The sequence below is a fragment of the Sorex fumeus genome, unplaced genomic scaffold (assembly GCF_029834395.1).
Source record: "Sorex fumeus unplaced genomic scaffold, SorFum_2.1 ptg000037l, whole genome shotgun sequence".
Classification (NCBI taxonomy): domain Eukaryota; kingdom Metazoa; phylum Chordata; class Mammalia; order Eulipotyphla; family Soricidae; genus Sorex; species Sorex fumeus.
This window is the reverse complement of record NW_026606094.1, coordinates 67,674,997-67,963,354: the sequence shown is the minus strand read 5'-3', so window position 1 is coordinate 67,963,354 and position 288,358 is coordinate 67,674,997. Positions and strand designations below refer to the sequence as shown.

General features: G+C 45.0%; 1 pseudogene; it reads right to left on the bottom strand.

Annotated features, from left to right (window-relative positions):
• Positions 1-32,963: 32,963 nt before the first annotated feature.
• On the bottom strand, positions 32,964-33,895 carry LOC130027718 (60S ribosomal protein L24-like; annotated as a pseudogene).
• Positions 33,896-288,358: the final 254,463 nt, after the last annotated feature.

The window sequence follows — 288,358 nt, the reverse complement described above, 5'->3', positions numbered from 1 at the left end:
CTTTGAATTTTCCTACCACCACCCAAAGGCAGATGCTAAATAATTTATTTTGCATTGCTTATTATGAATAATTAACTAAAGATATCCAAAAAATCATTAACATGTTGTTAGAGTTTGAGTCTTGTGTGCTTACACACACACACACACACACACACACACACACACACACACACACATATACTATCAAGATTGGTTGTCTTCTATGTTACATCCCATCAAATGTGGTGTGCTACTCTTGGTATATCAGTGGCATAATCGTATGAGATGTCATGTGGCCAGCACACTTCTGAAATAGGCTTTGTTGCTTGACCTGAGTTCCAAAGGAGGGTCTAATTTCTCTGGAGAAACCCCAGATTCCTCAGAATGGAAGCAACCTGAAGGGTAATGCAAGAGGTCATTCTAGGTAAGAGTGAAATTCTCCAGGGTGCCTATGAGAATTTTGGGGCCCAGTTCTGTTCCAGAATCCTGCTGGGTGGGACGCTGGCCACTCAGATCCCTAACCATCTGTGTGTTGCCCAGCTCTCCCTGATAACATTCATTTGGGAACTTGAGGCCATCTGGAGCCTGTCCCCAAACTATTCCGGTGACCCTGAAACTCTCCATCCTGCTATGTCATTTCTTCCAAGGCCGTTTCCAGGGAACCACAGCTACCTTTCAACTGCACTGTGATCCAGTCTGGTACTTCTTGGCAATAGAACCGTCAGCCTGAGGCAGGCAGGTACAGAGCATTTCCCATTCACCCAAGTTTCTGGGAGGGAATAAAGTCAAGATATGGTCTATAGAAAAGAGGTTCTCAGCACCAGCCCAGAAACAGGAAGGCAGGACCCCCTTGGAGATGCAGGGTGAGGCCTGGTCACACTCTAAATAGCAGCAACCAAGAAGGCTGGAGCTCTCTGGGCAGAAGAAACAGCCATAGGAACCAAAGGCGACACTAAGAACCCGACAGAAGATCACCAGAGCTCATACTCCTTCCTGCTTGATAACACCCTGACAACTCTTCTCTATGCACAAGGCCTAAAGCAGGGCAGCTTTTTTTTTTGTTAGTTTTTTTTTTTTTTTGAAAAATCCCATAAAACCAACTTTGCAAAAGCAAGAGACTTGGACTTCATTTTGGAATTACATGTGTTCCAGCCTGGAATGTGTCATTCTTTTTACTCTTTTTGGCTCTTGGAGCCTTACCCAGCGATGTTCAGGGGTTACTCCTACCTCTTCACTCAGAAATTCCTCTTGGCAGTTCTTGGGGGACCCTATGGGATGCTAGGGATCAAAGCCAGTCTACTGTGAGCAAGGCAGATGCCCTATCCACTCTACTATCCCTCCAGCCTCCGGGGTGATTCTTCTTTTCCTCTCATTTTTCCTTAAATAAGTTTTACTTTCCTAACCTATTTTAGTTCACTATTTGTCTCCTGAAGGTCCTTTCTGCAAGTACAGTTGAGGGACTTGGGAACCCTGGGTAAAGGTCAGGACTGACTCTCCATTTTCTAGGAAGAGCAAACACTTGTCCCCCACCCAGAGACATCAGTTCCAACCCCTAGCCTGGCGTCAGGCTCTCTCTCCAAGCTCTTCCTCCTACAGATCTACTGCAATGCTACATTCTACAGCTCTTCAGACACCGTGGCCTGGATACCTAATTCCATTAACCCAGAGGGCTTGGGTTCCTAGGGAAAATGCATGTCAGGTCCCAAAGATACAGGAGCACATGTGCCTAAATGGTCTTTGTTAGTTTGTGCTAAATTCTTTCACTTGTTCCGCAAATATATAATGAGTACCTACTAGCTGTCCCCTCCCCTCCCCCCCAAAAAACAGACTTGGGGCTGCTTGTTTAAGGACACCTTATGGGCAGGACTGTCTCTAGCCTACACTGGGTGTGGCCTGAAACAAACAAAGCCTAATCCATCTGGGGGAGACAAATGAGGAAGTGGGGAGCCAGAGGGTGATAAGGCTTAAAGAATCAGTAAGGGGCCAGAGTAATAGAACAGCTGATAGGGTAGGGCATTTGTTTTGCACATGGTCAACCCGGGTTCGATTCCTGGCATCCCATAGGGTCTCCCGAGCACTGCCAGGAGTAATTCCTGAGTGCTGAGCTAGGAGTAACCTCCAAGCATCACTAAGTGTGACCTAAAAAGCCAAAAGAAAAAAAATTAATAAGGCAGGGGTGAGGGGTGGGGAGAGAGGGGCAGAGATAGAGGGGCAGAGCGAGGGAATGTGTTGGCAGGGTATCCACCCCTGCCTTGAGTGAGAAATGCTCCGGTAAGGGTGAGTTGAGGAGGTAAGGCTGGTGCTGAGGTGCCTGCACAGGTAATCTGGAGCTCTGGCAGGCGAGCGCCGTGGGAACGGAGAGCAGGTCACGGGCCACACCAGTGTCACAGACTGCCTCGAGAGTCTGTGTTTTACTCTCAGGGGGCTGGGAACACGGGGTCCTGGAAACACTGCACACAGGGAGCAGGAGCGGAGCCACACAAGCTTTTAGTTTCACTTCTCTTGACTCTTTGGGAGATGCATTCGCATTATAGAAATTGTATTTTCTTTATTAAAATATGGCAGAAAGGATGGCAAGCAAATATAAAATTTCTGATCTTAGGTCTGAAGGTCCAGTTATAATATCTGGCATTTGTAAGAAGTTCCATTGGCAAGTTGCCTCATGTCTAGTAATAATGGGCCATTCTTTGGTTTGTTTTGCCTTGGGGACCATGCCCAGCAGTGTTGGGGAATTGGCATGGGGGGAGCAGAGGGGACATCCCAGCGGTTCTAGGGGACTGTGTGGTCCTGTGTGTTTCTGCCTCGGAACTATCTCTCTGACTCTTTCTCTTTTATCCTGATGCTCAACTCTGTTTTGCCATGTTTGTTTTTTGTTTCAGGGGGTGGGGTGGGGGGGATATGCCTGGCAGTGTTTGGCAAGATACTTCTCTGACTCAGAGGACCACATGATGCCAGAGATTATAAGACCTGGGTCCTGCATGCAAATTGTGTCTTCCAGTCCCTTGACCTAGCTACCCAGTCCCTCAACTGTGTTGTGTTTGTTTGTTTGGATTTCGCTGGAGGGGAGGCACAGTTGATGGTACTCCTGGCTATGTACTCAGGGATCACCCTGGCAGTGTTCAGGAAGTATATGTGGTACTGGGGTTGGAACTGGGGTTGCCCACATTGAAAGCAAGTGCATTAAGTATGGATTTTCCCTCTGACCTCTCAACTATAAGAAGGCATTTTTAAACCTTATTATGGATATTTCCAAATTTTCTATAGATTTGGAACAGCCAACTTCAAGCAACTAGCCTTGTTTCTCCACACAGCTATCTTCTCCTTCCTTATGCTGAGCTACTTTACAGCAACTCAGACATATCTGTCCTTTGTGTGTTCTTCAGTATACATCTCTTAAAAAGAACATCTTTTATTTTTGCGTTGCTACATCATTATCACAACTAAACAAATAGCAATATTTCTTTTTTGTTTGCTTGGTTTTGGTTTTTTGACCATACCCAGCAGTACTCAGGGCTTACTCCTGGCTCTGTACTCAGGGATTATTCCTGAAGGTTTTGGGAGACAATCAGGGGTGCCAGGATTGAACCAGAATCAGGTACATGCAAGACAAGTGCCCTACCTGTTGTATTGTCACTCTATGCCTACACCAATTTTTAAAGATATTATCAAAAAGTAAGTTTCCTTGTTGTCTCATGAATGCCTTTTTTTTTTTTTGCTTTTTTTAGGTCACATCTGGCAATGTATAGGGGTTACTCCTGGCTCTGCACTCAGGAATGACCCCTGGCAGTGGTCAGGGAACCATATGGGATGCTGGAAATCAAACCCGGGTCAGCCGCGTGCAAGGCAAATGCCCTACCCGCTGTGCTATTGCTCCAGCCCCTCATGAATGCTTTTTTAAGAATAGTTGGTTTATTTAAATCAGGATCCAAACAGGATTCCCACATTGTGTTTGGTTAGTAGATCTTTTACCCTTTATTCATTTTTTAGTTGAATTTCTGTGAGATACACAGTTATAAAGTTGTTCATGATTGGGTTTCAGCCATACAATGTTCCAAATCTGTCCTTTTGCCAGTGTACATTTCCCACCACCGATATCCCCAGTTTCCCTCATGCAATGCCCTGCCCTCCCCCATCCTGCCTCAATGGTAGACACTTTCCCTCTCTCTCTTGTTCTCCTTTTAAGCATTATGGTTCACAATACAAGTACTGAAAGGTAACCTCTCAGTGTTATGTACATCACTTTACCTCCTTTCAGCACTCAGTTCTTGTCCAGGGTGATAATTTCCAACTATCATTGTTATATTGGTCCCTTCTCTGTCCTAACTGGCCCCACTTATTACAAGCTTCCAACTGTGACCCAGTCCTCGTGGCCTTCATTTCTTCTGTCTCTGGGTATTAGTCTCATACTAAGGTGTTTTTATTATTTTTATGGGCTGGAGCGGTAGCATAGTGGTAGGGCGTTTGTTTGCCTTGTATGCAGCCAGCCTGGCCGAGCCATGTTTGATTCCTCTGCCCCTCTTGGAGATCCCAGCAAGCTACCGAGAGTATCTTGCCCACACGGCAGAACCTGGCAAGCTACCCATGATGTATTCGATATGCCGAACACAGTAACAACAAGTCTCACAATGGAGATGTTACTGGGCCCGCTCTAGCAAATTGATGAACAATGGGAGGACAGTGCTACAGTGCTACATTGCAAATGAACGCAATCATTCTATGTCCCTCTCCCTCTGACTTATTTCACTCAGCATAATACTCTCTGCATCCATCAGGTATAAGCAAATTTTCTGACTTCATTTTTCCAGGTGGCCACGTAGTATTCCACGATGTAGATGTGTGTACCATAGTTTTCTTTATCCAGTCATCTCTTCTTGAGCATTAGGGTTGTTTCCAGATTCTGGCTATTGTGAATAGTGCTGCAATGAACACAGGAGTGCAGATGGCTTTTCCGCAGTGTTTTTGGACCCTTGGGGTATATTTCCAGCAGCATTATTTCTGGGTTGTATGGAAGCTCAATTTCTAGTTTTTTGAGGAACGCCCATATTGTTTTCCAAAAAAGACTGGACCAGTCAGCATTCCCACCAGCAATGAATGAGAGTCCCTCCCCACCCCCCGCATCTGTGCTAATACTGGTTGTTCTTTTTTTTCCCTTTTTTTGTCACACCCAGCAATTCTCAGGGGTTACTACTGGCTTTGTACTCAGGAATTACTGCAGGCAGTACTCAGGGGACCATATGGGATGCCGGGGATCAAACCCAGGTCGGCTATGTGCAAGGCAAACGCCTTACTCGCTGTGCTATCGCTCCGTCCCCTCAAGTTGTTTTAATTACTACCACTTTGTAGTACAAGTTGAAGTTGGGGAAGGTGATGCCTCCCATCTTCTTTTCCCCCCAAGGATTGCTTTAGCTCTTTGTGGGGGGGTTATTATTCCATATGAATTTCAGGAGTATTTAATCTATTTCTTTGAAAAAATGTCATGGGCATGGGTATCCCTATAGAGACCTTATTAAATCTGTATATTGCTTTGCGTAGTATTACCCTCCTAATTCATGAGCAGGGGTTGTGTTTGTTTCCTCGTTTCCTCTTTCATTTCTTGAAGCAGTGTGAGTAGATCTTTTGAAGTCAGACTGTCCACCTCTCTCATTATTTATCTTCTCATTTATGTGTTGATGAGACATGGCCATTTGCTCCATAGAGACACTCAGTCTGCATTTTAATGATTGCATCACTGTAGAGACATTGACTAACTCTTTCCTCTTTTTTTTTTTCTAAATTTATCTATTGACTTTCCTATTTTTTTCCCCCATAGAAACTGGTACTTATTCTTAGTGGCATAATCAAAATTTTTTTTTTGGCTCAACTACTTCATAGGAGGTCCCATAAACATTTCTCTTGCATTTCTCTCTGTCTCCCACTGTGATAAAATACATATACCATCACACTAACCATGCAAGCCATAGGAAAGTGTACGATTCATTGGCATTTTGTGCATTAACATATTGGCTCCAGCATTGCAGTTTGTGTGGATCAAGCTACATCCAAGTGTGAACCACCAGTGGTATGAGCTGGCATCAGTGTGTTAATATTGTGCTACCGCCTCCATCAGAATTATTTCATCACTTCTCAAAGACACCCTGTACCCCTTAAACTCTCCAACTGTCTCTCTCTCTCCCCAACTCCCAGCATTCCTACTCTGTCTTTTGTCTCTGTGGATTTTTCTATTTTGGACATTTCGTGTAATCAGGATAGTATGGTATGTTACATTTTGTGCCCGACTTCCTTTACCTAGCTCATGCATACCCTAACATATATTGGTACTTTATTATTATTATTTTTGTGTGTGTGACTGAAAAGCAATATTCATTGTATGGGTATGCCATAATTCATTATCTATTCATCATGTGATGGGCATTTGGTTTATTATTTACCTTTTATTTGAACATCTGTTTTAGGGAGTACATATCTAAAAATGCCTCTTTTTCTTTGATGTTAGGGCTCATCCATGGATATTGTTGGCATCTTACCCATCTATAGGGAGGTTGCCTTCTCAGTCTGGGAAGGTGGGTGAGGTGCGGGTCTTCTTTCCCTTCCCCTCCCCTCTTTTTTTGTCTTTTCCCCTCTCCACCCCTCCCTTTCTTCCTCCCCTCCCCTACCTCCTTGCCTTTTCTTTCCTTCATTTTGTATTTGTGCTTGTGCTTCCAGCACTGCTTTCCTGGCCTTCCAGGTTGGGGTTTGGCTTCGGCTTTGGGAGGGGCAGGAACTTTGCTTTTGGAGCCATCATTCCAAAGAGGCTCATCTTTGAACTGGTCATGGAAGTTCTGAAGCACGCACGCATGTTCGTGTGTGTCTGTGTGTACGTGTGCATGCGTGGCATATGTGTGTGCATGCATGTGTGTGTATGTGTGCAAGTATGAGCATGTGCGCATGCGTGTGTATGAGTGTATGTGTGCGTGCATGCATGTGCGTACATATGTGTGTGCACGTGTGTGCGTGTGTGTGCGTTTGTCCACGTGTGTGTGCGTGCACGTACGTGTGTGAGTAAGTGTGTGTGTGTTTGTGTGTGTGTGTGTAGGGTGGGGGTGACCCTGTACCTGGCAGTGGCCGAGGAAACATGTGGCGCTGGTGGGGCTGAGTCCGGGGCTTCCCTGTGAAAGCCTGGCTCCCTGAGCCCTCCCTCTGGCTGACTATCGTTCTGTTTGCCTGAGGATTCAGTTCCTTTTCCATTTTTCTCTACTGAGAAAAGAAGGATTTTAGAGAAAGGGGAACTCTCACATCATCAAACACTTCTTTGCTTTCTCTTGGCAACAGCTGGCTGAAGGTGGTGGTGGCGCTACCCTGGACCACCTGGCATGAGGAACCTGCCTTGTCATTCTTTTGTGTGGGGGGCCCACACCAGGGGTGCCAGGAGCTACTGTCCCAGGGCCTGGCCTTCTCTGCGCCTGCCACCAGCTGCCTGTTCACATCAGGGACCACATCACCCAGTTCTACTACCGTCTGTGGAAGGGAATGATCCCTTGGAGGCAGCCCCTCTAGCCTCTAGCCCACTACCTCTCCCTCCTGCTTTGGGACTCTGCATCCTGTCCCAGATCAGATTAAGCTTCAGCTTTAATAACCCTTTCAACTTCTTGCTCCACCCTCTCCCATTTTTGTGTTGGAAGAATCTAGTCTTTCCACTTTAAGCATCAGTATAGACTTCTGGCTTTTGATTAAAGATTATAATTAAAACTGACAATGCAGGGGCAGGAGAGATTGTACAGGGATTCAGGTGCTGGGCTTGCATGTGACCAACCCCAGTTTGATACCCTGCTCTGTACAGGGTTCTCTGAGCACTGTCAGAGGTCACTCCTGAGCACAGAGTCAGGAGTAGCTCCTGGGCACCTCAGGTGTGGGCCCCAAGCACAAAAGGAACGACAATGCAGGACTTGGGCGGGAGAGGGCTTAAAGGACTGGTGGGCATGCTTTGCACGCAGGTTGCTTAAGTTCCATCCCTGGCACCACATGGTTGCCCCTCCCTCTGGGCTCCAGGAGCCCCCAGATGTGGTCCCAGAGCAAAGGCTGCAAGGAGTGTCTCTGCAGCCTCCTTCCTTTCTAAAACTGTCAGTGCCTCTTACCTCTTCCTTATTCTCTCTGGGCCCTACCCTCAGCCCTGGTCATGTCTGCCAGCACTCCTGGGGCTGGGCCTGCAGTCCTTCCTGCTGTCTCTGACCTACGCCCTCAGCCTTGGCTCGGATGTTTCTGTTGTGAGGAGGCAGAGAAGTGGAATATGTTAAAGACGAACCTCTCTGGAAACCAGTAAGGCGTGGGGTCTCCTCATTCCCTAATCAGAGCCACCCCAACACCCCCAACACGTGCGTCCCCATAAGCCCTCCCCCCACCACACAATTTCTCAGCACAGTTTTCACTCCCCTTTCCTCCTTGTTGTTGCTATAGTGACTGGGGACCACATACTTTAATTTAATTTAATTTTTTGCTTTTTGGGTCATACCCAGTGAGGCACAGGGGTTACTCCTGGCTCTGCACTTAGGAATTACTCCTAGCAATGCTGGGGGATCATATGAGATGCTGGGAATCAAACCAGGATTGGCCGTGTGCAAGGCAAATGCCTTACCCGCTGTGCTATCACTCCAGCTCCAACACACAATTTAGTCATGGTGCTCACACAGTTTGGTTGCAGGGCTCCCCCGCCCCCCGACACTGGATTGTGGTGCACTGGAAATTGTACCCAGTGGTGATGCGGGAGTTGTCAAAGCCCAGAAACACTGGAATTGTGGCCTCAGTGCAAGAGGAATGGGGTTGTAGCTCACTGCTCCATAGGTGGAAAGCAGGCACTTTTCCACTGAGACATTCTCTGGGAAACCCCCCCCCCCCCCCCAATTAATGCTGACTTTGGAAAGTCAAGTATTTCCTTGGTGCCACCCACTTAAGAAGTGTCAGATAAGTTCTTCATGATCCTGAAATTTGCCAGCTTCTCTTTTCTTTCTCAGTTCACACCCGGTTCGGGGCTTACTCCTGGGTGTGCATCCAGGGATCACTCCTGGCAGTGCTTGGGGAACCATATGCAATGCCAGGGATCAAACCGGGGTCAGCCACGTGCAAGGCAAGTGCCTTACCAGTTGTACTATCGTTCCAGCCGAGCTTCTTAATTATTCTCCTCACCTGTGGGGCCCATATGTTACTTCTCTGCACTCATCTGGGTCAGGCAAAAGATGGGGAGGTAATGCCAAATCCAGGCTTATGCCCTTTGTGACTCGCTCGGGGCCAAGTCGAAGTACCAGGCCAAAGTTTCTGTTCTGAGGGGAGCAAGGATTCCACAACAGAAAGAAGTTGCCTCATAGAATAAAAGGATCGTTTCAAACGTGCTGTCAGTCATTCATCAAATGACAGTCACTAAATAACCTGCTCGGGTCATGCCAGGTAGCCAGTGGGCCCCGGGCAGATGAAAGGAAGAAGAATGGCTGAGCCTCACGAGCTAAAATAATCAAATATGGGCCCAGGTGGTTCTGACTCAGTGCACCCTCCAGGGCTGGCAGGATGAGAAGGTTGGCAGTAGTTGAGTCTTTCACAAGGACACCACCCAAATGGTACCGGGAAGGGCCAGAGAGCCCAGGGCACCAGCTGGGAAACTTTTTTTTTCTTTTTGAGTCACACCCAGCAGTACTCAGGGGTTACTCCTGACTCTGCACTCAGGAATTACTCCTGGCGGTGCTTGGGGGACCATATGGGATATGCTGGGGATCAAACCTAGGTTGGTCTCGTGCAAGGCAAATGCTCTACCCACTGTACTATCACTCCGGTCCTGGGAAAATTCTAAAGGCTTCTGTGGTGGAGAATGCTCTGACTTCCTGGAGCAACTTGCAAAATACCTTTGCTTGGGGGCTAGAGCCATAGTATAGCGGGTGAGGAGCTTGCCTTTCATGCTGTCGACCTAGGTTCAATCCTGGGCATCCCATATGGTCCCTTGAGCACGGCCAGGAGTGACTTCTGAGTACAGAGTCAAGAGTAAGCCCTGAGCACAGCCAGGTGTGTGTGGCCCCAAAACCAAACAAAACACAAACAAACATACAAACAAACACACAAAAAAAATACACTTGCTTTGACCTGACATGGATGATTCTACGAATTATAGATTTTTTTTATTTGTTTATTTTGGGGCCATACCTGGTCATGCTCAGGGGCTAATCCTGAGCTAATCCTGTTTAGAGAATCTCTTCCAGTGGTGTTCAGGGCATCTTACCATGTTGGGAATGGTCTCACATGTGAAGCTCCCCTTTGAGCCATCTTTCCAGGCCCAGTGATGGTCTTTATTTTATTTTTTTCAGTAGTGGTAGCGATCTAGATCACACTGGCAGTGCTCATGAGCTATTTCTCACTCTGTGCTCAGGAATGACCCCTGAAGGCAGGGCTTAGGGGACCATATGCAGTTCCAGGTATTCAAAATTGGTGTCTGTTGCTTGCAAGCCAACACCTGACCCCTGTTCCATCTCTTTGATATCCCAAATATAGGTATTTAAGGCATGCCAGTAGAGTTTGGGTTTTATGATTGCTGCTAAGAAATCTTAGCCATGACTATCTACAATGTTCACTAGCTTCATTACTGCTCAGACAGGAGATTGGCAGATGCAGGTGCCCAGGAAAAGGCTTTAGTATCTTGCCTCATTTCTCCTCCACAAAAGATAGAAATGCAGGGAAGGCTCGGGGGTCCAATGAGTGGAAACCAGCAAACGGCTCTGGGGGTGGCAATGGGCGCTGATTGGCTGCCCCGCTCCTTAGGACCTGGATGCTTCTGGAGTTGTTCACCTAAGCAGAGGCTTCTCAGTGAAAGCAGCAAATGCTCTGGCAGAGCAAAGAGCAGTCATGCTACTCAATTCTCCCTAAAGCCCGTAAGTGCTTTTCCAGACCACAACCCATTTCACTCAGCCTTTCTTCCCTTACGGTTTTAAACTCTGGCCAGTGTGGAGGTCACTTGCATTGAATATATACCAGCAGACATATAAGAGAGTCTCTAATAGCATTATCACAATAGCATCAAAAACAAAACAAATAAATGAACAAAACTGGAAATATCCCAAATGTCTATTGATGGAGAGTGAATAGATAATTTTTTACTGTGATAAAAATAATTAACAGCTTTGAATAAACATTCAGGTTGTGTGTGTGTGTGTGTGTGTGTGTGTGTGTGTGTGTGTGTGTGAGATCAGGGATCAAACCTGGGGCCTCACATATGTAAGACAAATGCTGTACTGCTGAGCTTTTCCTTCAGCCCACATTTTAACCATTTTTAAATGTATTCGCTTAAAGCATTAAAAACATACATTCACACTGTTGTTGTGAAACCTTCACCATGATCTATCCCTTTTCAGAACATTTTCCTCTTCTCCCACTGAAACTCTGTTAAACACTGACAGACCCCTTCTCTCTCAGCCCAGATCCACTCATCTTCTATGCATGCAACAATTCCTGGGTACTTCGTATTACTGGAGTCAGACAATATTTATCCTTTTCTTGTTGGCTTATTTTACTGACCATAATGTCTTCCAAATTCATCAGCACTGTAGCACTGTCCTCCTGTTGTTCATCGATTGGCTTGAGTGGGCCCAGTAATGTTTCCATTGTGAGACTTGTTGTTACTGTGTTTGGCATATCGAATACATCATGGGTAGCTTGCCAGGCTTTGCCGGGCAGGCGAGATACTCTTGGTAGCTTGCTGGGCTCTCTGAGAGGGGCGGAGGAATTGAACTCAGGTTGGCCATCTCGGCCGCGTGCAAGGCAACCACCCTACCTGCTGTGCTATCACACACACACACACACACACACACACACACACATATATATATAACTTTTTTGTCATTTATTCACCCATTGGGGGATGCTTGGATGACTTCCAAGCCTTGTGAATAATGTACCAACAAATGTGGTTCTACAACCTCTGTTTTCAGTTCTTTGGGGCATAGATGCAGAAGTGAGTGGAAGTAATTGCTCATAAGGTAATTCTGACTCGGGGAATCATTACATTTTTTCCCCCAGTAGCTCTACCTGCTCTTATTTAGTTCCTGCATATACTATTCTAATATATACGATAGTTATTCCATAGTATAACTATAATGTAATTTACTATATACTGATTTTTTTTCTGAAATGATGTGTTGACATACATATCTACCAGTGGTGAGTTAAGAGTTCCTAGTGATTCACATCTTACCCAACACTGGATAGTATCAGGTTTTTCAACTTTTGTCACCTTGGCTATAAAATGATTTTTATTATAGTCTTGTTTTTTTATGTTCCAGATAATCACTGCAGTGACTCATATGTTTCAGAGTTTTTAATATGTATGTCTTTAATCCATCAGGCATGAACTTTTTGGTGTCTTATCTAGAAGAATGGGTCTAATTTCATCCTTTGTGGGTGGTGAGAATTGGGCCACACTCAACTATGCTCAAGACTTGATCCTGGGTCTGGGCTCAGGAATCACTCCTGGTCATGCTCCGGGGACCACATGTGGTTCTGGGGGTTGAATGCAGGTCAGACCTACATAAATCAAGGGCCTTGCCAACTGTTCTATCTCTCCAGCCCTAGTTTCATCCTCTTTAACTGGATAACTAGTGTGCTAGCTGCAGGCTTCCACGGTTGGCTGGCTTGACTTTGTGCTTTGGACTTGCCCACTTGGTTAATTAGTCCACCTACAATCCTGGCATGTGTTTTCTTTACCATAAGGTGACAATGATGTATTGAGAGGGATTGATGCGGGTGGAACTGGGCATTCATTGTCCAGTTGTTATTGCACCTGGCTGAGAACTGGTAGAATTCAACTGTTGGTTGAAGAAAGTAGGGCTCTACCATTCACAGTCACATATTTCAAATCTGATGGTGTAATACGAGAAGTGTGGTAATACAGGAACAGATGAAACACTGTGAGAAAAGACTACAAAGGAGACAAGGAATCTAGGTATGAGGGTGTCTAGGAAGGTAGCAGGCAGGGACAGTGCACACTTCATACAGGCGCTGTGTGGAGTGGCAGTGTAAAAGTTGGTTCTGCTGGTAGACAAGCTCATGTTCAAATCCCAGTGCCCTTAATTAGCAGCCTGAGACACTGACAATTCTTTTCTTCTTTTTTTTGGGGGGGGGGTGAGGGGTTAGGGGGTGGGCATATCTGGTGATGCTTAGGGCTGATCTCTGTCTCTGTGCCCAGGGATCACCCTGGCAGGGTCCTGGGGATCATTTGTGCCAGAGAGCAAACCCAGGTCCACACCTGGCGATGCTCAGGGGTTACTCCTGGCTCTGTACTCAGGAATTACTCCTGGAGGTGCTCAGGGGACCATATGGGATGCTGGAAATTGAACCTGGGTTTGCTGCTTGTAAGGCAAACACCCTACCTGCTGTGCTATCACTCCAGTCTTCCTTCTGCTGTTAAAGTTGATAAAAATATAATTTAGGACTGACTTCAGCTTAATGTTTTAAAGTGCCATGGTTTAAAAGAGGTGCTTAGGGAAAAGAAAGTTCCATGAATAAAGGTTTTACCAAGATGGGTGTGAGGTATTTTCACAAGCAGATGGTGAAGACTCTTTTTCCTCTAGAATAGAAATGTCAAAGAGATATTTGCAAGAAGGTTGCGGGGAGTGGGGAAGTAGATGATTTTGAGAGGGGTTTCTGGAACAAACGCGATTCAAATTAAAGAGTAGCTTTCAAATGGTAGTACTTATCATAATGCTCTAGGAGCCTTGTAGACCACTGACCTGGGTTTGATCCTGGAACCCCCTATGGTGCTCCTGAGCCTTTCTAGGGGTGATCCCCGAGCGCAGAGCTAGGAGGATGCCCTGAGCACTGCCAGGCGTGGCCAAAAAAACAAAATCCAAATCAAACAAAACCCACGAAGACCTGGACTTGTTCCTCAGGCTGCAATGAAGAAGTAACAGAAACAAATACACTAGTATCACATCCTGGAGCTGGGATGTGGGGGATGGAGATGAGACGAAATGTGCAAGAGCAGGTAATGTGGGGGTACCCGTGTAGGCACAGTCTGTGGAGGGAAAGGTAGCGAGTCTCATCCTGCAACCAACCCCTCCTTCCAGCCAGCATCTGCTCCCCAGGAAACTCCCGTCCTTCCCTTTCTTACAGACACTCAACTATATTATCTTCTTTGCTCATTGGAGCTGTCTCTTCAGCTCCCACGGACGTTTTTTCTCCAGGCTGCTGTGGTGGTGGCTATCCATGGCTACACCACCTCAGTCTGACTGACATGCTACCTGATACGGATATTTAATGATCACATGGGTGTGTTCTGTTGGTACATCTTACAAGCAAACTCTGGTGAGGGTGAATCGTTTGCTTCTAGTGACTGCTGGAAAATGCAGTATCTGTGAAAGGGAGTTGTGGGAGCTTCCTTCCTCATCTTGAAATCATTTTTCTTGCTTAATTAGGAGCCAAAGTTTGGAACTTTCCAATAATTCTCACATAGAAGGGTTCATGTAAATCTTAAATAATCGAGTGCTCTTTGTATCCAGTTAATTAACTACATATTTCTGTGTGTTTAAAAATAAACTAGAGGGGCTGGAGTGATAGCACAGCAGGGAGGGTGTTTGCCTTGCAAGCAGCAGACCAGGTTTGATTCCCGGCATCCCATATGGTCCCCTGAGCACCTCCAGGAGTAATGCCGGAGTGCATGAGCCAGGAGTAACCCCTGAGCATCGCTGGGTGTGACCCACAAGAAAAAAAAAATGAACTAGAGCCCTGATTTTCCCCTTTATCTTACACACACACACACACACACACACACACACACACACACTTATTGAGGACCATCACCAACCTTTTGGTACCTGCTTTCAGCCGTCCCCATGCATAGATGATTTCTTCTCCTCTTCTGTGCTAATGGGGGTGGCACCCTTCAGTACCAGCCCCCCTGGTTGCTGATTGATGGGGGCAGCTGTACTCACTCACACCAGTGACTCTGAGACAGATTCTTCACTCATTTTTTAAAAAAGTTTGTTTTGTTTCTCTTTTAGGGCTACACACAAAGGTCCTCAGAGCTTAGTCCTGGCTTTGTGCTCAGGATCCTTCCAGGCAGTATTCACTGAATCCAGGTTGGCTGCATGAAAGGCAAGTGCCCCTACCCACTGCTCCAGCCCAAAATCTTGTTTTTGTTTTGGGGTCACAGCTGGCAGTGTTCAAAGATTGCTTCTGGTTCTGTGCTCAGGGATTATTCCTGGACTTGGGGGCCCATATGTGGTGCCGGGGATTGAACCCGGGTACACTATGGATGAAGTAAGTGCCCTACACACTGTACTGTTTCTCCAGCCCTTATCCCTGTTCTTAAACATTTTTTTTCTTTTTGGGTCACACCTAGTGATGCTCAGGGATTACTTCTGGCTTTGCACTCAGGAATTATTCCTGGCGGTGCTCGGGGAACCATATGGGATGCTGGGAATCAAACCCGGGTCGGCCGTGTGCAAGGCGAACGCCCTACCCACTGTGCTATTGCTCCAACCCCACTTAGACATTTTTCTAGAGAACCTTCTCTCCCTACCCCAAAGTGGATGAACACCATCTTTAAGCATCAGTGCCTCTTGCTACCAAGAGGCATTGGCGGGGCATATCTTTACTGTCTTCTTTCATTTTGAAATAAAGCACACAACTTTCAGATTTTCTATACTCAAGTGCTCACAATTCTGGGACACTTTCTGAGGCTGAGGTTTTCTGGCACTTAATTTTAGGCCTTGAGGCCTTGATTCTGTATCCTTCACTCTCCTCCCCACCTCTTCTGGGAAGCAGGGCCTTTCATGCGATGCTGCCTCTAGAGGCAGGCAGTGGTATCACAGCCCCTGAACACTAAGTAAACCGCCCATTGAAAGTAAACCTCATGGGAAGGGGGGCGTTCCGGTCCGTCCTTCACGCCCTACCGAGGTCACCAGTTGCCCCCCGCGAGCAGCTCTCCAGCACAGCCACGGCCCCAGAAGCACAAGGACTTAATGCAGAACCCGGCAGCTTGGAGCAGAAAAGTGAACGGACTATGCGTTAATCCAAGCCATCATGTCTGTTCAGAGAGGAAAGGGTGTTGCCCCATTCGCCCTCTCCTCTCTGGAAAGAAAGATGGCAGCCGCATGGGAGCCTTGTGGACAGCAGGTATGAGCCGGGGGTGTGGGGGCGACTAAAACCTCATGAGAAGGGGGGCGTTTTGGTCCGCCCTTCACGCCCTACCGAGGCCAACAGTTGCCCCCCACGAGCAGCTCTCCAGCACGGCCACGACTCCAGAACACAGAAACCAATTTCTTAACTATCTGACTTTCAGTAGAAATACTTCCAGGGTCAATAGGCAAAATAGCAGAAATCCAAAACCAACATTTAATTCTTGAACCCAGCTGTAGAAAGCAAATCACTTCACAATGCTTTTTCAGCATGTCTGATTTGGGGGGGGTAAACTCTAAATAATAGTGGTGAATCTTTTATTGAAACAATGAATCTAATCAAAGCAGATAGAGTGTTAACTAGAATTCATCTGCCTCACAGGGACTGGGAGGGGTGGGGGGTGGGGTTCTATTGGGGTTCTTCATGGTAAAAAATAAGTATTGGTAAACGGAAATGTGTTTGATATTTGCATGACTGAGACCTAAACCTGAAAGCTTTGTAACCTTTCCCACAGTGATTCAATAAATAAATAAATAAATAAAAAATAAATAAAAAAAAAAGAAAGTAAACAAACTGTCCTCCTGTTGTTCATCGATTTGCTCGAGCGGGCCCAGTAACTTCTCCATTTTGAGACTTGTTGTTACTATGTTTGGCATATTGAATATGTCATGGGTAGGTAGCCAGGCTTTGCCGTGCGGGCGAGATACTCTTGGTAGCTAGGTATTAACCCCCTCTCAATTAATTGTTTATCTTTTGTTGAAATAAATAAGTCAGATAACCTTTACCATGTTGTCAAAAATGCACACAACTGAATAAAAGGGAAGGATTTTTTTTTTTTGCGTCACACCCGGTTATGCACAGGGGTTACTCCTGGTTCTGCACTCAGAAATTACTCCTGGCGGTGCTCAGCGGACCATATGAGATGCTGGGAATTGAACCCAGGTCAGCTGCATGCAAGGTAAAAGCCCTATCCTACGTACTATTGCTCCAGTCCCTCCCCCCAAAAAGGAAAGGATTTTATTGGCAGGAAAACGTGTCTAACTAGCAGAAGAATGTTTCAAAGAAAGAGGAAATGTGTGTGTGTGTGTGTGTGTGTGAGAGAGAGAGAGAGAGAGAGAGAGAGAGAGAGAGAGAGAGAGAGAAAGAGTCCTATGGGCTGAGCACATGCCATATTCAAGTTCCATGTGATTCCCAGGACTGTATGATCTCAGAGCAACTCTAGGACACAGAGCACAGAGCTGGGAGTAGCCTCTTGAGTTCTGCTGGGTGTGGTCAAAAAAAAAGAGGAGGAATTGGTGTCTGGTTTTATATTAGAGTGATGTAACAGTCTAGACGTATTCAGGAAATTTTTCAGTAAAAGTCATGCATAGTTATAAGGGAGAAAAAGTGGGCATGCCCTTTTTCACAACAGACTATCACACTGAAATGTAATCAGGTTGAAACAGGCCCCAAGGAAATTAACTGCTGAATTCCAGGTATAAACCAAAAAACTTCTGTGTAAAAGAAGTTGAAAATTTTTAGAATGCTTCCCTTTTCTTTGTGTGTGACATAGCTTTATTTGGAAAAATTTATTTAGAGGTATATGTGAGGGGTAGGAGGGAGGGAACAAGGGAGGGAGGGAGAAGACAGACTTCTCCAGATGGGAAAAAGAATGAAAATATATACATTTCAGGTTGAAATGTGGGCAAATCTCCAAGACAGAGAATATGCCATAAAATAGAGAATTTAACTCTCTAAGGTAAAAAATGTGTTAAAGGAAAAAGTTTCTTAGAATACTCCTGTGTGTGTGTGTGTGTGTGTGTGTGTGTGTGTGTGTGTGTGTGATGGGACACATCTAGTGGTACTCAAGGGCTACTCATGTCTTGAAACTCAGGGGTCACTCCCTGTTGGTGCTCAGGGGACCAAGTAATGCTGGGAATTGAACCCAGGGTGCCTGCATGCAAAATGTGTGTGCTAGACTGTTGATCTATCTCTCCAGTTCTTGGTTTCCCTTATCTTGTCCTTAAGATGACAAGTAGAATGGAACCCTTCTCTGTCAATTTCATTTTAAACTTGCAGACACCATGGAATGTATCCCCAGAAGGGAATTTGTTGACCACCTGGTGCCCAACAATCCCAGGGGTCACACCCAGCAGTGCTGGAAAGTGTGGGCACATGATGGCAGGGGTAGAAAAAGGCCCCACACATGCTTTACTATCTCACAGGCCCTCTTCTGCCATTCTTGACCATCTCTGACTGTCTTTCAGAATTGCCTGTACAATTGTTTTTCTTTTCTACTTATTCATCTTGGGAGTGGAATATGATAATGTTCCCTGTTCTCAGCACCACATCAAATTTAAGGCACGACGGAGCATGCACTCCTTTTGAATATTGTAGTCAAAGTACCCCCATCTGCCAGTTGCTTGCCTATAAAGATTGATCTTCGCTGCTCAGGAGAAATTCATTCTTGATCATGGATCTCAGCCTTTACATTTAGACTGCCTTCAAGGGGTCAACCCTGAGAGGGATGGTTTTCCGCACAAAGTGTTTTCATGAATATTTACATCTAGGCAGTGGTTCATCCGCACATGCTTCCAGCAGGTAGTTCTTTGGTCCGGGAAGTTGATGGATGAAAGGACATGAGGTATTGCAATGTTCTTAGCAGGGGGAAATTAAGAAATAGCAGTATAGACCTCTGTACCAGAGATCTATCGCCTTGGCCTTTTCCAGAGAACTTGTCACTGGGACATTCCTGCTAAAGATGGCTCCAAGAGATGTACTGAAGAGCCAGAACTTGCAGAACAAGGGACAGGAAACAGCCTGCACCAAGGAGAGAAAACAGCCAGGGATGTCCTATTTGGAGCTCGCTAGTTGTCTTCACCTTCAGGGAGAATTGCCCATCATTTTAAGTAAGTCCTGTATGTTTGCAATTCAATTGAAAAAATAAAAATTTGACATTGCCAAATAAGAAAAAGGGCCCTTACTCATTTCTCAAGTCAAATGAAGTAAAATTGATAGTCTATGAAATATTTATCAGATCTAGACTGGTGTTTGAATAATAATATCTCTTTAAGATTTTAAATGTCCTCTGTCTGCTTATTTCATTATTGATTAGGCAGACAAAATTTTTACTTAATGCAGTGACTATAATGTGTTTACTGGGATTAATTTATTCACTCTTGAGTTTTAATTTAATTCTTTTATGATAGCAATTTTTCTTGGGACTTTTCCCCCCAAAGGGTCATGTTTGAATTTATTAGCCTGTTATATGGTTCACAATGATTTGGCTGTAACTGATTAATTTATGCCTGTTTGCCAAGCAGGGCTGTCCATTAGAGTACCTGAAGAGTGCCTTAAAAATACGGATTCTCGCCATCTTGCCCCACACAGCAGTGAAGAAACCTGGCCGGTGGGCACCTCAACACCCAGAGAATTCTCCATGTCCCACACCGAGCTGATATCGCCGGGAGTTCCCAGATGGGGCAGGTGCAGTCTCCCTGCCTTCTCCAGATGGAATCCCGGTGACCATGAGCTCCTACAAGCATGGCTTCGATATGTGGGCACCAGAACTATTCTTCCGAACCACACAGCTGTGTGACCTTTCCTGAGATACAAAGTGAGCAATGGAAAGTAAATGATCTAGCATCTGTTCCTGGAAGGCAGGCTTGAATGGTGGTGGGAAAATTCAAGCAAAATATAATGCCCAACAGAAATGCATCTGAACTGCACATTAAACTATGGTGCCATGCTTCCCCAAGAGGAGAAGGGTGTTTGTCCCTCCGCCTTTCCCCCCTGGTGGTGGCGGCATGGTGGCCACCATCTTTCAGAGCCAGGACAGCCAGGTATGAGACTGCTGTGACGAGGCATGCAGGGCCTCATGGGATGGGGGGCGGAACCGGCCCTGCTTCCCACCCTAACAAGGCACCAAGTTGCTGCCTATGAATGCCTTCTCCAGTTCTTGAACAACCATGATCCCAGAGGCACACAAACCAACCTCAGAACCCAGTGGCTTTGAACAGTAATCCCTCCAGACTTATTACTAAAATATCAGAAATCCAAAATGGCATGGCCATGATAGCATCTGTACGACATCATAAGCTCTTCATAATCAGCAATAGAAAACAAATTATCTAATGATGTCATTTTGGCAAGTCTGATTGTTGGAGAAAATTCCAAACAATAATGATGGGTCTTTTGTCATAATATTGAATGTGATCAACATAGAGAGAGAGTAAAGTGGAAATCTGCCACGCAGGCAGGGGGTCTCTATTGCAAACTACAACACCTAAAAGGAGAGAGAGAGAGAGCAAAAGGGAATGCTTTGCCACAGAGGCAGGGTCGGGGGGATGGGATGGGGGTGGTGGGAGGGATACTGGGATCATTGGTGGTGGGGAACGGGCACTGGTGGAGGCGATGGATACTCTATCATTGTGTAACTGGAACACAATCACGAGAGTTTGTACATCATGGTGTTTCACTAATTAAAAAAAAAACAGATTCTGGGGTCAGAGCAATAGTACAGAAGATAGGGCATTTTTCTTGCATGCAGCTGACCTGGGTTTGATCCCTGGTACTCCAAAGGGTCACCCGAGTCTGCCAGGAGTAACCCTGAGTACAGAACCAGGAGTAAGCCTTGAGCACTGCCAGGTGTGGTCCCTAAACAAAAACAAATAAAAAAATATGGATTCCAGGGTCAGAGAAATAGCTCACTGGGCCAGTGCATATCACCCTTGGTCTAATCTATGACATCACTTTGTCCCTGCCTATGTTCATCCCCAGCACAGAGCTAGGGTAGCTTCTGAGAACCAAAGAGTATGACCCCCTCTAAAAATACAGATTCCAGAGTTGAAGAGAGAATGTAGGGGTTAAGATGCTTGCCTTATACATGGCCATGTGGGTTTGGAACCCTGGAACCTCTTGTGGTCTCCTAGGCACAGCCAGGAGTGATCCCTGAACACAGAGGCAGGAGTAAGTCCTGAGCACAGCTAGGTATGACCCCAAAACCAAACAAACAATGATAAACAACAACAACAACGACCAGATTCCTAGGTCTTACCCAGACCCTGGAGAACAGAATCATGGCTGGTGGGTCTTCCATTTAGGCCCCAGAGATTCAGGCATAGCTTACCACCCTCTCAGTGGGCTAGGGTTTGGGAGTTAATCAATAGTTTCATTTCAAGGTAAAGTGTTATTGCCATTAAACATAAAATGTTCTTTGTTTTTGTTTGGGGGCCACATCCGGCTGTGCTTAGATCTTGCTACTGGCTCTGTGCTCAGGTATTACACCTGGTTGTGCTTAGGGGATCACATGGTTCAGGTAATTGCTCGGGGGTTACTGCTGGCAGAACCAGGAGTAGCTCTTCATTACAGCCAGGTGTGGTATGGTGTCTTAAAAAAGAGTGGGCAGGGGACAACAAATCAAAACCATCACAGGTTAAGTCTCCTTACTGGCACTTCTAAGTAAACTCATCGAGCTTCTTCACGATTGGGCACAACTCCAAGTATGAAATTCCATTAAGGGGGCATTGGCTTTAGTGCTTCCTGAATGAATGACTGCCTTCTCAGTCACCGCTTCCACCCATGTGACAGGCTCTGCTGCTCATTAATCATTTGCAAGTGATCTCTCTCGCCATGTCTTAATGTCAGGGCCAACTCTTTTCTTGGTTGATACAAATTATTTATTGCAGAAAGATGATTGTCTAGCAACTTAGAGAAAGCTTCAGAAAATGCTCCCTGAATGTTTAGAATGTTTTAACTCTTAGAAGTCAGGCTAGTCACCATGTTAGAGACAATAGTTGCCTTCTCTAATTCCCCACCATATTTTCTCTCCTGCTATTATTGTAAACAGCTTTGATTATTAATTTTCAGGCAGATCAGATCAAACTCAGCCTTCCACAACTTTTTTTTTTGCTTTTTGGGTCACAACTGGCGATGCACAGGGGTTACTCCTGGCTCTGCACTCAGGAATCACCCCTGGCAGGGCTCAGGGAACCATATGGGATGCTGGGAATCGAACCCGGGTCAGCCGCGTGCAAGGCAAACGCCCTACCTGCTGTGCTATTGCTCCAGCCCCCACAACTTCTTTTTCAGGTTTCTAAAAAAAGGAAAGAATGCTTAGTATTAATATGCCACTTTCCTGGAGACAACTTTATCTTTACAGGTGGGTAACACACTAGTCTCTTTTTGCTTTTGTTTGTTTTTTGGGGGGAGGGCACACCCAGCAATGCTCAGGGGTCACTCCTGGCTCTGCACTCAGCACACTCAGCAATTATTCCTGGCGGTGCTGGGGGTCCATATGGGATGCTGGGAATCAAACCCCAGTTGACAGCATGCAAGGCAAAACCCTTACACGCTGTACTATCGTTCCAGCAGATCAGTCTCCTTTTGGTGAAGGAGAAATTACTTTGCTGCTTTGCTTACTGCTGTGGGAAGATGGCCTCCATACAATAAATGCCCTTCCTTTTTCTACTCTGTCCTTTGAAAGGATCATTGAGAGGTTGATTTCATTGCCTGACACATTAACCTTTCTACTTAACCAGCTCTGAAAGGAATTGAGAAGAAATTTCTATCACCAAAGTTTTATTAATTTGCAGCTGGGAGATTACATAGTGAAACTCTCAGTCTCTTGGGGCAGAAAGCATAGAAATAACAATGGAAAAGAATCACTGGAAAAATACCAGGGAATAGTGGGTAGTTAAGATGTTCCTACTAAATGGGGTATGGTGCTGCCAGCAGGTCAATCTGTACCTGTGAGGCGAGTGCATCAGCAGCCTGATGGTGCCTTCAGACTTCTAGATACCCCAAAATTGTTGCTGTGCCTTTGGCCAGACCCCAACATCTTGGGGCTAAGTTTACCAAGAAAGTAAACGGCCAAAAAGTTAGGTATGTGGGAGACAAAACCACAAACCACCTCTGGCTCAGCTATATAATTGGAGGCAAGGCTATATAATTGGAGGCAAGTTCCTGATCAAATTGCCTAATGGCCATGATCCCAGAGATTCAGAAACAAATCTCAGAACCCAGCGTCTTTTGACAGAAATGCGTCTGGTCTCCGCAGTAAGTTACCGGCACCAGGCCACCCGAGAGGGGAAAGGGTGCTGTCCCTCCACCTGCTCCCTCTTGGTGGCTCGGTGGCTGCCATCCTCCAGTGACCACTGGACAGTCAGGTCTGGGCCTGCACTGACAAGACACATGGGGCTTCACGGGATGGAAGTGGAGTTGGCCATTTCCTCCCTGCCCCAGTGAGACCCCGAGTTGCTGCTCACAAACAGCCTCTCTGGCTCCTGATCAAGCTGCTTAACAGCCATGATCTCAGAGACTTAGAAACAAATTTCAGAAGCCAGCAACTTTTGGCAGAAATGTAGTCAGTCTCCACAGTAGGTCACTGGCGGTCGGACCACCCCAGGTGGGAATAAGTTTCGTGCCTTGGTCTGTTCCCCCTGGTGGCTTGGTGGCCGCCATCCACCAGAGGCCACTGGAAGTCAGGTTTGGGCCTTCAGTGATGAGACATGTGGGGTCTCATGGGGGGGGGGGTGGACTGGCCCTTTCCTCCCTGCCCCAATGAGACCCCAGGTTGTGGCCCATGAATAGCCTCTCTGACTCCTGATCAAGCTGCTTAATGGCCATGATCCCAGAGACTCAGAAACAAATCTTGAAACCCAGCAGGTTTTGGTAGAAATCCCTCCATATTTAATTGTTAAAATTTCAGAATTCCAAAATTCCGTGGCCACTACTGTGGCTGCGTGACATCATATGTTATTCATAACCAGCGATAGAAAACAAATTGTCTACGGTTGCCTTTTTGGCAGATCTGAGTGTTGGGGTAAAATCCCAAATGTTAATGGTGGGTCTGGTGTTGAAATATTGAATGTAATCAAAGTAGAGAGAAAGAGAGAGAGTAACGTGGAAATCATTTGCCCCACAGGTAGGGGGAGGGTGTGGGATGGGGGATATGTGGGGTTTTTGGTGGTGGAAAATGGGTACTGGTGAAGGGACGGGTGTTTCACCATTGTATGACTGAGACTTAAACCCGAAAGCTTTGTAACTGCTCTCATGGCGATTCAATAAATAAATTTATAAAAAAGAATATGGAATTAAAAAAAAAGAAGTTCTTACTAAGAAAAATATTAGTAAAATACCAGAAATCCAAAATCGTGTGGCTGCGCGACATCATTTAATTCTTGTGACCAGCTGTAGGAAACAAATTATTTCACAATGCCTTTACAGCATGTCTGATTTGGGGGTAAAAAGTAAAGTAAAGTAAAGGCCCTCCCATTGATCATCAATTTGCTCGAGCGGGTCCAGTAACGTCTCCATTGGAGACTTTGTTGTTACTGTGTTTGGCATATCGAATACTCTCGGTAGCTTGCCGGGCTCTCCGAGAGGGGCGGAGGAATCGAACTCGGGTCGGCCATGTTGGTTGCGTGCAAGGCAAACACCCTACCCGCTGTGCTATCTCTCCAGCGATTTGGGGGGTGTAAACTCTAAATAATAATGGTGCATCTTTTGTCGAAACAATGAATCTAGTCAAAGTAGATAGAGTGTTAACTAGAATTCATCTGCCTCACAGGCATTGGGAGGGTTGGGAGGGGGGTTATTGGGGTTCTCCGTGGTGAAAAATAAGTATTGGTAAAGGGAAATGTGTTTGATATTTGCATGACCGAGACTTAAATCTGAAAGCTTTGTAACTTTTCCCACAGAGATTCAATAAATAAATAAATTAAATAAAAAAAGAAAAATATTAGTAAATAGATAGTTCCTGTCTGGGATTTAATTTAATTCTTTTATTTATTTATTTTAAATTTGGGGACCACACCTGGCAGTGCTCAGGGCTTACTCCTGGTTCTGCTTTTATGAATCACTCCTGGCAAAGTTGGGGGTACCATATATGGTACCAGGGATCTTACCCAGGTTGACCCAGCCTTAACCACTGTACTATCTTTCTTGACCCTCCGATTTTTCCCCTTCCCACTTTATTTAAACCCCATGATTTACAATGTTGTTCATGATGGTTTATTACAGTCATTCATATTCCAACACCAATCTACCACCACTGTCACCTTCCTTCCACCACTGTCTTCGTTTTCTCAATCATCCATCAAGCCTTCCCCAGTAGTTCATCAATCACGGTCACGGTCACGGTCCTCTTGTTGTTCATCTATTTGCTCGAGCGGGCCCAGTAACGTCTCCATTGTGAGACTTGTTACTGTGTTTGGCATATCGAATACATCACGGGGAGCTTGCCAGGCTTTGCTGTGTGGGCGAGATACTCTCGGTAGCTTGCTGGGCTCTCTGAGAGGGGCGGAGGAATCGAACTCGGGTTGGCCATGTTGGCTGAGTGCAAGGCAAACGCCCAGTAGGCCCACAATAATTTATTTTATATTATATGGCTAAATGGTTAATGGAATGATCAAAAAATATTTCAGTAGAAGAAAATTTGTGAAAATTGTTGCATCTCACCATGGGGGACTTAAAGTCCTTGTCTAAAGGTTTACTGAGTTTTTGTTGCAAGTTAAGTCTTCTGTGTTAATGTTTTGTTAGTCCACATTCCCATCCACTCTGGTGTTCTCCGACTGGGATGTCAGAATTGTAGAGTTTGGAGATACTGTGGGCAGCAACCGCCCCTCTGAGTTTAAAAGTCCAAGTTTCTCTTTCTCCTTCCACACACCCACACCCATGGAAGACAGTAAAGAGAGTCACTTAGAGACATGCAGACCATGATGATAAATGAAAGGGGGGCATGGAGACGAGAGAATTTTATTTTTGAAAATTTTAAAGAATTTTTTTGGAAAAATTCTTTAAATAAAACTCAGAAATATTAAACAGGGGCTGTGGAAACAATTCAGGTGTACCTTGAAGCTTATCCCTGACATCGGGTTACAGACAGGAAATGAACTACCCTCCAGAGGGACATTTTGACTTGGGCATCCGCTGGGACTTTGCAGGCTGTGGTGCACATCTAGCCTCCCCCCCCACTTTTATTTTTTTTGCTTTTTGAGTCACACCCTTCTCAAGGGTCATCCTAAATAGGATTGGCAGACCACTCGATGAAGGACAACCATGTGAGCAAGCTGAGTTCCGACCATATCCACACAATAACCAAGCTCATTGAGGTTTCTCGGGAGTTCAAGATGCCGCTCTGTCTAATGTTCATTGATTTAAAGAAGGCCTTTGATTCTGTTGAGACGGAAGCGGTCATTGAAGCCCTAGCCAATCAGGGCATTCAAGCCCAATACATCAGGATCCTCCGTGAGCTGTATTGCAGATTCACTACCAGGATCTCACCATTCTACAAAGAAGTGATCGTTGATGTCAAGAGAGGGGTGCGGCAGGGTGATACCATTTCACCGAAACTCTTCAGTGCCACCCTCGAGAACGTCATGCGACGACTGGAATGGGAAGGAATGGGAGTGAAGATAGATGGTCGGCAACTACACCACCTCCGCTTTGCTGATGACATTGTTTTAATAACACCAAACATCAGCCAAGCGGCACAAATGCTGGCCGACTTTGACCGTGAGTGTGGAAAGGTAGGACTACAGCTGAATCTTACGAAGACAATGTTTATGAGAAACAGCCTCGTTCCTGACGCCCCATTCACTCTCAACAGAACGACCATCTCTGAATGCAACAGCTATGTGTACCTAGGTCGAGAAGTCAACATGAGAAATGACCTGGCACCCGAGCTGCGCAGGAGGAAGAGAGCGGCTTGGAACGCCTTCAAGAACGTCAAAGAAATAGCTAAGAGGACGAAGAACCTCCAGCTCCAGGCACATCTCTTTGATTCCGCTGTTCTTCCTGCATTAACATATGCCTCAGAGACCTGGGCCCTACGCAAACAGGATGAGAACGCTATTCGGGTCTCCTAAAGAGGAATTGAAAGAGCTATGCTTGGAATATCACGTTTCACTCAAATGAGAGAAAGAATTCGGAGTTCTGACCTCTGTCGACGATCAAGAATCAGGGACGCTGCCTCGTTTGCCAAGGTGTCAAAAATCAGATGGGCTGGTCACATAATGAGATTTAAAGATGACTGTTGGACTAGAGCTATTACCGACTGGATTCTATGGGATGTCAAAAGACCTCGTGGCCGCCCACCTACCAGATGGTCAAACTTCTTCATCAAGATCATGAATGATCGGTTTGAGGCTCTTCGTGTTCCTAGAGCGAACAGATGCCATTGGTCTACACTAGCATGTGACACGGACAAATGGAGACGTTACTGGCACCCGTTTGGGCAAATCGACAATTAATGGGAAGTCAAGTGATCAAGTGATCAAGTGAGTCACACCCAGCGATGCACAGGGCTTACTCCTGGCTCTGCACTCAGGACTCCTGGCGGTGCTCAGGGGAGCATATGGGATGCTGGGAATCGAACCCGGTCAGCTAAGAGCAAGGCAAATGTCCTACCAGCTATGCTATCGCTCCAGCACCTAGCCTTTTCCTCTTTTCTGAGTCCTCAAACATTCTCTCCCTGTCACCTTCTTAGTTCTTCAGAGGCTCCCTCCTATCCCTACAACAAGTGTTTTTGATTTAGTTATTTATGGATTTATTGGTTTCGGGGGCCAGATCCGGAGGTGCTGGAGACGTTGCAGGTGGAGCTGGTGCTGGGGTATGTCCCCCTTTGCAAAACTGGTCCTCAGCCCTGTGAACCATCTGCCCAGTTGGGGGGCGGTGTGGGTCATTGTTCCGTGTTTCTTGAGGCAGATGGGGATGCAACAGGTTGGTGTCTCTCGCGTCTATCTTCCGTTCCTAAGATACAGTTTGGAGGCAAAGCCTGTGATGTTTCACACAAGTCCGTCAGGACTGTTAGCAACAGAACAAAGCACAAAGGGTAGGTTTCGACTCAGAAGTCTGGACACTGTTCCCATGTGCGTTTCGCCCCGACGCTGGGAAACAATGACCAGCCACATAGCCGGCCGCTCCAGTCTGTCCAGCACCGATTTCCGTACCCTGGGGATGGGAAATAGCAGCTAGAATTTTGGGAACTTCTCCTACAGGATAAAGGGGTTTGATAAAACTGTTGGTCATGGAGTGGGCAGGAGTGGGAGGATGGAAAGTGAGGGTCGAGATCTGAGTCCTGAGTCGGCCTGCACCTTGGGAATTTAAATCTAGTGGTAAGCCATCAGGTCAGAGAAGGAACATTCAGCGAGGCCTCCATTAATGCCTGCAGCTTCTGGGGGCACTTCTGTGTATGTACTGTGCAGTTGGGTGGGCTCCCACCTGGGAAGACATTCAAGTGCCACTTTGACACCTTTCATTGCTCAAGCAGCTCAAGCTAGGTTGGTAGTCAGTGTCCCAGCCAGGAATATAACCCTGAGCTTCCACAGGCCTGAGGTTCCACAAGCGCATTTGAAGTGGTGGCTGCAAGGGCTTGTCTTTCCAAACAAGTGATGGCCCTCTCCCTGAACATTCTTCTCTTTTTTTCTTTTTCTTTTTTCAGGTTTTTGAGTCAATTGGACATTGCTCAGGGGTTACTCCTGGCTCTTCACTCAGAAATTACTCCTGGTGGTGCTTGAGGGACTATACAGGATGCCAGAGATGGGACTTGGATCGGCAACATGCAAGGCAAATACCCTCCCCACTGTACTATCACTTTGACCGTTGAACACCCTTTTTTAAATGAACCCTTTAATTCTCTGATCTCCTAATTCCCAAGTCCTGTGCATAAAAGATTTGCCTCATAAGTTTATAGTTATGCTTTCTGTCACCAGTGTCTATAAACTGACAAGACTGACATTCACGGGCCTCCCTGCAGAACAGAAACATTGAGTGCTCGAATTCTCCTGACTCCTTAGCTGGAGGAATCAAGCAACTGGCAGGATGTAATTTGCATTTGCATTACTGATCAGTTGACCCGCAGTGCGGGTAACTGTGCCCAAATCCAGTGAAATGTATCTGGACAGGCTTGGGAGATAGGACAGGGCTTAAGGCACTTGTCTTGTATGCAGCTCACCCTGGTTCAATTCCCAGCACCACATATGATTTTCCAAGCACCATCAGGAGTGATCCCTTAGCACAGAAACAGGAATAGCCATGAGCACCATTGGTTGTGTCTTTCCCCTATATTCCCCTGAAGCAAACAAACAAAAGCATATTGAGTTTGATAGTTAGGGGAAGAGATGGAAAATGATGGTAATCCCCACACAGTCAGGGGTCAGCTTGGGGAGATAGGAGGAAACTCATCTGTCCAGCAGAAGGCAGATGTGATGCTGTTGTGGTGGCATGTACATTGGTTTCAGAGACCCCAAATCAGCCAGTACTCAGGCTTCCATTCATTTAGGACATGGGACCAACAACAGGTTGCTTTGTGGGGAACTTGGTCACTGGGATGTTCTGGGTCGGTGAGCCAGGGGTCTCAGTGTTTGCAGAGCAGACCCTCCCCCAGGAGAAAGAAGTGCTGGCCCTAGGATACTTCCAAATTACACACACTGATATGCAGGAGGAATACACAAAGTTGGATGGCAAATAACACAGAAGTCAACTAAGCTCAATAAACAAAAACAATAACAGGGAAGGCTCAACTAGCAACAAACAGCTTAAGTAAATCCCCAGACAAGGACTCAAAGACACCATGGTGAGATAAAGCAATTTTCCCCAAAATCTTATTTTATGAAAGCACCATGATTTACCAAGTGATTCATAGTTCTAGACATATAATGTTTTATACATATAATGCTCCAATCCTACCACCACATTCATTTTCCTACTACCAGCCTTCCCAGGTTCCCTCACCTCCTCTCCCACCTCCAGCCTGCCATCTTTTTTTATTTTTCTTTTTGGGTCACACCTGGCGATGCACAGGGGTTACTCCTGACTCTGCACTCAGGAATTACTCCTGGTGTTGCTCAGGGGGCCACATGTGATGCTGGGAATCGAACCCAGGTCAGCCACATGCAAGGCAAACGCCCTACCCACTCTGCTATCGCTCTAGCCCCTCACCGCCTGCCATCTTGACAGGCACCCTTTTAACTTTGTTTATTTAAGTTTGAGTTTTATGATTTCAGTGTTGTTGACGGCTATTCAGCTCCATTGTTCCTTAACATCACCAATGTATATCAGCCCTTGCCCCCTTTGCTTCTCATTTGTCTCTTTTCCCGTCACCATCCATTCCTTCCTTGTCTTTCCTTCTTCTCCCTAACTTTGGGACCAAAGATGATCTAGGCATCGCCCGTTAAGCCATTGTATGTCCTTACCCAGTTAATCTTAATACCACAATATAGGGCTGGAGCGATAGCACAGCGGGTAGGGCGTTCGCCTTACACGCGGCCAACATGGCCGACCCGAGTTCGATTCCTCTGCCCCTCTCGGAGAGCTCGGCAAGCTACCGAGAGTATTCGATATGCCAGACACAGTAACAACAAAGTCTCCAATGGAGACGTTACTGGGCCCGCTCGAGCAAATCGACGATCAACGGGAGGGCCTTTACCTTTACCTTTATAATACTGTTCTTATCCTTCTTTCTCTGCATTTAATAAGCTATCTTCTATTGCCATCAATGTTGCAGCAAATTGCATTATTTCATCATTCCTTACCACTGTATAGAATTCCCTTGTGTATATATTCCATATCTTCATGACCCACTGATCTGTTGTTGGACATCTAGGTTGGTTCCAAATCTTAGCTATTGTACTGAGTGCTGCAGTGGATAATGGTGTGTATGCATCCTTTTGAAAGAATGTTTTTCTGTCCTGGGAGTGAGCTATAACAATTTTTACAAATTTTCTTTCAGGGAAGTCTTTTTTTTTTTTGCTTTTTGGGTCACACCAGCGATGCTCAGGGATTACTCCTGTCTAAGCACTCAGGAATTACTCCTGAAAGTGCTTGGGGGACCGTATGAGATGCCGGGGATTGAACCTGGGTTAGCTGCGTGCAAGGAAAATGCCCTACCTGCTGTACTATCGCTCCGGCCCATGGAAGTATTTTTGATAATTTCATTAGCCATAGTAATGTAAGATAAATTGTTTTGTGCCTGCTAAGGGCTTGGGAAGTGGGAAAATGGGGATGATGGTGGAGAAAAGGTCAGTCTGAGGGTAGGATTGTTGTTGGAACATTGAATGCTTGCAACAACTGTATTATAAGTAACTTTGTTAAACATGGTGTTTAAATAAAGTAAAAGTGAAAAAAGAAAGAGGGGATTCTGGGATGTGAAGAGAAGAGAATTTAGGAACAGGAGGGCTTTTGGAGCTCAGCCAGGCCCTAGACCCCCCTCCTTGGGCAAGTAACTACTGGAATTTCACTTGGGTTCCATGGATCTGAGCAGAAACTATGAAGCCAGCTTTTCTTTCACTTGACTAATAATAAAACACACACACACACACACACACACACACACACACAAAATAATTTGACCCTTTTAAAAAAAAATCAGAAAAGAAGTCCTCATAAGCTAAACATTGGATTAAAAGGCGTGTGTGTGTGTGTGTGTGTGTGTGTGTGTGTGTGTGTGTGTGTGTGTATGTTTTGTTTTGGGGCCATACTTGGTGGTGCTCAGGAGAGGACCATGCAATATTAGGGATTGAACCTGGGTCTCCTGCAGGCTAAGCATGTTCTCCAGCCTGTTGAACTAGCTTTCCAGTCCAAATTCAAAGGTTTTTATTGTAATAACAAAGTTACATAAATGTTTGTGCACAATATTTACTTAATTACACACACATAATTATATAGCAGTACAATGTTGCAGTAAGAACTCAGGTTCTGGAGCTGAATCTGCTCGGGGTTAGATCCTAGAGTCACCATACTGGTGTGTAATCTTAGTGTCTCAGTGCCTCAGTTTACTACGGCCTGCATTTTACCAGTAAAATGCAGGCAGTAGTACCCAGTGCAGATTGTTGTGAGAACAAAGTGAGCCGATCCATGTCTGGTGCTTAGTATAATGCCTGGCATGTAGTAGCTCTCAGTCAGGATTGGCTGTTGTTTTGCCATAAAAACAAAGCCATTTGATGCACAAAGCACACTTATATCTGCAGATCAATATTGTTGAAGTTGGCAATGCAAGTTAGACATGGCAGAGGTGTTGTGTCCTGAAATGAATCAAGTCCTGCTGGGTTTCACAGTAGGAGGATGTGGATTTGGGTCCTGTTCTGTGTTTTACTATCTTTGGCCTTTGAGATCAGTGTAAATGCAGAAAAGGTGGGTTAGCCTGGCCTTGTTTTCTCGTGTAGATTAGTACGACCTCACAGTGAGTGGAAACTCTGCTTTTGACCATTCCTGAAGTGCTTATATTCTTTCCAACTTTATTTTTTATTGTTGTCAAGGCAACATGGTTACAAGAGTGTTAACGTTTATAATTTCGATGTACAAGTCACTAAACCTTCACACCAAAGTTCCCAAGACCCTCCACTATTGTCCTTGTGTTCCTTCTAATTTCCCCTTTCTTTCCCAGCCACATTCCCAACTATTTGGTAATCTGAGTTTTGGGTTTGCCATCATTTGATTCAGTCTATTCTCTTGTTTTGTGTCTTTGTACTACAGATGAATGAGATCACCCAGTAATTTGTCCTCCCTCTCACTTATGAAATGCCCATTTAAATTAACTGCCACTTGACAGCTCAGGAATCTGTTTTGTTCATTCAAAAAGAAACCTAGCCACACCCAGGAAATCTACATAGAGGGAACATCTGATGACAGTATTGCTGAACAAGAACCCCAAGAAAGCTTTTTATTATCCATTTAGTGCGACATTCACCATAAGTGAACTTTCACCAGTTGGTGGCTACAAGATAGAATCTATGGATGGAATGAGAATGTGGTTCTGATTCCTAAAAGTTTCTTTTGGGTTTGGATTCCTAAACACTTCATAGTCTACTATGGAGAGCTATTCAAATTATTTTGTGTTTTTTTTATTATAGTCAGATGTTTATTTAAAATTTGTATCTGTCAACTTAGCGTTTCCCACCAACTCAGGGAGCAGAAACCTTTACAGATTTCTCAGAAGAGTAAGAATGGAGCTCCCATTTGACCGACCCAGCTATCCTTGAAGTGGGATAGCTGCAAACACAAAAAAATTCATTCAAAAAGAACTAGACACACCTATATTCATTGCAGCTCTCAGAATGATAGCCAGGATATGAAAACAACCCAAATGTCCAACATTCACAGTCTTTTGCTTAGGGGCTGCCTTTGTGGGAGCCTTAGCAGCAGCCATTGCTGTCTTTTTAGACACCTGCTTCATTCGCTTTCTTTGCTTCCTTGGAAGCCCTGATAGCTTGTTCCCATTGAGCCTTTCGAACTTCAGGTTTCTGATTCCTCTTGGCCATTATATCAGCAAGAGATGCACCAGTGATGGCCCTTTGGAACTTGACTGCCTGACGAGTTCTTTTCTTCTGAATTTCTTCCAACTGTCCTTTTTTGTGCTTTTTTTTAATTGCAATTATTTATTTATTTATTTATTTATTTATTTATTTAATGTAGGAGTACTGCTATTTACTCAGCCACTGATTAGCTGATTGATTTGGGCATGAACTCCACCTTACTTTTTTTTTTCATAGTTTTATTTATTTATTTATTTTTCTTCTTATATTTATTTATTGAATCACTGTGTAAGCTTTCAGGTTTAATTCTCGGTCATACAATGATCAAACACCTCTCCCTTCACCAGTACTCTTATTTATTTATTTTTAAATTGTTATTAGTGAAACACCATCCTTTTTGTGCTTTCTTCTGTAGAGGACAGTCCAGTTTATTTGCCGAGGATTTCTCTTGGACAGCATTTTGCATTAAGAAACTGGAAAACCTTTCCATCGGTCCTGGCATAGCGCCTCCCATGCCCGGGGTAGATCTTGTACCCACTGAAACTGCACAGCTTTACCTTCATGACTGCAGCTCCCAGGGAGGACAAAATATGGTGAAGGGAAGGACATGTGTTGTTGTTTTGAGACCGCACCTCGTGATGGACAAGTCCTCTTCCTGGTTACTCCTGTTCGATGGTACTTAGGGGACCATGAAGTTCCAGAATTAAACCTGGGCCTCCCACATGCAAAGCCTACACTCAAGCCTGTCAAACTAGTTCTCTGACCTGTTCTATTTAAATTCTTATTTTGTTTGTTTGTTTTGGTGCTCAGGGCATACTCCTGGCTCACGCACTAGGATCCCTCTGGTAGTGCTAGGTGGATTATATGGGGTGCCAGGGATTGAAGCTAGGTTGGCCACACAAGGCAAGCCATTGTTCCAGCCATTGTTCCAGCCCCTATTTAAATTCTTTGGGAAACTTCCTGGTTCATCACAACAGACTATCCATTGACCTTTATTTGGAAAGAATGTATTTTAGGATACATGGCAGAATACTAACTCTGAGAAAAGTAGATCATCAAAATGAAAACAGAAAATTCAACAAAAAAGCAACTCCTTCAATGAACCTAAGTCCCCTGGGAATGCAAAGACTCATTTTGGTACTCCGGGTGCTCGATGATTGTGATGAACAAATGTTGGTGGGTTGTGATGAAAAAGGAAACTTCATCTTTGCCGTGGCTGGGAATGTTATCTGGTCTAGCCTCTATGGAAACAATATGGAGATTTCTCAGAAGAGTAAGAATGGAGTTCCCATTTGACCAACCCAGCTATCCCACTTCAAAGTGGGATAGCTGCAAATGAATGTTTTTATTCATTCGAAAAGAACTAGACACACCTATATTCATTGCAGCTTTTAGTAAAATAGCCAGGATATGGAAACAACCCAAATGTCCAACAGCAGAGGAATTAATAAAGCAGTGGTCTGTACACATTGTCATATGGAAAAAAATCAAGCCACGCAGAGTATGGTAATTTGGATGCAATTGGAGGATTATCAGACTGAGTGAAATAAACCAGAGAAGAAAGACAAATACAAGTGATATCACTTATCTGTGGTATATAGAGAAATAAATCAAGGGTAATATCAATTATTAATTGGTAATATACCTTGGATACTACAATATAGACCTGAGAGTGGCAGGTTAAAGAAAGTAAGGGGAAGTAACAGACTGACTAGAAGAATCACAAGAACATAGTTGGAGGGTCTGGAGCACTCGGATGGTGCTGAGGGAGATAACTGTATACACTGAAACCATACTTGTCAATCAACAAAGAAGGGGACATGGATGGGAGGGAAGGAGACAGGGATGGGAGTAGTGTCACAGTCATCTTGGTGGGGTTGTGCCAAGTAACTTTGTACATCAATGCCAGAAATGTGAATACTGTTGTAACCCTGTTACCTAAAATGTAACAAAAAACCCTAAAACCGAATTTCTGATATGTGAATGAATGTGGAAAGGCGTGCAGCAACCATTTCTGCCCTCTCAGTGGGAAAGGAGAGGGCAGGGAAGCTGCTGGATCAGAGGGGTTGTGGATTTCCAAGCCTCCAGCACAAGCATCCTCAGAGAATGACCAGAAGGTGGGTGAGTGGGCCCCGGTGGCCTTCCTGGAGGCCACGACCTGATTTTCAGCCACAGTGGGAGGAGGGTGGGGTTCAGCTGCAGGCCAGCTGGGCGGGTGGAGCCCAGTCTGGGAAAACCGGTCCAGAATGTAGGCGGGTGCAACTCCCCTCCACGCAGGGAGTGAGGGCTGCCAGGCAGCAGGACACATTACAGCAGACACAGTTTTGTGACTATGTCAGTTGTGGCGCAGTTGCAGAGATAGCTACCTAAGCCGGAAGTTCAGGGCGGACAATGCACTATGCAACAGTTTCCTATGAAGAAGATCGTCCAAGTCCACAGAGTCCAATGTCATCCAGATTCCCGCCACCCTGAGGGCTTAGGATTCCTTATGACTCTTGAGGGGCCTGGAACCTGGTATCTGCATTTTCGACAAGGCCCCTTGCTCCGCAGTGATTCTGCAAAGGGAGGGCTGCAGGTTGACTAACAGGCAAATCTGTGTTCTCCCTGAAGGTACAGCTAATAGGGTAGCAGAACACACTGTCCAGTCAATGAGTCAAACAAGGAGGGCATTCTCCCTGATTTCCCTGCACGTGCGGGACTCTGGGGCTGAGCAAGAGATGCAGTGGTTCACGGCATCTCCCTTCCGTGTGACCCCACAGTCGGTGACTGCTTGCTTTCTCCTGTAATTAAACCTCCTTCTGTGTTCCAGTTTTTCCTCCCTGGGTGCTACTCTTGTTTCCCGGTCAGAATCGGTGCTGGTGTGGGTCTCCTTGCTCCTCCAGAATATGGCCGGGACTTCCTAAAGCGGCAGGGTCACTTGGTCACTTTCCTGCCTCGGACCAATCATGGTGTTGGTCCAGTCAGAACAATAACTGCGTTGGTCACTTACCCAATCAACTGGGGCTGCACTGCCAGTGTGGGGCTATGGAGTCTTCGCAGGAGTGGCTGAAAGATCAGGAACTCAGGGGCTACTTTTATAGATTTGGAGGACCGATTCTGATTCATTTTGTTTTCATTTGGGGCTCACACTCAATGGTTCTTTAGGGCTATTCCTCACCCAGTGGCTGAGGGTAACTCCCAGCACTGCTCCTGGGACCATGAGGTGTCTAGGATGGAACTCTGGCCTCCTGCATGCAAAATCAGAGCACAGCTCTAGGAGCAATTTCCCTACACAGGGCATTTGATGGTTGTTGTTGGTTTAGGTTTGGGGGTCACTCCTAGTAGTGCTCAGGAATGAGCCGTGGCAGAGCTGGGGGACCATTTGTTGTATTGGGGCTTGGAAGCTGGGTCAGTTGCAAGCAAAGCAAGTGACTTAGCCCTATGCTATGTCACTGGCCCTGGGCTGGTTTTTGGAATGGCTTACCTTATGTGCGATAGCACAGCGGGTAGGGCGTTCGCCTTACAAGCGGCCAACATGGCCGACCCGAGTTCGATTCCTCCGCCCCTCTCGGAGAGCCCGGCAAGCTACCGAGAGTATTCGATATGCCAGACACAGTAACAACAAAGTCTCCAATGGAGACGTTACTGGGCCCGCTCGAGCAAATCGACGATCAACGGGAGGGCCTTTACCTTTACCTTTACCTTATGTCTAGTTTTAAGGATGCAATAGAAAAGTACAGATGGCAGAGAAGAAAGCACCAAGGTTCAGCTGTGGCTTCCCCCTTCCTGAGATCTGGCTGTGTGTCCTTTAGGGAAACCTGGTTTTGCCAGGATGAGTCCTAAGGAGACAGGACAGGTAGCGGCCCCCTTAACTTGTGTGCCTCCACCCAGTGTCCAGTCCATGCCCTTCAAAGCCACTTGGGTAGATAGGGCATCCTTGGGTTTCCCCATGGGCTTCTTTCCCCCGTGTTGGGTGGGCTGGATGCTCAGGGGTCTAGCCCAGCACCAACAGCTATGGTTAGGTTTTAGGGTAGCAGGTTTTATGAGAAGGTACTACTCAGCAATATTAGGATACGAGCCCAGTAGCTCAGTGGTTGGGCCTGGTGACACTGGGTTGGGGACATGCTGTGTCAGGGACTGAACTGGGGTCCTGCACACACTGGTCAATATACACCACCCCTGGAATTCTCTCCCTGACCCCAAAAATACTCATTTTAATTTTGATCTTGGATATTTTTTAAAAGAAATTCCACTTTCAATCTTTTTTTTTTAAAATTAGTGAATCACCATGAGGTACAATTACAGACTTACAAATTACCATGCTTGCATTTCAGTCATACAATGGCCGAGTATCCATCCCTCCACCAGTGCCCATTTTCCATCACCAATGGTCCCAGGATCCCTCCCACCATCCCACCCCATTCCCCCTCCCCCCACCCTGCCTCTGTGGCAGGGCATTCCCTTTTGCTCTCTCTCTCTCTCTCTCTCTCTCTCTCTCTCTCTCTCTCTCTCTCCTTTTGGGTGTTGTGATTTGCAATAGAGGTATTAAGTGGCCGTCATATTCGGTCTATAATATGCTTTCAGGGTGCATCTCCCATCCCGAGTGAATCCTCCCAGCACCATTTACTTGGTGGTCTCTTTTCTAACTGAGCTGCCTTTTCCCCCAGTATGTGAGTCCAGCTTCTAAGCTGTGGAGTAATCCTACAAGTACTCATTTTTAGTAATCTTGGATGTTAGTGTCCCATTCTGTTCTTTATATTCCACAAATGAGTGCAAGTTTTCTATGTCGGTCCTTCTCTTTCTGACTCATTTCACTTAACATTATACTTTCCATGTTGATCTATCTATATTGCAAATTTCATGACTTCATCTCTTCTAACAGCTGTGTAGTATTCCACTGTGTAGATATACCAGAGTTTCTTCAGTCAGTCATCTATTCTCGGGCACTTAGGTTTTTTTCCAGATTCTGGCTATTGTAAACAGTGCTGCAATGAACATACAAGTGCAGATATCATTTTGACTGTACTTTTTTGCCTCTCCGGGATATATTCCCAGGAGTGGTATTGCTGGGTCAAATGGGAGCTCAATTTCTAATCTTTTGAGAATAATCGTCCATATTGTTTTCTAAAATGGCTGAATCAGTCAGTATTCCCACCAGCAGTGAAGGAGAGTCCCTTTCTCCCCACACCCACGCCAACGCCAGTTGCTTTTGTTCTTTTGGATGTGGTCTAGTCTCTGTGGTGTGAGGTGATATCTCATTGTTGTTTTGATCTGCATCTCCCTGATTTCAATCTTTTTTTTTCAAAGACTAGACCCTCTCTATTTTCTCATGTTTTTAACTAATATCAAAATCCCCTCAATAATATTTATTTAAAGGAAATGACTTTTTTTCCCTTTCAGGATGCTGAAATGTTCACTTTAAAGGCTAATAATAGAGAAATTCCTACACATACTTTTTGGTGGGTGGAGGGGTAGGAAACAAAACGTTCCCTGATTCATCATGTAAAAAATTGCTAACCTTCCTGGTTTCTTTATTCTGCTATTTTAAAGTGACAATCCACAAAATGTTACTGCTTCTTTTTTCCTTAGCATGTGCAAGCAAGACGTCATGTTTCAGGTTCTTGGAAGACATTAGTGAGTTGGAGTCAGCATGGACCCCCATATACACCTTCTACCTGAATTATGTCTTTGGTTGCCTCCTGATTTCCTTTTTCTCTCTCCTGCTGTTACCTCACTATAGAACTCATCTTTTCAGCAATTGAACCAAACATTCTTGAAACAGTGTTTCCCTGGAGTGTTAAAGTTCAATTCATCTGCAGAGGCAGAACTGCCCTCCTGGAGATAGTATTTGCTGGACACTGTGAGCTCCCTGCAGCGGAAAGGGAGCACGATCCCTTCCCAGGTGCGGGGGCAAACACAGCTTTGGGACTCCTGCTTCTGTTGACCTGAGAGTCACCATTGCAGATCATTTTGGAGTATATTTTCGTGGCTGAGTGGGTATATAAGAAGCATTTGTTGAGGGTAAATGAACTGTTAGGCCCTGTGCTGGGTTCTGTAAATTGAGTAAGAATAACATTTATCCTAGAATCCCCCACATTAATCAAAGGGGGAAATAGTTCCTAAAAATAACTAGCACACAAAATGGAAGAAGCGCCATGGCCCAGTGGACGCCACAGGAAGCTATTCCCTGACGCAGAGCAGGAAAGAGATCGGGGAAATGACTCTGGAGGACAGTCAAACTCTACAGCTGGAAGGCGATTTAGAGCTGGGCTATTTTGTTGCCTGTAACTATTGAATGGCAGCCCACACCAAGCAATACATTTTACCCTGAGATCCAGTGTTTTTGGAGTTGTCTCATAAGAAATATCCTCGATTAGTTTTTGTGTGCTTTGTTCTACTTGACTACAATTACAGTTGCTGCTTATAACCAACTGCATTGATTTTGTGGTCAGGAAAAATCATATTGTTTGTTATCTGAGTTTGAAGACACAGTAGTGGTCCATCCCTGCAGTGACAAAAGTTGAACCTGAGGCTTAGGGTGCTAGTCTGACATGATGCTTATTATTCTCCTGCTTCTCTTATCCTGCCCAATTGCAAGTGTGTGTGTGTGTGTGTGTGTGTGTGTGTGTGTGTGTGCACATGCGTGGGAGGTGGGGTGGGGTGGGGTGGGGGACAGGTGAGGCTAGTTCTTAGAGGTAGTGCTGGCCCAAAGGACAACAATGGTTGGTTGAACACCATCAGGCATCAGGATATTTCAGGTCCAGGGGAATGAAAATGCATCTTGTGGTCTTAATGGGGGGGGGGGGGGAGGAGGACTTTTCCTTTATGTACTTGATCATTTGTCCTAGTTTGTCTGTTTTTCAGTGCTAAAACCAGGACAGTTTCCAGTGAACTCTAGGAGACATTGTATTTATAACCTATATGTGCAAATAGTATAGGCACAGAGAGAGCCCAAAGGCACCACTGCGCTACCATCTTCCAAAGGACACTCCTTAAATCCTCACTTGCAATATTTTACAAAATTGGTGGTGTGTGTGTGTGTGTGGTGGCGGGGAGGTGTTTGGTGACCTTGAAAGTTTTCTGAAAAGAAGCCGGAGTGATAGCACAGCGGGTAGGGCGTTTGCCTTGCAAGCAGCCAACCTGGGTTCGATCCCCGGCATCCCATATGGTCTCCCAAGCACCACCAGGAGTAATTCCTGAGTGCAGAGCCAGGAATAACCCCTGAGCACCGCTGGGTGTGACCCAAAAAGCAAAAAAAAAAAAAAAAAAAAGGAAAGTTTTCTGATTAGTTACTAGTATCTTCAATTTTTCTGATTAGTTACTAGTATCTTTGCAGGAAGGTGGTTACTATCTGATTGCAACAAGTATAAGTAAAGTAAAGTAAAGTAAAGACCCTCCCTTTGATCATCTATTTGCTCGAGCAGGCCCAGTAAAGTCTCCATTGGAGACTTTGTTGTTACTGTGTCTGGCATATGGAATACTCTCGGTAGCTTGCTGGGCTCTCCGAGAGGGGCGGAGGAATCGAACTCGGGTCGGCCATGTTGGCTGCGTGCAAGGCAGACGCCCTACCCGCTGTGCTATCGTATGTCTGAGCAAAAAGGATTAAAGGAAAGAAAGATTAAAAAGTGGGGGAGAGAGCTCTAAAGGCTAAGTGCATGCTTTGCCTATGGGAGGCCCAGGTTTGCTCCCACAAAAATAAGGTCCCCTGAGCTCCACCAGAAGTGACTCCTAAGCCCTGAGTTGGGAATAGCCGTTGAGTACCACCAGGTACTGTCCAAAAACAAAACAGAACACAAAACCCAAAAAGAAATGCTGAAAAGTGATGCATCTGAGAGTAATAACAGTGACCACTTGGAATATGAATTTTGCATTACTTATGCCCTTTAATTTCTGTTTCCCCCACTTTTGTTTTCTTGGTTTACCCATTGTAAAGGATGAGGAGCTTCCACCCAGGCCAGAAGCACCTTGTTGAGATAATGCTTTCCTGTTCTGGATACTGACTTGGTGCCTTTACCTTGAAATCACACTTTCTCTTGAGGTCCAAATAGATTTGGGGAGATTTGTTTAACTGCTAGAGAGGCCTGCCAATTTTGAGGACTACTGATATATCAATGAGCATTTAAAGAGTATTATCTTAATTGTAGAATGTTGTTTGTTAAAATGGTCTCAAAGGAACCTGGCTTGCTGCTCCACCCTTCCAGGTGAGATTAATCCCTGTCTGACATCATCCGTTCTACTCAAACAGAAGGCAGATCCCAGCAGTCTCCACACCTGACCTTTGCCATATTATCAGGAATACCCACATCTGAAGAGTGTGGCAGTGTTTGCAGCCCCTGAAGAGATCTACTTAACAAATTTCACACTGTTCTAGGTTATACCTCCTGTCCCTGGGTGAAAACCTGCCGGGAAGAAAAAGAGTAACTCCCTGCCTAATTAGAGTCTCCAGGGGATCTAACTAGAGACTCAAACTCAGCACAGTAGAAACACTGGAAAGCTAATGGCGAAGACTTGTAGAAGCTCATTAAGTTCAATGAACTCAAGCAATAACATGGAAGGCTCAACCAACACCAACCAACTAGATGCATTCACACTCAGAAAATGACTTTAGTGACACCATGGTGAGAATGTTTAATGAGCTCAAAGAAATGATGGCAAATGATTTCCAGCTAAATGCAAGGAAATATGAGAGCCAAGATGAGAAAACTACAAGCAGAAATGGTAGCAAATGAAGAGTATGGTAGGTGATATAAAAACTCATTAGAGGGGCTGGAGCAATAGCACAGCGGGTAGGGTGTTTGCCTTGCATGCGGCCAACCCGGGTTCAATTCCCAGCATCCCATATGGTCTCCTGAGAACCGCCAGGGGTAATTCCTGAGTACAGAGTCAGGAGTGACCCCTGTGTATCTCCGGGTGTTACCCAAAAAGCAAAAAAAGAAAACAAAAACAAAAACAAAAATAACAAAACCAAAAAAACCAAAAACCCTCATTAGAACCTCTGAGCAACAGAATAACAGGAGCTGAGGAAGAGATCAAGAAGGACCTCTTCAAGAGATCGAGATGGGAGAAACCTCTAGAAAATAATAGAAGATGGGGGGAGGGGGAAGTCTGAATAGAAATGAACAGTATGGCAGAGAACTATGGGATGAGCTCAAGAGGAACAGTATAAGAATCACCAGAGTCCTTGAGGACCAGGAAGGCAAATTTGATGAAGAAACAATAGTTAAGAATTTCCCAGAGTTAAAGAATACAGGTAACCAAATCCGAGAGGACCAAAGGCTCCCAGTGAAAATAGACTCGGCTAGAAGAATTCCAAGACACACTGTGCTCAGATTGACAAAATTCAAAGGCAGAGATAAAAGAGTATCAACAGCAGCAGTAAGGAAAGCTCCTAAGATTTACAGCATCTCTATCAAATGGGACTCTAGGAGACAGAAGAGAATGGAGGGGCAGAGTAGAAAGACACAATGAACTTAACACCTCACCAAGAATACTCTCTATCCAGCTAAATTATCATTCAGATTTGAAGGGATTATACAGAACTTTCAGAACAGGCAACAGTTTAGGAAATTTATAGCCCTAAAACCAGTTTTGCAAGAAGTATTAAAGGAGCTTCTTTCAAGAACAGGACAAATTTCCCAGCACATGGCACTGAGTGTGGCACTCACTCACTCATGGAATTTGTGGTTTTCTCTACTAGATTAAAAAAGGTATGCTTGTTTACTCCTAACTTGCTAGGCAATTTTATACATTTTCAATAATGAATTGACATCTCACTTATACAGATGAATTTTTAAAAAATTACTATAGTTTTTTAAATTATAATCTTTTACTTACTATAAACAAATAAGTGATTACTTAAACAGTAGGTATAATATAACATTTTGTAATGTAAAGCCAATATTTCCTTTCTTAGGATAAAATACCTTTGTGTTATTATAGGCATATTCATATGTTCCCTTTAAATTTTCTTGATTCTCTTTCTCTTACTAAAATTTGCATTTAAATATAATAAATTTTACCTATATCATGTAAACTTCAGAATGTATTTCCACTGATCTCCACAAGCTGGACAAGCCTCATCCATGAGTGAATTTGCTGAAAAACCCCATTATGCGGAACTTGTGACTGAAATCTCCAGACTTGCCTGCAGTCGAGATTGGATGACCTTCCTGAATCTCCCTTCATCTCCCTGCACTTCCAGTAAGCTGGAAGTCACGCCCATGAACTACCTCTGGCGCCATTTAAACTCATTACAAATAAACCTCAGAAGGGGAAGAGAGCAACACACCACAGAGATGCCATGGGACCCCAAAGTCACCATCCAGTCAAAAAATTTTTGCTGTATCACCCTATTTAAACTCTTAGAATTCCTAGAGTGACATCTCATACACCATACAAGGGCTTAATTGCTCCAGGGTGATAAAACGATCTTCACACACTTTCCTTTAAGGAAATTTTTTGGATCATCTTTAGTGGATCATTCATAACAGGCAATACAAAGTAAATTATTATGTTCTGCTTTGGGGCAGGCTTTGGGGATAGGGGTTGAATAATTCAAAATATGGTGATGGGAAGGTGTAATGGTGGTGGGATTGGTGTTGGAATATCGAATGAAATAAATTATTCTGAACAAATTTATATAAAAATAAAGTAAATTAAAAATGTATTTGCACAGGATTATCCATTATATTAATTTTTAAAATTTATATACCTCTAAAAATGATTCAGCTTTTGAAAACTATATAACATATCAATTTAAAAATGGTCTCAAAAAATCTGGGGGGGGGTAGGGTGTTGGAGGGTGCTCAGACCTTCCTTACTCCTGGATCTGTGCCCAGGGTTCACTTCTGGTGGTGCCCAGGAAAGCGATGCTGGGGATTGAACCTGGGATGGCCACATGTAAGGCCAGCACATTAACTCCTGTACTATATTTCTGGTCCTCAATGTAGCATCTTCTACACACATTTTGAGGCTATTTATACACATCATGCATCTGTGGCCGTGGGAAGGGTAAGTGTGAAGGGCAAGAAGAGTCTGTGCTGAAATTTGTGGTCCACAAAGAACCTCTTCCCCCAACAGCCGCTGAGAGCATGTGGTGGCATGCTTTTGTGCTGCTCTGTCCCTCTGTGGGAGGGGACAAAGTTGCCCATTCAACCCTCAACAGTTTCTGGAATTGCTTTTTTAGGATTTGCTTGGGGGGGGGGGCTACGCTTTCAGCCACAGAAGTCAATGAATTCTCATCATTTCACAGTGGCAATGCCTTTTATACCTATTATTTACATCACTCACTGTCTCATCTGGGGTCTCATAGATGTAGAAAAGAATCAAATTTGTCCTCCACGTAGGAAGATTTGTCACGAGAACAGCTATGACAAAGAATGGGCCTTCGATGCTCTATCAAGTTCTTCTTTTTTTTTTGCTTTTTTTTTGGTCACACCTGGCGATGTACAGGGGTTATTCCTGGCTCTGCACTCAGGAATTATCCCTGGCGGTGCTCAGGGGACCATATGGGATGCTGGGAATCGAACCCGGGTTTGCTGCGTGCAAGGCAGACACCCTACCCGCTGTGCTATTGCTCCAGCCCCTCTATCAAGTTCTTAAGGGGAACTATAAGTGCTTTGAAGAGGATCGTCTCCTCAGCTGTGTGTGCGTAAGGACCTGCAAGTTTTTAAACTGTGACTAAAAATTAAAATGTTTATATATGCGATAGAACAGCGGGATTGCGTTTGCCTTGTGTGCAGCCAGCCCGGCCAAGCCGGGTTCGATTTCTCCGCCCCTCTCGGAGAGCCTGGCAAGCTACTGAAAGCATCTCGCCCACATGGCAAAGCCTGGCAATCTAGCCGTGATGTATTCAATATGCTAAACACAGTAACAACAAGTCTCACGATGGAGATGTTACCGGGCCTGTTTGAGCAAATCGATGAGCAAGGGGAGGACAGTGCTACGGTGCTATATTTAAAAGTATATCACATTACTTTAGAGTTTCTTTCTAGACTCCAGGAATACAAAGATTTGAAGCTTGTTACTAGTTATTTGTTGACTGCCTTCAGCCTGAGGGAATATGTGTTTCAGAATTCTTTTTTTTCTTTGCAATTTTTACTAAGATCCTGTGACTGATAATACTGCTATTTATACTTTTCATTCATACATTGTTCCAACACTACACCCACTACCAGAGTCAGCTTCCCTGACCAGTGTTTGAAGAAGCCCTCCCATTCTCAAAAATATAAAAAAGCCAAACAGGTGAGCTCAATTCTATTGACAAGATCTCTGGTGCTGATTCCTCTGGTTGTTCATTGTTCCTTCACTATGTTTCTTTACACCCCCACACACGAGAGAGATCTATTTTGATTATTTAGGTAGTGGCACCTACATCCAGAATGAATAAAACCGAACTCCTGAAATTCCACAAAATTGTAAATCAATGACAAAATTATCTAAATGCTTTTTTTGAAAAAAGTATTTTTAAAAAAATTTTTATTACTGAAACACCATGAGGTACAGTTGTAGACTTACAAATTTTTGTGCTTGGGTTTCAATTATACAATGATCAAATACCCATCCCTCCACCAGTGCCCATTTTCCACCACCACGGATCCCAGTATCCCTCCCACCCTCCCATGCCTCCCATCCCACCCTGCCTCTGTGGCAGGGCATTCCCTTTTGTTCTCTCTCTCCTATTGGGTGTTGTGGTTTGCAAAAGAGGCATTGAGTGGAAAAAAAGTATTTCTTTTACAGGTAAAAATTAAAGAATTAATTGTATTATTATCATTTGCTAATGCTAAATTATCCTTATGGTATGTGAACACTTTATGAATCTAACAGAGACCAAGTTCTATATTTCATGGTATCCCTCATCTTTTTGTGATTTGAAATTGTCATGCCAGCATAATTTCTACATCCTGTGTCATGGACATGAGGACAAAAATCAGGCAAATAAAACAATTTATTGGCCCATGTATTGGATTCTGTTATTTATTTATTTATTTATTTATTTTTGTGTTTTGGATCACACCTGGTGGTGCTCAGGGGTTACTCCTGGCTTCAAGCTCCGAAATTACCCCTGGCAGTGCTCTGAGGACCATATGGGGTGCCAGGGATCGAACCCGGATTGACCTGTGCGAGTCAACTACCCTCCCTGCTCTACTCCCTGCTATGCTTAGGCCTAGGCCCATATTATTTACTGTGGTCTCTGAGGAAGGAATAGTCTGACCACCTCGTGATTCCAAGAGTTGAATTTCCCTTTGCTGTGAGAACTTTCTTTAACCCCAGATCTGGACAAAATTTGAGGATTGTAAACAGGATTCAGATGACAACAAAAACAACAACAAAAATTCCTTGAAAAAAAAAAGAAAGTCTTCCATAGTGAAACCTTGCTTCTCCCAGCTGGTCAAGTGATTCTCAGATGACAAGGGGTGCAGGGTGGAGGGGTGGAGAGGGGTGAGGCGCACCCCGACTCCTTTGCGCTCCCCTCATCAAAGCTTTAACTAGCCTTGGACAAGCTTTCCCCAGCTCTAGCATCTTTCATCTAAGATGCTGAGGTGCTCTATAAACAGCAATTATGCCCCGGAACACTCTGGGGAGCCCCACTGGGTGGAGGGGAAAAGTGGAGTAGGGCGAGATTCCATTGCCCACAAAGGGGCCCTGGGCCCCCCCCCCCCCCCCCCCCCCCCCCCCCCGCGTCCTCACCACAGAGTCTGGCTCCTCTCCAGGGAATGAAAAGCACCAGGAACTGGCTCCCCTCTGTGCGACAGTTCCCAAATCAAGTCTCTTCTTTCCTGGTTTGAATTTCTGATCTCTTGGGTTCCCAAAGTGGATTTTCTAACACCCACTCCCAGCCCAAGAAAAGCTCCAGGTCTGTGGGAAAGCTCTGGATATCTATCCCCCAAAGCCTCTGTCTCTTCACAGGCTGGACAGAAAAAAAGTGCTCTGGCCTCCTGGGTAGTGGGATAGAAGGGAAAGAGAATAAACACAGACCAGGTTTTCAGAACCTAAAGTGGGGCTTCAGAGTGTGAAAAATTGAGTCAGTTTATAGGGATGATGAGAGAGGCATTTAAAATTGAGGCAGTATAGAAAATCCTGAGCATATGATACTCCCCTGGCAAAGGAAGGATAAGTATCTTTTTTAGAGCAAGAAACTATAAATTAGGATTTGGATTTACTGTAGCACTGTTCTCCTGTTGTTCATCGATTTGCTTGAGCAGGCACCAGTAACATCTCCATTGTGAGACTTGTTGTTACTGGTTTTGGCGTATCAAATATGCCACGGGGAGCTTGCCAGGCTCTGCTGTATGGGCAGGATACTCTCCGTAACTCGCCGGGCTCTCCAAGAGGGAGAGAGGAATCGAACCAGGGTCAGCCGCTGCAAGGGAAACGCCCTACCTACTGTGCTATTGTTCCTGCCCTGGATTTACTGATATGACTAATATTAGATTCCAGATTGTGGTGTGATCAGATGGGGGATAAGAATTTGGTGACCTAGATATTCAGGCAAAATAGAAGGAATCTGATTAGAATGCTCGGTGCTGAAGGTTATATATACTATGTTTTGTTTAAGCAAATCTGTACATGAAGTTCCATTTAGCTGTGGATGATGAAAAGTGTGCTGGGTTTTGGCTTTCATCCATGCTCAAAAAGGAATTTAGCCATCATATTTTTCTTCACTTCTAGATCTTTTGGAAGCTTTGGTACGTACGTACGTACGTACGTACACACACACACACACACACACACACACACACACACTTTTGAAAAGAACCTGGAGGCCCTCAGCTTCCTTTCCTTAAAAAAATATTTTTTTTTCATACTCCAGATGTAGCTCCCCGTGACGTATTCGATATACCAAACACAGTAACAACAAGTCTCACGATGGAGACGTTACTGGGCCTGCTTGAGCAAATCGATGAACAACAGGAGGACAGGACAGTGACTTCAGATGTATTTCTCTCCCCTTTCATTTTTGTGAGGATGGGAGCTTGGACATGCATGGTTGCGTTGTACCAAGATGTCACTTTGGTGTGCAATAGGGGATCCAAAACAGCAGAACTTGTAGGACAGCACATGGGGTGACCTCAGGGACTGCATTCACCGCCTCAGGCTCACAAGATAGGAAACTTACCCACACTTACCTGGACTCTTTCTTTAACTGAGGAAAGTGACCAATTGTTGTCTACCAATTTTTCAAAAGAGATTAACCAGAATTCTCTGGGCTGAGGAATTAGGAGTGAAGAAAGGCAGAGGGTGAGGGGTGACAGGAGAATTGGGTACAAAGGGGAGACTTGAGGGTGAGTACAACTGTTATTAATTGCTCTGTGAAAGGGATCCTGCATGAACTCTCAGAAAACATGCTGGGAGGTGCCTTTCTAATGTGCTCAGGAATTGCTTTGGGTTAAGTGGGTTATCGTGGTAAGAGTGAGAATGGTGAAACATAGTCCTAGTATATGAGTAATGTTATTATCATTGAATACTTAGTGTCAGGTTTGTTTTGTTTTGTTTGGGGGCCACACCTGGTGATGCTCAGGGGTTACTCCTGGCTCTGCACTCAGGAATTACTACTGGTGGTGCTGGGGGGGCTATGTGGGATGCCAAGAATTGAACCCAACTTGACCATGTGCATGATAAGTGCCTTAACCACTGTGATATCTCTCTGGCCCTGTGTCAGGCATTTTAAACACCTCAATTCCTCTGATATCTTTCTGAGCCCCTGGGAGATGTAGTTCAATGGTAGAGTACTTGCCTTTCACGTGTGAGAGCCTGGGTTTAATTCCCAGCATGGAAAACAGAAACAAACAAAGAAAAAAATCTAAGACTTTTTATTGTTTTGGAATTTGGAACTACATCCAGTGGTACCCAAGAGATATTCTTGGCTTTGTGCTCAGGGTTTTTTCCTGGTGCTTGGGGGACCTCAGGACGTGCTGGGGATTAAACCAGGATTGGTCAGGTGCAAAGCAAACACATCAACCCCTGTACTATCACTCTGGCTCCTGTTCCTAAACACTTAATGTTAGAGTCACAAATCTATGTACACTATAATAGTACATTCATATATGTAAGAAAATGTAGATCTATATTCTTTTATTTCTGATCAGACCTTCTTTATCCTCATTCCACCAGGCAGACAAAAATTTCTATATTGAAGTTCAACCATCAACAATCAGTAAGTGAAATGATATTTTTTTAAAAAAATATCAACATTTGATGGGTAAAGTGATCAGATTTGTTAAGTCCACCTCACCTCAACAGCTCTTGAAAGTATAGTGGTGTGTGTGTGTGTGTGTGTGTGTGTGTGTGTGTGTGTTATTAAACCTCCTGACCTGACCCGGGAAGAGGCCTCACGGCCCGGGGCTGACCCTGGGATGTGTGAGGGTGGCCAGTCCAGCTCCATTCCTATGGCTCAGGTTCCTACTTCCAAACCCTCCCCTCATCCAAAGTAGGGCATTCTCTCTCATCTCTTTTGGGAAATCTGATGAATTCTAATGAAAATTCGGCTGTGGCTCTCACTGGAAGCTGCACTGGAGTTGTTCTCTGACCCTAGCTACAGAGTCTTTCTACCCTTCTTGTGGAGACCACTTATGCCAAGTCCCTGAGCCAGACCTTCAGGTCCCTTCTTCATGCCGCTTTTGGGATCACTGAGAATGTCTGAGTACTGAGTGAGCCTCAGAGTGAGTAGGTGACTGGGGAACAAACACCACCCTGGCTCACCCTGAATGTCTGGTAAGGTGCTCACAGGCCTTGGGAAGAAGATGGGTGGGGGGAGATCTTCCACCAGCAGGCTCCCCCTTTCTCTTCTGGAACTTGATCCCAGAGAGGGTATAGTGGGTACATGACACAGAACTGACACCCCCTCCCTCCTCTCTCACCCCCTCTCCCCCCATCAGCCAGTTTGTTATTCCTCAAATGAGACCTAAAGGCATTCAGAAAAAATGTGCACCCCTGGCTTTCAGGAACACAAAAACTTAAATTTGAGGTTGTTTGTCTCCTCCGTGTACAAGGCTTCTCCTGTAGTGCTGTCTCTGGTATAAAGCCATGGTGAAGTGGACAAAAAAGGCACATTTATAGACATGGAAAGTAGATGAGTGGTTATTGAGGGCAGGGGTGGGTACTGAGTTTGACCACTAGGTGGTATAGATTTCTCTGTGAGAAGATGAAAATCTTTTACAGCTCTGGGGATTGTTCTATATCAGTGAATATACTCAACTTGACTAATTTGTGCTCTAAATGGATGAACTGTATGGTGTGTAAATTATGCCTTCATATAGCTGTTATTAAAAAGCTATACTGGAGTTGGAGCGATAGCACAGTGGGTAGGGCGTTTGCTTTGCATGTGGGAACCGGGGTTCGATTCCCAGCATCCCATATGGTCCCCCAGTACCACTGGGAGTAATTCTTGAGTGTATCACTGGATGTGATCCAAAAAGCAAAATAAATAAATAAATACGTAAATAATAAAATAAAAGCTATACTATTTGACCGGAGAGAAAATAGACTGCAAGGCAATAGGAGATAAATGGATAAGAATAGACAATGACAACAAACCTGCCTCCCACTACTCCCCCAACCTTGTTGTGTATTAGGGCAATGGTTCAAAGGGTTGGAGTGCATGCTTTATCTGCAGAATACCTGGGTTTGAACCCTGGCCCTGCATGGTCCACTGAGCAACACCAGGTGTGGTTCAAATGCCCTCCCAACAAAATAAAACAAAACAAGAATAAAAAACAACTCGGATAGCACAGCGGGTAAGGCGTTTGCCTTGCATGTGGCCGACTGGGTTTGATTCCCAGCATCCCATATGGTCCTCCAGGCACCGCCAGGAGTAATTTCTGAGCATCGCTGAGTGTGACCCAAAAAGCAAAAACAAAAACAAAACAACTCTGTGGCTTATTCATACAATGGAATATTATGCAACAATGATGAGGAACAATCCAATGCTTGTCACAGCAGCATGGCTATTTCTCAGAGAAATATTACAATGAACAAAGCCAGATACAAGACGGCAGGATCTAGTTTATGTAAAGTTCAAAATTAGGCAAAGCCCAGATGGCAGGTTTAAATGTCAAGATGTTAGCTATTCCTGGGAGGGGGCACTGGTCCTGGTGCTCAGGAAACCATGAGGAACAGAGGTCGAACCTGAGGTTCCCACATACAAAGTATGTACTCGAGTCCTTTGCACTGTCTCGCTGGCCCAAACCTTCTGTTCTTTCATTTTTTGTTTTGTTTTGGGGTCACACTTGGCAGGCATCAGAACTTACTCCAGACTGTGCTCAGGAATCACTCTTGGTGGTGTTCAGGGGTCTCTGTGTCACACTAGAGACCAAAGTGGGGTTGGCTGCATGCAGAGCAATCACCCTAAACCCTAAATCCCGTGTTATCCCTCAAGATCTCTTTATTGTTTCTTAATCTAGGCGTGTCCGCTTTGGGTCAATTCCCTGAGATCGTATTGGTGCAACTTTCTCTCTGTATCTACAGCTGTGTATACTTCAGTAAGAATTTGCTTAAAATATCCTTCCATTTGTCGTTTGCATAAAAATCTGCAAGATATTAATACCTGCCATGTAGATTTTGTTATTTCCATTTTAGCAACAAAGAAACTAGGTTTAAGGGTTTAAAGTGAATTGTTGGAGGCGCACCTCTGTTAGGGCACAGAGCAAGCTTTAGGTGGGCCTGCCGAGCCTCTGAGTTACCATCCTTTCCTTGGTCACCCCTGCCACGTCACCAACCTCTTTTCCTTGGACCATGAGCAGAGTTTGCAGAGAAACTTGTTCCCTTATACAGCAGCTACTAAACCACTCTGGCTTCCAGCCCCCCAATCCCTGAGCACTACCAAGCAGCCAGAGGTGCTGTGGTCTCCTTCGGCCTGGCCTCACCTTGTGCCCAGCCTTCCCACACGAGCAGGTGCCCTCTCCCCTGCTATGTCATTACCAACTCTCAGTTCCCCTCCAAGCTCCAAGGGGGGAGCAGCAGAGATGGATGATATTCACCTGTCATGAAACAGCTAAAAATAAAAAAGGGGAGGTAAGAGTGAGATGCTTTTTGGTGGTACAATACCAGCTGATTGACACATTCTCCTGTTATTTCCAGTGAAAGGAAATAGCTAACACACAGCTGGCCCCAGCATCCAACGTGGCAGTAGAGTCTGGACAGTCGTTTGTGGCCTTGGAGCCAGAGCAGGGGTTATGGAGCATTTCCAGGGAATACAGAGGATGATGACACACAGTGTAAGACTGAAATCTTAAAAGGCTTAGCAAGGGGTGATTGGATCCGTGCCACATCCAACCAGGACTCTCTCTTCCAGACGTGGGAGAGGTAAGTAATGAATCTCAGGTCAACATTCTGCCCGGAAAAAGCCAGTACTGTGGGCTGAGTCTCCTGATGATGTGCCTTTCATTTAAAAATGTTTTTCAATCTAAGTTGACTTACAGAACTTAGAACTTGAAATGGAATTTGGGGATCTATGTAATTATTGGAAGCTCAGAAGCTTTTATTTTCTTCAGGGTTAATTGTTTCCTAGTATTCTCATTCTCTCTCTCTCTCTCTCTCTCTCTCTCTCTCTCTCTCTCTCGTGTGTGTATCTGTGTGTCTGTGTTTTGAAGTGATGAAATAGGAATGAATGAGTTTAGTTTAAATGATAAGGATGTTGAAAGGTGTAACCCTAGAAACTTGATTCTTGACATTAAATAGTTTGCGTGGGGTAGGTCTTGAGTTCTGGGTGTTTGCCTCTGAGGTTCTGGTCCTCCATCTCCACGAAAGTGGTGCATACTGAATAGAGTTCCATGAGGACTGGCCAGTTTTGCTATGGGGAATCATTTCTCAAGCGCTGCATTAAAACCAGGATTCTAATTTGCTCAAAGGAAAAAACAGATTCAGCAGATCTATCTTTTTTTTTTTCTCATTTTTTTTTTCTTTTTGGGTCATACCTGGTGATGCACAGGAGTTACTTCTGGCTCTACATTCAGGAATTACCCCTGGTGGTGCTCAGACGCTCCAGCCCCAGCAGATATATCTTTAATTAAATTTTTATTACTTTGTTTTTGTTTTTTGGGTCTCACCCGGCTGTGCTCAGAACTTATTCTTGAATTTGTCCTCAGGATCACTCCTGGTGGGACTTAGGGAACCATATGTAATGCTGGGGATGAAATCTGAGTCCAGCTCATGCAAGGCAAGTGTCCTGTCCACTGTACTACCTCTCCAGTCCCTCTTTAATTTGATTTTAAACCCACATTTCCCAAGTGAAGAAGATGCAGGAGAAATAGAACCTTTGAGGGTCTGGAGTGATAGCACAGCAGGTAGGGAGTTTGCCTTGCACCCAGCCGACCCTGGTTCGGTTTCCAGCATTCCATATGGTCCCCTGAGTACCGCCAGGAGTAATTCCTGAGTGTAGAGCCAGGAGTAACCCCTGTGCATCGCTGGTTGTGACCCAAAAAGCAAAAGAAAAAAAAATAGAACCTTTGAATTGTATCTTGCAAACTATTTGTCCTTTATTTTGGGATCACAGCCTGCGGTGCCCAGGGGTTATTTCTGGTGATGGGGTAGTGTGAGGGGGAGGGGTCCACATGCAGCCAGAGGTTATTCCTGGTGATGGGGTGGGACCACATGCAGCCCTGGATTTGGGACCAGCTACATGCAAGACAAGCACTCTAACCTCTCCGGTGGCCTCTTGTAAATATTTAAACTAAAAGGTACTCCTCTCCTAAAGTTACATTCTTCATCAGCAACTTTTCTAGCTCAGGGCCTTGTAGACCGAGGCGCTCCAGCTTACTTCCCAGTGGCCCTGTTTAGTTCTTAACAAAAGGAAAACTTTATTTTCAGAGTCCAGAATTTAAACTTTTCTCATTTCTTTAGACCAGGTTTGCCAATTGGGGTAAAGCATGCCAAAGAGTAGGATTCATATAAGGGCTACAGTGGAAGCTAGTATATTCTTTTGTATATGCTTAATTTTATTCTACTTGGATGTATAATCCTTGGATGCTGGTTTTTCTGGAGCTGTCCGAACAATCCCATTATATTTCTCCACTTAAACATTAAGAAGTAGGAAAATTCTTTGCCTTGAGGCACAGCCATGCTGGGATTTCTGGGACAGGCTTCTGGAGATGGCTCTGCCGGCGTTCTGGGCGGGGAGTGAGGGAGCTTAGTTTAGGAAGAGCAGAGACATCTGCTGGCCACCAGCAGATTTACTAGGAAGCGTTGGTGTTTGTAAGACAGGGACAATTCGGTCACCTTTTATGCTTTTTTTTTAAAAGCTTTTATCTGCTCATGCAATAAGAATATTTCAGAAAAGACTAGCTGGGCATCTGGTGTTTGGAGCTATAATCACTCCTCTGGGAAAACCTTCTTGACAACAGACACGAGGATCAGAAAGTTAGCATGGGGCTGAAGTGATAGCACAGCGGGTAGGGCATTTGCTTTGCACGCAGCTTGATTCCCAACATCCTATATGGTCCCCCGAACACCGCCAAGAGTAATTCCTGAGTGCAGAACCAGGAGTAACCCCTGAGCATCGCCAGGTGTGACCCAAAAAGCAAAAAAAAAAAAAATCAGCATGTTTTTCCATAAAGGAAGCTTCTGGATGCTTTGTTTTCTGACTGGGCAGTCCCAGGGGAAGAAGCCCCAAGTACCACCAAGCAACAAACCCACTTTGATGCTCGGCCGGATATCCAACTCCCCGCGCAAACGCAGTCAGCAGGGCCTTGACACCCCACCAGACCCAATGCCTCCTCTCTACCTCCCCCGCCTCCACCTTCATGCCCTCACGAGGCTCTGAAGCAACAGAAAAGGCCAGACTGCGCCTGGGTCTGTTCGTACCGCGGGAAGCACAGGCTCCGCGGCAGGGCTTGGTGTGGCTTTAGATTGGGGGTGGGCAGGGGCTGGAGCCATAGTCCCGCGGGGAGAGTGTTTGCAGTGCACGCGGCCCACCCAGGTTTGATCCTAGGCATCCCATAGGGTCCCCCAACGGGAGCAATTCCGGGCGTCACCAAGCCCTGAGTACCACCAGGTGTAACCCAAACAAAACAAAACAAAAATTGGGGCTATCCCTATGCCTTCCTAGAGATTCATGCTGACGCCAACGCATGTGGAACGCTTGTGTGTGTGTGTGTGTGGTGAGGGGGGGGAAGGGATTCTATCTAAGTCAAGATCAGGCCTAGCTGAGGACACTGTGTGCTATCCGCTGCTGTCCAGTAAGACCATCCCCATTTCTCCAGCCACTTCTCAGTTATTGCCTTTACATGTTGTTCTTGTGCTAAACACCACGCCAGAAATCAGATAGGTGTGTTAACAAGCCCACCTAAGTGCCCTGCCTGATTTGACCCAGCTTCCTGCTAGTGTCCAGACTTCTCACTGCCCCAGGCCACCTTTTTAGAGCCTCTTTTTTTTTTTTTAATCCTGCCACTCTCCTCTTCATTTCTGCTCCCTTATTTATCCCTTGTGTTCCCCTCTTCCACCTCTATCTTGCCTGCGCTTGAGTTTGTTTTTAGTTTGCGGACCCCTTCGTCCCGTTCTCTCCCTCTCTTGCTGCTGCTGTTGTGTTGGTCCGGAATCACACCTGTGCTCCGTTGTGCTGCTCGAACATTTTGTGTTGTGAATCTGCCCAGGTGGGGTGCCCTTTAGTTGGGGTGTGGTTGTGTGCCTGACCACAGTGAGTGCACATTCTTTTCCAGTTTTGGGGTTCCCCGGAGCACGGCCTTTTAGTTAGACTGGAGGTCTCTCCCAGTCCTGGCTAAAGTGTGGCTGGCATCACTGGCTGTGCCAGGGCTCTCAGACTCCAGCTGGCAGACACAAAGAATGGAGCTGCCAGAATCTCACTCAGCTCATGTGGTGACACTGGGAGTTGAACCTGCGACCATAGGATTGCAAGGTTGGCATTTCAGTTGCTGAGCCATCTCCTGCCTGCCCCCTCCACCTGTATATTTTTTGAAATTTTTTAAAATTTTATTTAAATACCGTGATTCACAAAGTTGTTCACAGTACAGTTGCTTCAGGCTGGAGCAATAGCATAGCAGGTAGGGCATTTGCCTTGCATGCAGTGGATCTGGGTTCAATTCCTCTGTCCCTCTGAGAACGTACGGCAAGATACCGAGAGTATCCCACTCGCACGGCAGAGCCTAGCAAGTTCCCCATGGCGTATTTGATATGCCCAAAACAGTAACAACAAGTCTCACAATTGAGACGTTACTGGTGCCTGTTTGAGCAAATCAATGAACAATGGGAGGACAGTGACAGTACAGTTGTTTCAGGTATTCAATATTTCAACATCAGTCCTACCACCGATGTGTCCTCCCTTCACCAATGCCCCTAGTTTCCCTCCCCATTCCCCCCAACCCCACCAGCCCTCTCCCTTAGCAGGCACTAACTAATTTATATTCCTTATTCCAACATACATCTCATAATGGTGTTGCTAAAGCCATGGCCTGAGGATTACTGAGCTGTTAGGTGCGAGTGGGGCCTTCTGTGTTATTGTTTCACTCACTGAGCTTCTGGGCTTCTACTCATTGTTCCTACCTAATGCTCTTGTTTCTCCAGGGCTGTTAGCTCTGTTGAAGTTTTTTTTTTTTTTCTCTTTTTGGGTCACACCTGGTGTTGCACAGGGTTTACTCCTGGCTCATGCACTCAGGAATTACTCCTGGCGGTGTTTGGGGCACCATATGGGATGCTGGGAATCGAACCCGGGTTGGCTGCATGCAAGGCAAACACCCTACCCGCTGTGCTATTGCTCCAGCCCCCTTGTTTTTAAATTTTATTCATTTATTGCTTTTTGGGTCACACCCGGCGATGCTCAGGGGTTCCTCCTGACTTTGCACTCAGAAATTACTCTTGGCAGTGCTTGGGGGACCACATGGAATGCCAGGGACTGAACCTGGGTCGGCCGTGTGCAAGGCAAGTGCCCTACCTGCTGGACTATCTCTCCAGCACCCAGCTCGATGAAGTTTGGAGGTGTTGCTCGGCCACACTGAGCAACATGCGGCTGCTGGTTTCAGGGGCTTTGGCACTGGGATGATGAACTGCAGGGGTCTCTCTGATCTCTGTGAGATCAGTCCTGATGCTGGCGGATTCTCTGGCAGTGGTGGGAGCCAGGTGTGGGTGGGTGGAGCATTGGGCCTGTGGCAGAGGGGGCGTGGAGGAGGGGACTCATCTGCTCCCATCCTGCCTGGAGTCCAGAGATCTTGACCTTATGGCAACTGACCCACACCTATATTTAAAACACAGCTCAAATGATACCTCCACTCTGAGTTCCCCCACAAGTTTTATAGCATAATATGACCCCCCCACACACACTTTGGACTGATTACTACTGTTTTAATAATTCCAAGTTCTTATCCCACTGAAATCCTATCCACCTAGTTCAACTTTGTTTTGAAATGTTTTTTTTGCAAGTCCTGTAAAATAAAGGGCTGTGTAGATTCACTTCTATGTGCCTCGGTTCCTGCTCTGTCAACAGGAGGTAGAGAGAGAGAGAGAGAGAGAGAGAGAGAGAGAGAGAGAGAGAGAGAGAGAGTCTGCTTCAGAGATTTGTAAAGGTGAAGTCAGTTGTGGACTTGAAACAAGTGCCTCACTCCTGGAAAGTGTTCTGTGAGTGTCAGCTACGTCTATCCTGGCACAGGAAGGCGACATGGCTGTGGCATTTGATGATGGGGCATATTTTATAGAGAAATCCCAGGCATGGGGCTTCTCAGCCTTCTTACCCAACACTGCAGCTTAAAACAGGACATTAATTCATCTGACAAATATTTATCAAGTACTTACTATGTTCCAGGTACACACTGTACTCAGAGGTGCTGCTCTGAGCTTTGTTTATTTTTACATTTGCAGCCAACCAGCCACCCATCCTCAGAATAAACAGTGTAGTCAAACAGATTAATCAAAGAGGCTTTGAGTTCAAGTCTTGGCTCTGTCACATGGGCCTTCAGCAATGCATTGGCCCTACCTGACCTTTAGCTTACCTACTGGAAAAAAAAAACACGGCAAATCTGTGTCTCTTTTTTTGTTTCCTGCGAAGAGGCGTTACTAGGGTTTCAGTTCCATGTGGCCCAGCAGATAGTGGCTCTTTCTGCACTCCTGGTCACGTCTGACCTGGTGATGTGACTGTCCTGGCCTGGCCTGACACTCCTCTCTAGCTTGCTCCATGACAGTGACTCCACACACTTCTGTTTCCGAAAGGGCCTTGCCCTCATTAGCATCCTTGCGTCCAATTGTCAGGATGGAGGAGAACGGATCCAGGTTTAGGAGAGGAAGGAGCATGTGCACCTTTATCCATTTGGATCTTCCTCTTCCTAGTCCGCTATTTTCTTGCCCTTTCTTCAGTGACACACACATACACACACCTCATGTATTATGTTCCTTAATACAACTGTTTATGAAAAACACTTAGTGCACCCTCCGCCCCCCCCCCCCCGCTCCCCCCCCCCCCCCGCAACTCCCGCAACACCCAATCCTGTCCATATCTTCTTTCTGAGAGATGGAAAAGAACCTAACTGCCTTCATGGAAATAGTATGCTTTGCTTTTCCAGTGATTTCTAAGTGTGGGTGTGCTGTGCGTGCTATATCCCTGTCACTCCTTACCCTATTGGAGTTTTGAACCTCTGGCGTTAGGGCCCAGAAATCTGCATGTTTGATAAGCACCTACGGAGGGAGGCAGAGCCCTCTCTTCCCCGTGTTACATTCAGTTCCTCAGCAACTGCCCATAGGAGAGGGAGTCCCTTTCACCGCTGGCTCATGACCACAGTCTCTGAAAGGGGCAAAGGTGCCATTTAGCTCTGGCTTGTTGGATGGCCTGATTTCCAAGGTTGAATGGTTAGATGCCAACTCACTGTCACCCATTCTCAAGCACAGTCTGCCCACGCACTCCCTCAGGGATTTCAGTCACCAGCGTGACTCAAATCCCCCTACTCCCCATTTCTCTCTGAATTTGTGTACACAGAGTGTGGCTTTTTTGCAGGAGGCAGAACTGCCTTTGGATGAGCTCTGTGCCTGGGCACGGCTCAGTTGCTTTGGTTTCTCAGGACCAGGTGCTTGTTTTCTGAGAATTGCATCTGCTAAAACAGCACAATTTAAGCTTTTCTCCTTTCAGTTCTGAGCACATCTGGCGGTACTTGGGGTCTACTCCTGGTTCTGTGCTGAGGGGTTGCTTCTGTTGGTTGCTCAGGAAACCGTTTGATGTTGGGGACTGAACCAGGGCCTCCTCTATGCAAAGCCTGATTTATGTGCTCAGCCCACTGAGCTGTCGTTCTGGCTACATATTTCAAACTATCTGACCCTGATGCAAAGCAGAGGATTTATTTTATGCTGAGACTCAGGGCCTCTGCATTAAAAGCTGCCCAGAAAACTAATCGAGCTATCAGACCATTGTCCTTGGGTACTTTCTTTTCTATTTCATCATAAAGATTTTAGGTACAAAATCCAGATGCAGAGTCTTCAGCAAGAAACAGATGGAAATTGTGATTCCAGTCTTCATCCTTTCTAAGTGGTTTCTGTGATTCCAATTTCAGATAGGTGGAGAGATCCTTCAGGTGGTTTAACGTCTAGCAAGAGGAAGGGCCCGAGTTCAATCCTGGGCTTTGCAGGACTCCCCTGGACTTCTGAAGGTGGCTCCCATTTCTTTTTTAAGTAGACAGTTTACAATCTCCCTAACTCCTCTGTAGAAACTAGTATATTTTGGGGAGGCCATACAAAGTGGCACTCAGGTAGGATGGGGGGGAGAGGGGCACTCAGCAATACCCCGGCAACTAGTCTGTTCAGATGAATATTCGGGCCTGAGGAAGTGCTGATGCCTGGACTCTGCCGTGCTGAGGATCACCAGGGAACTCTGGCCAGGCTCAGAAGTCTGGGAGGGGGCATACTGGGGAAAGAAGAAATCTGCTCTGGGTGCTCTGACTTCTATCTTATCTCTGGCCCAGAGCCCAATTTCTTTTTCTAATTTTCTTTTAAATTAAATCACCATGAAAATAGACCATTACAAAGCTGTTCATGACTGAGTTTCAGTCATACAGTGTTCCAACACCCCTCCCCCCACCAGTATACATTTCACAGCACCAATATCCCCAGTTTCCCTCCCACCCCATCCCAACTACCACCCCCAACCTGCCTCTATTCTTCTCTCTCTCTCTCTCTCTCTCTCTCTCTCTCTCTCTCTCTCTCTCTTCTTTTGTGGTTTGCAATACAGATAATGAAAAGTTATCATGCATATCTCTTTCCCTACCAGAGCCCAGGTTCTTACCTGTCCACTCAAGAAAGGAAGCACATCACATTACTGGTTGCAACAACAACAGCGACATTTCCAGCAGGAGGGGGAATTATTTTTCTACAGCTTCTGCTTCCCCAGTGCAATAGAAATAATAGCTGTAACAGGGGGAGATTCTCAGCCTTGGGAAGAGCCATTGAAAAGTTATTTCTATCCTCCCACATATCTAGACTGGGTGGGGCATAAAGCCTTAAAAAAATCATTGTAATGTACAGAGAGCCTTTAAAGGGCATGGTCATGAGACTCTATCCACCATGAATGGCAATAAGCTGGCAATCCGTGCAACAACCATCGCTGAAAAGCTGGTCCTGCTTGACCTGGTACTTTCCCCGTGGGCCTTTCAAAGGTACCTTGAGTCACTGACCTGCCGGTTCTTCATGCCCTTCCCTTTTTTCACCTGGGCTTCTTCCTGTTCCTTTATCTGGCCATGGTGGTGGTGGAACCCAGGGCCTCACCCATGCATGGACTCTACCCCTTGAATCATTCCCAGCATCTTTGCTTTCTTTTTTTTTGGTCACATCCGGCGATGCACAGGGGTTATTCCTGGCTCATGCACTCAGGAATTACTCCTGGAAGTGCTTGGGGGACCATTCAGGGTGCTGGGAATCGAACTTAGGTCGGCCGTGTATAAGGCAAATGCTCTACCTATGGTGCTATTGCTCCAGCCCTATGTACATGTCTTTTGTTACTCTTTTTGTTTTGGGACCATACCCAGTGGTCCTTGAAATTATGAATGTACAATAAGGTTGTTCCATTTAGATGCCCAGCCCCTGAGGTTGGCACCCAGGCCTTGTACCACCTCCTGGAACCCAGAATACAAGTGGCATAAAGATCCTTGAGATCGATTTTGGAGCTGGGAGGTCTGGTTCAAGTCTGTTTTATATGAAAACACAGAACATTTTCTGAAAAACAGAATCATTCTATGAACACAGAACATTCTCTATAAAAATACCAGGATGGTTAAGAGAGAGAAACAAGCTGGAGGGGCTCTCTGCTTGCTCTGCGTGGGCCGCTTGAATGAACATGTGCACACATACATATTTATTGATGCGTTTCTTTCAGTGAGCCTGAGAGAAACCAGAAGTAGCAACTTCCTCTAAGATGGAGGGTAGAAAGAAGACTGAGTCCTTTAATTTTTACTTATTTACACTTGCTTGTATTGCTAAGTCAGAAAGTTTATAGTAGCCTGAGAGATTGGTCATAGGGTAAGGCACTGGCTTTGCCTACAGCTCCCAGCTAACTGGGTTGATCCCTGGCTTTGTATATAGTCCCCTGAGCACTGTCTTGGGTCACTCCTGAGCACAGAGTCAGGAGCAGTTCCTGAGCCCTCCTAGGTGTGGGACCCCCCAAAACAACAAAAGTTTATATTAAATAAATTCCAGTCTGCTCCTTATTAGTAGTGTCACATTTAGAAGGTATTTGATTTTCCTTATCCTCAGTGTCATCATCTATAAAATGCAGCCAAGAAAACCCGTGTGACTAGATATGGGTGTTAAATTCCATAATGCTGGCCACTGGTCACATTTATGACAAGAATCCATGACATGGTAGCTAATATGCATCTGGCCCAGCCATCCTTACTACTTTGTTCCTTGCTTTCTTATTTTAACCCAAAATCTAGAAGCATGGAAAATAATGTTGGCCAGTCTGCATTTTCCACCTGTGTCCCAGCATTCACTGGCTCCTGGAAGGTCATTTATGATCGGGGACAGTCTTCCTGTGACCAAGCTTAGGGGCTGATTGTTCTTCCTTTCACCCCCTCCATACTTCTTCCAGTGTTCTTTTTTTTTCATTTTTTTTTTTTTATTTATTGAATCACCTTGGGAAAGGTTACAAAGCTTTCAGGTTTAGGTCTCAGACATGCAAATATCAAACACATTTCCCTTTACCAATACTTTTTTTTTTTACCATGAAGAACCCCAATAAAACCCCACCCCCCACCCCTCCCAGTCCCTGTGGGGCAGATGAATTCTAGTTAACACTCTATCTGCTTTGATTAGATTCATTGTTTCAATAAAAGATTCACCGCTATTATTTAGAGTTTACCCCCCCCCCCCAAATCAGACATGCTGAAAAAGCATTGTGACGTGATTTGCTTTCTACAGCTGGGTTCAAGAATTAAATGTTGGTTTTGGATTTCTGCTATTTTACTTATTGACCCTGGAAGTATTTATACTGAAAGTCAGATAGTTAAGAAATTGGTTTCTGTGCTCTGGAGTCGTGGCCGTGCTGGAGAGCCGCTAGTGGGGGGCAACTGGTGGCCTCGGTAGGGCGTGAAGGGCGGACCGAAACGCCCCCTTCCCATGAGGTTTTAGTCGCCCCCCCACTCCCCCGGCTCATACCTGCTGTCCACAAGGCTCCCATGCGGCCGCCATCTTTCTTTCCAGAGAGGAGAAGGCGACTGGGGCAACACCCTTTCCCCTCCGGACAGACATGATGGCCTGGATTAACGCATAGTCCTTTCACTTTTCTGCTCCAAGCTGCCGGGTTCTGCATTAAGTCCCTGTGCTTCTGGGGCTGTGGCCGTGCTGGAGAGCCGCTAGTGGGGGGCAACTGGTGGCCTCGGTAGGGCGTGAAGGGCGGACCGGAACGCCCCCCTTCCCATGAGGTTTTAGTCGCCCCCACACCCCTGGCTCATACCTGCTGTCCACAAGGCTCCCATGTGGCCGCCACCTTTCTTTCCAGAGGGAGGAGGGCGGAAGGGACCAACGCCCTTTCCCCTCCGGGCAGACATGATGGCCTGGATTAACGCATAGTCCTTTCACTTTTCTGCTCCAAGCTGCTGGGTTCTGCATTAAGTCCTTGTGCTTCTGGGGCTGTGGCCGTGCTGGAGAGCCGCTCGTGGGGGGCAACTGGTGGCCTCGGTCGGGCGTGAAGGACGGACCGGAACGCCCCCCTTCCCATGAGGTTTTAGTCGCCCCCACTTCCCCGGCTCATGCCTGCTGTCCACAAGGCTCCCATGTGGCCGCCATCTTTCTTTCCAGAGAGGAGAGGGCGAATGGGGCAACACCCTTTCCCCTCCAGCAGATTTGATGGCCTGGATTAACGCATAGTCCGTTCACTTTTCTGCTCCAAGCTGCTGGGTTCTGCATTAAATCCTTGTGTTTCTGGGGCTGTGGCCGTGCTGGAGAGCCACTCGTGGGGGGCAACTGGTGGCCTCGGTAGGGCGTGAAGGACGGACCGGAACGCCCCCCTTCCCATGAGGTTTTAGTCGCCCCCACTTCCCCGGCTCATGCCTGCTGTCCACAAGGCTCCCATGTGGTCGCCATCTTTCTTTCCAGAGAGGAGAGGGCGAATGGGGCAACACCCTTTCCCCTCCAGCAGATTTGATGGCCTGGATTAACGCATAGTCCGTTCACTTTTCTGCTCCAAGCTGTTGGGTTCTGCATTAAATCCTTGTGTTTCTGGGGCTGTGGCCGTGCTGGAGAGCCACTCGTGGGGGGCAACTGGTGGCCTCGGTAGGGCGTGAAGGACGGACCGGAACGCCCCCCTTCCCATGAGGTTTTAGTCGCCCCCACACCCCTGGCTCATACCTGCTGTCCACAAGGCTCCCATGTGGCCGCCACCTTTCTTTCCAGAGGGAGGAGGGCGGAAGGGACCAACACCCTTTCCCCTCCGGGCAGACATGATGGCCTGGATTAACGCATAGTCCTTTCACTTTTCTGCTCCAAGCTGCTGGGTTCTGCATTAAGTCCTTGTGCTTCTGGGGCTGTGGCCGTGCTGGAGAGCCGCTCGTGGGGGGCAACTGGTGGCCTCGGTCGGGCGTGAAGGACGGACCGGAACGCCCCCCTTCCCATGAGGTTTTAGTCGCCCCCGCTCCCCCGGCTCATGCCTGCTGTCCACAAGGCTCCCATGTGGCCGCCATCTTTCTTTCCAGAGAGGAGAGGGCGAATGGGGCAACACCCTTTCCCCTCCAGCAGATTTGATGGCCTGGATTAACGCATAGTCCGTTCACTTTTCTGCTCCAAGCTGTTGGGTTCTGCATTAAGTCCTTGTGCTTCTGGGGCTGTGGCCGTGCTGGAGAGCCGCTCGCGGGGGGCAACTGGTGGCCTCGGTAGGGCGTGAAGGACGGACCGGAACGCCCCCCTTCCCATGAGGTTTTAGTCGCCCCCACACCTCCGGCTCATACCTGCTGTCCACAAGGCTCCCATGTGGCCGCCACCTTTCTTTCCAGAGGGGGGAGGGCGGAAGGGACCAACACCCTTTTCCCTCTGGCAGACTTGATGGCCTGGGTTAACACATAACCCGTTCACTTTTCTGCTCCAAGCTGCTGGGTTATGCATTAAGTACTTGTGTTTCTGGGGCTGTGGCCGTGCTCAAAGCTTAACTATGATTTTCAGAGAGAAACGTTAGGTGGTTTACTTCCCATGGATCACTTTGTATATAGACAGTACGCGGCTGCGCGGTTTTGAGGAAAAGTCCTAGTTCCGGCATACTCGAGCTGTGCTTGTAGAGGTTTCTGGTCACCGGGGTTCCATCTGGGGGAGGCGGGATGCGGTACCTACCCCATCTGGGACTTCCCGATGATCTCGGCTCTTTTTGGAACCTTTTTTTTTTTTTTTTCCTTCGGGATCTGTGGATCCCGCCCTCCATGTTGTCCTTCTCTTCGGCTCTTCCAGTGTTCTTTTTACCCTCAGGCTAATCTGAGCATTTTTCCTCTTAATTTTTCTTTTTCTAATGCAATCCCTCATACACACTGCAGATGACACTAATGAGCATCTTTTAAAAACTGGAAATTCTTGAATTAAAGCACATGTGTTCGTAACCCCCAGGAAGCTCACTTTCAGCTGGCTGCCTTTGCCTGGCCCACAGAGCTCTCACAGGGATTTGTCCAACTCCTGTTGTCACAGTCAGCATGACTGACTTTGTCAGAAGAATTCCTGAATGGTCTCACCTCTCTGCCTTACATATAGGGACCAGAGACGGCTTTTACTTAGAACACGGGAGACTAGAAGATTGGAGTTCTAGGGATTAGAGATAGCTGCAAAAATGATGGTCGACTCTTGTTATTCAATTGTGTTTTTCCTGAAATTGTGGAGATGACCATGAAGTGGGGTTACTTTCCCGAGTCTCAGTGAAGTCCAAGATGCATTCTAACCTGGAGGAAAGAACAGGGAGGTGTGGAAGGAAGTCTTTGAGGGATGATTGTTTAACACCAGACCCTCTTCTAGTCACAGGGTGCAATTCTCACTCAAACTTTGTAGACTTGGCCCCATTTTATAGAAAAGGAAAATTAAGAGACTGTCAGCTAAGTGTCACCCACCCCTCTAGATTATCTAGGTGGGGAATCTACAAATTTATGTATTTTTTCAGTTATTTGGTTTTGGGGCCATACCCAGAGGTGCTCAGGGCTTATTTCTAGCTATGTGCTTAGGTATCATATGGGGTGCCAGGGATTGAATGTGGGTCAGCTGCATGTAAGACAAGCTCCCTACCCACTATACCGTATCTCCAACTCTGCAAGCCATTTTTGTAAAAGCCTAGTCAGTGAATAGTCGAGACTTTCAGAAGAGAAAGTGGTTAGATAGAATAAGGAAACAAAGGAGCATGGATGTGCCCCAGTAACCCTTCAAAACTGAGAAATAAGAATTTCACCTAATCTGCTAACAACTTTTGATTTGTTTTTTGACTTTATTCCTTACTATTAAAAAATATAAAAGCCATTCTCTACAGATATAGATACAAGATGGGAGGCAGAGTAGATTTAGCTGGTAGGCCATGCATTTCCAATTTTTGTTTCGGATTGTGGAATATAGAACAAGCTAGGCCTGGGGAGATGGCATAGAGATTGAGCCCATGCTTAGCACAGGCAAGGACCTGAATTTGATCCCTGGCTTCACAAGATGTCCTGAGCACAGCCAAGCTGGATGTAGGCCATGAGCTTAGTTAACCCCTGAGCACGGCTGCTCTGAGCCAGGCTGGAGTCTCCAGAATAGCCCCTATCTCCTGCCCATCCCTGCTGGATGTTACCCTGATAAAAATGATATGTACATATAATTATATATTTTATTATAAGTTTACATACTAATTAATACATTATTAGCATTGAGCCTTGAATGTGGCACTTTTTAGAATCTCAGGGCTAGGACGAAGGAGACGTTACTGGTGCCTGCTCGAGGCAATCGACAAACAACAGAATGATCGTGATCGTGATTATTAGCATTTATTATTAATATATACTTTATATATTAATTTTATATATATCAAGAACCACTTATAAGACAGTGAAATAATCCCTAAGTCTTGTCCAATCTATTCTAGATATTTCTGGTCTTTAACCAGGGTCTAAAATGATGATTTTGGGATTATTTGTGCCCTGGTTACTCTGTTCCTCACACTTGCCCTTCCTCTTGGCCACTTTTCACCCAAAGTCACTCTTTGGACAGCAGGGACCTCCCTGCGCTCTTGGGTGCTCAGGGGTCTTTCTCAGGTCCTGTCCTTGCATCACCTCTCTCTAGGCAATTTCCCTTATGCCCCCAGCCTCTCTTTTCCTAAGGGAACTGACATAAATTAAAAAAAAAGAAATGCTTCCACAGTTTTTATCTTAACGGATTTGCATTTTAAAGGAAGCCTCTGGAGAGGGCTAGTCAAGCCAGGAATGTGAGAAGCTTTTAGTCTGGGAGGAAGGGTGAGTAGCATTGGAGAGACGGGAGTCGACTTCCTCCCCCACCCCAATATATCTCCATATCTTTTTTTTCTTTTTTGGGTCACACCTGGTGTTGCACAGAAGTTGCTCCTGGCTCTGCACTCAGGAATTACTCCTGGCGATACTCAGGGGACCATATGGGATGCTGGGAATTGAACTCAGGTCAGCCACGTGCAACTCCCTGCCCGCTGTGTTATTGCTCCAGCCCCTTTATATCTTTTAAAATCTTTTTGTTTATATGTGAGGGAAGGGTTTTTCTGGCGGGAGGGGGTGGGGGGCACACCTGGTGATGCTCAAGGAGCTGTGTGTGATGCTGGGGTCAGCCATGCAAGGTGTCTCAACCCTTGTACTATCTCTCCCATCCAGGGGAGGGAAACTTCTAAGAGAGTATTTCTTACCACTGCTAAAATCACCCCTGCACACAGCCCTTCTGATGCTGACCAGAGCCTCTTCCTTAAGTGCCTGGGGTGAGGTCTGAGCTGCAGCAGAAGGTATGGGGAGATGGCATGATAATTCAGCACATGCTTAGCGTGGGCAAGGCCCTGAATTTTATCCCTGGCATCTCATGCCCTGAGCACTACCAGACTGGTTGCAGGGGATGGAACTAGGTGACCCCTGAGTACGGGCTGCAGGGGAAACCTTGGGTGTCATCTGTGGGATACACACAAATGCCTGGCTAGATTTGAACCCGCAGTAATGGTGAGCTGAGGGCTGGATGCAGGGAGTGGTCACTCAGTGTCTTGGCCCACTTCATCGAAGTTTTTTGGCATAAGAACCACTCCAGGTATTCATCTCTGTGGCCTTATAATTACAGAAGATGCACAGGCTCGGGTTGGCATAGGGGGAGGGATGTTAGGGAGTCAGGGTTAGGGTGGCGGTGGGGGCGGCTTTTAAATATAAATTTTTGGTGTGAGGGCCACATCACGAGGTGGGAAGGGGCTTCTATCCACTCTTAGCTCAGGGATTGCTCCCACTGGTGGTTGTAAAACTGTTTGAAATGCCAGAGATTGAACCTGCACCTTCTACAGGCAAAGCCTGGGTTCAACCCATGGCCCCCTCTCTTGGCCCTACACCCAGAGGGTCTTCGGTATTAGAGCCTGTCTTGATCCCAAGGGCAGAGGAGCTGATGCCAATCTTCTTTCTTTTTTTTTTGATGTCCTTTTTTTTCACTGTCCTCCCATTGTTCATCGATTTGCTTGAGCGGGCACAGTAACGTCTCCATTGGAGACTTTGTTGTTACTGTGTTTGGCATGTCCAATACGTCACGGGTAGCTTGCCAGGCTCTGAAACACCATGAGGTACAGTTGTAGATTTACAAATTTTTGTGCTTGGGTTTCGATTATACAATTATCAAATATCCATCCCTCCACCAGTGCCCATTTTCCAGCACCATGGATCCCAGTATCCCTCCCACACCCATCCCCCCATCCCACCCTGCCTCTGTGGCAGGGCATTCCCTTTTGTTCTCTCTCTCCTTTTGGGTGTTGTGGTCTGAAAAAGAGACATTGAGTGGCAATCATGTTCAGTTCATAGTCTGCTTTCAACATGCATCTCCCCTCCTGGGAGGATCCTCCAAACACCCTTTATTTGGTGCTCCCTTATCTATCTGAGCTGCCCTTTCCCCTAGAATGCCCGGCTGGCCTTTAAGCCATAGAGTAATCATCCTGATACTAATCTCGGCTATTCTTGGGTATTAATCTCCTATTTTGTTAATTTATATTCCCCAGATGAATGTAATCTTTCTATGTCTATCCCTCTCTTTCTGACTCATTTCGCTTAGCATGATACTTTCCATGTAGTACCACTTGTATGTAAATTTCATGACTTCATCTTTTCTAACAGCTACATAGTACTCCATTGTGTAGATGTACCAAAGTTTCTTTAACCAGTCATCTGTTCTTGGGCACTCAGGTTTTTTCCAGATTCTGGCTATTGTAAAGAGTGCTGCAATGAACAAACAAGTGCAGATGTCACTTCGACTACACATTTTTGCCTCTCTGGGATATATTCCCAGGAGTGGTATTGCTGGGTCAAATGGGAGCTCAATTTCTAATTTTTTGAGAATCGTCCAAACTGTTTTCCAAAAGGGCTGAACCAGTCGGCATTCCCACCAACAGTGAAGGAGTGTTCCTTTTTCGCCACATCCGTGCCAGCATCAGTTGCTTTTGTTCTTTCGGATGTGGGCCAGTTTCTGAGGTGTGAGATGGTATTTCATTGTGGTTTTGATCTGCATCTCCCTGATGATTAATGATGTAGAGCATTTTCTCATGTGCTTTTTTGCCATTTGGATTTCTTCTTTGAGAAAGTTTCTGTTCATTTCATTGCCCCATTTTTTGATGGGGTTGGATGTTTTCTTCTTGTGGAGTTCAACCAGTACTTTATATATCCTTGATATCAACCTCTTGTCAGATGTGTATTCAGCGAATACCCTTTCCCATTCTGTAGACTGTCTTTGTATTTTGGTCACTGTTTCTTTTGAGGTGCAGAAGCTTCTTAGTTTAAGATAGTCCCATTTATCTAACTCTGTTTTCACTTGCTCAGTCAGTGGCGTGACATCTTTGAAGATACCATTAGCTTCAATGTCATGGAGGGTTTTGCCAACTTTGTCTTCAATGTACCTTATGGTTTCTGGTCTGATGTTGAGGTCTTTAATCCATTTTGATCTTACTTTTGTACATGGTGTTAGGCAGAGTTCTGAGCCCATTTTTTTGCATGTAGCCGTTCAGTTTTGCCAGCACAATTTGTTAAAGAGGCTTTCCTTGCTCCACTTCACATTTCTCGCACCTTTATCAAAGATTAGATGATCATATGATTGAGGGGATATGTCAGTGTATCCAACCCTGTTCCATTGGTCTGCAGCTCTGCCTTTGTTCCAGTACCATGCTGTTTTAATTATTACTGCTTTGTAGTAGAGCTTGAAGTTAGGCAGGTTGATTCCTCCCATTTTCTTTTTCCCAAGAATTTCTTTAGTTATTTGTGGGGGCTTATTGTTCCATATAAATTTCAGGAGTGTTTGCTCCATTTCTTTGAAGAATGTCATGGGTATCCTTATAGGGATCGCATTGAATTTGTACAGTGCTTTGGGAAGTATTGCCATTTTGACAATGTTGATTCTCCCCATCAACAAAGCAGGGGATATCTTTTCATTTCCTCGTGTCCTCTTTTATTTCCTGAAGTAGCGTTTTGTAGTTTTCTTTGTACAGGTCCTTTACTTCCTTAGTTAAGCTGATTTCTAGGTACTTGATTTTCTGGGGCACAATTGTGAACGGGATTGTTTTTTTCATGTTGCTTTTTTCTCTTTCACTGTTTGCGCATAGGAAAGCCATGTACTTTTGGGTATTGATTTTATAGCCTGCAACTTTACTATACAAGTCTATTGTTTCTAGGAGTTTCTTGGTGGAGGTTATAGGGTTCTCTAAGTATAATATCATATCATCTGCGAATACTGAGAGCTTGATTTCTTCCTTTCCTACCTGAATGCCTTTAATATCTTTTTCTTGCCTAATCGCTATTGCAAGTACTTCCAGTACTATATTGAACAGCAGAGGAGAGAGTGGGCATCCTTGTCTTGTCCCTGATCTTAGAGGGAAGATGCTAATCTTAAAGGGGCATGTGCTTTCTGGGTGGCTGAGGTTTTTTGTTTTATGTTTTCTTTTTGGGTCACACCTGGAGACACACAGGGGCTACTTCTGGCTCATGCACTCAGGAATTACTCAGGGGTGCTCAGGGGACCATATGGGATGCTGGGAATTGAACCCGAGTTGGCCGCGTGCAAGGCAAACGCCCTACCTCCTGTGCACTCCAGTCTCAAGGGTTTTTTTTTTGTTTTCTTACCACCACTCACCTCCTTTCCAAATACCAGCTGGGGGTGGGGGTGGGGAGCTGGAATGATAGCACAGTGGGTAGGGCATTTGCCTTGCACGTGGTCGACCTAAGTTCGATTCCCAGCATCCCATATAGTCCCCTGAGTACTGCCAGGAGTAATTCCTGAGTGCAGAGCCAGGAGCAACCCCTGTGCATCGCCGGGTGTTACCCAAAAAGCAAAAAAACAAACAAACAGACAAAAAACAAATACCAGTTAGGAAGACTCACTCTTGTGTCAGTTACACATATGTTTCTGAGCCTAACCCATACATTTGCACATGTCAACCTCACCAACATCCTCCTCGTCACTATTTTCATGGGGAGGTAGGGGACATCCTCACTCCTTCAATTCAATTATGGAACTGGCCAGGATTCCAGGGCCGCCCAGAGCTTTCCTCAACTGCAGTGGGGAATACGGAAAGTATTTGGCAGCTCGTGTTTAAGAAATAACAAAACAGGAAGAAATGCCTGAACTTTGTTCATTAAAAAGGCAGAATTTTTCCTTGGGAAAAACCTTTCTTGTATGAGACAAATCATATTTTTTTCTTTTCAAGCCTCCCAAACAGTTTTCATAAGACCTGAGGGCCCCTCTCAGAGATTTTTGGCCAACTGGCAGAGCACAATGTCTCCAGGGCTGCCTGGGGGATGCTCTGACACTCTGGGAACCAAATTGGGGTCGATCATATACAAGGCAAGTGCTTTAACCATTTGACTATCTCTCTGGCCCCCTCCTTTTATCCCCATAGTTAAGTGGTGTGTGTGTGTGTGTGTGTGTGTCTGTGTCTGTGTCTGTGTGTGTGTGTGTCTGTGTCTGTGTGTGCCTAGAGAAGCTATGGAATGCACTGTTATTTTTTATTTTAGCTCATTTCTTTTCTTTTCATTCTCAGATTTAGGTCAGTTTAAAGACAGACTTTCATAATCCTAGAAATTTCCTTTGGGGTTAAAAAAATTAGTTAACCAGTGATATTATCTGACATTCTTATATAGCTTCAGGAAGGAAATGTTATAATAAATATCTGTCTTTGGCCCCTTTTTTACCCTCCTGGGTCATGTTTGCTTTCAGATGTGGCCTCTAATATCTTTGTATTGACACACGGAGCTTGAAACTCATCAATATTTGAACACTACTTTAAGGTGGATGGTGTGTGCAAAGCATTATATTCAGCTTCTCTGCTTCAGAAATGTGGATTTAAGATGGGTTAGTTAATTCAAAGTGTGAGGCTAATAACAGTTTGGACAATTTTGGGTTTAGAGCTCTCTCTGGACATTTTGCTGCTAAAGGGTCCCTCCATTCTTTGCTGTGTTTTAGGACCCAAGACCCCTTACTACACCCAGAGAGCTGGATGGGTGTAAGATTTCTGTTTTTTTTTTTTATGTAGGAGTACTGCTATTTATTCAGCCATTGATTAGCTGATTGAATTGGGCATGAACTTTGCGCGAAGTGACATTACTTTTTTTTCATAATTTTATTTATTTATTTTTATTCTTGTATTTATTTATTGAATCACTGTGGGAAAAGTTATTAAGCTTTCAGGTTTAAGTCTCGGTCATACAATGATCAAACACCTCTCCCTTCACCAGTACTCAATTTTCAACACCAAGAACCCCAATATAGCCCCCTCCCACCCCTCCCAATGCCTGTGAGGCAGACGATTTCCACTTCACTCTTCTCTCTTCTCTACATTGATTACATTCATTATTTCGACAAAAGATGCACCATTATTGTTTAGAATCTCGCCCCCAACAATCAGAATTGCTGAAAAGGCTTTGTGAAATACTTTGTTTTCTATAGCTGGTTATGAGAATCATATAATATCATCATATAATGATTTTGGATTTCTGCAATTCTGTTCTTGTCTGAACAAGAAAGCCAGGGAATACAGCTGGAGACAGCGCAGAGAGCTCTCCTCACTCCATCGCACTTTCAGACACCCCAAGTTCTAAACGGTGGCTTTGAATTAAAATCTGACTTTGAGTTTGCTTTCCACATAACCGGTCCAAGAACAGTGATGCTATTGCATAAAAGGGGTGCTGATGAGAGCTATGGTGGGATGAGATGACGGCCAATATCATCCACCCATCATACCTCCCAGAAGGTGTACATGCTTTATCTCTAGTCCTAGGGGTACTAACGAGATGGTGTCGTTTGCATTTTGCAGACGAGGAAACTGAGGCTAAGCAAGATCATGCCCCATTGCCCAGGGCACACAGCGAGGGAGGAGCATAGGGCAATTGTTTTGCTTGCACCAGGGTCGGGCTGGCCAGTCTCCCGCCCGCCCAGTCCTTGCTCTTTCCACTCGGTTACCCGGCGCCACCTGCGCCCCTACCAGCACGGCGCACGCGCAGAGCCCGCCCGGGTGTTGCAAGCCGGTCCTTTGTCCGCAGGCTGCGCGCTGCGCGCTGCGCGCTGGGTCTGCACCGCCCGGCTTTGTTGTCTTGTCTCTGGTATTGTTTGTGCGACCTCTACTCCCTAAATGGTTTCTTCAGCGCACTGTTGAGAAACACATAGCTTTGTTACAATTTATGGTCACGATATTGTGACTTCGAAAGGTTCGTGGGGCCAAGGCAGGGAAGCTGGAGGCCAGCGGCAGGACTGCTGGCGCGAAGTGACATTTAATAAATTGTTCCAGAAACACCTGGTCACGTAATGAAATGGGTGCCCTGGAAGAGGGAAACCCGCGGATCCTCGCGGTGGCAAGACTCTTGGCTGGAGTCGTGGCAAGCGGAGAGCCACAAGCCCCCGAATTCCGTTCAGACACGGAATTTGATTTACGATGCGTTCTGAGCGCGCAGACCTATTTTTAATGGCTTTCTCGATCAAAAAATCTATCCTAAAAAAAGAATCCGTTTCCTAGCAAACGAGATTTGAAATGGTTTTAAAAATAACCGGGAAGGAACACAAGTTTAGAAGAATCTCTGCCGAGACAGGTTTGGGTTTGGTTTGCGTTGGGGTCCTGTCCCCGTTTTTTGTTGTTCACGCTCCATAGGGTGTAGAGATAATCCAGTGTTTGAGAGGAGAATCAAATGCCTAATGCTTGAAAGTGAGCTTAGAGAGATGAAGATATAGGAAGGAGTTTTAAATTTGCTCCATCGTTTTATTTAAAAAAAATTAACATTTAAATGATAAAGCCCTTTCTATCTGACTTCTTAGTTTTGATACTTATTTACAAGTCCTTTAATAAAAGGAAACCTCCTCAATGCAGCCACCTGGGGCCAGTTCTTGCTGCTGCTCGCTTTCTCCTCCCCCCCCCCCCCAAGCTCCCACCCCCACACGTGGTGGGAGTTAGACAAGCATCACTAAAAATTAATCTTATAATTTGTTTAGGAGTATGATTTCAAAGCTCCCATACTTTTCTTCCTTTATACAGAAAAAAAAAGTTTATCTTAAAGCAAGTCTTGTTAAAGTCTCAAAGACAGGGATGTATTGTAGTTGTAAGGCATTTTAATGGAGACTGTGATAGCAAATGAATTGAGAGAAATGCTAGTTGATGCTCCGTGGAAATGTAATGTTATTGTCTTGCTGTCAGTGTAACCTGGAGTGATATATAGCCACCTCTCTCTGGCATGGGAGATTAATGAAATGACTCTAATTCCGGCAACCCTGCATGCTGAGAGTGGGTGACAGAACTCTGACTTGATTTGTGCAAAGGGCGGGGCTGCCTTTAAAACGGCCCATCATAGTTGCTCGTCACTCTGGTGACATTTGTGGTACAATTTCAGCCCAATTCAGTGCAAGCCCTCCTGACACTTCTCCGCCTGGGTCTGTGCCTCTACCATGAAGACCCAGGGACTCCCCTCCAGCTCACACTGCCTGCAGGTGATGGGCTTTTTCTGGGATTATATTTGCTTCTTCATTGCTATTGGGTGCTTTGATCTACCTTTAAAAGAATGAATTGTCTTTAAATGGATTATCTTGAAAAGGTTTGATAATCTTATAAAAAAGCAAAAGCACTTTTTTAAAAGTCACCTTTTTTTTTCTAAATTTCCCTCCCTCCAACTTCCCCCCATTATTTATCCTACCCCCCACCACCTCATTGGGGTATTGGGATGAAATGAGGCACTCTATGCTATAAAAATAGAGTGAGTGCCTGGTACAGAACTAAAATTAATTTCAGCCTTTAAAGACCCCACCAAAGCCTGCTGAATGCTCTGGTTCACTGCTTTTCTATAAACCGCTTAGATTCCCAGAGAGCATCGATCATCAGTGGTCACTCACATCACGGACAGAGACGACCAGATACCATGACGCTTCTGATGGAAGAACACGACACCTCTAATAAAGCGAGCTTGTCAAGAAATCAAACCTGAATCTAATCAGGCTCCATCTAACCACCGCTTCTCAGAAAATAATAGGGCACAGAGGGCAGAACCCAGAATGTGGGACGCTCTAGGACAAATGACTCCCAGTCTCCCATCAGTGAATAGTCGGGAAAATTAAAGTGTGTGTGTGGGGGAGGGGACCCATAGACTGAAAAACACTCATGAGCCATGCCAACCAATTGCAACTTGTGTACCTTTTGGGGACAATTTGAACAAACTGTCAAAAGCCATGTAGAAGACAATTGGGAAGATGTGCACTCCAAGAACGCCCTTGATAAATGGAAGATTTATTGTGAATCTTTGAGTGCGGATAAAGGGCTGCATCTCCCCTTCCCTTTCACTGCTACCGTGGGGGTGCTGAATGGGAGCCGTGCTTGGGCCTCAGAGCTCCCCGGGTGTTTCCTGCTTCACTCTGGTGCTGGCACATGTGTTCAGCAGGGGTGGCTCTCATTTAGTTGTAATGCTCTCGAAACTTCTGGTTGAAGTGCGCTCCAGGGATTGCTGTGCTGCTCATACAGTGTTTACCCCAGGGGTCTGGCCATACTGCTTACCAGGGTTTGCATGATTGCTGTGCCCTGGACATGGCAATCTTTGGTGCAGTCCAGGGATGCTAGCCAGCAGAGTTGTCAGCACTGGGCTTTGTGACTGTGGGTGGCACTGAGGATCAAACTCCTGGCCTCAGACCTTCAAGGCAGGAACTTTCAGTCACTGCCCCACATTCCACATTTTAAGGTTTTTTTTTTTCTTTTTCAAAGAAACATGTACCGAGCTGTTTAACATTCATGGAAAAACTGACATGATGTCATAGAAGCGATGATAAGAGCATCCCTGAGTTTGGGCCAGAGTGATAGTATAATGGGTAGCGTGCTTGCTGTACACGCTGCCAAACTGGGTTTGTTTCCCAGGATCCAAATATGTTTGTTTCCCATATGGTTCTCGCAGTTTGCCAGGAGTGATCCCTGAGTTCAGAACCAGGATCAAACCCTGAACCCTGAGCACCTCTGAATGTGTCCCCCCAAAAAACAAAGAAAAAACAAAACAAAAGAGTAGCCCTGAGTCCATGATTATTGAAACCCTTTGATGGGGAAGGGATAGGTTACTCTGTTTCTTCTTATGTTTGTCAGAATTTTCCATGAAAAGCACCAAGAATACATCAAAAGAAAACGAAAGAACACCACCATAAAACCCACCAACTGCCAAAATCTAATTGCCCTCCATGTAAAGCAACAAACTCCCAGAGTCCCTTAGTCCTGACACTTTTCACTGAAATCCTGATGCCTGTTTCTAGGTCATTGGTTAAAAGACCCTTCCTCACTTAGGTTGGTGATTTCCACGAGCATGGTTTATTATCCTTAACAGAATTTGAGAAAATGGCTGTTTCTGTTTGGCTTCTGTCACCTGCCTCTAAGGTCAAATACTGCTCCCAGGAGTTGACAATTGCTATTTGGCTCCAACTACTTGAGGTCATGGTGATTCCATTATCTTTCCAAGACTGCAATTTTTGAACCTGTCTTTACTGGATATCATGTGCTCAGTCGGTCGTCTTTTTATAGATGATATCAATATCAAGTGGCCTATGAAAGCTTTCTCAAACCATGATTGCCTTATTAATCAAATCCTAAAACTGATCAGGAAAGTGTTAGAAGGTCTGTTAATGTAGTAATTAGAAAATAAATTGAAAACCTACTCTTGTTGGATAAGTAGGTTCTTAAATAAGAGTTGGGATCAAATCTCAACAAATAAGTGCATCTTATTATTTAATTTGTTCTTCTCTCTCAACCTATACTTGTTGCTCTCTGGTGCTGTCTCCAGTTAGAAAATAAAAAATATTTTATTCTCTTTCTGTCTCTGATTTCCCTTCTTTCCAGTTGTTGTGGCAATGACCTGGAGTACCATACAGTGATCTAAAGATCATGTACATGTGAGGTAATACCAACACATAAACTTACGTCTCTGTGCCTGTAAGACAGATGGTACACCAAGAAACCACTCCAGGAGTCAATATTTCTCTCTTCTGAATGCAGAGAGTCATGATTTGACAGCTTGGATTCCTTTTGTTTTTATTTTCTTAATCTTAGTGAAAGGGCATTTGATGCTGAGGTTATTAGAAGACATGCAGAGCTAAAAGATTAGATATGCTTTAGAATTTTAAAAATAAGTTCATTTGGCCTAAATAAGAATCTGTCTTTCTTTATGCCATACCATTTAATCAAGATGGGCAGCACGAGTCTTTTAGAGATAATAATGTTTATCAGGTATCTGGACCAAAACATTTACTATTTGAATAAAAAACCATTTATTAAAATCACTATGTTGGGAGATTGTAATTCTGATAAAAAATTCAAGGCCACATAAAAAGTTGAAAGAAATTAAATTTTGTCAGTAAATGATGCAAGCATTATATCAGAGGAAGAATGGCATAGTTGATATAATTCATTATTGGGGGCTGGAGAGATAGTACAGTGAGTAGAGTACTTGCCTTGCATATCACTCACCCTGGTTCCATCACTTTATGGTCCCCTGAGTCCTATCAGGAGTGATTCCGAAGAGGCAGGAGTAAGTCCTATGCACCGCAGGGTATGCGTCTTTCCCCCAATCCCAAGATTTGGGCCAGAGAGGTAGTACTTGCCTTACATATATCCAATCACATCTTGTTCCCTGAACAGAACCAGGAATGGTCTCTGAGCACTGAGCCAGGAGTAAGTCATGAGCACTTTGATATGTGGTCTCAAAACAAACAGAAAACCCATATACTTTATGAAGGACATTAAATATCAATTTAAAGTTAGAATTTAAGAGTTTCTGGTTCTTACTAACCTCAAAAGATTCTAGATTGGGGTATGGTGCCGCCAGCAGGTCAATCTGTACCTGTGAGGCGAGTGCATCAGCAGCCTGATGGTGCCTTCAGATTTCTAGATACCCCAAAATTGCTGCTGTGCCTTTGGTCAGACCCTAACAACTTGGGGCCAAGTTTACCAAGAAAGTAAACAGCCAAAAGTTAGGTAGCACTGCACTGTCTTCCGTTGTTCATCAATTTTGCTCGAGTGAGCCCAGTAATGTGTCCATTTTGAGACTTGTTACTGTGTTTGGCATATTGAATACATCACAGGTAGCTTGCCAGGCTTTGCCATGCGGGCGAGATACTCTTGGTAGCATGCTGGGCTCTCCGAGAGGTATGTGGGAGACAAAACCACAAACCACCTCTGTCTCAGCTATATAATTGGAGGCAAGGCCTCTCTGGTTCCTGATCAAATTGCTTAACGGCCATGATCCCAGAGATTCAGAAACAAATATTGGAACCCAGCGGCTTATGGCAGAAATGCATCTGCTCCCTGCAGTAGGTTACTGGCAGCAGGCCACCCCAGGGGGCAAAGGGTTTCTCTGTCTGCTCCCTCTTGGCAGTTCAGTGGCCACCATCCTTCAGAGGCCATTGGACAGTCAGATTTGGGCCCGCAGTGACAAGACAAGTGGGGCCTCATGGGATGGGGGTGGAACCGGCCCTTTCCTCCCTGCCCCAACAAGACCCAAAGTCGCTGCCCACGAATGGCCTCTCTGGCTCCTGATCAAGCTGTTTAATGGCCATGATCCCAGAGACTCAGAAACAAATCTCAGAACCCAAAAGGTTTTGGTAGAAATCACTCCAGATTTAATTGTTAAAATTTTGGAATTCCAAAACATCATCATATGTTATTATAACCAACAATAGAAAACAAATTGTCTATGGTTGCCTTTTTGGCAGATCTGAGTGTTGGGGTAAAATCCCAAATAATGATGGTGGCTCTGGTGTCGAAATATTGAATGTAATCAAAGTAGAGAGAGAGTAATGTGGAAATCACCTGCCCCACAGGTAGGGGGAGGGTGTGGAATGAGGGATATACTGAGGTTTTTGGTGGTGGAAAATGGGCACTGGTGAAAGGACGGGTGTTTCATCATTGTATGACCGAGACTTAAACCTGAAAGCTTTGTAACTGCTCTCACAGTGATTCAATAAATAAATTTATAAAAAAGAAAAAGATTCTAGATTTGCAGAGCACTGTTGCTCTGCGCCCCCACAGAGTTTGACTTTGTGAGTGTTCCTGGTAACTATTAAATGAACTCCTTATACTGGTTATACATCTGAATGCTGTATGATCTTATCTTTGGGCCTAATTCCCCTTTACATTGCAAGAGGTAATATATATGTGATTTCTACTGCGACATTTTCTGCTTTGCTACCACACACCTTTTACTCCCTTAGCTGAACTATACTCATCATCAGGATTTACATTGTTGTATTAATATCACAGAGCGTAGATGCTTCCCCAGCTCAGCCCCAAGCTTTCTCGAGGGCTCCAGGTTGTTCTTTTTGGTAACCCTAAGGCTCTGCTGGGGCCCAGGGCATCCATGCATGTTGATTCAAGATGTTTCCTGATTTGGCTTTGGCCTCCATTTGTCTTCTGAGCTGCTCTCCCTATTTGCATTTGTATGTCTCTTTGGGCTTTGTGAAGGAAGTTCCCTTTCAATTATCCTCTAGCTCCTTATACTGACCTTGGTAAGAAGTTGACAGGAGTGGACAATTTGCCCAAAGTCTTACACTTGATTTGTGGAAGAAAATCTGGTCTCTCTCTTTCTTGTCTTCCTAGGTGAGTTGTTAGATTTAGTTTTTGTGTGTATGAAGCAGCTGTCAAAATAAGTTTCATATTCATAGTATTTCTTTCCCTTTCCTTTGTTTTTTAGGTCACACCTGGCAGTACTCCGGGCTTATTTCTGGCTCTGTGCTCAGGGGTCACTTCTGGCAGGGCTTAGAAGACCATATGGGGTAATGGGGATTGAACCCAGGTTGACCACATGAAAGGCAAGTGCTCTACGTGCTGTACTATCTCTCCTGCTCTGCACAGTAATAGTATTTCTGACAGATTCTTCATTCAGAATGGATCCATTTCTCTTTCCTCCACAGTATGCATGGCATCACCTTTCTCCTGGGACTCTGGAGGCTTCTGAGAGATGACCTGAGGCTCTGGAGAAAAGTTTCAACCTGGAGTTTTTGGGCTCTGGGTGCTATTTTGATGACTGAAGAATTTGTCATAGGGAAAGGAAACTCTAGTAGCTTCTTGCATTCCTCTCACTGGTGACAGTATTTTGGATTCATGAGCATTTCCCCTAAGTGTGTCTCTATAATAAAACAGATGGATAATCTCTGTTTCAGACAGAGCAGAGAGAACTGGTCAGACCCTGCAGCTATGAGGCAGGTGTGAAATTACCGGCTTGCCCTGGCTTTTGAAGTCCCCAGGTGGGTCACTGATGTCTCAAGGCTGAAGCTAGATATATCTCCTGTGAAGACGCTCCCAGACAGCCATGAAGAATTAGAGCAAGGGCTCCCTGTGTAATTCGCACATGACTCTGTGTACCAGTTTACAATAATCGTGTAATAAAAATTGCTTAGCCAAGGGTTGCTATGCAGTGCTGTTTAGCTGCTTGCTTCCAATATTGCATTTACAAAAATTACATATTTCATATAATCAAGCCTGTCTCTTACTTAATCATCCCACACATCATATAAATCTTTAAAATGGACAGGTCTATAAATCACTAGCATTTTTCATTTACCACTTATTCTAAGCCCGGCAGTTTCTTATTTAAATTGCCATATGAATAAATCTAATAATCCTTATTCACTTACATCATCTCAAACTTTAAATCTTATTCTGGCTGAGGTCATAAGTGAAATCAGTATTGAGGGCAAGACTAGCAGCTGTAACAACTATAATAGCTTGCCAAATTATATTAAAGGGCCCAAATAACATTAAAAGAATGAGGAAGAATTGAATTACATTATTAAAGTGTGATCTGCTGAATCAGGCAAATGCAAGGCCAGGGCCGAGCTCCCCATGGGGTGAAGCTTCTTTGCAGGGATTGTGCCAGTTGGCGGAGAGAGAGCCTAAACCTCCTTATTTACACACCTCAGTTAGCATCTAGAGGGCCTCCCAGCATTAGTATCATTGACATTTGGGTCACTCAAATCTGTTGTGAGTGCTGTCCTGTGTACCCTAGGATATTTGATAGCAGCCCTCATCTCTGTCCTCTTGAAGTCTGTAACACCTCTTTCTTTGCTGTGATCTCTAAAAATGTCTCCAGAGAGTGCCAAAGGCCCCATTGTCAGATGGGAGAATTATCATCCTTAGAAATGACTACTGGGCTGTGTGTGTGGGTTTCTGGTTGCTGGTATCATTCTGGTCAATGACTCTTCATCTCTATAATCAGTTAAGAATGAGCTTGGGCTTGTCCCAGAGGTGACCCACGGATGGATATGCTCTGACTCTGGGTCTGTCTGGGAAACATATTTTGCATTGTGTCCTCTTCCTGAATATTGGGATCCCAACATTACTGGATCTGCAAAGTTTAATGACATTCTGAGCAAATTGAAGGGTCAGAGGGGGACAGGACAAGAACCTGAGAAATAACATAGAGTCTTGGGAGAATGATTAAAGAATAAGGGAGCCCTCTAAACTCCAGCAAAAAGCCTGTCCTGGAGGGGATGACCCCTTTCTTTGCCTTCTCCTGCTAAGGAGTTAGCAGCATCTCCTTCCTTTCTGAGAATGCAAGGGCCTTGTGGACCTGACACAGTCATGTGATTCTGTAGCCCTCTCAGGAAAATGGTGAATGTTTGTAAAGGGAACCTTCGAATCTCTAATAATTGGCTCACAAACATTTTAGCATTATCAGGTATGTACAAATGTTGAGAATGAGGAATCTGGCTTCCTATCTTCTTGGGGTAGGCAGATTGTTATCTTATGATAACTGCAGAGATGCCAATAGCCAATAGTTCATTTCTGAGCAATGCAAGGAACCAGCTGCAATTAGTTTTCCCAGAGAGATTCTGCCAGGTTTTTGACAGTCTAAGGAGTTATTCCCTATATAAATCATTCTTGCTCTGCCATCTTAAATGCACAGGCTTTTCTAGAAGGGCATCCATCCTGTATCACCCAAGTAAATAGTGCCATTACAATTTGGAGATGACACTCATTGACAGTTCAATGGAACAGAATGCCATTGGGGGAGGGTGGGTGGAGGCATTTATAATTATGGGTGGGCAAGATCACATGCCTATCTAAGAGGAACCATGCTATCATTTATATCAGGCACCAAAAGGACAGAACCAGAAAGCATTATCAGAATGTGATTTGTTTTGCCCACGAACTCTCCTTCTTGATCAGCAGTGAGAACAGCAAAGTCATTCCATTGTCTCAAACCTACGGCAATTTTTAGAGTCATTGAGTTGTCAAACTGATTCACTTTGTACTGGAAAGAGACCATTCATCCAGCCCAATTTTACCAGCAATTTTTGGAAACTCGCTCCATCTTTCCCTTTTATTTCTCTGTCTAAAATATTATTCTCATTCATATTCCTTAAAGATGAGTTTAAGGCTCTCAGTGGTTTCATTTCATCCTTCTATGGAAGATACAGATTATACCTCCTGGTGCCTTTTCATCTGATTAAAATGTACCAGAATACCTGAGACTTGAGATGGCATCATTACTTCAAAAGCAAAGAATATAAATTTTCCTCATAGCCAGTTTACCCCTTGTCTCCAAGGAGATGAGGACAGGCAGGGAATAACTTGCACCAAAGCCACAGTCAGATCTCTCTCAATTGCCATCTTTCTACCAATGGCGAATGTCAGTAGGGCTTGCCAGCAGTGTGTTTGTAGTGGTCTCTATAGGTTGGTGAAGCATGCTGCCATATATCTCAAGTAACACCACTAATGTTCTGTGATTTCAAGATCTACAATAAAGAGAAAGAGCTGGGGAAACATGTTTTTTGGCTCCTAATTGGAAGCATCTATTAGATTTTCTACATAGTCATGAACCCCCACCCCGCCATCCTGATATCATCAATGTGGGGAGTTGGCTGTGTTTGAGAAAAGTCCTTCTTAAAATCAACTTCCTATTGCATGCTGACCAGACATGAGGTCAGAGGTAGAAATGATTTTAGTAGGTATTATCCCACCATATTGGTTCAAGTCTTGCACAGTCAATCTCTTATCAGGGAAGAGTACTGAACCAATCTCCATTTTACTGACAGACCCTTTTGGATCTTGTGTAAAAATATTTTATTTTTGCATTTTTAATGACCTATTTACTTTAAGAGAGTAAAACATTTAGAGGTCAATTCAGTTGGATTTTCTTTTTGTTGAGGCTAGGAGTGGAGGAGTGGTCCCAAGCAGTATTTAGGAGGTCTGGAGCACCCTTCCAGGGATTTTTGGCCAACTGTCCCATGTTTCAATGTGAGGACTCCAGGACACGGTGCTGTTCAGGTCCTGCAGTTATAAGGATTACCTGGGTCATACCTGTGGTGCTTAGGTGCTTCAGGGCAAATTGAACTGGGCGGACTGCGCAAGTCTTGAACCTTAAATTCTATGTTATCTCTCAAGCCCCAGTGACTTATTTTTTATCTATAATTCTTGATGCCTGATGGATTTATGTTTATGCACTGAAGTTGACCACCTGAACCAATATGGTGGGATAATACCTACTAAATTCAGTCCAGAGATGCACAGAGTACATTATAGCAAAAAAAACAAAAAAGGTGGAGGGGAGGGTGCTCCAGTGACAAGTGTTTACTCTTGTCTATATCTGTGTCTATGTAGAATCTATGTCTGTTTTATTACCTGTGCCCATCCTAGAACCCAGTCTACATCATAGCCGTTATGACTTCCACAAAGCACTGTCATATTTCAGACAGGCTCACACACAGATCTCATTCAAATCTCATAGCAGTGGCAGAGGTATAGTCCAGGGGTTATGGTGCTTGTGATTGACCCTTGTTTGATTCCCTGAGCACTGCCAGGAGTGGCCCAATCTTCTTCCCCCCTTCACACCAGAAAACCATAACAGAAGTTCTGTGAGCTCATGAGAGCTCATGAGCTGATGATTTCTGGCCTGTCTTCTCTCAGGTGGATATTTTCACCATCTCCCTATCTGCTATGTGTCACCGGGGTCTTCAGTTTCAGGATCCCTGGCTTCTGGTTAGGTTCAGCCAGTAAGAGGCAATGACTGAGGCTGATGGAGAAGGATAGGCACATCTCCTTCTCTTGCTCTGACACAGGCGGTATTTCCATTGGCAGCTAGGTCTTTTAGTAGAATCATCACTTGACCATTTGGAGACTCTGTGTGTGTGTGTGTATGTGTGTGTGTGTGTGTGTGTGTGTTGTTGGAGGTGGGTGGGAGTAGCTTTATGATGTATCTCATCTCTCCCCAGCATCACCATCATGCTTGTTCTCAGCAGTACCAACACCTCAAAGCCACTACTGCACATCAAATACCCTCATTGAAATTCCTGGAGAGGCCCTTCCCCGCTGTCTGGAATTTGACTGAGAAGTTAAGTACTAGGAATCCACTCTCTGCCTCAGAGAAAAGTAAGCAGAAGCATCAAGAAACAGACTTAAGTCTGGCCTTTCTCTCCTCACCAGGAGATGACTCAGCCTCCATAGACACGTGAAAGTGATTCATGAACAAAGTAACTCTTGAACTTGGATCTGTAGAGGGGGCTGAAAAAATTATCCACTACAGCTACTACATGACAAAGTCAACTGAGACTCACTCAGTTCTAGTCGTACTAATTTCTTCCTCAAGCAAGTTGTGTGACTTTGGACACATCCCTCAAACATCATAAGATTGCCTTGATCATCTCACAGACTGATTATAATGTAAATATGAGAAAAATCAAAAGGGATACCTAGACATTTGGGGTTTATCAAGAAACCAAGCCCTACAAGCTGCATTTTAATTATATCATCAAGTTGACTTGGTTTGGGCTCAACTACCAGTTCAATAAATAGATTTGAATGCTAGTCACGATGACAGACACTATTCTAGGATCTTTGGGGTTTTGTTATGAATAAAAGGGACAAAAAATACAGTCCTCAGACATAGTCCACATTCTATTTTAATTTTATTTTCAAAAATGTCTTAAAAAATTTTTTGAGGGGTCACACTTGGCTGTATTCAAGGCTTACTCTTGGCCCTGTTTTCAAGGATCACTTCTGGAGGGACTCAGGGTGTATGTACCTGAGTATGTATGTATATGCTGTACCAGAGATTTGGACCAGTTTTGGCCATATGTAAGGCAAGTGTTATTACTCCTATACTATCTTTCTGTATCTCTCATTTTATATGGGGGATGGTTTTTGGGTTACACCTGATTGTTGACTGTACTCAGAGCTTACTCCTGGTTCTACACTCAGGTATCAGTCCTGATGGGTTTGGGGAACCATATGGGAAGCTGGGGATTGAACCTTTTACTTTGTTTTCTTTTTCTTTTCTTTAAATTTTATTTTATTTTATTTTTATAAAGTTGTTCACAATTATTTATTACATTCAATATTCCAATACCAATTCCACCACCATTAAACCTTCCCACCATCATGATTTCCAGTTTTCTCAACTACCACTCAAGCCTGCTCAGATAGAGGACCTAAGTGATTTATCTTGCATTTCTTGTTATGATTATTTTTGCTAAAAATGATCAAATTATTTCCTTAGAAAAAAGTGAGTCAAGATTTTTGTATCTCACCCTGGAGCCATTAAGTTCTTGCATAAGAGTTTACTAACATGTTGTTATAGGTGAAGCCTTGTGTGTTAATGTTTTCTTAATCAAGATTGGTCGCCTTCTACTTTACATCCCATTCAATGTGGTGTGCTACTCCTGGCATATCAGTGGTGTAGAATTTGTGATGTCATGGCTACTTGCTTCAGGAATCCTAAAATTTTGAGTGAGATGATATAGCTAGAGTCAAATTTTTAAATAGAAGGTGACTTTGGGGTCCAAAAGCATCTCTGCAGCTTGTTGATCTCTTTTGAGATTTATTTGAGTCTTTGGATCATGGCCAGTTAATGAGTTTATATGGCATCAGATACAGTTTATGGGCATGACTGCCAGGCTCCCTAAAGAACAAGGGGATGAGAGGATGGGATCCACCATGACTCTATAAGAGTCTGGCGATTTCAGTCTCAAAACCTGCATACCCGAGTTTTTTGATAGGTTTATTCCTGGGTGAGGCTTGTCCCGAGCCTGTGGAGTCTGGCCGTGAACATTGGAGTGTCAACTTTAGAAAGCTGGCACTCTGTTTAGGCAGGTGGTAGCCTTAGCCGCCCCCACTTCAGGGTGCCCTGTATATGAGATTTAGCCTGGCATGGGATCTGGAGGCATCTCTGCAACTTTTTGATCTTTTTTGAGATCTATTTATGAATCTCTGGATCATGGCAAGTTAATGATATTGTTGTTTTATTTTTTAGGCTTCCAAGTGATGCTTAGGAGGTCTGGGGACCTCTCCTGCTGACTCTTGTCAACCAAATGGGTGGTATAATGCAGGAGTCCAAGATGTCATGGCGCTCAGTATCTACTGAGCAGTGGGATATTTGTTCCTTCCTGGCTTTGCTTGGAGCCCTCCAGGGGGCTTCCAGGGGCCTCCAAAGCTGTGTCTGGTGGTGCAGGGATTCTGTAGTGTCCAGGATTAAACTGGGGTCAGTCACATGCAAGGCATGCACCTTAACTTGTGCACTATTTCTCCAGCTTCGTTTTGTTTTATTTTAAACACAGTGTTCGAAATGCTCTTCTTCAGGAACCTTAGTGTTCAAGTATCTTAGATATAAAAGCTTCAGGGTGTGTGATTACCCCATCTTTCTTTCCTTCTATTGTTGTGGTGATCATTATGGTGATGTCTGAGGTTATACACTAGGTTTGAGTGCTTGGCTGTCATGAGCTAGAGGTCACAGACTTATGATGCCAGTAATTACAATGACAGTGATGGGACGACAGTAGGGATAAAATGTGCTGCCTCTTGGCTAACTCACAAGCCACTTCCCTGGGCATCCCAAGAATATTCTCTTTAAAGAGTGTAAAAGCCAGACAGTACCGCATGGACTCAAAATGAGAAAAGCAGGTGAAATGTTTGTCTTTCCAGTGTAGAGATTAAGAGCACAGGCCAAGAGTTACAGTGTGGAGTTCAACTATTTGTGGCACCTAGTCTTCAGTCTTCTCATTTATGAAATGGAGATGGCTGGCAAGGACAACATGTGAGGTGCCTGAGACAGTGACATGAGGACACATGACATCGGTGTCCTTAAAATGGGGAGAGCTGGCAGGGGTTGGAGTATAGCTCAGAGTGAATGCAGATGTTCAGCATGTATGAGACCTAGGGTTCCCTCCAAAACTAATTAAAACAAAAAAGAAGGGGTAGAGCTGCCAGAGTATTATTTTCACTTCATCAGGTCACACAATCACAAATCACAAATCATCCTGTTATTTGTCGATTGCCTCGAGCAGGCCCCAGTAACGTCTCCTTCATCCTAGCCCTGAGATTTTATTCAAGGCTCTTTAGGAGAATGAGACCCACCATTGTTACTGGTATTTGGCATATTGGGTACGCCAAGGGGAGTTTGCCAGACTCTGCCCTGTGGGCAGGCTACATTCGGTAACCTGCCAGTTTGTCCAAAGTAGGAATGAGATAATAAGATGTCATAATAAGATGTCGCAGCCGCGCGGTTCCGGGAGCTGGTTTTTATAGTCTCTGAGTCTTGGCCGCTGATGGGATTACACGGCGCCAGGGGGCCAGTTGGTGGGTGTGACCCCCGCCTACTGGAATTTGGAGGACCTGGGTGGAGGATGCTCGGCCCAAATCCGAGTAGGCTTGAAGATCTCGGCCCCGGAACCCGCGTGACTTTGTCCCTCTGCCAGTACCTTCGTGTGTGCGGAGAGTGGTCTCAGCATGGTGGTGGCTGGTCCTGGAGGTCTTTGGCTGCCGGAGCCCTGGTTGGGGCGGGGAGGAAAGCTCAACCCGCTCCCCTCCAAGGGGTCCCGGCGAGCAAGGACAGTCAGACGAGGGGGCAGAAGACTGCACTCTTCTCTTCCGGGAGCTGGTTTTTTATAGTTTTTTGTAGTTTCTATCGTCAGGTCAGAGACAGCAAATTTTATAGGATGCCCTCAGGTCAACTCTTGAAGGTTTAAATAGAATCACTTCATTCTTGTAAACCTTTGTTTTTCTTAAAATATTAATCTTGGGGGAACAGAGATGTAGTTCAGCAGTTTGTGAGGTCTTGATTTGATCCCCAGCACTGCAACATCAATCCATTAAAGAATCTTGATCTTTAGATTACTTTCTTCGCACTATTAGAAGACATCCCTGTCTTACTTTTTTTCCCTCTCTTTTGGTTTTTGGGTCACACCTGGCGATGCTCAGGGGTTACTCCTAATTCTGGGCTCATGAATAACTCCTGGTGGTGCTTGGGGGATCAGGGGTCAAACCTGGGTTGGCTGTATGCAAGGCAAATGCCCTTCCTGCTGTACTATCTCTCTGGCTCCCTATCTTTCTTCATTATAAATCCCTTATCCATCATGATGAATGATTCTCCTTTTCTTGAGATAGTGACAGCGGCAGTTAAACTTTTTTTTTATGAGTTTAGACTTTTGGGGTACCACTAATGAGGTTTCATTGTAATTGGACTCAGCCCAAGTTTGTTAAATATCGTCAAGGATTGCTGAAGGAGCCATGGGAGCAAATAAGTATCAAGAGGATAGGTAGGAGGGTCCAATTTACTAAGAATTACACAGAGCCAAATGTCTTTAGCTGCTTTATAATCTCTATTTGTTTACTTCATTAGTAATCACCATCCGCCATCTTTTAAAGCATTCATTAAGCAATCAATATCTCTAATGTGTTTAGGATTTACACTGGGTTTAGAGGTAGAGGATGGGTAGTGGTGAACACGTGTCATGATCCCGACTCATCCCAAGATCTGAGAGGTTGATAATGTAATCAAGCATGTGAAAGAACACTCTGGTACCTCAGAAAATATCGATTCTGCTGCCCACCTCATGTTCTTCCCAACTCCCCATTGGTTTATGGGAAGACGTAGGAGGTTATGGAGAGATCTTGCAACTCATGCAAACTTAGACAATGACAGCCCTTCATGAAAGGGAAGTTGGCAAAACATTTCACTGAGAGTATTCTCAGGATCCTCAGAGGTTCTTTCTAGAGCGCCCTGGGAGAAGATTTTATACTCTGTCCATGTCCCTCAACTGTGAAGAGAACTAGGTTATTTTCAGAGCCCACTGGTAGATGGTGGTTCTCAGTGGTGGATGAAGGGAAGTCTGGAAGTAATGTCTGAGGCCTGGTTCGTGCTGAGTGGGGAGAGAGCAGAGCCCTCTGTGTGCCAGAACCCAACGGGGAACATCAATCTCCTTGGGAGACAAATGAAATGAATCTTTTCCAGATGGCAGCAAGTGACAGGAATGTGGAGATTAAAAGAGATTGTGGGGTTGTATGGTGACAGTTGATCCATTGGGGTAGGAAACCCAGCAGTGAATTCTCACTAAAGACTCGTGGCACCATCTCAGTGTTTGCAAGTATGAAGGTTTTGGATTTTGGAAAACAGTCCACTCCTGGCTTCCTTCAGATTTAGCTTTTTCACATTTCAGAATTTCTGTTCACAAGGAAATGATATTTATCCATCTGTTCCATACACTGTATGTATTGATCTCTTTGTGTATTTTAATTTCTCTGGGCTTTCCAAATACACTGTGGTTGATAGCTTCCCTGGAAGGCTGACTTTGAGGTGGAGAACATCCGGGAAGTTTGCACACAAGGAAGGGAAGGATGGCTGGGTGGCTGGGCTGTGAGGTGTCAACACACGTTGATTTTATGGCAGCTGGGATGCTAGGATGGTTCATCTCAGTGGCCTCTCTTCATGGGCAGAAACTGGACTGCAGATCCCCAGGTCTAATGGTCATTGAGGCAGACGGTCCCAAGGAATGAGTCTGCCAGTTGTCTTTCCTCAGCTGAGGTAACCAGGAGCTGTCAGTGGCCTCCCAACTGATGGGAAGTCTGGGGGGTTTCACATCACATCTATGATAGAAACTTAGCTCAGGCTGCTGGGACAACCACACTTTGGAAACGCTTCTGAGACTCCGCCACGATGCCGTGAATGCTTCCTCCAGAGGCTTCCTTAACCTCTCTTCATCTCTTCGTAACATGTGACAGCAACTTCTCCACACCTTTCTGAGAACTTTGCTTCTTTTTCTTACATTCAGATTCTTCCCTTGCTTTCCCTATTTTGTGACCTAGAAAGGCCTCCCCAGCTTTATCCTTAGTGTGCTTCTTTTGTCTAATGTTGAACTCACGATCCTAATCACCTCCATGCCTCCAAGGTGAGTGCCCAGAGGCAGAGGTCCAATGTCCCTTGGACGTCCCTGCTCTCTCTCTCTCTCTCTCTGAGATGGAGTCTTTTTTTCGAACCTCACTGCCGGTCCACATCCAACTGGAGTTCCATACCAGATGTGCTGTGTCTTGAACTGCTTCCTATACCTCATTTATCATCCTATGGTCCCCAAACCTTCTAAGTTCATCAGCCAGAAATTGCTGCCCTAATTCTATTTCCCACCACCAGACTTTTTTTCAAGTGATTATCATTTCACTTCTGGACCCCTGCAGTCATAAAGATAATAACATTCCTTTCACCATGTGGTATTTATAAAGTGCCTGGCGCTGAGCCAATCACTTTATATGTAACATTAACTCATTTATTGCTCATTTGTAGCAGCCCCTCGAGGTGTGGGCTTTTATAATTAGACCCATTCTATCGTTGAAAAAACTAGGGAACAGAGAGGTTAGTAATGTGCCCGAGTTCTCACAGCTTGTGGGTGGCTACACCAAAATCAGGAGCCCCAGTGGCCTGGCTAATGTCTATTAAGCCAAAGGACCTCAAGATCATTTTGATGGCTGAGGATATTCTTTTCATCATTTTTGCCACTGTCTTTCTTTTTGTGTGTGTGTTTTTAATTTTTATAAGTTACTTCACAATGGGCTGGAGTGATAGCACAGTGGGTAGGGTGTTTGCCTTGCACGCGGCCCACGTGGCTGACACAAGTTTGATTCCTCCACCCCTCTCAGAGAGCCCAGCAAGCTACCGAGAGTGTTTGGCCCACACGGCAGAGACTGGCAAGCTACCCGTGACGTATTCAATATGCCAAACACAGTAACAACAAGTCTCACTATGGAGACGTTACTGGGCCCACTAGAGCAAATCGATGAACAACAGAAGGACAGTGCTACAGTGATACTTCACAATATTTGATTACATTTAATATTCAAACACCAATCCCACCACCATTACACCTTCCCACCACCAAATTCGGGATGTTTCCATCCCAAGCCCCAAGTCCTGTCCCAAAACACAAACGAAAGAATATATTTTGCATTGGCTGTTATGAAGAACTGCTGAACATGCTTACAAAAAAGTGTTCATGTAGAAAACAGTGTGAATATTGTTCTATTTTGTCAGGAGCCATTAAGACATTCTAGACATTCTATAAGATATCACTAACATGTTGTTAAAGTTTGGGTGATGTGAGCTTTGGTATATATGTTTGAAAATATGTATATATGCATATATACATATATTTCCTTCTATGATTTGTTGCCTACAGTCTGAAACCCATTAAGTATGGTGTGGTAATTATGGAGAATGGGTAGGGAGTGTCTTATGATGTGATGCATGGTCCAGGAATATGTTCACTCATATGTGAGGCTCGGCTGAAGGTGTGGAAGCATCCTGGAGTGTGGCAGCGGTTGGGTTGTGGAGGTTGGTTGCTGGGGCTGGGTCCCTGGGGACAGGAAGGGCTTTCACCACCACCCTCTGGGGCGCCCCAAATGAAAACAGCCTGGCACCTAGTCCGGTGGCATGGTTATAGGGGCCTCATTTTATGCTCCCTCCTGGGAGAAACAGCCATGAGTTCTGGCCTGTGGCCGATGAGGAGATTATCTGGTGCCAGCAAGAGGTGGCTTATGGGTGTGACCCTAGGTCTCCAGAGACTGGGGGAAATGGACAGAGGATCTGCCACCACCTTTCTTGTCCACAGTGCTTAGCCCCACTAACTCTTGTAGTTTAATGTGAGATTCGATCACGATCACGACCATCCTGTTATTCGTCGATTGCCTCGAGCAGGCCCCAATAACGTCTCCTTAGTTCTAGCCCTGAGATTTTTAAAAAAGTGCCATATTCAAGGCTCTTTCAGAGTTAGGAGAATGAGACCCATCATTGTTACTGGTATTTGGCATATTGGTACGCCACGGGGAGTTTGCCAGACTCTGCAGTGTGGGCAGGTTACTTTCAGTAGCCTGCCAGTTTGTCCAAAGTAGGAATGAGATAATAAGATGTTGCACAGCCGTGAATGCGGCCGCGTGCTTCCGGGAGCTGGGTTTTATAGTCTCTGGGTCTTGGCCGTTGATGGGATTACACGGTGCCAGGGGGCCAGTTGGTGGGTGTGACCCCCGCCTACTGGAATTTGGAGGATCTGGGTGGAGGATGCTCAGCCTCGATCCGAGTAGGCTTGGAGATCTCAGTCCCGGGACTCGCATGCCTTTGTTCCTCTGCCGGTACCTTCATGTGTGCGGAGAGTGGTCTCAGCATGGTGCTGGCTGGTTCTGGAGGTCTTCAGCTGCCGGAGCCCTGGTCGGCTTTTAATGTGAGATTAAAAAAAAATCTCTTGGAGGGCAGAGAGCACATCTTATTCTTTGCAACTTATTGTAAACAGCAGGGAAGGGAATTTGGTGAAACCCATGGAAATTGTTTGAAGCACCATGTCAGTAACCTCTCAATGAGCCTCTCTGGTTTCAAAGGTGCAGTTAGTTCTCCTGGTGCCTGCAGAAGGGGCTGTTGTAGACGGAAAGTAGATTTACTTTATTTTCCCTTCACACTTCTCCTGTGAAAACCCAGGTTTGCATCACCGGAGATGGTGTTCCTGGCTTCCTTTATTGCTCTCAGATTCACCCTCTCACCCTCCTTGGCTCTTTGTGATCCTACCTGCCTCCACCCCCCCCCCCCCCCCCCCGAAGTTCTGGCTAGGCCGTGGACCAACATACAACCCTGCTGAGCCGGGAGACTCGCTCTGGGCACAGATCTTCCCCCGTTCTTGCTCTCACACTGCTCATGTCAAAAGTTTGGTCTGTGCAGAACGGTGTCATCCTCCTGTCCTTCGTTCCTTCCCCCTGCCGCTCTGTCGTGACTCATGGCTCTTGGGCGTTATTGATCCCTTACCTGACTTCCCATGGCGTATTTCCTTATTTACCGTCTCCGCTTTGCAGAGCGAGGGTGTCATCATCCGTCTTGTTTGACGCATTCTACCCAGAGCCTAGAGAAGTGCCTGGCACATAGCAAACCTCCTCATATAACTGGTGGCGAGAATAAGAGAAGGGGTAGTGGGGCTCTCAAGAGGATGGCCAGACTCCAGCCTGGCCTCTCCCGCCTCGAGCCAGCAGGGGGCTCTTCTTACTCTAGCTAGAAGTCAGGAGCCTCTGCACGGACCTTTCGGATTTTCCTGGAACTTCACTGTGTCCTGAAAGCAGACATGCCTAGGTTCTCTTTCATGCCGTCCCCTGCAGGTCACCCCCACTCCTCCCAAGAGGGTTTTCACCATCCCAGGAAAATACGGAACTTCATGTTAGCAACCAGGTTTTTTTTTAATAGGTGATTCTTCAAGGACTTTTATGGTTTCAGTTTGGAGAGATATAAGGTTTCCCACTCACAAAGGCACAATGTCATAAACAGAATGTATAAAACCAGTGGGACAAGTGCACAGTATTAATAAAGGTCTAATATGTCTAAGCTTAAGTTCCACCAATTAAAGAGCTGACAGAATGAAGCCAATGAATTAAAATGCATTTCCATCCTTAAACAAGGGAGATGCCCCCCCCTTTCTGAATCTCTCTCTTTCTCTGTCTGTCTCTCTTTCTCTCCCCTCCCCCTCTCTGTTCCTGGCCACCTTCTGCTCAACAACTTGGCAATATAATATATTTTGATGGTAACAAATGTCAGAAGTATATTGGTAAATATAATATCTTATTTTGGAAAATAAATCGTTTCTCTATTTAATATAGGGTGGTTTTAAACTTTGTATCAATTTGGAAATTGAAAAATCCCCACTGGAAGACACAGCTAATGCACTTGAATGGCCTTATTGTCTCTCGCCTATTTCCCTTACAGTTGATTCTGGCAGGAGCACCAACCTCATTGCCAGGACAAAAAGAACTATATATTACCTCGTGTTCCCTGCCAAGACAAAGTAAAGCCAGTTTGGCAGCACTTAACCACTCTTGGGAAGGCCCAGGTAGAGTTCTAAAGATATTAGCATGGCTAATATTCTATTACTCATGTCTGTTTCTGTGCAAATGGGCCTTAAATTTTGTACACAAGAAAATGTTGCTCACCAGGCAGCAGTTTCCTGGAAAAACCACAGTAACCTCCTGTAAATGAACCAGAGTGAGTGGATTCTTACAGAGGAAGGAGCAAGGGGGAGCAAAGAAGAACTCATGGGAACGGGTAGCTTATTTTGATGGAGAAGGCGGTCGACTTTTTTTTTTAAGCTTTTTGGGTCACACCCAGTGATGCTCAGGGGTTACTCCTGGCTTTGCACTCAGGAATTACTCCTTAGCGGTGCTCAGGAGACCATATGGGATCCTGGGAATCGAACCTGGGCCGGCCGCGTGCAAGGCAAACGCCCTACCCGCTGTGCCATCACTCCAGTCCCATAGGCAATCAACCTTTTAGCAAATAGATTTTTTCCTTGCAAGTTTCAGTTTCTAAACTGTAGACTGACTTTGGTCCAAATCTGTTTTCTTTCTTCCTGGGAGGAAAAAAAAATCATCGACACTGAGTCTGGGTGGAGGGAAATGAGCCCTATGATTTACAGAAGACGGAGGAAGCAAGAGAAGGTGTGTGTTTAGTCTCATGTTCTAACTTACCAGCCACTGTTGAAAGGAGAGCTCGGGCAAGGGGCACTTCATTGCGGACTATGTCAAGATAGAATAACATGCTTTGTCAATCAATAATGCTTGCCCAGGATGGGCAGAGATCCCCACCAGGCAGTTTGGATGTGTGGGCTATCAACAAAATAAACACAACTCCACGAGCTGGGAGAAATAGGACAGGGGTTAAGGCATTTGCCTAGCATGCCGTCTACAGGTTCAATCATCTGCATTTGATCTCCTGACCACTGCCAGGAGTGATTCCTGAGCACAGTTTGGTGTGGTTCAAACCCTCTCTACCTCCTCTTCTCCCCAGAACCCAACAACATAGACAGAATTCTGAGAACCCAGGCTGCTATGTAAATGGAACTGGCAGCTTAATTAAGATGACAACAAAGTATGATATTAATGATAGTGATCCAGACTCAACTATTTTGGGGATGGAGGATCTGGATTCCATTAAGAAACAACAACACCATTGGACTAAAGTTTGGGCATTTTGGTTTCAAGAAAGAACATAGCAATCCATTCAAACATATTCAGTAATGAGGCAGCCTTTTGAAGTACAAGGGCACCACTTCACACATTAGATATGGAGGGGGAGGGATCGGGAGGGGTGGGAGGGGAGGCAAGTGAGAGTATTTTAATAAGCGTCAAATGGCAGTTCATTTGTTTCAAGGTGTTTACTGAGCATGCACTACACATGAGGCACAGTGCGAAGGTAGTTTATGATGGGAAATGGGATATGATATGTACAAAAGTTTCTAAAGTAAACTAGAATAGACATGGGGGTGATGTCTCCAGGGCAACATACATGGAATGTTAGAACATTGCAGACCCCTGAGACATTGAGCTGGGTGAAGGAACCAGTGGGTGATCTTTCATCTGGTCAGTTGGTTTCTATCCATACCCTGGTGGTGCTGGGGAACTATTCCCTGTGAGATGCTTGGGGGTCTGCTCTTGACAATGCTCAAGGGGCCCCTGGGGATTCCCCCTTCTGAAACCTACACTCCAACCCTATGGACATCTCTCCCACTCAGTGGCCTGTGATCTTGCAGAAAAATAGAGGATATGAGCATTTGGAGACAGGCCCAAGGGGTTCTGAAGCTTTGGATCCCTGTGTGCGTGTGTTAGAAGCTCAGCCCAAACCCCAAGAATCAGGTGAGGATCTTACCTGGAGCTTCCTGTGACCTCTCTTCCCCAGTCCTAACCTTCTTTGTCTTCAACCTTTGCTAGTATCTCTGCAGGTCGTGTTAGCTTATGCATGCAGGCAGCAGTCCTTTCCTCTAGGAGGAAGAGGTGACCAATGACATCTAGACCTCCGATTTTTTCATCTCTTCCTTAGAGATGAGGACAGTTTTTCTAGTTCACAAGAGCGTGGGCTTTGGGCAGATGTGGTATCGCTCTGTTCTGGACTGAGTGAAGGTCAAGGAGCTTATGGTGTTGTACTATTTGCTCACCTGATGCTCACAACCGAAGCCAGCCTGACTTGTTCTGAACGTGGGAATCAAATGATGGACAGAGAGCCAGTAAGGTGAGGAAACATGGAACTGGGATGTGGTTCAGTGGAAGAGCACATGTCTCGCATGTGCAAAACCCTGGGCTTGATTTCTAGCACTGCCAGGTGTGGCACTGGTGGCCCTCGAACATCACTGAGAGTATCCCCCATGAGAGTGACCAAGAAAGACTGGCGTTTTCACTGAAAGCGTTAGGGTTAGGATGTGGTTGAAGTGTGGGAGGCCCTAGGTTTGATACCTAGAACTGCACCATCCACATCCCTCCATACAACTGGGTAGACTCCCACAACAATCACACAGTGGCAAATTTCTGAACAGATCAGGCACAGAGCACATACTAGATGCTTTACCAGCATCACTCCTGTCACTTTCTGATGTCAAGGTGACTCTCAGAGTGCTTGCTGCTCAGTTGGCTCCTGCTGATGCATGCCCTTCCACAACTGGTACTTCCCAATAGAGACCAATGTACCGTTCCGACACTCCTGCATCATGCCACTTCAGCTGCTCCCCAAACACCGTGGCTTGCACCAATTTCATGCATCTGGAATCCCTGCAGAATCATCCTCAACCTCTGGCTGGAAAGGAAAAAGCACTCCATGACTGATTGCTGGCAGAGCTGACATAGGGCCTGAGAACCCAGCCCTGCCAATCTTTTTTTTTTTTTTTTAGATCATTTTTATTAAGATAAATTTACAGGATTTATCAGGATTTACAATGCTGTTATTTTTATTAGTACAATGCAGATGTACTTTCCATGCAGACATCATTCCAATTGTACATTTCATGTGTATATCATCCCCTCATTCCACACCTATCATAGACTCACTCTCTGCTTCCCTCAGCCAATGTTCCAAGGATTCCTTCCAACCACCCCCCTCCCAGCTGAGCTCAGTTCTATAGACAAAATCTCCAGTTTTGATGACTTTAGCCATTTTTTGGTACCCTTACTATGCTTATTTATATCACACATATGAGAGATCTTTTTTAAAAAATTATTGTGGAGGTGGTGACACCTGAACACATATAGATGAATAAAGTGAAACTCCTGAAATTTCACAAAATGGCAAATCATGGAAAGTTGATGAAATTTGTTTTCAAAAACTGTATATCTTTCTTTTTTATTCATAGCTGTATAAATTTTTAAAGGTAATAGTGTGAATAATTTTATGCTGATATACTTTAAAATGTCTATGAGTTAGATAAAGCCTACAAGTAATCAATTTAGTATAAGTGAGAATAGGAGAATTAAGAAAATTTTAAGGTAAAGTTTGACTAGACTTATAAAAGTGTGTTTTATCCTTAGAAGGCAATATTGGCTTTATGTCAGAAAAAATATAGATAGTGCTTAGTTATCTACATTAATAAGTAAAAGGTCATATAAAAACTGTAGATATAAGAAAACACCTGAATATACATAGCACATTCAATATAAATGAAAAATTAATTAATTATTAAAAATGCATAAACCCTTATCAAGTTCAGAATAAACAAACCTATCTTCGTGTATACAGGGTAACTGTAGGCATCATGAGTGAATGCAATACTCAAAGGCAAAGTGCTGAGAAGGTTTTTTGTCTTTTAAAAAAGTTTCTTTAACTCTTCTTGCAAACTGATTTCAAGGCTGACAATTCCCTATACGGTTGCTTGTCCATGAAGCTATGTATCATTTATTCAAATTTGAATGATAACCTAACTGATAGAGTATTCTTGATGAAGGACTCATTTTATTGAGGTTTCTTTTTCTTTTTTTTCTTTAATAATTTATTTATTTATTGAATCACTGTGGGAAAAGTTACAAAGCTTTCAGGTTTAGGTCTCAGTCATGCAAATATCAAACAGCTTTCCCTTTACCAATACTTATTTTTTACCACGAAGAACCCCAATAAAACCCCACCCCCACCCCTCCCAATGCCTGCGAGGCAGATGAATTCTAGTTGACACTCTATCTGCTTTGATTAGATTCATTGTTTCAATAAAAGATGCACCACTATTATTTAGAGTTTACCCCCTCCCCCCACATCAGACATGCTGAGAAAGCATTGTGAAGTGATTCGCTTTCTACAGCTGGGTTCAAGAATTAAATGCTGGTTTTGGATTTCCGCTATTTTGCTAATTAACCCTGGAAGTATTTCTACTGAGAGTCAGATAATTAAGAGATTGGTTTCTGTGCTCTGGAGTTGTGGCCGTGCTGGAGAGCCGCTCGTGGGGGGCAACTGGCGGCCTCAGTAGGGCGTGAAGGATGGACTGGAACGCCCCCCTTCCCATGAGGTTTTAGTCGCCCCCACACCCCCGGCTCACACCTGCTCTCCACAAGGCACCCATGTGGCCGCCATCTTCTTTCCAGAGAGGAGAGGGCGAATGGGGCAACACCCTTTCCCCTCCGGGCAGACATGATGGCCTGGATTAACGCATAGTCTGTTCACTTTTCTGCTCCAAGCTGCTGGGTTCTGCATTAAGTCCTTGTGCTTCTAGGGCCGAGGCCGTGCTGGAGAGCCGCTCGTGGGGGGCAACTGGTGACCTCGGTAGGGCGTGAAGGACAGACCAGAACGCCCCCCTTCCCATGAGGTTTTAGTCGCCCCTGCACCCCCGGCTCATACCTGCTCTCCACAAGGCTCCCATGTGGCCGCCATCTTCTTTCCAGAGAGGAGAGGGCGAATGGGGCAACACCCTTTCCCCTCCGGGCAGACATGATGGCCTGGATTAACGCATAGTCCGTTCACTTTTCTGCTCTAAGCTGCTGGGTTCTGCATTAAGTCCTTGTGCTTCTGGGGCTGTGGCCATGCTCCAAACTTAACTCTGATTTTCAGGGAGAAACGTTGGGTGATTTACTTCCCATTGATCACTTTGTATATACAGAGGTTTGGAGGAAAAGTCTAGTTTCCACATACTCGAGTTATGCTTGTGGAGGCTTCTGGTCACCGGGGTTCCATCTGGGGGAGGCGGGATGCAGCACCTACCCCATCTGGGACTTCCCGGTGATCTCGGCTCTCTTTGGGACCTGGTTTCTTCTCCGGGAGCTGTGGAGCCAGCCCTCCATGTAGTCCTTCTTCTCTCTGTACGGCAGTGTGCTGTAAAGATGGCGCTGGGGGGCGGGCCGTGGGCGTGACTTCCGGGATCAGAGGTTATTTGGTGGCCGGGATGGTCCCGGTGGTTTGGAGGAAAAGTCCTAGTTCCCGCATACTCGAGCTATGCTTGTGGAGGCTTCTGGTCACCGGGATTCCATCTGGGGGAGGTGGGATGCGGCACCTACCCCATCTGGGACTTCCCGGTGATCTCGGCTCTCTTCGGGACCTGGTTTCTTCTCCGGGAGCTGTGGAGCCAGCCCTCCATGTGGTCCTTCTTCTCTCTGTACCTCTTTTTCTTTTTTTAAACTATATCTCACTATTCTCTTCTGGGTCATAAGGTCTCATGAGATAAAATCTTATGGGTTTTCCTGTATAATTCTACTAGTGTCTTTTATATCCTGGATATTAATCCCTTATCAGATGAGTATTGGATAAATATTCTTTCCCATTCTGTGTGCTCTTTCTGTATTTTGGTCACTGTTTCTTTTGAAGCTTCTTAGTTTGATGTAGTCCCATTTGTTTAAGTTTCTTCCACTTCCATGGTCAGTGCTGTTTCATCCTTAAAGATGCTTTTAGCTTCAATGTTGTGGAGAGTTCTGCCTACATTTTCTTCTATATACCTTAATTTCTGATATTAAGGTCTTTAATCCACTTTGATCTGATTTTTGTGCCTGACATTAGACAGAGGCCAGAGTTCATTTTTTTGCAGGTAGCTATCCAGTTTTCCCAGAACCACTTGTTGAAGAGGCTTTCCTTGTTCCACTTCACATTTCTTGCTCTTTGTCAAAGATTAAGTGGGCATATATTTGAGGGTCTGTGACAGAATATTCAACTCTGTTCCATTGGTCTGCAGGTCCATTTCTAGCCTAGTACCATGCTGTTTTAATTACTACTGCTTTGTAGTACAGTTTGAAGTTGGGGAGGGTGATGCCACCCATCTTCTTTTCCCCAAGGATTGCTTCAGCTATTCATGGGGGTTTACTGTCCCATATGAATTTCAGGACTGTTTTGTCTATTTCATGAGCAAAGGGAAGAAGGCAGCTGGAATAGAGAAGGGATCACTAAGAAAATGATGGCTTGAGGAACCGGTCGGGATGGGAGATGTGTGCTGAAAGTAGATAATGAACCAAACATGATAACTTCTCAGTACCTGCAATGCAAACCATAATGCCTAAAAGTTGAGAGAGAGAGAGTATGGAGAATATTGTCTGCCATGGACGCAGGAGGAGGGTGGGAAAGGGGGGGGTATACCGGGGATATTGGTGGTGGGGTATATGCACTGGTGGAGGGATGGGTGTTTGATCATTGTGTGATTGTAACCCAAACATGAAAGCTTGTAACTATCTCATGGTGATTCAATAAAATTAAAAAAAAAGAAATCTCATGGGCTTTCCTTAGTATAGGAACTCCTTTTTGATCTTGTTGCTTTCAGTATTCCGTCTCTGATTTTGGCTTTTGTCATTCTGGGCTGAGCAAATGTGTCTTGAAGTTTTTCTACTTGTGTGTATTTTTGCTGGAATCATTTGGACTTCTTGGGCTGCCTAGACTCCTCAACTCTGGAAGATTTTTAACTTTGATCCCTTTAACTGTTTCTACATGGGATTTGCTTCCTGTTCTTTAGGGATTCCAGTGATTCTTACATTGTTTCTCTTGAACCCATCCCTTTGTTCTCTTATGTGCTGTGTTTCTTTTCAGACTTTCCCACATATTTTATTGTTTTCCAGAGGTTTCCTCCATCTCATTTTGGAGCTTACTGATTTTTTTCTCAACTGCTGTAATTCAGCTGCTCAGACCTTCTAGTGATTTTATTGGAGGGGAGGAAGGAATACTCAGCAATGCTCAGGGTTTACCCCTGGCTCTCCACTCAGGAATTACTTAGGGACCATGTGGAATGCCAGCAGTTGAGCCTGGGTCAGTTGTATGCAAGGCAAGCACCCTGCCCACTGTACTAACTCTCTGGCCCCCTCTTTTGAGTGTGTTTGTTTTTTGTTTGTTTGTTTTTTAAACCACCTACTATACTCTTCTTTCTATCACTTCTGATTGTAGTTTTCTCATTTCCAGTCTCATACATTCTTGTTCTTTGCCATCATTTCTTTGAGATCATTTAAATATGCTGTCACTGAAGGCATTCTCTGAGAGTTTATAGAGCTGGTTGATTCTGGGAGAGGCTTCCACATTGTTATTTTCACTTATTGGGCCTGGAGGGCTTCTCTGCATTCTGTTTTCTGTGCTCCTGCTGGAGTGGGTGGACAAGCAAGCCTGGGTCTGGGATGTGGAGGTGGGCTCGGTGAGACCTACCCGCCAATCTTGAGCCTGGCTTCTTTGCTCCTGAGCACAGATTCTCCCTTTCCTGGCCCAACAGTCCTGTTGCAGCAATTTCCTGCCGCACCTGAATTTATGTAAAATCTGCCTCCTGACTTGGATTCCCCCTCCTGACAGCCTACGTCTCAGATCTTTGCTGCGGTCTCTTCTTCTCAACCTCAGGCCTCCGCTTAGCCAGTAGGCTGCTTCTTGCCCCAAGGGAAGTTCCCCCCTCCTGATTGTTTGCACCCAACTTTCCCCCTAACACCCTTCCTGGGGAGTGTACTGGAAAGAAGTGTGGCCCCACCCTGCATTTCCTTATACTCAGTTAATTGTGAGTCTAGGAGCTTGGAAATAATCGCAAAGCATTCTTCAAAAGAAATGAAGCATCCTGGTGGCACTTAGCTCTCTGTGAGGGCATTTTGTGCTATTTCAATTGAAGGACATAAAATTCATTATTTTTGTTTTTTAAAGAAGGGGGTCTACTTGGATGCAGCACCCAAATTTAATTACCCTTGAATCTCTTCAGGATCTGCAGTGTAAAGTTCTAATATTATTTATTTCCCTAGTCATCCACATTAGCTGGTTTCTCCTTTCTTGAAACCTATTTATCATTTGGATAAATATAGTATTGGGGAGCTTCCTGCATTAGATCATCTCCCGTCCTTTTAGTGCCCTTGACATTCATTGCACTCTGCCAGGGAGGCGCATACAGGCACTAATGCAGTGGCCTCTCCGCTCTGAATATCATTGCAAAGTCTTTAATGTTACTTATTGCTATTGAGATGAGAGTTGGCAATTATTTCGCTTGTTTTTCCCTGTGTAGAGAAGACAAGCCTCTTTCTTAATAGGATGACCAGACTTCTCTCTTGAGGTCATTGTTCATCCACAGACATCTATTGGTGCTGCTTCTGGTGTTAAGCATTGTGCTGGCTTCTGCCCCCATTGCCCCCACCCCCAACACCGCCACGATGAGCCACTTCCCAATCCAGCTTCCAAAGCCAGCTCAGATTGTGTCTCCTCTGAGACAGGTTCTCTCACACCCAAGCTCTCGATGTGGATGTCAGACTAAGGTGACTGCTATGATCCTGTCTGCTGGCATCTGTGCCCTTCCTCAATCCCTCCCCTAGTTTGCTAGAAGAATCTGGCAACCAAATGCGGCAAACATGATAGGAGTTTTCTCTCATGATCACATAAGACTTTGATGTCTACACTGCTCCCTTGATGGTGCTGAAGAAAAAGCAGACTTTTGGGGAGGTGCATGTGACTAAGGGGGCCCTTTGCTAACAGCAGACTGGATATGGAGACCCACAGCCATCAAAGGATTGAATGCTTCCCCAATGCCATAAGGATACAAGTGGATCTGCCCTAAGTCGTCAGAGGTGGTTCCATCCCTGGCTCATAGCTCGATGGAAGTGCTATGGAAAACCCAAGAAAGCCATGCACAAACTTCTGACTCATTGAAATCGAGATGATAATATAGGCCGGTTGTTTAAAGCAGCTGAGTTTGTGGTGACATTGTTGCAGAGCAATAAAAAACTAATACACATAGCCAATTTCTTTCTTTTCTGTGGTCTCTGTATATTGAACTTAGCTCTATTATTGTATCTAGATTGCATTGCAACTGTGTGTGTGTGAGTTTGTATGTATGTTAGAGAGAGAGAGAATTGGTTGTTGGTTTTCTCATATACCATAAGGGTCAGAATAATACTAGTAATCACTGAAGCAGAGTATAATTGTATACTCTCAAATGTGAAAAATGAAAAGAAAACAAAGAAAGAAGAAAGAAAAATAGGAGCTTTCTTCCATTTAATTTAATTTACTTTCTTTTTTTTAATTGAACCACACTGAGATACAGTTGCAAAGTTGTTTGTGATTGGGTTTTAGTCATACAATGTTCTAACACCCGTTTCTTCACCCAGTGTACATTTCCCACCACCAAAGTTCCCAGTTTCCCTTATATCCCTTCCCTCTACACCCTCCCCACCAACATACCTCCCCTGCTTCTATGCCAGGCATTTTCTCTCTCTCTCTCTCTCTGGAAGGGGCTTTATTTCCCCAAACTGTTCTCATTTATTTCTGTTGGTGTGTGCATAGGGGAGGAGCCCTTCGAATTGTATTGTGGACTTGGTCTTTAGTTGGCCAAAGTAAAAAGTCAATTTCTTAATCAGAGCTGTTTCTCTTTACTTATATATTTAATTTCTTGGTTTGTTTTGAGGTCATACCCAGTGATGCTCAGGGCTTAATCCTGGATCTGTGTTCAGGGAAAACTCTTAGTAAGGCTCAGGGGATCATATGCTGTGTGGGGATCAAACTTGGGTTGGCTGTATGCAAGGCACGCATCTTTTTAAAAAAATATTATTTTTTAATTATTTTTTATGAAGTTTTTGTGATTGGGTTTCAGTTATACAGTGTTCCAACACTCATCCTTCCACCAGTGTACATTTCTGAAATATCACCATTACCCCAGCCTCCTTCTATAGCAGGCACTTCTTTCTCTCTTTCTCTCTCTCTCTTTATTTTTTCCTCTCGCTCTCTCTCTCTCTCTCTCTCTCTCTCTCTCTCTCTCTCTCTCTCTCTATCACCCACATGGCAAAGCCTAGCAAGCTACCCATGATGTATTCAATATGCCAAACACAGTAACAACAAGTCTCAAAATGAAGACGTTACTGGGCCTGCTTGAGCAAATCAATGAACAAGGGAGGACAATGCTACAGTGCTCCCTTTATCTCTCTCTCTCTCTCTCTCTCTCTCTCTCACACACACACACACACACACACCTCTTTTGGGCATTATGGCTTGCAATACAGATACTGAGAGGGTAAAACAAGCATCTTACTCCTGACTATTGTTCTGGTCCCCTTCTCTCCTTCTGTCTTCCTTCCCTCTCCAAAGTGCCAGCTACAGGGATGATATGTATGTCCCTATAGCAATGCAGGAGATGAGCCAGCTCAGGTGAAAACTCAGTTTTGTCATCTGCATAGGTGCACTGGACCTTCAGATGGCATGTGGTACCATCCTGTCACCTGGCAACCTGCTGAAATCCACAGGATGCTGACATCTGCTGCTAACATGGTTATCTTAACTTGTCTTGGAGCTCATAGGATTCCTTTCCTTGCTTGGGCACCATACTGGCCCTTTTAGTCCTTCAGATATTCTGATTCTTTTCCCTCGTTCTTCATCCAGCACTAGACTGAGATGTCTAGTCCGCAGTCTCTGCTTGGAGCCACCTTGACACCAAACTGGCCAGTGATGTTGCAGTCCTGTTGGTCCTTTAGCTTTTGCATTGCTCACTGGGGAGCCGCAGGATCCCGTGACCCCTTTCCCAGGGAGCTAGGAGAGTCTTTGAACTGTTATATCCCTCCTAATACTGTCTCATCTACCTGAGCTTCTCAACACTCTGGGTGATGTTAGGGGGTATTAGGTCCAGGGTGGAGACAGTATCTTCTCTGTTGCTCCTTCTCAGCAAATCTCCCTCCCGAAAGGAGGAATCTTTCAGATTCAGATTCCTCATTCAGTCTGGTAGAAATTCTCTCTTACATCATTTTCTTCTGCTTCCTTTCCCTCCCCCAGGGGAGCGTACTCTTTCCTTCCTGAGATGCCAAGCCTCCTGGGAAAAGCTCTGATGATATATTGGCTGAAGGAAAAGAAAGGACTTGCTAATTAAGAAAGACAAAGTCAGAGTTGTTTAAAAAATATAATATACACTAAGAATTTATGCTATGAGGCCAGGGAGATAAATGGAGGGCTTAGAGCACTAGATGCCTAGCATGTGTGAGGTCCTGAGTTTGATGCTATTTATCACACTTCCCCATGTACTCAGCACTGCTGTATAACCCCGATGGCCCCAGAGAACCACTTGAATGAGAGTTGCAACCAAGTGTTGCAAGGGATGGCTTCAGGTCTCCAAAGCTCTGCTGGATACAGCTATAAAGTCATGCCATAGATTAAAAACACTGGAAACAACCTGTCTAACCAGGGATGGATGGACAAGCATCCCTCTTCCACTGCTGATGGGAATGTTATCTGTTTCAGCCACTATGAAGAACTGCAGAGATTCTTCAAAGAAGCAGAATAGAGCTTCCATATGACCCAACAATTCTAACCCCTCCCCCAGGCACAGAAACATTAAAGACAGATGCATACCTGTGTTCATTGCAGCACTTAGTAAAATAGCCAGGATATGGAAATAACCTGACAGTTAAGTGGCAGATGAATGGATGAAGAAATTGTGATATCTGTACCCGTTGAAATACTATGCAACTGTAAGAAAAGAAGAAATCATGCCATTTGCAGCAATTTGGAACTCAAGGGCATCATTTTAGGAAAATAAGTCAGAGGGAAAATAGTATTGAATGGTATCACTCTTCTATGAAATATATAGAAACAAAGCAAGCGGATAATCAGTATCAGGCAATGAGAAAACCCTTGGCCTCAGATTACAAAACTTACTTAAAACAGTGGGAAGTGAGGTTGGAGCAATAGTACAGCAAGCAGGGCATTTGCTTTGCATGTGGCCAATCCAGGTTGGATCCCCAGCACTCCACATGGTCACCCAAGTCCTCTCAGGAGTGATCCCTGAGCACAGAGCTAGAAGCTCTGAGTATCACTAGATGTGGCCCAAAATCAAAACCAAAACAAACAGACAATACATGGGGAGAGTCGGAAGGGACCAAGCTCAGACCAGATGTGACCATAAGATAGTGGTGGGGGGCGTGATGGGCAATTAGGCAGTGATGATGGAGTGCAGTAACTCTGTATATCAATATTATAAACTTTAACACTATTACTACCACATTTCCTAAACCATCATAAAAATTTTTTTAGAGCTAGTAAAAAAAAGAAAGACAATAGTCAGGTCACACCTATGTCAAAAGTGATGTTTTGATATGGGTGGGGAAGTTGAGCAGGAAAACAAGATAACAGGATAAGAGGACTCAGGGTGAAGATGTCCTCTCTGTAGAGAAGGGAAGAAAGAGGGAAAAGGCAAATGAGATGAGACCCCAATGCTCGCAGGTGATGGGAATTTCCCCCTTCCCTTCTTTTCCCTCCCCTCCCCTTCTCTTCCCTTTCTCCCGCTTTTTTGTTGTTTTGTTTTGCTTTTTGAGGCCAGACCTGACTGTGCTCAGGGTTTACTCCTGGCTCTGTGCTCAGGGGATTACTTCTGGCTGTGTTGGGGGACCATGTGTGGTGCTGGGGATTGAACCCAGGTCAATTGCAGGCAAAGCCAGTGTCTTATCCACTATGTATCCTCTTTGGCATCTTGGTTTTTTAAAAATTAGAGGCTGGCAACCAGCTCCAGCTTTCTACAGACCCAGAGCAACTGTTTTGGGCTTTGAGGTGGGTAGCCGGCCCCCCTCACAGCTCCTGCAGGCCCCCAGGCGACAAGGAGAGGAGGAGCAGGCCCTGTTCCAATAAAGCTCTATTTATGCACACCCATTTGAATTATATATAATTTCTCACACATCATGAAATGTTTTCCTTTCTTTTTTTCCCCCCCAAATGTTTAAAATGCAAAACCATTAGCTGTGAGTCATACAAAATCAGGCAGAAGGCATCAGAGTTTAATATAGATCCTGTGTGTGGGTGTGTGAAATCTCTCTCTCTCTCTACACACACACACACACACACACACACACACACACACACACACACGCACACACACACACACACACGTGTTTGCTATTCTCTATGAGAAGATCTTAAGAATGAATTGTTGAGGGTGGGTATCGGTGGAGAGAAGTGGACACTGGCGAAGTGGTCGGTGTTGAAACATCCTATGCCTGAAACACAGTCATGAATAATTTTGTAATTATTATTAATATTACCCCGCAAAAAAATCCACAACACAACACACCTCCCCCTTCCCAAGAAAAAAAGGACAACTCACAGTCCTGCTTTTTGGTTTACTTATTATTAACTTGTTAATTTTTGGTTTTGGGGGTCACGCCCAGTGGTTCTCAGGGCTTACTCCTAACTCTGGGCGGAGTACTCACTCTTGGAACATACACGGTGCTGGGAATCGACTTGGGTCAGCTGTGAGCAAAGCAAGTGCCCTATCTTCTATACTTGCTCTCCAGTCCCTTACACATAGTTTTTACACTCGCAATAATTTGATTTTTTAGAACAATTTTAGATTCAAGGAAAACTTGAGGGACAAGTACCAAGAGAGCCCATACATGCTCTTTGTCTGCCAATTTCTTATTATTAACATCTTCCATGAGGGTGGTACATTTGTTACAATTAACAACCCTCCCAAACAATGACAGATCATTAACTAAAATACATGTCTGATACCGACACACACTTTGTATAGTACGGGTCTGTGGGTTTGGACAAAAGCATAGCATATGTCTTGCATCCTATGATTCCAGTATCCCACAGAAGTTTCACATCCTAAAAGCCCCCTGTGATTCTCCTCTCCATCATTTCCCCCTTATAGTTTTGCATATGAGGCAGAGGCAGCTGCAGTCATAAACTATGTAACCTTTTATAAATTGTTATTAATAGATTTTGAGTGCAGATTTCAACTCATAGCAAAATGAAGAGGAGGGTAACGAGTTCCCTGTACCACCCAGTGGTGATGCGTTTATTATACTTGATGGACCAGCAGGGGTGCATCCCTGTGACCCAGGATCTACAGTCTGGGGCCGAAGAAATAGTACAGTGGATAAGGTGCTTAATTCATGTGAGGTTTACCCTGATTCCATCCTCCACACTCCACCAGGAGTGATCTCTGAGCACAGAGCCAGGAGTAAGCCCTGAGCACAGCTGGGTATGCCCCCCAAACCAAACCTCCCCAATCCACAGTCTATGTTGGAGTTCACTCTTACTGCACCTTTTATGGGGTCGTCATAATATGTAGTGACATATATCCACCATTTCCATTTCCTGTGGAATAGATTCATCACCCTAAGGTTCCTGTGCTCAGCTGATTCACCCTCTCTCCCCTCCAAACTCTGGAAACCACGAGGACTTCTACAGTTTTCATAGTTTTGCCTTTTTCAGTGTGTCCTATCTTTGAAGTCCAACAAATATCACCTTTGGAGACTGTTGTTTTTTGTTTTTCACTTTGTAATATGCATTGAAATTTCCTCCATGCCTTATTTAGTGACTTGATAGCTGATTTCTTTCATCACTAAAAATATTCTGTTGTCTACACACACATTTACTTACCCACTCACCATTGTTAGGACATCTCAGTTGCTTCCAACTCTTGACATTTACAAATAGAGCTGCAATAAACATGGCTGTCAGGTTTTTGTGTGAGCATAAGTTTTTATCTCCTTTGGGTAAGTACCAAAGCAAAGAGTTGATAGATTGGGTATATGGGAAGAGTACTTTCAGTTTTGGGAGAAACTGCCAACCTGTCTTCTGAAGTGATTGTGCCGGGTTGCACGCTCACCCCTAATAAATAGGAGTTCTTAGTGCTCTTTGTTCCTGCTGGCATTCAGTGCAAACAGCATTTTGGATGCTTGCCATTCTGCTAGGAATATATTGGTATTACATTGTTAGACTTACAGTTCTTTGGTGATACATAATTTCCAGCATCTTTATGGGGTGTGGGGGTTGGGTCATAGCCGCCTATGCTCAGGGTTTACTACTAGCTCTGAACTCAAGGAGCACTCTTGGCAGGTCTTGGGGAACAATCTGTGGCACTGGGGATTCGAACTTGGTCAGCTACATGCAAGGCAAGTGCCCCACCCGCTCTGCTATCTCTCTGGCTCCGCTAGAAGTTTTAAATTTACTTATCATCTGCATTTATTTTCTGGTGAGGTGTCTGTTTAGATTTTTTTGGCCTATTTTAAATTTGGTTGCATATTTTCTTCTTATTGAATTTTGAGGGCGGCTTATAAATTTTGGACAATAGATCTTTATTGGAAATACTTTTTGCAAATATTTTTTCCCAGTCTGTGATCTGTCTCCCCATTCTTCTTTTATTTTTTGGGGGGGGCATTAAAGTCATGTTCTGGGGCTACTACTGGCTGAGTGCTTCGGGGCTACTCCCTGAGATGCTCAGGGGACCCTGAGGTACTAGGGATTAAGCCTGGAATCCTGCATGCAAAGCAGCTGCTGAGCTCACTGAACTATCTTCAGTCTTCCCATTTTTTTCCGATGGTGTCTTTCACAAAGCAGATGTTTTAATTTTTGTTTGCATTTTGGGATCACACCCAGTGTTGCACAGGAACTCTCCAGACACTGTGATTAGGGTGGGATGGTTCTGGAAGTGCTCAGGGTACCGTGTAGTACTCGAGGTAGAACCCTGGACCCCCACATGTGTAACATGTGCTCCAGTCTTGCGAGCTACATCTTCTGGGCCCTTATTTATGTTTATATTTTATTAAACATTAAAAACATTTCCCCTTCCTTTTCTTTTCCTTTATACCTCTCCCCTCCGCCTCCCCTCATCCCCTTGCCCCGCCGGCCACACCTAACTCTCCAGGGACTGTTCCTGGCTGTGTGCTCAGGGGTGATCCCTCAGTGCTCAGGGACCGAGCCTGGGTCGGCTGCATGCAGGGTGAGCCCCCACCTCCATACTCTTTCTCCAGCCCTGCTGTCCCCTCCTTTTGCAGGGGTGGTGGTGGTGCTGATGGGAGGCCCACACTTGGTTGCTGTGTGCTTGCCATTGTCTATTGTCATGCTCTGTGTCAGACCAGGTGATGTTTTCTTTGAGGATCCATATGGCTAAGGGGGGGAAAATGTAGATTCTAAACCTACAGTGGAAATAATGCTTTTGTATAATTTTAGTGCACTGAAGGAATTTTTAGATTTGTACGTTTAATTTTTTGGTTTGGTTTGGTTTTTGAGCCACACCCTGTGTGCTCAGGACTTACTCCTGGCCCTACACTCAGGAATCACTCCTGGTGGGCTCAGGGACCATGTTGGATGCTGAGAATAGATTCTGGATTTGCTGTGTGCCAGTCGCCCTAGATTTTTAATTGTGGCAAAACACACATACTCTTATGATGACTTTGTAAAAATAGTTTTATTATTTAAAATTATACTTTATTTTTTGGCATGATGGTTTATAATACTGTTAGTGGTAAGGTTGCTAGCACAAATCATTCCAGTACCACACCCTTCACCAGCTTCCACTTCTCTCCACCAATGTCACAGTTGTCCCTCACAACCCCCATATCTTTATATCCCACACATGAGAGAGATCATTCTGTGTCTGTCCCTTTTCTTCTGACTAATTTTACTCACACATTACTTTCCAGATCCATCTATGTAGCAGCAAATTGCATAAGTTTATCTTTTCTCATAGCCAAGTAGTATTTCACTGTGTTTGTGTGCCATACGTAGGTTCTTTATGAAGTCATCTGAGTAAAGTTTCTTAGATTATTTCCAGATTTTGGCTATTATGAACAGTGCTGCAATGAACAAAGGAGTGCAAAGGTCCTTTCTGAGTAGAGTTTTGGGGCAGATGCCAAAAACTGGAATTGCTGGGTCATATGAAAAATCAATTCCTAGGTTGTTGTTGTTGTTGTTTTTTTAAAGAAGTATTGTTTTCCAAAAAGGCTGGACCAGTCAGCATTCCCACCAGCAGTAAACGAGGGTCCCTTCTCCCTCACATACACACCAATACTGGTTGTTTTTGTTTTCGTTTTTGTGATGTGTGCCAGTCTCAGTTGATGTGAAGTGATATTTCATTGTTGTTTTGCTTTTTTCATTTTCTGATGATAGCTGATGCAGAGCATGCTTTAATATTCCTTTTTGTTCTCTGTATATCTTCTCTAAGGTAATTTTTTGTTCACATATCCCCCCATTTTTCGATGGGAATGTTTTGTTTGTAAAGTTACCAATGTTTTATATATCGTTGATATCAACCCTTTAGCAAGTGAGTGGTGGAAAAATATTATCTCCCAGTCTCCAGGGTGTCTTTGTATTCTGCTCCTCATTTCCTTGGTAGTGCAGAAGCTTCCTGATTTGATGTAATTCTTTTTGTTTATCATTGCTTCTGTCTGTTTGGCCAATGGAATTGAAACATCGAAGATACCTCCAGTCTTCTACCTATGTTTTTTTATGTATAATCTACGAATTCAGGTCTGATATTGAGATCTGTGTGTGTGTGTGTGTGTGTGTGTGTGAGAGAGAGAGAGAGAGAGAGAGAGAGAGAGAGAGAGAGAGAGAGAGCTACTTTTTGATCACACCTGAGAGTTGCTAAGGGTTTACTCCTGACTCTGCACTCAAGAATTACTCCTGGTGGTGCTTGGGGAACCAAATGGGATGCCAAAGATTGAACCCTGGTCAGACACATGCCAAGAAAACACCCTACTAGTGCTGAACTATTGCTCCAGTCCCTGGTATTAAGATCTCTAATCTATTTTTATTTGACTTTTGGGCATGGCGTTCTTTAGAAAGGGGGCTGAATTCCTTTTTCCCTTTTCGCATGTGAGTGGCAGTGTTCCTTACACCACTTGAAGAGGCTTTCCTTGTTCCTCTTCATAACCACTTTACAGGTGGTTCAGTACGGGTAAGTATATTCACTTTGGTGTGCAACTAAACTATGGAACTCTTCAACTTCCAAAATGAAACTTTAGAGTCATTAACAACTCTCCACTGCCCAGCACCCAGCCTCTGGAAGCCCCAACTCTGTCGCTGTGGATTTGACTCCCTGAATACCTCATCTAAGTGGGATCGATCAGTAGTTGTCTCTTTGTGACTGGTTTACATTGCATCATGCATCCTTGACGTTAATCCATGTTGTACGGGCATCAGAAGTTCCTTTTTTATTTTGGAAGGATGAAGCTATTCAACCGTATGTCAATACCACATTTTGTTTATCCATTCACCTACTGAAGGAGCCAACTTGAGGACCTTTAAAACTGGGGTTTCTGAGTGACTAGTTCCCTAAACTTTACCTAGGGCGGAGGACCCAGAGTCCTGGGCACACGGAAGGAAACTACACACCAACCCCAGTGCTCAGGCTGCCTTCCCTGTGATGTCACCACGGCAACAAACAGAAATTTTAGTTTAAGACGTTGGCCTTGGCTTGAAAAATTGAGATGCAGGGAAGGGGTGAGCAAAAGGAAGAGGTAGACTACGAGTAACATAAGAACAGGGCAGGCTAGAGAGACGGAACAGTGGGTAGGGCATTTTCCTTATAAACACCTGACCTGGGTTCAATCCCTGGAACCACATATGGTCCTGGTATCACTGTATGTGCCTCTCACAGGGTAATTAAAGGTCAAATTGGACCAAGTATAGGCAAACATATAGAGACATAGATTTAAGGTTTTCGATTTAAAAGTCAACATATGAATCGCTGTAAATAAATAAAGGACTATGAAATGCAAAGTCAAATTTCTAGAAATAATGGAGCCAGCTTGGTTATAATCTAGATTTTCTCCCTCTCCGCTAATAACATGTAATAATATGATTGTAACAGTGAGCTTTTTGTGGTCCACATTTTCTTTCATTTCATTTATTTCATACTCAAAGACATAATTTCCAGCTCAGAAAAATGCACTGAGAGCTACCTACCACATAGTTTTCCAAGCCTCTTTAAGATTCTAATTGCTGGGATTCTCATATATTATTTAACCCATTTGATAGCGGAGGGCATTTGAGTTATTTCCACTTTTTAACTTTTGGGGGCTGGAGCGATAGTATAGGAAGTAAAGTGCTTACCTTGCATGTAGCGGGTCCTGGTATGATCCTTGGCACCACCTGTGGTTCCTGGACCACCACCTGCACCACCACCTGGGGTCATTTTGAGAGCCAGGAATAGCCTGTGACCATTAAAAGAAACAATATAAAAGCATATGTAATTTTTTACCTTTGGAAACTGGTGTGAGTTCTGTTACCTAAATTTTGCATGCTGCATCTTAATTTCTGTATCTTCCTAAGAAATTTCTGGGTCAAAGGTCTTTACATTTTGGTGGATATTGGGTGAGTGTGTTTTGTTTGTTTGATTTTGTCTTTTGGGCCACACCCAGCGTTTCTCAGGGCTCTGTGCTCAGGGATCACTCCTGGTGCAGCTCAGTGGATCATACTGGATCAAACTCGGGTCACTCCAGGTCCTGTAGGCCAGTATTTTAAAGCCCTGCAGCTCCCTGGAAATAGTCATTGTTATGCCAGACTCTAGAAAACAAATGGCAAATGGAGATCAGAGAATGAGACTGGCAGCAGGAGAGGTTTACACAGATCACTTCTCTGTGCCTTCGTTTCATCTGAAAATTAGAAGTTAGAATAGTTCCCATCTCCTACAGTCATTTTGAGAGCCAATGAGGTGATGTTCAAATATGGGGACTCCTACAGGCATAGGGAGCACTAGAGAGTGAGAGATGCTGCTTTTATGACTGTTTTAGGTTAGAGCCCAGCACAGGCTGTCCATAGAGCAGGGAAGGTACCCTGGGATCGCTCCACTTCCTGCTGCCTCCCAGCCCCAACCCCCCTCAGATTCCTACCAGTCACACCTGCCTTTAGCTAGGATCTAATGCTTTCTTTTATTTTTTTTTTAGACTCTTAGGAAAGGTTTAACTATCTAACTGTAGGGGACCCCAAAGCTGAGCTTTCCTTTCTTTCCTTAGTTTCTTCTTTCCTGACTGCTTCTTTCTTTCTTTCTTTCTTTCTTTCTTTCTTTCTTTCTTTCTTTCTTTCTCTCTCTCTCTCTCTCTTTCTTTCTTTCTTTCTTTCCTTCTTCTTTCCTTCCCTCCCTCCCTCCTTTCTTTCTTTCTTTCTTTCTTTCTTTCTTTCTTTCTTTCTTTCTTTCTTTCTTTCTTTCCTTCTCCTTCCTTCCTTCCTTCCTTCCTTCCTTCCTTCCTTCCTTCCTTTCTTTCTCTCTTTCTTTCTCTCTTTCGCTCAATTGAATCGCTGAGATCCTCAGTTACAAACTTGTTCATGATTGAATCTTGGTCATACAATGTTCCAACACACCTCCCTTCACAAGTGCACATTTCCCACCACCAATGTCCCCAGTTTTCATCCTGACTGCCTACCCTTTCCCGGCCCTGCAGCCTCCTCTATGAGACTCTCTCTCTCTCTCTCTCTCTCTCTCTCTCTCTCTCTCTCTCTCTCTCTCTCTTCTCTCTCCCATTTTCCTTTTAGGCACCGTGGTTTGCAATACTGTTACTGAAAGGGTATCGTGGATGCAACTTTACCTCCATTCAGCATTCATTGTGACCAGAGTGATCATTTCCAACTATCTGGTGCTCCCTTCTCTATCCTAACTGCATCCACCTCCCCCTTGGTGACATGCTTCTTACCATGGCTGCTTTCAGGCCATGGAAAAGTGAGTGCTTGGGGTCAGAGAGACAGGAAAATAGATAAGCCTCTTGCTTTGCTTGTGGCTGACCCAGGTTTGATCCCTAGCAACCTGTGTGTTCCCCTGAACACTGTTATGAGTGATCCGGGCACAGAGCCAGGAGCACTGCCAGGTGTGGCCCCCAAATCCTCCCCATGGGGGGAAAACTGTGAGTCCAATTCAGAACCCTGGGGAGGTTGAGAAAGGAAGTAGACTGTATGGAGCTCCGCTGTGTGCAGTGCTAGGTTTTGTCACACTAAAGCAACGTTCTTCTCAGCCACTGGGATGCCAATGTTACCATTACCGGCCTAGAGTCCAGGATGCCAGCGAGGTGAGGACTGGTCAGTGTCAGGAACTTGGAACTTGTCTGGATCCACATGGCCCGACTGGGAGTTAACCAGGATGACTCAGTCCCTCCTTATCCCATGGTGTCCCAACTCCCAGGTCAGGGATGCGCTTAGCTGTCTCCCTAGCCTGTGTTCTGCTTCACTTGTCTGTGTACAGTTTTAGATACAAGGATCTCGTCTAATAGCTTTTCCAGTTGAAATAATGGCCATGGGCAGTTGGAAGTTGGCAGTTGAGCAGTTGGGAATGAACAAACCCATTTATTCCCTTGACTCCCAGTGGGCCTAGTGAGCTCCCCTGTCATGCCCGGGTCTCACCCTGTCTGTGCCAACTCCTCGTGGACAGGAATTCCATGTGGTTTTCCGTAGCATCTTTATCAGACCAATGATCTTTGTCCTTACTCGTGGTAGTCATGGTTGATGTAATTACTTCCACCAGACTCTTTGAAAATCAGACTGTTGCACTCATCTCCTTAGATCAGAGAAGAGAATTCTGAGTTTCTTTGCTTTCTTTTCTGTCATGCTGAGCAACATTTGACATGAAGATCAAATGGCCATGACTCTAGTATAAGCAGTGAAGTGGATTTTGTGCACTGCAAGGGTCCCTTTGCATCCCTTTCTTCGGATTTTATTTGCCTTCGAGAAGCACACTTGCCCTTGCTTTCTTTGGACGATCTTCAGTGTTTCAGCTGTGGCCCCTCCTCTTCCATCAGAAACCCACAACCACCTACTCTGATGGTCACTGCAGGGGGTGGTGGATGGACCTGTCCATCAGCATTGCTCCCTTTTCTGGTACTTCTCATAAGTAGTATTTGAACAAGCTCCAACCTGCCGGGGTGTGGCTTTGTGGGGAAGCCCATGCTTTGCCCGTTCTATCCCCAGCACCATAAAATAACAACAGTGACGACAACAATAAAAACCAAATTCTAAACTGCCTGTGAGTTATTTCCCAAAACCTACCTTTCCGAGTACCCAAAGAAGTGCCTGGTTGTTCTTGGTGTTTTTCTTGGGTGGGGTGAGATCCTGGTGATTTCTTCTCTTTCTTCTCTACCAAAAATGACTGCACTCATCCTTTCATATGACACTTCCTGCTCTCCTTCCTGTTTGTTACTTGGAACTCTGTGCAGTGCATTTTCTTTCCTTGGAGTTTCTAATACTACATATACTTGGAAACTCTTGTTTTGTTTAAATCTCTCTTTCACCCGGGATTGGCTGGACTTGCCCTTTGAAGGTGTACTCATTTTAAAAGGTGCAGGAATTTCTCCTTCAAACCTTCTATCTTGTATTTTCAATTATTCAGTAACTATTCATTAAACTTGTTATATGGGGGCTGGAGAAGTGTCTCAAGAGGTTGGAGTTTATGTTTTTCATGATGGAGATCCAGGTACCATTCCCAGCACCACATGGTTCCCTAAGGACCCCTGGCTGTGGCTCCATCAAGAGAGGAACCCCAAACCTCACTACATTCTGTGTACTGAGAATCTGAACAGAAGGAATCAAGAAAGGCAAGAGTATCCCTTGCACAGTACTCTCATGTATGTTGATTGGAAGGTGGGACACAAGGAGACAAAGATCAGTAATTAAAGAGGTCTAGATAGTGCCAGTTGTGAGGAAGCTACAAAACAGGGTGCTGGGGCAGCAGCTGATTGGGAGGTGTGCATCACACAGAGAGATGCCTCTCTGAGGAGCAGATGCTCAGGTTGACACTGATATGATACAAAGGGGCAGCCAAGTGGCAAGGCCAGGTAAGGTCTTTCCAGGCAAAGGACAGAGCAAGTCAAAAGGCCCTGAGGCAGGAGAAATGGAGTGTATTCAGAGAACTCAAAACGAAAAATGACTGGAACAGAGTTAGCAAAAGATGAAAGATGCAGGGGACAAATCGCAGCAACGGTGGAGCTGGATCATGGAAGACCTTGAGATTAAGACAAATTTACTTCGGTGCCTGCTCTGCATATAGGAGACTGAGTTGGATCCCCAGCACCAGGGGGATCAGCATCTCTGATTACAGAGCGGGGAGTAGCTTCTGACCACTGCCAGGCATGATCCCCCAAACCAAAAGCCAACAAAAAAGATAAATTCAGATTTTATGACAAGTGCAATGGGAAGCCATTAGAGGAGAGTGCCAGGACTAATTATATTTTTTTAAAGAGGTTTCTCAGGCTGTTTTGTAGAAAATGCAGTGGAAAATACAGCAAGATGGTGATGGCTTGATGGAGGAGAGCGAGACAGCTGTGGAATGTGGGCTGTATTTTGCAGGCAGAGCAGACACACTGGATTAGATTAGATTAGATTATCATCATTAGGTTTAATTAGCAGCACCAATGGATTCAGTGGGAGGGCAAATCAAGGAAAGACTCAGGAGCACTGTTTAGGTTTTTTTTAAAATTTTTTGTTTGTTTTTGCTGTGGGTTGTTATTTACTCTGATAGAGAGGTGCTTCTGGCTAAGGAGAAAGGATGAGAGTTTTGCATATGGCAGAAGGCTCAATTAAACTGTCTGGAGACAGTCTAATTTTATGTGCCTTGTTCCAGGAGCAGTGGTCTATCATGCAGACACTTCCTAAGTGCTCAATGGATTGAGCTATCCTCGTTGAAAATATGCCCCAAAGTGACAGCCTCTTGGGTGTTGCTGGTCATTCTCACTTTATCTATGTGCTTCTCCAGTTATCATTATTTAAGACTTTCTGTTTAAAAACATATATTAGAAGGACTTTAGGAGCATTAAGCTCTTAGGAATATAGAATGCTCTTTCAGGAGGGTGAGGAGAAAAGAAAAAGCAAGAGAGCACAACTTTTATCTAGGGTGGTTGCAATTTTGTCATTTTTTCATTTCCAGATAAGGTACAGTAATCTCTCCCCTCAAGTGTATATTGACTCTCTGCTTTGTCATAAACAACAATGCCCCACCAATTTCAGCGGGGGTAGGGGAATGGGGGGAGGAAGGTCTGGCCAAGCTACTGCCGAGTGCATGATTTGAATGAATAAGATGCTGGTGCTACACACACACACACGCACACACACACACACACACACACACACACCTCTTTACACAACATTTCCAGCTTGGTATATTTATTATAGCTAGGTGTTCTATTGCATAGTTGTATTATTATTTTTTTTCAATGTATAGAATTTCTACCGAGAAATTTATAAACTACTGCACTTGCTTGAGAACATTGTTGTGTAATAATACAATTAAAACCTGATGAACTAGTCTGCTATGTACTTGTGGTGTGTACTCCATACCACTTTTTGAGGAAATTATATTTGATAAGCACAGAATATTCTCTTTATAGCTGATATTGTGGTTAGCTCAGAGTTCCTGGAGATCAGCTACTGGACTTGATCTCAAAAACTCTTCCAGGCTCAGGCCGGAGCGATAGTACAGTGGGTAGGACATTTGCCTTGCATGCAGTCGACTCGGGTATGATCCCCGGCATCCCATATGGTCCCCCCAGCACCGCCAGGAGTAATTCCTGAGTGCAGAGCCAGGAGTAACCCCTGAGCATTGCTAGTGTGACCCAAAAAGAAAAAAGAAAAAAAAAAACAAAAAACAAAACAAAACAAAAAAATCTTTCGGGTTGTCCCAGTGAAGATTTAAGAAAGTTAGAAAGAAAGATTTAGAAACAGGGGTGTGGCTTAGTTGCAGAGCACATGCCTCGTATTTGTAAGGCTTGGGTTTATCCCTAGCTCTGGTGGCAGGGGGGAAGGTGGACATATAGATTTAAAATAAGGCCAGTAAGACCAACTGGAGCTATTCTTTGGGTCAAAACTATATACATAAACCAAAGGCATTCCAATTAGACTTTGGGGAAACTCTATACTGATACCCCCTTTTCTCCAAGTGTAGAGATGAATCCAGTTACTCCTCTGCACTGGGTGTGATCATTGCTATATTGCTTCAATTTTGTAAGTAGGATTAAATTTGACTTGATGTCCCTGTGATGATGGTAATAAGTTTAATCTTAAAAAAAAAAAAAAGCAACTGTACATATGGGTCCAGGTAGAAGGCTCAGCAAGTTGGAACATCTGCTTTGCATATGGGAGCTCAGGTACAAGACCCAATACTGCATAGTCCCTGGGTACTAAGCCAGGAAGAGCTTCTAAGCACTGCTGGGTATGACCAACCCTTCCCCCTGGCAAAGAAAACATGTATATATTATTTTTCCCTTTTCTTCCCTTTGCTGCTGCTATAGTGGGGAAAATGGGTTCATACATGTGCCAGGTTCTCAGTCTCACAGCCGCAGAGTGGTGGGGTCACACTCACGTTTTGGTGATATTCAGCACATTCTGGGGTGGTTCTTATTAGGGGGCACTGTAGTGCTCACATATGTGCTTGCCTGGGCCGCACATCTGGACCACAGTGCTCGGAAAGCTTAGTTGTGGTGCTCTTCCCCCCTCCACCCATTGTGTATGAGATCACATATTCTGGGTGGTGTTGAGGTCGGTACATGTGGGTAGTGTTGGGGATTGAACTCAGGGTCTCATGCTTTCAGCCACTGAACCCTTCATGCCCCAGACCCCAAGAGGTTTAATCTTGGGGTTGTTTTGCAAAGCACCATTTCTTATAAAATAAAGATATAAAATCATATCACTCAGATAAGATTTTGTTAAATTACTATTGGTGGGATAGCACAGCAGGTAGGGCGTTTGACTTGCACACAGACAACATGGCTGACCCGAGTTCGATTCCTCCATCCCTCTCGGAGAGCCCGGCAAGCTACCGAGAGTATCTCGCCCGCACGCAAAGCCTGGCAAGCTACCCGTGACGTATTCGATATGCCAAACACAGTAACAAGTCTCACAGTATTACTGGCCTGCTCGAGCAAATCGATGAACAACGGGAGGACAGTGATACAGTGATACTATTGGTGGGAATGTCATCAAGTTTAATCTGTATGAAAAGCAGTCAGGAGACTTCTCAAGCAAGTAAGAATGGAACTGCCGTATGACCCAAGGATTCTACTTCTTGGCACTCACCCATAAACACAAAAAACATTAACTTGAAAGGATATATACATACCTATGTTCATTGCAGCACTTATTCTAATAGCCAGGGTATGGAAACAATCATTTGGATTATTGTTATTATTATCCATCATTCATCTAATGATGGATGAATGGATTAAGAAGTTATCGCATATATGCACAATAGAATAGTATGTAGCTGTAAGAAAAGATGAAGGAAAGAAAAGATGAAACCAGGTAATCTGCTGGTACCTGGGTGGAACTGTAGAGTATGATGCTGAGAGGCAGATCCAGAATGATCACTCATAATGAGGGATATGAAGAAACATCGTTAAGGGAGTGACCAATGGTCAGAGGCCACAGAACAGGAGAGTTGGGCTATGAAACTGGGTTTACTTGAGGCAGTGGGTGAATGGGAAGGGTACAAGGGCACTGATGGGGGAAAGTGGGCACTCTGGCGGTGGCTGTGATATTGGCACCATTTATGAATGGAGCTATCATTAACAGTACTGTAAATCATGGCACCTCAATTAAAATGGGAACAAATAAAAAATGATTTTAATGCTCATGAATTCCTGAGGAAACAAGATGCCACTACTGGTTCAAGGAGAATTCACAATCACTCACCTCACTAAGCCAGTACACAAATCCATGCAGAGGTAGCCAACAGCCTTTGTGTTCCACTGAATCCAATTTGTTTGTGTTTCACAGGCAAGACTCATTGATATGTCTTCCTGAGCCAGATTCCTAGAGCTGCTGTAGGAAACTTGTATATGGCAGGGGGCCTAAAGCACCCACACTTAGTAGCTCGCAGTTTTGGAGAATAGACCCCCCCCAACCTGGGGATGGCCATGAAACCCATCAGACAGCAGTGTCACCTGGCACTGTGGCGTGTTGGCAGATTCTGCTTCCTTCCTCGCCTGCCCCTGTGTCTATCTCCCCTCTTTGGAGAGGTACCCCTGAACTCAAGGCTCCCTACACCCCTCTGGGGCCACCTATCCACTAATTAGGTCTTCAGTTACCCTATTTCCCAGCAAAGCTACATTGGGGGGTCTTGGGGGTTAGAACTTCAAAATTGTTTTTGAAGGGACACAGTTGAACCCATTCATCTACCCACTTTTGCCTCATGCAAGTCGTAGAGTAGCTCAAAGGCAATGATTAGTGATTTTCTTAAAAAAATTTTTTTTTCAGTGCCTGAGTTTAGACCTAGGGCCGCACACACGCAAGGTATGGGTTCTGACATTCAGCTACATAAAGTCACTTCTTTATCTAATTTTTGATTGTTTTTATTGAAGGGCCACACCCAGGGGGTGCTCAGGGCTCACTCTTTGCTCTGAGCTCAGGTCACTTCTGGCAAGGCTCAGGGGACCAATGGGGTGCTGAGGACCAAATCCAGGTCAGCAGTGTACAAGGCAAGTGCCTTTTCTGCTATACTATTGTTCTGACCCCAAAGGCAATGAAAGCTGTGACACTCAGGTCTGTTTTTAGCGCTGCTTGCATTTTCTCAGTATTTCCTATGACCCTCCATAGGTTTCAGTCCAATCTGGGGAGAACTTTACTCCACACTGTCATCCCTGATGAGTTTGCTTAAAGATCCAAGCTTGTGCGAGCGTGCGCGCGCGCGTGTGTGTGTGTGTGTATGTGTGTGTGTGTGTGTCGGGGGGGGGGGCACCTTGCAACTCCCAGCAGTGCTGGGGGACCAGAGGATGGAGCCTGAACTTCCACGGGCTCAGCCCACTCATCTCTCTTTCTCCAGCCTCATGAAGTCCAACTCTTACTGGGCTCTTTGTGTCCTGAGGCTGGGCTGAGGCTTGGCACTATGGTACTGAATTTCTGATGCAGGGGACCATGTGTACTCTTGGGATGGGGTATGTCAGTCTCAGGACCGTGGGCAAGACTCATGTCTGTTCTTCTTGAGAAGGCCCAGTGCCATGATTTCCCAGCCTCTGGGGTACCCTCTCTGGGCTTAAACAGTTCAAGTGTTTCTTCAGTTCCTCTCCTGGGAATTTTTTCAAACTGCCTGTAGAAACTAACCTTGCAGTCCTCCCCCCACTCGCTCCCCAACCAGGTAACAATTTCTCATTCTAATTCATCCCTGCTGCACTTTTTTATTTTTGCATTTTTATATATTTTTCCTTTTTTCTTTTTATATTATTATTATTATTTATTTCGAATACCCATCCCTCCACCAGTGCCTATTTCCCACCACCACGGATCCCAGTATCCCTCCCACCCCCCATCACCCACCCATCCCACCCTGCCTCTGTGGCAGGGCATTCCCCTCTGTTCTCTCTCTCCTTTTGGGTATTGTGGTTTGCAAGAGTTAAGCCTGATTTTCAGGGAAAAACGTTGGATCATTTACTTTCCATTGATCACTTTGTATATAAGGATATGTCACGTGGCTGCGTGGAATAAATGTCCTGGTGCCCGCATGCCCGACCTATGATTGTAGAGGCTCATGGTCACCGGGGTTCCCTCTGGGGAAGGCGGGACGGCAGCACCTACCCCATCTGGGACCTCCCAGTGATATTGGCTCTGTTTGGGACCTGGAGCATTCTCTGGGAGCTGTGGGGCCCTCCAGTGGTTTTCCTCTTTGTTGCTGTGTGCTGTAAAGATGGCGCTGGGGGCTGCATTTTTATATTTTATTAAAGCACCATTTAAAAATTTTATTAAAGCACCATGATTTACAAAGTTATTATAGTTGAGTTTTAGACATGCAAGATTGCATCACTGATCCACCACCAGTGTCAACTTCCCTCCACCAATGTTCCCAGGCTCCCTCCATGGAGCTCCCCTCTGCTAGCCCTCCCCTCTTGACAGCCACCTTTCCAAGTTCTGTTGTTAAAGTTTCGGTCTCTAAACTTCAGTGTTGTTGACTCTGTGGTTTGGATATTTGGCTCTATCATTCCTTAACACTACCCTTGTGCCTTAATCCCCTGGACTGGCTCTGTTGCTTCTCATCTGTCTCTTCTCTCCCTCCCCTCCACTCCTTTCCTTCTCCTCCCTATACTCTGGGGCTAAGGTTGAGCTGAGCATCTCACCTTTTAAACCTTGCATTCTCTCATCTAGTTATTCTAAATACCACATATACATGATAACATCCTGTGTTTATCCTTCTTATTCTGGATCAACTTCTGACTTCATTTAACATGATGTCTTCAAGTTCCATCCAGCTTGCTGTGAATTGCATAATTTCATCATTCCTTACAGCTGTGTAGTATTCCATTGTGTAGATATACCACATCTTTATGACCTGCTGCACTTTGTAAAACAATAGAGATCATCCCAGGCAGGACTCAGAGGCCCCAGGGCTCTCAGAGCAGAAATGTACCACTGCTCAGCTTGCAGAGAGCTCAGAGATCAAACCTGGCTGTCTGGGGACCAAACTCAGGGTGTTGTGCGTACTAGACATCTGATCTGCTGCTCCACACACAACCTGCCTTCCCCCCAGGGTTCCCATGCAGTGAAGACTGTGAGAGCAATTGCCACCAGAGGATTTAGAGTCTGTGTAGACTGGATGGAGACTGGACACAAATTACAGGTCAGAGAAAGGCTGAAAAGGGCTCTGGGTTCACCCTGGGGGAAGAGCAGAATTCTTCATTCCCTGTGCATGCTGGCAAGAAGAATTTCAAGATGATGCTGCTTCAATTGCTCCCATCACATAACAACACCGGTACCTCAGGTCATGAAAGGGTGCTTGCCTTGCATACTGTTCTATCACTCTGGCCTTGATCTGTTGAGTTTTGATTGATTGATTGATTGATTGATTAGTTCAGGGAGGTGGGCCACTTCCTGCAGTGCTCAGGGGCTTTTCCTATCTTGGTTTCGAGAGTGACCCCCTAGTGTTGCTCAAGGGACCATTTGTGGTACCCAGGATTTGAACCAGAGTTGTCAGCCACTGTCATCATATACAAGGCACGTCCCTTCCCTCCTGTACGCCCTCTCTCTGGCCCTGTATTGTTTATTTCTAGTTCGGGGGCCATGTTCAATGGTGCTCGGAGCTGTATCTGGCTCACAACTGGCAGTGCTTGAGGGTATGCGTGGCACAGAATGGAACCCAGAGCTCCTTTCTGCAAAGCATGTGCTCCAGTCTCACTTCTGTCTCCCTGAGCCAAAGCTGTGGGCCTTAAGCAGGTGATTTGCCGCCCTCCTCCACTTGGGACATTTGGACATTTGGCAATATATGAAGACTTTTTTGTTGTTGTCACAGTTGTGTGGGTGCTGCTGGACATCTAGGGAGCTGAGACAGAGATGTAATTAAGCTAGATAGAATAACCCGGAAAGGAGCCCTTTCCTGCTGTGTCCTCCCAACCCCCAAAGAATCATCAAGTACAAATTTTTTTTTTTTTGCTTTTTGGATCACAACCGGTAAGGCACAGGGGTCACTCCTGACTCTGCACTCAGGAATTACTCCTGGCAGTGCTCAGGGGACCATATGAGATGCTGGGAATCAAAACCAGGTCGGCCGCGTGCAAGGCAAACAACTTACCCGCTGTGCTATCACTCCAGCTCCCAAGTCCAAGATGATTTTTGCCCAAGCATTGAGTAATGTTAAGGCTGAGAAACCTTGACTTAAAAGAAAGAAAACAGACAGCTACACCTAAACATTTGCAAAATAAAGCACGATTCTCATGGAGAAAGAGAAAAGAATATGAATGAGCTAAAAATTATTATTTTTTAAAAATTTTTTATTAGTGGAACACCATGAGGTACAGTTGTAGACTTACAAATTTTTGTGCTTGGGTTTCAATTATACAATGATCAAATACCCATCCCTCCACCAGTGCCTATTTCCCACCACCACGGGTCCCAGTATTCCTCCCCCCCGCCTCCCCCCCATCCCACCCTGCCTCTGTGGCAGGGCATTCCCTTTTGTTCTCTCTCTCCTTTTGGGTGTTGTGGTTTGCAAAAGAGGCATTGAGTGGCAATCATTTTCGGTCTATAGTCTACTTTCAGCATGCATCTCCCATCCTGGGAGGATCCTCCAAACACCCTTTATTTGGTACGAGCTAAAAATTATAATGTAAGCCTTCTTAAAATTCCAGAGAAGCACATTTTTCTACCAAGGTTAACATCCCCCCCAATAAATATTCAGAATAATTAGGATCCTTTCTCATTGCCAATAAAATTAATGAGAGAAAAGCCTATTCCTGTTCATTTGTAAGTTTCAATGGATTGAAATAGGTTGGTTCACATTTTTATAGGCTAGTAGGAGGGAGAGTCAAAGTTACAAATAAGGAATTTCTTTAAGGCCCTGGACTGGATCCAGCTGTCCATCTAGATAGGAAAGGCTGCAGGCCAGGCAGAGCCTGGAGCTGGAGCGCCAGTACCCACAGCAGAAGGCTGGCGCTTGGGACCAGGACGCTGGAGATGGCTATTTTTACAGCAAAAAAGCCTCTAAAATAGTAAGATGTTAAAATAATGACCTGTGAAAAGAGAAAAGTCCTTTTGTGGAGTGCGAAGTTGGAGACAATGTGGCACCAATAGGGGAGTGTCAATGAGTGACATTTTGGCCACATCGGGATACAGGAAAGTGGGCGGCTGAGTCTGTGGGGCCCACAGGCTCGGGGCTGTCTGGCCGCTGCAGCAGAGGCCGGGTGAGTGAGAGCTGATGAGCTGGCCCCTCTGGGTTCCCTCTGCTCTCAAGAACCCATGTGGCTCCCAGTCTGGGCCGACTTTGTGCAGGAATGGCTGGGTGTCAGACACAGAAATGAATCAAGTCTTCCTTCCTTCCTTCCTTCCTTCCTTCCTTCCTTCCTTCCTTCCTTCCTTCCTTCCTTCCTCCCTCCCTCCCTCCCTCCCTTTCTCCCTCCCTCCTTCCTTCCCTCCCTCCCTCCCTCCCTTCCTCCTTTCTCCCTTTCCTCCTCCCTCCCTTCTTCCCTTTCTTCCACTCTCTCTTCCTCCCTCCCTCCCTCCCTCCTTCTCTCTCTTTCTCCCTCCCTCCCTCTCTTTCTCCCTCCTCCCTCTCTCCCTCTCTCCTTTCTCCCTCCCTTCCTCCCTCCCTTCCTCCCTCTTGTCCTCTCTCTTTCTCTCTCCTTCCTTCCTTCCTTCCTTCCTTCCTTCCTTCCTTCCTTCCTTCCTTCCTCCTTCCCTCCTTCCCCCCTCCCTCCTTCCTCTCTCCCTTCCTCCCTCCCTTCCTCCCTTCCTTCTCTCTCTTCCTCTCTCTCTCCTTCCTTCCTTCCTTCCTTCCTTCCTTCCTTTCTTCCTTCTTTCTTTTTTTCTTTCTTTCCTTCTCTCCTTCTCTTGGTATACTCCCAGCTCTGTGCTTGGGGCCACTCCCAGCAGTGCTGGGGATGGAAACCAGCTCTCATGCCACAAGGCAAGCACTTCATGCAGCCCTTTGAGACATTTCCCCTTCCTGAATCAAGATTTTTCTGTAAGTGGAAGGAGAGTCTGAGTTCATTGAGTCTGGGGGCACGTCTTAACTTTCCTACACAGGATGTGGCCTGTTCTTGGAATTTAGGGCTGCACAGAAATTTTAGAGCTGCATTTGTTCCAGTAGGTCTTAGCAACATAATTCATTGAAAGGAAATCTGGAAGCTGCCAGAAGGTAATCAAGAGGGCTAAGGGCCCACAAAGGAAGCGTGAGGGGCAGGGTGGGGGCTCCCGAGTAGGTGAACTTCCCACTGTTGAGACAGTCTCAAGCCACAGCCAGAGAAATGGCTGCTGAAAGCAGCGCTCCTTGAATCAAAGTAAGTCGGCAAGCAAGAGGTACGACATGCAAGACTGGAAGCAAGGGTGGCAGGGAAGCTAGTGAAAAGCTTGTTCAATAAAAAATTTAGGTGTCATCAGTGTGGTTTGTAACACAACCCTTTATACTTGTCATCTATCGTAATTGCTATGCAGTTAAATAAATTATTATGGAAAAATTGAAACATAAATAAAAGGAGAAAGAATGGCTTACCAAAAAAAACAAACAAACCCAGGTTTCACCAATTTTTAATAAGTGGCCTATTTTATTTCAGTTTTCTGCCCTCAGCTCAGCCCCCCACCCTATGACTCATACTTTTCAGGCAAATTACAGATGTATTTTCACTTGTAAATATTGAAATATGTATCTCTAAAAAATAGAACACAATACCTGACCCTTTGGGGATGATAGCAGTAAAAGCAGACCAACTCAGAGAGCGTTTTCAGGTGTTCTCATAGTCAAGAGCTATCTGTAAATGATGGGCACTACCTAGTTGAATGTATTGGAGAGAAGGAAAAATATCTTCTCAGAATAGCATTCACCTGCCTTTACACAGGTTGCAATGAAGGCCTTTTTAAAAAAATTTATAATGTAGGATCACTGCTATTTATTCAGCCGTTGATTAAGCTGATTGAATTGGGCATGAAGTCCACATTACTTTTTTTTTATTTTTAAATTTTATAAGACTTTGTTGTTACTGTGTCTGGCATATCAAATACTCTCGGTAGCTTGCCGGGCAGTTAGTTCATAATGTTTGATTACATTCAATATTCAAGCACCAATCCCACCACCATTACACCTTCCCACCACCAAATTTGGATGTTTCCATCCCAAACCCCAATTCCTGTCCCAAAACACAACCGAAACAATCCATTTCATATTGTCTGTTATGGAGAACTACTGAACATGCTTACAAAAAAGTGTTCATATAGGAATCAGTGTGAAGATTGTTCTATCTTGGCAGGAGCCATTAAGACATTCTATAGGATATCACTAACATGTTGTTAAAGTTTGGGTAATGTGAGCTTCGGTATATATATATCTGAAAATATGTATATATGCATTATATATATTTTTTCCTCTATAATTTGTTGCTTACCATCTGAACCCCATCAAATGTGATGTGGTAATCATGGAGAATGGGTAGGGAGTTTTTTATGATGTGTCCAGGAATATGTTTACTTATATGTGAGGCTCGGCCGGAGCACAAGGGGAATGGCCTTGACCGTGGCGGTGGTTGAGTTATGGAGGTTTTTGGCTGCCAGAGCTGGGTCCCTTGGGGTGGGGAGGGCTCCCCCCCCGGGGTGCGCCATGTGAAACAGCCTGGCATGGAGTCTGGTGGAGTCTGGTGGCATGGTATGGGGGGCCTCATGTTATGCTCCCTTTAAGGAGAAACAGCCATGTGATCTGGACGGTGGCTGATTATCTGGTGCCGGCAGGGGCAGGAGGTGGCTTATGGGTGTGACCCTGGGTTGCCAGAGACTGGGGAAAGCGGGGAGAGAATCTCCACTCCTGGTCCCGTTGAGTCCAGAGTCCAAGGTCACAAAATTCTGCATTACCTGAGTTCTGTAGGACAGGAAGTCCTTTTTGTGCATACCTCATCACCACCCTCAACACTGCAAAAAAGAATGTTTTCATCCTTGGTTCCTCTTGTGCTTGGCACAGGTGTGGCTCAAGAAATGCTTGGAAAGAAAAAAGGGGGAAAATGAATGAATAAGAAAGACTGGAGAGAATAAAAAGGAGAAGGTAAAGAGGCTTGCTCTGAAGCCACAAACTTAGCAGATGGGTTCACAATCACTGACCCTTTGGGAATGATAGTAGTAAAAACAGACAAACTCAGAAAGCATTTTCAGGTGTTAAACACATCTGATGACCTTCTTAGAGCAATTCCTCACTTACCACGGTCTATGGGTTCTTGGGAATGTTAGTTTTAGTGAAATGATGGATGGATGTCTTTATGATTTTCCATCAGTAAATATTTTATGTGCATGACCATATTATATACCTGGGGTTGTATATACGACGCTGAGGTGAAAAAGAGACCATGAATGGAAAAGTGAAAGAAGTACTTTTACAAGCAGTGACAATTAATTCTTTGCTTCCTATAGTATTTCCTCTTTCTTTAGTAGAAGCCACACCTAGAGCGCAGTGCAGATGCTACAGAGTGATGCCCAGTGGTTCTGGGGACCATGTGCTACCAGGGAGCCAACTTGGGGCATCTCACAGAGTAGGTAGGTGCACTGACACTTGAGCCATCTCCTGAGCCTTGTACTATGCTTTTGTTTATTGGACCAGTTTAGACTGTTAGAAAAGGGAGCATTCTCTTTGGATTTCTTCTAGCTACAACAAATAGGTCAGCAAATATTCATGTAGGTCTTTCATAAGCAAACAGGTGCAAATTGAACTTTCAAAACCCAAAATATACCAGTAACCCCCAACCAGGTGCTTTGGAGTAAAAGATGAATTTCCTCACACTTCTGGAAGACAGAGGTCTGGAAGCAAGGTATGGTCAGGACCTAGAGCCTCACCCACGCAAGGCAAGTGCTCTGCTGCTGGACCACATTCCTGGGCCTGGGAGGGTGCCTTCCTGTCCTCTTATAGCTTTTGGTATCCCAGGTGGCTTGGTGATGGCTCTATCTGTGAGTCTGTCTTGTCTCATAGACGTCTTTATCTGTGGCTGTCTAAGATGTCACATGCTCTTCCGCCAACTGTCTGTATCCAAATTCACGTCTTCTTACAATGCCATCACTCACCAAGTTAGAACCCATTTTAGTGACTGAATCTTCACTTGATGACATCAGTCAAGATCTCTTTCCAAAGATATGACAGCCACAGGTGCTGAGAATGAAACTGAATTTGGGGGGCGGAAGTGTAGAGGGTACAAGTCAACCCATAACCAAGGCCTTTGCAGTTTCCTGCCTGCCTCCCCCCACTCCCACCACCCCTCCCCCCCCCCCGTCCCATATCTGCTTGGCCCATTGTCATTGTCTTCAGAGCTTTCCTTAAATAGTATCCTCTCATAAAGTACTCATCTCAAAGAATCCTCCTCCAATAACCTTAATTATTTATGTACGGATTTTTAAGCACCTTAATCCCTGTACTATCCCTCAAGCCCCTAATTACGCTGTTTAATATATCAAGTGTATTAAACAGGTACACCAAGTGTATTAAACAAGTGTATTAAACCAAGTATACCGATAAGTGACAAGAGACAATACACCAGTCTGACCCGCTGCACTAATTTCCAATGCCACTTAAACTGCTTTTTCTCTCCCTTCTACAACACATATAATATTTCGCACTGGAAAGTCTACCTATGACTCCTGCCTCAGTTACCTCTCTGTTCCAACACACCCTGACACCCAAGGGGAGTGGAATTGACCTTTTTGCTCATGATCCAGACTATCTCCTCTCACAGCGCCTGGTGTGTAGATACTCAATATGTTTTTGCAGAAGTAACTGATCACTTTATTCATTTATTGTTCTTTTGTTGTTGTGCCATAAACTGAAACCAGGACTTCACATGTAAAGGTGTGTACTCTGAAGAACTACACTCTGGGTCCTGCTTTTTTTTATTCTTAAGGGAAAAAATAATTTCCCTTAAAATTTCACTATGTCTTACAGAATTGTCTCTCTTTACACAAAAGTAGAAAGAATTTCAGGCTGATGTCCTATTGAAGCCCAGTATGAGATTAAAATTTAATATAAGCCTTTTCTTAAGTCCCTGTTCTATATATCTACTATTTGTTGTGGATGTTTTAAGAAATAGCAACCCACACAGTTACATTTCTCCATCCCATACTCAGGACAAAGTATATAATAATCTTGGGTTGTGGTTTCAATTAGCATAGCAAACCCAGTACATACTTTCTTCCTGGCATCCAGATTAAAGAAGCTGTTTTCACTTTCTAGCCCAGTTTTTATTTTTGCCTTTTCTTTCACTCACTAAAAAACATCTGTGGTATCCACAACATATTGGTGGGTTTAAAAAGCAAGTCATTGGACAGATTCTACATGATTATTCCATTTTTATAGATTTGAATCCACATAGATACAGATCTTCCACGAGTTTTACATCCAGAGAAGAATCTAGACTCTCACTCATTAGGCCTGGAAAGGGGAGAGACATTCCACAGTTTTAGGCTGTTCATATTATTTTTCAAGTGAACAGGTATGATTTGGTACTAAAGAGATCAAGAGGCAACAAAACCCAAACAAACACAAAAAGCTTCTTTAGGACCACAAGCGTTCCATGGAAGAAGGAACAAAATCTGTGGAGAACAGAACCTGGTGTGTGAAGAAGAAACTGCTTTTCCCTTGACTGCCTGGCAAGCTTAGCACAGACCCGCACACAGTCCTGGCCAGGCCCTTCAAACATGAACTGAATTCTGACAGGAAATATCAGGAAACTGATCCCTGTGGTCATTTCTTATGGTGGGGTTGCAGATGATTTATGCTGTGTATTTATTTTTCTATTTATTGATTATGTTTATATTTTGGACCACACCTGGAAGTGCTTAGGACTTACTCCTGACTGCACTCAGGGGTGACTTCTGGCAGTACTCGAAGGATTACATGTGGTGCTGGGGATTGAACTGGGATTGGCAGTATGCAAGGCAAACACCTTAGCTCCTGTACTATCACATAGATGCATTTTTTTTTCTCTTAAGGGAAATGACTGCTCACAATATGTGCATGAGTATGTAAATATATGTGTACATATATATGCATATATATGCATGTGTATATATATTATTAAAAATATGTGCCTGGTTAGATGATGTTGACTAAAACAGGAGAGTCTGTGTCTCTGCTTTCTAGACCCAGAGGCTCTTGAATTTGAGGGAAACTCTTTCCTGGCACATGGAGTTGGGCATCCGTGCTCCTGGCTTCTCACAGAGGGCATTCTGGGTGGGGATTCTCCTCAGGATGGTCAGCCATTTTTGAGAGCCTGTTTGGCAGTTCCAGAGGGGAGGCCTGACTACTTATCTCGCTCACCTGGAGACTGGTCCATCTGCAGGACAGTCATCTGGAAGGCTTCAGACACAAGTGTACTTTTCAGAGACATGGGAGACCTGCAGCCTCAGGGTGGGGCATCTTCCCAATCCAGAGGGGTCTCAGCAGGGGTGAGGTTGAGTGCTCCATTTCTCCCTGTTGGTTTCACAGAGTCCCCCAGCCTCAGGGAGGCATGTAGAAATGAGTTGGAGCAGCCAAGGTGGTTCTGGAAGTGGCAGGGCCCATACTCTACAAGAGTGTGTGGTTCGGCTGCTCTGATTTTCAGCAGGCAAACTGGGTAACTCTCGGGGTCTGCTGCCTCGTGTCTTTGAAGACACGCTCTGAGTCTGATATGGAGGCTGCCAGAGCTGAAGCTGTGATAGTGTGGTCTCCAAACTGGTACACTTCAATGTTATCTCAGAAGTTTCCCAGCCCCATTCACGGTCTGACTCAGCAGGCTACACAAGTGAAGCAGATTTTCCATAGAGACCCCCTGTGCTGTGCTGTTTCATGACACAGTTCTCTGATGCCCATCCTCCATTTCTGCCTGTAATTGGCATCAGCTTCCAAAGATTTAGGGTTAAGTCCCTCAAGATACCCCCACTTGCTCTACCAGCTGCATACCTTGGGTTCCTCGGTTATCCACATTTTGAGTACAACTTTGCTATGAATTCAAAAGTTCCCAGGCCTCTCCCTTGCCCCTGGTTTTGGCCATTCACTGAAATGACTCAGAATAGCCCTGGGTTTATGAATACTGGGGAAGGACAGAACTCCGGGGCCATCAAAGGCTAGGTCAGGCGAACGGCTGAGGGGGAACTCGAGGTCCCACAAAACTACTGTGCTAGTTACACTCAATGGAAAGAGACAAAGAACACAAGACATGCCTGTCACTTAGAAAGCTGTGAAGGTCTGGGCCAGGAACCAACTGTCACTGTCACTGTCCTCCCATTGTTCATCGATTTGCTCGAGCGGGCCCAGTAATGTCTCCATTGGAGACTTTGTTGTTACTGTGTTTGGCATATCGAATACATCACGGGTAGCTTGCCAGGCTCTGCCGTGTGGGCGAGCTACTCTCAGTAGCTTGCCGGGCTCTCCGAGAGGGGCGGAGAAATCGAACTCCGGTCGGCCATGTTGGCTGTGTGCAAGGCAAATGCCCTACTGCTGTGCTATCGCTCCAGCCCCCAGGAACCAACAACAAAGAGAAAGTGTATTCATTCATTAGATTATAAACCCTCCAGGTGATTCAGATGCAGGCAGCAGGGCCTCATAAGAATATAGGAAAAGGCAGGTGGAATGGAGAAGAGACCACTAAGTAAATGATGGTTGGAGGGATCACTTGGGTTGGCAGATATGTGCTGAAAGTAGACTATGGGCAAAACATGATGGCTGCTTAGTGCCTATATTGCAAACCGTAACACCCAAAAGGAGAGACAGTAAGAGGGAATATGTCTGCCATGGAGGCAGGGGGTAGGAAGGGGTGGGGGTGGCAGGAGGGACACTGGGAACATTGGTGGTGGAGAATGGGCACTGGTGGAGGGATGGGTACTTAAACATTGTTTGATTGAAACGTAATCGCGAAAATTTGTAATCTGTAACTGTATCTCATGGTGATTCATTAAAATAATAAATAAATAAATAAAAATTTAAAAAATAGAGAAAAAAAGGAAAAAATATAGGAACGTAGCTTGCAAACTTAGTGTCAGTATCATCTGGGTGAGCACTGAAGTCTCGTTTCTACACTCCCTTCCCATCTCCTTCCCATTCTTATTTAATTTATTTATTTATTTATTTATTTATTTATTTTCTTTCTGGGTCATACCCGGTGATGCTCAGGGGTTACTCTTGGCCTTGCACTCAGGAATTACTCCTGGCGGTGCTTGGGGGACCATATGGGATGATGGAAATCAAACCCGGGTGGGTCGGCCGCGTGCAAGGCAAATGCCCTACCTGCTGAGCTATCACTCCAGCCCTTCCTTCCCATTCTTGTTGTTGCTACACTGGCTGGGAGTGAAGCACACACCTGACTCTGTGCTCACCAGGGGTCACAATCAGGTTGCAGTGCTCTAGCACTTGGCCATGGTGCTCACAAAGGTTTGTGCTTCTTTAGTTCTTGCATGCATGTGTGTGTGTGTGGAGAGGGGAGGTGTATGGGGAAGGAGGTTCACATCCTTTCACGGAGGCCTATGAGTTATGGTGATGCTTCTTCCCAGAGGCTCTGCAGTGCTCACACACACACACACACACACACACACACACACACACACACACACTCGCTAGGAGTCACACCCCCAGGCCATGGTGCTCATCTGTCACTGAAGTCACTGTGCTCACGGTGCTCACAAAGGTTACATTACATAGTTGTGCTGACACATAACTGACTGCAGTGTGGCCAGAAATGTCCCACAGTACTTGCGAGTGTAGATAGACCTTGAGGAGAGCTGTTGGGAGTGCAGCACTTCACACATGTGGGGCCCTGGGGATTTGAACTGTGGCCACATGCTTACAAAGAAGGCACTCTATCTTTTTTTTATTTTTATTTAATTAATTAATTAATTAATTTTGCTTTGGGGGTTACACCCAGCAATGCTCAGGTGTTCCTCCTGGCTCTGCACTCAGGAGTTACTCCTGGCGGTGTTTGGGGGACCATATGGGATGCTGGGGATCAAACTTGCGTCAACCACGTGCAAGGCAAATGCCCTATCTGCTGTACTATTGCTCCAGCCCCTTTTTAAAAATTTTTTAATTTGTAAAAAATGTTGATAAAGTTGTTCACAATAATTTATTACATTAAATATTTCAGCACCAATCCTACCACCATTACATCTTCCCAAGGTAGGCACCCTAAACTCCTGCACTATTCCTCCACACCAAGAATTCTAATTTGGGTGTAGGTTTTCTGCCTGCCTTCTAAAGACCTTGTCTTTCTTCCCAAGGCTCTGGGCACCCTCACTTTGGCTTCAGTCATTGCTGTAGCTTTGAGAGGGCAGCATTGCGTGGGCAGTACTGACAGATCCAAGATGTTTGCAGAGGCTGTCAGTGTTGGGGACTTGGGGTAGAATGAAGAGTGGCCCTGCCTGGCGTCTTTGCCTACATCCCACAAGCTCAGTGACCTCCTAACTTATGTTTCCATTCCACCAATAGATAATCTGCATGAACATGTCAAACCTTCGTGTGCTGAGGACAGGTAGGTCTAGAAAGGTCACATTTGTGAGAAAGAGCCCTTCAGCCCCCTGACCTGAATGTACTTTACAAGGATTTCATCAGAGACAAAGGTTTTCTTTTTGGCTTTTGGTTAGATATCCAGCTGGGAAAAAGGCAGTTTGTCTCCTGCCTGACTAAAGAATAAAGACACCATATGTAGCACTCGCTCTGAGTGTATGCGCGCTTGCTGTCATGTTAACAAAACACAAGGCCTGTGGGAAGTGGCAGTCCCCGGCCCTCCTCTGCAGAGACGACTCTGCTTCCCTCACCCCAGCTCAAACCCAGCCAACAACAACACACATCCTGCAGCTGGAATGTGTTCTGGCTTTCTCATCTGAATATTATAGAGTACCCCACCCCCACTCCCTACCCCACCATGCTCCCCTGCCCATAGCACATATTTAAAATCAAGACCCCTGAATCCCTTCAATAAAATCGATTTCATGAGTCATACTCTCTATCAACTGCAGTTTAGTGACTTGAGAGAGAAACAATCACCAGCTATGAGCCAACTTCACTGAGAAGCCCTCATGCTGGTGACCAGCAGTCCTCCACCATGGCCTGGTGCCTGGGGTGGGGGACTGCCCACAGGAGAGATCTGCGCATGCACAGATCTTGTGGAGCCAGCAAGTGATCTTTGTGTTGTGTGGTCAGCGGCAGATTTTCCCTCCATATGAGGGCTGACTCCAGCTGACGTTAGCAATGCTTTACTACCCCTGGGTCACTCGGACCACAGACAGGACAATGGGAGGAAACAGAGATGAGTGCAAGGCTGAAGCTGTCAGTCACAGGCGGGCCCCAGAGGCTGGGAAAAGTTCGTTTCTTGTCCTGGGCTGAGGTGCGCCTCAGGTCTGTCTCCCTTTGCAAGAAATGAGAGACTCTATCTGCACCAGAGGCTGGAGAGAGGCGGAATGTTGGCTTGACAAGGGCTCTTCCTCAGCTCTCTAGGCCCTGACAGACACAAAACCGCCTCTCCAGGCTCCCTGCCCATCTGGAGTGGGGAAGCATCCTGTTCCATTGGCAACATATCAGCTGGCTGCAATTCCAGGATAATGGACACAATGAATGACCTCCTGTCCCTATCTGGAGAAAAATCACTCCCAGGACCCAAAGCCCACCACACTCCGCGGAGAAAGCACCCTCCTGGTGGGTAAGAGGCTCAGTTTTCCCGGTTCCTGAGTGTCCTGAGGACACTTGTCCTGAGTGTGCCTTGCCTCCACCACACATGTATCATCCACATGTTAGCTGCCAATCTGACTCTTCATTAAGCCATGAGGAGGGGAGACAAAATGGGTCACACCTGTGGCCAAAAGGATAGGGAGAAAGAGGGCGACTAGGAGGGACACAGGGACAGTGATCTGGGGCACTTTGATAATGGTGAAGGTGCGGTAACTTTGTACAACCAAACCATACATGTTAACACTCTTGTACACATGTGATGAGACATAATAAAAAGGGGGAGGACTTTGAAAGAACCCTGATGGTTACAATCTGACTTTTAGAGGTGTTCCTTCCCCTCACACTGGAAAGACAATCTGGATTTTCATGCAAGGGAAAGGCTTCCAGATTCCCAAAGTCTTCCGAGTCTTTAGGGTTGAGGCAATAGCAGGTGTGGGGCTTGGATGTTTCAGTGGCTCTTGCCTAAGGACACTCAGACACATCCAATATAGTAGCAGCAGCAGCAGCAGTGGTATGGAGCTCGAGCTGTTCCACACACCTGCCCTCCCCCTGAAATCTCAACCAATTCAGATGTTCGTACCTATGAATGTCACTGTTACCATTGGGAGGAGCAGAGCAAATCTGGTTGCAGGAGGAAGTTGTCTAGTTTATGTCTTGAACATCACTAATTGACAGCACCCATCATCTGGCAGCTACAGATGCTACTCAGCACCATTCTGGAAAACAAATTATAAGGCATATGGCCTGAATATCAATGGAATGTGTCTAGCCCTGAAATCACTGTCACTGTCCTCCCATTGTTCATTGATTTGCTTGAGCGGGCCCAGTAACGTCTCTATTGTGACAATTGTTACTGTGTTTGGCATATCGAATACATCACAGGGAGCTTGCCAGGCTTTTCCATGCGGGCGAGATACTCTCGGTAGCTTGCCAGGCTCTCCGAGAGAGGCGGAGGAATCAAACTCAGGTTGGCCATGTTGACTGTGTGCAAGGCAAACACCCTACCCGCTGTGCTATCACTTCAGCCCAGCCCTGAAATAAGGGTGAGGATTCATTGACTCCTTCCAACTTGAAGGATTCCTTCCTTCCTTCCTTCCTTCCTTCCTTCCTTCCTTCCTTCCCTCCCTCCTTCCCTCCCTCCTTCCTTGCCTCCTTCCCTTTTCTTTTTTGGATCAAACCTGGAGATGCTCAGGGATTACTTCTGGCTCTGCACTCAGGAATCACTACTGATAGTGCTCAGGGGACCATATGGGATGCTGAGGATCGAACCAGGGTTGGCCACATGCAAGGCAAATGCCCTACTCGCTGAACTATCACTCCAACCCTCTTTCTTTTCTCACTCTTTCTTTCTCTCTCTTTCTCTTTCTTTCTTTCTTTCTTTCTTTCTTTCTTTCTTTCTTTCTTTCTTTCTTTTTCCCTCCCTCCCTTCTTCCTTCCCTCCCTTCCTCCCTCCCTTCCTTCCTTTCTTCCTTCCTCCCTTCATCCTTCCTTTCCCACACCTGGCTGTGCTCAGGGCTTACTCCTGGTTCTGCTCTAGGGAACCACTTCTGGCATGAGCATAGATAACACGAGTCCTGAAAAGCCTAAATGATCTCCTTTTCCCTAAATTTCAGAGGAAGAGGGGTAGCCAAAGCAAATGACTTGTGACTCAAGTAAAAGTAAGAACTGATTTGGTACAAAACAAGGCAGAAAAAGAGAAGCATGTTTTCCTACTCCATAATACATCTCAGCTTTATCGGTTATGGGTGATCTATGTAGGATCAAGTAGATCTTACTTTTAAAATAAAAGTACATCACATCATTACTATTATCAGATTGTGCCCCAATATTTATCAATATTTTAACACAAGGACATTCCTATATCACAAAGAACCCAGTCTTGAACTTAGTAAAACATTCTGTGACTAAAATACTAGTAGAGGAAATGACTTTTTGAAAACAAGAAAATGCAAAGACTTTTGTAATGACTTAGATGGCAAAAATATATCACGAATGCAAAGCATTTCCCATGTGGTTTAGTGAGGTCGTATACCCAAGGTATTTAGACAAAGCATCTGTTAGAATGAAAGGTCTAAGGCGAAGGCACCTCTCTGAGGGCCCAGACATTTCACAGGAGGGTAAGAATCATCTGGGGAGGAAGTGGACCTTGCTCCAACTCCTGGGACAAGATGTGAGCTTCCACAGGCTCCAGGGGCCAATTTCAGTCATGCAGGTGGTGATGCTCACCTAGGTGATGGGAACACTATTTCATAGCTGGGTGGGTTTGAGCTCTCATTGTCACTCTCTGAACAGTACATGACAGTGTGTCACATCTTCCTCTTCAATGCTTGGGGAAACATATGTGGTGTCAGGGACTGAATCAGAGTCAGCTGCATGCAAGGCAAGTGAGTGCTTAAGCCACTGTACTATCTTCTGCCTTCCCTACTTGTTTCCGATTTTTTGTTTTCTACAGATGAGTGGAGTCACTGTGTTTGTCTTTCTGCATCACACGTATTTCACTCAGCACCTTCTAGGTCCATGCGACTGTTGTAAATGGCAGAATTTCTCTTAATTTTTTTTAAATTTTTACTAGTGAAACACCATGAGGTACAGTTGTAGACTTACAAGCTTTTGTGCTTGGGTTTCAGTTATACAATGATTGAGTACCCATTCCTCCTCTGGTGCCCATTTTCTACCTCCAGTGCTCCCCAAATCCCTCCCACCTCCCCACTCCCTCCCCCTCCCACCCCACCCCTGTGGCAGGGAATTCCCTTTTGTTCTCTCTCTCCTTTTGGGTGCTGTGGTTTGCAAAAGAGGCATTGAGTGGCTATTATGTTCAGTCTATAGTCTATTTTCAGCATGCATCTCTCATCTTAAATTTTTTTAAGCTAAACTGTATTCCCTGGTATGGTATTCCATATCATGTCTATTTTGTTCTTTTCATTGTGGGTAGTGTGAAAAATCAACTTAGGACCTCATACACGTGAGGCCAGTGTGGTCTCACTAAGCCACAGCCTGGTTCTGACCATATCACATCTTTATCCAGTTGTCTGCAGATTGGCACTTGGCTTTTTCACGGCTCATAGGACTAATTGAGGAGATGCAGATATCTGCTGGACAGGTTCTAATCTAGGATGTCAATGACAGCTCTGAGTTTTGCCACTACCATTTCTCTCCTGTGTTGTTCCAGTCACTTGCGAGCTCTGGGCTAGTATCATGTTTAAGGAAGATTATGTCTCTCCTGGGCTCCATTAAGCAGGGGCTCCCCCTTTCACATAGAATAAAATCCTGGGATGCCCTTCCCAATGTGCCCTTTTACAACTTTCTGTGCTCTGCCCTGGCTCCTGCTACACCCTGGGCTCCACGTTCAGCCAGTCCAGCCATATGTCCCTTGCCAGCAGTGAGCTCTCCAGACCCTTTCCTTCTTCTCCCAAACCTTCATGGCTCATACTCCTAAGTCCTTGTTCAAATGTTCTCTGGTGATTCTATTCAATCCTACAGAATGTTCCCCACTCAACTGCTCCCTCTCTCATCTCTTATTTTCCTTTGATTTCTATGTTTTCCAAGACAATGGTGACTCTCTAACACACAAAACCGTTTACTCATTATTATTTTGCTTGGGGGCTACACTGAGCAGTGCTCTTAATGCAGTCTTGAAGGATACCCCCAGGGGTTCTTGGGGGACCATGTTGTGCTGAGGACCAAGCTCTGAGCTCCAACATGCAACACTTGCACATGAGCCCATTGGCCTCTCTCCTTAGTCTTGCTCCTTCTAGGGGCCAGAAATGTTTGGCTCTGTGGTGCAGACCTGACTTTGGTGCATGGGCCCAGTGCTTTATGGGCCTGGGGTGCTCAAGGACCACCAGGGTCACCCAGGTGGTGCTCTAGGAATGGTGTTGAGGATCAAACTCAGTTTGGGACATGTTAGGCAGGTGCTCTATCAGTTCTGTACCCCCTGAGCTATCTCCCCAATCTTATTTCATTTACTGCCTGTCTTTCCTCAGTCAGTTCTCTGATGCCAGTTCACAGGTCAGGCATCTTTTGTTTTATTGATAGTGTGTTCCAATCCCCTGGATCAGTGCCTGACACATGGCAGGTGTTCAAGAAGTATTTCTTCCGCTAGTGAATGAAACACACACACAGATGACTCCCCTCTTACCACGGCACACACAGGCCATTTGTTCTCAGCAGCTGCAGTGATGGTTACCTTTCTGAGAACTGGAATCACTGCTAGCTTTGCATTTTGCAATCAGTGGTTGCACAGTTCTGTCATCAAGACGTTTGCTGAGGTGGGTGCTAGGCTGAGGTTGTAGAAAGGAAGGCAGTAATGCAAACATGTTCCCCAGATGGTGTTAAATCTCAGATAAACATGCAAAGGATGCAGATAACCAAGCAACAAATTTAGTTTTTTATATATTTTTATATATTTAAGTATAAAAATGTAAATTATATGTGTGTATATAATTTATATACGTATATATAAATTCACTTTATATGTATATATGGCTTTAAAATGACTTTATATGTATATATAAATTGGCTGTGGTACACTTTATCTTCTGTACACCATTTCTAACAAATAGCATTTATGCCCTAGTTTTTGTTTTGCTATACCCTGAATCTTTTTTCTCACCATTGCCTAAGTTCCAATACAATGAAATGAATGACTCTTGTGGAGATTTTAAAAAGCACAAGATAAGGGCCTCTGGCACATCTTTCACCTTTTTAGCACTGCACTTACATTGCCTTCATCACATCTCCTACAAGGAAGTGGTGGAATCTGGCGGCTAAAGTGGGCATAGAGCCTAGATTCACAGACTGTCTGATCACTTGTAAATTAACTGACAACTACCTCTCTTAAGGGCTCACTTGCTGAGTGCCCACAGGTCATCACGGCTGGGAAATCAGCCACCCCTGGAACAGATTGCCTGCATGTGGAAATCCCCCATCAAACCCAGACTCCAGCCCTGGCCACCATTTTTGCCTGACCTAATTTCCCTTCATGACGCTCTTTTCTAATTTCTTCATCAGACCAGACCCTTAGCTGGAGCTCTCTCAGCCTTACTCAGGCTTGCATTTTGCTCCCATTCTGATTCAACACTACAGTTCTCTTCCCAGTTAATTTTCAGAGTCCTTCTAGGTCAAACCCAAATTCTGCTTGGCTCTGCCACCTCTAGCCTAGTTTCTCCCTCTCTCTACATCTCTCTTTCACCATAGTCTCTGGAGCTTATCTTATGCCACATGCCTGCATGGTGTTGATTGGAGGCCAGCACACACTCTCCTGCCTCTCCTAACCTTCTGAGAAAGGACGTCAAGTCCCACAATGGTCAACTGTGCTGGGCTTTTATCTCCTTTTGTGTTTCCCCAGGTGCAGCCTGATCTTGGAAAACAGTACCACTTAGCCCATTCAACAAATATTTATGGGAAAAAGCTAAGTGCTTGGTATAGATGCAGGCATATAGCTTCCCTTTCCCACAAGAGCCCAGGTCTTCTGAAGATGCTGCTAACGTACCCCCTACATTGTCAGGTTGTCTCTGTACAAAATCCATTACAACTAATCCACAGGGGCAATGCAGAGTTGAAGGCGCCTCTCTGGATGTCTCCTCCATTGATTCTTTGAGTAGTTCCTTGAACATCCTCAGCATTTCATCTCGGAATTCTTTATCGAAAAGATCGTATTTGTGGGTAACCCCTGTTGAGGGTTCGGGACTCTTTTCTTTGTCCTCTCCTTGTATTGGAGATTTGCGCTGTTTCTTCATGCTGTTGAAGAGGTAAAACCTTGAAGTTCACTAGCACTGTTCCCTCTTACTGCGGGAAAGGATTCTGAATAAGGTCGGTTGATGGTGGTCACCCTTCTTCCCTTCTAGAATCTGTCCTTCCTCTCAGACATTAATCTGTGGCTTATGATGGGCATCTAGTAAAGCACTGGATAAGGGCTTTACTCTTTTATATTGGGCTTGTACAGCTTCTTGCGTCCTGGGCCTTTTGTTGGAATTGGAGTAGGCCGGTGGATTATTGTCGTATTATGTTTGAGGCGACCAGGACTTTTTCCACAGAATTAGATGATAAAGGTTGGGATGTGACTCGACAAGGTTGGAAGTGGGAACTATAACTGCGGCCTCAGAGAAGGCCTCGCCCACTTTTGAGGAGGCCATGCCCCCAGCCGGTCCTGATGCTAGTCCACAGACCTGGGCCCAAGGGCCTATGCAGAGGAAAGGCAGGGACTGGTGGGCGCACATGGCAGAGTTCGGGAGAGTGCTCTCAGGGCTCTCAGGGAGCTGTCCGGGTGGCAGGCCGATGGGGAGTGTGGGCTGGGCTGGATGGGACCGAAGGCGCCTCTCTGGGGCTTGGATTCTGATACCTCCTGAGCTCTGGTCTTGGAATGGTTCCTTAACCTCTTGGAGATTCTGCTTCTTCATCTGTAAGAAGGAGGATAGATTGCACTTTGCAGTTACTATTTTTCTTAATTTTTCTGTTGTGTTTGGGCCTCGGCTCTGCTGGGTGTGTGTGGGGTAGAGGAGTGTTAGGTAGTGATGGCATTTCCGGTTCTGTAGGCTTTGGGGTTTCAGAGCGAAACAGCTGGCTCATGAGTGGATGTTGAGGGTTCTCTTCCCCACCTCCCTTCCTCAGGAAGTGTTAGATCTAATGCATTGGCCCTTGTTTTCAATAGTGGACACTCCTGGTCATGCTGAGAGGCCACCAGGGCTGCACCTGGAGGTGCTGGTGGTGGGGGTGGGGTGGGGGTGTATCCTGTGGGGTTGGGAATTGAAACCAGAGTCACACATAAGGAGAGCGTGAGTTCTATCCCTTCCTGGCCCTGGAACGTGGCACTTGGTCTGTGGTGATTTTGTCTGAGGTGACACTTGCAGACATTTTTGACCATCACCACTGAGCTGAGGGAGTTACTGCCCTCTACTGGGTGGGGGTCAGCGCTGCAGTTGAATATTCCACCCCTTTAGCACAATTTCCGCAAACGGAATGGTCGGCCCAAAAGTTGGCAGTGCTGAGGCTTAGAACCTCTGTGGAGTCCTGGACTGTGTATAAGGGTCACGATTTGGGGCCCTTTTGCTGCATTCTCCGACGTGCACAGCTTCCTCGGAGCTCCGTGGGCCAGACCTGCTGTCTTTCCGAGCTCTCTAGCTTAGTTATCAGGACCTGGCTGACCGCTCTGAATTTCAGTGGTGACCCTGAAGTGAGTTCTCCGGTGGGGCCATTCCACCCCTTTAGCAGCTCCGTTCATTGACCCCTCTCACCGCACAGCAACAGAGGGATTCACTGGAAGTCTGGCTCCTGCAGCTCTGCACTCAGCCATTTCCTGTCAGCAGTGTCCACGCACTAGGGCACCAAGAGCCCTAGTGATGGGGAGGCCACCCGGCGCCCCCCAGAAGGAGCAGAGTTCTAGAACTCTTGGCCTTACAATGCCCACAGTGTATCAAAAGCCCAGCTCGCAGCCCCAGCAAGGATTTCTGCGCAGGGTAGGGGGGAAACCCTTGGGTTCTGCTGCCCCTGCTTCTCCATCCCCCGTCCTGGGAACTGGAAGGCTTTCTTAGACGCCCCCAGACGTAACTCTGGACATAGTCACCAGCCCCCACCCCAGCTGGCGCTGCCTCCTCCTCTTTCCTGGAGCTGAGGAATGTGTGCAGGGAAGGAGCCTGTGGGAAAAACACACAGCTCATATTGTCCAAATACCATTTTCATGACCATATGTGGCCTGAGCTCTTTGAGACATGCTTAGCACGGCCTAGCGTCCCCGGCAGGTCACAACCGCTGCAGGAGACGTGGGTTCGCAGCCTGTTTATGCGGAAGGGGCTGTTGGGAGTCACTAGTCTAGACCAGCAGGCGCCCCCCTTCCCCCAACCCCGTGATGCTGCCCCTGCGGGAAGAGGGCGGGGGAAGGACAGCCCCATCCTGGGATGCGGCAGCCGCACACCTGTGCTCTGTTTGCCCGGTTTATCTCATTTTCTATGGGAAAAACAGCAGCTTCTCACTCTTCATACAGATTATTGGCAGCAGTCACCTCATGGCGGGGCCTGGGGCCTGAGACTTTGGCCATATGGTTTATTTCACAACAATGTTGTACTTTGCTTGGGACTCTCTATCCGTGGGACCCTTGTTCCAAGAAATCAATTGTCCTCGTCTTCCTGTGGACTCCTGAAATGTTAAAACAAGGAACTATCTATCTCCATTGAAAGGGTGATTATACAGATACATATGCATATTTCTTAAGGAAGCGCTGTTTCGTTGCATTATAATTTCTGATTTGGAAAATTTATTTTTCGTCATGCAAATGGCAAAATGAAGTTAAATGGTTCTGAGTGTAAAGGAAAAGCAACGGAGTTTTTCTTCCATAAATCATTTTTTAAAAAGGAGAAAAAAGGCCTCGGGACTCTGCATTCTTCTAATGATTTTTGTAATTTAAAACTTCTGCTTCTGTCACTTCATCTTTATGAAGATGGTTTAAAAATGGATAGCGGCATTCATTTGATGATAAATTTTCATTTCATGAATATCAGAAATACAAACTTGCAAACTTGTGTTCATGTTTACATGTCAACAAACTTAAGTGTCTGCAGATGTTCTGTGATCAATAAGACATAATTTATATACATTATCCTGAAGTGTCCTTGGCTGAAAATGTTTGCTGACAATATACAAATTATGGCTGAATAAGAATGATGATAATCAACAAGAAGGGGATCATCAATATGGCAAGAGTGCTAAATTTAATTTCAGCAGGAAAAGTAAGCAATGGATTTGAATTAAGTTGGTAACCCTCCCCAAGTATGATTTTAAGTAGAAGGGTGGGTCCAGTGGAAGTTTAATGTTGCTAACGTTCACCTTTGTGATGCTAGGAACATACTAATAATATTGTCATGCTAATAATACTGTCTTATTTTACATGAAAATTGTTTCGGTGTAAATTTAGATCCAATGGAATGTCTGAGATATCTCATTTGCAATTGCAGTTAGCAAATAAAATATATGGATTTTTCTTCTGATGCCTGATAATCCCCAGCAAGAACAGGGGCAAATGCAATGTATTAAACATCTTGATTTGGGATTGCCTTACACTTTGGGTCAGTGTGGCTTGGCTTGGATTGGCATTAGAATTACCTGAAGAACTTTATTTATTTTTAAAAGCTTAGTCTGTGTTTTTGCTATGAAAATATTATTTTTATCTTTCTCTTTGATTACATGGTGTTTTACTTTAATTATTATTACTATTATTACTATTCTTATTTTACTGAATCACCATGAGATACAGTTACAAAATTGTTCATGACTGACTGGGTTTCCGTTATACAATGTTCTAACACCCATCCCTTCACTACCTGAAAGAACTTCACTGTATCACTGCCATCTGATTTCCTCGAGCAGGCACCAGTAACGTCTTCATTCGTCCTAGCCCTGAGGTTTTAACAAGTGCCACATTGGAAGCTCTTTCAGGGTAAGGGGAATGAGATCCATTATTGTTACTGGGTTTTGGCATATCAAGTATGCCATGGGGAGCTTGCCAGACTCAGCCATGCACCACCAAACCCAAAAGACCAAAATTCTGTCAGACCTGTTGAATCAATCCCAATCTCTTTGATTGTGGCCCTGGGCATTAATATTAAAAACAACAACAACAACAAAATGTTAGCTATTTTAAAGGGGCTTCTAATTTTATGCCTAAAACAGCTAAAGGAAATCTTAAGATTCCCTTTAGCTGTTTTAGGCATAAAATTAGTCAGGAGTGCAGCTCTTTGCTGGTGTATAAGTTGTAAATTCAGAGGGTTGAATCAATTTGAAAAAATATTTGCTTTAGTTTCCTTAGCCCTGAAATGGAGGAAACAATCTTGCCTCATAAATTTGTTTTAAGGATTGAATGCTTGAATACGCATAAAGAAGTCGAGATGAATATAAGAAGCGTCTTGACACCCAAGTACAGTAGATACAAGAGCCAGGAAGATTGCTCCATAGTTGGAAGCCTGCCTCATGAGCGGAGGGGCGAAGGTAGCTGGAATAGTGAAGGGATCACTAAGAAAATGATGGTTGGAGGAATCGGTTGGGATGGGAGATGTGTGCTTAAAGTAGATAATGGACCAAACATGATAACTTCTCAGTATCTGTATTGCAAACCATGATGCCCAAAAGTAGAGAGAGAGTCACTCACTGTCACTGTCCTCCCGTTGTTCATTGATTTGTTTGAGTGGACCCAGTAAAGTCTCCATTGTGAGACTTGTTGTTACTGTGTTTGGCATATCGAATATGTCACAGGTAGCTTGACAGGCTTTGCCGTAAGGGCGAGATACTCTCGGTAGCTTGCTGGGCTCTTGAAGAGGGGCGGAGGAATCGAACTCGGGTCGGCCATGTTGGCCACTTGCAAGGCAAACACCCTACCTGCTGTGCTATCGCTCCAGCCCTGAGAGAGAGTATGGGGAATATTGTCTTCCATGGAGGCAGTGGGAGGGTGGGAAAGGGTGGGGGGTACACGAGGAATGTTGGAGGTGGGAAGTGCACTGGTGGAGGGATGGGTGTTTGATCATTGTGTGATTGTAACTCAAACATGGAAGCTTGTAACTATCTCACTGTGCACTGTAGCACTGTCCTCCTGTTGTTCATCAAGTTGCTCATTAACGTCTCATTTGTGAGACTTGTTATTACTGTGTTTGGCATATCAAATATGTCATGGGGAGCTTTCCAGGCTTTGCTGTGTGAGCAAGATACTCTCTGTAGCTTGCCGGGCTCTCCGAGAGGGGCGGAGGAATCGAACCCAGCTAGGCCGGGCCAGCTTCATGCAAGGCAAATGCCCTAGCACTGTGCTATCGCTCCGGCCCATCTCACCATGATTCAATAAAAAATTAATTGATTAATTAATTAACGAAAAGAAGAAGAATCTTGGATATTTGCTCATATTTTAGTGGCTACAGTGGGGTTCATCACACCTTGGCTGGGAGGAGAAGCAGCTGGAATTGGGGAGAGCAGAATGAGGAGGGGGAGGGTGCCAGAAGCAGTGAGACTCACACCCAGCACATGCATGGGTGAATTTAGTCACAAGGGTGGAGAGAGGCAAGAGGTAAGTCTGGGAGGGTGGTTGGGACCAGGTGGAAGAGGTGTGAAGGTGAATTCACCAAAAGTGTAGGCTTTTGTAGGCAGCAGGGAACCACCGAAGTTCTGTGTTGGAGCTATCAAAGCTGGCCGGTGTTTATTGTTCTACAGAGGCAGGTGTGACCCTCAAATCATAATAGCAGCACCCCCCTAGACCAGAAGCTTTGATCTGACCGTTACTGCTGTTTGCTTTTTGGGGAGTACTTTGGATATTTACAAAGTGCCCCATAATCAATTTCATTAGGTTAGAGATAAGAGTAATTAGATTTGCAGGGGAAAGAGAGAATGGAACTTGGCTTTGAAACACGCCAACACTAGAGGAAGCAGGCTTGTTATGACTGGTGGTTCTCTCTGCACATCTATGTGGCATGAGGTCCTCTGTATTATTTTTTTGTGTGTGTGAAATGCTGTACTAAGAGTTTCCCCCAAGGGACAGACCTGCCTCTGCCTTTGTGAAGATATCAACCTTATCCAGGATGGGTGGTAATGTTGCTTTAATACAATCTGGAGCTTTTGAAATATAAATATTTTCTATTTTACTTATGGAAGTACTGGAACTAGAAAGTAGTGAGGTGATTGAAGGAGGTCATCTTCTCCCCTCTTTTGGGCAGAATTGACAAAAGATGAAGTATGTTTGAATTCCTTTGGTATTTAATGAAAACCACACAAAAATTAGTAATGTGGAGAGATAGCTCAGGGGTTAAAACATTTTTCTTGCATGTGACTGACCCAGATTCAATTCCTGGCACTAAATATAGTGTCCCAAGCATCACAAGGAGTGATTCCTGAGCACAGAGCCAGGAGTGACCCCTGAGCACATCATGGGAGTTTAGCCCCCAATACAGTAAGGTATGGTCCATTCTTCCCTCCACAGCCCCCCCCCCCCAAAGCAATAAAAAAATATGCTTCAGAGACTGGGAAGACAACTTGTGAACTGGAAGTCATGCTTCCGGTTGGAGCTCCAGGTACAATTCCTGGCATTGCATGGTTCCTTGCCTACCACTGGGCATGACCCCCAAGCATTGAGTTAAGACTAACCTTCAAATACCACTAGTTGTACTTCCCCCAAACCAAATCCAAATAATAATATTAAGTTCAAAAATCAAAATTTCTAATGAATTTATATTATCTTAACATATAGTACAACAAATCAAGCTACCTGTAAAATAATACCTAACGTGTAAACTATTTCTGGTTCCAATATAGGTAGGGTGAGGTGCTTCGCATTGCATTGCATCCTCATACCCCAGCACTAAACTGCCACCCTGATTGATCAAGAATTATCCAGAGTGAGGCTGAGTGATAGTACAGCGGGTAGGGCATTTGCCTTGCACACAGCCAACCTGGGTTTGATTCCCAGCATCCCATACGGTCCCCTGACACCGCCAGGAGTAATTTCTGAGTGCCAAGCCATGAGTAACCCCTGTGCATCGCCAGATGTGACCCCCCAAAAAGAGAATTACCTAGAGTGACCCTGGACCTCCTGAAGACCATTTAAGAGCCCTCACCCCGCCCCCTGTATTAAACAAAATTAAATTAAAATTAAAAAAAAAAACAAAGTTGAGAAGGCAGAAACTGCGAGAGTCAAGGTGGTACCCGTTGGCTTTCAGGTCTTCCTACAAGAATGTGGCTCTTACACAGATGCAGAAAAGTACAGGAAGCTACTGCCCACGCTCACGGTCATGGTCATGGTCATAGTTGCAGCTGGTCGGAGTTGTCTGTAACACTCCTCGCTGATAACTAGCAAAAGGAAACTCAAAAGTTTGCTGGGAAACTTTACATCTGCTAAAGCTTGAGCTCTAGAATCTGGCACAGACTGTACCCATCACTGTCAGAATTATTTATCAAGACTAAGTGAGAAATGGAGTCTGGGACATGGAAAGAGAAGGCTTCCGGTCCTGGGAAAGCTCCTGGAAAGGGCAGGGTTAATGCTGGTTGCCAAAATGACTTAAAAAAAAAACCTAAAAGAAGTCTGGTATATTATTCCCATTTATGGATGGAAAAACTGAGACCCTGAGAGTCAATTACTTGCCCAGTGCCAGATGGTTTGAGATTCAAAAGTAGATCTCTCCAATTTTAGATATAGTGCTTTGAAGGAATAATTTTGGGAAGAACCTATTCCATTGGTGAGATAGGAACTCATGCTTTTTCTTCCCAGATAAAGAAATTGAGGTCACAACTTAATTTGTTTCCTAGGCTTTAATTCTTATCAGCTCACACACCCTCCTTCTATGTAAGGACCAACAAACTTTCATAGGGGTTATTTGTGGCCATTTACTTGATGGTATGTCTGAATTTGTTATCTTTGACAACTCCTTCCAGAAAATGTCATCTGGAAAGCTCTTGCAATCATGGTTACACTTCCCAGACACAAAGTCTTGGTTGGTTGATATTTCAGGGCATGGGGTGTAAATTTGTGCTACAGCTCCATAGTCCAGGCTTAAAACCAAAGTATAGCATGGACATTGTCTATGAAAATTTTAAAATGCGTTTAATTTTCCTTATTCTGCGAGTTCGTCTCTTTATTGGCTTAAGATGAAATTATAAAGAAAGGGAAAAATTAACATTTACTAATTTTGATCCCCTACAATAAAAGTCTAAGCAGAAAGAATATGTATTCCATATAAGCCATTTATTTATTCATTCAAACATTAATAACTGGGCTCCCTTTTGGAGACCAGTGGGAATGCATTCATTTAGCTTTGTATTGGTAATTCTCTATTTGTTCTCTATTTCCTCCTTCACACCTCTCAGATCCATCCTTCTCCCTGCTCTGCCCTGACTCCTGCATTACTGAACCCTTTGCTGGAGGGTTTTTTTTTATTTTTGGTCAATGGAAAGAAATAGCAGGTAACTAAGAGCAAAGTAAGACTTCTGCCCTCATTTCTGTAAGGAGGCCTGTCCTTAAGTTCTTAAATTGTCATAGTTACACTATCTAGGATGTAGATAAGCTCCTGAAAGTTTGCCAGCATCCCCCCCTTGATCAAACAAAGCTGAGTTTATGGTTCACTACTTGAGGGAAAGAGGCCGCTGGGTGACATCTCAGCAACATCTCAGAGGAAGATTCTTTATGAGGACAAGAGCTTGGGGCTGAGTTCAGGTGGCTCAAGGGAGGTCTCTGAATCCAGATGAATTGGGCACACTCAGGGTTTATATGGTCTCTGAGTCTAGAACTGGGCAGTCTGTAGTGACACAGTTTAGATTTGGTGGATACCCCAAGAGATGAGTTCTGAATAAGTCTTGATGATTAAATAGCCACTTGGTAGTCAAGTTGGCCTGCCCAGTTGACTGACCTGTACCGGGAAGTAGACTTGTTCCACATGAAGAAGTTCCAGACCTGTTGTCCCGAGATGGTTGACCAAGCAATCTATTGTTCTGATAAATGCGTATTGGAAGATCTTACTGGTTGGTGGCTTTTGGGGGCCAGAATTTTCCTAAACAAACAGTAAATTCTTGGTTCAAAGGCCGTAGTCTTAGTGCTAATCATTAAGCGTGGAGTTCCGGTGTCTGACAAACAATGCAATGCCCACTATGGCCACTCTTTGGCCCAAGCAGAACAGCCCCCAACCTACTAGGTCCAGCTGTCTGGAGGTGGTCTTTTATGGGTGGAGGGGAGGTCACACTTGGTGGTGCTCAGGACTATTTCCAGCTCTGTGCTCAGGGGTTGCTCCCACTGGTGCTTGGGTGTCAATGAGGTGACAGGGATTGAACTTCAGTCAGCTGCAGGTAAGGCATGGGCCATAACTATCTCTCTGGCTCTGGGCATGGTTTTTTAACCTCTACTGAAGCTGGGGTTTTCAAGTTTTATTACTGAGTGTTCATTTGTGGACTCAGTTGAGGAGACAGTGGCTACCCAGCAGCATTTAGATGGAAGAAATCACACATGTGAGTCTCGCCCCACAGATCAATACCAAAAGAACGGTATGGCCAGATTGTACTGCACTCATCCATGAGCCTAGAGCACTTACGTAAATGGGCTGGAGAGATGCTAGAGCAGGCAGGGTGATTTCCCTGGCATGCATCCAATCTGGGTTTGATTTCTGGCACCCCCATATGGTTTCCAAGCCCTGCCAGAAATGAGCCCCGTTCAGAGCCAGGTGTGACCTAAAAACAAACAAAAAGTATCCATGTAAAACCAAGGTTACAGGCTCTCCTCTTGTCCAAATAGTCCTCAGAACCAGATAATAGCCAAAGCATCAGATGGAGCATTTTTCTTATTTGCTTTCCAGATTTTCAAGTACCAGCAAAGATGTCAGGGCTCTGTGGGGCTGTAAGGATATCATTATTCGTTTTCTATCACCCCATTTCCTTCAAGGGGCCAGCACTCTAATGGGGCTCCCCTTGTCAGATACTATTTGCCAACCTAGTTGAAGTGAGATATTTTTACTGACTTAACTCAGAAACAGAAGGAGCTATCATCAGCCCAGAAATCAATCTTTGATTTAAAAAATTTTTGTTTTTATCATGTTGGCTTGGAAAATTTAAAGCTAACTGAGGGAATATTCTTTCTTTTTCAACCATGTCACTTGATTCTTTAGTCGTAACAAATAAGAAAATAATTGTTATTATTTTTGGTGTTTGAGCCATACCTGGTAATGCTCAGGGACTACTCCACACTTGTTTGGGGAGGGTCTCCTGTGGTGTTTGGGGGAACTGTGCAGTACCCATGGATCATACCTGCATCACCTGCATGCAGACCATGCTCCAATGCCTTGCGCTATCTCCCTGGCCCAAGCACCCAAGCTTTCCTTCCTTCCTTCCTTCCTTCCTTCCTTCCTTCCTTCCTTCCTTCCTTTCTCTATTTAAAACTTTTTAATTGAATCATTGTGAGATAGACCCTTACTAAACTGTTCATGATTGGATTTCAGTCATACAATATTACAACACTCAGCCTCCACCAGTGTACATTTCCCAGCACTAGTGTCCCCAGGTTCCCTCCCATCACCCCCCATCCACCACCCCTCCCTGCCTTTATGGCAGGAGCTTTTCTTCTCTCTCTCTCTCTCTCTCTCCCCCCCCCCCTCCTTTTGGGATTGTGGTTTGCAATATTGATACTGAAAGGTTATCAAGAATATCTCTTTTAACCTTCAGATCTTGTCCAGCACCAGTGCTTTTATCTGGACCATGTAAGTGGCTCTTTATCTGTTTCAAAGGCAAGTTTTTTTTTTTTTTAATTAGTTAAGCACCATGAGGTACAGTTGTAGATTTACAAATCTTTGTGCTTGGGTTTTGGTCATACAATGATCAAATACCCATCCCTCCACCAGTGCCCATTTTCCACCACCATGGATAATATCCTCCCCACCCCCCCCTCCCACCCTGCCTCTGTGGCAGGGCATTCCCTTTTGTTCTCTCTCTCTCAAAGGCAAGTTTTAATCATCTTTAGTATTAGTCACAAGATTGTGCTTCAGGAGATTAGATCTCATCCCTCCACTTCTCTCTTGATATCCTTGTGATGACTTGAGTCACATATGTTTGGTCATGGTGCTCACACATCTGGTTGTGGTGTTTGCTGGGGGTGGCACTCTTTTTTTTAAAAAAAAAATGAATCACCTTGAGATACAGTTACAAAGCTGTTCATGATTGGGTTTCAGTCATACAATGTCCCAGCACCTATCACTTCACCACTGTACATTTCCCACCATAAATGTTCCCAAGTGTCCCCAGTTCTTCTCCCACCACACCACATTCCCCATGTCTACCTCTATGGCAGGCTCTTTTCTTCTCTCTCTCTCTCTCTCTCCCCACCCCCCTCTCTTTATGCACATTAAGGTTTACAATACAGGTACTGAAAGGTTATTATGTTATTATGTATATCCCTTTACTTCCTTTCAGCACTCAGTCCTTGTCCGGAGTGATCATTTCCAACTTTCATTGTCATAGTGGTTTCTTCTCTCTCCTAACTACCCTCCCCTGGCACTCTTCAGCTGGGGAGCACACACACATTCTGGCCGTAGTGTTTCTTATTGCAGTGCTTGCCCAGGCTGCTGTGGTGTTTGCACCAGCTGCATGTGTTCCAGCAGGGAATCAATGATGGCACTCGACATCACAGAGAGCAGAGCTGCCAGGACCATAGTTGGGTGCAGTGATCCACCTCTTATGTTTGCAGGCTGGTTTTTCAACCACTGACCCTTCTCCTGGTCTCTCTGTTTATCAATTTTTTTTCTTTTATGGGTCACACCTGGCTATGCACAGGGGTTACTCCTGGCTCTGCAGTCAGGAATTACTCCTGGTGGTGCTCGGGGGACCATATGGAATGTTGGGAATCAAACCCAGGTCGGCCGCGCGCAAGGCAAATGCCCTACCCACTGTGCTATTGCTCCAGCCCCTGTGATTATCAGATTACTTCTGTTCTCCAGTTGGATAATGAGGTCTCCCATGGTTAAAAGAATATCTTGGTCATTTGGTGTCTGCAGCTTCTAACAGACAGTGCCCAATGCCTACATGCATAGTGAGGCGATGTTACATGTCTCCTCTCAGTAACCCATGTAATTGGTTGGGGATCAGCACAGCCTGAGTTCTTGGCCTGTGTCCACCATGAAGAAGGAATCTGGCACTTCTCTTGACTTTGCAAAAGAAAACTTTAGGCGCCAATGGAACATGAATGTTTTCTCAAGAGGACAGCCTTTGAGGGTAGTAAGGGTCCTTTGCAGCAGCTCAGCATTCACTCCGTGGGGCTGCTCTCCCCTGCTCAGCACTCCTTCTCTGGCAGCCACTTTTACCCCCAGTCCTGTCCATCAGCTTTCCTGGTGATCCCTAGTCTGAATGCACCAGGTAACAGAGGGTTAAATAGAAGTAGCTATGCCCATTCTGGGGTCTAGCTTTCTTGACCTGATCTTATTGGGACTGTGTTGAGTCTGTCAGTGTTGAGTTTGATGAAACATCCGCCGTTTTAGCATATTTGACCATACTCAGTATGCACAGGTTATAGTTTTCGGTAGATGCCTTTCATCAGGTTGAAGAAACTCTCCTGGATTGCTAGTTTGATGAGTTTTAATCAGGAACAGGTGTTAGTTTTGTTGTTGTTTTGGGGTCACACCCAGAGGTGATCTGGGCTTACTCTTAGCTCTGTGCCCAGGATCACTCCTGGCAGTGCTGGGGGGACCATAAGCAGTGACAGGCATTCGACCCGGATTGGCCAAATGTAAGGCAAGTGCCTTCCTGTTTATATTGTCTCTCTGATCCAGGGTTAGGTTTTTCCAAGTAATTTTTTTTTGATATGTCAAAAACAGTAACAAGTCTCACAATGGAGATGTTACTGGTGCCCACTTGAGCAAATCGATGAACAACAGGAGGAGAGTGCTACAGCGCTACTGAGATTAACATATAGTTTTTGTTATTTAATTTGTTGACATTGCAAATTACGTTGACTCAATTTTTAATATTTGGGGGAGTGAGGGGGAGAAATTCTCTGGGCAGTGCTCTGGGAGCCTGGGGGACACTCATGGCGATAGCTGTTCAACCAGGCCTGTGGTTCAATGTGAGGTCTGTGGATGAGGTGTTGCTCAGGCCTCCCAGGGTCAGGGACTACCAAGAACACCTGAGCCATGCTCAGGGGACTACCAAGGTCATAACTTTTGGTGTTTGGGGGGCCAAGTGGTGTCAGGGATCAAACAAGGGTCAGATACATGGCAAAGCAAATTCTATAAGCCCTAAACCATCTCCCTCACCCTCAATTTTCAATCTTTAACCAATTATACTTTCCCAGAATAAACCTTTATTAATCTTGATGAGTTAACCTTTTAATGTGTTAATCACTTCACTTAATCACTTAACTTCCCGTTAGTCGTCGATTTGCTCGAGCAGGCGCCAGTAACGTCTCCATTTGTCTCTGTCGCGTGCTAGTGTAGCCCAATGGCATCTGTTCGCTCCGGGAACATGAAGGGCCTCAAACCGATCGTTCATGATCTTGACGAAGAAGTCTGACCATCTGGTAGGTGGGCGGCCACGCGGTCTTTTGACATCCCGTGGAATCCAGTCGGTAACAGCTCTAGTCCAGCGGTCGTCCTTAAATCTCATTACGTGACCAGCCCATCTGATTTTCGACACCTTGGCAAATGAGACAGCGTCCCTGATTCTTGATTGTCGACGGATGTCAGAACTCCGGATTCTTTCTCTCATTTGAGTGAAACGTGATATTCCAAGCATAGCTCTTTCTATTCTTCTTTGGGAGACCTGAATGGCGTTCTCATCTTGTTTGCGTAGGGCCCAGGTCTCTGAGGCATATGTTAATGCAGGAAGAACAGTGGAATCAAAGAGATGTGCCCAGAGCCAGAGGTTCTTCGTCCTCTTAGCTATTTTAATGTTGTGTTAGATTTATTAAAATTTTGTTCACAAGTTTTACCTCTAACATCATAAAGAATTTTGATCTGTAGTCTCCTTCCTTCCTCCTTCCCTCCCTTTCTTCCTTCGTTCCCTCTCTTTCTTTCTCTTTCTCTCTTTCTCTTCTTTCTTTCTTTCTTTCTTTCTCCAGTGAAAGCAATTTGGGCCTGGAATATGTACTGTAACAAATTTTCTCTTTCATCTGAACCACCAAATTTATAGACAAGAACTTGCTCATAGTACTCCCTTATTGTATTTTTAATGTGTGTAGAATATAGTGTGTCCTATTTTTTAAATTTTGGTATTGCTCATTTGTGTCTTTTGTTCTTGATTAATCTGGCTATTGATTTGTCAGTTATATTGATCTTCTGAAATAATCTTTTAACTTAATTGATTTTCTCTATTTTCCTGTTTCCTATCGTGCAAACAGGAGTTTTTTTTAGGAGCAGAGTTAAGAGTTGATTGATCTTGTCTGATCTTGGTTTTGATAAGTTCTTTTTTGCTTAAATGTGTGCTTAAACCATACCGGATTTTCAATAATTGCTGGACATCTTCTCTTCATTTTGATTTTCATCTTAATATTTTAGGAATTAACCTACTATACAAAATACACTCCTCCTGTCATTCTCTAATTAGTATTTTAGTTGCAGAGACTCATGCATTTATCAGCATATTTCAAGCTTCACCTTGGACTCACCTCAATGAAGCCACGTCCTTTGATTTTTCTGTCTTTAGGATGAGGAAACAGATTTGATTTTCTCATGCTTTTCAAAGTATGGTTTGTGATTCATTAGTGGCCTGTAAAATCAATAAGGTGGATCACAATTTTTAAAAAATAGAATATTATTTTACACAGCTAAAACTCAGTGTTATTTTGTGAAATTCTGATTACGGTAGGTGAGGAGGGAGATTCAAAGAACACTGCATTATTAGGTCAAGATTCAGGACTTAATTTGACTCTCTGATTACCATAATGAAAGTGTTTGCCACTCTTATTGTCTGGCACACATTTCTACATGGTTCTTAACAATGTTCTACATATTAAGAAAAAATAAGTAGTTCTGAGATTTGGAAGGTTCAGATTTTAGTGCTTTATCAGGCTCTCCGGACTAGGTTTCTACCACAGAGCTTCTATTTTAAAATATGCAGTGTGATTAAACCACAAGAAATCTTTACAAACACCACCACTTTCATCTTTCACATTTTCTGAATTTTAAGTACATTTGCTTTCTCATAAATTCTGTTCTTCACGTCTATGTGCTTTTCCTTATTGTTTATTTTTATTTATTTATTAATTATTATTTTCAGCTTTTTGGTCATATCCAGTGATGCTCAGGGTTCCTTGCTCTGCACTTAGAAATTACTCCTGGCAGGGCTTTTGGGACCATATGGGATATTGGGGATTGAACCTGGGTTGACTGCACGTAAGGCAAATACCCTACCCATTGTACTAAGTGTGCTAATATAGAAATATACTGATCTGAAAACTAATTAGTTTTACCACTGGAAGCTTGTGCACAGACCCTCTCTGACGAAAAGTGGGTTTTTATCTTGATCAGGCATTATGCTAGTTTTTTTTTACTTTAAAGCTGAGGAATAAGCTGAGATAGAGGCAGTGTTGATCTGGGGGTCTCTCATGTGCCAACCATGGTCAGGAGACCCGAATCTGGAGAGAGAAGTCCCTAGCCCCTTCAGAGCATCAGAGCCAGAAATGCCGTGAAGTCGCCTCTTCAAACCAGACACCGGTCTCACAGAAGAAGAAATGGGCTCAGATAGTGCAGCTCCCTACTTCTCTTCAGCAGGAAACACAACCTAGATGTTTCGACTACACAGTCTGCGCTAACTGTAGGAGTTTCAGGAGATGAAGAGCCTAGAAACGAAGAAAAGACCAGGAGACGCAAAGGAAGTAGTCCATTAGTCAGATCCTGAACTTTCCCAGTGGGGCCGTTTTCATTGTCAACCTGGGAGAGGAGATGGGTGACACAGAGATCTGCCAACCCAGAATGTAGAGGCAATAGACAAGAGGTTGCTGCCAGCGAATTCAGTGTCACATGAAATGCTATGGGAGTACATGCTCCCCCTCTACCCACAGGACTAGGGGAGATATGGGCACCCCCAAGACTCTAGGGAATTTTACTGTTGGAGGAAGTAAAAGTAAATCCTTTTGCTAGGTGATTCTGACACAGACCAAAGGATATTGGGGGCTGGAAGTAAATTTCTGGCATCATTTAGGTTTGCCAGATAAAATACAGGATATCCTATCAGGTCTGAATGTTAGATAAACCAGGTTTTAGCACTAGTGTGTATGGTGCAATATTAGTATAAAATAGCCTATATTATATATAATAAAAATTTAAAACTCTGTGGCTTATCTGAAAATTTAAGTGAGTATCTTGTGTTTAAGTTTCCTACATTTTTATTATCATGTCAAAGTAGCCCAAAATATAATCCCTATGGTGAACTATAGGTACAAACGTGGGTTATTTAGAGCTAGACAGCTTTCCCTCTCTCCCTCCCCCCACATCCATTCTTGGAACAAAACCACAAGCCATAGCTGGAGTTTCACCTTCCAGTTAAATAAACAGGTTGAAGTTCTACAAAGAACTCCATAACTAACAGGGGCTGAAGGTTGAATGTTCAGACTGTCATACATCTCTGTAAATTTACAGAGGAGTGCGAGTTCACAAACCGGTTACAGGGCCTGCAGATGGAGAAAAATGGTTCTCAGTGTGGAAAGGCCAGAAAATGATCAAAGGTTTGCAGGACAAACACTTCCTGCCTCCAGCAAGGAGGCCAGTTCCAGACAGAGCGCTGGCTCATACTTCAGCACACGCAGCGCAGTCGATGCAAAAGCATGTGTAGGAAAAGCGAGTGCTTGGTTCTAAAATATTTTCGTGCTCTATTTAATTAGTTCTAATTATTTTCAGGCAATCTGGTATGAGAAAAATCTCAATGTGGAAAGTGAGCGCATGAATTGCGGGTCCTATAAGAAATCTACCAGAATGTTTCTTGAAGCATTTTGTGACTTTAGAAAAATAAAATAAATAAATAAATAAATAGGAGACAGAGAGAGCGGGGAGAACAGTGTAAGGCACTTACTTTGCACAAAGCTGACCAGGAGCCAATGCTCAGCTTCATATAGGATCCCCCAAGGAGCAATTATCCCTGAGTACAGAGACAGAATAAGCTGTGAGTACCACCAGGTGTGGCAAAAAAAATAAATAAATAAACACCCAAAACCCAATAAATGAAAGACAAAATAAAGATGAACCATCTTAAAGGGACATGGTTGAATGAATCGCTATCTATTCAGCCTGTGGTAGATTTGACATCTATGGCAGTTAGCCAATGAAACAAGATAGAACTGTGAATACTGACCTGGATGGCTTACTTTCCTTTACAGCTACATTTGAAAATGAAAGGAAGATAGTGCGCATACTATAATCTATTTTACTAAAAATGAATGAAAAGGAGAATTGCTTGGTGTGGTTTATAGGAAATAGAATAAATATTATCATCTTTATATTTCCCTAATTCCCAATGAATAGGTTTCCATCTCTTAAGTGATTGTGGGAAAGGAGAGGTTTTTTGCTTCTAACTTATAGATCACTGAATTTTCAGGTACCTGCATATTGACTAGATCACATAATGGGGATGTCAATATAAAAGCTAAACATCATTGTGAAGAAACAAGACAAAGATGTATGGATTGTTTCCAGGTTCTTGGATCAGTCCAAGGAGCCATCACTGTTGATTGGCTGTTCTGTTATAAATACATATACATATAAAATACATATCAAAAGAAGACACCTCCAAGGATTTGTTTAGCTACAATCTTTTTTTTTTTTGCATTAATTTAAGGTACTTTTCAGTTGCATGAGATTTGTTAAGACTGTAAAGACCTGGGGCTTCCTTCAGAGCAAGTGCTTGTAGTACTAGGAATAAGCGCAGTGCAGCCTTTTAGCATAAAACAGACCACCTAAGGCTTCACTTTCTTTCAATGTGCGAAGGGACATGACCCATCCTCTCCCGTTCACAAAAATGTGTCCTATCTTTGGTGACTCCTCTCCTCCAGAGGCCGCACTACAACCTTACAGCTGGATCACTTCTCAGCAGACCCAGATGATCTGTAGATGTTTGGAAATCAAGGAAGAACATATTCTTTGGACAGGAATTTGGAGGAAATTTGAAATACATGCAACATTTTTAATGCGCTCTATACATCTGAAACCATTTTATGGTCACAAGAGAGTAATACTGGAATGTACATAATTTGGTTTCCTTATAAACTTTGGTATTTTTGAATCTGAAGGAACTGAAAATATTTTTGTGAGAAATATGAGCTTTTCTTTTAATCATAAAATCCAAGGGAAAAAATTAATGTATTCAGTTATTCCATGTTTACAAAAACAAAGAAAAAAAGCAAACAAACATCATCTTCACTTTTTTGTTTTGTGGAAAGAGAAAACGTTTAAACAAGGCACAACCTCCTTTAGCAGATGGTCAGCCTGGGGCTGGGTCAGCATGAAACAAGTAATCCCCTCCTCCAGTTCTGTGTCCCAATGCTCACGCTCACTTGCTTACTGTTCTGTTTTTTTGGGGTTTTTTTTTTTTGCTTTTTAGGTCACACCCGGCGATGCACAGGGGTTACTCCTGGCTCTGCACCCAGAAATTACTCTTGGTGGTGCTCAGGGGACCATATAGGATTCTGGGAATTGAACCCGGTCAGCCGCAAAGGCAGGGATTCAGGAAGATCTCCTCTGCTTCATGCAAGTCATGAGCTCCTTAATGGGTCTAGCGCAGGGTTTTGGGGATATGATACAGAATAGCTGTTACATTTGAATTTCAGTTAAGCAGTGAATGCATGCAATATTGGTGACATAGGCTAACTTAATGTTACATGCATCTTTTTTATCTGAAATTCCAAAGAAACAGGGTGCTTGTTATTTTTATTTTCAAAATCTGGCAAACTTAGTCAGGAGCATTCATTCTGGACTTTTGGATTCACTTCCATTTCCTAGTTCATTCATTTGTTCAGCCAGACTCTCATTTAGGCCCCAGAGAAACAGCCCTATGGTCCCTGTAGTATCCTAGAACTTTCAGTCGTGTTGGAAAAGCAAACCAAAAGAGGAAATAAAAAATAAATAAAGAGAGGAAGGAAAGAAGGAAGGAAGGAAGAAAGGGAGGGAAGGAGGGAGGGAGGGAGGGAGGAAGGGAGGGAGGGAGGAAAAAGAGAGGAAAGTAGTGAAAGAGGAAGGGACAAGCCCAGTAACTTTAAATTTTGATGAGTGCTTTAAAGATAAGGAAGGGAGAGTAAGGTGGTCAGAAGATCATGTGGAATTGTCTAAACTCAGCTGAGAGTTGAAGCATGAAAGAGAGGCACAGCAGGAGCAGAAGGGAGAGCAATCAGCCAGAGGCAACAGCAAATGAAAACACCTTAGGCAAGAACTTCACTGAAAGTCTGGGAAAGTAAGGTCACAGAGCCTATCTCAGAGAGGAAGTTGGGGGCTGGACCATTGTTGCTGCTGGAGAATGCCTCTGGGGCTTTTACAATCTCATTCTTTATTTTTTTTTCTTTTTGGGTTGCACCATGCAATGCACAGGAGTTACCCCTGGCTTTGCACTCAGGAGTTACTCCTGGCTGTGCGGGCCCCCGGCTGCAGGCCCCCGGCGGTCAGCTGCCCTATGCACTGTACTACCACTTCAGCCCCTACAATCTCATTCTTGGATCTCAAGAATCATTCTGACTGTGCAATAAACATATTTTGCTGCTGTGGTTTGTACACCCAGCACTGGTCAGGGCCCACTCCTGGTTCAGGTTCAGTGCTTGGGAGTTGTTCCTGGTAATACTCAGGGGACTATGCGGCAGTGATGAGGATCAAGTCTAGGCCTCCCGTTGAGGCACCTCCCTGATCCTGAACATTGTGTTTTGTAGACGAAAGGGTGGAAGGCAGGTGACCAGTTACAAGGCTGTGTCCTGCTGAATGATGGCTGTGCATGGGACAAGGGTGGCACAAGAAGCAGATGGCTGGGGAACATGGTGAGGCGTCAACAGAACTTGTAGGTGGGTGGGTGCTAAGTGGTGAATGGGGTACAATTTTTTCCTCTCTGTTCTATTTCCCCGCACACTTGGTCATATTCTGACCCACCCAAATGTCTTCATCCTGTTTATTTATTTTCACCTATCCTCAGACCAGGTATTCAGCCCTGTATTTTGTTTCTAGTGGGGACTGGGGTACTGTGGGAGTTTTGAGTTCTGGGTGGGTGGGTGGGGAGTGAGAAATAGCTCTCCGTAGTTTCCTTCTTGGCACAACTTTTGGGTGCTATTTTGAATGCATTGGGTCTTTTCCATTTGTTTGTCATACCAAATTTGAGGTAGGGGAAAAGTATGTGAACTTGTCCCATGTGGTGTTTTTTTCCAAAGACTATATATGTTTCAAATAAAAGCATCAGAGTGAGAAATGGGTTGGTGGGTGCATACATTTATTCAGTCCTAAACTCGTGATAATTCTTTTGGGATTGTGATTCCAACCAAGATATTTCTTTGCTATCCTCAAGACCAGGAAGAATGGTAAATACAGTGAAAACCGCAGTAAAGCTTGACCAGGTAAATAATATGTATTGAAAGAAAGGGAGCAAAGAAGGATGGAGGGAGAGAGGCTGATAGAGCATGAAAGAGAGCTTCCCCCAAATGGTATCCAAACAGAAACTTACTGTTCTATTTTCTTTTTTTTTATTGCAGGATTGTTTTTAGGCCACACCAGTGATGCTTAGGGTTACTTCTCATTCTGCACTCGGGAATTACTCCTGGCAGTGCTTGGGTGACCATATGGGTTGCTGGAGATAGAAACGGGGTTGGCTGTGTGTAAGAACCACCTTACCTGCTGTACTATTGCTCTCACCCTGTTCTATTTTCTTAATTTAATGGTGGCCACACCTCACTCTCAAAGACACAAAGCAGGGCTAGTCTGAAAACCACTACTGGTTCATATCTGGGGTGGAGGGAGGCAGTGGCTTATCAAGAACAAGTCCAAACAGAAGTGTGCAGCTTTGAGCATGACTGTCACAGCTGGTGTTGAGACACCTTCCTTGCAATCTATGTTTGGGGAAGGAAGTTCATGATCACGTTCAACATGTGTAGAAGAACCCACTTACACATAAACATCCTTGAAGTCAAACCCTTTGATCAATATATTTATTTCAAATTTAAACTATAATATTTTTTTTTGCCTTTTGGGTCACACCCAGCGATGCTCAGGAGTCACTCCTGGCTCTGCACTCAGGAATTACGCCTGGTGGTGCTTAGGGGGAACCATATGGGATGCTGGGGATCGAACTCGGGTCGGCCACGTGCAAGGCAAATGCCCTACCCACTGTGCTATCTCTCTGGCCCCAAATTTAAACCATAATTTTGAAGGACAAATACCATGCATTCAGAGGGACACTCATATCGCCAAGGGCAGATTCTCTCTTGTTTCTGGTTTGCTTTCTGAAACCATCTGTCCTCAGGGTCCTCAAAAAGCTGCCATTGAACCAGGCAGCATACCATGATGACAATACCCATGGCAGAAAAAAGAATGTCTCTTCCTGTCTCACATTCCAGCTCAGCAGAGAGAAAACCCTCCAGACTTGTCACCGATCACCCATTCAAGTTGTCCTGTGTTTATAAGTGGATTAACATAGAGAGTATCATGCTGAGTGAAATGAATCAGAAAGACAGGGACATATATAGGAAGACTGCACTTATCTGTGAAATATAAAGTAACAAAATGGGAGACTAACACCCAAAGATGGTAGAGATAAGAACCAGGAAGATTGATCCACGGCTTGGAAGCCAGCCTCACATGCTGGAGGAAAAAGCAGTTCAGATAGAGAAGGGACCACCAACTAAAGGATGCTTGGAGGACCCACTTGGGATGGGAGATGTGTGCCAAAAGTAGACTATAGACCAAACATGATGGCCACTTGATACCTGCATTGCAGACCATAACACCCAAAAGGATAGAGAGAGTAAAAGGGAATCCACCTGCCACAGAGGTGGAGGTGTGTGTGGAAGTGGGGGCATAGGGTGGGGATGGTGGGAGGGATACTGGAAACATTGGTGGTGGAGAATGGGTACTGGTGGAGGGATGGGTACTCGATCACTGTATAACTGAAATGTAAGCACATAAGTTTGTAAGTCTGTAACTGTACCTCATGGTGACTCATTAAAAAAATAAAAAAAAATTTTAAAGTTGTCCTGCGAATACTACATGATGCTTATTTTATTCCTCCTCCCCCAGTCTGCTGCCTCTTCCTTCCCTTTGTTGTTGGGGTAACTGGGACTCGTATCCCACACTTGGCTGTGGTGCCCACAGAGTTGCTTTCTTTTAGCTCTGGTGCTTGCATACATGCATATAGGAAGGGTGTAGGTGTCCATGTTATTTGTGGCGTTTAAGCATATTCTGGTTCTAGTTCTCCCTGGGGATTGCTGCGATGCACATGCAGATGCTTGTATTTGTCAGGGATCACTATTTTGGCCACAATGCTCCCACATTTGTTATTTATCGATGCCTCCCAAGCGGTACACCTGGGGCTAGAGGACCTCTCTCTGTGATTCTTGGCAAGCCAGACCAGTGGTTCAAGGTGAGAATCCAAGAATGCAACACTGCTTAGACATTATATGGTGCTGGGAACTGAACCAGGCTCAGCCGCATGCAAGGCATGTACCTTAACCCCCATATTATCTCTCTGGCCCTATATTTAATGTTCTTTTCTTTTCAAACTCTCTTTGAAATCTAGCCTGTCTCAGTTTGCTTTAGGTATATTTTAATGAGCTTAAGAGCCATATAGCAGCAAGTGACTGCTCTCCTGGTTAGTGCAGGTCTAGAGCTAACTGAATTTATTACCTCTGTGCTGAAAGAGGAGCTCAGCTTTCTTCAAAGACTTGTCCCTTAGGGCAGAAGGAACGAAACTGGTTTTTCATAGCAAAGAAGAGGAGATAAAGCAACCACTGGAGTGACAACTGACCTCGTTTTCTCTCCAACGTTGTCTTAAGCTCTCTTGCATGGGAAAAAGTGCCATGACCCACTCTGTCACCAAAAGAATTAAGTAGTCACTAGGGTCTCTTCTAAAGAGTGAGTTCTCATTCTTTCAGCCATCACCATTTTCTGTCCATTTGGCCTCCAAATATCTTCAACAGCTCTTCTCTCTGCCCCCTCTGATGCAACCATCACTCATGACTACCTACCAAGTCCCTCTTGAATGTGCACATCCCACTGCCTCGAGGACTCTCCATCTTCTAGGGATTTGGTTATGATTAGAAGGGGCTGGACAGATAGAACAGTGCGTAGGATGCATGCCTTGCACACAGTCAACCTGGGTCAAACCCCAGCATCCCATATAATCCCCTGAGCATCGCCAGGAGTAATTCCTGAGTGCCGAGCCAGGAATAATCCCTGAGCATCACCTCGTGTGGACCACAAAACAAAACAAACAAACAAACAACAACAACAAAAAAACCCAGACTAGCTAACACAGCACATAGCAGCACACTCAGCCTCTTCTCTGAAGCTCTCTTTCCACAGGCCAGGCGCAGCACCTTGCAGTTTGGCGAATGTTGTGGCTCTTACGTGCCTTCATCCTTTATGAAAATACGATTCTTTATCTTTTGGCCTCTCTCTCTCTCTCTCTCTCTCTCTCTCTCTCTCTCTCTCTCTCTTCTCCTTCCTCCTCTTCCTCTTCTGTATTCTTCTTGGTCGCCTCCATAACGCCCTACTCCAAGGTGGGATTAAGCACTATCAAGTACCTGTGTCTCTGCTCTAACATGCCTCTCTTCGATCCCTGGCTCTAACATGCCTAACTGTACTGTGTTCACTGTGCCCTCCTAAGGCAATGGGCAAATGTCTTGTGCTTTGATTTCTCTGAACTCACTTCATAGCGTATCATGTTCACCAGCACATAGGGAATGTCTGGATCTTACCTGGCAAAGACTCCCATTCTCTAGGCTGGCTGCTAGCTAGATGGATAAATCCTTTGATTTGTTCTAGTATTTCCCCCCTCTGACTAGAAAACAATCCTTCCCCAAAAGGAGGAAAGCAGTATTGATGAACATTTTCTTATTATTCATAATCCTTTAGTACCGAACATTTTCATGTTGTATTGGTCCAGACCCTGAATTAGATACTCCCATTTTGTACTTTAATGTTTGATTCTTAATTTGTTTATCTACAGTTCTTTTAATTATTTGCCCAGTTTAAAGAAAAACAATAGTGTGGCTTAATAGACAGACTTTTTCTATATTGGCATGTTAAATGAAGTTCTATTGCTTTAGTGAGTAATATAAGGCTACCACAGAGTGAGCTAAGTTTTCCTCCTTGCTATATTCCTTTGTAAAGATCAGCTTCAAACAAGTCACTTCCTGGGCCGGAGTGATAGCACAGGATGTAGGGCGTTTGCCTTTCACGCGGCTGACCTGGGTTCGATCCCTGGCATTCCATATGGTCCCCCAAGCACCACCAGGAGTAATTCCTGAGTGCAGAGCCAGGAGTAACCCCTCAGCATCGCTGGGTGTGACCCAAAAAGCAAAAACAAAAACAAAACAAACAAGTCACTTCCTTTTATGTCTTACCTATGATTGTTTTTAAAAAAGAGCAATGATGCAGACTGTTTTGCCATTACATTATATGTCAGTACTGCAAAAATTCTCAGAATATTGATATGAAAATTATTTCGAATTGTCTATTTTAGCTTCTTTTTTAATAAAAACTTAGAATTTTCATATGTTCTCAATAAGTATATATGTGATGGCATAAGTTGATAAAAGACTGCTAAGTTCTTAAATGTCACGGTCACTGTCACTGTTCTCCCGTTGTTTATCGATTTGCTCGAGTGGGCCCAGTAATGTCTCCATTTTGAGACTTGTTGTTACTGTGTTTGGCATATTGAATACGGTAGCTTGCCAGGCTTTGCCGGGTGGGGTGCGCAAGATACTCTTGGAAGCTTGCCGGGCTTTCCGAGAGAGGCAGAGGAATTGAACCCAGCTTGGCTGGGCTGGCTGAGCATAAGGCAAATGTCCTAACGGTGTGCTATCGCTCCAGCCCTAAGTTCTTAAATGATCTTATCAAACTGGTCTATTTCATTTAAAAAAAACTGTTTCATAAAATCATTTCACTACTTCTAACGTAAAATGTGTCTATTTTATCGATATGTCTCCAAAGTAGAATTTACAGTTCAAGAACATCTCTCCTTTAGGCTTTCCGCCTACCCTACCCCCCAAATAAAACCATCAATAGGAAGTCTATCAATATATAAACATTTCTTAAGTCCTAAAACAAGGTATCAAGTTTTGAAGATATATGTAAAATAGTCTGAAAGCTAGTGCTCTGTAATTAACTATTTAATTATTTCTTCCCAGCAATAACAATGGGAACTATTATTATCTCCATCTTAGCAGTGACCTGAGGTAGAGAAAGGTCAGTAGGACTGGCCCCAGAGGCACACTGCAGGTAGCAGTGAGTACCTGGGATTCAAATCCCTGACCCCAAAATGCCACTTGGTGACACAACTCGAACAATCAGCTTGAGTGCTTGTCAGTGGAGTGATGCTTCTCAAGGGTCCCTGTTCCCCCACTGCATTAGCCTTCCTCAAGACTGATCTGTTTCCGTGAATGGTTAACCCATTCAATCGTATTTCTTTAAGAAAGGGAACAAATGAACAAGAAAGCAAAGGGACTACCATATGTTATATACATCTCAGCCACCATTGGGCAGAATCAGTGGTTCTCTCAGAGAGACAGCTTTGATTTTTCTTTATCCTTGTTTGTGGTGCCTCTGTTCACTAAAGTTTGACATTTGAGTGTACTGACAGCCCTCTGCAGTCTTGATCAGTGTTCTTTAGAAAAACAGGAGAAATATTTCATAGACTGGCTGACATCTAAGGCAGAAACAAAAACCAATGGAGAGATCATTTTATTTATTAGGTCCAATGATATGTAATTACAGTTTTTATCTAGTGCTACGTCTGCTGCTGCTTGATTGAGGGGAAATTTTTGGTGGACTGCCCAAAAATTTCTATGAACTGGCACCACCAGTCCACAGATGACAGGTTGAAGAAGATGGTCTAAAGGTCTAAATGAACAGATAAAAGTATTTTTGTTTAGAAAAATGAAGGTAATATTCAAGCTGGGAGCTGGGAGTTGTTTTTCTCATAAGGAAGTTTGTGACATGGATTTTTGGGGGAGCATTTTGCAACGGGGTTGTATGTAATGGCAATCAAACAGAAAATGCAGACCTTTGCTTCCAGATGGCAGATCCTTAGAGTCAGAACAACAGATAATCCTCCATGCTCCACCTCCAAGCCCTGGATCTCTTACCTGGAGATCTAGGCTTTGCCTCATATCCTAGCATTCAGTATGAAATTTCACAGTAGAATAAAGCACTCGTTAACATGCTACATGAAATTTTAGTCTACTTTAATTATGGACTATTTCTTTGGTTGGCATGTTCGGATTGGTAAAGTGTGAGTCATGGATTTGTTAATGTATGCATTGTGGTTACTATAACATAATCCATGATCTACTTGAGGACACATTTTTTAAAAAAACACCTTTTTTGGTTTTTTTCTCTAAATAGTGACTGAGGACTTTCTATTGTTAATTTGATGAGGTATCTCATCAGGTGCTACCAGCTTTTGCCTCCAACAATAAAAACAATGTTAGATAATTTTCTTTTAAAAAAATAAATAAAATGCTTATAATGTTTATACAAGATTTAAAAACCTAAAGCCCTGTTTTTGGTACTGAGAGATAGGATGCTCTTACCAGATATTTGTGAATGCATGACAATTTACCTTATTTACCAATTAAATTACCAACATCCTTATTTCTCTACCAGCCACCATTCAGAAGAGGAAGGAAGTAGTTTCAATGTTCAGCTGCCATTTTCTTTCAATAGTTGTTTTCCAAGGGCTTTGAGTCTGCTCACCAACATGACACTGAGCCTCTGCCTCCTCTCCTTAGTCCCTCCCATATTTATGTTCTTTTCAAAGTTTACCATAAGCCTAATTTTTTTCATAAATTTGGGAGATAAATCATAACATATATGAATTAATCAAAACACATGATTGATCTGATCTATTTTTCCTTTCTCTTTTTTTAAAATTTTTATTAGTGAATCACCATGGGGTAGTTACAGACTTACAAACTTTCGTGCTTGTGTTTCAGTCATACAATAATTGAGTACCCATCCCTTCACCAGTGCCCATTCTCCACCACCAATGATCCCAATATCCCTCCCACCACCTCCACCCCATCTCCCCCAACCCCACCCTGCCCTTGTCACCGGACATTCCCTTTTATTCTCTCTTTCCTTTGGGTGTTGTAGTTTGCACTAGAGGCATTGAGTGGCCATTGTATTTGATCTATAATCTACATTCGGCTCACATCTCCCAACCCAAGTTGGTCCTCCAAATACCCTTTAGTTGGTGTTCTCTTCCCTATCTGAGCTGCCTTTCCCCCCAGCTTTTGAGGCCAGCTTCCTAGTCGTGGAGTAAACCTCCTGGTCCTTATCTCTACTATTCTTGGGTGTTAGTCTTCCATTCTGTTACTTTACTTCTGTTTCCACAGATGAGTGTAGTCTTTCTATGTCTCTTCCTCTCTTTCTGACTCATTTTGCTTAATATGATTCTAATTTTTCCTTTTCCTGAATGTTTGCTTTGAAAAGAATGAATGTTAATGATTCAGAAGGAAGACACTATCGGCAATTCATTGGTTTGTATTCGTAACTCTTCTGTGAAAAACACTGGTTAACTTGAGTGAGATCACTGACTCACCACAAGTTTTTCTCTCAAATCGAAAATATCTTTTTATTTTTGTTGAGTTTCAAAAGTGATAGGGTACACTGCATCTCAATCTTTGTGAGTTTCAGAATCACCTTGAGAAATAGTAAATCCGCAGATTATTAGTCCCAGAGTTTCTAAATCAATAGATCAAGTGTGGGATATGAGCTTCTGGATTTCTAACAATATAGAATCAAGCTTTATCTTCCAAGTCTATGTTCTCTCTCGATCTATCTCTCTCTCTTTCTCTCTCTCTTTCTCTCTCCCATCACCTTCCCCCCCCCCCCAATTTGTAAAAAATAAAGACTAAAGGCCTTCCCGTTGATCATCGATTTGCTCGAGCGGGCCCAGTAACGTCTCCATTGGAGATTTTGCTGTTACTGTGTTTGGCATATCAAATACATCATGGGTGGCTTGCCAGGCTCTGCCGTGTGGGCGAGATACTCTCGGTAGCTTGCCGGGCTCTCCGAGAGGGGCGGAGGAATCGAACTCGGGTCGGCCATGTTGGCTGCATGCAAGGCAAACGCCCTACCACTGTGCTATCGCTCCAGCCCCCAATTTAAACAAAACTATTTTTAAAAATACAGAATCATATTGCTTCAAATGATACAGAAATACATAAAGAGAAGATTATGGATCCCTTAGGTCTAGCCCCAAGAAAACCCCAGTCACCGATGGACATTCTTTCAGGATTTCACTTAATTGCATTCAAGGCAGCAACAGTGCCACTAGGAAACCAAATTGCAGGACTCCTTGGCAGCTTGGACCAGTGATATGGCACAATTTTGGCCAATAGTATGTGAGACAAATATGGTTGGGAGGACCTTTTGGAAATACTCTCATCTTTCTATTAGGAAAAATATTAGCGGACCTATGCCTCTTGTACTTAGAGCTTCCTCTTCCTCCTGCTTAGAGCTTAGATGTGAAAAAATGGGAGGCAGCTTCATCTTGTGACCATAAATGGAGGAGAGTGTTTGGGAAGATTAACAGAAGGTAGCAATTCTTTGAGCCATTGCACTGCCTACACATTTCATGTGAGAAAAATATTTTCTCTATTAATCCTGACGTACTGTCTACATTTGTTTCAATAGGATGTACTACATGTATTTTATTCTTTAAAAAAGCTGGGGGCCACACCTAGCTGTGGTCAGGGTTTACTCCTGGCACTCTGCTCAGGAGTAATTTCTGAATGCTTGGGAGACTTCATGGGGTGCCGGGGATCAGACTAGGACCACCTATGTGCAAGACAAATGGGTTATCTCTTGTACTATTTCTCCAGTCCACTATTTATAATATTAAAATGATATTCCATTGATAGACATTCCTCTACTAACTTTACTTTCTAATACATATGAAAAATACACACAAAAAATTCCTGATGTTGACTCTGGGAAGATATGATCAGCTTTACTCCTGCTCACAAAGACAGTCTGAAGTCTGCTCCCAACTCATCCCTGGAGTAAGGACTGGAGCAGGAAGATCCACAATTGTTGGTCTTGTTTTATTAGCTTAAAGAAATCTCAATCATTTATTCCATATTTCCTCAAATCTGGGTCATTTGAAGAAATGCTATGTGTATAGTTCTTATAGATCAGTCTAGTATAATCTGACCCTTTTTCACTGCTGGTATAAAGAGAAGGTCAAAGGATACCTCCTTGTGAAGGCTAGTCTTCTCTCTCCCAAGAGCAGTCAAAGCACTGTACAGAAATATGTACATCCACATTCAAAATGAACTTCCAGAGATGGTTTAGTCTCAACCCAGATAGAAGGTAATTAAAATAAAACTCTTGAGACTAGGAATATGGCTCAAGTAGTAGAGTATGTGCTCTGCATGTACAAGGCTTTGGGTCTAATCTCTGACACTGAGTGACTTCCCCCCAAAACCACCACCACATCAATAGCAACAAAGTTTGGGATGTTCCATGAAATATAAACTTCAGTGTCCTGCCTTGCACATGTGAGGCCCTGGGTTCAATCCACAGCACCACATACACAAAAATTTAAAATTCTTAGAGGACATGATGAAATGAACCCAACCTTTTAATACACATACCACTTAGTCTGATTGCATTTAAAGTTAATGGTAACCTCATAGGGTATTCTGGAATAACATGTGGGTATTGCTTTACATTTGCTATAAGGGGGATCATTTCGGTAATCCCCCTCCCTGAAAGATGACTAGTTACATAAGAAAATTGATCTCTTTTTCATCTTGGCAAAATGAAAAATCTTGCCAATAATTTAAAATAAAATAAAACATCTTCAATTTCAAAAATCTTAAGCCCACTGGGTATCCATTACTGATAATCAGTTTCCTCATTTACTTTGGCTTCTAGAACTCAAACCACCCCACTCTTCAATAATCAAAACCTTAAATAAGATAGAATCTTATTCCATAAACTAACCATTAACTATACATAAGGAAAAATTTAAAACATTCAAATGTGCAAAAATGATTATTAGATATACTTTCCAACGCCTCTGGAGATATTCTAACTGATAGAAGTGATTGCCCTTGTTTATCTTTGACTGGGCCTATTTAAAACTTTAAATGTATAGAAAACTACTCTGAAGGAATACAAATAATTTTTGCCCAGAAAAATACAAGAAGTCTATAGAATGCACTTGACTTTTACTCTGTGGATAGAATGAGTGCTTTGAAAATTTATTTCAACATTTTCTTTATTGCACTTACAAATTGTAGCTCTTAAACTTCTTTGAATTAATTGCAGTTATGTTACTGGTTCCAGCACTGATCTTTGATATGTGTTCATTTTATATTTTCATGAGTCTTTCATTTTTGAAAAATTCATTGTACCTTTTTAAAAAATGATTTCTAACATACATCAAACTATACAATCTTCTTTCTTCTTTGCCTCCCATTAATTTCAAAAATAAAATGTTTCGTTAAAATTGTAAAAGTTGTATATATTATTTAAGGTACATATATTATACAAGGCATAGATAAGAGAATGAAATTTGAATGAACTCTAATATGCTGTGCACATATTAACCACTACTAATATGTTGGAGTTTGTTTTGTGGGGTGAAGAAGGGTGGGGTTATACTTTACTGTACTCAAAGTTTACTCTTGGTTCCTTGCTCAGAGATCACTCCCGGCAGTGCTGGAGGGACCATATGTGGTGGCAGAGATCAAACCAGGGTCAGCCATATGCAAAACAAGCACCTTGACTCCTTAACCATCTCTCTGGCTCCACTATTAATATTTTAAATTATTTTGCCTTTTTAAGGTTAAATTTTTTTCATTTGCTTCTTTTTTTTTTTTTTTTTTTTGCTCCACCTATAGTGCTCTAGATACCATGGGGTGCTGGGGATGGAATCTTGACCTCCTCTGTGCAAAGCCTCCACTTAGCCCACTGAACCATCTCTCCAGAGGAAGGAAGTATTTTTTTGGTCAAAATCACAGATGTATGTGGCTTAAAAAACAGATGGTATTAAAAGACTTGTAATGAAAAATTAGACATCACCTGCCTCATTCCCCCTCGTGTCACTGCCCTGCTCTGCAGAGGAAATCCCTCTGCCTCTTAACTCTGCGGCCCAGGTGCTTGCCATCATGCTGGGAAGCAACAGGCTTACTTTGCTATTTCTTTCATTTTCAGTTTTAGATGAGTTGCTCTCATCTTGCTCAGTGAGAACTGAGCTTTATACACTGCAGTTTTAGCATTTCTTGTTCCCCCATCTCCCTAATTTAGTTGTATCACAAATTTTAGTGACATCAAGAAAATTAAGAGCTAACCATTACACTGTTTTGCCTACACAAATATGTTTTGCTTCTGAGCAAACAGTGGCAAAAACTGTGAGCCTTCATGCACACTCTTTGTCTTGCAGTTAAAATCAGCTCAGTTTGTATGTGACTCTCCCTTTCCCTCCCTCCCTCCCTCCCTCCCTCCCTCCCTCCCTCCCTCCCTCCCTCCCTCCCTCCCTTCCTTTCTTCCTTTCTTCCTTCCTTGCTCTCTTCCTTTCTTCCTTCCTTGCTCTCTTCCTTCCTTCCTTCCTTCCTTCCTTCCTTCCTTCCTTCCTTCCTTCCTTCCTTCCTTCCTTCCTTCCTTATCATTCTACTGTCTTGTGTTTTTATCTTTTCTAAAATAGTGCCTTTCAACAATCAGTTATATTAGTTCTATCTCTCCCACAACCCCCACGCTGCTCCCCCACTCCCCCGGCCAGAGGGTAGTATTCTATCTTCTGGAACCTTCTTTCCTGCATTTTTAGGACTGAATGCTTGTAAGAATTCTCTCTCTCTCTCTCTCTCTCTCTCTCTCTCTCTCTCTCTCTCTCTCTCTCACACACACACACACACACACACACACATATTGTCTCTTCCTATATCCTCAGTTTTCTCTGCTATGTAAACAGTCTTTTCCTGTGAAAGGAAAATACAATTCTGTGAGTCTTATATATCTGAAAATTCTTTCACACTAAGCTTGTAGCTTAATTGTAAATTTTAGATTGTATTTTCTTTCAAATGTTTGAATATCTCACTCCACAATCTTAGTCTTCTCTTTTCCATTGTCACTTTTGAGAAATTTGAGACAAAGAAGTGTTGGCACATATATAAAATTTCCTATGAACTAGGGTCTACTTGCAGTATTTTATGGCTTGGTATGTGAAGGAGGAATTCTAATGGTCTTTATTTTGGAAATGGAGAATCTAAGGCCCGGATAGCCAGGTAATTTAGCCCAAGCCTGAAGGTCAGTGGGTTCCATTATGTGACCAGGTGGCTGGTGCCAGAGTCCCTGCTCTCACATATTTCACCACCTTCCCTTTCTGGGTCTCTTTGGTCTCTGGGCTCTCAGTTTTCTATGGGTCTCTTCCTGGTCTTCTCTTATGTCCTGTCATTCTCAAACTGTACAACAATGAAGCTGGGTTGTGTTTTTTCATCCATCATGCTAGGTTCTCAGTGGCCCCTTGCCATGTGGGGAAATGTGTCCTTCAGTGCTAGAAAGATCTGGGTTGAGGAGGAGCCATAGGCTGTGTGCACAGACTTGCACATGGTCTCCTGATTTTAAAGCTGGGTCTACCTGCTGAGCCCAGATCTCTTCTAAGCCTGGTATTCTCTGGGATGGGCCTTTCTATTCAGTCTCTCAAGAAAAAAAAATAAACAAGTTCCTGCTCAACCATAATGCCCCAAAGTAGAGAGAGTATGGAGGCAGTGGGAAGGTAGGAAAGGGGAGGGGGTATACTGGGGAGATTGGTGGTGGGGAATGTGCACTGGTGGAGGGAAGGGTGTTTGATCATTGTGTAATTGTAACTCAAACATAAAAGCTCGTAACTCTATCTCACGGTGATTCAATAAATTAAATTTAAAAAAAGAAAAAAGAAAGGGGAAAAAAAGTCCCTGCTCTTTTGGGAGGCTATTTAGGAAGATACTGTCATCTGGTTATATGTCGTGAAGAAGCAAGTTCCTCTAAATATTGACGCTTTAACCAACCTGCAAGTTTCTTGCCTCCTTAGGAAATGAACTGGCCATTGGTCTCTCCCTGCGGGGCCTCTGGCAAGTGAGAAAAAGTCTCGCATTTTATTGGTCCTGGTTTATAACCTCCCTTCTCTTCTACCAAGTCTGCTAATCCACCTCTCTCTTCTGTTCAGCCTCCGTCTCTCCTGTCCATCCTGGCTTCTTGGAAGCCTTTCTAGGGATGGATGAATAATTTGCTACTGTGCTATTTTAGGACCCCCAAGCACACAGCCACAAGTTGCCTCTCAGCACACTAGGTATCCATCCCTCTGGCCCCACCTTGCCAATTAAAGTATTCTTTCACTGTTGAATTTAGAGAATCGTTGTCATCGCTCAGATGAGACCATTTCACTCCGTATGCACTGGGCTCTGCATCAGGGCAGACACTGGACTGATTTCTTGCCTCTGGGAAAGGGAACTTGAGAGAACCCCAAGAAGGGTGCGGTTTTTGCTTCTCAAAAGCCTCCTAAGCAGCACCGGCTTCCTTTGGGTTTGTTGAGGGAGGTTTGAGGGAGGCCCACACCTGTTTCCCTGGGGGAAGCCCCTCCGAGGGGGGCAGCTGCAGCCTTGCAGGGAGGAGCCATCCACAAGCTCTCTATAGTAAGAGCCACACACACAATTGACAATGTCCCACATTGCTCATTCCCTGATGTATTTTTGAAGCCAGTGAGGGGAGGACCTTCCCTGGGCCACTGACATTGCATGGAGCCCCCTCAGAAGAAGCGTTATCAAAGCCTCATCCCACAGGGGTCCTTCTGCATGGTCTAGCCTTCCCCTCTCGGACGAGGGAACGACGCACACTCTGATTCTTCGCTCTTCTTGGAGACTGTGGTCATTCGCCTCGGGCTGGTGCTATTTCTGCCTCTGCATATTTGCTCAGAAAGAACCATCTCATTTTCTGCCGGCAGCTGCCCACACTGGTCTGGCTGCCTCGGGGGTTCCCAGTGGCCACCACCCTGCCCCAGCCCGCCCCAAACATCTGCCTCATGTCTTCCGCACTGGGCTACTCCTGTTCTGCCCACATCGGGCACTTCCCCTGGGCTGTCCACTGTTTGGTGATGGTGCCACGAGCACCCCTGGCCAGGATGCCCACACCACAGGGGGCCCTGGGATGGCACAGAGGAGTGAGGCTGGGTCCTCCTTAAGGAGCCAGTAGGCTGCAGGGCAGATGGTGGATTGACCACTTGTGTGGGTTCTGGTCACCCGGTTCATCTCTACATCCTCTCTCTGCTCCTCTCTTCAAAGCAGATCCTCTGAGGAGACTTGGCTCCCTGTGAACTTGTTTTTGTCTTTCTGTTCATTGTGAGACTTGATGAGGTGAGTACATCTCCTCACCAAAGACCCTAAGTGTGGCTTTTTCCCTCTCTCTGCTCACTCTTCCTGTGTCCCGATCTCATCTCCCACCCAGGGGCCGATGCCTTTCCTCAGGCTTGTCTTACCTTTGGGAGCAGTGCTTGACCCAGTTAAATACCCATTTGTCTCTGTAGGCGCTGTCCCGCTGTGGTCAGAAGCCTCGGTCTCATCCTGACTCTTTCAAGCTAGCACCTAGCTTGCTTATCTGGTGGCCTCTTTCCCAGGTTGAAAATGTGATTTTTCGTTGTTGGCTCTTCCCCCTTTTTCTTTGTACCACACCCAATGGTTCTCAGAGCTTACTCCTGGCTCTGTGCACAGGGTTCCCTCCTGCAGGAGCTCAGGAGACCAGACGTGGTGCCAGGGAGTAAAGACAGGCTGGCCACATGCAAGGTATACTGTCTCTCAGCCCTATTGTTGCCTTTTCATGAAGACTGTGAAGAGTCCTGTTCGCAAGTTGAAAAAGCAACCGTGTTCTGTTGAATCTAGTGAGGTAGGAGAGTGGATTTCTCTCTCCCTTCTTTGCCATCTTCTGAGCTACTCAGAGTTCAGGAGTCTGCGTCTACAGATGCACCAGCTGCTTTCTGACTGCATTTGGTCAAAGGAGAATGTCTGAGGCCCCAGGTGGTGGGAGGAAGAAGTCCAATGTTAGCGCTATCTTGTCTGCGGACAGGCGGCCCTCACAGCCACCCTGGCTGCATCTCTATGGCTCCACTGAGGGTCCAGCATGCACAACGTGATCTAGATTTTGGATTTGGGTAGGCACTCCTCTTTTTCTTTTGACCTGCCATTCTCGGGTGTTATCACTTTCTGCTGTTGCTTCTCCCCTGGTGGCCTCACAACCTCCTAACAGTGGTTCAACAATCTTATCTCCTGAGAAACCAAATTACTTAAAGTGTTTCTGTTTCCTCATTCCTCCATGGCTAATACTGTAATCGTTCCCTCCTTCCCTCCTTCCCCCTCTACTCCCTCTTTCCTCCCTTTCCTCCCCTCCTCCCCTTCCCCCTCCTGCCCACCCTCCTGCCCGTCTGCCTGCCTGCCTGCCTGCCTGCCTGCCTTCCTTCCTTCCTTCCTTCCTTCCTTCCTTCCTTCCTTCCTTCCTTCCTTCCTTCCTTCCTTTTCCCATAAGTGGTAGAAATCATAAGGAGGTTGTTTTTTTGATCTTGTGTCCTGGAACTTCTTCCCAAGCAGATCACTATTCCTTACATTTAAAATCTTTCTTTCACCAAACATCAGTAAATTAGAAATAAAATAGGTGTCCATGGACTAAGCTGAGAGCCTGTTGTTTTTGTACTGCGCACATGGGTATCTGTACGTGACACTCTACAGTCCAAATATACAAGGGAAATTTGAGGACATAATCCATTTGTAAATTATCACCTTGCTGGACTAACAACTCCAAGCCACTCTTTGGAGAATGGTAGACTATTAAAATCAGAGATTGTTGTGCTCTCTCCTCTGGTTTCATTTTCCAGAACTGACCTTCAAGGAAACAATTGTTCACAGCACAGACAACAAGTTCTTCATTGCACCTAGTAGTGGGAGAACAACTGGAGCATGAAAAGCTGAAGAAAAGGCAATATGAATTTTTTCAAAGGTACCTAATTGGAAATGGTATTTAAAAAATTCTTTTAATGTCACTGAATTGCTAGTATCTGATTTAGAAATCTTACTATAGAACCTCCTCTCTGAGTCACCAGTGATTATTCTTGGGATAGGCTACCCCCGTAACAATACTGAGTTGTATTAGCTTGCATCAAAGAAGAGATGAACATGACATATTTTATTCTACTCAGTATAAGATTTGGTGATCTCTCTTCATCTGAGCTTTGACTATTCACTGTCTCGTGGAGATTTCTATGTCAGTCTTCACCAAGAAGTAAAGCAAGATCATGAGGGAAATGATGACTTGGAATTGTTGATCTTCTCAGAGACACCAGGACAGATTACATTTTGACATGTTTGCCATAAGTACGGATATGGAAGTTTGCCCATGGCAAGCATCATCCACGTGTCTGCCAAGGCAAACAGAGTTAGGCACTATTAGAAATGTCTGTCTGTAGGAAGGACAGAAATACACCAAGATTTCTAAAATGTATTTCTCAAGATCCTAATTAAATCTTTGGACTTATTCTTCCAATCCCCTGAGAAAGGCATCCCTTCTGACACAGTTGCCCCTGCCCTAGGACTTCGGACAGGCATGACATTCACGGAACTCTGCCAAGGGGAAGAAGAGCAAAGTGGGAAAAGAGAGCGCTGCCAAAGGGCTATAGGAGAGGAACTGCATAACTTGGAAAGTGAGTCAGAATCTCACACTCCAAGGCAATTTCATAAGAATCACAGCAGGAATTCCTGTGGTCATTTTGCATGTATAACTTCCATACCTAATTTTCAGTGCTGCTGCACATGTGGTCCATATGTGTCCTACTCCCCTCCCCCTCCCCAGTGCTTTCTGTCTCCAGCTGCCACATGCTCAGAAATGACCTATGACATTTTCACATTCACAAACTAAAAGCCTCTCTGTGCCTCAGTGTATCCAGCGGTGCCCGCTTCCTTCTGTTCCGTTCATTTTCTGTTTGGGTGCCATTTCACGGGAATAGGTTGAGAGGTGCCCTTAAAGGTGATTTTTTTTTCTGGGTCCCAGTCAAGTGAAGAAAGCCAGTGGAAAGACAGAGGCCAATTGTTGTAAAAGGTCACAGCTGCTTTTGTCAGCTGACACATGAACCTGTGAACAGGTACTATATCAATGAAAAAAAAAATAATAATAAAAGGCCCACAGGCCAAACCAGGTCTGCCGCATCTTTAGTTCCGTCTTGCTGGCAGGTCAGAGACCGGCTTTGCTACTGGTGAGTATTTGCTTTGGCTGGAGCAGACTTTTTTTTTTTTTTAAGTACAGGATAAAAATAGGTGGAACAGGAAGGCATGCATGCCTTTATCATAGGAAAGTATGTTGCTTGCTAAAATCGAGCGCTTTATTTGAAAAGGCGACCCTGTTGGAGGGAAATGCTACTCTAGAGGGATAATGGGGTCAGAGTCCACAGTGGTTCCAGGGCGCAGGGTGCAGCTCCCAGCCAGGGAGTGTGGTGAGCTCCAGGCTGCTCAGCTATGCTCAGGGTGTTCTCCACCCACAGCCTCGCTTCAGAACCAGTCTTTTTTTCCTATATCAGATGCGTCTGACCCTTTACTCAGCAGAGTCCTTGAGGTGTAACTGCAAAGGGCCCCTTGGATCAAAAGCTGCATCCCCACCCCCCCAACTTCTTTGACCATGCAGGCTTCACTGGAGATTTTTGGAAGGACTGGTTGTTCAGGTTTTTTTCTATTGCATTAGAGATGTCAGGAAAGGGAAGTTTCCATGAACCAGCAGGTTGGAGCCAAGTTGCACCTGTAATTTAAAACGTTTGTCAAGCAAACATACTTTATGTGTATGTGTGTGTGTGTGTGTGTGTGTGTGTGTGTGTGTGTGTGTATACACACATATCTATGTATGTCTGCATATACACACACCAGGCACACGTACAGAAGACAGCCCGATGATTTGAACAATGATGGCTTATTTAATTCTTTGAGTGACTAATTTTTCTCCATTTAAAAAGAAAATCTGTGGAGTCTCCAGTGCCCTGACCTCCTTTATATCAACGAGTTTCGCTTCACATCTCCTAAATCTCTGCTTGCTTCCCCACAACATTAACATTTCAGTAACATTTCCTGCCACTGGGTGAAGAGGTGGAGAAGGAACTGATCCCTGATTCCCAGCCTAATCTCTCAGATTTCAAAGGAGGGTAATCACAGAGGATCACCCTTAGCACAGCAGAGGCACAGCAAACCCATGGGGAAGACTCTTTGAAGCCCACCAAGTTCAGTAGGGAAAGACAATAAATAACATAGAAGGCTCTACCAGCACCAGCCAGCTCTGCAAAACCTCAGACACCTTAGTGACACCATGTTTAATGAACTCAACAGTACCATGGCACAGGTAGCCCACAAAGCATGAGAAAGGATGAAAGCCAAAATGAGAAGATGACTATCAGAAATGACATAAATAAGGCATATGGTAATATGTTTTAAGTAAAAGTCAATAAAAGGTTTAAACAGCAGAAAAACAGCAGCTGGAAAAAATATCAAAGAGCTCCAAGATGAAATGAAGGAAACCTCTAGAAAACAACAGAAGATGGGAACAAGTCTGGAAAGAAATGAGTAGCACATTGGAATAAATTCAAGAGGAACAATATAAAAATCACTGGAGTCCCTGAACCTTCCTGGAGTGATCCCTGAGCACAGAGTCAGGAGCAAGCCCTGAGCACCACCACGTATGGCTTCCCCCAAATCTGCCCCTGCAAAAAAAAAAAAAAAAAGTTCCCAGGGTTGAGGAATCCAGGCACTGGAATCCAAGAGACCTGAAGGTCCCAGAAAAAATGGGCTCAAATAGAAAAACTCCAAAACACATTATATACAGCCAAAGCCAAAGGCAGATATTGAAAGCAACAAGATCAAATAAGGAACACATCTACAAAGGAAAGCCCATTCGATTCACGACAGACCTGTCAAGTGAGACTCAATGAACCAGAGAAGAATGGAGGGATATAGTAGAAAATCTCGATGAAATGAACACCTCTTTAACAATACTAGATTATCATTTAGATTTGAAAAAGTGATCCAGAGCTTCAGGAACAGAACAACAGCTCAGGGAATTCATAGCCTTGAAACCAGTTTTACAAGAAGCATTAAGGGAGATTCCTTAAAAGACAAGACAAACTTCTCAGCACTTAGCATTGAGAATGGCATTCATTTGTGGCACTTATGTTGCCCCCTACTAGACTAAGAAAGTTTTTTTTTTTGCTGGTGAGCCTTATCAATTTTCAATAATAAATTAACCTTTCATTTATATTGAATGTTCTGTTCTTATCATGTGTTTTTATTTTTTTAAACACCCATTGAGATTTTTATTACAATCTTTTATGTATTGATGCAGACACTTAAGTTCATCAATTTGCTGGAGCAGGCCCAGCAATGTCTCCATTATGAGACTTCTTGTTACTGTGTTTAGCATATTGAATACTCTCGGTAGCTTGCCTGGCTGTCCGAGAGGGACGGAGGAATCGAACGTGTCTCGGCCAGGCTGGCTGCGCGCAAGGCAAACGCCCTACCGCTGTGCTATCACTCCAGCCACTTAAGTAGTATTGATAATATAACATAAAGTGAATATTCTTTATGTTCGAATAATACAAGCTTTTCTACTTTTATAGACCTATTCAGATTTTCCCCTTAAAATTTTCTTAATTCTCTTCACTCTTACTAAAATTTAAATATTTAGGATTTATCTATTTTATGTTCATTTTTAATGTATTAGCATAGAATTATCAATGATACTGTAGCACTGTAGCACTGTCCTCCTGTTGTTCATCGATTTGCTCGAGCGGGTACCAGTAACATCTCACAACAAATTGTGAGACTTGTTGTTACTGTTTTTGGCATATAGAATATGTCAAGGGGAGCTTGCTAGGTTTTTGCTGTGCAGGTGAGATACTGTTGGTAGCTTTTTGGGTTCTCCAAGAGGGGCAGAGGAATCAAACCCAGTCGGTGGCATACAAGGCAAACACCCTATCCGCTGTGCTATTGCTCCAGCCCATCAATGATACTAATTTTAAAATTTATATATCTACAAAAAAGAGAAAGTTTTGAAAAGAAATTTCCAAATTATAATTTTGTGGGATTTCAGTTTAGCCTTATTCATCTATATGTGTGTAAGTGGCACCGCTTACACATATACACACAGAGAGACACATATGCGAATCTCTCCCACACATGGAATATAAAAGAAACATAGTATGAGAGCAACAAATAGTCAAAGCCATTTTTCTATAGAACTGAGCTTATCTGAGAGGGAACTCTTGGAGGGATCCCTGGGACATTGGTGGAGAGCAGTAGGCTCTCTGGTGATGGCTATGGTGCAAGAATGATGTACAGATGAAAAATGTAATAAACAATATTGTAAACCCTGGTACTCTATAATAATGGTTTAAAATAAAAGTCACAGAAAACACACACACACACACACACACACACACACACACACTCCTATAAGTCAAATAGTACAGGGACTAAGGCCCTTACTTTGAATGTGGTTGAGTCCAGTTCATTCCTTGGCAACACATACAGTCCCCTGAGAACACCAGGAGTGATCCCTGAGCTCAGAGGCAGGAGTAAGTTCTGAGCACCATTGATTGTGGTCCCCAAACAAATAAACGAATCTTTTGTAATCATACACCACCTTCGCAAAACAAGCATGGCTTCTACTTCTTATCTTTCAAGAAGAGCATTTGCTCGAGCGGGCACAGTAACGTCTCCATTGGAGACTTTGTTGTTACTGTGTCTGGCATATCGAATACTCTCGGTAGCTTGCCGGGCTCTCCGAGAGGGGCGGAGGAATCGAACTCGGGTCGGCCATGTTGGCTGCGTGCAAGGCAAACGCCCTACCCGCTGTGCTATCGCTCCAGCCCCTCAAGAAGAGTATTAAATATTAATAAATAGCTAAATTAGAGAACTTCCCTACTTTAATCTGGGAAGTTCTGGGCTTTAACCTGGGCTCTGTCACTAGACAGTAGCTGGGTAACCTTGTCCAGATCACTGAACCTTTCTTGATTTCCATTTCTGACTAGAGCAAAAGAAGATTAAATTAGATCTGTGATTCTTAAACCTATTCACAAATCACGGAATTTTTCTTCTCTGTTAGAATTTAAAGAGAGTGTAGAATAGAAAATATCAGTGCAGTTTACGTTATTAGATTATTGCTTTCCCAGTTTTTGGTTTCAATTAAGTCTGTTAGTATAGTTATGCATATATGGGGCCACAATGTGAAATGTTTTTCCTACTATGAGATGATGTAAAGTAAGTTTGAAAACACTGAAATGGGTTCTCTCTGAGACTGAAACCTGAATCTCTGAGATAGGTCCTCCTAGTCATATTAGTACATTGACTAGCATAGATCAAAAGGTTTTAGAGTGTGGTTGAGGAATGGGAGTATAAAAGCATGTGTATCAAAAGGTCAGAGAGAGTAATACGGATTGTGCCTGCCACAGAGACAGAAGGTGGGAAGGGGTGGGGATGGGGGGAGGGATACTGGAAACATTGGGGCTTGAGAATGGGCACTGGTGGAGGGATGGGTACTTGAACTTTGACTGAAATGCAATCATGAAAGTTGTAAGTCTGTAAATGTATCTCATGATGATTCATTAAAATAAAAAAGGTAAAAAGGTAAAGGCCCTCCCGTTGATCGCCGATTTGCTCGAGCGGGCCCAGTAACGTCTCCATTGGAGACTTTGTTGTTACTGTGTCTGGCATATCGAATACTCTCAGTAGCTTGCCGGGCTCTCCGAGAGGGGCGGAGGAATTGAACTCGGGTCGGCCATGTTGGTCGCTTGTAAGGCGAACGCCCTACCCACTGTGCTATCGCTCCAGCCCCATTAAAATAAAAAATAAAAATAAAAGCATATGCATTCCATCAGGAGTGGCCATGGCCTTCCAAGTAGACCACTCTGCGGAGTGTCCACTCCATCCTCCACAGTACAGTGCCACCAGGGAGAGAAGCAGGCAATACCCACCTCTACCCCTCTGTGTTCACTGGTGTTTATCGGAACTCCGGGACCAAATGCCTCTGAGACCTCAGTCCCTTCCCTCCTCCCTCCAACTGTCTCCATCCTCCTTCAAACCAGCACGTAGAGCCCAGAGAAATAATCAAGACTATTTTTAGAGTGGTCTTGGGCACAAGAAGAAAGCCTTTTTCCTCTGGTTCGCATTGAAAACTCAGGAGATTAGAGCATTTCTCAGGAAGCAAGATGGATAAATGGTTGACAACCCACAAAGCATGCCCTTGAAATTCAAGTGCCTTGCCTCTGAAAAATCTTTCACGCAGGAACTGTGGACCCACTTCCACTAAAAATGATTTGACCTTTACAGGAACTGGTCACTATTGTTAATAAGCTATGTCTCACAATGAAACAAAACAGCAAAAACATTTTGTTATTGACAAAGCTCTCTTGTTCTGTGGTGATGGTGTGGATTGAGGTGAGGAAAGAAGTTGGGTGCCCTTCCTCCCCTCATTTTCTCCCTGCGTTTTATAAAAAACACATAGTTGTTGCTAGTTCATCCTTCTCTGCCTTCCCCAAAGGAAGTTGTGCATATTTTCTATTAACACCATAGTGCCATATGGACAAGCAATAGTTCTGGTTGCAAACCTCTGTGGTGGGTGAAAAGAGAGATTTGCATGCAAGTGTCACTGAAGCCTAAAAGAAAAAGCGACTCACAGTGCCCAATAAACCTGAAGGAAGAGTCATACTGGGTGGAAAGAGCAGGCCGCTGGCACATCTGGTGTTCTGCATCAAGCAAAGGTTTTCCTCTACTAGTTGGATCATTGCATCTTGCAATCAAAATCCCATCAGCGAGTAGACATAAGCCTGCGGATCAGTACCAACTCCAATAGTGCAACTCCATTTAATTAGCGAAATTGAATCCAGAGTAGACTCATCCCTGCTGTATACATTAGTAAATTTGAACTGAGCTGCATTCATAATGCACTCATCAGCTTTTAATTTAACAAGAGATTTCTTGATCCTGAGTAAATCAAACACTTTACCATGACATTGACAATACTTAGAGAAATAGAATTATAGGGTGAATCACTCTGGAAGATTAAATGGAGCTCACCCTTCCTCCCTCCCTCTCTTCTTTCCATCATTCCTTCATTCCTTCTCTCCTTCCTTCCTTCCTTCCTTCTTTCCTTTCTTCCTTCCTTTTTCCTTCCCACATATGGTACTGGAGGCTACTCTTGGTTTGTACTCTAGGGATTGTGCTATGCTGGGGAGTGAAGCTGAAGGAAGCTCAAACCCAGGGGTTCCCACATGTTAAGCATGTACTCCAGTCCATTCTATTCTATTCTATTCTATTCTATTCTATTCTATTCTATTCTCTGAACCTGATTCTTTTATTTTAAAAGAATCATATTTTATGTTTTAGTACTCTATGTTATTAGAGTAGTGTTAAAGTTTTGCGTATCAGTGAGTAGTTATTGCACCCCACCACCACAATGTACCCATGTTCGCCCATCAGTGTCCCTATATCATTTTTAGAGCACAGCGGTAGGGCGTTTGCTTTGTACGCAGCCAACATGGCCGACCCAAGTTTGATTCCTCCGCCCCTCTCGGAGAGCCCGGCCAGCTACTGAGAGTATCTCGCCCGCACGGCAGAGCCTGGCAAGCTCCCTGTGACGTATTCGATATGCCAAACACAGTAACAACAAAGTCTCCAATGGGGACGTTACTGGGCCCACTCGAGCAAATCGATGATCAACGGGAGGGCCTTACTTACTTATTTCCCCCCATTATCTCCCCTAACTATTTGTTAATGTTTTATAATTCAAAGCCAAGGACTTATTATTGTTTGATACTGTCTACCTTTTCATTTTCTCGTTCTCTATACATACCTCAGGTTTTTTTTAAAAAAAGTCATCTGGTATTTGTTCTTCTTCCTCTGACTTATTTCTCTTAACATGATGCCCTCCAATTCCATCAAGTTGCTGCAAATTTATGGTTCCATCATTTTTACAGCTTCATAGTATTCTACCACATGTATGAATCACAAATTCTTTATCCACTCATTTGTCATTGAACATTTGGGTTGTTTTTATAACGTGGCCCTTCAATGAACATAGGTGTGTATGTATCTTTTTGAATTAATATTTTTCTGCTTGGCTGGAGGTGGAGGGGATAGATGTAAAAAGTGGAATGGCTAAGTCAGTTATTCATTTTTCTAGAGATATAGCTGGTGATATTTTAGGAAGGATCATACTATTCTAAGGTTAATGTTTTAAAGGAAATTGTTCAAAAAGACATATGTGATATTCATATGATCTTTAGTGAAGGTAACTTGTTCAAAAAGGATAATAAAATTACTTTTAGAGTATTACAAACCCTGTGAGTTTGATAATATTACTATCCATAGCACAGTGGGTAGGGTGTTTGCCTTGCATGCGGCCGGCCTGGCCGACCAGGGTTCAATTCCTCCGCTCCTCTCCAAGAGCCCAGCAAGCTACCAAGAGTATCTTGCCCACACAGAACCGTGACGTATTTGATATGCCAAAAACAGTAACAAGTCTCATGATGGAGACGTTACTGGGCCCGCTCGAGCAAATCAATGAACAACAGGAGGACAGTGCTACACACAGTGCATGTGATAGTTAAGAGGTTTCATGTACTTGAGTAATAGATTGTTTTTTTTTTTTTGTTTTTTTTTTTTTTGCTTTTTTGGATCATACCTGGCGATGCACAGGGGTTACTCCTGGCTCTGCACTCAGGAGTTACTCCTGGCAGTGCTCAGGGGACCATATGGGATGCTGGGAATCAAACCTGTGTCTGCCGCATGCAAGGCAAACGCCCTATCCTCTGTGTTATCTTTCCAGCCCCCAGATTGTTTCTTTAAAAGATGAGATGAGGGATCTCCACAAAGAATGTCTGGCTAGAGTGTGTATCTCATAAGTGAGTCTTTTGTCCTTCCTTCCTTCCTTCCTTCCTTCCTTCCTTCCTTCCTTCCTATCATGGAACAGGTTCAAAATTTTTTTTGACAGGTTGAACATTCTTTTGTAACCCTCTACTGGATATTATTCATTCTCTTTTTATAGGAATGTATTAGAGAAGTTATTTTATGCAAGTTTATTCTTTCTGTTCTTTGCTTATATGATTATTCTAGTCATTTCTAGAATGCTCGGCCTGTGTTTTGTGTTTTGGTCTGTGGGAACATAGTGGTAAAAGCCCAAGTCCCTGATCTTGGGGAGCTTACAGGTTTCTGGAGAGAGTGGGCAGAAAAACAGTGAGTGAATATTTAGAATCTTCCATGGTCTGGAAGATGGGGGTGATAGGGGGAGACATGAGCACAGGGCTAGGTGTGTTATTTCATACAATTACTGGCGCAGTTCCAGAAGGGTGGCTCTATAATTCCTTTATTGCTAAAGAAGAAGGGAAAGCTCACTGGAGCAGAGAACCAGGAGGAAGAAAATTATAAAGGTCAAGAAAGTAGGCACAGGTCCAGATCTGTTAGCCCCACTGCAAATCTGAACAGGAATGTGTCCCCAGCACATTCAAAATGGGGTAGGGTTGGAATTGGCTCTAAGGTCTGGCGTTCCTGAGTCCTCGAGGTTGCTGAAGTCTCACAGCAAGAGGGGCTTCTGGGAAAACAGGCACTTCCCCGTGGCTGGACAGGAGGCATAGGCATGAGGGAGAGACCAAGCAAGGGAAGCACCGGGGTGCTGGCAGGGACCTCCATGTTTGGGAACATTGCAAGCAACTGGAGAGAAGAAACCAAAGTTGGAGCACTAAGATCGCAAGTATCTCTCCTCTGGGAACGAGCTGGGGAGCTAAAGATGAGCAGTACTTTAGGGAGGCACTGCTCCAACTTCCCCAGGACACAAGACAGAGAGATGAGGAGGGCTACTGGGTGCTCTGGGTGTGTGGTTCTTTGTGCACAGCAGAGGAAGACTGACCGTTGGAGGGGCGGCTAAAGGGGCCTCAGTGGCCTTGCACAGAGCTGAGGGGGCTGAGGTGCTAGATCCACTTACTATTTCCTTGGGTGGGGGACACACTTAGCAGTCCTTGGGAGCCACTCTCAGTGGTACTTGGGGGGCCGAAAAGTATTGGGGATTGAATCTGGGATCCCCCACAGGCAAGGAATGCCCTCTGTCTCTTTAAGCACTCCCCCAGTCCCTAGATTCCTTTGGCAGGAGAATGGGGCGGGGGTTAGAGCACACCCAGTGGGTGCGCAGGGGTTACTCCTCGCTCTGCACTCAGGAATCACTCTGGTGGTCTTGGAGGACCACATGCGGGTGCCAGGAATCAAACCCCAGGTTGGCCAAGTGCAAGGCAAGCGCCCTACTGCTGTACTGTCTCACCAGTCCCTAGATTCCACTTTGTCAGATCTGCATCTGAGAGGTAAAATCAGCGATGAAGGAACTAGTTAGGAAGTTTTAACAGTTAGGAAGCCAGTTTTATTTGTTTGCTTGCTTGGTTTTAGTTTGGGTGTCACAACCCATCGTGCTCAGAGCTTACTCCTGGCACTGTGCTCTGGGATCAGTCCTGACGACCATATAGGGTGTATGATATCCAATGCTGGTCAGTCAAGTGCAAGCCAAGTGCTCTACCCACTGTACTATCTCTTAGGCCCATGTCGTGGCTTTTTTACCCCTTGATCTTTTTCTTTTTTTCTTTTTGGGTCAGACCCAGCGATGCTCAGGGGTTACTCCTGGTTCATGCACTCAGGAATCACTCCTGGCGGTGCTTGGGGGACCACGTGGAATGCTGGGAATCGAACTCCGGTTAGCTGCGTGCAAGGCAAATGCCCTACCCTTAGTGCTATCGTTCCAGCCCCCTCCCCTTCACTTTTATAAGACAAATTTCCCACCATTTTGTACATGTGAGATGACCCTGTGGCCTCTTGGTCAATACTCACTTAGGGGAACAATGTGCACTTCACTCTGGCCTTAACCTTGTGAGAATACAGTGTTCATGTCAATGAAAACCCACAAAAAGCACATGTCCGGCCCGCTATGACCCCAGCCGGATATGCAGTTTAGAGCCTGGGGCTCCGCAAAGAGCCTGGAGGAAGGACTTTTCCCGTTAGTAGCAGGTCTGTTTCAGGGGAGTAGGCACCAAACGGCTCTGAGGAATCAACCTTAAGGAATAAACTGCATTTTACAATCTCCCTAAACAAACATGCTGAATTCGACAGACTAGTTGGGCAGGATTTTGAGCTGAATTTCAATCAGCTTCCCATCCCTTTCTCCTTGGGCTGTAATGTTAGTCTAGGCGTGAACTGCTCACTGGAAGTTTGGGGACAACCACCAAAGTGCTGGGCACCCAATCTTGAGAATTCCCACTGTGCTGAATTCTTTCTCAGAACTAAGCTACACCGTGGTCCCCCACTGGGGTTAGTTATGAGGTGGTGGCCGAGGGAGTAGAGGGAACCAGCATGAACTCACGGGAGCCACATGTCTGGCTCTAGCTGTCAGAGGGACCCAGCTATCCACTGTTCTTCCTTTCATTGAAGGCTTTGCTTCTTGTGTGACACACACTCAACTTTCCTTATGCCTTGGTTGAAGGTCACTAAAAATAACATTGTTTAATTCACTGAGAAGAATCCTCACAAATCACTAGGATGAACTGGAGAGAAAGCACAGCGTGGAAGATGCTCCCCTTGCTCATGGCTATTAGGGGTCCGATCCCTGGCATTGCATGTAGTTTCCAGAGCCCACCAGGAGTGATCCCTGAACACAGAACCAGGAGTATGTCCTGAGCATCTCTGGGTGTGGCCCCAAAACAAAAGAAAACAAAACTCACAAAACACTATGGTCAGAGTCAACTACTGGATTCATTGTTCCCTAGTTCTGTGTTTCTCTCTCTCTCCCAACTTTTTATTTATTTTTTATTTTTTAAAAAATTTTTATTAGTGAAAAAAATTAAAATTAAAAATTTACTAATTAAAAATTTATTAGTACACCATGAGGTACAGTTGTAGACTTACAAATTTTTGTGTTTGGGTTTCAGTTATACAATGATCAAGTACCCATTCCTTCACCAGTGCCCATTTTCCACCACCACGGGTCCCAGTATTCCTCCCACCCCCCATCTCCCCCATCCCACCCTGCCTCTGTGGCAGGGCATTCCCTTTTGTTCTCTCTCTCCTTTTCCCTCAACTTTTTAAAATCCATTGTAGTGGGTGTTGGGCTGGAGCAATAGCACAGCGGGTAGTGCGCTTGCCTTGCACGCGGCCAACCTGGCCAACCCAAGTTTGATTCCTCCAACCCTCTTGAAGAGCCCGGCAAGCTACCGAGAGTATCTCGCCTGCACGGCAAAGCCTGGCAAGCTACCCGTGATGTATTCGATATGCCAAACACAGTAACAACAAGTCTCACAATGGTGATGTTACTGAGCCCACTTGAGCAAATCGATGAACAACAGGAGTAACAGTGACAGTGACAGTGACAGTGGGTGTTACCTCATTTAAAAGCCTGCTTTGAATGGAGGTTGAGCTTCTGAGTTGACATATGGATACACTGTTCTCACTGAAAAAAAAAAAAAGCAGAGCAGGCCTTCATATCTGTCAGTGGTTCTGTTCACACCACCCATACATAGAGCAACAGACACAAAAAGACTCTGAGAGACAAATCAATGTACTCATCTATCTACAGATATTCTAAGATATACTACAATATGCTGATATAAGGCACAATATGTCCAACACACCAAAATGTTCCAATATATTATAATATAAATTATATTCTAAATTGTTTCTTTATAAGCAATGGTCCCTCATAAACTTTCTAATACTCACTTTAATGTCTTTTACATTTTTAATCACATTTTAACAGTCTACGAGAATAATTGTAATACAATATCATAAAGTAGTTTGGAAACATAAACACCTATGCTTTTAAAAAGTATCACCCTTGGGCTAGAGCAAGTAGGACATTTGCCTTGCACATGTCCTGACCTTGGCACCCTATCTGGTGCCCAGAGCTCCATCAAGAGTGATCCCTGAGTAAGTAAGCCCGGAGTAAGTCCTGAGTACTGCTGGGTGTGCTCCCCCCAAAAAAATAACAAAATAAATTACCACCCTCGTTTTATTTTACTTCCCTCCCATTCCCTTGGTTGATGTTACTGAGACAGCTGGGAGTGGTGCTCAAAAACAGTTGGAGGAGTTGAGTATTACCTGGGGAACACTTTCCTATAGTGCTCGCTGTTTTCCACTGCCAGTGCTCACTGAAGGTGGCTCCTCGCCAAGGTCTTTTTTGAGTTTTGGTACTCACTAGGGCTCACAGCTTCTCTTTTCTGTCTCCAAATCCACCTGCCACCAGGAATCACTCACTGCCCTGGGACTCAGCAAGAGCAGAGCTTCCGGGATTGCTCTTGATGCAAGAGTCAGGCCTGGGCTGTGACCACACTCACAGACTTCCACTTACCAGGCAGGTGCTTTACTGCTGAGTAATGTCCCAGCCCCTCAGTGTAACATCTGCTCATTTCCCAAATCCCTGAGTGCCTATAGGCACATTATTCACCCCCCACCACCACCAGCCGCCCCGGGAGATTAAAATGTTTCTGAGAGCCTCTTGTCCAGAGACTCCCCATACTTATTTGGTCTATTTTCAGGGGGAGATAGATCATTCAGTGTCCCCTGGAAATCTTCCCTTTCAAAGAAAACAAGAAAAATAAAATGCCTGTCATCTGAGGCTGCTTCTGCCCCTCCTCAACATTCCATAAGGGACTGCTCACTTCTCTACCCTATGACTGAGTGCCAGGGAGAAAGTGATTCTTTCATTAGGAGGGAAAGCCCAGCATCCTAGTTTTGAGGAGTGTACCCAGCCTTATGTCAGTAATTCCACACCCCTATGCAGTGCCTAAAAGTCTGCAGAATCCCATGACAAAAACCTCCTCCCCAAGAACCGTGGGTCCTCCTTTGCCTCCTGAGCTAAGTTTGGATCCCTAAGTCTGGTATCCAAAATACCTTTCCTTTATGTCTATGCCTCTGTCCTTCCATCTGTTTCTGCTGTTCCTGCCTCCGAGAATGTTCTTTTCTGTCACTTGCAAGGGAGAGAAATGTAGTAGTTAAAGGTAAGGGCCCCAGATTTTATATTGTCTAGATTCAAATCTCATCTCTCCACTCTTTTGTGGGGCAGGGCGGAGGGGGCATTGTGGGTCACACTCAACAATGCTCAGGGGTTACTTCTGGCTCTGCACTCAGGAGTTATCTGGTGGTGTTTGACGGGGGGCCGGGGGGGGAGCAGGTAAGGGGGACCATATGGAATGCCGGTGATCAAATCCAGGATGGCTGCATGGCTGCATGGCTGCAAGCAAGGCGAATACCCTACCCTCTACACTATTGTTTGGGCTTCCCAGTTTTCCACTTCTTAGCTATGTAATCTCAAGCAAATTGCTTTTTCTCTGAATGCCTCATATATTCTGCAAGAAAAGAAGACTTTGGGGGGGGGGGAGAGAGAGAGAGAGAGAGAGAGAGAGAGCTCATGTTTGCATGAGGGAGGCCCAGTTCCAGTCCCCTGTAGGGCCCTTTGAACACAGCTGGGAGGGATCCCTGAGCAGTGAGCTAAGAGTAGCCCCAGAGCATGGACAGATATGATCCCCCACCCTCCCCAAAAGACAAAACACACAAAGGAAAAATGATATTGATGCAATCTTGTAGGACTGAGGATGTTAACTGATTTATTACACACAAAGTGCAGTCAATGCAGAGGAAACCCTCAATAAATGTTGCCTGTTAATCAATTATTGCATGACCCCTCTCCTTCACTTTGCAGGACCCCCTCCTGCCCCAGGCATCCCCCCACATCCCTAGTGACATGTTATCTTTCCTGTCTTTAGTTTCATTCCAGGGCACCTGGAATGGCAACATCACACTTTTCCTAAGTATCTGTCCTCTCTGTTCTACTGTGAAGGTAGAAGCTGCCATACTGCTGAGAAACTCTGAGCTCTGCACACTCCACAACAGAAGGGCATAGTCCTGTGACAAGCCCCCTCACTGCAGAACCCATCCCCACCTGCACAGAAGTCCACAGGCCACCTCTACTTCTGAGCAACCACCAAACATTGAAGGACTCACATGATCTCCCCCCTCTGCCAGGTTTTACATCTTACACTTAAGATTACAATGTTATTATAAAACATAGAAATCAAGACCAGTCAAGTGTCCCCCTGCACTGGTTCCTCATAGTTCTTGGGGCACACAGATGTATTTACCAACCAGGAAGTTCATTTGAGCTTTGGAGGAGTCATCATTGCGGGGGGGGGGGGGGGTTCATTGTCAAGACCTGGTTGTTTGTAGTGGTCGCATGATTGAACTTGGTTTTCCTTTCTTGGAGGAAGTTGGTAGCATTTGGATCTACACCTGTGGCTCTTTGCATTATGACCTGTCCCCTCATCCTGAATCTTCAAACTCTCAGATGTGGTTCAGGAGTCCGCCATGAACAACAAAGGCACCCCATCACTTGTATAAGTGTAAGGATTTAGAAACCACCTCAGAGAACCCGGGACAAGGACCAGGCAAATGATTTATTACAGAACAGAAGGGATCTATGTTTGACTCTGAATCCTCTCCTATGCCTAGTATAATGCTGTGCACAGAACAGACACATTTACAAAAGAATGGGCATAGATGGGCTTTAGGAAGGTAACTATGTAGGATGATGAGCTTTAGAGACCCATTAAGACTATTAAAACAGACCTGATGTTATTTACTCAGTTCTTTCAATATTCTGTTGATGGTGAGATTGAAGAAATAGTTAGGTCTTTAAAAACAGGTAGGTCTTTCTTTCTTTCTTTTTTTTTTTTTATTAGTGAAGCACCACGAGGTACAGTTGTAGATTTACAAAACTTTGTGCCTGAGTTTCGGTCATACAATGATCAAATACCCATCCCTCCACCAGTGCCCATTTCCCCCCACCCCCCCTCCCACCCTGCCTCTGTGGCAGGGCATTCCCCTTTGTTCTCTCTCTCCTTTTGGGTGTTGTGGTCTGCAAAAAACAGGTAGGTCTTTCTATAGCTGCTCCTCCTGCTATAAACTCTTGCAATGATTTTCCTTATGTTTTATCTATGAAAGTCCTTCATCAAGAGGTTGAAGGTAATTTTATGTGGGGAGAACTTTCATCTCATATATTTAACTGATTAAAATGAACATCTTGTAATTATGTTGCAAGAAGAGATTATACTTAGCACTGACTTTGGTAATATTCTCTTGGGAGCTTTAACATCGCTTATCTTGATGATCCACTCAGAGTAGCTAACCCCAGGATACTAGGATTTGCTTCAAGGTAATCCTGGAAAGAATGAGGGTTTACAAATGACATAAGACTTCATGAGTTAAAAAAGGCTTCATGAGTAAATAATTTATTGAAGCTGGTCATTGGGGATGAATTTAATTATATTCTTTATATGATGTTTATATCATAAGGGTATAGTTATATTATCTTCTTTTCCCTCTCATATATTTTGGAAAATCATTATGATAATAAGTTAAAAAAGGAAATTTTTTTCATTTCCAAAACAGAATATGTCATATAAAGTGGCAATATAACAACTTAGGTCCCATTACACCTTAGGTAGTGAGCCTTATAAATCAGTCCTTCACTCAACTGATGTGGCTATTGGCATCATCTGAAATTGGATATAAGAGGTGGCATTTGGAGGCCAGGTGTTGCCCAAAGATAACCCTCATTATTCTCTATGCAATTAGTACCAAATTCATTTGGCAAACCCTATGCAAACCAATCCTCTCATCGGAAACACGGATTTTTAAGTACACCTGGGTTCTAATAATTGCTTCCAAATGTTTCACTTGAAGTCAAGGAAATAGAAAACCAATCAACAAAGCTGATTGTTATTTGGAAAACTATGAGATGAAAGGTGAAGTTCAAAAATAACACGAAAGCCAGAATTGTTGCAGATCGGGAGAGCCAGCCCTTTTGGGCTGTAGTTAGGACAAACTTTGTGAAATGACAGAAGACAAGTCAGAAGAACATGTGACTCTTCTGCACTGAAGCCTAAACTGTAACAAGTGCACGCATTAACAAATCAACCAGGCCGGACTGAATATTTCTGTACTGCCCGCGTCCCCCTGAACAGCTGGCTCTGGGATATAGGGAAGGCATGTTGCAAAAGATAAGGCTTCCACTGGTAGCAAATCAGTAGGAAAGTGAGGATCTCTGAGCCTTATTTGGAGTATAAACTGAAAACAACAGTTGCTCAAGCCCAGATGTAGGAGGATGTTATTAAGTCTGTTTAACTAGCAACACAAATAGCAAATTGGCAAAATAAAAGAGAAAGGGAAAAGTTTGCTTTTAGGAAAGGGGCGGCATGAGCTGCAGAAAGTAAAACATCCTAAATCAGAATAGAGTCTCTTAAACAGGATTCTTTGGATTTTGAACACCTTTCCCCCACTTTAAAAAAAAATTGAATCACCACTAGATATACAGCAACAAAGTTGTTTATGATTTGGTTTCAGTCATACAACAATGTTCCAATTCCTGTCCCTTCACTAGTGTAGGTGTCCTACCAGTGTCAGAGTTTCCCTCCCCCAGCCCCTAGCCCATCTATGACAGACAAATTTCAATCTCTCTCTCTCTCTCTCTCTCTCTCTCTCTCTCTCTCTCTCTCTCTCTCTCTCCTCCCTTTCACTTTTTTGCAATGCTGTTACTGGAAGGGTATCATGTATATCACTTTACCTCTTTTTAGAGCTTGCCCAGAGTGATCATTTCCAGCTGTCATTGTAGTAGTGGTTCCTTCTCTGTCTTAACTGCACTCACTCCCCATTCAGCCCCAGTTTGTGGCTAGCTTCTTACCGTGGTACTATGGACCAGTCCTCCTAGCCCTCATACTATTTTTTTTTGAGTATTATTCTCATACTATTTTTTTAATATCCTGCAAATAAGTGTAATCATTCTGTCTCCCCTTCCCCCTTTGACTCATTTCATTCAGCATGATACTCTTCATGTCCATCCATGTGTAAGCAAATGCCATGACATCATTTTTTCTAATGGCTGCATAGTATTCCATTGTGTAGATGATGTAGTATAGTTTCTTTATTCATTTGGATACTTGGGTTATTTCCAGATTCTGGCTATTGTGAATAGTGCTGCAATGAACATAGAAGGGCAGATAACTTTTCTGCATTGTTTTTGGGACCCTGGGATATATTTCCAAGAGCATTACTGCTGGATCATATGGAAGCTCAATTTCTAGTTTTTGAGAAATATTCATATTTTCAGACATCTTTTGTGTGTTTTTTAAGTACAAAGATCCCTACCTAGCCTCACACTCCTCACCCTCTTCTCAAATGAACTTAGTTCTGTTGTCAATGTCCACGACCTTAATTATGTTTTAAATTTCCAAGTAGTATTATTTATTAAAAATGTATTTAAGATAACGTTTATACATCCTATGTGTGTTTAGTGCATGCTATACATAGTATATGGATAGCAAAAACAATGGACTATTAGATATCTCACATATGTGCAGGTTGTGAAACATGATAAGTAAACTTATGTGTCTATCATCTAATTTAAGAACTAGGATGTTACCTGTGACAGCCCCCTGCATCCTGCTTCCTTCCACCCTACAGTAACCATTGTCATCAGTTTTCTGTTCACCATTTCCTGCTTTTTGTAACTTAATAAGACTCCCTAAAATATACACATTGCTTGGTTTTTCTTATGTTTGAACTTCATAAAAATTACATCATGTAATCATAGTCTCCCTGGAATTGCACAATAACCCCCCTACCTCCACACGCACACTTAGCAGTGTTCCTAAGTTTTATCTCTTATCATGTGAGCAACTGGAGTTCATTATTTTTCATGACTGTGTAATGATCCATTGAAGGAACAGAGCATAATTTATCCATTCTGCCATCAGTGAATAAGTGGGTTATATTCAGTGTTCCAGTGCTGTGAAAGTTTCTAAGACAAGTACAACCATTTTCTTGGGAAATTTGCACCAAAGTTCCTTTGATAGTAATATTGAATAGAGCATGTGTAATTGTTCAACTTTATGTGATTAAACAATACAAGGTAATGTCTGATTGTTTTCTAAAGTAGTTGTACCAGTTTTTACTCTCAGCACCCTTGTGTAAATACCCTCCAATTACTTATACCATAGCCTAGTGTTTCTGTCAAACTTCTGAATTTTTACCAATTTAGTGGGTAAAAATTATTTCTACTGAAGTCATAAATTGTGTTTCCTTATTACTAATGAGGCATAACATTTTCCCTAAGCTTATTGGCCATTTAATTTTCTTCCTTAGTGAAACATCTTTTACTCCTCCTTATATTCCTCTATTAGTTGTTATCATTTTCTCTTATTGAATTTATAGGTGCTCTACATGCAAGAAAGTCTTCTTTACCATTTATGAACATGTGAGTATTTTAAGTTTACTAAAATAGAAATTAGAACTGGAAGGAGCTAGAAAAATAGTTCTCTTCTCCTTCCTATTGTGACAAGGAAAACTGAAAGACAGAGCAATCAAGTCGCTTGTCTGAGATCAAAGTTTCTGTTAGCAGCAATGCTTGAATGAGCACCTGAAACTTCTAATCCATAATTAAGTGATTTTCCTATGATGACTTCTTTTCTTGATTAGTATTTTTTTTAAATTGCAAGGTTTTAAACACTTAAAAAATTTTATTGAATCACAGTGAGAAATACAGTTACAAAGTTATTCATGATTGGGTTTCAGTCATATAATATTCCAACACCCATCCCTTCACCAGTGTACATTTCCCACAACCAATGTCCCCAGTATCTCTTGTTGATCCCCCACCTGCGTTTATGGCAGGCACCTCTCTCTCTCTTCTCTTTCTCTCTCCTTCTTTCTCTCCCCCACCTCTCTCACTCCCCATGGAGTATAAGAACATAGAGAATAATGGAAGGGAATCTGGGGACACTGGTGCTGGGAAATGTACACTGGTGGAGGGATGGGTGTTGGAACACTGTATGACTGAAATCTAATCATGAACAACTTTGTAAAGTGTCTATTTCACAGTAATTAAAAAAAAAGACATTTTTGCCAGGATGGAGCTATTTCCTGTGCCACTCTCATTGAGCTGGACCACATTCCTGTCAAGGTTCTGGTGTCCCTGGTTCTCTGGATGCAAAGGGTAAGGCCTCAGGGCGTGGAGTCTCAAGAGGAGGCACCTGGTGTTCCAGACTGGGTCCTTTCTGCCATTGAGTTCTACCATGTTCTTATCAAGATTCCGTGAATCCACTTCCTCTGCCTTCTTCCTGCCAAAGAGTCAATACTCACTGCCAGCCCCCACCAGCACTACCAGGCCGAGGTAGACATTGTAGGTCATGGCAGTCAGCATCAGCAGGTAGCTCAGGACCACCTGGAGTATGTGCAGCACCATCTGCACCAGGGGGCCGGACCTCAGCAGCTGCTGCCAGGTGCTTTGGGGCGTCTCAGTGGGGCAGGTTCCTTTGGGTCCTGGGACAGGCCAGGACTGGTCGCAGAGCCTATCTTTGGCCTTGTACAGAAGCCCCTGCAAGCTCTCTTAAGTCCTTTGTAGCCCATCGCTAGCAAAAACACAGCCATGAAAGCCAGGGCTGTTTCTACAGCTGAGTCAATCACCAACCCAGCAAACAGCAGCTCCATGTTCTTGTAACCAAAGTAAAAGTCAAAGGTCATTGGCATTATCATGGATGTGCCTGTGCTGCCGCTCTGGGAGTGGGGCCCTGAGGCTGGGGCTGGTGAGAAGGTGCCGGAGTGCTGCCGTGGCCAATGGTGCTTATCCTACATGATGGTGCAAATGGGCCATTGTCCCAGGAAAGATGTGTCACAGAAGATTCTGTAAGGAAGATGAAGTTCCACACTGCAGCCTCTTCTTGGAGCCTCAGCAGACAACAGGTCAGGAACAGTTTTGAAAAAAGGAAAAACAAATACTAAATGAAGAATGTAAGAAACAGCTCCATATTCAGATACAAATGTCACTGTCACTGTCCTCCAGTTGTTCATTGATTTGCTCGAGTGGGTCCAGTAACGTCTCCACTGTGACAATTGTTACTGTGTTTGGCATATCGAATACCTCTGAGTGGCTTGCCAGGCTTTGCCTTGCAGGCGAGATACTCTTGGTAGCTTGCTGGGCTCTCTGAGAGGGGCGGAAGAATCAAACTCGGGTTGGCCATGTTGGCCGCTTGCAAGGCAAACGCCCTACCCACTGTGCTATCACTACAGCCCCAGATACAACTAATATTTATATTTCACATTTATTTTCCAGATAAAAATGATAATGATTATTATAGAGTGCTTGTTATGTGCCAGTTGTTGTATAAGCACTTTACCCTAAATGATTCGTTTGGTCTTCTTCACAAATTTATGATGCAGACTCTCACCATTATCTGAGTGTGGTAAACAGAATATAGCTTCCCAAAGATGTTCTTCTTCTAATGCTAGCAGAGAATTAAGACAGCAGATGGAATTAAATTATCTGATCTTAGAATAGCGAGAGTATCCTGGATTATCCAAATAACCCAATGGACTCATAAGGGGCTGTAAATGTAGAGAAGAAAGAAATGAAATGATGCAGTCCGACAGTGAACCATACATTTCTGTCTTTGAAGGTGAGAAAAGGACCAGGAACAAAGCAATGCTGACAGCCTCTAGAAGCTGAGAAAAACAAGAAGACAAAGTCCTCCTAAAGCCTTCAGAAAGGAATACAACACCTAAATTTTAGCCCATCACAGTATATGGAATAAAAGAAACTTTTTTCTTTTTCATAAATTTATTTATTGAATCACTGTGAGAGCAGTTACAAAGCTTTTGGGTTTAAGTCTCAGTCATACAATGATGAAACACCTGTCCCTTCACCAGTGCCCATTTTCCACCATCAAAAAACCCAGTATACCCCTGATCCCACACACTTCCCCTACCTGTGGGGCAGATGATTTCCACATTACTCTCTCCTTGATTTCATTCAATATTTTGATCCCAGAACTACCATTATTATTTGGGATTTTACTTCAACACTCAGATCTTCCAAAAGGGCAACAGTAGACAATTTGTTTTCTATTGCTAGTTATGAATAACATATGATATAGCGTGGCCGCAGTAGTGGCTGCGTGATTTTGGAATTCCAAAATTTTAACAATTAAATCTGGAGGGATTTCTGCCCAAATCTGCTGGGTTCTGAGATTTGTTCCTGAGTCTCTTGGATCATGGCTGTTAAGCAGTGATCAGGAGCCAGAGAAGTCATTTGTGGGCGGCGGCAACTCGGGGTCTCTTTGGGGCAGGGAGGAAAGGGCTGGCTCCACCTCCATTTTGTGAAGCCCCGCATGTGGACCCAAATTTGACTGTCCAGTGGTCCCTGGAGGATGGCAGCCACCAAGCCGCTAGGGGGAACAGGCCAAGGCACGAAACCTATTCCCACCTGGGTGGCCCAGCACCAGTAACCTACTGCCAAAAGCCGCTGGGTTCTGAGATTTGTTTCTGAGTCTCTGGGATCAAGGTCATTAAGCAGTTTGATCAGGAACCAGAGAGGCCTTGCCTCCAATTATATAGCTGTCCCGGAGGTGGTTTGTGTCTCCTACATACCTAACTTTTTTTTTTAATAGTCACTGTTTTTTTTTTTTTTATTAGTGAAGCACCATGAGGTACAGTTGTAGATTTACAAATCTTTGTGCTTGGGTTTCGGTCACACAATGATCAAATACCCATCCCTCCACCCAGTGCCCATTTTCCACCACCATGGATAATATCCCCCCCCACCCCCCCTCCCACCCTGCCTCTGTGGCAGGGCATTTCCCTTTGCTCTCTCTCTCCTTTTGAGTGTTGTGGTCTGCAAAAGAGGCATTGAGTGGCAATCATGTTCAGTCCATAGTCTACTTTCAACATGCATTTCCCCTCCTGGGAGGATCCTCCAAACACCCTTTATTTGGTGCTCCCTTCTCTATCTGAACGGCCCTTTCCCCTAGAATACCCGGCTGGCCTCTAAGCTATGGAGTAATCCTCCTGGTGTTGATCTCAGCTATTCTTAGGTATTGATCTCATATTTTGTTGCTTTATATCCCCCAGATGAATGCAATCTTTCTATGTCTATCCCTCTCTTTCTGACTCATTTCACTTAGCATGATACTTTCCATATTGTACCACTTGACATACCTAACTTTTGGCCATTTACTTTCTTGGTAAACTTGGCCCCAAGTTGTTGGGGCCTGGCCAAAGGCACAGCAGCAATTTTGGGGTATCTAGAAGTCCAAAGGCACCATCAGGCTGCTGATGCACTTGCCTCACAGGTACAGATTGACCTGCTGGCAGCACCTTAGCCCCCAAAAGGAACATTTTAATCTTTGGAACTTATAAATATTAGGCTACCCTACATGACAAGAAGAATTTTACAGATGTGATTAAACTAAGAATCCTGAGATGAGAGGACATCCTGATGATCCATCATAGGTTCAAATGTCATCACAAGGATGGCAGTTTAGAAAAGAGGTAAGAAGGGTAGAATCAGAGAAAATGAAGGGACAGTGCAGAGGTTGAAGTGATGTGCTTTGAAGATGGAGGAAGGGTCACAAGCCAAGGATAGCAAATGACTTCTAGCAAAGCCAACAGTCAGATTCTCCCCTTAAGTATGGCCCTGTCACACATTTGCCCCAGTGAAACCCTTCTCAGACTTCTGGCCTCCAGAACTATAAGATACTATAACTGTGTTGTTTTAAGCCACTGAATTAGTGATAATTTGTAACAGCAGCAGTGGGAAATGACTATAGCTTGCTTACAATGGACCAAAGCCATACAACGAGTTAATAATTAGAAGGTATTTTAATTTTGCCAATTGGCTCCAGAGCCTCTATCCTATGCCACTGTGATCTTTAACCACCAGTCCATGAACCAGGGCTAACCCATGGGTGCAGAAAAGTGCAATGGCATTGAATTTTACTGGAATATAATTTTTAAAAAGACACAACTAAGAGAAGCAACATACTTGATCTGTTTCTGAGATGCTGGTGGCGTTTCCTTTTCTTATCCATGGTATACATTTGAGTCTATTGTATATTTTTGGCTTTCATACTATTTCTTCTATAAAATCTCGGGTTTTAAACCAGAGAGTATTTAGAGTTCATTTAGTTTTACCATTTAGTTTTGGAGGTTAAAATCCCCAAGAGAAAGAGTGGAATACATCAGGGAAGTTTCATCCAAAGGACAGGTATGGTCAAAACCGAAGAGCCTGATTCCAGTCCAGTCACTTACCACATCCTCCATGAAGATCATGAGGATTATCCCCCACGTGGGTACCAAGATTGATTCCCCTCCTCCACTTCAACCTACCTCAAATGTCTTATGTCCTCATAAGTCAGAAGCATATTTCAGGGGCTGTAGATTAATAAGCAGCCATATAAACAACATTGAAACACTGTATCCTGGAATAAACTTATTTTATCTGTGCAACTTGGTAGAACCTATGGTAGGCAGGAAGTTCCTCTCTTCCCACCTCTCTTATCTTGCCATATTTCCGTGTTTTATACAGGAATTCTCTAGGCAAAAAATCAGAGGCTCTCCAGTATTACTCTTTTGCCTCACCCTAAATCATTTTCTTCCTTGGTTCAGGTGTGACCCAGCTTCCCTAAAGTCACTCTTCTGGAATCCACAGAGCATGCATAGTTATAAGCAAACTCTGTCCATATCTGTGAAGCAAACAAAGAAAGAGAGCGGAAAGCACACTGCCATTTTCACTGACCTCAATCGCTGAGGGTGGACCCCGCAGGTTACATCAGCAGGCCGGCTCCATTACACTGCCCGGCGCTGTGCTCCAGCTACTGAAATATTGATTTTTACAGAGCTGCCGCACACACACTGAAAAATCAATATTCCAGTGCACACAACAGAACAGGCTGCAGAGCCGGGACCCACTCAGCCCGGAGATCTGGACCGAGGGGGTTGGGTGGAAGGAGACAATGGCCAGGGAAAGGTCCCCCGCAAACCCAGCACGGTTCAGAAAACCCACCAAGTATGGAGAGGGAAGAGAAAGAGTGGAGAGAAAGACCCCTGAGGATAAAACAGTTGGAAGGAGCGTTGATTTATCTTTCCATAGGGGGAAGTGGGGGAGAATGAAAGAGTAACTTAAGAAGAGAGGAAGGGAAGAATTTTACAGGTAAGAGTCTTCCCATGAAAATGTATTTTTTGCTTTTCTGTATCATTTGGTCAGACCTAAGATGGGGTGGGGGAGATGGAGCGATGACACAGATGTTTTACCACACGAAGGAAAAAAATAGCGAACCCAATTCTGGGAGATTTTTATAGAATTTTAAACGGAGCCCTTTCCGTCTTCCTGGAGCCTAGAAGAAGCCGGCTGCCCTTACAATAGCCACGGGAAGAGCCCGCAGTTGCATTGCGGGCTTTCCCCCTGCATTGCTGTTACTTCCTCTCCCTAAGGGAAGGGGGCGGGGGCGGGGGTGCGGACATCCTGGTCACGTGGCCGCGCATCGATCCTCTTTCTAGAAAAGCACCTCCGTGGCGCGCTTGGGGAACCACATCGAGAATCGATCCCTTTTACGCGCCCCACGACTTCTGGGAGAATTCGGAGCTCGCGCGAGTCACACCTCCATCCGGATCTGGGGGTGGGGGGAGGGAAGGAGGACGTGTCGCCTGTCGCGGGGCCCGGGTTCTACTTTCGGGGACCCAGAACGCAAGCTGGGGCGGCGGAGACGCTTGTTTTAGGGGAAGAAAAAAAATCAAAACTGGTGTTCTTTACTTTGCGTTAGTATTTTGTCCCTTTCCTTCTCTTTTTGAATTGGGGGGATGGGTGATGGGAAGCAGGCAGTTACCATTGATACTTTTCTTGCAGGGTTGGGGTTCACATCCGGCGGTGCTCCGGGATGAGCGCTCGGAATCAACTCCTGGCGGGGCTCGGGGAGACTTTATGGGTTACCGGGGATCGAACTCCGGGTGACTGCGTGCAAGGTCCTACCCGCTGGGCCACTGCTCCGTCTAGCAGGGATACTTTTAACCCCGATGGATTCCTTGCTGTGCTTTGTCCTGGAATTCTCTTACCGGGAATCTGACTTTTAGTTCTCTGAACTCTCAGCCAGAGAAGAAAAGTGCCCTCCCCAAGGTTCCCATTCCGTCCTCTTGCCCTGCAGGCAGTGTCGCCTCCTCTTCCGCAGTGCGGGAGCCCGGGGCCCCACCTGGGTGCGGCCGGGTTCAAATCTGGTTCGAGGCACTCGGGAGGAGGAGGTGGGCATTCAGGGGCACCTTGCAAACTGCGGTTCCTCTGGGCCTAGCGGGGCTGCCCGGGGACAAGGTCCGGCAGAGGGCCGCTGGAGACCTGGGACAGGGTGGCGGGCGGGGGTGCGCAGGGGGCGGGGCAGGAGCGAACCAGGTGGCACCTGAGCGGGGCCCCGCCCCGCCCAGCCGCCCCGCGAGCCGCGCCCGAACCCGCGCGCCCCGCCCCGCCCCGCCCCGCGAGGCCGGTGATTTGCATAAGGAGGCGGCTCGTGGCGGGAGGGGGCTGGGGGGGGGGGGCCCGGCGCGCACGTGACCCTGGGGGAGGCGGAGGGAACCTGCTGACTTGACACGAGCCTCTGTGCGGCTCCCCTTGGCGCGGAGTAGCGAGAGCAGCCGTGACCTCCGACCCCGCCCGCCGGCAGCCAATAAGAGCGCAGGTCGTCTCCAAACCCAAAATTTCCACGTCGGCAAAAGTCAAGATGGAAGGGAGCGGAGCGGAGCGCGCGGGGGGGAGTCGGCGGGCGCCGAGGGGGCCCCGGCCGCGGGGAGCCGCGGGGCGACCCCCGCCCCCCGCCGCGGGCGCCGAGGGGCGCCTGGCACTTGGTCCGCCGTGGCCTGTGCGCCCCGGCCCGGGGGCGTTGGGGGAGCGGGGCGCAGCCCCCGGCCCCTCCGGCCCTGGCCTGGAGAGTGGCCGGTGGGGCTTTGGGGGTGAAGCTGGGAAAGACACTTTTCCAGACCTGTTGCACCGGTGCAACAGCTGTTCGGGTGCGGTATGTCGGAGGAGGGGGCTGTCGGGGTTGGTAGAGGCTGCAGGGGCTGGGGGGGGGCCGGTTGCAGAGTTGGCGGAGCGGAGGGAGAGGCTGAGCGGAGGGGTGCTGCTGGAGGATGTGTGCGGGGGTAAGGGGAGAGAAGCCCGGGGCTGCGGCGAGCTCGCTGCCGAACGGGACGGAGAGAATGCCGAACGAAGAGCGGGCTGGGGGAGCGGAGCGCGGAGACGCGGCTCCGGGGCCCGCCAAGGCAGCTGGGGGACCGAGCGGTGACAAGGGCTGGGGGAAGCGGGGCTCGCGGAGGAGGCCCCACCGAGCCTGGCTTTTCTGGGCGTCCCATCTGCGGGGCCTGTGTTCGCTACGCCCCCCCCCCCCCCCGCAAACTCCCCAAGACTTCCAGCAACTAGACTTATCCCCGCGAAGCCCCCCCTCCCCCGCCAACTTTGCAGATGGGAAGGGAAAAAAAAGTTGCCACAAGTTGGATGGCAAGAAAAGTTGAAAGTGCAGGGCCGAAGAGGAGGAGGAGGAGGAGGAGGAGGAGGGGTTCAGCTGGCAAAGGGCTCTAACTTGGGGTGGGTGACGGGGCAGGGGGAGTGGGGGGATGCGAGTTTGCGACCAGAATTCGTTTGGACCTGGTTGTTGAAAAACACCCCCCCGCCCTTTTTTTTCCTGCTGGACATTTCGCCCCTTGCTGACTGCGGCAGTAACTTTCCATAATTAATGACCCGTTCCATTTATCGGTCGCATCCTGAGCTAAATTGCTTTTAACGACTTTTTTCTTTGTCTTCACTTGGGGGCAGGTAGGAGGCGGCCACCTGCAGGAAGAAACTTGGGCCGGAAGACGACGGGCCCCGTTTGGTCTTTTGAGGCAAAGTTCTGAGACACTCCGACTCTGAGTATGATAGCAGTCAGTGCACTACAGAACTTTGTCTCTGCAGACTGTGGTCACCACGCCCGCCGCCGCCACGTCCGGGGGTACCGGACATCAGCGCAGGTAGCCCCGGGTGGCCACGTCGCCAAGACTTGGCGTGGAGGAGGGGGGGGGGTGCGGTCCAAGCGGCGTTCCAGGAACTTGGCCAACTCCTTGAAAGTTGTTGTTGCCCCTTACATGGGAACTAAATCCTCCAAATCTCTGTTGCTCTGACTGTGGAGTTGGGGTTGGGGGTGGTGGCGGGCGGGCGGGGGGGGGCAAGAATTGGGGTTTTCAAGGTTATTTATAAAGGTACTTAGAAGAGCAGCTTCACTTATTGAGCGAGGCAAGGAGAGCCACGGGTTTATTAATGGGTGTGTCGGTGCGCAGTGCCTTACAGGAATTTAAACTCTTTACCCTTGAAGAAGGAAAGGTGTTCGTGCAAACGCTGTCGATAATGGCCCTTTTGCTCCGCTGCCGTCTTAGATAAACGAGAGCCTCCCAGAAGGGTCTGGCCCTCACTGTCCCGTCTGCTTTCTGATTTAGGTCCAGTTCGTTTTAATTATTGCTAAATAGGAATATTTCTAAGTGGGAAGGAAGCATTGTTCGCCAAGAGCGTTTTAACAGACATTCGGGGCGGGGGTGTTTGCACTCGGGCTGTGGAGGGGCTTTTCAGGGGATTCACTGTACCTCTTCTCACCAGCTGTAGGATCTGGTTGATAGACCACCTGTGGGTTGTCGCCTCTGTGCAGTGGGTCCCCGCTGGGCACACTGGATTCTCATCCAGTGCCTTGGGCATGGTCCTGGTTCTGTATTTCCCACCCTCCCACCCCACAAGTCTTTCATGCAATTTGTATATTCTGCCTTCCACCATCATGATAGAGAACCGAATTTTATCTTAATTGGGAAGTCTGAAAACACAGTCAAACCCAGCTCCTTGCAGTGGTCCCACCCTGGACCTTTCGGTCATCCAATGCAAGATACCCTCATGGCCTGGTTTTACCTTCACTCTGTCGAGGGGCCACTTGGCAGACTTGAGTTCCTGACTTGAACTTTTCCATGGCTCCCATACTCTTTCCCGGCTTCCTGTACAGAAAATGTGTGGGACCTTTCCTGCGTTGTCCCGGCCTTTCAGACACTCACTGAGCCACCATGCCAGCACCGCCTGTAGTCCCCCTTACTCTGCTTTTCCAGAACCCCTTTTTCCTGTGAATGGCATCCTCGAAACTGGCATCCTCAAGACTTGCTGACGGATTCTCAACTGCCCACCCAGTTTTAGTTCTGTGAGCTTTTGAACCACAGCAGTTTGATCCAAGGAATTGCCTCCCGCCATCCCTCACATGTAATAAAAAGGACCTTTATCCCACAGATGTGCATGGTGAGCTCTGGCTGCCAGGCACAGAGCAAAGGATAGTGAGTAAAAAAAATTTTAAAAAGTGGCTTTTGTGGCATGTTTCTGATATTTCATCAAGAAAAGTACTCATTTTGATATCATTCTTGGGATGCTTCAGGCTTGTGGGGCATCTGTGGGGGTCTCTGAGAGGCCCTGGATTTTAACAGAAGGTGTTGACCTGGCTCCAAAGATAGAGTACAGTGGGTAGGGCACTCACTTTACATGCAGCCAACCTGGGTTCTATTTCTGCACTCCTTACGGTCCCCCCAAGCCCTGCCAGGAGTAAGGAGTGATCCTTGAGCACAGAGCCAGGAGTAAGCCCTGAGCACTACTGGGTGTGGCCCCAAAACCAAATTAAGTACATAAATTAAAAGGCACTGCCCTTCCCGGGCACTGTTGGCTGACTGCCCCTTGTGAGAGTGTGATCACGGGGCATGGTCAGTTGGTGGGGGCATGGGGTTGGGGAGGGCTGTGGGATTCAGATGCTTGATACCTGTTAGAGCTTACTAGAGGACCTAGTTGTTGCATTTCCCAGGAAAATGTGACCTGCCCTCTTGTGTGGCTGTTACTCTCCCACCTTTCCATCAGCAGCTGTTGTGCTTCAGTTGATCAGCCCTTTATGCTCAAGATTGCCAAATTTGACTCATGCCATGAAATAAAATGACTCAAGCCCACCCTTCCTATTTATTTGAGAGGTCAGGTACATTTACTTGCAAACAGAATGATGTCCCCTGATTTTGGTGTCTAAATGTATGCCCGTGAGCTAACAGGAGGACTGTAGCTCCCCGGAAGGTGGAGGAATTTACTGGGAGAGCAGTTCTCCGAGCTATGAGGGATCAGGACCTCCCCTCAGAAAGGATGCCCAGGTTTAGAGTCCTTGACATGAAGTGTCTGTTTGATACTATATTTAAAGAAGGACATTATGCCAAGAAATCTTTTGCCTTATCTCTTGCCTTGGTCGGTAAAAGGACTAATTTGGCGAAGGGCTATGGTTCTTTCCTAGGCTGAAGGTGATGGAGTAGACTTGGGAGAAAGGACCACTTACCCGGCATTAGAGCAGCCTTGACCATACAGTAGCCTTTATGACTGTCACCTGAGTATCAGCTGTTACTGTAGGTCAGAGGAACCCAAACACATTTGGCCTAGTGCCTCCTTTACAGAGCCCAGCAACCCCCCCTGGAAATCTATCCTCTTTAAGTCCCCCTCATTTGCATCAAGGCTATGCACCACTGCCTGGATCCTTCCATAAGGGGTGGTGGGGGTGTACTACTATGTGCTTTGGGTGGCATTCTCATGTCAGTAAAAACATCAGACAGGATGGAAGCCATGTCGGGGTGAGTAGAGCACTGGGAAGGTGGGGTGCTCTTAGAACATCTCCCTGTTCCCACCCCCAGCCACCAGGCCACTGGGCACCATTGCCTCAGGCCTTCCTGTATACTGCATTTCTGAGGAATAAAGAAAACAGGTATAATAAAGACATAAGTATACTGTGTGTGTGTGTGCAAACATTGGTAGTCTCACTTGTTTTTTAAGAGCACTTTTCAAGTTTAAATTTGGTGAGTATTGTACAGTAGTGATACAAAAACTTCCAGCAGGAACTAGGGACCACATCACTAGACCACCTAGAGGTACTCTCTATCCTTGCCCCTTCTAGCTGTGAAATTACTGGTAGCCCTGCATTTCTGAGTGTGTCTTTCAAAGAATTACAGAATGCACTTAAATGTTCTTCAAATGCTAGGGTTGGATAGACACATTCCTTGGGATCCCTGGAGGTGAAGGAGTACCACAGTTGTTTTTTTTTGGGGGGGGGGTCGGGTGGAGGTAGGACTGGGGGGTTGTTGTTTTGCTCAACTTCTCTGATTACCTGGCTTTGGTATATACTAATTTGCGTGGGCAGTGTGTCCAGGAAGCTTTCACTGAACAATCACTATAGACACAGAAAGCCTTACCAGTGAAAAAAAGCTGTGAGCAGGAAGAAAAAAAGGCTGAACACCTTCCTCCCACTGCTGTGTGTGATGTGCGAGGAGTAAATAGTGGTGGCACCTCAGTGGCCTTAGGAGGCAAGTGATGCAAAGAAGATCCCAAGCAGCGTCCTTGTCTGAGCTGCGTGCATCTCATTCTTCGAGAGTTAGCATGATGACTGCTTTACCCACCGCAAAAAGCCTCTCCTAAAATACTAATCAGTTTTCTACTCAAATAGGCCTCGCTTTTTTCCCATTTCATAGGGAAAAATGCAGAAAAGCGCTCTTTTACGTTAAATGTGTATGTGCATAATGTTGAACACTCAGTGCTACAATAGCTATTTGCATATATGATAACATTTATTCTGGCATCAGTAACATCAATATTCCCAAATTACAGATAAGAAAATCAAGGCATAGAGATGGTAAATAAGCTGACCAAGGCACGCAGCTAATCCGAGGCCAGGCATGCCACAGACCCAGGTGGTCTTAATCAGAATCTGATTGTCACAGTAATGAGACTTGATATCATGCAATTGTCTAATTGACCACAGCAAAGGATAGAGCCTGAGAGTCTAGGTTCAAAGTGAGAAGCACTTCGGATAATTAGAGCTCAGCTCAGTGCAAATCTTCAGTCTGTTTCTAGAATCCTGTTCTAAGGATTATTTTACATTTTTGAGGAAACTGCCAATGGGCAGAAGTGAATGCTGAGAAAAATAGCAATTTTTAAAAAATGGCTTTGTGTGTATGTACAGGAAAATCAAAGGAAGCAGAATATTAGTAAATTATAGTAGTGCATTTGTTCAGTGACGTGTGAGTTCCTACCATGCGTCAGCTAGTGGTTGTAAGCAGTTTTGGTGTATGACCTGTACCGGTGCTGGTAGCTGCCATTAACCATATTCAAGAGGGCAGTCCAGAGGTGGGTGGTGTGTGAGCCAAACGTTGAAGAGGGATTAGGAGGTACTGAAATTAGCCAGGAAAGGGCCTTATTGTTCTAGGGAGCAGCATCTACTAACTCATGGAAGTGTGCAGAGTATGGTATGTTTAGAACCAGAATTTCCCCCCACTGTGGCAGACCTAAATGTCCCTGGCAGGGCAGCCCATGAAGGATTTTGTGTGGCACAGATGTTTAAAACTCAGAACCCAGTGCTGGAGAGATAGTATAGGGGTTAAGGCACGTGCCTTGCAAGTGGCTGGCCCTAGTTCTCTTTCAGGCATTGCATATGGTCCCCAGCACTGCCAGGAGTAATCCCTGAGTACAGAACCAGGAGTAAGAACTGAGCACCTCTGGGCATGCCCCCACAACCAAAATAAGAATATCACCCTGAACGCCATGGGAAGAAACTAAAGGATCATTAGCAGGGAAGAGGGTTTGATCTGCTCTGCTTTTCAGAGAAGGTGTTGTAGAAGCAGCAGGAAGGTGAGTTGTTTGGAGGGGAGGTGAATGAGACAGTTATGAAGCTATTAGAGAAATAGCGGGAAGGCATGAGGGGTGCACAGGAAAGGTGTGGGTGGGCTTAAGGTGAGAGCAGGAAGACCAGGGGCCTGGGGCCATATGTGTGACCTTCCAGGGCGGCCTGCTGTCGGCACACACCCTGGGAATAAAATCACTAAATTGCGTTGTGTTGGATATTTTGAAATATTCAACTTGCTTGGCTCTAATCCCAGGTTAAATCTGGAAATGTAATACTGGAGATAGCACTTTAACCCTATACAGCATTTAGTAGATTTTACCCTGGTTCATTGAACACGAGGAGTTGTAAGGGATGTCATTATTTAGTATTCTGCTAAGCAAGGAAGCCTTGCTGCCTGCAAAATTGTGAGCAGTGCTTATGAAGCATGTAGACTTTCAAAAATCTTTTTTTTTCCCTCAAAAATCCTTTTTTCAAAAACCTTTTCTAGATGTATTAAGGTACAGTTGTTTAAAACTCAAAACCCAGGGCTGGAGAGATAGTCTAGGGGTTAAGGCACTTGCTTTGCAGATAGTAGAGGGGTTAAGGCACTTGTTTGATTCCCAAGACTGTGTATGGTCCAGGAGTGATACTTGAGCAAAGAGCCAGGAGTAAGGCCTGATCACCACTGGATGTGGCCCACAATCCAAAATAAAACTCAGAAGCCCAACAGGAAACAAAGCATCCTCAAAAGGTGTGTTTTGGGGTGGGGTGGGGAGGCTGACGTGAGTCATGTGAAGAATACAGATCCCCACTACCGACCTGTTGTGTCCTGATCAATCTGGAAGTGAAAGAACAAGTGGGAAGTGTTTTGTGGCCACAGGTGAGGACACCATCATGGTCCTCATTGAGTGGGTGTCACTTCCATGCCTTGGTCATGTCGAGAACTTGTAAGTGGGACTGTCACTGGCAGTGAGGGACTGTCTGCATTTACCCAAGGTATGGGGAACCCTCAGTGAGCTGGATTCTGGACCAGGTCCCAGGGTGAACTGAGAGAGCAGATCTCCCAGGAGTGTCAAGGACACAGAAAAGCGGCCCAGGGGAAGCTGTGGCCTTTAGTGGAGGGTGTGGCAATGACAACCCAAGCTGAGCAAGGACACAGCCAGGGAAATTAATACCTTGACCTCTCTCTCTCCTCTGGCACTCGGCAGTCACTATGCGGTAGCTGAACTCAAGTAGAACCAATACAAGGGCCTGGTCAGACACTCCATCAGGTCAGCCTGCGGGCAGTGAGGGCAGGTTCAGAGGGCATCTGAAGTGCAGAGGAGAAGCCTTGGGGCTCCTGTCACCCTTACAAGGACAGCTTTCAGAGAAGTCAGGTACTGGACGTGCTCCCAGGATGCCTTCATGTTCAGAGGCCTCTTTGTCTCCATTTCCCCCAGAGTCTCAACTTTGAAGCCCTCTAGAGGAAAGTCCAGATGTTTCCTAGAAAGTAGACTCCACTGCTGTTTCTCCAAGTCACCAACTTCCTTTCTGAGGGGTTGATAGGGGCTCAAAGATTAAGGTGAAATGGAAGAACATTAAGTTGGCCATTTTTAAATGCACTTCACTAAATGTACTCTGATTGTTGCAGCCAACACTCATTTGCCACTCCAAATTGAAACTGTACCCTTAAGTGATAACTCCCTATGATCCAGGGGCTTTCCAGACCTACTCAGAAGAGGCCAGCAGACTAAATTTGAGCAAGGGCAGAAAAAATATCAATGAAATCATACCCATCAGGCCACTTAGAAGACTGTACCCGGATTCTAATTCCAGCAGTTAAATTGTGGGGAAAATACGAGTATGATCAATTGAAATTGGTGAATTCCTCTAGAACAAAACCTGCGACCCGTTTTCCATGAATGGATTTCAGGTGCACCAGAATGCTCCCATCTGCCCTCAGTGAAGTCAGGTGGAATCTAGGGCAGCTTGAAATCTTTGACTTTAATAAAGTAGCATTATCTGTTTGCCTAGTGTGACATAAAATATGCTTATGATTTGTATAGAGTATCTCTCTCTCTCACACACACACTCACACACACACAACAACTGGGAAACAGTTCTCTTCGATCTGACCAGATTTCTGGGTTTCTCTTCCATTCTGTACCATCCGTATGCTTCAGAGCTCAAGGGAGGCTGATGGATGACTGTTCAAATAGACTTGGACTAATGTAGCAGGAAAACTGCTGATCATGGATGGAAAAGCATGGGGGATATTGGATACTTTCTCCTTTTGTGCAAAGAAAATGTTAAACCAGACTGGTGGATGGGAGGGAAATGGACACTGGGAAACAGTTTGGTTTTGGAATATTGCATGCCTAAAACCCAGTCATCAATATCTTTGTAGTTCACAGTGGCTAAATAAAACTTTGAATAAAAAATTAAAAAGAAAATACTAAACAGATGCAGAATAAAGTCTGTGTGTTCCCTTTCAACCAGCAGCCCCACTTGTATTAGGATACCTTGGTTTGAATAATATCAGTATGTGGTCAGCTAGTTGAAAGGAGAAATGTTGAACTTTACCTTCAAGAAGCCTGGAGGGAGGGAGGTGCCATGGCTGGGTAACTCAGAAACTCAACTATTCATGAAAAAATCTGGGTTCATTACAGTCCGCTTCCTGCTTCACTCGCTTTCTGGTCTAATTTTCAGACTAGGTCTTCCCATGGCTTTGTGAAAGCTGCAGTGGTTACAATGGGCAGAATAATGTCTCCAAGCCTCTCATTCTCTTAGTCCTCAGCCACTTTCTGATATTTCCCATTGGGCAATATCTAGTTGTTATTAGTTGTAGTTGAAATGTCCAATAACCATAAGTCCCATGCCTAGAGGAATTGGGACCATTTGACTGACCTCTACCAATCAGGACTTAATTCGGACTCATGAGGAATTGATGTGGACCCTGAACCAAATCAATTCTGTTAACAAAACTGAGATAGAGGTTAGGGATGTCTTCTGGGAAGGCAAATTAATGTGTCTGCTGAGCCACTCGGGAGGAACAGTCTTGCAAAGCTGAAACTTTGTGGCAGTTGAAGTTGCCATAAAACTACTAGCCTCATTACCAGCATTTTTATGGGGGAAAAATTAGGATGAACCAAAATGGCCATAAATGGAGGATCAGACAAATAAGCCATGGTATGTCCTGCAGTGAAACCTTTATTGGGGAAGAAGTGGATATGTGTGCAGTCACCATGGGAAAGATGTGGTTTTCAGTAAAGAAAATGTTGTAGGAAAATAAATGGGGCTTGATTCTATTTGACTCCTCTCTGGTTTTTTTTTTTAGTACATAGTCACCTAAAATAGACACACATGGAGTATGAGTGTGTTGTTCGAAATGGGTTAGGATGGGGTAGGAATGGTGGTAGAGAGAAGAACTTTCACTGACTAAATAGTATGCTTTTGATGGACACTTGGGGGCTTCCAAACAGTGCTCAGAAGCCTGAGAGCCACTGGAGATTCTTGGGCAATAAATACAAGGGCCTGAGGATGAGGTGCTGCTCAGATCTCATCACTCAGAGGTGGTTGGGACCTTTAGGACTGTAACTGGTGATGTTTGGGGGACCAGGGAATGCCAGGGAGTGAATCTGGGTCTAGTATGTCCCCTAACCACTGTACTATCTCCTCTCTTCTTGACTGACTTTTTAAAAGCACAACATAAAACACTTTTGTGATAAAAAGAAAAACTCGTTTTCTGGGCCATGGAGATGGCTTAAAGGGATGGAGCAGGTGCCCGCGGGAACCCCAGGTTTGATCCCTGGCACCACATGTTCCCTTGGCACTACCCCCACTTAGCATCACTGGAAAGTTTGCTGATAGATGCAAGTGCATTATCAGATATTAGGCACTTGATTTGCTTGTTTTTTTTGACGGGAAGAAGGTATTGAAGATGAGAAGGCAATAAAATTTATTAGCAACTGAGTACCCTTTTTCTGTGGTGTATTAATAGTCTCAGTTTCTTCTTGTGGGTTTTCCACAAGTTGGAAAACCTTTAAAAAGGAAACCACTGTGATCAAATGAAAGAGAGCGAGCTCTTGCTAGGGGACGGAACAGGAAGAGACAGTTATCTTCAAGAAGTAATCAAAGTTAAAAATCATCATCTGTCTCTTCTTAAAAATTGAGTTACACAGACTTCTGTAAACCAGGGTGCACATAACTGCAGATGTTCATTAAAGGTGCCTTGTGTAAAGCACTGGAGGTTTCATGTGATTGGGAAGGGCTTGGGTCTGTCCCAGCCGATCCTGGGGATCTAGGTTTGATTTCATTGGTGGCAACAGCACCTTCCATCAGAGGCACTATAGAACGTTTTTCTTGACTGCTTTTGAATCTTGATTTGATTCTGTATGAATCAAAAAGATGCACCATGTCCCAGTGATGAAAACAAACCACAGCAGTGGCCCAGAAAAAGAACTGGTCTCTGCAAATAAAGTCTTGCTTTGAATGTTATTTCTTAAACGACAGTTCCAGTTGGCTACTGCTTCCTTGTGAGTCAACATTTATATTGAAGTTATTACCATGAGCTGAAGTGCTATGGAAAATACGCCTTCAGTTTTTTTTCTGCCTCCTTAAGCTGTGAGTAAATGTGTGCAAAGGAAAGACAACAAACGCAGCTTTTGAAAGGCCACTAAGAGCTGGTTTGTTAGGGAGTCACAGTGTTGCATCTGGAGATCTGAGAAAAGGAAGAGGATGGTTAAGTAAGACCAGTGTGGGCTGCTAACCCATCTGATGTTAACTGTCGATTGGGATTGATCTGTTCCCAGTGAAAACTGAAAATCAAATTTAGTTTGTCTTCCAATAGTGAATTTGTAGTTATTTGAAGCATTCACTGTATAATGAATCCTGAGCCCTGGGATGTGAAATACGGAGTTTGAGTAGTAAAACAGGAAAAGGTTAAAGTACTTAAACTCGCATTCTTCCTTCCCAATGCCAGTCTCATGAGGTTTCTTTTTATTTCTGAAGTATAATTTTTACAATTACCCAAAATTACACCCTTGATGACTAAATTTATAAATAATGATAAGCATCTATATACATTTGTGCTGGAGGCCCACAGATTTTCATAGCTCTTGAGATGAAGGGGGTACAGGGGAACTGTGCAAGTAAACTTAGGAGACTAAAGGCTATTCTGGAAAGGGAGCTGGAGTGACATAATAAATATGTTACCGTATTGCATGATTGTAACTGATATTTGATAAAATCATACTAAAGTCGGTTATCATTGGTCAATTGGTGTGAGTCCCTTTCTGGGTATTTTTTTTAATATTCTTCCAAGGAGAGAGAAGTTCTATATCTGTCCCTCTCCCTCTCAGCAGCTAAAAGCATAGACCATGTTTGTGCAGTGGCACATTTTTGTAAGCGTGGGCCTATCCAAGCACAAGATTAAGGTGATGTCAGTTATTTTATCTCCCAGCGGCGTGATTTGATTTTGCAGTATCCAGTATGACTTGGTGACCCTGACTTGCTTGTTTCACGAGTGAGTACTCATAAGGACATGGGCTCACCTGTCCCGCCACTCAAACTGCCATGTCTGGGGTCAGACCACTGGCCAGTAATGCAGAACATGGCGTATAGTTAAGATTCTGGCTGGAGACCCCAGATAGCTGTCGCCAAAGAGAGGAGGGAGATACACAGTGTAGACAAATACAGTGACAAGTGCTATGGGGTGCTGAGCCCAGAGCACAGGGGTGCAGAGCCCAGAGAGTGTATTACCTTCAGTGAAGGATTTGTTTCTGTTGAGGGCCCATGGGGCATTTACAAGGCAGAGGTGGCCCTGTGCTCACTTAGTTCCAGAAGGAAAACTCAAAGAATTCTCCCCAAAGATTATCCTTTATATAGTCCAAGTGTTTGTACCCCTTCAGGAGTCATGTGTTGAAACCTAACCTCCAGCTGGTGCTAGTAAGAAGTGGGGTCTTTGGGAGGTGACAGTTTGAGCATTAGCACCCTAGAGGGCCCCCTGTCCCTTCCACCATGTGAGTGAACACAGTGAGAGAGGGAGGCTATGATGCTGAAAGTTAACTCTCTCTAGACCAAATCTCTCAGCACCTATCTTGCTCTTGGATGCCTCAACCTCCAGAACTATGAGAAATATCCATGTCCGTGAGTCACTAGGTCTCTAGCATTCTATTATAGAAGCTGGATTGTTGTAGAACCTTATCAAAGACAGACACTCTACACCTGGGCCTTAAAGAGTGAAGGAGAACCACATATCAAAGGGAGAAGCACACCAGATGAGACCGATCATATGAAACACATGGTCGGTGAACTGTGTGGTTGGTGGATCTGGTCTAGCCAAATGGGTTGGGCTCGTGTGTGAAGAAATCAGGGGACAAACTGAGAAACGCAGGCAAGGCCACACTTCATGGCAAGCTCTATATGCAATGCCAGTAGATTCAAACAGTTTGCTGAAGGAGCTCTAGTTGGGGAGAGATGTGGTTAGATGAATATTTTGAAATATATCTCCTGCCTGTTGAGAGGAGTTTCATCTGGAATAATAGGGTGTCAGGCTGGGGATATGTTCAAGCAGAAGTTAGGAGGATAGTAGATCAGAAAGAGAGTTATGATCACAACCTTTATTTTTATTTATTTATTTATTTATTTATTTTTTGCTACCTGGTGATGCACAGGGGTTACTCCTGGCTCTGCACTCAAGAGTTACTCCTGGCGGTGCTCAGGGAACCATATGGGATGCTGGGAATCGAACCCAGGTCAGTCATGTGCAGGGCAAACTCCCTACCCACTGTGCTATCTCTCCAACCTCAATCACAACCTTTATTTATTTATTTTTTGCTTTTTGGGTCACACCCAGCAGTGCTCAGGGGTTACTCCAGGCTCTGCACTCGGGAATTACTACTGGCGGTGCGGCCATATGAGATTCCGAGGATTGAACCAGGTAAGCCACGTGCAAGGCAAATGTCCTACCCGCTATAATATCACTTGTGCCTCTGATCACAGCCTTTAGGTGACACTATATAAGAGAAGCTGAGAAGGTAAAATAAACCAGACCTATTTTTAGCCTGGAAATGGAGAGTAAAAGAAAACATGAGGCTTAGGCTTATTTTTGAAGATGCAGGTTTTGGGTCTGCAAAGTTTCTAGCCTGCTTCTTTTAGAAGTTGGTGGCAGCATAAGAGAGAAGGGTGTTTGCAAGGATAGGGGGTTGGAACACAATACTGAATAGAGGACTGTATTTTTGTTTCCCAAACTCAGTCCTTACGGAGTAACAGAGATTTTTTTTTTTATTTTTAGCAGAACTCAATTGCAATTACATTTTCTAGGTGTTTTTTACTCAACTAGATATGACTGTAATAAAATTCTGGCCAACAAGTTAAACTGAAGTGCCCTATGATAAGTCTGGAACTCATCTGTGAAAGACAGCTGGAATACACCTTCTACTGCGATAGCACAGCAGGTAGGGTTTTTGCCTTCCACACAGCCAGTATGGCCAACACATGTTTGATTCCTCTGCCCCTCTCGGAGAGCCCAGCAAGCTACCGAGAGTATCTCACCTGCATGGTAAAGCCTGGCAAGCTACCCGTGACATATTTGATATGCCAAACACAGTAACAAGTCTCACAATGTTACTGGGCCCACTCAAGCAAATCGATGAACATGGGAGGACAGTGACAGTGACTCTCTTTGTTGTTCCTTCATGGATGCTGCCCCCTAGAACGTGTGTGCTTCCATCTTGGATCATGGGCATCAAAGAGGATCTGGGCATACTCAGCCAGAGTTGAGCCAGTCTGAATTCCCAAGGGTCTTGTGGGTAGACTGCTATAGCAGTCCTGGAGTACCTGTTTCCAGACTTCACTTACCTGAAAAAGGCAGAGCTTTTGTGTTGGGTAGGCCATTGTTATTTGAATTTCAGACACAGGTTGAACTTAACTTTAATTAAGGTGTGATATCACTAATAAGATTGATAAACAATCCAGTCTGAGGACATTCCAGGGTTATTAAATAAATGTTTTCAGGGTAATTTAATGAAAATCCATAGGCAAGTAATATTTGATTTCATTAACTCTGGTTCTCAGTTTTTTTCTCTTTTTTTTTTTGAAGGGGTGGTGTTTGGAACACACTAGCAGTGCTCAGAGCCTACTCCTGGCAGAGTCAGGGGACAGTAAGAAGAACTGGAGATCAAACTCAGATCACCTGCATGCAAGGCAACTGCCCTCCCTATCCACTGTACTCTTTGCTCTAGCCCCATCTGGTTCTCATTTCTATCTCTCATTTCCCAGAGTCTTCCTGGTTTCAGAAGCAAGGGATGTGATAAAATGTACATTTGGACCTTATTTCTGATTTCCTGTGTAATTCCAAAGAATCACAGTTGGTGTGCCTATCTATCATCTCTTTCCTGTATATTTAATACCTTGACATTGCAGAGCCTGGATGACTGTGAAGAGAGAGACCTGCTCAGAGCTGACAACTTCTAGAGGAAGCAGGCAACTCACTTGCAAGCACCTGCCTTCTGAGTGCTGACCCTGAGAGATAGCAGGCAATAAGGGGGCTGCCTAGCATGTGTCAGAACTGGTTCAACCTTGGTAACACATAGCCGCCAGTGCATTGCCAGGTGCAGCCCGCAAGGGCTGGGCAACCTCTGGGGCGGCTCTAGTGGTCCCTGGCACCATAAGGCCTGAGCAGTGTTGCACACTTGGGCCCTCACCTTGAACCCCCACCTTGATTGGTTAAGGATCAAACAGGAGTGGCCTCCTGAGCACCTTTGGGAGCCACCCTCCCCCACCTACAAAAAAAAAACACCCAAAATGCAAGCTAATAATCAGTTCGGAACCCGTGAACACTCCAACACTCCAGTCAACTAGAAACAGCCTCTGTCCCCTATGGATGTTATTCAGACTAGTTGCCCCTTTCCACTGCCTTCTCTGTTCCTCCCCAGAATCCTCAACAAAAACTCTTGCTCAGGCTTCCTCTCTCTTCTCTGTCTCTAGCCAAACTAGTGCTCCCCCATGCGGCCTGCATGGCTAGCCATGCCTACTATTCCTGGTGATGTGAGTTTAAAGGAGGGGGATGGTGGCTCAGTGGCTAAAAGCGCTTTTCCTGTAATGGTGAGGCCAGGAATCCAGTTCGCAGAATTGCCCACATACACCGAGCTCACTCCCTGCAGCTTTGCTCTCGGAGAACCCCCTCACACCCCAACAGAGAGTACAGAGACTGCAGCTGCTTGGGGACCCCCAGCAAGGGCCCAAACTAAGTACAAGAACAGTGGCCAAGAGTCTGACTCCGTGCAAATTCATGAGAGAGCAGTGCTATGACCCCTGGGGAGCTCCGTGGCCAGAATGTTCAAGAGGACACCAACTCAAGGGCTGTCACTCCCTGTGAGCAACTGCCAACATGGCAGCTAAAAGTGTGTGACACCCAGAGAACCCTGCAGCTGAACGGACACGCATCACAGTAAGAGACGCAGCCCAACGCATGGCAGTGGCCACATGCACAAAAGCAAGAGAAGCCAGGAAATGATCTTGCAGAGCAAGCATGCCTGCGGACCTTTCCATAACTGACTCAAACATTGCAGGCTTCCTTAAAACAGTGTCGCCCTCAAGAACTGAGTGCTGAAAGTAGGTCAAGGGATATACACAATAGCCTTTCAGTACCAGTATTGCAAATCTTAATGCCCAGAAGGGGAGGGAGGGAGGGAGGGAGGGAAGATAGACTGGGAGGGAGGAGAGGCAGGGAGGGAGGAGATGGAGGGAGGAAGGAGAGAGAGGGAGGGAGGAGAGAGAGGCAGAGAAAGCCACCACAGAGGCACGCTTGGGGGGTGTGGTGTGACAGAAGGGAAACTGGGGACATAGGTGGTGGGAAATGTACACCGGTGAAGGGATGGGTGTTGGAACATTGTATGACTGAAACCCAATCATGAACAGCCCTGTGACTGTGTATCTCACAGTGATTCAATTCAACAACAGCAACAGCAGTGTGGTACTCAATTTCCCTGGCTGGAAACCAGTGTTGAATTCTTTAGAGAACCTAAGAAAATGAGGTTCACACTTTCATTGTTCACTCTTTCCCGTTCATGGCATTTGTTTACCAAGTGATGGTTTGCTAGGACTGAGCTACTGTACCTTTGTGTTTTTGATTTGATGCATCATTAGTTAATAATAAAGAAATATTATTTAATTCTTAGAGTGAGTACACAGTGCTTCTGGTGCTTACTGTGTCTTTTCTCTGAATATTTGTTCTATTCATGTTTATGTAGCACTTTCAAACTGCATGTGGTGCTTTTATGCAGGTAAATTATATGCTTAATAAGAAATAAAATACTTGCCCCTGGGAGCTTGTAGGTAAGAATATATTGTTATTTAGAATTAGTATAATCAGTAAGTATGATGACTAAGATTACCTTTTGTTTGAAAGCAGAACAAGCCTGTGTCTGAACGTTGCATTGAGTGTGAGTCTCTTGGAGTCACGGGCACACATACAAGACACAGACCTGGGCTCCCTCTTCATCCCGGCTGATATCCTGGCAAGCATGTATCAAGAATAGCAGTTTGTTCACTGAATGTGAGGAATAAATTACTCCGGAGGCCCATTCAGTTCAAGTACATATATATAGTTCAAGCAGACTGGGGACATAAAAATCTGTATTTACACAACAGCTATATTAAGAAGAATAATTCACTTTCCAAAAGATTTAGTGCGGAACTCACCCAATAAATTTCAAATCTGATGTGATTTTTAAAAACATCCTTTTTTATGGGCAACTTTGGGGAGGATAATTGATCATGTAAATAAAGGCAGTTGGGGGGAGATAGGACTTACAGATGTGGAATGTGGCCATTTGATTTAGTTCCTTTGTGATATTATCTCCAGGTTCTGTCACCTTCCCAGCTGAAACATTCTTTGAAACTGTTGTGGCGTACAGAGAGGGCAGTTGATTGAAAGCAATTCAAAGCTTAATTGAATATATAAAGTCCTATCATTCCTTAATGTAGTCTAAATGCTGACGTCTTTGCAAGGTCTAAATAATTCTGCCTTCGATGGAGCAGATAGCTGTCTGAGTACATTCTTTCCATTATCTCTTTTGCTCTTTCTAATTCTCCTCTGGGGCAGAAGCAAGGTTATATATATTTTAATCTCCATTTCGCTGATCAGAAGAGGTAGAGCTGGAACTAGAACCCAAGCTCTTGGTGTGTATCATTACCTACAGTGACCACTTGCCTCTCGGTTGGTTTTGGAGAGAGTCAGTGATCCCAATTTATCACTTTGACTCTGAACATGATTTTCATTTTCTTTGCAAGAAAAAAAACTCTTCCTTACTACCTTATAGTTGTATTTTAATTATGTCTGAAATGTGGAGTTAGTGATTTCTGGGTTTTATTTGTGGTTAGAATGATAGTGGAAAATATTTACCCCAAAACCCTCAAGGAAAGAAATATGAATTATGCTGCTTTTCTGCCAAACATACATCCGCTTAGTACTAATAAGAAATGCTGAAGGTGCATTTACTTATTTGTGGTGCTAAATGTTTATGTAGAATGAGAACTTGAAAACAACTTGAGTGATATTTCCAAGTTATTTCTCCAATTTTAGAGAAATTATGTCAACCAAGTCCTTTAGCAGCACACGACATATACTGTCTTAGGGATGGGGGAACTTAAAATTTTTTATTAACAATTTTTTATTACACAATCCTCTTTTTAAATTAATTTTTTAAATTAAATCACCATGAATGAAATAAACCTCAGAAAAGGAAGAGAGCAACATGCCACGGAGATGCCTCCAGACCCTGCATCAGGCTGTCTCATCTTGGGCAACCCAGATGGGGGCAGTTGAGTCCCACCACCCATCCCAACAAAGCCCCACCAGCCAAAATGCTCCAGAGCTCAATCACTGCTGTGTTCATGGTCATTTCCCATAGACTCGAGTCAGCCTCATTCATGAGTGAATCTGCTGAAAAACTCAGGATTTGTGACCAAAATCTCCAGGCTCGCACAGAGATGGAAATGGGCAATTTCCCCCCATCTTCCATGTGTTTCTTTGCATCTGGCAGTCATACCCACGAACTGCCTCTGGCATCATATAAGCTCATTAATGGTCATGATCTAGAGACTCACAAATAAACCTTGGAAGAGGAAGAGAGCAACACTCTGCAGAAATCCTCTGGACCCCACAGTCACCATCCAGTTAAAAATTTAATTCTATCTGTATCACCCTATTTAAAATCTTAGAATTCTCATACTCTACACCCCTGATGTACCAAGAGTAGCACACCACTGCACTGTAGCACTGTAGCAATGTCCTCCCATTGTTCATTGATTTGCTCAAACGGACACCAGTAACATCTCCATTGTGAGACTTGTTATTGCTTTTGGCATATCGAATACACCACAGGGAGCTTGCCAGGCTCTGCTGTGCAGGCAGGATACTCTCAGTAGCTTGCTGGCTCTCCGAGAGGGACAGAGGAATTGAACCCAGGTTGGCCACATGCAAGTGAAATGCCCTACCTGCTGTGCACCACTATCTATCTATCTATCTATCTATCTATCTATCTATCTATCTACACATATATATACACACACACATATATATACACAAACATATATATACACACATATGTGTGTATATATACATATATATATATATATGCACACAAGTTTCAACCTGTAACAACATGTTCGTAATCTCTTATACAAGGGCTTAATGGCTCTAGGGTGAGATGCAACAACCTTCAAACACTTTTCTCTAAGGAAACTTTTTGGGGTCATGTTTAACAGTCTCCTGCCCCTGTGCCTGGCTGTCCTCATCGGGGCCCCTTGGAGGGGGGCGGGTTGAGTCTCCCCAGCAGCTGAGGACCTCCGGAACTAGCCACGGCCATGCTGGGACCACTCTCCACACGTCCAGACGGGCCTCATGCATGAAAGATCTGGCAGAGGAACCCAGGCATACGGGTCCCGGGGCTGAGATCTCCAAGCCTGCTGGGATTGGTACTGGGCCTTCTCCACCCAGACCTCCATCTTCCAGTAGGTAGGCGTCACACCCACCAGCTGCCATCAGTGCCAGGTTGGTCTCATCAACGGCCAAGACGAGGAGACTATAAAACCCAGCTCCCGGAAGCACGTGGCTGCATTTGCGGCAGCGCGACATCTTATTTTTTTCCTTTGGAGAACCTGACAGGCTACCAAAAGTATCCTGCCCACACAGCAGAGTCTGGCAAACTTCCCGTGTCGTACTCAATATGCCAAATACCAGTAACAATGATGGGTATCATTCTCCTAATCCTGAAAGAGCACTGAAATGGCTTTTTTAAAATCTCAGGGCTAGGAAGAAGGAGACGTTACTGGTGCCTGCTCGAGGAAATCGACAAACAACAGGATGATCGTGATTGTGATTTAACACTATTCATAACAAGCAGTACAAAATAAATTATTTAGGTCCTGCTTTGGGGCAGGTTTTGGGTGTTCAGGTGGAAAAATTCAAAATATGAAGGTGGGAAGGTGTAATGGTGGTAGGGATGGTGTTGGAATATTGAGTGTAAATTATTGCAAACAGCTTTATAAAAATAAAATTAAATTTAAGAAAAAATCAAAATAAATCACTGTTAGATACAGTTACAAGCGTTTGTGATCAAGTTTCAGCCATACAATGTTCCAGTACAGGGGTGGAAAACTTTAATGCAAAAACTGAAAAATAATTCGGGGACTGGAGAGATAGTACAGGGATTAAAGCACTTGCCTAGCATCCGACCAACCCCAGTTCAATCCCCAGCACTACATGGTCCCCTGAGCATTTCTTGGGTGCAGCCCCAGAGACCTCCAAGGATACTAGGTGAGGTTCTGATGGTCCCCAAGCACTGCCAGCTGATTCTCTAGCACTGCACCCTCAGGCCCTTGCATTGAGCAGCCAGCCTGGTTGGCCAAGGACTGCTGGGCTGGTGGTACCCTCAAGGCCTCTTGATCACGGCTTGGGAAATGCTCTCTCCCATTCTCACCCTCCCCTCGCCGCAAATAAACCTCCACACAAACCCAAATAGATATGGAGTTTATGCAGTCACTGATGAAGCATGCCTGCTGTGGTGTAGGGAGTGCCCGTGTACGCAGGCATTCTCCTGTCTGACCTAGGTATGTGACCCACGAGTACAGAGATACATCTTATTATACTACCGCTGAGCTGCACATGAAAGGCCCAAAGCTGCACCTATTATTGGAAAGGTCACATGTGTAAGTGGAGTATGGAAGCAGGGAGAGCAGGAAACCTGTCCTCTTGGCTTTTTGCGCCCTTCCTCATTCCATGTACCTCGTGCTTCTGCCCCATTGAATTATCTTTCCTTTCACACTCCAAACCTTGGCACATACTTTTTGGACTTCGGAGAACTCCATTCCCCATCTTTTGCAGAACGGCAGGTTCTGCTTACTTTTCTGTGTCTGAGTCAAGAATAGGTTCTTATTCTAAGACATTTGCCTATGGCCACAATGGGGTGGGGGGGCAGGGTGGAAGAGGAGGAGGTTGTTTTTCTTCTATCTGCTCTAAAACATGGAATTAAAGTTCTACCCTCTAATCCTACCCTTCCCATTATGATATCAAAGACCATTCATAAGCATTAGACCTTGGAACCATGCTTATTTTCTTTCATGGTTATTCCAAATTGATATGGGCTTGAAGTATAAAGAAAACACTAGGTTTTGAGAACTTAATGTGAAAAAGTCAATGTTAAAAAAATAATGATTTTTATATTGACTGAATATTTGAATGATAATATGTTGGGTAGAGTGAGTTACAGTGCTTGCAGTTGAAACCTGGGCCTTATACATGCTAGGTGAGTATTTGACCACTGAGTTACATTCCTGACCCCATATAAATACATTTGAAATATTAATTTAAATATTAATTTCACCTGTTTCTTTTTATCTTTTAAAGAATGGCAACTAGAAAATATTGAACTATGTAAGTGGCTTACATTAGCTTTCTACTAATTAGAAAGCTAGCATTGCTCTGATAAGATGGGGCAAGGTTTGGACATAGTTTGGAGAGTCACTAGGTGGGAATAAAGGTTTTGTGCTGAGTGGCTGACCCATCACCTGGGGGCGAATGGTTATGGTGAGGGGTTGTTAATCATAATATCCCCATAATGAAAGAGTTGTGAGGAATAAAGTGTCTATAGGATCATCCAGTTCTGGCAGAGATAAAAAAAAAAAATCTTCAGTAAATTTTTAATGTGCTCTGGGGATTTGAAATGAGGCTAACTCCTCCAAACCCATTTTCTTTCCTCTGGGCTATTTTCTCATTTGCATGAGGTCTTGCCTTCCCCTCCCAACACAGGCATCACAGTGGGCAGCCTCAGAGGATGGGGTGAAGTGTGACAAGCGGCTGGTTCACCACACAAAGTTCTGTCACCAAGTGAAGACAGCAGGGGCTGAAGTGATAGTACAGTGGGCAGGGTGCTTGCCTTGCACATGACCTACCAGGGTTCTATTCCCAGCACCCTATAGGGTCCCCTGAGCCTTGCCAAGAGTGAGCCTTGAATGCAGAGCCAGGAATAAGCTGAACACTGCTGGGTGCAGCCCCAAAAGCAAAACAAACGAACAAAACCCAAGTTTTGTTGGAGTGTTTGTTCAGCTTGAAAAACGAGCCTAGGGGAAGAAACGAGTTGGTGGATTCTTTGGGTGGGGAGAGGGTAGGAGGGGTGGCCCTGTGCTCATTTCCCAGTTGTGCTTTGGCCCCTTGGGGTAGGGAGAGGGTGCTGGGGAAAGAAGGCAGAGCCCACCAAGTGCAAGGCACATGCTCTGCCGGCGAGCACCTCCTGGGCCCCAGAGTGGCCATTTTAATGCTTTGTGTTTCTTTTCTACTCTCTTAACTCTCTAAGCAGTAAGTGGGCATTTTACCCCACTTGTTCTTTACTCTCAGTTTCCAAGACTCCTCTATGGCCCCTCCTCCAGACACAAGCTCCTGTATACTCCTCTCTGTCATGTGGTCTTGTGGTCTCATCTATAACACACACACACACACACACACACACACCACACACACACACAATATATAGTGTCATCCAGACTATCTACATCTATTTCAGAATCCTCTTTTTGCTGTTGTTTTTGTTTTTTGGCAGGGGGGAGGCGGTGTCACAGCTCTGCTCAGGGCTTATGCCTGGTTTTATGTCCAAGGATCACCCCTGGTAGTGCTCCAGGGACCATTCATGATGTCAGGAATCAAATCAGAGTTGGCTGTATGCAAAGCAAGTGCCTTAACTCTGCACTGACTCTTCCTTTGGGTTGCCCAACTCTGGGACCCACACACCTAGGCTGACCCCGTGTAGCCTAGTGGCAGTGCTGGCGATATTGGACACCTACAGTGACCGCTGTACAAAATGGGCATGCTGACCAAGAAAGCATTTTGCCTAGAATGCCTCTCCTCTGGCAGGCCTGCGGTCCCCACCTGCCTGGCTGAGGCCATATCTATAGCTAGATGGGGAGACAGTTGTGCCTGTTTCCTCTTTCTGAAGTCGGTGAGCCCCCATGGGTGGCTTATGTGAGGCGGGGAGGAGAGAGATGATCACTTTCTCCAGATCCACCTCTGCCACCCCAGCACCCAGGATTTCGGGTTCTTGTCTCGCCTCGCAGAAAGGAATTTAAGGAGTAGACATGCAGTGAAGTAAAAACATTTTATTTGGAGGTTTTTAGGAAGGGGAAAGAGGAAGGGAAAGTGAGAGAGAGTAATGTGCTCACGAGAGAATGTGGGCTTCTCCAGAGAAGGGAGGGAGCCTCCCCCCACATCCAGAATTAGAAAAGGAAGCATGAAAGTATACATCTACAGAAGGGATATGTGGGCACCCTGTGTGCTTGGCCATGGGGGTATAAGCAGCACATGGGCTCAGACAGCATATGTGTATCCTCCCTTTGTTCAAGGCAGCTTTTATAGGGTTTTCCCAACCTGCCCACCCCACCCCACACCCGCCCCCATGGGGCTTCTACCTAGGTAAAAGTTCATTGCTAGGGAGAGTAGAGTTGGGAGTGATCCATGCCCTTCTTTGAAATTCCTTTCCTTGGGGGCTGGAGTGATAGCATGCAGCCGATCGGAGTTCGATTCCCAGCATCCCATATGGTTCCCTGAGCACCGCCAGGAGTAATTCCTGAGTGCAGAGCCAGGAGTAACCCCTGTGCATCGCCGGGTGTGATCCAAAAAGCATAAAAATAAATAAATAAATAAATAAATAAGAAATTCCTTTCCTGGCCCTTTTTTCCTGCTGGAGCTTCTCTTGGAGGGGTGGGTGGGTGAGGGGAGGGGGTGTCAGCCTTCTCTGGGTCTGTTACTGGAACAAGGTGAAAGCCTTGTCAGGCTGTAGTTCCTATGCTCACGAGGTGGGCCCTGATGGCCTTAAGGCCAGGCAGTGTTATTACATCCCAAGATCCATTGCCGTGGGCCCTTCCCCGTCTACTTGCCTACATCAATTCCATCCAGATCTGGGTAGTTCCTCTCTCCATAAACATCTCTCCATAGACAAATCTGCTCTCAATGGCAGGCCACTGCTGGAGAAAACTAGTGAAGCATTGGGATCGCCCTAGTGTGGGGTGTTTGGCCACTTTCTGATGTTCAGCTAGCACTGGTGGGGAGTAGGCACCGGAACCCCCTCATGACTCAGACCGGTCCCTCTCCCCTTGCATCCTGCGGTTAGGAGTGAAGGACGGGTGTGGTTGGGGGAGATTGGAAGGCTGGCAGCTGTGGCTCACACTTTGGAACTTTCCTCAGCCCCAAAGAGTCCACAGTCTGAGGTCTGGCCGTAATGGGGAGAAGGATGTAGCCCAGAGTGACCACAGCCTTTCTAGGAGTAGAAAGACCTTTCTTCCAAGTGGGCAGTACCCTTTTTTGAACCCTTTTCTGGGGCTTTTCCTCCCTATTTTCTTCCCCTCAGAAAACCAGAAGTTTATTCCAGGAGCACCTGACTTCCAGAAGGAGGAGTTTTCCCTGGAAAACTCAGTCCAGTGGTGTGGATGTGAGTATGGACAGTGGTGACACAGAATGGAGCGCAAAAGAACTGAACTCTGGGACAGGGCGGGGGAGGGACTTGAATGAGTTTTCCTTGTTAACCATCTGTCTGCCCAGAAAGATAGGCACTTGCCTTGCACATTTCCTGCCCTTCCCTCTCTTTGATCACTGGTATCTATGGCCCTCTGGGCTGTGCCAGGAGCAATACCGGAGCGAAGAGCCAGCAGTAAGCCCTGAATAGTACTGGCAGAGAGAGAGAAATAAAGAGAGAGAGAGACAGACAGACAGACAGAAGAATGAGAGAATAAGAAATAAAAAAGAGAAGGGAAGGAGGGGAAAGAGAAAGAACAAGAAAGAAAGGAGAAAGGAAGGAAGGAGAGAACAAGAAAGAAAAAGTGAAGGGAGAGAGAAAGAAAGGAAGGAAGATAGGGAAGGAAGAAAAGGAAAAAGTTAACAAAAGAAGGAAAGAAGAAGGAAAAATGAAAGTAAATGAGAAAGAAGAAAAGAAGGAAAGGAAGGAAGGAAGGAAGGAAAAGAAAGAAAAAGAAACAAGGAAAGAAAGAATGAACTTTGATTCTAATCGAAATGATTGACTGTCTCCAGATGTGGACATTTGGGCTGTTGGCAGCAAGGGTTGCTGGACATATTGCTCCATCAGTATTATTTGCTCAAATTTTTATACTGTTCTTTATTGTATAGAAAGTCAGCATCCAGAAAGCACATCAGTATTTTTGAGGCGCAAAATGCCAGAACAGCTTCAGCTGGAGTATTGAAATCAATGGGAGTTATTCTAATATGCTGCTGGAATTATTCAGTAACTGAGATATCCCAGAGTTATTTTTTCCACAGAGCATGCCTATTTATTATTTTTTGGGGTGTGTGTCTGTGTGTGTTGGAGGGAGTTTGGTCCACACCAAATGGCACTGAGGGATCACTTCTGATAGTGCTCAGAGACCCATATATGTGGTGCCAGGTTTCAAACAAACGGTGGGATAGGTGCAAACATTACCCGCTCTATTATCTTTGGGTCCCGTCTTCTTGACAGTGTTCAAGGTTATGAGCTCTTCCTGCCCGAAGAAAGAAAACAGTGTGCACTAGAATCTCGATCTTAGAGCAGATGAAACCCAATGCACTGGGTGGATTTCAGACCAGCAGCCCTATTTCAATCCTTGAAGGAACTGAGAATGTTTCACATTCTGAGAACACCCTCAAGATGAATTTAAGTGAAAGATGATCTCGGGTGCTTTCATTCTGGTTGCCTTAGAAATCATCTCTGTAATTAAATGGCTAGAGATACTTTTGTGGGGAGGAAAACAGCAGGCAGAATCTTTGCAATCATGCCAACCAGGCAGTAGGCTTCCTTACCCTTTGGCAAAGTAGCGAATCAATACCAATCAGAAGAAAATGTGAACAAAAGGGGAAATCTCAGGGGTGCCGCAGGCGATGAAAGACTTAGAATGTGAATAAAACATCACAGGTCAGCATTAAAATAGATGAGACATTTCTTGCCAAGGCAAAACAGGCAGCCTTTAACCAGAGGTGCTAAGGGAACCTCAGGGAGATGAGGGGGAGGGGAAGCCCCTCCCTCCCCCGAGTCCGTTATCCCCTCCACTCCCTTCCACTCTCTCGTCCTCCATGGCAATTTCCTTTCCCAGGAGACAAACACTCTGGTAGCTGAGGTTGGGTCACAGCTGGTGAAGTTAAAAAAAAAAATCTCTGGAAGTATCCCTCACGCCCACGAGCATTTTCTAGGAGACTTATTTCACAGAGGGAAAGGTGAATTTTGTAACCAAGGAAGATGTGCATACTCCTTGGAAAATCATGAAGTCAAAAGAGGTTTGCTCTTGGCTGCCTGAGTTGGGAGTAGAGCACATGGACAACCTCTCCAGTTGGAAGAGTCTGGGGGACTTGGTGGAGAGGAGTAAAGTAAAAGTAAAGTAAAGGCCCTCCCGTTGATCATCGATTTGCTCGAGTGGGCCCAGTAACGTCTCCATTGGAGACTTTGTTGTTACTGTGTCTGGCATATTGAGTACTCTCGGTAGCTTGCCGGGCTCTCCGAGAGGGGCGGAGGAATCGAACTCGCGTCGGCCATGTTGGCTGCATGCAAGGCCTACCCGCTGTGCTATGGTGGAGAGGAATTGACAGTAAATCTTTTAGAGTTCTCCTGCATCACCAGTTCTTCCTGAGCAGCCTTCCCATCATGGGAATTTTCATAGGCCAAAGCCAAATCCTGGGATTAGAGGAAGGGGGGTATCAATCAGAATATCATGTTTTAACTTCCAGTTGTTATCTAAGGATTGCATTTGGCGAAGTTCATTCTACGATTATTTGCCAAACCGTGGACAGTGGGCCCGGATCCTCACTGGAAGAATGCAGTCAATCTCGGGAAGAGATGGTGGGTCCAAGTAGGCCCCGAGAGCTCTGCTCCTTCCCCGGCCACTCCCTGCTCAGCTGACCCAGGCCCATGGATCAGGTCACAGCCAGTCTGCCCATAACAAATTAAATGCAGATTTTTTTTTCTTTTGGCAGTGCCTGGGATTAAATCCAGGACCTTAATGAATGTGTTTAGTTAGTCACTGATTTTAATAATTTAAGTGTTGATTTAAAGAACTATATGCTATACTAGAAACTTGCAGCCTTCTGTAATACTTTAGAGTTAAATTTAATATATATATTTAAAAAATTTACATTTTAACTTTTGTTGTTTCATTTTTTTATTTGGGGGCATACCCGGCAGTGCTCAGGGATTGATTATTCCTGGTTCTGCACTCAGGATCACTCCTGGCAGTGCTCAGGAGATAATATGGGATGCCCGGAATCAAACCCTATTCAAGGCAAACACCCAACCCACTATATTATCACTCGGGTTCCATAAACTTTAGAATATTTTTACCAAGTCAGTATCTTCACACCTGTGTTCACTGTGGCCTATTAACAAAAGTCAAGATTTGGAAAGAACCCAAGAGTCTTAAGACAGATAGATGGGTGGGTGAAGAGGGTGTGATAAACACACACACACACACACACACACACACACACTGAAATACTACTCAACTGTAAGAAATGATCAAAGTTCGCTTTTGCAACAACTTGAATGGACCAGAGGATGCCATGCTAAGCAAAGGAGGAAGACATGTACCAGAAGATCTCAGTCATGTGGGATAGAGGTAAACAAAGCAAGAGAATAGAGCAAACCATATTGAAGCAAACCACTTAGACTGCAGAACTGAGATTACCAGAAGGGGAGGAAAAGGGGGAATGGAAGAGGGTTAGGGTGCTAGGGGCTTGAGGGAGGGACAATGGTCCTTGGGTGGAGTGTAGAGTGCTGGTTGCATATTTAAAAGTGTGAAATTGTGCTCATAGGATGGGAGAGGTAGTACAGGGATAAGATTCTTGCCTCGCATGCAGACAACCTGGGTTGACCCTGGCACTATATACAGTCCCTTGAGGACTGCCAGAAGTGATTCCTTGGCACAGAACCAAGAGTAAGTCCTGAGCATAGCTGGGTGATCCCAACCAATAAAAAAAAAACAAACAAAAAACAAAACAAAACAAAACCCCTGTGCTCTTAAAACATGTATTGTCGGTGCCCAAACGATAGTACAGCAGGCAGAGCATTTGCCTTGCACACGGCCAGCCCGTGTTCGGGCCCCGGCATCTCATCTGGTCCCCCGAGCACTGCCAAGAGTGATTCCTGTGTGTAGAGCCAGGAATAACCCCTGAGCATTGCCGGTGAGACTCCTCTCCCCCAATAAAGCCAACCCCCCCCCAAAAAAAAAACCAACATGTGTTGTCACTGGAGCCAGGGAGAGAAGTATGAACTCTATCCTTGGGGCAGGAGGGATAGTACTGAGATTAAGGTACTTACCTTACATACAGGTTTGTTCCCTGGCACACATATGGTCCCCTGAGCACTGCCAGGTATAAGCCCTGAGCACAGAGTAAGTCCTGGGCACCACCAAGTATGATCCACGGCTTTTCCCACACTCCCCCCCCAAAAAAAAACTCACAAAGCAATAATATACAGTCATGTAAACAGATACCTCGATAAAATTTTATTAAAATTTAGAAAGTTTTATACTCCCCTCTTTCCTCCACTATTTGTTGTTACTGAGATGAGGTGGCCTCACACTAAGTTGCAGTTCTCAAAATGAGACAGTCTAGGTTCTCAGGGACACGCCATGCTGCTCACTCAGGGTCTAGGCAGCGTGAACTGTGCTGGAGTCCAACATGGCAGCACATTGCATAACTGATCCCTGGCTCAGAGCTGCCACCCTTCTCAGGCCTGGTGAAGTTCATCCAGTTTCCCTCCCTTAATTTTGTGTCTCCATTTTTTTTCCCGGTTCCTGATCTGTTTGCCTTTCCTGTGATAGGCGGTTATCTGTGATAGGAGACTTGTTTTCTCCATGTTAAGCTCAGATCATTGTCTGATTGATCATCTGTGGTTCTAGCTTTGCTCGCCTCAGTGATATAGTTTTTAACTCCCATTTAGTGGCAGCCTTCAGAGGAAATAACTCAGCATCTGTTATTTACATATTGGTGTGTGAGTTCTGCAAATTATAATGTGGCTTCTGCTGGTGCAGTATCTGTAGTTGTTTTTTTTTTTTTTTTTTGAATGGGTGACAAACGCCTCTAGCACCTGGATTGATATTTTCCAGAGCAATCTGATATTAGCAGAAAGACCTAAAATGCAGGGTTTATTTTCTTGTGGGGGATTGTGGGTCTTTCAAGCAGAGTTCAGGGACCTCTGATTATTTTATATATTTATTTATTCAGTATTTGTTACTTAGGCCTTGTCTGGTAGTGCTCTGGAGTTACTCCTGGCTCTGTACTCTGTACTCACGCTTGGTGGGACTCAGGGGGCCATTGGAGGTACCAGGGATTGAACTTCGCTATGTGCAAGGAAAGAGCCCTACCCACTGTACTATTGGTCCAGCCCATTCCCTTTGATTCTTTACCAACCTACCTAGCAGTTCACTGCAAGGGCTCGAGGATGTGGGCTCCCTCAGACCCTGTGGTGCCAGGACACCCTGGCAGTGATCAGCCTCTGTTTATGGGACCATGTGGTGCCGGGGATTGAACCCTCTGCAAGGCATGTGCCTTTCCCCCTGTAATATCTCTCTGGTCCATTTCATGGATCAGACCTTTAAAATATGTTCTATTAAATAAAAACACTGATCTAAAATTCTAAATTTTCAGGGGGCCTTTTTGAATGGGTGATCTCTGTTTTTTTATGAAAACACACTTTTTGACCTTTTTTGGGTTTTGTTTTGGGTTTTTGGGTGTTTCGTTGTTGTTTGGTTTTGGTTTTGGGGACACACCTGGCAGTACTCAGGAGTTACTCCTAGAACTGCACTCAGAAATTACTCCTGGTGGGGCTTGGGGGACCATATGGGGTGCTGGGTGTAGGGCAAGTGCCTACCTCCTATCCTATTGCTCCAGCCTTCTTTTTTGTTCTTCTGGCTATCCGTCCTTTGGATGAAGTTCTTATATAATTGGTCTCCAGTTGGATATATTTTACTAAGTAACAGGAAGAATTGAATGACATAAAATATCATTGTGGACAATGAAGGAAAAATATTAATGTTTCAAGGTCAGTATAGTGTTATTTTGTAATAAAAATGAAAATAACATAAATGTGCTTTAATAAGTCATTGCCTAAATAAATGATATTCTGTATATTAGGATACTATGCTGTCTTGAAATTTGTGTTTCATTTTTAAAATTTATTTATTTTTGGTTTTTGAGTCACACCCTTCGGTGTTTGGGACTTACTCTGGCTCTGTGTTCAGGGATCACTCTTGGTGGGGCTTGGGAATACCATATGGGGTACTAAGGATTGAATTTGGGTTGGCTGTGTTCAAGGCAAGAGCCCTGCCCACTGTACTGTCTCTCCAGCCCCCTGAAAATTAAGAATTTTAGATCAGTGTTTTTATTTAATAGAACATATTTTAAAGGTCTGGGTTAAATGTTTATATTAAGGTGCCAAAAACAATTGAATAAATAATGTGAATTATCCCTCCTCTAATAATCAGATTATGTTTTCAAAAAATAGTTTAAAATTTTTGCTTTCAGTTTTATTTTTATTTTATACTGTTATAGTTATCAATGCAATTTTATATTATTGTGAGCAGGGAGCATTATATATGATATCAGTTCTTTGGTACTTGTTAAATTTCCCTTTAAAAAAAAAACGGGGGATTTAGCTGAAGAGAAGAACAACATGGAGGGCGGGATCCACAGGTTCCAAAAAAAAAAAAACAGGTTCCAAAAAGAGCCGAGATCATCGGGAAGCCCCAGATGGGGTAGGTACCGCATCCCGCCTCCCCCAGATGGAACCCCGGTGACCAGAAGCCTCTACAACCACAGCTCGAGTATGCGGGAACTTGGACTTTTCCTCAAAACCGCGCGACCGCTCACGCGGCCACGCGACATCTCTCTATATACAAAGTGATCCATGGGAAGTAAACCACCCAACGTTTCTCTCTGAAAATCATAGTTAAGTTTGGAGCACGGCCACAGCCCAGAAACACAAGGACTTAATGCATAACCCAGCAGCTTGGAGCAAAAAAGTGAATGGGCTATGCGTTAATCCAGGCCATCTTGACTGTCCAGAGGGGAAAGGGTGTTGCCCCATTCGCCCTCTCCTCTCTGGAAAGAAAGATGGCGGCCACATGGGAGCCTTGTGGACAGCAGGTATGAGCCGGGGGTGTGGGGGCGACTAAAACCTCATGGGAAAGGGGGCGTTCCGGTCCGTCCTTCACGCCCTAATGAGGTCACCAGTTGCCCCCTGCGAGCGGCTCTCCAGCACGGCCACGGCCCCAGAAGCACAAGGACTTAATGCAGAACCCGGAAGCTTGGAGCAGAAAAGTGAACGGACCATGCGTTAATCCAGGCCATCAAGTCTGCCGGAGGAGAAAGGGTGTTGCCCCATTCGCCCTCTCTTCTCTGGAAAGAAGGATGGCGGCTGCATGGGAGCCTTGTGGACAGCAGGTATGAGCCGGGGGAGTGGGGGCGACTAAAACCTCATGGGAAGGGGGGCGTTCCGGTCCGTCCTTCACGCCCTACCGAGGTCACCAGTTGCTCCCCCGCGAGCGGCTCTCCAGCACGGCCATGGCCCCAGAAGCACAAGGACTTAATGCAGAACCCGACAGCTTGGAGCAGAAAAGTGAAAGGACTATGCGTTAATCCAGGCCGTCATGTCTGCCCGGAGGGGAAAGGGTGTTGGTCCCTTCCACCCTCCTCCCTCTGGAAAGAAAGATGGCGGCCACATGGGAGCCTTGTGGACAGCAGGTATGAGCCGGGGGTGTGGGGGCGACTAAAACCTCATGGGAAGGGGGGCGTTCCGGTCCGTCCTTCATGCCCTACCGAGGTCACCAGTTGCCCCCCGCAAGCGGCTCTCCAGCACGGCCACAGCCCCAGAAGCACAAGGACTTAATGCAGAACCCGGCAGCTTGGAGCAGAAGAGTGAACGGACTATGCGTTAATCCAGGCCATCAGGTCTGTCCGGAGGGGAAAGGGTGTTGCCCCAGTCGCCTTCTCCTCTCTCCTCTCTGGAAAGAAAGATGGCGGCCGCATGGGAGCCTTGTGGACAGCAGGTATGAGCCGGGGGAGTGGGGGCGACTAAAACCTCATGGGTCGGGGGGCGTTCCGGTCCGTCCTTCACGCCCTACCGAGGCCACCATTTGCCCCCCACTAGCGGCTCTCCAGCACGGCCACGACTCCAGAGCACAGAAACCAATTTCTTAACTATCTGACTTTCAGTAGAAATACTTCCAGGGTCAATAAGTAAAATAGCAGAAATCCAAAACCAACATATAATTCTTGAACCCAGCTGTAGAAAGCAAATCACTTCACAATGCTTTGTCAGCATGTCTGATTGGGGGGGGGGGGTAAACTCTAAATAATAGTGGTGAATCTTTTATTGAAACAATGAATCTAATCAAAGCAGATAGAGTGTTAACTAGAATTCATCTGCCCCACAGGGACTGGGAGGGGTGGGGGGTGGGGTTTTATTGGGGTTCTTCATGGTAAAAAATAAGTTTTGGTAAAGGGAAATGTGCTTGATATTTGCATGACTGAGACCTAAACCTGAAAGCTTTGTAACCTTTCCCATGGTGATTCAATAAATAAATAAATTAATTAAAAAATAAAAAAAAATAATTAAAAAAAAACGGGGGTGAGGGGCTGGAGTGATAGCACAGCGGGTAGGGCGTTTGCCTTGCACACAGCCAACACGGACAGCACAGGTTCGATTCCCAGCACCCCATATGGTCCCCTGGGCACCACCAGGAGCAATTCCTGAGTGCATGAGCCAGGAGTAACCCCTGAGCATTGCCGGGTGTGACCCAAAAAGCAAAAAAAAAACCCAAAAAACACGGGGGTGAGATTGGCTCCCATGCAGTGCTCCGAGTTTCCCAGAGGCCATTCCTGGTGATGCTCAGCCAGCCAGGCCAGCAGCTCAGAGTTAGAGCCTGAGAATGTGTTTTCCAGGTGGGAGATGCCAGGGACCACCAGAGTCTCAGAGGATGATGCTTGGGAACTCCAGGTCTACTTCTAGTGATACGCAGGAGCCCCTGTGGTGCTGGGATGCGACTCTGTACCATTCCCTTTAGAACTGATTAGACTTTGTGTTTGATTTGGGGCCACACTTGGTGCTGCTCCGGGATTACTCCTGGCTCTGCACTCTGGGATCACTCCTGGCAGGGCTTGGGGGACACACGTAGTGCTGGGGATTAAGCCTGGCTGGCCCCATGCAAGGCGATCCCCCTATCTGCTTTACTATTGCTCCAGCTCAGGACAGGTTACATTTTTATAAGAACAGATTCCTCAGAAGAGGAATGTTTGCTTTCTTTTTATTTGTTTTTTAACAAAGTCACTGTCACTGTCACTGTCCTCCCGTTGTTCATCGATTTGCCCGAGCAGGCCCAGTAACGTCTCCATTGCGACACTTGTTACTGTGTTTGGCATATCAAATACGTCATGGGGAGCTTACCAGGCTTTGCGGTGTGGGCGAGATACTCTCAGTAGCTTGCTGGGCTAACATTTTAATTAAATTTGCTAGTGGGTCTCAAAAAGTTCACAATTCAACAGAAGATAAAGTTAGAAATAGAAAATGTATGCTTTCTATTGGGCACTAAAATCCACCTGGGTAGAAATACATATATGTAACAATGCACTCATGTGTAGATGTGCCGATATCTACAGGCTTATTTTATTGCATATACATTTATACATATATTTATATATACTTATATAATGTATACCCATACATATTTGTAAGCATATGCATTTTATACTAAGTCAGTGAATACTGATCTTCATTTCATATAATTTTTGAACAATTTCTGTATTTTGACCTCTGAGTTTGGGGAGAGGCATCTTAACATCTCCTATTTTAGGTTAATACCACTCAGGTGTTTTCATTTTTCTGGTAGTTTTACCCATCCTTATTTCATGTACTTCAAATCCATTTGTTGAGCAGGTGAAAATGAATAGTTGATAGATTTCTTTTGTGCCGATTCTCTTTTATAAATGCTATCTCTCTGTTCCCTTCTCATCTTGAATTATACTTTCACGAACGGTAACTTTACTACACCAATTTTCTGTGGGTTGCTATTTATGAATTTATTTTTCTGTTCCTCTATTCTCAGTCTTTCTCTGATGACTGAATTTCGGGTTAACTCCAGCGGGGAATCTTGGTATTTTAACAAGTGAGTATGTATAGAGTTATGAAATATATTCTTAATGTCTTACTTTTTTCTTTATGTTTTCTGTCTCTTCATCTTTTTACATAACTGGGATGTTTCAGGATTATTTCCTCACATCTTTCTTTTAATTCACTAAGTTTATCAGTATCATCCAGCCTGCTTTTAAGCCATTGATTTTCTAAATGATTATTTTTAAGTATTAAAATTTTTGTTTTCAAATAGATATCTTCTGAATCCTAATAACATGTTGTTGTTGTTGTTGTTGTTGTTGTTGTTGTTGTTGAGGTGTTTTTTTGGGGGGGTGGGGGGTGTTAGGTCACATGGTGAATCTCAGGGCTTTTCCTGGCTCTGCACTCAGGAATCACTCCTGGTGGTACTTTGGGACCATATGATGGGATGCCAGGGATCAAACCCAGGTCAGCCTCATGCAAGGCAAAGTCCTACTATCATTCTGGTCCCTACCATGTTGTTGTTTTGTTTGTAGGTCATATCCAGCTGTGCTCAGGGCTTTCTCCTGGCTCTGTACTCAGGGATCACTCCTAATGGTGCTTGGAGGACCATATGCTCTGCCAGGGATTTTAACCGGGGTTTTCTACATGCAAGTAGGCACCTTACCTCCTGTGCGCACTCTCTCTCTCTCTTTCTCTCTCTCTCTCTCTCTCTCTCTCTCTCTCTCTCTCACACACAAACGCACACACACACACTTGCCCCATGTTATTTTTTAGAAACTATTTCTTTATGTCTTTAAATAGTTTAAATGCTCACTTAATTTTAAAAAGATAGAAACTGACTCAGACAGTGCAGATATTAAGGTGTTTGCCCTGCATGTAGTTGTTCCAGTTCAATCCCCAGCACCATATATGCTCTCTCAAGCACCGCTAGGAATGATCCCTGAGCACAGCGCCAGGAGAAAGCCTTGAGCAATGTTGAGTATGACCCAAATGCCCACCGCCACCAAAAAAAAAAATCTCCAAATAATATTCCATACAATATGAAATGCCAAATACTCTCTTGAGGGCAGAACCCATGTCCCCCCGCCACCCCAGAGAACAACTGCTACGAAGAAATACCAAATGCCCATTCCCAACTCACCACCAACAATGTTTTGCTGAAACCACAAACACATCTCCTGATTGAGCCTTTGATGTGCAGGGAGCTCTGTGGTTTTATAGAGCAGTTTCATTTTGGCATAGCGAAAGTCAGCTCTGACTCCTTATTCTCACATAGCCATCTGTGCTTCGTGGTGTGTTCCCGGGACTTCCATCTGCAGGAAAGGAATCCTCCTGAGACTCTTGAGATAGGGTGCGTGAAAGTAAAGCATTGTGGGAAATATTGTCCAACGCAGCAATTACAGCTACTACTATTCTCATCTAGACTGAGCTCATGAACATCTCCCTGAAATGTTATCAGTCACAAGCAAACAGCAAAATAATGTGAATCAAGCAGTTGTGTGGCTGACAGTTAAAAGTCCAAGCTCCTGCATGGGCAGAGCCCTGGTGTCTCCCAGCCTATGGCCTCTGTATGTGCCGTCCACCGATTGGGTGCACCTGGATTCTACCATAGAAGGATTTAATGGTTTGGAGATTTCTTCTGCCTAGTTCATTATCATCATTTTAAACTATCAGGGCATCTTCTGAGCAGACCATCAGGAAGCCTGCTTCTGATTTAACAGGGCCATGAACAGACTCCTTCTTTGGCTTTCCAAGAGTTAATTACAGAGCTTAGGAAAGATGCCCGCCACCACGCCCCATGGATGGCTTTGTGAGCAGTTATGGCAGCCACATTGATGCCAACAGAGTAAGGCTTTCTTGGGAGGGTGACTTGGAAAGAGTGGATGGGCTGTGGAGCTGTAGGTACTGCAGAGCTTCCAGGAGAACTGAGGCCAGGATCCAGGAGAATTGATTTACTGTTGTACGACAGCTGGGTTTTGGGAACCAGGTTGTCTTTGGTTTGACTAAGCAATATGCTGTGAGCAGAGTACCAGAGAAAAAGAAGCACCCAGTACCCACCAGAAGAAGGTGCAAAGCCAAGGAGAGCTGAGAACTGATTGCAGGGCTCTTCCAGCGGGGTCTCCTGCAGACAGGAGTGTTTGCAACTGCAGCCACAGACTGAATCCCTGAGAGAAAGTTTCCTCCCGCACAGAGGAAGACTGGACTCCTTGCCGGGAAGTTCCCATTGATTGGAACAGCAGCATGAGAGGTGAGGTCACTGGATTTCTTTGTATGGCCTCTGTATTCCACTGCAGTTTTTAATTTTATCTCTGCCAATCTTTTTCTTTCTTTTCTTTTCTTTCTTTCTTTCTTTCTTTCTTTCTTTCTTTCTTTCTTTCTTTCTTTCTTTCTTTCTTTCTTTCTCTCCCTCCCTCCCTCCCTCCCTCCCTTCCTTCCTTCCTTCCTCCATCTCTCTTCCCCCCTCCCTCCCTCCCTCCCTCCCTTCCTTCCTTCCTTCCTTCCTGTCCTTCCTTCCTTCCTTTCTTTTTTTCTTTCTTTCCTTCCCTTCCCTCCCTCCCTCCCTCCCTCCCCCCCCTCCGGTGATATTTTAGGTAGGATCATACTATTCTAAACATAATGTTTTAGAGAAAATTGTTCAAAAAACATGTGATATTCATATAATATTTAGTGAAGGTGACTTCTTCAAAAAAGATAATTAAATTACCTTAAGAATTAAAAATCCTGTGAGTCTGATAATATGACTATTTTTTGCATGTAATAGATAAGAGGTTTCATGTACTTGGATAATAGATTGTTTCTTTAAAATATGAGATGAGAGAGCTCCACAAAGAATGTTTGGCTACAGTTTGTATCTCACAATAAACCAACCTTCCTTCCTTCCTTCCTTCCTTCCTTCCTTCCTTCCTTCCTTCCTTCCTCCCTCCCTCCCTCCCTCCCTCCCTCCCTCCCTTCTTCAGCAGGAGCCTTTCCAGAGGAATCTGAACCTGTGCCTCCTTCAGGGCAGGCTCCCTCACCCTGCACATGTGGGGACACTGTCATAGGAGCAGGAAGGGCTCCCCAGTAACTCAGTGGACAATCAGTCATGCATAGTGTCATTAGCTTCCTCCCAATTCGTTTCTGCATTTTGAGAGCTTGGAGCAGTGGAGTGAGGCCCTTAGTTCCCTGTTTCCAGGGATAAAGATGATAGATTCCAAAGGGGGTGGGATCTTTGGCATCATTATCATCCACTGCAATAGAGGCTCTGGGATGACTTAATGAGGGCTGTCTCCTAGCGAGGGCCTCTGTGTCCCTCTTTGTGTCCAGGGCTGTTGGGCCCTGGATCAGCTCTGCAGACATGAAACTTTGTTTCCCAGTGACAGTCATTAACGGGCATGGCCTCTGGAATCCACTGCTGTTTTTTTTAATTTTATCTCTGCTTATCTCTTTCTTTCTTTCTTCTTTCTTTCTTTCTTTCTTTCTTTCTTTCTTTCTTTCTTTCTTTCTTTCTCTCTTTCTTTCTCTCGCTCTTTCTTTCCTTCCCTTCCTTTCTCTTTCTCTCCCTCCCTCCCTTCTGTCCCTCCCTCCCTCCCTCCCTTCTGTCCCTCCCTCCCTCCCTCCCTTCTGTTCCTCCCTCCCTCCCTCCCTCCTTTCTGTCCCTCCCTCCCTCCCTCCCTCCCTCCCTCCCTTCCTTCCTGTGCTCAAGGTTTACCTCTGTCTCTACTCACAGAGATCACTTCTGGCTGAGTATGGTAGATCTTGTGTGGTGCTGGAAATTCAACTAGAGTTGATCAAGTGTGAGGCAAGAACCTTAACCCCAAACAATCTTTCTGACCCCTTTTTGACAGTATTTTTATTCACACAAGAAATTCCAAGGCTGAGTGATAGTACAGTGGGTAAGGCCCTTGCCTTGCATGCAGCTGACCTGTGTTCAATCCTTGGAATCTCATATAATCCCCCAAGTACTACCAGGAGTCATTCCTGACCACAAAGCCAGGAGAATCCCCTGAGCACTGTCAAGTGTGCACCTTCCAACAGACCAAAACCCAAACCAACCAAAACACGAAAAAGAAATTCCATACCTTCTTCTTACCTCAACATTTCTGAGTTTTCTGTTCCAAAGCCTGGCTTCTCCTCCCCACACTCCTCCCCCTCTGCCCCCTCCAACATATCCTTAACTGAGAAAAATAAATTTAAAAATAAAATTTGCTTTTTTAATCTTGCTTTTCTTTGAGGAGGCACATTTTATTATATATATATACATATATATATGTATGTATGTTTTGCCTTTTGGGTCACACTCAGCGATGCTCAGGGGTCACTCCTAGCTCTGCACTCAGGAATTACTTGTGGCAGTGCTGGGGGACCGTATGGGATGCTGGGAATTGAACGTAGGTTGGCTGTGTGTAAGGCAAATGTCCTACCTACTATTGCTCCGGCCCCGCACATTTTATTATAAAAATTTTAAATAATCATTTTTCTTTTAATCATTTTTCTCTGATCTTATAAACTTAGGAAAATAAAATTTTGCATTCGGGCAGTGAGGTCCTTACCAGCTTTTACCAGGTAGCACGGCCCCTGCACTCTCCAGTCCAGCTCATGGCTGTCACAGGAGATAGATGCATGTTCCCATGTTTAGCCCAGATGTTCCTCCTGAGGCAGGCACCTCCCACCTGACACTCCTGCTTCCTGATATCCCTTCGGTGTGTCAGCTCCACACGCTGCCAGCCTGCTCAGCCCTCCCCCAGCACAGAGGAAAACCCGGGGCTTGTTCCTGAACCCTGCTCTAGCGCTTCTCCCCTAACACTATCCAGGCCAATTTTCCTAGAAAATCTGTGTTTCTTCTTCCAAATACATTAACAGGGGGCGGAGACATGGGACACGGATATGGCACTTGCTGTGTGTGCAGCTGACCCTGGTTCAATCCCCAGCACTGCATGTTGGACACCATTTCACCAGGGGCCATTTCTGAACAGAAAGCCAGGAATAACCTTGATCAATGCAGGATCTAGCCCCCCTCCCCCCAAAAAATATCTATCTATCCATCTCTCTCTGTATATATACATATACATAAATACATATGTACGTACATGCATATACATATGTGTGTATATTTATATATATTTTCATATATATATGTGTGTGTGTGTGTGTAGCACTGTAGCACTGTTGTCCTGTTGTTCATCGATTTGCTTGAGCGCGCACCAGTAACGTCTCCATTATGAGACTTGTTGTTACTGTGTTTGGCATATCAAATACACCACGGGGAGCTTGCCAGGCTCTGCCGTGCGGGCAGGATACTCTCGGTAGCTTGCCGGGATTTCTGAGAGGGATGGAGGAATCAAACCCAGGTCAGCTGCATGAAAGGCAAATGCCCTACCCTCTATGCTATCACTCCAGTGCTGTGTGTGTGTGTGTGTGTGTGTGTGTGTGTATAGAGAGAGAGAGAGAGAGAGAGAGAGAGAGAGAGAGAGAGAGAGAGATCCAACCTTTTTGATGGCTTCTTTGCCCAGATCTGGGACATCTTTCTCTTTCATTCACATTACTTTAGACTTTACAGATTCTGTGCTCAGTTCCACTATGGTGTGTGTGTGTTTGTGTGTGTGTGTTTGTTTGTGTGTGTGTGTTTGGGCACAGGTGGAATGTTCCCCACACATTCAGTGGACAACTCTAGGTACCCTTCCACTCAACTCAGTCATCACGCTGCTCATATAGCATCAGATGCAGCATGCTAAACATAGTCCTACCCACCGGCCTCAGTGTCATACACCAGCCACAAGCTAAGGGGGTACCTGTGCTTTTCACGCCCCTGCAGATTGAAGGTTCGTGCCATCCTCGCCTGGGTTTGATCTATTTGCTAACACACCACACCCATTGGCATTGGCCTGGAGCGATAGCACAGCGGGTAGGGCGTTTGCCTTACAAGCGGCCAACATGGCCAACCCGAGTTCGATTCCTCCGCCCCTCTCGGAGAGCCCGGCAAGCTACCGAGAGTATTTGATATGCCAGATACAGTAACAACAAAGTCTCCAATGGAGACGTTACTGGGCCCGCTCGAGCAAATCGACGATCAACGGGAGGGACTTTACCTTTACCTTTACCTTACCCATTGGCATCAAGACAAGTAACTTACCATATTGTGGCTTATTGGGAAAGGCTGTAACTCTGGAGGGGGGGAGGGAAAGGGGGATGAAGATGACAGATGCACCAGCAGGGCATGGGGTAGGGGAGGAGAGGGTCTGTTTCCGTGGTCTCTTTGGGAGGTGGAGGGGATGGTACTCATCCTGGATATGCAAATGGTCACCAAACCAGAAAGTCTCTGCATCCCATCCTTCTAGGGTCTCATTCTTTTACTGTGCTTGACTTACACCCCGCCTTCCACCCCCAAAATTCTAACCCCTATCACAGGGCTCTTTCCTCACTCAGTCCCCATCCCCCATCTTTAGGTGACCATGGGACTTTCCACAAGTCCAACAAAGACACCTTTATCTCCTGCTTTGCTTAGGAAAACCCATGGATTTTAGTCATTTGATATGGGGGGAGGGGAGGTATTAGACCAAATACAAGTTTCTTCTTATAAATCGCAATATCACAGTTAGATACTTTGGTTTCTTCTGGCTGTTCTCTTTGTCTCTAACCCCTGGAGTTTGTTGTTAACAAATTTTATAAAAATTTTAAATTTTTATAAATTTGCTACCCCACTGGGGTAGGCATATCCCACCCAACCATAAGGCCAACCATAAGTTCTGACCATTTAGTGCTGGAGCCAACAGCACAGGGTTCAGCTAACAGTGTGGGGGCTCCAGGGCATGACTCACAGTGCTTGGGAAGGGTTCATGGTGCCAGGATCAAACTTGGGGTCTCAGGCATGCCAGACTGTGCTCTATCCCTTGGAGTCATATCCCCAGTGCCCAGAGTATCATTTTCAAACTCTACATCTTTCGCCCACACTATGTAATATGGAAATCATCTGCCCCACAGGTAGGGGGAGGGTGTGGGATGGGGTATACTGGGGTTTTTGGGGGTGGAGAATGGGCACTTGTGAAGGGACAGGTGTTTCATTGTATGACCGAGACTTAAACCCAAAAGCTTTGTAACTGCTCTCACAGTGATTCAATAAATCTGTCACTGTCACTGTCCTCCCGTTGTTCATCGATTTGCTCGAGCGGGCCCAGTAACGTCTCCATTGGAGACTTTGTTGTTACTGTGTTTGGCATATCGAATACGTCATGGGGAACTTGCCAGGCTCTGCCGTGCGGGCGAGATACTCTCGGTAGCTTGCCGGGCTCTCCGAGAGGGGCGGAGGAATCGAACTCGGGTCGGCCATGTTGGCTGCGTGCAAGGCAAACGCCCTACCGCTGTGCTATCGCTCCAGCCCAATTCAATAAATAAAGGTAAAGGTAAAGGCCCTCCCATTGATCGTCGATTTGCTCGAGCGGGCCCAGTAACGTCTCCATTGGAGCCTTTGTTGTTACTGTGTCTGGCATATCAGATACTCTCAGTAGCTTGCCGGGCTCTCCGAGAGGGGCAGAGGAATCAAACTCGGGGCGGCCATGTTGGCCGCTTGTAAGGCGAACGCCCTACCCGCTGTGCTGATTATAAAAATTTTTTTTTTTAAAAAGTAGGGTCCCGACAAGGGACTGGATGGAACCAGGACAAGCAGTAAGTTATGTGTTACCCTGGTATCGAGATGGGCCTGGACAAAGTGCCATAATGCTTGACTGTAAGTTAAGAGCTTGGTCATGAACAAATGCTGTCATGATCCACAAAGTAATAACTAGATTCGAACCCTGCTAGGGTTAGGAATGATTAATCTGGCCTGAGCACTGTAGTTGAATCTGTGACAAGATGTTCCCAGGAGAGCTGTCCTACAAGTCTCAATGTATCTCTTACTGTGTCCATACAAAAATAACTACTATTAAGATGTTGATAGAGTTATTGGACTGAAGAAAGGAGAAAAACACCTTAAGAGGTATTTTGCCCTTGGGCAGTCAGGAAGGGGTTTGGAATACCCCAAGTGGTGTTTCTGCTCTTGAGCCTGGCAGTCAGGAAGGGCTTTCTTATGTTGATTTTGTTACCAGACTGGGTGCAGTGTCAGCCCAGAGTGCTGAGGAGTTGGAGTGACAAGCTGGAGAGAGAAAGAGCAGGGTAGCAAGATGGAGTGCGGAGAGACTAGCAAGAGGGACAGAGAGAGAAGGATGTAGAAGAAGAACACAGGAGCAGTCCCGTTGAGAGAGAGAGCCCAGGCTGCGAGATGGAGCTTGGAGAGATGAGCGGGAAAGACAGAAGGAGACAGGAATGAGGAGGAGTGTGAGACTAGAATGGGAGGCACAGAGAGACGGGCAAGGAGTGTGGGGAGAATGGAATAAATGGCATCTGATCAATCAACTGGCATGGCCCTTGCTTCCTCCTTCCATCTGCCCCATGGCCCGGGCTGTCCTGGGTAGGAGAGCGGCCTGGGCCCACCCGGAATGCGGGCGGCAAGGGGGAAAACCCTCGGACTTCTCCCTGGCCGCCCCCGGAAATTTTATACAAACTTGGATCTGGTACATGCAAGGTAAGAACCTTGCACACTATATTATTGCTCCAGCATTCCCTTACCTATGTGGAATTTAAAAACCTGGGCCTTGTTCTGTCTCTCTTCTGACTGCAAGGCCCATTAGACTCGCCACCTTGCTTAGAGGAAAGCCAGGCCCTTAGCAGTCGAGGAGGCTCTGTAGATCCAGTCTTGTCTCTGGTCCTGCTCTTCCTGGCTGGGCAGCCTCACACTGACCATTCACTCAGATGGGAACTCTCTCCCTGGACATTCTCTCTAACTTCTTCACCTCCAGGGAAGCTCCCAGTTCCCAGTGAGCCTGCTTTGTCCTTCTAAATTGCAGTGTGCCTCTTTTCTTCACTGAGTCCAAAACCCCTTATTTTGTTTCTTTTTCTCCTAACACATAATTTGATAAATAATATCACTTGATCACTTGAATCCCCGTTATTCATCGATTTACTCGAGCGGGTGCCAGTAACGTCTCCATTCATTCCTGTTGCGTGCTAACGTAGCCCAGTGGCATCTGTTCGTTCTAGGAACATGCAGAGCCTCAAACCGATCATTCAGGGTCTTGATAAAGAAGTCTGACCATCTTGTAGGTGGACGTCCACGTGATCTTTTGACGTCCCATGGAATCCAGTCAGTAATGGCTCTAGTCCAGCGGTTGTCTGTAAACCTCATTACATGTCCAGCCCATCTGATTTTTGATGCCTTGGCAAATGAGACAGCATCCCTGATTCTTGAGTGTTGACGGAGATCAGAACTCCGGATTCTATCTCTCATTTGAGTGAAGCGTGATATTCCAAGCATAGCTCTTTCGATTCCTCTTTGAGAGACCCGAATAGCATATATATATATATATATATATTATATCATGTATTTATCCATGGTGGCCATTGTGTATTGAATGTAATTAGAATGTAATCTCCATGAGGGCAAATATTTTGGTAAAAATAAAATAGAATTTAATAATATATCCTGTTAGAAGCCCCACTGAATCTTAGAGGAAAGTGTCAAATCTTTGTTGAGTAAAAGAACAAAAGCAACCGATGCTGGCGTGGATGTGGCGAGAAAGGGACACTCCTTCACTGTTGGTGGGAATGTCCACTGGTTCAGCCCTTCTGGAAAACAGTATGGACGATTCTCAAAAAATTAGAAATTGAGCTCCCATTTGGGCTGGAGCTCCCATTTGACCCAGCAATACCACTCCTGGGAATATACCCCAGAGAGGCAAAAATGTATAGTCAAAGTGACATCTGCACTTGTTTGTTCATTGCAGCACTCTTTACTATAGCCAGAAACTGGAAGAAACCTGAATACCCAAGAACAGATGACTGGTTAAAGAAACTTTGGTACATCTACACAATGGAGTATTATGTAGCTATTAGAAAAGATGAAGTCATGAAATTTACATACAAGTGGTACTACATGGAAAGTATCATGTTAAGCGAAATGAGTCAGAAAGAGAGGGATAGACATAGAAAGATTGCATTCATCTGGGGGATATAAAGTAACAAAGTATGAGATTAATACCCAAGAATAGCTGAGATCAGCACCAGGAGGATTACTCCATAACTTAGAGGCCAGCCGGGTATCCTAGAGGAAAGGGCAGTTCAGATAGAGAAGGGAGCACCAAATAAAGGATGTTTGGAGGATCCTCCCAGGAGGGGAGATGCATGTCGAAAGTAGACTATGGACTGAACATGTTTGCCACTCAATGCCTCTTTTGCAGACCACAACACCCAAAAGGAGAGAGAGAACACAGGGGATTGCCCTGCCACAGAGACAGGGGGGATGGGGGGATCGGGGTGGGAGGGATATTATCCATGGTGGTGGAAAATGGGCACTGGTGGAGGGATGGGTATCTGATCATTGTATAATTGAAACCAAAGCACAAAAAATTGTAAATCTACAACTGTAAAAAAAAAATAAAATAAAATAAAGGGGGAAAAAATCTTTGTTGAGTAAACAAAACACTTCTTCCTCTGTATCTGAATATGTATCAGGTAAAGGGAAAGGGAAAGGTAAAGGCCCTCCCGTTGATCATCGATTTGCTCGAGCGGGCCCAGTAACGTCTCCATTGGAGACTTTGTTGTTACTGTGTTTGGCATATCGAACACGTCACAGGGAGCTTGCCAGGCTCTGCTGTGCGGGCGAGATACTCTCGGTAGCTTGCCGGGCTCTCCCAGAGGGGCGGAGGAATCGAACTCGGGTCGGCCATGTTGGCTGCATGCAAGGCAAACGCCCTACCGCTGTGCTATCGCTCCTCCAGGTTCTGCACTTAGCTCAGGGATCATTCCTGGCAGTGCTTGGGGGACCATGTGCAGAGCTGTGGATCAAACTCAGGTCAGCTCATAGTGCTCAGGGCTGGAATATGTATCAGGTACAATAGAAATAGTCAAAGGGGCAGAGAGATAGTACAGTGGGTAGGATGCTTGCTTTGCACTATGAGCTGACCTGAGTTTGATCCACAGCTCTGCACATGGTCCCCCAAGCACTGCCAGGAATGATCCCTGAGCTAAGTGCAGAACCTGGAGTAAGCCCTAAGCAATCTGGGTGTGGTTCAAATACTATCAAAATAAATAAACAAGTAGAAATGGGCAAAGGATTAAAGAATTGAAGGTGTACTATTATAAAAATAACATTTGTATTCAATCTTATTCTTCTTGAATCATGAGTGTGATAAAAAAGTCAAATTCATTCCACTTTAGGTTCATTCAGCTAAAAGTTGCTCAGGTAGCCTGAGGCCCAAGAGCCCAGGTTGGCACTGTCTGCCAACCCTGAGACTCTGCCCATGGCAAAGGATTGAAAATTCGAATTGAATACACAATGAACAAATTTAGAAATTGACTTTCCAGCCACATAAAACATAGGAGAGACTGCTATTCTAGATCATTAATATAGTTTGAAATAGTTACATGTTTTTGCCTAAGAGGAAAAATTACTAATATATTAATATAGTTTTTCTTTTTGGACCCACCTCTAGCAGTGCTCAAGGCTGCTCCCGGCACAGTTCTCAGGTTTTATTCCCAGTGAAGCTCAGGGAATCATCTGATCCTAAGGATCAAACTCAGGGCTCCCACATGCAAAATATGCACTCCAGCCTTTTGAGGAATCTTCCCACCTCCTCTAAGTTTTCTTTTAAAATGAGGAGTGGTGCTGAGGATTAGACTCAGAAGAAGAGTACATGCCTTATAAATAGAAGACCCCTACCCAGTAGTACATAAATTAAAAACAAAAAAGAGGGTGAGGGGAAGTGTGGACTAAAAGCTGGTATGGTAGAAAGAGAGATTTGAAGATCCTGGAGACCAATTCTGGGTCTAATATACTGTGCCTTAGTATACTTCACTACCTTGTAAAAGTCATTTCTCTTGCCTGCACATCTGTTTCCTTTCTTTTTTCTTTTCTTTTGCTTTTTTGGGCCACACCCAGTGATGCTCAGTGGTTATTCCTGGCTCTGTACTCAGGAATTATTCCTGGCGGTGTTTGGAGAGCCATACGGGATGCCTGGGATTGAACCTGGGTCAGCCGCGTGCAAGACAAATGCCCTACCCTCTGTACTATCATTCCAGCCCCTGTTTCCTTTATTAAAATGTGTTTCCTTTCTTAAAATGTGTGAAAGTGGCTGGACATCTGGAGAGAGAGAGGGAGAGAGAGAGAGAGAGGGAGAGAGAGAGAGAGGGAGGGGGAGAGAGAGAGAGAGAGAGAGGGAGAGAGAGAGAGAGTGCTGTCAGGGATCAAACCCAGTGTCCTACTGACAAGGCAAGTGTTTTACTGCTGAGCTACAACCCAGGCTGTAGAACTGTTTTCAGCTCTAAACATGCTTTCATTCTAAGACAAAGAAGCAGCAATAACCCTTTTTTCACTTCTATTTCTTTCCTACTGGGTAAGACTGAGGTTTGTGGGGGTGTGGTGCCACCAGCAGGTCAACCTGTACCTGTGGGGTAAGTGCATCAGCAGTCTGATGTTGCATTTAAGCTTCCTGATACCCCAAAATTTCCACTGTGCCTCTGGCCAGACCCCAATAACTTGGGACCAAGTTTCCTGAGAAATTAAATGATCAGAAGTCAGTTAAGTATGTGGAAGCCATGCCCACAAACCACCTCTGACTCAGCTATACAAGCTTATTTATCAGCCTTGCTTCAAAGACCCATAAATAAATCTCGAAAGAGATCAAAAGCCACAGTTAATCTGAGACCTGCCCAAGGCTGAACAGAGCGGTGTAAATTGGAGTGGGGGGGGGGGGGGCGGGTCAGCGTGCTGCCTGCCCAAGCAGAAGCCCTGGAGACTGCTTGCTTCCATTATCCAAAATTGCAGTCAAGCCCCCAACCAGACTATACCATCTCAGGATGGACCTCACTGAGATACAATCTGCTGAAAATTTGGGTATGCAGTTTTTGTGACTGAAATCTCCAGGCTTTCTCAGGGTTGGAATGGCTGCTTCCCCACCTCCCTGTACTTCTGGAAGCCTCAGTGGTCATGTTCACTCCCCAAAGCTGCCACCCAGTTAAAAAGAGCTGCTCCAGCCTTACCTTCCCAATAAAAATACTGAACACCCTGAACAAACATGATGATCTCTTCATACCTGTACTGCAAACCAAAATGCACAAAACGAGAGAGAGAGAAAGAAGAAAAGTGCCTTCCATAGCGGAAGACTGGAGTGGGGGTGGGGCGTGAGGAGCGTGTTTTTGTGGGGGTTGGTGGAGGGAAGCGGGGGCATTGATGGTGGGAAATGTACATTGGTGAAGGGATGGGTGTTGGATCATTGTATGACTGAAACCCACTCAAGAACACTTTATAATGGTCTATCTCACGAATATTCAATTAAGAAAAAAAAAGAATGAGGCTTGTAAGAGGGCATGAAAATCATCTGGAGCTAATAGCCCAAGTCCAGGAACTGCCAGAGCAAGTTGGAATCCAGGATCTGCTCTCTACTAGCTGGATGACTTCATAAATGATTTAACTTTGCTGAGAATCATTTCCTCATCTGAAAACCAGGATAAATAATTTCTACTTGACAGGACTACCATATGGGTTATATATGAGATCATGTTAATTGCCTCATTTAAAATCTGCCATAAAGTAAGCATTTGGTAAATGGTAACAGTTATGAGAGAATGTGTGGGAAGAAGAGAGGGTGCACTTCGTTTTTTAGATCAGAAATCACTCAGAAGTGGGGTGCATCTATGTGGACGGAGCTACAGAATTTTGCAGATTCTGCTTCTTCATCTCTTTCTCCTCCTCCTTGGCCTTCTTCTTGTGTTTGGACCATACCTGACAGTGCTCAGGGGTTCCATCTGGCTCAGCATTCAGGAACCACTCCTGGTGGGTTCGGGGGATATATGGGATGCTGGGATTGAACCCAGGGCAGCTGGGTGCAAGGCAAGTGCCCTACACACAGTTCTATTGTTCTGTTCCCCCCCTCTTTTTTTAAACCAAGGTGATTACAGAGAAGAATGTGGCCTCTCATGGTAGATGAATGGACAGATGGATAGGACCAAATGTTCTCTTTATGCTCTAGGAACTAAATGCCCACCTGAGTTGGAAACTGGTTTATTAATCTGTGTGGTGTTGGGGGTCAAAGCCATGATCTCACACACGCAAAGTTTACATTCTACCGCTGATCCATATTCTGGGCCGTGGGCTCAGGATTGTAAGAATGTGATTTTCAGAATTAAAGTTATTTGAAAATAACAAGCCTAGTAGAGAAATTTCCTCCAAAGAAGAATCTATAGAGAGATTCTTAGGTGTCTAGATCTATAGGTGTCTTAGACTGTCACTCAGGGCATCTGACAAAGTCTCCTCTCTTTACAGAGACCATCATCAGCCTCCTCTGTGATTTGAGTCCTGTATCTGTATAATTAGACATAATTTTTGGAGATGAAGGAGAAATGATTCAATTATCTAGACTCCAGGAAAACAAAGGATCCTTATTTCAGCCATCCATCATGACTGGCATCTAGAGTATTACAAACTATAATTCAGATATGAAGATTTCACCCGAAAGTGCAGTACCCCTGTGTGCGATATCATTAAAGGGAATCATGAAGCATTTATGTAGCACTTTGTGTGGGACAAGTGCTTGGTTGTTATTTTTATTGCTCACCCAAACCCTCAGAGGCTGTCTTTCTCTACGTCTTAAGAATAAAGTAGAGAGTAGAAATTAGATTATCTCTGGTCTTAGAATAAAGAACTGGATCAGAATGACACCTTTGTGTGTCAAAATCAGCTGTTCCATGTAATCCATTGGACCGCTAGTTCAGAAGTCTCTTCTCGGAAGGATTATCTGCTTTGGAATGGGTTCTTTCTCTTCAATGTCAGGCTCTATGATGGTGCAAGAATGATACCATTCGTGTTCTCTTCTTTTCCAATTGGATATTATTGATGAAGGGCACAAATTCTAAATTCCTGAATAAGTTAAATTAAAAAAGAAAAGCCATCTAGAGAAAAGCATCTTAGAGAAAAAGCTTTATCATGCAGTGGTATTAAATAAATACTGGAATCCCCACGCTTCAAGAGGATTCTCCTTAATCCAGGCCCACTGGGATCCGGGTTCCTCCACCCTCACAGTGGTTTCGGTAGCAATGGTTGAGAAAGGGCAAGGAATTAATCTCTGTTCCTGAGTACTCTTGGGCCAAAGCAATACACTGTCCATCAGCATTCCTGCTCTTACCACTTGGGCTGGGCATACTTGCCTAATCCCAAGCCACATCACCAGAGGCCAGGCCTGCTCATGAGCACACGAAGAGCACTAAAGCCCCATTTTCAGATTGATTTTAATTTGCTTCTAGTTCTCTCTTTTGAACTTTTACTTTGAGTCTTTGGGGGATGCTCCCAAGCAGTGCTCAAGGAGCCCTAGGACCAGTTTCAGTGGCACCCAGCCAACTGAGTTGGATTCTTAAATGTTCTAGCCCCTGATTTGATGCTGCCCAGGCCCAGTGTGCTGGGAGCCTCCAGGGCCATATCTGGAAGTACTTGGGACAGGGTATGCAATGCTCGAGATAAAACTCAGGTCCCTGAGCTATTGACTCTGAGCTATCTCACTGGTCTCTTCTCTTTTGAACTTTGAGTTCACAAATTTTAGTGATAGCATCTCTTCTACTGCTTGAGAGGAGACTCCCATAATACTTATTTTTAGGCCTCACATTTTCTCATGCTTTATAATTTTCTAAATCCTCTCACATGCTCTGTCTCACCTAATTGCAGCAGTAAGAATTTCTGTTAGTCCAATTAAAAGAATTAAAAATACAAACCAAAATGCCCAAAAAGGAGAGAGAGAGAGAGAGAGAGAGAGAGAGAGAGAGAGAGAGAGAGAGAGAGAGAGAACGTGAGTGCAGGCTAGGGGTGGGAGATGGGACGGAAACTGGGAACACTGGTGCTGAGAAATGTACACTGGTGGAGGGATGGGTCTTGGAACACTGCATGGTTGAAACCTGATCATGAACAGCTTTGTAAGGGTCTATCTCACAGTGATTCAATAAAAAATTAAAAATAAAAAGATAGAGAAAAAACAATTTCTGATAGTCAAGGGGACTTCTATACTTCCTCTTCATTCCCTCATGTTCAGCATCTTCCCCAAAGTACCTTGGAAGCAAACTCTGAACTAAGGAATATTTATCCAGTTAGCTCAATCCCTGGAAATGGTCTTCCCCCACAGGATTACGATCAGAAGCAGAACTCACTTCTTGGCTAGGCCCAAATCCTGGTGGACCGTCAATTCAACTTTTGTTCACTATTGAGGTCATCAGCGATAGGCAGACTTCATTTTGTCTATGTTTGAGGAAGCAAAGAAGTTTGGATGAAGGACTGGAAAGGAGTAGATGAGAAGGAGCCGGTCTGACTGCATCTGGGAGCTGGGGAATTGCTCCACTTCCCAAACTCTGGAAAGTCTGGTATTGGCAATTACTCACAGTCTTACATAGTCTCTTATTTCAGTAGTTGTATATATAAAAAAGTTATGAGATAATTCTAAAATTAAACGGTTGCCACCCATGGAAATACCACGTGAGGTGACATGGAAAACATGAATAAAGTTCTGAATTACGGAATGATTGGTGAGGGCAAGTTGAGCTTTCCACCTCTCCTGCTGATGTATTTTCTTAGAAATAGAGTTGCCCACAGAGCAGAGAGATCCCATGGACTGGTTTCCAAAGGGCAATAATGAATTTGTTTGTAGGTTGGCCTAGCTTTAGCCTCTGGGTCTTCAAGTAATGATGACAACTTTGACCCGATTTGGGAAGGTGATTACATTTGGCTGGTTGCAGAACTCTTTCTCAGAAACTCTTCTCGGGACAGTTGCCAAACGCTCTTTCTGTAACTGTTGTAAAGTATGAAAAAAGTTGTCTTGGGTCATTGCCCAGGACCTACCGCCCCAATTGCAGACTTGGATAGTTGCAATCTTTATATTCCATGAGAGCTGCACATGGACTGCTGCAAGCTTCTCCCCAAGTTGTCTGTGGCAGCGACAGTTCTCTGAGTCCTACCCATAGGCTGACAAGAAGCATCGGGCTCTGATTGTAGCCCTTCATTAGTCCAGCATGGAATATCCTTTTAAGCCAGGGTGACTTGCTGGACAAGACTGTTATAGTCCCCTTAACCTTTCCTCTGTTAGTTCTTCCAACTGGAATAATTTGGGTGAATATCTGATTCTGACGTCATATGCTCTAAATGATACACCTAGGAACTGAAATATGTTCGGAATTATGTGACTCTGGGCTCAACAGGACTCAGGACTGGAGATCCTCTGCCTGTTTTCCCCCAGTCTCCGGCGACCCAGGGGATCATGCCCATAAGCCACCTCCTACCAGTGCCAGATAATCTTGTCATCGGCCACCATCCACATCACATGGCTTTTTCTCCCGGAAGGGAGCAACATTACACCTGATATAGCCATGCCACCAGACTCCGCACCAGGCTGTTTCACTCGGGGTGCCCCAGAAGGGGGCAGGTGAGAGCCTTTCCCACCCCAAGGGACCCTGCTCTGGCAACCAAAAACCTCCAGAACCCAACTGCTGCCATGCTCAAGACCGCTCCCCGGCCCTGGCCTCTCTGGAAAGAAAGATGGAGGCCGCACGGGAGCCTTGTGGACAGCAGGTTTGAGCCGGGGGTGGGGGCGGCAGGGACCTCATGGGAAGGGGGGCGTTCTGGGCCGTCCTTCACGCCTGACCGAGGTCACCAGCTGCTCCCCACGAGCGGCTCTCCGGCACGGCCACGGCCCCAGAAGCACACGGACTTCGCGCAGAAAACCAAATGCTTGGAGCAGAAAAGCGAATGAACTATGTGTTAAACCGCGCCAGCATGCCTGCCCAGAGGGGAAAGGGTGTTTCTCCATTCGCCCCGGCCTCTCTGGAAAGAAAGATGGCGGCCGCACGGGAGCCTTGTGGACAGCAGGTTTGAGCCGGGGGTGGGGGCGGCAGGGACCTTATGGGAAGGGGGGCGATCTGGTCCCTCCTTCACGCCCGACCGAGGTCACCAGCTGCCCCCCACGAGCGGCTCTCCGGCACGGCCACGACTCCAGAGCACAGAAACCAATCTCTTAACTATCTAACTTTTAATTGAAATACTTCCAGGGTTAATAAGTAAAATAGCAGAAATCCAGAACCGCACGGCCGCAATAGCGGCCGCGCGACATCATTTTATTCTTAAACCCAGCTGTAGAAAGCAAATCATTTCACAACGCTGTTTCAGCATGTCTGATTGTGGGGGGGGGGTCGTAAACTCTAAACAATAATGGTGCATCTTCTATCGAAACAATGTATCTAGTCAAAGTAGATAGAGTATTAACTAGAACTCATCTGCCTCACAGGAATTGGGAGGGGTGGGAGGTGGGGTTCTATTGGGGTTCGCGGTTAAAAATAAGTATTGGTAAAGGGAAATGTGTTTGATATTTACATGACTGAGACCTAAACCCGAAAGCTCTGTAACTTTTCCCACAGTGATTCAATAAAGAAATAAATTATATAAAAAAAAAAAGACCGCTCCCCACATGTACAAGTGAACATATCCTTGGACCAAGCGGCTGCATTCGAGGCCATGCAACACATTATAAGACATTCCCTACCCATTCTCCATAAGGACCACATCACAGGTGATGGGGTTCAAATAGTAGGCAACAGATCATAGAGGGAAATATATATATATATATGCATTATACATATTTTCAGATATATATATGAAAGCTCACATCACTCAACCTTTAACAACATGTTAGTGATATCTTAAAGAATGTCTTAATGGCCCCTGCCAAAATAGAATAATCTTCACACTGTTTCCCTCTATAAATACTTTTTTGTAGCATTTTCAGCGGTTTTTCATAACAGAGAATACAAAATATATCATTTCGGTTGTGCTTTGGGACAGGGGTTGAGGCTTGGGATGGAAACATCCTAAATTTGGTGGTGGGAAGGTGTAATAGTGATGTGATTGGTGTTTGAATATTAAATGTAATCAAATATTGTGAACTACCTTATAAAATAAAAAAAATTAAATTAAAAGAAAAAGGCTGGAGCGATAGCACAGCGGTAGGGCGTTTGCCTTACAAGCGGCCAACATGGCTGACCCCAGTTCGATTCCTCCGCCTCTCTCGGAGAGCCGGGCAAGCTACCAAGAGTATCTCGCCTGCACGGCAGAGCCTCTCAAGCTACCCGTGACGTATTCGATATGCCAGACACAGTAACAACAAGTCTCATGATGGAGACGTTACTGGGCCCGCTCAAGCAAATCTATGAACAACGGGAGGACTGTGACCATGACCAAAAAAAAAGAATGATGTCACTAAAACATGATCAGGTGTCACCTCCAAAATGTAAAAATGACACTGCTATCCTCAGAAAATTAACATTTATTTATGAATTATAGTGATTAGACCTAAATGCAATCTCTGCTTTCATTTTCTTTTTTGCTTGTGTCTTTTTTGTTGTTGTTGTTTTGTTTGGGGGCCACCCAGAAGTGCTAAGGGGTTACCCCTGATTCTGTGCTCGGAGATCACTCCTGGCTGTGCTTGAGGGGGCCATATGGGATGTTGGGATTGAATCAAGTTGTCTTGTACAAGGCAAGCACATTATCCATTGTGCTATCACTCTAGTCCCTTCTTAATTTTTATTTTTTTATTTTTTCAATTTTATTTTTATAAAGTTGTTCACAGTAATTGATTACATTCAATATTTCAACACCAATTCCACCACCTTTACCCCTTCCCTCCACCATTATTTCAATTTTTCTCACCACCACTAAAGCCTGCCTACAGGCAGATGCTAAATAATTTATTTTGTATTGTTTATTATGAATAGTATAGGATGCCTAAAATTTTAAATAATTGGGGTCCGGAGACACTTCTGTGGTGAGCTGCCGTCTTCCGAGATTCATTTGTGAGTCTCTGGATCTTGGCCGTTAATACGCTTAAATGGCATCCGGAGGCAGTTCATAGGCCTGACAGCCAGGACACTGGATGGGCGGGGAAATGGGGAGGGACGGCCCATGCCATACTCGCCTCCATGCGGCCTGGAGTTTGGAGTCACTGGTCCCACGTACCTGGGATTTTCTTCCGTAGGTTTGTGGCCACTGGGGTTCATCTGTGGTAGGCAGAGAGAGAGAGAACGCCTGCTCCATCTGAGGCACCCGGGTGAAATCAGCTCAGCACAGCGTCCGGTGTCATCTCTGTGGCAAGCTGCCGTCTTCTGAGATTCATTTGTGCGTTTCTTGGTCTTGGCTGTTAATAGGCTTCCCTTCTTTGGCTTTTATTTTAAAAAAAAAAGTAGTAATGTTTAATCAGATAGGAGATATTTACTTATCAAGGAGGGTACTCAGGGGTAGTAGAGTGAAGAGTGGGGGAGGAGGAGGAATGAGAAAAAACAAACCTGTCCTCAGGAGTTTTGACTACTGGGTTGAATTATTCCTATCCTGTCAGACAATTAACAAGGGAAAATAACTCTCCCCTGTGAAACCAGGGCTGGAAACTCTCCTCTGCCCTTCATCCTTCTCACGCCAAGAGGGACACATCTAGAGAAAGTTCTGCACATGGGAATCACTAGGAGAGTGACCCCTAGCCCCTAGGTACCACTTTCTCTCCTTTTCACCCCTCAGAGGTAGTGAATTTAGGGCCAAGAACATACACAGAGCCGCAGAGGCAGAGGAAGTCTCTGCTCAGACCATGCCCAGCTTAGATAGGGAGGAAGCATTGACACAGTCCCGGGGAAAGAACTTCTGGAAGTATTGACTGGCCAGGCGCCCGCTTGTGGGGCACAGGTGATTCAGGGAAGGATGGGAGTTGACTCTGGGGAGGATCAGGACCAAGCTGATCCCAGGTGAACTTTCAGGAAAAACAGTTGCAAACACACGGGGCCATGAGGGGACCGGGGTAACCAGGGATCTTGTGGGAGAGAACCTGGACAAGCACCTGATTGGACAAGGCTTTGTAGTAGGTCTGGCAGTTAACAGTGAAAAGTGCCTTGAGTTGGTATTAACTAGCTCCATGTAAATGCCAGTGACACCTGAGTTGCCTTCTAGGAAAGGTTTACCTGCTGCTTTTATCTGCATAATCTAAGGCAATGCATAACTTTATTTCCCATCTAATACTCAGGCATTTTAGGTGTGTCATCAGTTATATTTCTCCTTCAGTGAGCTTCGAAAGAAACATGAAAATATACTTCAATGGAAGCCACCATGTATTGTCACTGTCACTGTCCTCCCGCTGTTCATCGATTTGCTCAAGCAGGCCTAGTAACGTTGTGAGACTTGCTGTTACTGTGTTTGGTATATCGAATATGTCATGGGTAGCTTGCCAGGCTCTGCCGGGCGGGCAAGATACTCTCGGTAGCTTGCCGGACTCTCCAAGAGGGGCGGAGGAATCGAACTCGGGTCAGCCACGCCTGCCGCATGCAAGGCATGCCCTACCCGCTGTGCTATTGCTCCAGCCCATGTATTATTTGTAAAAAAAAAAAAAAGAAAGAAAGAAAGAAAAAGAAAAAAGTCCTTAAGAAGCTGGAGCAATGGTACAGCAGATAGCTTGCTCACCTTGCATGCAGTTGACCAGGTTCTTCCATCCCCGGATCTCATACTGTCCCCCAAGCCCTCCAGGAATAATTCCTGAGCACAGAGCCAGGAGTAACCCCTGCGCATCACCAAGTGTGATCCCCAAACACACAAACAAATTAAATCCTTAAAACAGTGTTTCCACAACTTTTCATTTTTGATTCTAATTTGCATAGGCATTTCCTAAGTTTTCTTAGGAACTAGTAGCAAAGGGGAGTAATAGCAATAGCAGTACCAAGAACACCCTACTTGGGGGAAGGGATTGGTGTTTGGGGCCATATACAGAAGTACTTTGGGGAGCCATTTAGGTGTCAGGGACAAACTGGGGTCTGGTGCCTTGCATGCACCTCTCTCTCTTGACCCAGAATGCCTCCCTTTCCTTTCCACTTATAAACCATTGTGATGTTCAGTATCCCATTCATCAATAATCACTGGACCTCGTTTTCGTCCTTCCTTTAAAGGTTTTCTACAAAGCTACAACAGTACATAAAGACCCTGGTTCAAGTCTTGGGAAATGCCCGCAGCCCCACTCAGCTCTGAAGGCCACACCATTGTGCATTTCGTTAGCTGATATGGAAAGGCACTAATGCTTCATATCCATGAGGTGCCGCTCCGGGACTCAATCACACTGGAGGGAATGGAGCAGGCAAAGTCAATACGTATCCTTGGGAAGAAGCTATTTGACTAAAGGAACTAAGAACCTTCATGTTGTTCCTACACTTTGACCTAGTAATTCTAATTCTGGGAAGCTCTTCTAAGTAATAGATGAGAGAGGTGGCCAGCAATTTACACAGAACTTTGTTTACAGGAATGCCATGTATAACACCCAGCAAGAGGATATTAGTTCAGAGAAGTATGATACATTCCAGGGATGGGTCATTATTGAAATCATGAAAAGTCTCAATTTTGAAGATTGTTCGCATTGATGGGCTGTAGCGACAGCACAGCGGTAGGGCGTTTGCCTTGAACGCAGCCAACATGGTTGACCCGAGTTCAATTCCTCCGCCCCTCTCGGAGAGCCCGGCAAGCTACCGAGAGTATCTCGCCCGCACGGCAGAGCCTGGCAAGCTCCCCGTGACGTATTCGATATGCCAAACACAGTAACAACAAAGTCTCCAATGGAGACGTTACTGGGCCCGCTTGAGCAAATCGATGAACAACAGGAGGACAGTGACAGTGACAGTTCGCATTGATGTTGAGGAGAAAATCATAATATCATATCAAATAAAAAATATCAGCACCTACATAACACAGCTAGAAGATAAAAAATAAGCAAACATACCAAAATGGTAATGATGCTTGTGGCAGGTGATGAGATTACAATTACCGCTGTGAAAATGTTCTGTCTGTGCCTTATGTTCTCTATGGAGAGGATGGAGTTATTTGGTAATTAACAGGAAATTATAGTTTAGCTTTTAAAATGACAGAAGCTGTCAGTTAAAGTGAACACTAAAAATAAGGAGTTCACAGGAGACATTATTTTGTTGGTGTTTTTATCATTATATATATGAATTTATTTCAAGCCATGTCAGTAAACGCTGAGAATATTTGATATCTCAGAGGTTTTGTTTTGGTTTCTGTTTTCCTTGGGGTTTGTTGTCATTGTTGTTGTTCTTCTTCTTCTTTTTTTGTTCTTGTTTTGTTTTGAGACCACACCCTGTCTTGCTCAGTGCTTACTCCTGGCTCTGCACTCCTAGTGGGCTCCGGGGCTCCTAGTGGGATCACTCCTAGTGGGCTCAGGGGATCACATGGGTGTGATAGATCAAACCTCAGTTGGCTGCGTGCAAAGTAAATGCCCTACTCACTGTACTATCACTCAGCACAGCTCCCCACCCTCTAATATCTCAGAGATTTTTATGGCAGACAATATACAACATAAATATATTCTCTTTCCTTTGATGGCACTGTGTGGATAAAGATTATTTTTTTATGCACTGTAGCACTGTCCTCCCATTGTTCATCGATTTGCTTGAGTGGGCCCAGTAACGTCTCCATTGCGAGACTTGTTACTGTGTTTGGCAGGTGAAATACTCTTGGTAGCTTGCCAGGCTCTTCGAGAGGGTGGAGGAATTCAACCCGGCTCGGCCGGGCAGGTGGCTTGCAAGGCAAATGCCCTACCACTGTGCTGTCGCTCTGATTTACAAAATTGTTCACAATACAGTTGTTTCGGATATTCAGTGTTCCAAATCCAGTGCTATCGCCAATGTGCCCTTCCCTCCACCAATGTCCCCAGGTTCCCCCACCCAACCCCCCCCAAGCCTTCCCCCCTTACCAGGCACAAAATGATTTACTTTATATTGCTTATTACAACCTATATCTCATAATGGTATTTCTACAGTCATGGTCTGAGGATTTACTGAACTTGAGCCTTCTGTGTTACTGTTTTCATTCATTGAGCTTAGCGGGCTTCTCTGCAACTTTCCCATCTAATATTCTGTGCTCCTATTGGGCTGTCAGCTCTGTTAAGTTTGGTCTGCATGCTTCAGGAGCTTTGGAGCTGGAACAATAAGCTGCCAGCGTCATCCCTAAATTAGCCATGAAGCTGGGACATTTCTGTGGTGACAGTAGGAGTAGGATGTAGGTGGGTGGAACACAGGGACTCTGGCATGGCAGAGACTCAGTCAGCCCCATCTCAAAGGCTCCAAAGATCTGGGCTGGGCAATGGCCAGGTCGACCTGAAATAGCTCAGCTGCCAGAGTCTCTCTGAGATCACCTGAGAAGAAGTAAACTCTTATATAAAATAACACAGTACGAGATTAACACCCAGAGACAGTAGAGACAAGGGCCAGGAAGATCTCTCCACAGGTGGAAGACTGCTTCAAGTGCTGGCGAGACGGCAGTTGGGATAGAGAAGGGACCACTAACTCAATGATGGTTGGAGGGATCTCTCAGGATGGGAGATGTGTTCTGAAAGTAGATAAAGAACCAAACATGATGGCCTCTCAGTATCTGTATTGCGGACCATAGTGCCCAAAGTAGAGAGAGTAAATAGGAAAATGCCTGCCACAGAGGCAGCGGGTGGGGTGGCGGGGGTGGTGGGAGGGATACTGGGGACATTGATGGTGGAAAATGTACGCTGGTGTTCCATCATTGTATGACTAAAAGTCAGTCATGAAAACTTTGTAACTGTATCTCACGGTGATTCATTAATTAAAAAAATTAAAAGTAGATTACTAAACTTCAACACTTCAAGGATCACAAGATTCATGGAATCTGGGTTCTGACCACTAGGAGCCAAGCATGGACAGAGACACTGGGCTTGGCAGAGCCGTCAGCAGTCTCTTAGGAATGACTCTGGGATGGTTCCTTCTGCGTCAGTGGCCAGCTCTGCAGCGTTGCAGTGCACTCACTGCTCACTCTGTCACAGACCTGCTGAACTAAAACAGCTGAGAAGTGACACTTCTCATGATTCACTAGGGAACATCATTTGGAATTCACTATTTGTGAACATTTTTCTTAAAGAAAATGTAGATGAGCTTGTTCTAGCAGCATGTGGGATATACACTGCTTGGGTTAGCACCTCACAAAGTAGCTCTACAGGGGGGCTGGAGTGATACCACAGCAGATAGTGTGTTTGCCTTGCACACAGTCAACCTGGGTTCGATTCCCAGTATCCCCTATAGTTCCCTGAGCACCACCAGGAGTAATTCCTGAATGTAGAGTCAAGAGTTCAGGAGTAACCCCTGTGCATCACCGGGTGTGACCCCCCCCCCCCCAAAAAAAGGAGCTTCGCATCAAAATCATTTGGAGCAATAGTACAGTCAGTTAGGGCTTTTGCCTAGCAGGTTGCTGACCTAAATTTAATCTCAGGTACCACATATGGTCCCCTAAGCACCAACAAGAGTAATTCATGAATACAGTGCCAGAAGTAACCCTTGAGCATTGCTGGGTGACCCCAAAACCAACCCCCCAAAAATATTGATTCTTAGGTATAGGATGAAAGGTAATTCATGCAGAAAGTTCACTAGATGTTTTTTATGGGTTTATTTACTTATTTTCACTTTGGGCCACTTCCAGTGGTACTCCTGGCTTTGTGCTTGAGACTCATTTCCAGCAATGTCTGGGGACCAGGTGGTTTGGGAGATGGAACCTAGACCTCCTGCATGCAAAGCATGTGCTCATCTCATCCGACTGTCTCTCTGCTGTCATCTTTGTACCCTGTTAGCCTCTCAGTGAAGACTTCATTCTCCTAACACATGTAAGGGACTTTTAAATCATTGTTTACCTGGAATGGTGTGCAAACTATAGACCACGTTTGGTTACGAAAAAATAATAATAGTAAACAGAATACACTGGGAAGTGTAGTGTTCATTTGTTGCCCTTCTAAGGAGAAGATAATAAATTTATGATCCAAAATGAAAACCACAGTTCCAGGAGAGCAGATGGCAGATAGTTAAAGTGGAACGATTCGGCTCTATATGGCTGATTCTGGACCCTGCTGGAAGTAGGTCTTAGTGAACGTATAGGAGCCTGTCTCCTAGGACTGTAGCGCTGTAGCACTGTTCTCCCATTGTTCATTGATTTTCTTGAGCTGGCACCAGTAATGTCTCCATTGTGAGACTTGTTACTGTTTTTGGCATATTGATGGCATGTTGAATACTCCACTTGGAGCTTGCCAGGCTCTGCTGTGTAGGTGGGATACTCTCAGTAGCTTTCCGGGCTCTCCGAGAGGGATGGAGGAATCAAACCCGGTCGGCCGTGTGCAAGGCTAACGCCCTACCCACTCTAGACCCCAGGTTCCTAGAACATCTGCAGGAAACCCTGACACAGGAAGGTGCGGAAAGTTTGCTACAATAAAGCCACTGTTTCTTCTCACTTCACTGTGTCTCCGGCCCAGGTCTGTTCTGTGAGCAGGAGAGTCCTTGAGTCACAGCGCAGCAAGCACCGAGGACTTGGCTGGGTGGGAGAGGGAAAATAGGGGTGGGAAAGGCAGCCCCATGTTGCAGCCTGAACACTTGGCTCTGGGGAGGAGCCTTCGGGCCTTGGAGGGCTTCCAGTCTGAACTTGGAGAATTCGTCAGCAGGAAAACAAACAGCTGGCATGCCCTGGATTGACTTTGCCTTTCTCAAGGTTGCAACATAAATTTCCCGACTTTGAAAGCTGTTAAGGTCGGGGAGACATTTTGTGAGTCCAGAGTCTTCCCTTCAGTGTGTGTGTGTGTGTGGCCTGTGTGTGGTTCTGGGGAAGGTGGGCCGCAGCCCACAGGGTAGCACGGGGTGGGGGCTGGCACAACATCTTTGCTGTTGGGCCCACCCAGGGCCAGAGCCTGCCTCTCCCCATCGGCGCCGCTGGCATGCTTTGCAATATCCCACTATGCCTCCAGAGTGAAGCCAGGAGACACTCAGGCCGCATGGATTTATTGCAAACTCACCGTGCAAAACAGCCAGGGGGGCCCAGGGGCTGGGGCTGGGCTGTACTATAGCTCGATCAATTCTGGGAGCCACCGTCTTCAACACCACTGCAATATTTGTGTGCTCATGCCAACATTTCCCATTAGCAGAGAAGCTAGTGCTGGAAACCGCCACATATAATCCAGAAAAACACTGTCAACCTAACATGATAAAAATTGAATTTGTGTCAGAAGTGGATTTAGATTCTTTAGGTTAATATTATTTTTGCGATTAGGTAATGAACTGACATTAATTTACTTGCGGTGTGATATTAGGTTCATTTACTCCAGAATAATCTTGCATTTTAAAAATTAAGAATGGTAGCAGTATCTTCTCATTATCAATCAAAGAAGCAGTCATTCTTCAGAAGCAGCACCATTTTGCACTCAATTGTGTTCCTATAGGCAGTCAAATAAGCACTAAAAATGATAAATTACCTCGCTCCAATAGATCTTCATGTTTAAGTACCTACAAATAACCGTCCATTTGTAAATGGTTAAACCTAATCAATTATTTTTCCTATAAGCAAGATCATTTCTTCCACAAAAACAAATTTACAAATAAGGTTAGAGTAGTTGAAATCTTATACAAAGCACCGCTTTTATGGGAGGGGAGGAGAATAAGCTCACAGTCACTACAAGATAGCTCAGTAGTTTATTCTCTTCTGTTTGACCTTCAGAAATATAAGTCTTCTATAAATGGTGCTATAAATTGTTTAAATCCTTTAATGATTCGAGTGTGTTGATAATGTTCCTACACTCGTTCTAACTGTGGTTCTGTTAATATTTGGAAAATTACTTTAATTAACCTTATTTCATCGTGCGGCGGTTATAGAACACTCTTACATATTTTAACTCTACATTAATTTGTTTTATCATTAACCTTGGATTTTACCCAGGGTAATTATGGTCATTTATAATTTGGGTTGAGTACAGCGTTAGTGTGACTGTGGAACCTGCAATAGACTAGACTGGGTGGTCAGGATTTTTTTTTCCTGAAAAAAACAATTTGAAAAGGTGGGAGAAGTAGGGATACGTTCAGCAGAAAATTCTCGGGGAGAGATCTCAGTTGGCCAGTTTTTCTGAGGGAGGAGGGGGTGGTTCCTCACTACCCAGCCAGTCTCCAAAACCGACCCACTCATGCCAGCACCGCCAGGGTCCCAGAGGAAGAAATCTATTAAGACCAGAGGGGAAGAAGGAAAGTGAGCAGGCAGCCAGGCCCTGTATACAGGTCCCAACACCTGGATTTTTTTTGGGGGGGGGGTCATACCTGGCGATGCTCAGGAGTTACTCCTGGCTCTGCACTCAGGAATTACTCCTGGCAGTGCTTAGGGGACCACGTGGGATGCTGGGAATCGAACCCAGGTTGGCCGCGTGCAAGGCAAAAGCCCTACCGGCTGTGTTATCACTCCAGCCCCCAACGTCTGGATTTTTACATCTGAACCTCCAATTTGTCACGACTCTCAAAAACTTAGGTCTCTGTCCTCCCTGTTTTTTTCTAGAAAGACCCAGTAGCATCCAGTTCCACAAACCCCTGCCTTGGAATTGGGAGGCATCTGAGAGAAACCCCACAACTCAGGCATTTAGGGCCAGGCCAGGACTCATGACGGAGCTCAAAGGAGACAATTTCTGAGGTGTTCTGGGCCCTGGTTCTCCTCTCTGGAAGTGCCGGGACAGGCCAGAAGAGGGCGAAATGCATTTCAGCAGGGGGAACCCTACTGGAATCACACAGGCTGCAAACTACAGCCTCATACTTAACTAAAACTCTCAGTTCTGCCTTTCTAGAAAGATGTTGATGCTCATTTTGAGCACAGCCTACTCCATGATGAATGCCCGCATACCAGTCACGAAAGTTAATACTAAAGTACAACGTTTCAGAACATCCCAGAGACACCGCTCAGAGAATCAGCGCTTTCCAAGACAGACTTCCTTCTGTTACATTCATTTTTATCGTCAAGATCTTGTGCAACTTCCTTGGAGGTTTCAAGGTCGGGGTCTCTTGTCCACCCTCCTCTTGGTGGAAGATTCCCACACAGACCTAGTTGGAGGTGGGCAGAAGTAGGGTTGGGGGCGTTGTGACACCGCACGGCAGAGTTGCTGGAGGTAGACAGCCGTGCTCCCTATGGCACCTGTCTTTTTCATTTGTTTTGATAGTTGAGTCATTCCCGGCAGTTATCAGGGACCACAGCTGACTCTGGGTCCAGAGAGCACACCTGGCCGTGCCAGGGCTTACTTGGCTCAGGGTCTCAGCCACAAGCTGCATGCTAGGCAAGAGCTTTAACCTTTGTGTCACCTCTTCAGCCCTAGAGGCACCTCTTACACCTGACCCAGCTGTTTCTGTCTGGAGCTGCCCCTCGGGTGGAGGGGAGTTGTGGGGAAAGAAAAAGTCCTGGGCTTGGTACGAGCTCGAATCAAGTCCTTCCTGCTCAGACAACTTTGCTCTTAGACATACAAAGCATCCGTGGGTGCGTGAGTAAGGAGAGATGCCACAGAATCCAGGGCATTCTCAGACCAGGGGAACATCTGGGGAAATGGCTCGGTGAGCTGGAGCACAGCTTTTGCATGGGGGAGACTGTCTTGACGCCCAGCATCGTATGGTCTCCTGAGCACAGCTGGAGAGGTGCACCCCATCTCCTAGCACCAAGCAGGGAGTAACCCTCTCAGCACCATTGAGTGTGACCCCCAAAATATTAAAAAACAAAGAACCTTACAGACCCTGTGTTCAGCATACTTTTACTGACACAGAAGACTGTGACAAATTCACAGTCTTCGAACCAGGCAGGGTTTCCCACCCAAACCCACCCTTGCCCAAACAGTCCAGCCGGACAGTAGTCAGTTGGGGTGTGATAGGGAGAAGCTCGCTCTCACTGGTTCCCGGAGCAATTTCCAAGGTGCTGAGTACTTTCTGTTTTCTGAAAAGAAGGTGGTAAGCCAAGCTTAGGGACATCTGAGGGACTTCAAGCCCCAGGTGAGTCAAGCAAAGTCTTCCTGGCTGGCACCCTCTTGCCTTGCGGATTGTTCAGGAAGGCTAACTATTGTCCAAACAGCCCTAAATGAGTGGTTTCACAAAACAAAACCTGTGTCTTGCTCATGGGACTATTTCCTGTTAGAACTGGGGTCACGTTTTGGGCAGGGATTCAGGGATACAAGTGAATTTTATTCTTTCTCCACCTTTATCCGGTCCATGTCCATCCTCATGGACCTGGAAGTTAGTAGCAGCTCTGAGATGGGCGGAGAGAGAAAGAAGAACTGTGCGGGGAAGGAGCTGCCTCGCCCCCCACTAACTGAGAGCCCACAGGACCCTCTGTGTAAGGGAGCAGGGCCTGGGAGCCCCTCTGTGTGCACAGGGAGCAGAAGGGGTGAGTTTGTGCAGACACGCAGCAGGACTGTGTTGCGCCCCTGGTGGGGGTGGAGTCTACTGAGTAGTGGAAGATGCAAGCTCTCTGAGGGAGGATGACCATATGTCTAGATTCTGGCTCTGTGACCTGGGAGACAGAATTAATCTCTTCTAGCTCTTCTGGGAAAGGGAGACAGCCTGTGGCTCACTATGGGCCCTGAATGAAACGATGATGGGAAATGTTTGGTCTCAGCACAGCCTCACCTCATTTTTGCCAACCTTTCAGACTGGATGGGGGTGGGGTAGGGAGGAAACAGAGAAATGAGCAGCCAGACACACGCTTCATTAGATGGTAAGACATGTTGTGTCTGCAGTCTTCTCGCTAAATATCAGCATCACTCATTCTAATTGATGTGGGACTTTGAAAGGTAAGAACAAAATTCAGAATTCTGCAAGCATCTGTTTTATTTGACCGGATCAGTCCAAATGCAGTCACTCAGCATGCAGTTCCAGGAACAGGATCTTAATCCCGCAGTGCTTCTACTGAGGCTATCACAAGGAGAACACAGTGATTGTACTTTTCCTTAGAAAGAAAGAAAGAAAGAAAGAAAGAAAGAAAGAAAGAAAGAAAGAAAGAATTTCTGAGAGCACAATGCAGAGAGGAATGATCACAACTTAAGGGTCACCTTTCACACAAGGTCTTGGTATTATAAAAGAGGCTGGCTAACAGGAGGGAGACAGCAGTATACCCCATACCTCACTCACCTCATAAGACCCTGAAGGGTGAGGCATAGTTGATATCTCCTGGCCTCACACATTAAGGGTTTCAGTATATATCTATCTGCTGATACTGAATTAATGAAAGAAAGGAGAGAAAGGTTACAGAGATACAGCAATAATTACAACCATTTTACCTCAAATGTCGAAATTTGGTGTTTCAGTTTTGGAAACCCTGATGGTTTATTTAATTGTAAAACACACACACACACACACACACACACACACACACACACTCCCCAGAGATATCTTTAGAGATAAAAGAAGAGGAAGTCTGATTATGTCGTTTTTGAGGGCACTGTCCTTTAAAATAAACTTCCAGTCCCGGTTTGTTCATATAAGCAGCAATGCCATATTGAAAGTAATAAATAAAATCATGTCCGGGCCTCGGAAGGTTAACAGTTTTTTCAAGAAAATCCTTTTCCAAAACCCAAGGGTAAAATGGCGCCTGAAATCACAAAATATGGTCCTATAGTGCCCCCTGGTGCCTCTTTCATGGAATTGGAATCGTCGAGGCCTGGGTTTGTGGCTGTCCCTGGTTATCAGCCTGGTTCTGGGTTCCTTTGAGTCTGGGTGTTTGGAGGCCAGACTTATTTGGATGGGGCTGTGGATGTAAGGGCATGGGGAAATTCTTTTTTCATTCCCCTTTCAAGTAGGTTAGTGTGGCAGTGTCGACATAATTTCTACAACCTTGGGATGAGATTTAAACACTGAAACTGTGATATGCTGTTATCTTTGAAAGTCTTTCCAAAAATTATTGGTTTTAAAATTATTGGCTTTAAATTTCTTTTCCAGAAAGCATATTATGAAGCCGTTTCCATTCCCACTCAGGGGTTCTGTGTAAATCAGTTGGACATAGGACGGTTTTTAATTTCGAAGATTAATTATCAATGTGGTAATTAAAACATTCTTTTTTTTCCTTGAGACCTATTAATTTAAGTAAAAGACATACAGAGTGAGTCTATGAAATGTAATTAAGACTGCGGATGAGATGAAAATAGTCTAAAAGATACTGTTTTGTCATTTTTAAATGTGTTCAATTTATTCCCATAAGGTCATTCAGGTTCCTATGAAACGCGACATCTTTGTGGAGAATTTGAGTCTGTGATGGACCCACCCTGACTCTGGCTAGTTCTAAAATGCTGCTGAAGAGCAGGCAATTGTGATGAAGGAAAGGGGGCCTTGCTTCTCCCACCTGCCCTTGGACGCACATCTGATTCATGCAATGTCACATGTGTGGCTTCAGGTACTGTGCTGGGCCCAGTGGGCCCGACCTCAGCAGCTGGACCTCCTCAGAGGGAGGCCCCTGGGCAGGTTCAGCCTCTGGCCCACGGGCGCTCTGGGCTCAGGAGGAAGCTGGCTGGAGAGAGGTTCAAGGTCGTTCTAGGACTAACCACTGGGACAGGCGAAGGACCCAGCACCACACTCGCGCCTCGCAGGGCTGTGCGGAGGGAGAGACTTCGCGGGTGTTCCAGCCACAGGAGGTAGTTTTTGTTTCGCTTATAGGAGCCTCCTGGCTGTACTCTCCCCCCACATCTAGTTTGGACTCATGTTGTGGTGTCACCGGAATGAAGGGGCCAGTGGAAAGAGTCAATGAGCTGAGCGCTATGCTGAGAGCCTGTCCAGTAACGAAGCTTAAGGTCTCCCCAATTTCTCAGCTGAAAAGATCCTCTCAAAGACCCATTATCCTGCTCTGTCTGCCCCTGCAGGTAGGCACATGTCTGCCACACAGGACCCGTTTCTGACCTTTCTAAACTGACCCGTGTGGCTAAGCCCATCTGAAATTGAAACAGAAAGGTTTGTCTTTGATCTGCTTTTCTTTAATTAAAAAAAAATGTTTTTTCCCACATTCCAAATCATCCACTATGGAAACCAGGAGACAGTGGGACTTGGTGGTTATGTTCAATGCATCACTCAAGAGTTTTTCTGTCGCCACATTAATGGCCAATATATGTGTGAAAAAAAGGCTCAACATTGGTAGCTATCATAGATATGAAGATAAGACAAGAAGAAGAATATTGTTTTGTCCCAGAAAAAATATGATAATCTCAACTATTTTGTTCAGGGTTCATAGCAACAGAAACAGATTCTGCTGACAGGAGTATACATTAGTACAAATAGTTTGGGAAACCATTTTACGCTACCTAGAAAAAGTGCTGATATGTGTGTAACGCCAGATGTGTAAACACACATAGCGGGGGCACGCTGCACCCACACACAGTGGCGGTTGCTCTATCTCTTCTGCCGCCCGCGTTCGGTAGTCTCACCCTTCTCCCCCGGGGAGGTCGATGGCGATGGTCAGACGGAGGAAGGAACGAGGGCCAGGCTGGTAGGTATTAGTCGTAGTTTATTCTGATTCTCTCCTCCTCTCTCTGCTCCTGTCTCTCTCTGTCTCTCCTCGTCTCTTCCCCACCCCCCCATGCCCAATCTACAATCTCATATATCTCTCTCTAAAAAGGAATTGGGGAAACAATTACACATAGGTGTGGTCACAATCAATAAGGGTAGAAATCAATAGGGGTAGAAATCTTAGCCTCAGGGAAGACCGCTCCTAGGACAGATCCTTCCTCAGCAGGAGGACCCACCCTAGAGCATAATCCCATGGGCGTGCCTCTCCTCTCCTTGTCCGACAAGCATATAAGAATATAATATAAATCATTTTGTATGGATACAGTAAGAAATATCTTAAACTTATAGAATTGCTCTCCTAGGGCCATCTCAATCTCAGACTACGGTGCTCAGGCCAGATAGTCTTTCCCACCCCTAGCAGGATCCTAGTCTTGTCGTTACCTTTGGATCATGACAGCATTTGTCTATGATCAAACTCTTAACTTATAGTTAAGAATAGTGGCACTTTGGCCTGGCCCATTTCGCTGCCAGGGTAGCTCACCGCTTGCCCTGAGTCCATTCAGTCCCTTGTCGGGACCCTGCTTTGGGGTGTTAGGAACTAAGGGCAACTGAGGCTTAAGTCGAGAAAGCAGATGCCCGGGAGTGAATAATATTCAAAGCCAATCAAATCCTAAATTACAAAGCATAATGTTAATGGTCTTCCTGTATCTATACAAAAAGCATATTACTTTAAGGTAAACTGTTCATAAGGCATAAGCAGAGGAGAAAGGCAATATTTCACTTATACATATAAAATCATAGATTTCTGGGAAACTGATCTTACAAAGAGTCAGCGGTCCCACCGAGCCAGCCAGGAGTCGAACCTGGAATCTTTTGATCCGTAGTCAGAATAGTAGTAATCCCATCAGCGGCCAAGACTCAGAGACTATAAAAATCCAGATCCCGAAACCGCGCGGCCGCAAATGCGGCCGCGCAACATCTTATCAGAACTTTTTTTTATGACATCTTATTATCTCATTCCTACTTTGGACAAACTTGCAGGCTATCGAATGTAGCCTGCCCACAGGGCAGAGTCTGGCAAACTCCCCGTGGCGTACCAAATATGCCAAATACCAGTAACAATGATGGGTCTCATTCTCCTAAAGAGCCGTGAATATAATCTCAGGGCTAGGATGAAAGAGACATTACTGGGGCCTGCTCGAGGCAATCGAAGATTAACAGGATGATGAAAATGAAAATGAAATGATCTTACAAATTAACAAAGTCCGATTAAGGGGAAAGCTGATTAACTGGGTGGGGAGGAGAGCATAGGGAAGACTGTTTACAGATAAACACAATGCAGTGGAAGTGCCTCAGGAGCACTGTGATGGGTGTAACCAGATAAACCTAAGCTCCTTGTACTCCAACAGATATGGATGCATAGGATATGGATATTCTTTTAGATACCCCTGAACTACTATAAATGTGGACCAGAAAAGAATACAAGCAATTTAATAAAACAAAATAAAATATGACTAACAAAACCAAAAACAAAAATAAAGTTTTTCCTGTTGTATGGGATAAACCCGGAGGTGGTTGGCATTGGGGTCACTGGTCCCGCCAGCCTCTGTGGTATCTTGGGGGTTCCCCTCAGGCCTGGGCTATGCTGCTCTGTCTTTGTGGACTGGCTTGTCGATGCTTCATCTTTTACCTCATTTTCCCTTTGTAGGACAGATATAGCCCGATTCTGGTTTTTGTTAGTGAGGTTAAAATTATGTATCAAGGACCATTATGCAAAGATGTTAGTTCCAGAGAGCAAAGAGTGGTTTATGAAGAATGTTCTAGAAAGAGATGGAGAAGTGGAGGGCAAAGAGAAGCACAGTGGTGGCATATAAGGCAGAGCCAACACCAGGCCAGCTGGGACTGAGGGGCTGGATGCGGGGGAAGTTAGTCTGCCCGCCCCACCCGCAACTAGATTGAAAGCGAGACCCCCAGTGGCCTCAGAGTAAAGTGCATTTAACTCAAAATACTGCCAGAGCTGACAAACATATTAACTCTGTGGGAAAAAATCAGAAACATTCAAGACAAAAGCAGTTTTCTTCCTTGCCTAGAGAGTGGTAAGAGCACTATAATTAAAACTTGGCCTTCACTTAACTTTTACTGCAACTTTGAACCTCAGTTTCCACACCCTCCAGGTCCTTTCTTAGCTAAAATCCTGTGATTCATCTACAGACGCTGTTCTGATGATGGCTCTCTCATTTTTGTTACATCCCAATGATAAATTTCATAAACAGGTGTGTGTGTTTCATAAGTTTGTCCAGTTGAAAAGTTTCAGACTAGGGCCGGAGTGATAGTACAGCAGGTAGGATGTTTGCCTTGCATGCAGTCAACCCGAGTTCATCCCATATGGTTCCCTGAGTACCAGGAATTACAGGGAGTAATTTCTGAGTGCAGAGCCAGGAGTAACCCCTGAGCATTGCACTGGGTGTGACCCAAAAAAGCAAAAAAAAAAAAAAATTAATAATAATATAATAAAAATAAAAGCTTCAGACTATTTCTCTTTTGCAGGTGGTGGTGGGTTTTGGTCACCCACTGTGGTGCTCAAGAACTAGTCCTGGGTCTGTACTGAGGAGTGACCCAGCCAGTGCTCAGGGGACCATTTGCAGTGCTAGGGATTTGAACTGAGGTCTGCTGCATGCAAGCCAAGTGTCTTTCCCCATGTACTATCTCTCCAGCCCTAAGACCACTTAAAAATATATAATAAAGATCTGGCTGAGGTGAAACAAAATTCTGCAATTTCTATAAATCTGTGATTTAACAGATTTTTTTGGGGGGGGGGTGGTGGTCAGGCTTACTACCTAAGCCATGCTCAAGGGACCAGGCACCACTTCCTGGAATCCATTCCCAAACTTGCCTGTAGCAAAATGCCAGGGTCCAGAAATGAGGTTAGGGACCTCCAGGGCTAACTTGCAGGTGTTTGGGGGCTTCTAGGACCATAACCAGTAGCAGTTAAGAGCTATGCAGTTCCAGGGATCCCAGTGGGGTAGGGCACGCATCCCTAACCCCTGTGCTCTCAGGCCAGTCCCTAATTTTACATAATTTTCCTGCTTGGCATACTTCTTTAAGGCAGGGTTTACTCAAGATACATGAGTCTCAAGCTTAGCTCTTCCAGTCATTATCAGTGTGACCTTGAGTTGGTTGTTTAACTTCAAAACTGGGGATAATAATTATCCCTAGTACCTACATTAATAATAATCATTTTTTTTTGGCTTTTTGGGTCACACCTGGCGATGCTCAGGGGTTACTCAGGAATTAGTCCTGGCTGTGCTTGGGGGACCATATGGGATGTCGGGGATTGAACCCGGATCCAGCCCCAATAATAATCATTCTTAATGAGTATCTCTTGCATGGAGATTTAAATGGGAAAATGCTTATAAAGATCTTAAAATATGCCATGTCCTACAGTCTTGCAAGATGAGAACGTGCAGGAGATCCGCTGCCCAGCAGCATAACTATAATTAACGTCGTGAACTGTGAACTTCAGAATGGCTGTGGTGGGGAATATTTATATCTTTTATTGGCACAGCCATAAGGATTGGAGGTGCCCAGGGATATAGCTTGACATTAGGACACATGTTTTGCACATATGAGGCGCTGGGCATGAATCCCAGCACCGAAATAACCCAACAAACCCTCCCAAAGCCAAAACACCTGGGATGTTAGTGATAGTTCAGGAGTTAAGGGGCTTGCCTCACCGCCACTGACCATGCTCTGAGCCCCTACACCACATAAGGTCCCTTGAGCACCTCCAAGGGTCACGCCTCAGCACAGAGATGAGAACAGCCCCTGAGCACTGGGGGTGTTGCCCAATTGCTCCACCTCAAACAAAGCAAAAAACAGGAACAATAAATTACATACTAGTGTTCAATTATTTCACTTGTATCATTTGTCATCCCATAGTTCATCGATTTTCTAGAGTGGGTGCCAGTAATGTCTCCATTCGATCCTGTAGCATGCTAGTGTAGCCCAATGGCTTCTGTTCGCTCCAGGAGCACATAGAGCTTCAAACCATTTGTTCAGGGTCTTGACAAAGAAGTCTGACCATCTCAAAGGTGGGCAGCCAGGTGTTCTTTCGATGTCCTGTGGAATCCAATCAGTAAGGGCTCTAGTCCAGCGGTCATCTCTAAATTGCATTACGTATCCAGCCCATCTGATTTTTGATGCCTTGGCAAATGAGGCAGCATCCCTGCTCCAAAAACAATAACAGTTCAATTATTTAAAAAAATTTAATTATTTAAAAAATTAAAATACAGTGTGAGGCCTTATGCCTAGCTTGTACCTGACTGGGGTTCAATTCCCTGTGCTACATGATTTGCGGAGCCTTGCTGGGTGCAGCTCTGAAGACCCTGAGCACTGGGGGTTGTCAGGAGACTCCCAGCCCTGCAGGGCTAGAGCAGCTTTGCCACCGCAGGCCCTTGCATGGACCAGAGGCCTGGCTGGTCAAGAGCCACCAGTGGTACAGTGGGTAGGGTGTTTGCTTTGCATGTGACTGACCCAGGTTGGATCCCCGGCATCCTATATGGCCCCTGAGTACTGCCAGGAGTAATTCCTGAGTGCAGAGGAACTCCTTATCTGTATGGATCATGTTGACAGGGTCAGAAAATGCCTCTGTGCGAAGAAGCCTGTCCTCTAGGAGACAGGAAGCACCTAGGCGTGGGGGTCTCAGTGTCTCCCATCCTCCAGCCCAATAAGGTCCATGTACAAATTGGCTGCTCGCTGCAGGGCCCCCCTTTCTCCTGTCCTCCTTGAGAGGGGAACTCCAGCTCTCTCAGGCAGCTCAGCATACCCGTTCCTTGATTCAGACAAGGGACCCCGCCTTAACCGATGCCCCTGCTAGGCCATTGGCCATTCTGAGTTCATCAGAGGAAATGGGTGGAAATTCCAGGAAAGGAGGGAGCTTTCCAAAGAGAACCTCTCTCCACACACCGCATACTCAGTCCGTGCCCATGTCCCAGCTGCCGCCCCTGACCCACAGCTGCCTGTCCCTCTCTTTTCAGTACGTGCTCTGGGTGTGTGGAGAAAGCTGGAGACTTTATCCTTTCACATCTGTCCCCAAGAGTGTGCTCCTACCCCGTCCTGTGGTTTTGTGACTTGGGGTTAGTGGGTGTCCTTGGTGCCCCTTAGATGGAGGAAGCTAAGGACATGAAGTAAGGAAAGGGCCGGTTGATAAAAGCCCTTATCCCTTCTGGGGCTGGAGCAATAGCACAGCGGGTAGGGTGTTTGCCTTGCACACGGCTGACCCGGTTTTGATTCAAGGCATCTCATATGGCCCCCCGAGCACCGCCAGGAGTAATTCCTGAGTGCAGAGCCAGGAATATAACCCCTGTGCATCGCTGGGTTTGACCCCCCTGCATACACACACACAAAGCCCTTATGCCTTCTTCAGATGCAGCTGAGGGAAAAGGCATGGCCCCAATTCCCCCGCTCTTTCAGCTGAAGCCCGAACTTAGTCACTACCACTGGCTCAGTGGCAAATGTGGTCCAGGCACTGAGGGATGCTGGCTCCACTGCCCGTGTACCCCTGAGGGCTGGCCCTCGCACCATCCAGAATGGAAATAGGATGCCGTTTCCATCTACTTGCCTTTCACTTGCCGAGCCCTGCGGTGCAGACAAACTACCTCCCACCCAGCACCACCCACGAGCATGTGAGATATGATGGTTACTGACAGGCTTCCTCCCATGCCCCCCACCCCCGCCTCTCTTGAGTTCATCTAGCGCTGGGCCTCGTGACTCAACAAATTATTGCGTGCATTTGCTTTATTGCAGGCTGGTGGCTATAATAATATTAGCCCTGGCCCACGTTATTGGTTCGTAATTAGAATTACATGAACAAAACAGATATAATCTCACCCAGTCTTCTATGGCTGAGCAACTTAAGGTGACGGCACGAATGCTTTTCTTTTCTTTCTACTCTTCAGCTTTCATGTTCAGGTAGTTTTCAGAGCCTTTAAAAAAATGAACTCTTTCAACTAGGTTTTTTTTTTACAGCTTTTAGTACACTATAATTTAGCATCAGAACTAGGACAGTTGTGAAAGTGTCTATTAATAATGAGGCCAGAGCAGCAGGCCAGGCAGAACGGCCCTGGGCAAGCTAGCAGGAGTGGGCAGCCTACTTTTAGGGGTTAGCCTCCCACTCTGACAATCTAGGAGTAGTCTAGCTCAGCACTGACACTTTTCCTAATTATATTTTCTTAGAATATCAATTTGGAGCAACCCCCTTTGTTTATAGTTGTGTGTGTGTGTGTGTGTGTTGATTTCTGGGGGATTGACTCATACCCATAGTCCTAATTGGGGTGTTGGGGGGCTGCTACCCCCAGCGTGATGTTTGAGCATTGCTCCTGGCAGTATTTGGCAGACTATGTAGTGCCAGGGATAGAACCCAGGCCTCCTGCATGCAAAGCATGTGTCCAGTCTGTTGAGCTACCAATTCCCTTGATAATTAAAAAAAATAAAAAAGTCCCCTGCTATGTGGATGGCTACTGTGCTTTAGGACATATTTCAGAAATTAAAATGCAACATGTTTAGTATTTCGTTACACCCTGACACCTGCGGTTGCTCAGGACATGCCTACATTTCCTTACTCCAAGCCTATGACTAGGACCAAGAAGGGAGGAAGGACTTCTCTTCACCCAAAGAAAGGCCTAGGAAACTTTGCAGGAAATAATACTGGAGTCTCTTCCCATTCCACAAAAGTAAGATTTGAGCAAATGAAAAGTTCAACCTTTGGCTTGTACATGGAATATACATTGATAAATATGAGAAGGAGAAATAGCTGAGAAATAGCTCTTATTTCCAAATATCCATGTAGCGTCTGGAAATTTTGACCTTGACTCCAGGTTGATTCAAGTGAAACTAGGTGTTTAGTATCCCTGCCTTCAAGGTTGTCACTAGCCATTCGTTATCCACTCTTGGCTAGCCAAGGGACGGCTTTCCATAGTACAGTACAAGACTTTGATATTTGCTTTCCCTAGTGATCCTGAAACACAGACACCCAAGGCAAACAAGTCAAGGAGCTTTGGGTTCAGGAAGCAGCAGTTGCTTCTTGTAGCTTCAGGACTCAGCCTAGGGTCAGGTATGTGTGTAGCCAAGATAACATGGGTACAGTGGGGAGAGGCACGTCTCAACTACCTGTAAAGTATCACCACAATACGTTAATTGTAAATGACGGCTCACTATTTATTTAAATTATGCATCACAATTTACGATATTGTTATTAATAGAATTTCAGGCATACCATATTCCAGCACCACACCCACCACTGATGTCAGTGTTGCTCCATCAACATCCCAGCCCCATTCCAGCCAACCCTCACCTTGGCAAACTCATTTTTCTTTCTCCCCTCCCCACCCTTAATTTAAACACCATGGTTTACGAAGTTGTTCATGATGATTTGTTACAGGCATTTGATACTCCAACACCAATCTCACCATCATTGTCACTTCCCCCCACCATTGATTGTCTCTATTTCCTCAAACACCCTCAAGCCTACTCCCTAGCATGCCCACAATAATTTATTTAGACCCTAAATGGCTAACAGAATGATCAAAAAAATATTTTTGCAGCAGAAAATTTGTGAAAATTGTTGTATCTCACCATGGGGACATTAAATCCTTATCCGAGGGCTTACTAAGATGTTTTTGCAAGTTAAGTCTTCTGTGTTAATGTTTTTGTTATCAAGATTACTTGGCTTCTGTGTTACATCCCATCTAATCTGGTGTGCTCCTACTGCATGTCAATGTTTAAGAGTTTGGAGATGTCCCTCCATAAAATCCAGAATATTTAATGGGGTAGTCTGTCTGGAGGCATAGTAGTGGCTTTGGGGTGTGGAGGTTGCTGTTGGGGCTTTGATAGAATGGGCACTAGCTCCCCCCTACCCCTCCACGAGTGCCCTGGATGTCTTAGCCGGGAAGGGTATCTGATAAATTTTTGCAAACTCATTCTTCTAGACAGTTTAATTATTATAGTTTGGCTCACCTGTTTAAGATGATGTTAACACTTAGAGTTTTGATGAGCAGTTACCTCATGGCCACAATATGCTTTAATTCCTACCTTAGTGGTCTCTGGATAGAGTTGAAATCTTTTGGCAGTTGTAGAATGAACTGTAGCATATCCAAATCTGTGTATGAGACAATGTGTTTCCACACAGTAATGTGCCACTAAAACAAAGTTTACCTATTTATTTTGTTATCAGAAGTAACCCAAATTTGGCAAGGTAAATGGTAGGCTCGGGCAAGGCATACGTGGGGCCCTAGTGAGTTCTAGAGATTGTCCAGAATAGAAGGAGAGAGACAGAGGGACAAAGGCCTAAAGGATAACATCATAACAGTTTCACCAAAACTATGTGGAATTTATCCTCGGTGGCTAGGGACCAACACCTACTCTATGACTATCAAAAGAAAACTCTTGTTAGAATAAGATCATATTTTCCCTTACAACAAGAAGATGGAGAGGGCCAGGAAAATAGTACAGCTAGTAGGGTGCTTGCCTTGCACGGGTCCATCCTAGGTTTCAACCCCAGCACTCTACATGGTCCCCTAAGTACAGTAGGAGTGAACCCTGAGGGCGAGGCCAGGAGTAAACCCTGAGTGCTGATAGGTGTGGCCTCAAAACCAAAATTTAAAAAAGAAGGATAAAGAGAAGGAGAAGGAGAAGGAGAAGGAGAAGGAGAAGGAGAAGGAGAAGGAGGAGGAGGAGAAGGAGAAGGAGGAAAAGGAGGAGGAGGAGGAGGAAAAAGAAGATAAGGAGGAAGAGGAGGAGAAGAGGAGGAGGAGAAGAAGGAGGAGGAGTAAGAGGAGGAGGAGGTGGAGGAGGAGGAGGAGGAGGAGGAGGAGGAGAAGAAGAAGAAGAAGAAGAAGAAGAAGAAGAAGAAGAAGAAGAAGAAGAAGAAGAAGAAGAAGAAGAAGAAGAAGGTAAGAAAGAAGAAAGAAAGAAAGAAAGAAAGAAAGAAAGAAAGAAAGAAAGAAAGAAAGAAAGAAAGAAAGAGAGAGAAAGAAGAGGCAGATGCACTGGAATTGAACTACCAGCTTGCAATGTGTGGAAGAGATTTGATTTCTATCCCCAGTGGGTTGTCTCGAGGAGGCCAGGCTGACTTGAGCTGGGTTCTCGCTGCAGAGAAACAGCCGCAAACTGACACCTCCTATAAGGAACTGTGGGGAAAAACAAATCGTCTATGGTTCAACCATCATCCTTGGGTCTGAAGAGATATTACAGGGGTTAAGACATATGCTTTACATGCAACCAGGCTAGGTTCAATACATATGGTCCGCAAGGAGCTGCGAGTCACCTTCCATAGCATCGCTGGGTACAGCCCAAAACCAAAGAGGAAAAAAACATTATTTATCAAGATTATTCTCCCCCTATCTTGCATCTCATCATAGACCTGTCTATGCTATGCTATGTTGGCTTGTGGTGTGTGTGTGTGTGTGTGTGTGTGTGTGTGTGTGTGTGTGTGATAGGATTGTGCTGTTGAGTGAGCCCTGGGTGTGTGTCTGTGTTTGATTTCTCATCTGGCATGATTAAGGGAGAAAATGGGGGTGGCCTGTTCTTTGTTTATTTTGCAGATAAATCTCCCCTCTAATCCGAATGCAGAGCAATGCCTTGTGCAGAGGAAAGCGAGACCCCTACCAGTCCCCCCCCCCCCCCAGTGACATCCATATAAATCAAAGGTTTTATTTCTCTGTTGTGAGGGGCACTGCAGATTGGAACAACGTTACAGACGCTCATTGGCCGATGCTTCATTACTTGGCGGAATATCCCCAGGGCCAGCATGTTATTTAAATGTGCTATGAAAATAAATGTGATTTATATGTGTGTTGTCTGCTGAGACTTCTTCCCGTGACTGCAGGTGCTGCTGTGCATCCGGATTAGCGCCTCAATTTATCGCCAGTTCAAGCTCTGCATGTGCTTCGTGACAGGACATTGTCCACATCTCTCAAAGTTCCAGAAAGGAGACAGTGTTTGCTGAGTGGTGGGTTTTTGATATTTGGGGGTGGGGGGCATTGATTTTTATGGGCTGAGAATGTGCTCTGTGTGTATGTGTCTGTGTGTGTGTCTGTGTTATGCGCACACACGCACGTGGGTGCCTCTGTTGAGAGTCTTTGAAGGTGCGGGGAGCAGACACTTGGTACACAAACACATCAATTTCCACTGGCAGCAGAGTGGTGTTTCAGGTCAAAAATAGAGAAAGAAGAAAGCGTAATCTTCATTTCAGTCCAGGGCTGGGCTCCACATGTGCAGCTCAAAGCGATAGAAACCTCTGAAAAGCAGTTTTGGGCTAATAAATGTCAGCAGCCCTTCAGTCCAAATAGGATTTGATTAACAGGAAGGGGCGAGAAGGGATGTTTCCATTACCAAGAGAGAGACACAGGGGAAGGCTTGTCTCCAACGGCTGGAGAAGAGCCGCAGCACCCCCAGCACCCCCAGCAGAGCCATGAGGAGCATAGACTTTCCAGGTGGATCTGCACTGGTGCTCAGGAAGGGGAGGGTGATGCTGGGGTCATCACAGTTGAGGTTGGGAGGGCAGCAAAGCTGACCCGGATACTGGAGAGTGAAACTTGCAGGGCCTCTCATCCTATGCTTATCCTCCCCTCAATGTTGCCTTGTGCCCGCTTTAAAGATGGGGAAACTGAGGTGTTGGGGCTGTAACTCTGCAATCAGAGATGCTTGGTAAGTTCAGGGTCCCAATTTTGAATCCAAGCCCTGCCAGGCACCACATGTTACCAGGCCTGAGCATTGAATTATGCAGCCAGCCTGGTGGAGAATTATTGGGAGTTCACCCCACCGCCCCCGATCCCAGCCCCGTGACCAGATCCCCGAGCACTTCTTGAGAATCTTCTAAAAAAAATTAGTGAATATCAGGAAATGAAGAGCCATAGAAGTAAATACCCCACACTCTGGGGCTCTACAGACTTGGGCTTCTAGAACCCTATACTCTGAACATTCACTTACCTTGTGATTTATCTCTCATCTCTGATTCCCTTGCCCTCCCTTTCTCCTCCAGATTAAAAGGTCTATACATCACATGCAACAGTAAGAACTGACGGTAAATCATTTGTTCTGTTTTGTTTTTGTTTGGGAGCCGCATCAGGTTATGCTCAGGGCTTATGCCTGGCTCTGTGCTCAAGAATCCCACCTGAAAAGGCTCAGGGCAGTGCCAGCGACTGAACCCAGACCAGCTGTGTGCAATGCAAGTGCTTAGCCCCTGCGCTGCCTCTAGAGTCCTTTAAAATATTTTTATAGTGAAAACTTTATAAAAAATTGATGTGGAGAAGCAAATAAAGGAACTTACAAACATACATACTCCGTTAGGCTTTTATTTTAAATAAGTAACTCTGGGGGCCTAAAAGGAAACATTTTTTAAAATTAGTTTTAATTTTGAAATAATTTTAGATCCACATTGGGGTTTCTGAACATCTGAGCAGGGACTTTGGCTCTGGACCCAGCATGAGTAAAACAAAGCTCCAAATGTTTTCTTCAGCAAAATGTTATGGGAAAAGGCAATATGGGGGCAAAAGGGTTTTTTTTTTTTTGAGAAACTGCATGCCTGAAGAAGGAGTGAGTCTACTAAGTATGGGACATCAGGAATCTTGGGGAGCCTGTGATGTCCCCCAAGACCCAGAGAGAGTCAGAGGCAGGGTGAGAAGCAGTCTTGCTGGAGGATTTAGTGCCATTCACCAAGGAGGATTAGGGAAACGCCTTTCTAATGCAGGTGTTGACAGACGGGACTAGCGTCTGTTTTATGGGCTCTGCACGGATCAGATCTGGCTTCTCCTATGGAAGGAGCCTGTGGCAGACGACGTGATTTGACCTGTGGTCTATCCAAATTGGTGTAATACTAAGCGAAGTTCTGAGGGTTTTCCATCTAAAGTCAAGTATAGTAACCCTGTTGTAAAACCAAGCAAATAAAGGCTTCTGTTTCTCCAGCGGGTACCTGGGTGGGTGGGTGGGTGGGTGGGTGTGAGCAGGGAGGGTGTGTATGAAGCAATCTACTTGTTTCCCTCCACTCCATATCCATCTGAAAGTTTCTAAAAGCTCCTTTGCCTCCTAGGGAATTGATTCTACTCTTAGGAAGGAAATACATGACTCTCTTCGGAGACCCAAGCTTGCGAGCTATATCAATGGCCCCAGCCTGGCACTAAAGAAAGGGCACTTTGATGAGCTGAGCCCGGGGAAGACTGTGCAGAGGGAGGGCTGCAGGAATCTGGCATGTGAGTCTCTGTCCTAGCTGATGCCATCCAAGAGAGGCAAGTGGAGAGAGCACAGGATTTCCTGCCTGCCAGAAGGGCTCCTCAGAAAAGTGCTCTGGGGTAGCAAAGCAGCTTCCACATTCAGAGGCGTGTGTGTCTCTCCCCCACTCTGGGGCCGCTACACTTGAAAGCAAATTCCTGCCCCTTTTTGTTTGCTCGCTTGTTGTCTATCCCGCCCCCACCCAAGGTGTGAGCAGTCTGCCTTACGTTGTTCTTCTCCCAGCCTGCTGGGATTTACGATCCAGTTCGTATTTTACTACGTGATCTTGGCAGGCTCCCCTCGTTGAAATTCAAACCGAGCCGCTTGATGGGGGAGCAGACATAAAAATATTAATTTGGTGGATATTAAAAAAAATCACGTTGGTTATAAATCAGGGGCTGTCCACTGGTTCCTTTCATCATCTAAATGGTCCTTCTAACCAGACCACAAATCTTATGGGGGGAGGGGGGAGAAGGCTGGGGAGGTGGGGGTCCCCTTCCTGAGGTTTTGGAGACAGCTTATATCCAACACTTCCTCAAACCTGGCTTTGTTTTCTAAAGGTAATAAAAAGTGAGTACCTCTGGGCCAGGCAGGCTAATTAGCCCGCCTCACAGAACAGACCCTGGGTTTCAAAGTGAGCTGACTTGGTCTAAAAGACATTGGGTTGTGGCAAATTCTCTATTAGCATTAAACGCAGGGCTTGGGTGACTCAGGGTGACTGTTCAGCTATTTCAAGGCTGTGGAGCCCAGTGGTTATGGTGGTGGTGGCGAGAGGAGAGAGGAGGCAGGACGAGGCAGTTGGGGGATGGGGGCAGCAGATGCCACTCCAGGAAGAGCTGTCAGCATGAAGTGTCCAAGACGGACCTCGAAGGGGAATGTCTCCATCTCCAAGGACATCCTCAATGCCAGCAGTTGGATTTTAGTAGAGGCCTATCACTATATACTTCTAGGGTGGAGAGAGCCGCGACATTTTTGGGGGGTGGGATTAAGAAAAGGTGGCAGAGAATGTCTCTTCCTAAAATGAGAGTTTTATAAACTGTTTCCTTTCCATCTTCTGGCTGATCTTTGACATTAGAAAACTCTTGAAAGGTACTTAAAATTTTCATCAAACCCCCTAGCCATTGTTTTTTTAAGTGGTAACTAGTTGGAAAGAGCAATACTTCTACAGAAGAAGCTAATCCAAAGAAAGAGCATGGATTGGTGGAAAATACCCACATATCCAAGTGGATAGGTGGTGTTCATGGGCAAGTTATCATCTTCTAGAAGCTTGGGATTTTATTATGTGGTTCAAAATAAAGCAAAGAAGTCCAATAAAGCAAAGAAATCAGAAATTCCACCCAGCCTGGCTCACAGCTAAAGTGTTTGTTGTAATGAAACTCCAGACACATCTGGAGTTTGAGATTAAAAAGAGAAAATTCAGTAGCTAGAACAGGGCTGACCAGTTTCCTATAAAAATCAAAGTCAGTCCTTGATTCAAAATACTAGCATTATCACAGCTAAAGAAAAAAATGGCTGTAAACTAGATTTTTAAGGAGAAACATTTCTGCCCGACAACTGGTTCATATTAATTTTCTGCCACTTTTATAAGCAATATTTTAAAAAAGAAGCTACATAGTTTTGCCCCAAGAATATAGGCTGAGAATTATTTCATCTTCTCCTACTGATAGTACCTTGGACCATGAAAATGATGTTTTCATCTCTAAAAAATGGAAGGTGGGAGAAGGCAGTTATTTTATTTGTTTGTTTGTTTGTTTTCTGTTTGGGGCCCACACCCGGCAGTGCTTAGAGCTTAGTCCTGGCGTTGTGTTCAGTGAGCACTCCTGGTAGGTTTGGGCAATTACATGGGATGCCGGCAATTGAACCTGGATTGGCCATGTGCAAGGCAAGTACTTTATCTGCTGTACTATCTCTCTGGCCCCATAATGCAGTTATTCTGAGCTTCACTCTAAGGCACCTACCTCCATCTCAACCCCCACCATTGCTTCCTCCCATCCCTGTCAGGACCTTTCTTCAGGCCAGCTCCCTCACTGCCCTAGAGATCATGTTTACTCCTCACTTGGGTTCTTTGGTGGAATGCTTCCTCCTACCCCCATAGTTCCCCAGCTCTTACCAAACATTGCTTCTGTATCACCCCTCCACAGGGACCCCCACTTTTGCTCAGTTTTCTTTCTTTCCAACCTCTGTGGGTCTGTCATGGATGGCCTGGCTTGGCCTTTATCATGACTTGCTTTCTTCGATTGTGTGTCTTCTTCCCCAGAGGTCTCGGTTTCTAGGAGTCTCTAATCCAGTATCTGTGAAACAGCCAGCTCTCCACTGAGTTGTGGGAATGAAAGGAGCCAAATCATTCTGTGGGCTGGATCCATGCTGTGGCCTCTCCTTCCCTCTGCACGCCCCTGCCACATTTCACTCCTATCTTCCTCTACACCTCTGTGATTCTCTGTGTGTGTGTGTATGTGTGTTTGGTGTGTGTTTATTGTGTTGTTTTTGAATGGCACCATCAAGCTATATTCTGCTTTACAACAGGTAGCTGCTATTTTTTCCTTGACTTGGAGGAAGAGAAAGGCCAATTGCTTGCACAAGGTGCCCTGGTTCAGGTGATAAAAAACAAGTTTCTCTAAAGGTTGGAAAGATAGTACAGCGGGGAGGGCATTTTCTTTACACATGGCCAACCTCAGTTGGATGTCCAGTATCCCATATGGTCCCTCAAGCACCACCAGGAGTAACCCCTGAGCATCTCTGGGTATGCCCCCCAAACAAAACAAAACAAAACAAAAAGCAAGCTGCTGTTGGGCAAGAATCCTCCATGAACCTGAATCTGGTTCCTGAGTTTCAGGGGACGCAAGGAGAAGCCAGAGCAAACTGCTCCTATTCCTAAGGAGTCTCCCAGGATGAACTGTGAGGGGGGCCATCCAGCAGGTAGACAGAAACTATCCCAAATGCTGTCTTTACTATTTAAAGAAATGAAAGACCGGGAATGGGAATGGGAATGCAAGATGCTAATGCCTCCTTTTGACAAAGACTAGGACCACCTGGGCTGTTTGGATTTGGGGAAAGAGTCAGACATCCCCATTCAGGCTGCTGAGCAGAGAAGGGATCCAGAACGGACGCCTCAGAACAATACTCCCTGCCAGCCCCTGCTGCCAAAGGCCACATCCCCAGCAAGCTGGAAGCTGAGGTGCCACAGAGGACCCCCGCCCCCCCCCCCACCTTCCCACCCTCAGGATTACAAAAGCGGCAACTATCTTGACTGAGTGGGTCTCTTACAGAAACCAGACACTTCCCTTTCTATGTCAAGTGTGTCGTGTGTCAGGTTTGGTTTAGTAAGCAAAACCGGACAAACATACAATGTATGTGCATACATAAACACTATAAAATTAGTGCAGACAGCTGGCAAATCATTAATTAACAGCACTAACGGTCTTCCAATAGCTCTCTGGGGAGGCCACAGAAAGAGGAGGTTCCTGGACCTGGTTTTAGTTTGCCCATAATCCAAATTCATACTCTTGAAAAAAGAAGGGACAGAACAGGAAGAAAAAGCCGCAGAGATGCCCTTAGAATGCCTCCCACCTCCCTCCCTCGGCCTCAGCCCCAAAGAGAACAAATAGCAAAGGAACTGCATGGTTCCTTGTCTGCAGGACTGTCCCCAAGCCAGACAGACGCCAAACGAGCAGCGGGCACACAAGGATGTGCCCAGCACAGGATAATTACGCCATAAATATAATTAAAGTCAGCAGGAAGACCATTATGGAGAAGCCAAACTTTAAAAAAAATTAGTACTAGTGAAGAAAATATCATACATTCTTTTTATTTCAGCCTAATTTTGTTTACATGATTCATACAGTTTCCAAGAGCATCCCTGGAGAACATTAGGCAGCTCCACATGCATAAACATTCATATACAACATGTAAATTAGAAACAATCTCAGGATTTATATAGAAATTACAGCCACTTCTAGCAAATTAATTCAATGACAGAAAAAGGGTTACTGTCTCTCTTCAAATCAAGAGGGAGAAATATTGGGCAAAGCAGATTTATTTATTCAAGAGGCTTATTCCTTGCCAGGAGCTGATGTCCCCTTGGCCGGGAGATTTCCATTTTTTTATTGGATATGTATTGGTGATTGAATTTACTCTGAATACAGGAGCAGTCAATGAGGGCCATAATGGGCAGTTTTAAGTTATAGCATTGCTAATACAGTCATAAAGTCGATTAGGCTAGAA